This window comes from Notamacropus eugenii, chromosome 7, assembly GCF_028372415.1.
Source record: "Notamacropus eugenii isolate mMacEug1 chromosome 7, mMacEug1.pri_v2, whole genome shotgun sequence".
NCBI classification, from domain to species: Eukaryota; Metazoa; Chordata; class Mammalia; order Diprotodontia; family Macropodidae; genus Notamacropus; species Notamacropus eugenii.
This window is the reverse complement of record NC_092878.1, coordinates 142945665-143151205: the sequence shown is the minus strand read 5'-3', so window position 1 is coordinate 143151205 and position 205541 is coordinate 142945665. Positions and strand designations below refer to the sequence as shown.

At 36.5% G+C, this 205541-nt stretch overlaps 1 protein-coding gene across 3 annotated transcripts; it reads right to left on the bottom strand.

Moving 5' to 3' along the window:
- Nucleotides 1-18486: 18486 nt before the first annotated feature.
- On the bottom strand, nucleotides 18487-180993 carry MAPK10 (mitogen-activated protein kinase 10). Of its 3 annotated transcripts, none has more exons than XM_072622756.1 (15): nucleotides 180578-180993; nucleotides 170120-170235; nucleotides 138284-138438; nucleotides 105315-105386; nucleotides 92353-92522; nucleotides 78805-78934; nucleotides 75716-75774; nucleotides 71766-71904; nucleotides 70602-70767; nucleotides 67562-67633; nucleotides 48552-48734; nucleotides 44856-44980; nucleotides 36291-36354; nucleotides 33040-33117; nucleotides 18487-19387 (listed from the first exon to the last, which is right to left on the bottom strand). In XM_072622756.1, the coding sequence occupies exons 4-15, from the start codon at nucleotides 105378-105380 to the stop codon at nucleotides 19371-19373; spliced, it is 1269 nt and encodes a 422-aa protein (XP_072478857.1). In that variant the 5' UTR covers nucleotides 105381-105386; nucleotides 138284-138438; nucleotides 170120-170235; nucleotides 180578-180993; the 3' UTR covers nucleotides 18487-19370. The 3 variants fall into 3 exon arrangements, with proteins under 3 accessions (XP_072478857.1, XP_072478856.1, XP_072478858.1); XM_072622755.1 differs by having other exon boundaries at nucleotides 18487-19382; XM_072622757.1 differs by lacking the exons at nucleotides 18487-19387; nucleotides 33040-33117; nucleotides 36291-36354; ... (1 more) ...; nucleotides 48552-48734; nucleotides 67562-67633 and adding an exon at nucleotides 63572-63813.
- Between the last annotated feature and the right edge of the window lie 24548 nt (nucleotides 180994-205541).

The window sequence follows — 205541 nt, the reverse complement described above, 5'->3', positions numbered from 1 at the left end:
TTGACTATTACAAAGAGCATACTATCCTAATATAATATAACTAATTCCTCTTTGTCATTTAGGACAATAATATAAAATAAGTTACAAGAAATTTATTTTTATCATTTCTCATCAGTATACATGGTTAAAGCAATTTCAAAGTTTGTGCAGAGGAAATTAGTTGACAATCTGTTCCCCATAAGGCCAGTAACAAAATAATCACTACAAATTTATTCCAAGCTAGGTGACTCAATGAACAGAGCGCCAAGCCTGTTGTTGGGAAGACCTGACTTCAAATTCAGCCCAGACTTACTAGCTTTGTGAATCTACACAAGTCACTTGACCCTCTTTGCCTCAGTTTCCTCATCTGTGGAATGAGCTAGAAAAGAAAATGGCAAACCACTCCAGTATTTTTGCCAAGAAAACCCCAAATGGAGTCACAGAGAGTTGGTTGGATGGTTATTGTCCTTCGTTCTTGAAGAGGACCAAAATGACATCACCATTGTAAAGTAAAATTTCAGTGTGTCTGACTGTGATTGATCAGACCAATATGAGCTCGGAATGCTCTACCACAGGTTAGACACAGAGAGTCCATGTGAATATTTGGAGTGGATACTCTAAATTTGCACACCTTATGTTTCCTTTGTGCTGTCTCAATTCTGCTTTGCTCATAGAGCACAGCAGACTTTCTGATGTGGGCACACCATGCTGAGTGGTCCTCTGCCAGTGTCTCCTATGTTGCACAGTCAAATCCAAAGTTCTTGAGAGAGACCTTGAGAGTGTCCTTGTATCACTTCTTCTGACCACCATGTGATGGCCTGCCCCATGTAAGTTCTCCATAAAATAGTCTTTTTGGCAAAACATGGCAATCCCATCAGAATTGTGCTCTCTGAAGCATAGTTTGAATGCTTGGCAGTTCAGCTCAAGCAAGGACTCCAGTGTCTGGTACCTTATCCCGCCAGGTGATCCTCAGAATCTTCTTAAGACAGTTCAAATGGAAACGACTCAGTTTCCTCACAGAGAGTTAGACACAGCCAAAATGACCAAATAACAAAGCTCTTCCATACAACCTGTTTCATATTGAGTTGTCTCCCTATATTGCCAACTGTTCAGTGTTCCCTGGCTCACCAGACAAAATTCTAACCCCAACTCTGGGAGCTATGCCAGGGAGATGAAACCAAATCTTTGCCCATTAGAAGACAAGAGCTAAATAAGAACTCTTCATCACCTGTAAAGAGGGATTCAGGATCATTACCAAGACTGGGAGTCGATCCCTTTTCTTTCACAATGTTTTATGGTGACAATTTCCTTCCCTCCATAATATTAGAAATAATGCAACTTCCAAGAATACAATACTTAGGTTCCCTAAGCCCTTTCTGCAAAGGAGTTTTCAGAATCATCCCATAGAAAATTAAACCTGACAACTGAGAGGGCAAGAACCTCCAGGCTTCAAGGAAAAAATAAGGAAGGGTTGGAAATGAACAACCAAAATGATGTACAAAGACCATCTATTCTTCTTAGGTGAGTCTTCCTGGACTGGATCCAAGGACTGAAGAGCTGTTCCTCGGGTAGCACTGATTCATCATCATCAATCCAACCCTGAAAGTTGGATTCCTGGTTTGTTAGGGCAAACTTCTTGCATTGATAGGGAAGTTATAGGTTCAGTTCTCCAACTGGGAACAGATTGAATGCCACCTGGGTTACATGGGTATTCTGATTGGCACAGGAGCCCAATTAGTCAAGACTAGCTCCCTCATCCTTAGTTACAGTGACATCCCATACAACATGGTATCATAACCCTCATGTCAAGGTTGAAAATGGACCCCTTCCTCAATATCTACCATTCTTCAATAGATCCAACTTGGTTGTTTGATTCAACCAAAAGCAGGTAATATTTCTTATGGATGCTGACATGCCCCACAAAGGATTCTATACAGTTAGAGACATTAGCAAAATTCCTCCATTGGTCTTGATTCCAAAGGAGAAAGTCTTTGACTATCTATCCCTGTGCTCTCCAAATCCCAAATCATTTGACTAGGCCATTGTCCACAAGCCAAGATTCAGTGGATTCTTTAGGAATTCTCTGAATTCTTTGGATATTCACCTCATCATTTCCCAAATTGCTGCTTTCCTGGACTTCTTGATTTCCAGAAATTGATCATCCTGTACAATGAAATCAATGCTGAAACTCACTCCCCCTTAGCACTTCTTGCCTCTGGGATTCTTCTCTGTCTCTGATTGGAAAGAGTGAAAGGTGGACATTGGAGACCTCCTCCCTGATGTTTGGCTATATAAGAAGAGTTCTCTGGGAATTCACCTCATCATTTCCCAGACTGCTATTTTCCTGGACTTCATGATCTCCAGAAACTCAACATTCTGCAACATGAAATCAACTCTTAAATGCTTACCTGCTCAAATCACCTCCCTTCCTGTCTGTAGGACATTATCATGTCTCTGCATCAGGTACCCCTCTCTTCCCTTCTCCCTTCCTGGATCCCCCTCCTTTATCACTTTCCTTTTATGTATTATATTTTCATTAGCTTGTGAGCTCCTTGAGGACAAACACTGTCTTATACCTTTCTTTGTATCTTCTGTGCATAGCATTGTGCCTTATACGCTTAAGATAGAGTAAGCATAGTCTCTGCTCAATTTCTCAAGGCTCTCTTACATGCCAGTCATTCACCCTGCAATTCAGCTCACTGAAATAACTTTCTAAGACCCCTGTTTCCTTAGGATATCCCCAATTAATGGGCAAATTGTCACTGAAGATGTCCTTGTCTTTTTTGTAGTGATCAGGTACATCTGTAAACCAGCAAAATGGCACACCTCAGGAACCAGCTTCTTATAGGTGAGGATTCTTTGGGCTAGCAGACTGGCACTGGCCTCAGTTTCTGGTATATTCACCACTTATTTTTGAATGGTACTAAGACCTGAGGGACCTAGATGAGTTCAATATTAACTGCATTATTTCAATTTAATGATAAAGGTTTCCTATATCCAGACCATATTGTTAGAAGGGCCAGCATGAATCACCCGATTCAAAATAGTCAGTTATAGACAAAAAGCAATTTTATGATGCCATCTTATCAGTTCAGTAACTATTGGGTCCAGCAATTGAAACAATTGTTTTTCAAAAGTGGCGTTCACCCTGGTAAATCCACAGTTCCAGATATTAAATGGTCACTTACTCTGGCTGTTCAGTCTAGCTTTCAAGAACAGAAACCTACAAGGTTTCTTATAGGGCCCCATAGGGTCATAAAAGCACAGGGGAAAGACTCCGTAGATGCATATTTTCTGTCTTTTTGATCTATAGCCTATTCTGGGCCTTACTTTAAAAAGGAAGATTTGCAGTGAATATTGGGTTCTTCCAACCCTCATGTGTCCAATAAGACTCTTAGCTTCCTCTTTGGATTTAGCTTATTTTGGTCTACACTTGAATTCATCTGAGTTTTCTCCCTCTGTATTTAACCCAAAACTTTCCTGAGTTGTCTAGACCCTGGAGAGTTGTGAGTGAAATAAGGACATTGTGAAGACTTTTCATAATAAAATATGGGGAATATAGTATTTTCTAAATCAAATTTCTTTTCCATAAGACTTCTCTCTCTGGATACCTGATTTCTAGGAATCCAGGGCTTGTGGGTAGTTAGGGCGCTTCCCCTCTCTTCTCTCTGTGAGAGTGCCACCTGAGCACTGGTATTTTACCAAATAAGGACATAATGGACTGTAGCTGAAACTTGGCAGTTAATCAAATCTCTCTTTGCTTGATACTAGGGCCACATCAGCTAGGCTCCTTCTTTCCCCCTGCCCTCCCCTACTTTTTTACTTTAGTTGTAGAATAGCCACATCAGCAGTTAGTTAGGTATTAGATAAGGTAGTGTGTTTGGATAGGTGGATCCTGGTTATTTGATTTCCTGGGTCTTGTCTAGTTTTTCGCACTTAGACTGTAAGCCCGCCTCCCAGCCAATGGAGAGATGGGATAATGGAGGGTAGGATTCTGTGTGTTAGGGTATATGATGGTGCTTTGTTCTCTGTAAGCTGCCTCCTTCCATTATCTCTGTCCTGGTAGAGGGATGCCCCTTTCTTTCTTGAATTGAATAAAACACTTTCTGTTCTTACCTTGAGAAGCCTCTTAATTTATTTAAAATTTGGGGCAAGGGTCTTGTAACCCACACAGTTGGATTTCCACCCTTTACTCCTCAACTACCATAACTTTACTTTACCTTGTCAACATTATAACCTCATATCATCAATGTAGTGCTGCGTACCAACATCCTTAGAAAAGGAAGGTCTTTTCATCTCTTTGCCTACCAGGTGGTGGCAGTATAAGGAAAACTCATGCAATCTTGAAAAATGAAAGTCAGGATATTCAAGACATTTTCTCTGATGAAAGTGAACTGGGTTTGACTAAACTAAGCCCCAAGAATTTAGAAAAAAGCATTAGTGAGGTGGATGACCCCACAGTGCTCACTGTGGGCCTAAGCTACCTGGTTTGACACATTGATGAGATTGTGGTGCGCAAGGCGACTTTATTTGCTTCCTTGTAGTATATCATAAACCACCAGGTGTCATGTGCTTTCCACTTAGGATAGTTAAGAGAAGTTGGTCTAATGAAAGACTCTGACTTCCTTCATCTCCATCACTGTCTCTGAATGAATGAATAAATAAATGAATCTTTTACTAAGCACTTGCCATGTGCCAAGCATAAGAAAAGTAAGATAATCCCAGATCTCAACAAATTATACGTAAGGAAGTTTTCAGCTACAAATTAGATGGAAAAATTCCATGGTTCTTCAGGTACAGCAGAAAGCAGATGGCAATGCCTCTTCTTTTATGTCATTTCCATGGATAAAATACTTGTTTCTGATGTCAAACCACTTTAAAGCCAAGGATTTTAACAGCAATAACTTCTTTAGAAGCTGTGGGTATAGTACCTGCAAGTGCCACCAGGCTGCATCCTCACAGGGTTAACCATCCTACTATGAAGGTTGCAGGTACTGGACAAGAAGCATAGCTATTTCCAAGGTTCTGGGGTTTGGGGTCCTGGGCTATCTCCATCAGCATCTGAGAGGATACAGTGGTCAAGGTCATGGTGATCTAACTTGTCTGACACACTCTGCCTCTCATATCTCCTTAGGATGCCTTGCTGCTTCAGTTAGTCTGTCTTACTTAGCCAGCATATGTTGGTTGGCAGTTGGTGAGAATGGCTGGCCCCTTTTCTAAAAGAGTTGCCCACCCACTTAATAGCTGTGAGGGCTGATCTAGAAAACTAGTGGTCTGAAACTAGTGCCACTTCAATGAGGAGGTTAACATTGTGATGGCAATCAAATTAGGATCTTTTGCTGTTTTTGCTTAACTAAAAGTGCCTCTGATTGAATAATGTGATTAAAGATCTTACATACCCATTGATAGGCCTGCCCATTAATGGAAGCTTGATTAGGGGAGTTGTTTTGTAGGAGGGTCCCAAGTACCTTTTGTTTTTTCTATTGAGGCACTGGGTCAGAGTGTCATGCCTTCTGGCTCTGAAAAGTGTATAAATACTCTGAGGATGAAGTTTTACTTTGGGGCTTACTGAGTGAAAGTATTTGTCTGACCAGAGGAGGACTCTGAGAAGCCACCAAGAAGCCCTCTCTCCCCACCTTTGTAAACCCAGATGTTGATGCTTCCCTCTCTGGTAACTATGGTTAAACAGTTGGACCTGTCTACTGATGGTCAGGCAGAGGAAGCCATGTCTGTTGGTCTTTGATTTCTTTGTATTTTCTTTGAAATTCAGAGTGCTGACTCCCCTGAACTAGGTGAATGATACATGTGCTTGATTAAAAGTTGCCTTTCCTTTTATGAATGCAGACCTAAGAACCTGTGATAGTAGGCCCTCCCATGTATGTTGGGGTGCTTACTGATACAAACCTGGAAGTAAAACTGGTGGTTTTGGGGGACACCGCTATTCCCATGGTTCAGGATCCTGGGCTGTCTCCATCTGAATATGAGGGAAGATAGTGGTCAAAGTGGTGATACTGATCTGATTTGCCTGGCTCAGAGAGCTGGGCTGGAAGCAAGAGCAGTGTCTTGGGAAGTACTGCCCCTCCCAAGTATGCTGGGCCTACTCGGCAAAAATAAATCATCAGAAATCATTCCAAACAGATGGAATTCTGCTATGGAGAGCACCACATTAGCTCCACTGCATCACTTCCTCACAGTGGATCAGACTCCCGCTGACAGAGTGCTTGGGTACCTGTGCTTGGACCCCAATTTTAAAATCACATTTGTCTCTAAAAATCACATTTCTCCCCAGCTTGTCCCTGGCAGTTTCTCCCTAGCTTGAGGACAGCCTGCCCCAGCAAAAGCTTTTATCTCTCTTTCTGATATAGTGGTCAGCTACACCTATAGAATTTATCAGTTTATACTGACATTTACTACTCACTGACCTATCATATGTATCCTAGACTGTGATGTATGCATACTCCCCTCCTTTATCTTGTCTAAGGAGACATTGATGGAGGGCAGCCTGGGTATTTCTCAGGTAGCCCTGACCGTTAGTTGACTTAGTGATGTTTCAGGCCTGAAATCATACCTCCACGTAGCCTCCCTGCTCCTTGGGCTATTTCCCAATGAACTCTGGGTAAAATACCTGTGCAGCAGATACTAAAAATGCATGTTCCCTTAAGAAGTAACCATTCTTTAATCATTTCTTAATCCTACCATGAATCACCTAGTTAGCATATTTGGCACATGTTTTACTATAGAATATCCTATATTAACTTTTACTATACCCCTCTAAGGTTGCAGGTTCCCTAAAAACTCTTGCCCACCGAAAAGTGTAATCAATCTTTACCACCTTGATTTCAAGAATGCTTGAGTCTGTGAATTCTTTCAGGATGGCCCACCCAGCGAACTCCAGTCCTGGGGCTCCTGTACCTTTCCAACCCTCATCACAGTGATTTGTCAGATTATTATTTTAACTCCTCTTATCACCTCCTCACTTCTTTAGTGGTGAAAGCCCACTTATCCTCCTTGGAAGAAATCATATTCCAAAGGAAAATTGTAGGATGAACCCTGGGCTTTCTCACCACCAGCGAGTGTTCCCAAGTCTCCTCCCTCATGCTCTCAGTTGACTCTGATCTCAGCATGATGCAGCACAATCTCTGGATTAGAGTCTATACTTCCCACCAACAGCCCACATTTGGCCCCTATCTCCAGTACTACAGCCCCTTTTTAACTTATGCTGTAACTGGATTCATTAGCTGCCTCTCAGCTGTCTTGTATACTCTTTAAAAACCGAAGGCTCTTTGCCTAGTCACTGAATATGCTGGGCTAATTTACTTTTGGTTTTATTATGCTAGCCATCTATGATGGTCCACAGTAACCAAGGAATATTGGAAATGGCATTTTCTTCACCCTCCCTAACAGTCTTCTCCAACACTTTTCACAAATTGTTCTGCATCAGCATCCTGATGATATATTACTATTTCTTCCAAGGAAGAAACAGAGGGTAAGTGGGCTTTCACAACCAAAGAACAGAGGAGTTGGCAAGAGAAGTTCAAACAACTGACAGATCCCTGGAGAACATCCAACAGAGCCAACATGGCTCTCCATAGGAAAATTCCATCTGACTATTTACTTTTGGCTTACCCACCAAATCCACCCTCTTCCTAGGAGTACAAACAGGAGGATGATAAAAAAATCTTTACCCATGTCTTGGTGACAACTTCTTGCCTTTTAGAGAAAGAACTAACCTAAACTCTGGTGGGAGGCAGGAGACAGAAGAGGGAGGAGAATTCTGGTAGGTAATGATCCTGTTTTAAACTTCCTAATTGACTCTTCAAAGGTGTACCTTATCTGTTTGTATTTATTCCTTCCCTAATACTATCCCCCTTCTTAAACCCCAATCTCCCTTTTGCTGCCTATTTCTCTGTTGAGTTGAATGTATTTCACATAAAACTCTTCCTGTGTATTTGTTCTTGTGGGGGGGGAGGGGTTTGGGGGGGAAGATGTTCATGTGGTTCTTGTTTCTTCCACCTTGTCCTCCATATTTATATAATCTTCTTCCATATCCTGATTTTAAGAAATTTTAAATTTCACACTTTTCTTTTGCTTTTCTTTCCTGGTATATTCCTTTTTTCCTTTGCTTTTATTTCATCTTTTAGGACTATAAAAATAGAATAAACCTACCCATATCCTCTGTCTATGTTATTTAACTCCCTCAATGGCCCTTGAAGACATTAAAGTTATAATTTAAGTTATTTCTTCTCCCCCAATAGAATGAACACTTCAGATAGGCACTTTCAATGACATGTTTCTCTTAGCTACTGTTTATATTTTATAGTTTCTACTCAGGTCTGGTTTTTTCATCAGAAATGCTAATAAGTACTCTATTTCATAAAAGTGCATTTCCCCCTATATTATTATCCTCAGTTTTTCAAGATAAGATACTCTTGATTGTAAGCCTTTATCTTTTGCCTTTAGAATATTACATTCCAAGGTTTCCTTTACTTTAAGTAGTTGCTGTCAAATCTTGTGTGATCCTAACTGACTTCTTGGTATTTGAATCTTTTATTTCTGGCTACTTGAAGTGTTTTTTTATTTGACCTGGGAGGTCTGGATTTTAGCTATGACATTCCTGGGGATTTTCATTGTGAGGATTTCTCTTGGAATGGGATCAGTAGATTCTATTTTTTATTTTGCTCTTGAAGTGCTTTGAGGTTTGCAAAGTGCAATTGCACCACTTGGTTGCCTCCATTATATGAGAACAAAATAAAAAGTCTGGGGAAAAAAAAGAAAAATTGCAAGATTTCTATCAAAAACAGTTGATCAGGAAAAGTATTTCAAGGGAAGTAATTTAAGAATTATCAGACTCCCTAAAAACTATGACCAAAAATAATTATCCTGGATACCATATTTCATGAAATTGTAAATGAAAACTGCCCAGATCAAAGAAGTATTTTCTTTCACTTCTCCCCCACTGAGACTATTTTAAATAGCTAACTATTGATAATAGCTAGCATTTATATAGCACTTTGAGGTTTGCAAAGTGTTTTACATATGTTCTCTGACTAATATGCTATTCTGTATAAGGGTAAGCATTTTCCATAGTGAGAGTTCTAACATTGATAAAACCGTCGATTAGGGCAAAAAAAAAATTTACAAATTTTAGATGTCACCATTACCACAATCAATAAATATATATTGAGTGAACTCTGTCATTTATACACTCTTTTGCTTCTAGGTAAACACTTGTCTCACCATAATGACAACTTGTCAAGCTCTTGTTTGAAAAAGAAAATGCTGAAAAGTTACAGAAGATCTGGTTCTCAGGACTAGAAATATAGAAGAAACTCTAGAAGTCTTGGGAAACTCTCCTGGCTGTTATCTTCAAAGTCATCTAATTAAATCCCCTTGTTTTAAAGATGGGTAAACTAAGGGACAGGTAGGTTAAGCAACTTTCCAAAGGTCACATAAGTTGAAAGCAACAAAATTGGGGTTCAAACTTGAGTCTTCTCACTCCAAATCTAATGGTCTTTCCACAGTACTACAAGGATTCACTCTAAATCTGGACTGCACCATAGCTGATACTACAGGTAATGGTAAACAAATGAATGCCCTGTTTGAGGATATTTAGGTTCTCTTCTTACTAGAGACACAACATGATAGAAGATAGAGAACCAGGAAGGCCTGGGTTCGAGTCCCACTTCTGACATCTTAGACCAAGTCACAGAGAAGGTACTCGCCTACATTGGTGGGAAAAGGGGGCTGGTTCCTTAACTGGACATATCTCATACCAATGAAATCTCAGGTCCTATCCTTACCCCTCTCCCTAACTCTCTGAGTCAAGGTAAAGAGAAGGTGGTGGCAAAGTACAGAAGAGTGATGAGTAAAATCATATCTTGTTCTAGTACCCCTGACCACCCTCTCCTTTCTTCCTCCTTTCCCCTCCTTCTAGTCAATATAGTAAGTTTATAAGCAGCCAGTATAAAGGCAGCAATAGCATGAAATAAGATAACAAAGGAAATCATGTACAAATCATCCCAAAGATCAGAAGAGCATAATTTACAAATTGTATACTATATTAACCAAACTTCACATCCTGAAAATAGGTGCTGAATTAAAGGAAGCCATCTAGGTGCTACTGTCAATCCTATGACATGTAAAGTCCTGACAAATTCTAGACCTTTCCAGTTCCAGACCAGCAAAACATCAGAAAAGCGCTAATAACTTCATGATGTGAAGTTTTATTGATAACTTAGAAGTGGTTTGGATATGTTAATGAACAGTTGGTCTGTCCCCCCCCCCCAAAAAAATATCCTATAAAAATGAGACCTCAAACTCCTGACCCTCCTTTTCCTCTTCCATCTCCATAGGGTCCTTTGGGTCAAGAACTCCCAACTCTAATCCATGGCTACATGTAAGGGATAATCTCTGCCTCTCTCCCTCCTCATCCACTCCTCCTTACTGTCTGCCATCTTTCAACATCCCATCCTGTTCCCCAGCCTCCATCTGCCTCTGTATCTCTCCTGGATTTTCACTGTTTATCTCTCTATTCTGTACTATTTGCTCTCACACCCACTGTGGTTATTAAATTGCGATTGCTGCTTGATTTCCTGCTGCAATTCATGGTCTTTCCCAGTGACTCAAAGACTAGTGTGCCTGCCCCTAATTTAATTATCAATTCATCTGTCTTCATATTAGGCAATGAAACCAATACCTGGTTTAGAACCCGTGTACCCTTATCCCTGCCCCAAACTAAAATCCATCGCATTTTCTAGCATTCAAACTCCTCTGGCCAATAGAGGATGAAAATAAGTATCAAAACAAACTTCATGTGATGGTGCAATGGAAACATCCGTACTGTTTATTTGCAATTACAGAAATAATTTCATTATCTAGAGGGTCATGGCAAACATTTGAGGGTCTGATGAATGTGGTGATAACGTGAACATGCTTATACTCCTAAAAAGAGGGAAAAAAATTGAAAACGGCAAATTTCTTAGAATTAAATGCCATTGCTTTAAAAAGAATTACTGAGGATCTACTCATTCCATTCACATTACTGATTCAAATAAGAGATAAAATAACAAATGAATGAAATGCAAATGCTTCCTTTTAACATATACTTTTCAAAGATTTTTAAAAAATTACAAATGTAGTTCTAAATTTCTAGCTTGGAAAAACCAGAGACTGAGTGACAGATAAGTCACTCTTATATTCCTTGTCTTTTGGATTCCTGAAAGGAGAAAATTGTAACCCCGACTTTGACAACTCCACCTCCTCCCCCTCTCCTTCTTGCTCTGGCAGAGTTAGAGGGTTTTAGAACCAGGATGGAACTGAGAACATGGGCACCTTTGTACATTACTATTTCCTAAAAGAAGCAACAGGGCCATGATGTAGTAGATAGGGAACTGGCTTCAAGGTCAAGATAGATAGGTAGGTAGGTGGATGGAAGGATAGATAGATAGATAGATAGATAGATAGATAGATAGATAGATAGATAGATAGATAGATAGATAGATAGATAGATAGGTAGGTAGGTAGGTAGGTAGGTAGGTAGGTAGGTAGGTAGGTAGGTAGGTAGGTAGATGGGTAGATGGGTAGGTGGGTGGATGGATGGATAGATAGATAGACAGACAGACAGACAGACGGATAGATAGATAGATAGATAGATAGATAGATAGATAGATAGATAGATAGATAGATAGATAGATAGATAGATAGATAGATGATAGATAGCATTTATTAAGTGCTTACTTTGTGCCAGGATGACCTGAGTGCAAATTAAGCTTCTGATACATACGGAATATGGGCAAGTCACTACTCCAGGAAACTTTCTGAGACCCTAAATTGTACAACAGCTGAAGATTTGCATGACTGATGGAAATTTCTTGTCCAAGAGTTCCCTAACACTGATTAAGTAAGCCACAAGTCTGGACAAAATGAAATTTTAAGACAATTCAACCAGTTGACTTTTGGGAGGATGTTTTTGAAATAGTTTTTCTCCTCTATTCCCCTCTTTCTTGACTTTCTACAGTTATCTTTCTGGAAGATAAACTGAATTTTAGGTAGTGATTAGAAAGCAAATAATATAGCCCTCCCTCTTATTAGCTTTTGTTAAGAGTGGAAGTTCTTATTAAGAGAAAAGAGACTTTAAGAGATTAGTAATTTTTAAATAAAAAAAGACATACTAGTTAAAGAAAGATAAGAATTTTAGGTCTAGAGTTCATGTAGTTCAGTCTCTTTATTCCTCAAGGGAGTGAAGTGATACTCAGCACTGTGAAATTACTTTTCACAGGTTATATCACGGTGAGGAGTAGAACCAGATCTGACTTCCAAGTCCATTTCTCTTTCTGCCAAATTCAATTTCTACTGTGATTTTTTGAGTTGAACACTCTGTGACTAACTGAAGGGCTTATAAAATGAAGAACGTGCCTCACATGGTATATAAACATCATGAACCACAAGCCTTACAAATAACACAATCTATAATTAGGCAAATCCCAATATATGCAAAGTCAGATTTACTGAACAAATAAATTAGGTGGTTTTTCACTTTCCACAATAATTCAGTTCTTTTTGGTGAATATTAAATTAGATTTATTTGTTAAAAAGTGATTCACATACAATTTTTCAGGAACGCATCTTTTGTGCTAAGTAGAAGTATACTTTTATTAGGCTAGCCATTTCAAGGAGATCTCTGTTTCTACAGAAGTTGTTCCCCCAGCTCTGGTGTGCCCAAGCAATCAGGCTTTACTGTACTCATTAAATATCCCTCAGAGAGCACCAAGCAGTCAGGCAATATTCAGTCTAAGTTTTCACTAACTGTGGAAAGGGAATTCGTAAGATCATAGAGGCAGGCATGAGTGTAGACCTAGAAGAATGTCAAATATCTTGTCCAGCTTCCTCATTTAGAGAGACTAAGGTCCATGGAATGGTTTGCCCAAGATCACACAGATGTCAGAGGCAGGATTAGAAACCAGGTACTTGTGTGGCCCCAAGGCACATGCTCCACCTACTGCCCCACATCTGCCACCCTTGGTACAGGCCTTCAACTCTTCTCAGCTTTAATTGTTACTTTTCCTGGGATTTTTCATTTTCATAAGGCAATGGAAGCCTATGGACTAAGTTAGAAAATAAATTTGCGCCTGGGAAAAGCAATCATTCTCTTTAATAAGTGAAGAAAAAAGCAAAACTGAATGTGAAAGCTTATCCATTAGGTTTACCAAAATAGAGATTGTTTTCTTTTTGTTTTAATCTAAGAAATAATTGGCACCTCCTGCTAATAACATCCGTGGCCTTGTCACCAAGTCATAGAATGCTATTATATTTGTAAATACCTTTGGGGAGCACAGATCAGCTGTTTGGGAAAGTATGGCTTCTCATGCTTGTGACTGCATTTTTTTCTTTTCCTATCTCTTCTTCTGAATGATGTAAATCATTTTGATGGTTAATCATTGCTAGGATTAAAACTGATAGACATTAACACCATTCCACCCACCTAACTTTCCTCATTAAAAGCTATGAATTCCTCTTTTTAGTATTGATTTTATATATCACTTCCATGTTACCTCCCAGATAGAAATGAGGGCATTCTACTCATTTGCAGATACATAACGAGAATATATTCTGATATAAATGTCTTATTTATGTAATTGGGTGTTCTGGCTGACTTCTCTTGAGAGCCAGGGAAAAGATAGGAAACATGTCTGTGAGTCATGAGAATCATGGTCTCAGATGCTAATGTGCTCTCCCTACCCTGGGGGTGGGTGAGACTATGCCAAGCTTTGAACAGGACTGCAAGAGAGAAGGTTCCTCATAGATCACAGCATGATGGGGAGAATGGGGGAAAAGAGAAGCATGAGGAAGGCAGGCTCAGGAGAGAGGGGGGCTCCAAATTGCATCTATAAAGAGGGTAACAATGGAATGTAGATGGGGCTTGAGCATCCCCAGCTTGTTGATTGGCCCACTCAAAGTATTCTGTAAGGATGGGGCTGAACTGTTTCTCTGAAAGAGACTGAGGGAAAATGCTTTTCCTTCACACCTCCCCTTCTGTCTCCACCTCCACAAGCAGGCAGTTAGCATTTACTCTAGAGTTTCTCTATCCTTCAAAAATATGGTCCATCACAGTTTTATTTCAAGGGCGACATGTTTTCAAAGACCTAAACTAAACCCAAAGTTATAAAAAGCCTTAGAGACCAGAGGAAGAGTTTGGTCCAGCCCACAGCATTGGGCTCTTGGAGCAGGCCCTCCATTGTCCATCTCCTTTCTGAGTGCCCCTCAGCTCCAAGTTCTTTCTGTTGCTGACCTAGTCAAAAAGTCCCTGAGAGGCTGCACCTCATCCTGGCTCCCACAATGACAGTCTCACCCCCTCGTTACGGCAGAAGGAGAAGCCATCTGATGTCATGGTGCTGTTTGGTTTTCTACTTTATCCCTTGTCTGCTGAGGAAATCAGTTGAACCCTGGGTAAGAATTGTCATGTTTAAATATCAGTATCTCTCAACAGTGAAAAACATCTTTTTCTCTAAGTTCCCAATCATGTTTAAAGACCTTTCCTCCTGCTAAACCATCCCTTCATCTTGTCCTCAGTCTTCATTTTCCTCCTGGGAACCTTGGGCACCATTCAGATGTTGAGCATTGGGTGCCGAAATGAAACAAAGCAATAGGTTTCAGAGATAGCATGACATGAAAATTAGGATAACACAAAATTTTCACAAGGCAAGTCCAGAAAGCTGCAGGTTTGGGTTTTGATGTCAGGGAAGCAAATTTCTCCTGACCTTCCCTCAAAATATAAAGACTTGAAGAAACCAAAGTCCTGGTCCTCATGTGCTGCCCACAGGTATTGAAAATATTAAACACAGAATACAAAAAAGGATTAACTCCTTCATCAACACGAATTTCCTTTTTTTCCCTGTGCTGTCTAACAGTAACAAGCTCTCACGATTGAGACCTTGCAGTGATGCTGACCATATATCCCACTCTCATTTCCAGAGTTGATCTAAAACTTTGAAATTAACATGTGTTTAAAATATTTTCCAACAATAACACATGAAAGTTCTCAATCATGATTAATGTATTTTTAAAACCCATCCATATGGCATTACAGGCAGGTTCAATTGAGTCTTGTTATAATAATATGGACATGACAAAGTGAAAATTTCATTACTATTAGGATATATTGACCTTAAGTCCCATATACCCAGAAGGTTAAATATACAGTATTCTATGTGTAAGTGGAGGACTTCCATTGGAACACAATTGACCAAGAAAATGAACCCAGGTCAAACAAGTTTAGGCTGCCACTGATCTGGCTTGGCTCCAAAAGAGAGTATATTCTGACATTTTAATTAAAGGAAAGAAAATCAATACAGCTATTTACATCGCAAACATCTTCTCTTCCAGAAAGGATTTCACCTGCTTAGTGGGATGACATCAATGGATAATGCTGAGCAACCAGAACTGAAAAGTACAGTGGGCCAAGTAGGAAGTTTTCTTTTATTCAGACGCCATCGAACTGCAACAAAAAAGCCCTCACTAGTATGTGTAATTTGAACTGGTCCTTGGAGTGGAGAAAAATGGCCTTTTCAGAAAGAGCAAATAATATTCCCGTCAAAAAGGTCAACTTCTTTAAGATTTAAACTTCCATTTGTTTTTGTTTCTTTAGTGGTTAAAAACACAGTTCTTAGTTGTGTTTAGTATAAATAATCCAACTATTGTAATTAATATTTAGGTTGACCCCACAAAACATACTTATAACCAGGTTTTTTCCTCACAGGCCAAAATAGAAAACATGCATTTCATATACACAGGGCCATTTTCTGACTTAGATGTGTAGGTGACCTTCATGGCCGTAGCGACTTCTGACATAAGGAATGGGCTAAACAGTCCAATAAATAGCCTAGTTTACATCTGGTCATTCTTTGCCTAGTGGTTGTTGGGCCATCTTCTGTTCTCACAATGAAGAATATTTTGACAAATTCAAACATCCGATTCTTGAAGATGTAGGGCTAATCAATATCATGAATTCATTTTTCCACAATGGGAAATTGTGATGCAAGGCCAAAAACTCACGCCATAAATATTAGCATAATGCTACACATAGTACATGAGCATAACATACCCTAGAAGTTACTAACACAGTGAGTTTGACAGACAATCATGAAAATTTAACTCCTCCCTATGATGTTCTATCTTTTTCTCCCTCCCAGGAAGTACTGGTAATATTCTTAAGTATGACTCCACTTCATAATGGGGTAAAGTGAAACAGATTCCTCTAAAGGCACTAGAAGAAGGCTGTTTCTTTTCCTCATTGTGCCAACTGTAGGTTCTAAGGCTAGACCTCCACCACAGCCGTGACCTTCTTCTCTGGTTATACATTCAGGTGGTCTGATATCATTGGGACCAATGAGTGTGTTGAGAATAAGAGAATAACTTCCTTTTGGAGTAATGGGTTCTGGGAGAGGGGGAATGATATATCTTAGGTAAAGCAGCAGAGCATTTGGTACAGCATGAAATAGAATATCTTCTCACAAATCTCTGAATAACAAGAAATTCCATCTTGAATAGAAATAGACAGATGCAAATGGTGGTAAACTGAGGGAGAAGGAAGATTTCCAATTCCATTGTGCCACATCGTCTAACCTGAATGAACTAGCAGAACTTAAAAGGTAGGGGTAACTCAATAAGTGGCTTCTCTCTTACAAACATGTCAACTCTGGGTACATGGTCATGCTTCCTCAGAGTAGACAGGTCTAGAGGCAAGCAGCTTCAGATCTTGTCAAAGCAGGAGAAGCCTGATTGGAGTATGGGGAGCACTAGCAGAAGAAAAAGCAGACTCTTGTTCTACCTTGCTTTAACCTGAGTGAGAAAACCATCATCACTTTTGCACTCTCAGGAGAGATGACCATATTGTATAAAGAAGGTTAATGCTTCCCTGAGTGGTCCACGGTCAATCGCCTATGGATGTCTCTCTGGAGACTCCCTTCCCCTTCCCAAAGCTACTTACAGTCTTCCCACTGGATCTTATGAAAGAAAAGTCAAGGTAAGAGAAATCAGGATGCACAAGTCATAGGTACTAAACTTGAAAATGGGTCGAAAAGAAAAAGAGGTAGAGGAAGAGGGAAAGGAAAGAAAAGGGGAAATTGTAGAGTTGGGTAGACGGAATTTCAGAGAGGACATCTCTTAGAATATTTGATATACTAGCACAGAATGACAGCAGCACAGTAGCAAAAGCTTCTGAGACCATTTTGAATCTGCAGGAAGGATTGTAGCCTAGTCATTTATTCTTAAATACCATCAGGTCCATTGGCAGTTGTCATGTCAAGGGCAAGGACTCCCCTGTGGACTATTGCTTGAGAAAAATGATAACTTCTTTATCCCCATTTATTTTTAAGGCAGTTTTGTGGATTTTCTCATTTGCTATTGTTTTTCTGTTTCTTAAAATGATTGCTTTTTGAAGTCACCCTGACTGTCTTTTGGTTGTCTCGAGTTTATAACTTCTTCTAGTTATAAATCTATCACCACATGAATGAACCCCAAGACGTCAACGTGCAACCACAATCACTGTGGTGAGTCCCTTACCTGTGGGAGTACACAGGAAAGACTGTAACCGGTCCCTGTTATTGCTAAGAAGTCCTCACTGTTATTGCCTTCATAACATTCAGTAAACTTTGCAGAGTCCCTCTAAATACTTTTGCACACACAGGTAATGTAAGGTGATGTTGCTTAACGCTGGCACTGATACTCCATGGCTTTTAAAAGGGATTTGTATTGCTATCACTATTTTGCAGCTGTAACTTCTTCGCTAAGTTACTGCAGATGCAATTATCTTTATTACCAAGATTCACAACCAGCTGTGCCTTTCATCATTAGGTTGATAGGTCAAGATTATAAAAACTGTTGGGAAAAAGGGTATGGGGGTGAGGAGGATCACAAAACAGCTCACAGAGAATCACTTACATCTTTGTGGGAGTTCTCACACACATATCTGTAGGGGCATGCTACATTTCTCAGATTTCACCTTAATCTGCCATTCTCAAAGGGAAAAGAATTGTTTTTGTTAAAATAGAAGTCCTGGCTCGGTACATCACTGACTGGATACGGACAGCATCTCATTCATGGATAACAAAATAGAGAAGATTTGAAGTCATTAAGGAAAGGATCAATGCTGGCAATAGTGTATTTCCTACAATCAGGTACCATGGAGAAGACCCATCTTTTTTTTTCTCATGGACAATGTTACTGCCAACGTATATACGCTGGATGATCCCAATTCAGCAGGAGCTTCCTGACGCAAACATTAGCCAGTAGATGCTAGCCACTAGAAAACGTCCTCTCATTCATGTTAGTTGAGAAGCTCATGCTCTGGGATGCACACCTGACCTCTACAGGAGGAAGACCTGGCTTCTCTCTAGGGTGCTTTCCTTCTATGATACTCACACATCTTTCCAGCCTGGTCCATTTTCACACCTGCATGACCTTGTTTCCCCTCTAAAACGGCATCACATATATCCTCTCTACAAACTGGTGTACAGATAACATTTTAATCAGCTCAAATTTGGATGCTACATTATCTGTAAGTATCTGAGAGTGCTCACTCACAATATTCCCCTTTTACAAAGCTTCTTATAAGACATACAACTTAATTACAAACTGAACAGCTTATATGCTGGCAAGATATTACAGATGGGTATATGTCATAGTAAGAGTTCACATGAAATGGACCACTGAGTAACACAGTATGTACTGTATCTGGACAGTGCTAAAGACTATCATCTCTAGGTAAATGCCGTGCTGTGTGTTTAGAGACACATGTGGATCTGTATCTACATCCATCTGACTAGGCCAAAAGGAGCAGGTAGATGCAAGACAGACACACATGCAGGGGCCACTGTACACCTTGCCATGCCAGAGAAAGGGTGGGCGCAGGCTGCTGGTTTGGTAGCCATTCATGTAGACTTTATGGGAAAAGGTGTCTTTAATCGTGTGCGTGTGTGTGTGTGTGTGTGTGTGTGTGTGTGTGTGTGTGTGTTGTTTCTGCAGTAAGCATCACTGGAAGAAGAAGAAGAAGAAAGCAGAGCAATTATAAGTTAAATATACATTTGGGCTGAGTTGCAATACATAACTCTGCAGAAGTAGCAAGCTGAAAGATTGGTTTCCATTTTAGTTTTGTTTTCTTCCTTCCTGTTTTCTCTTAATTATCACATCCCACACGCACGTTGGTGCAGCTTTTCAGTTTCCTCATCTTCTGAAGAACGCTGGGTTTCGCAGGCAGGCGGCTAGTCACCTGCAACAACCAAGTGGTCCTGCCGAGGTCTCCAAGCTACTATCAGTGTCAGATGCCAGGGTCTGGTCAGTGGACATGGAGGAGATGTCGTTGACAGAAGAGGATGGAGGGAGGCTCTCGCTGCTGTTCACTGCTGCACCTGCGCTAAGAAAATGAACACAAATATGACTAAATCTGGAATCTCAAGGAGCCTCACCAGACTTTTCAGAGGGAGTTTCTAAGGAAAAGAAAATATCTAAGGAGGAGGTCATCTTGGGCTATGGTAGCTTTGCTGATTTCCCATCTGGTCCAGGCTATCCACAAGCTAGACTGCGGATATCCACTGGCCGCTCTCCATACTGTCAATGTGATAAAAATACAGAGAGTAGGATTTGCTGCATTAATAAATATATCAAAGGATCTAGGTTATTCTCAGGATAGAGCAGGAACCATTCACTCCTAGGGACTCTTACTGCAAGGAGAGCTTTCAATACATCTGTTTGAGGTCTGTACAAGTGTTTTGCCTCAAAGGTTAAGCTTATACACTCATTCATGCATTCACTGGCCATCATTCATACATTCTTGCAGCCCAACTAAATGGCTTCTTCTCTAAATTTCTCAGAGGAAAGATTTTCTTTGACATCAGGAAGTATGAAGTTCATGCTAGTCCTAGTTCTGGTGTTTACCTGACAAAAAAAACCTCTCCCTACCATTGGGGAACAAGGCATCAGAAGACCCTTGTGTTCTATCTTCCCCCCAAAAAAATCTTGGAAAGTAGGTTTGGCTGTCTAAATGCAGAGCACCAACCTTGATCAATGGTTTATGACTAAGATAATCCCCAAGAAAGAAATGGTCTTTCTGTAAAGCCATAACCTACAAACAATTAAATCATCGCTCTTTTTAAACCCTTTATATATGTTTTACTCTCATCTCCTTCAGACAAAAGAAATTTTGGGAAAATGGTTCTTACTGCCCAGTGAGTTGGAGGTGAACACTAAATATCTTGAGAGGTTATTAATATAGATAAATATTTTACCTTATGTACACTATAGCTGTCCCAGGTGTCCAATCATTCCACTAACTCAGAGGGAATCACAGTCATCCCACTTCTAACACCAAGTTGTCAGGGAATTCTCTCAACCAAGAGGAATGAGGTCTCTTGGGAAAAGTGTACCCATTAGTAGGGGTCCAATGACTGCAGGTCAAAGATAGGAGGCCAGACTGAAGACAAAAACAATTTTTAGCATTCTAAGGTAGGCTACTCTCAAAAAATAGCAACTTTGGTTCCTAGTATCCAGAATTGGTTTTAATAACCTTTCAGGCTTCCTTGGAGTATTCAGTTAATCATTTGCATTCTGTGACAATCTAGGATATGTAAAAAAAGCTTTTCACAGGAAAAAGAGGAGTAGACAAAGAAAGGAAATCAGCCAAGGGAGAAAAAAGTTAGTATTTGGGATGTAGCTCACAGGATTGATCACAAGAAAACATCCATTTTCAAGGGCAGGAGACAAAGAGAAGTGACCAAATATTTGAAAGAAGTTCTCCAAGCCAAAGTTGCAAAGTCTTTTATCCAAGGACAACAAATACTTGTTGAGAGAGTGGATGGGACTGTGTGCTTTACCATGTCCTTGCAAAGTCTGTTACATTTTCTTTTTCAATAGAAATTGGGACTTTCTAATATTATGCTACCAGGTGGGTGGTGAATTCGTCCATCAAGATGCTGCAAAATAATTGCTTCCTATTTCCCCCCCAAATATTATTCCCATACCTTTCTACCTATACAAAAGAAGTGCATATCCTAGAATATTAGATTACATAACAAGAATGGGCGAAAGAAAAGAGAGAATACTTTTTGATTATTTATATACTTTCGTCTAGACAGACTTTTTCCATTTAGTATGGCTAGTCACCAGGAACCCTGTGTTCCAAATTTAGTATTACTTTTGATTTACCAGCTGCCTTTAAGAAATTCTCATCTTATTTAACTGTAAAAAGAAGGGCTGCATGGAATACAGAAATCAGAATATTTGTTAATAACTTTGAGAATCTCAAGGAGATGATGAACAAAAATATGGTCAAATAGGGTTATTAAATTATTGAAGAAGATGGAACAGGAACATTTACTAGAAAGTATTTAAGTTCATAACAAGAAGCAATAACCCATTTGTCCCAGTTGTAGTAGATTGAAGGACTTAGAAGAGGTTTTCAAGAGAGCTAGACCAGCAAGTGATGCAAGAGTTCTTTATTTGGCACATTTGACTCACACAAGTGAAGGTGGGAGAATTAAAAAGACCTTCAGGGGTAAAATCACAGAAGGGAGGAGATAGAGATGACAAGAGTAAGAAGAGTTCCATGTTGCTCCTTTGTACTGGTGTTTCTAATTTCATTTCTTTGGTCATTCTTCCTTAGCATATGTGGAAAAGTGGAGTTTTAAGTCTTAACAATGCTGCACAGTAATCCCTGTAATAGAGCCTAAGAACAGACATCTCTAAATCTAGATCAATGGGCTTATACCACAGCCCTAGGACAGCCCAGTCATGAAACATTTAAGGATCATGGGGTTTATAGAGAAGAGTGGAGTCTTGCTGAGACAAGTATAAAGTTTCTAGCAAATGTGACCCTTTTCTGAAAGCTTCCAGTGATTCATAAGATAACCCCCCATGGGGAGGAGCTACATAAGCAATGTTCCATATGAGAGAGGAAGTGACAGATAGGAGGAGAATGCATGTATGCAACAGAGAGGTATCCTGTAGCAACAATTGCTAGGCTCTCCAAAATAGGTTTTTGGACTATCACAATAATTACAAAGAAGAAAGGGAAAAGAGGAGGTGAAGGAGGGAGGAAAGGATGAGGATGATGAAGAAAGAGAGAGACAGAATGGGAACAATTCTTTCAGGATGACCTTGTTTGGCTAAATCGCTTGCTGAAGTCTCTGAGGCTCAATTTCCCTCCAAATGTATGGCATTGTTGAGGTTGTGCTGCTTGCAGACCTCCGATATTCTCCTCCTTCCACAGTGTTTTACAAATGAAGCTGACCTCTAAATTGGTGTTGCACTTGGATGCCATGTCTTACTAATGGGACAGGATATTGTACATTTGGTGACTAACACACTTTTCAAAGTCCTTTTGGCTTCCTTGTTCTTGAGACTATGTTAATCAAACTTCTCTAGGAAATGGCAATGTCAGAATCAGTCTTTATTTTGACCATTTCCCATTTTTTTCGTTGAAATCTTCTGCAGTTGGTTGGAATAAGTGCATGCAGTAACTTCTTAATTTATTCTTCCAACCTGGAGCTGATTTTTACCTAGCACTAATTAAGTCCAGTTAACACTAATTTGATGTTCTAAACTACACACAGAATATGGGGTCTAAAACAAATGTTGTTGACCAGTTGTACTCTATGTATTAAGATAGAGCTAATTTCACTTTTTTTAGTGTGATTTTTGTTTTTTAATATGTTCACTCAGTGCTCTCTGACTCTTCTTGCAGAAAGTATTCATTGTGTACAAACCTATGTCTTCTGAGGCCTTTGATCGCTTCAATTTCTGTTCTCAAATTGATTTACCCTGCTTTTCCATGTTCCTACCTCTGGCCCTGAAGTCACAATAGCCAAGGATAGGTCATATTCACTTAGTTTGGAGGATCTTATCACATTCTTTGAAGAATTTCTCTCCTTTATTCTCTGTAGATGTTGGCACATAACCTCATAATTGTCTTTAAAATGACCTGTTTCCTAACATTTATCATTTTCAGCACAAGGCAAGATGACCAACTGTCCCATGAAATGGTTTTTCTTGCTGCTGCAATAAAACCACATCTATTCATTCATTTTTTGTCTCTCTGAGAATGTTTGTTTTGTCCTTCCATTTAGCAGGAAATTCTGTCTATCTTTGATATTTCTAACAAGAAATTCAATAGGCATATAGCTGGATTTGATCTAATATGTGATTCTTAGAACCATCTACACCCCTTTCCCACATTCTACCTCCATGGCTGAAGAAATCAATTTCATTGTCTGCCACATAAAAAAAAATAATCATCTAGTGGTCACCTTTCTTATGGCAAGCCTCTATTTACCAGGCTGATCCTTGAGCAGTAAACATGTGACATCACTGGGTCTAAACTTTTCCCATTTGGTAGAAACCTTCAGAGTCCGCACACTGCTGGTACAGCTTTCAAGAACGTATGATTATGTCCATGCCACAATCAGACATCAGAATAGGATTCCTGTTGAGGTCCATTTAAAATGTGCCAACACAGGATTTTTAAAAATTGTTTTAATAGAAACACTATTGAAGATTAGTACAAGTGACTATGGTGACTTTTTCATATTTAAATGAATAAACTATATTAACACTTTTTTCAGTTACTAAATATATAAGTTTCAGTTACCTCAGGATTCTTTGTCCATTGTATAAGTCATTCTTCCTCTTTCATTTTTTTCTCTTCAAATTGTTTCATAAAAGTCTTCCCAGAGTACTTTGTATTTTTCATATGCCATCTCATTGCACTGTAGCGGTCCATTATAATAAGGTGACACTACTGACCCTTTCCCCATTCTTGGGAATTAGGGTCATTTACAGTTTTGTTTAATTACATACGACACTATGGAAAATCATTGAACAAAGACCTCTTTTTGCTTTTGGTGAAAAATGTTTAGGATTTATTCCCATCAATTATTTTTGCAAACTTTTGCTGCATTTGCTGGATTGCTAGAGGCAATGCAATGCAGTAGAGAGTTCTGGCATGACTTTAATAGGTGGTAATATTTTCAAGAGTAATTTTGAAGGAAAAGCTTTTCAGTCTAATTTTTTAAGTGGTAACAATTCACACCCCACTGAATGAAGACATTTGGTTCTAAATTTTCTGTTTAGCTTTTTTCTTGAAATTAGAAATTGAAATTAGTGGTTTTCCATACAGATGTAATTTAGTACACTGAATTCTGGAATTGTTTCCCAGGGAATATTTCATGGAAATTTTGGGGGTTTTTATGTTTTTTTTTATTTTATGGAGATGTAAAGGACTTCTCCAGATTAGTTTGGCTGCATATGCTACCTGATACTGGAATAAAAATATTGTTATGTGATTTGTCCATTGCTGAATTTTGTTATGCTATATGTTTATAAGCAAGTTTCTAATGCCCACTATGTATGTAATTATTTGCTATATATTGGCATATGGAAAAAGTCATTGGTACCACTTTCATTATAGGGTATCGTTTGCTGTGATACTGCACGTTTATTGCTTGCTTTGATATTTTAAATTGGTGTTGGCACACATACAATCTCCACAAAAATTGGGAGCTGTAATAGTTGAGTTCTACTGTCATGTATTTACAACTGAAAATCTTAGACACCTATTAATATTAGGAATAGGCACAGACCTTAAAAATGAGTATATTGTAAGGGTATTGCACAGAAAGTTTAAAGTCTCAGAGGACTATGTATGTAAGGCCATTAATATTAAGGGAGATGAAACAACTCAGGGGGTTTTTCTCGTCATACTTGGAAATTCTGACCTGCTGAACTGCCAAAATAAAACTCTTAGAAATATGACTGTACCCTCAAAAGCCATTAACCTCATCACAGCCATTAACATCATTTTTTTGAAGTGATTTCTGAGGTCTTTATCTTTCTCTGAAAGATCAGGAATGGGTGAGATCAGAATTCGGTGGGTTGTACCTTGAGTATATTCCATATCCTACTCATAGAATGAGAATACACATTCCACTTGCTGTGTTTTGGTCTCAACCTATCATTCTACTCTTTTGGTACTAGGGAGTCACCAACATCAAATATATCAGGTCCTAGTCTAGAGGTTGGCAGAGCTTCAGTGATGTTTGATGTTCACTAGTACCTCTTGGCTGTCTCTTCTTGGAAGTCTTGGACTAGTCTACATGGATTATCAAAATGTTCTAGTTAGGTCAAGTCAAAGAGTGTTTATTAAGTGTCTACTATGTATTATTAGGCAATAATATTAGGCAATATTCTAAGCACTGGAAACACAAAAAATTGCAAAATCCTCAAGGAGTTCAAAATCTAATTAACTGGCTTCTTGCTTGCAGTGCCCTGTTAAAATTTTGCAAAGCTTGGAATTGGTGTCAATCAGTACTGACATTCCGGTTAGTATTGAAAGGTATTCATCACTCATAGTGGTGGCCCTAAAGAGCAATGGAAAGATATGAATATGGGTAGGCTAAGACAGTTCAAACAAAATAAATGGATGGACACTACATCATGGTTCAAGATGTACTGGATTGTCAGGTTGGCAGCCAATGGTTCTAAGTACTGGACTTGTATAGCGGATACTATCATGGTCCTATATCTGAGGCAGACAAAGAAAATACTTCTTTCATCTTTCTAACTAGATTTTATGTCTGAGTTCATGCCTTAAATATCTTGGCAGCATTCTTTCCAAAGGTCAGTGGAAAAAGCAACTGGAGATATAAACAACCTGGAGGCATTTTTATGCCTTGATGAAATCATTCTCTCTGGTAAGACAGTACAAGAACACGAGGAGAGATTGATGAAAGTCTTGTGTTGGCTGGAGGAAGCTGGTCTATACATTGATAAGGGTCAATTCTGTAAATTTTCTATTAAGTATGTGAGACATATATACACACACATATATGTCATATATTATATCCCATCAAGGTGTAAGCATGGATCCAGAGAAAGTATAAATACTTCTTACCCTTACAAAATCTTAGAAACTTAAGAACTCTTCTGGAATTTGATAGTACAAATTTGTTAAGAATTTATTCATATTGTTAAATCACTGAATTACTTAACTCATACATATATTATTGAAGAGCCTCAATGCCAGAAATGTAGAAAAGACAAAACTGATTTAAAACCTGCAAAGCATTTTGGACATATATAGACTAGTGTAAGAAAGCCTTCAAGGACTTAAGCAACTGTCTTTTTCAAACATCAATATTTGCTTATGCAAATCCACACAAGTCTTTTTTTTCTCCACATAGATGCCAGCCTGGAATGTTTGGAAGGTGTCCTGTACTGAGAGGTTATCATCAAAGACCAATTGTATCCACCAACAGAAGGTATCCTGACAGTGAGACTTATTACCTTATCCACAAACTTGAGTTCCTGGCTTTCAACTGGGCTACCACTGAAAAGTTTTTGGAATAAAAAAACTACAAGTATGGACTGACATCCCTTGATTTATTTTGACTAGTACCAAGTTGGAGGCCACTTGCCAGAAATTGCCACCATTCAAAATTTATATGACAGATCTAGGAAGATGAATACGGATGCAGATTACTCACTCATAATGTTACCAGACACTGTGGTGCAACGATAGTGGAAGGTGAGAGAGCAATCTGTGACATCCAAGGAGTTAGAATGCAACCAAATGGAAATGCAGCTGAGAGTTTTGGACTTGTACCAGTTTGCCAAACGTATATGTAAATCTTTTACACATTGGTCTAAACATACTTGGTTCTCATTGTCTGCAGATAACTAATGGACCAAGTGATACAAACCAAAGAGCCAGGAAGTGATCCAAAAAATCTTTAGTTCTAGTCAGCAGGAGGCACCTTACTGCTAAGCTAATGGCAGGAATTGCAGATGCAGAATGGAGTATGGTATCAGACTGTGGCTGATTATTGCACAGAACAAGTAAGCAGCCAGGGCTGCACAGAGCTTACCCACCCAATTGTCATGAGTATCTTGCATAATAATTTTGGATAGATAGGTCAAGAAGTACTTTAGGGATGGTAACAAAAAAAAAAAACAAACAAAAAACCCAGATTTTACTGACCCAATATGGCTACAGATGTCACCAAAAAAAAGTGTGAAACTTGTGTTTGATGTGTACGAAAACCTTTACCAATTCATGCTGCATGTTTGGTGAATATGAGTTCCACCAAGTCTTTGGAATTTGTATTGACTTTCTATATCTAGAAAAAGTTAGAAAAGATAAATAATTTATTATTTGTGACCGACCATTTTAAAAAGTCTAGAACTACTCCTCATCATTCACAAGGAAACCAACAGCCTAAACATTTCAACTGACCATTGTTAAACATTCTGGGGTCTCTCAAACCAGAACAAAAACCTCACTGGATTCAAACATGTCACATCTAGCATATGCATACAATTTTGCCAGGAGGATTTAAACCATAATTGCTTATGCTTATCCAAGAACTGAAGACTTGTATTTTGGAACTTCAGATGAAGCAATGACTCAAAAACAGAATATTTCTGATTTGAGTAAACAGCTGAAAGAAGCCTACAGATAAGCCGTAGTTTCAATACAGAAAATCTCTGGCAGAAACAAGAGAAGATATGGTTCAAAAGTACAATATTAAACCCTTTAACAAGAAGATCTAGAGTTCTGTTGAGAAACCTTTGCATTAAAGGGACTCACAGGTTAGCTGAAAGTTTGAAAGTAACCCATACAATGTGAGTGAAAGACTGGCCATCTTGGCTGTTTACAAAACAGCACAGGTGAATGGACTATTCAAAGACTATTCAACACATCCACTCATTGCCCATTGGAGAGTTAACTGAATCTTTCAATAAGCAGGTGAAATGACAAACTTTCACCTCACTGAATGCCGAGCAAAAGAGACTGTTCAGTGATTGTACATAAACTCTGAACCAAGGCAAGGGTGCGGAGAGTGAGGTCCCCACTGATGGAGACTATGTGACCTTTTATAAGGCAAGAGGGAACCCCTCTTTCTTGCCCAGAACTGCTACTTTAGAGATTCTCAGAGGACAGATACACAGAGCACAAAGCTGGTCCCGGTTATTAGCCCAGGTGTAGGCAAACAAGTCTATAATGACCCTGATGGTCAGCCCGTACCATACACTAGCTCAGGTGTAGGAATGAATCTATCAGCCAGGGATAAGGAAGCTAAATACAATAGACCAATCACTAGATGAATTTATGATGCTATTGGTGAACCTGACAAATATAAATGTATCCAGACAACAATACCAGAAACTGACATGAAGTGTGCGTTGTGTACAATTGCATATTTATCATAGCACATATTAATGGTTTGAGCATGCTTGTTTTTATTTTTCAATTATGTTCAACTGACTATATTTTATACTTTGGGTTGTATACATGCCATAGCAACGTTTGTTAATCATTTTCATTTGGGGGGTAAACGTTAATGCCAGTAGATAAATTATAACTATTTAAGGTTTGCAAGACATTTTATACATATTTGCTCTTTGAAACAACCTTGTGAGATAGGTGTTATTATTCCCATTTTATAGATCAAGAAACTGAGGCTGAGAAATTGTGACTTTCCCAGGTCACAAAGCTAAGTGTATGAGGTAGAATATTGTATATATGTGAGCATTCACGTATACATATAATCATATGTATATATAATTTTTGATTGTATTGTTATAGCTAGCTAGCTATTCTTTGCTTTATCATTTATAATTTATAGCTGTGTACTATTGATATGCTTCTACCAGCTCTATGCATGAAGCAGTTACTACAAAGCTTCTGCCCCATCAAGTTCACTTCCACAATTATAACAGCTGATAGAGAGATTCACTTCCTAACAGGCAAGAGACTGGAACAATCCATTGCTGGGCTGGAACCCAAAGGTCATTCCATAGCCCTAATCTTGCTCCTCAAGGACTGAGATGATAGAGAAGGAATTTCTGTTCCTGCTCTTAGTTTTCAGTAAATATACCTTTGTAAAAACTTACTGATGTTAATTGATTAAGTGATAGTGAGGCATTAATCACTAGGTCAGTCTTAGGAAGAAGAGGTAGTATTAATAGGTACTAATTAGATGATACTGAAGAAATAGCAAGTAAATTATATTGGGTAAAACATACTGGAATGGGAAATTGGGACTAGAAAGATCATCTCAGTTCCTCATGGTTACCCTCCAAACCCAGAAGGGGAGCAGTAACCTGCTCTGGGGACCCAACTTTCAAGTGGAGTTCAGAGAGTCATAAGGTCTTCCTGATAGGGTACACTAAGTTCAAAGGTTTCTGAATTCAATGATTAGGCAGGAGATTTCATAGAGGGAGATTTCCTTACCAGACTACTGCTTAGAAAAGGGAGTGAGCCACCAACATGACTTCACAGCTGGAGGACTGGAGTGACATCATGGGAGACAGGACATCTGGACCTTGCCAACCCCTGATACTGAAATGAGTTACTTAATGTGGGTACAGGGTGAACAGAAATATTTCCTCAGTAGTCTTCCAATGAGTCATCACCTTCTGGGAAAAGTCTAATGAGGTATGTGAGGAATTTATGTTCTTGTATTTGATCACAGGGTCAAGTAAATCCTTTGGATCTTATGCATTTTCTGTGATGGGTGAAGAATGGCTAATACCCATATTGTACAATGAGTACTTGAAGGTGAGTCAGGAACCTATTCCTCACATTTAGGAAAAACCTAAACAGGACCTGGGTAGCTAAGTAGCACAGTAGATGCAGAGCTGGACCTGGAGTCAGGAAGACATAATTCAGATCTAGCCTCAGCCATTTAATAGTTGTGTGACCTTGGGCAAGTCATTTCACACTATTTGCCTCAATTTCCTTATCTGTAAAATGAGCTCAAGAAGGAAATGGCAAACCACTCCAGTATCTTTGCCAAGAGAACCCTGAATGGAGTCATGAAGAATCAGACACAACTGAAAAAAATGACTGAACAGAGACAGGACCTGTGACAGAAGCATATTTAAAGATTTTCCTGAAGGACTCCAGTAGGAGCAATGAGAAAAGGAGAAAAAGTGGCCTTTTGGGGTTAGACTCTTATGAACAAACCTGGTCTCTCTAAGCCTAGAGTCTTGGGGGCAAGAGAAAGGGAGAATGGAGCTTGGACCAGATTTAAGATTATATGAGGTCAATTACTCTATACTTTTAAGGTGAACTCATTGAACACATAATTATTTAGGAACACAGTTTCAGTGGCCGAAGCCTCTTTTCTCTACTTTGTAGCATGAAGTGAGCAACATAAGAATTTTCATTTTACTTACTAAATTAATTACAAATTTGGTCAGTTATCCAGCTATAGATTCTGATCATGTTCAACCTTATTAAAAAAGGAATACATTTGATATAAGTTAGTATGCTATTTATATATAGAATAGTATAAGATTTATACAAGTTTCTGGGCTGAAAATTCATAATTATGTTGAAAAATCCATCATTTCAGGAAGAAATAAATAACTTAAATTATTTTAAAATGTTATTCCATGTGAATGAACTTGATTAAGACAGTACACTAAAAAGGGGGTGAGCAGAAAAGGAGCAGATGTCCTGTATTAAGTAAGGATTTTTTTTTTTTGCATTTTAGGTAGAAATACTGTTAAAAACAAATTCTCTTTCATTATTTGAATTACAATGGGTAATTATTATAAATCAATTCAGAAAACAAGTAGCTATGCTGTCATTTGTAAGTAAATCATTATACAAGTGAAGTCTGATAGTGAGAGAAACACAATTTATTTAGGTTGACTTTTTTCAAAATACACATCATGGGTAAAAACCCATAAATCTTAGAATCATCTACTAAATGGTAGAGGTACATTCAGTTTTCCCTAGTTACATTTAAAAAACCAGAGCCAAAATCCAGATATAATCACCATGTCCTCTGAAACAGTGCTTAACTGGATGAACTTATATCTCTGTGGTCAGAGAAGCATGAAGGAGTAGAAAGAAAAAGAGTTTGGGGGGTCAGAACACCTGAATGCGAATATTAGTGCTTTCATCTACTATGTGACCATGGATGAGTAATTTCTTTTCTCTGATTCTCACTTTCCTCATTTGTAAAAATAGTGGCGATGAACCAGGTTGCTGAGAATGGTGGAAAGAACAAGAGTTTGCATTAAATCCAGAACCAATGATCCGGAGTCAGAGGATTTGGACATACTTCTTTGGATATGTCACTAAACCATCCTGGGCTGAATTTAGTTTGTTCATCCACTCAATGAGGTGGGTGGCACCAGATGGCTTCTGAGCACCCTTCTAGCTCTGCAATGACGACCCTTTGACTCTGGAGTCAGAGAATCTTGGCTCAAATTTTGCCTCTGACATTATCTTTGTGACTAATTCACTCAAGTCCCTCTATCCGAGTCTGTTTCTTCAACTCAAAATAGATGTTGACCAGATGTCCTTGGAGGTCCCTGCCAGCTCTACATCTGAGACCTATGGGTCTATGACTAGATCATCTCTATACTCCCTCCTAAATCTAAAATCCAAGGATTCTGAAGTTTTTGTCTTTGACTATCATTGTTCCCTGGCAATCTTTCACAATCTGGGAAATGGACATTCTTGATCTTCTGGATCTTGCCCATGTGGATGGTCAGGCCAGATTTTTCCAAGGGCTTACAAACATCTTCCAGGAGGCTCTGCAGCGACATCTGCACAGGAGATAATCTAGAGCCCCACCCCCCACATAACGAATCCCTCTTCATCTCATCCTTCTCTCACATGGTAACGAATACATCTGGGGAGCATACATCTCCCTTCTTATGACTCAACATTCATAGCTAGTATAAATAACAACACTGACTTGAGACAAGTGGTAACTTGAGGAAACATTTGGCCATCCATCCAACATATAATATAGCATTTGGCAAAACATGCAGTGGGGAGAAGGGGTTGATCCCCTCCTTCCCATAGCTGATGTAATCATATAAAGTAAGGGGCAGATAACAGAACTAAGGTAACGTCAATATGCTAATGAAGTGCAAGGTCTGCCTATACCCTGCCATAACATTATGAAGGAGGAAGAAGTTCTGTGATTGAATTGAAAGCACAGCTGGCTAAAGACTGACCATGACCTTGAAGGCCTTTCTAGAAGGTAAGCCTACTAAACCCTGGAGACAGTTCAAAAGTTGGAGAGAATTTGAGACACAGTTGAGAGCAAGGAGAAGGAAGACATGTGTCTTCTACTCTGTGGAGATATAGACACGCTGAAGAACAGAGTTCCATGTAGGAAGAAGCTTCTGGTAACAAGAAAACAGCTGACTATGGATTAAAGAGAGAACTAGCCCTGATAATTAACAGCCAAATTATGGATATGTTGAGGCACAGATCCAATAAGCCCAACTGTGCAGCTGAGACACTATGCCTGGTGGAGAGCAGCAGGAGGACTCGATAAGAAAAGATACTGGGGTCCTGTAGATATTAGGGCATGTTATCTCAATCAAGTATTTTCCTTACATATGTTCCACCACCACCATACTCGGACTTTATGATCATTTATCCCATCGATGCTGTGTCTTGGGAAAAGGGTTTCCTAGGTTACTGGGGAAAGGGGTGTAGAAGGGGATATTTTGTGAATACTAACCTTAACTATGCCTTTTGAGAAGATACTTTTGCTTTAGAAAAATATACATGCCTATTGGCAAAAAGTAAACTCACTAGGCAGGGCTTATAAAGCAATAATTTCAGGAGTACAGACCCACCTACTCAAACTAGGTAGTAGTCACTCCTGTGGGACCTAAACATACAACCTGTGAGTGCTGAATGGGGAGGTAGCTCAGAGGAGTTGTTACATAAATAAGTATAACACAATTCTATTATAATTATATATAAAATATACATTTTATATAACATATAATATTTAATATGGTTTTAGAGAGGTAGTACGTGACCTTGAAAGGTTTTAAAAATGCCTATTAAATTGTTGGGTTTTTTAAACATTAGAACCCAATAAAAAAACCAAACATCACGATTAAAATAGTTATGAGGGCACTGTCATCATGAGTCCAGTTAGTTAAGGTGCTACAAATCCTGTTTTTCACAAGCATTTGCCAATGGCAGACAACATACAAAACAATTAATTATACACTGGGCCTGAGTACCTGAAGGAGAAGGTTGTCCTTTTACTACTCCATTTTTAGTCTTTTCTTCAGAACTCATTACTTCCTTATAGATCAGCTCTGCAAGAAATAATTGTCAGGGTAATTGCTTTTTGGTTCAGGTTTCAGAAAAATTTATTATTCAATGACAAATGACATTTTGATGCAATGGGGTAAAATTAAAATTGAACAGCATTTCTTTTTGTACTATTCCATCACTTTCTTCCTATACTTTACCAGCTCTGCTGAAGTTAGTTATTCTGGCACATTTCTTTACTATAAATATCTCTTTAAGTGTTCAATCCTTGACCTTTTACCTTTCAACATTAACTCCGTCACTCAACTTATTCAATGAATTATTATTTATTGAGAGTCCGTTATATGCAAGGCACTTAACCTGGTAATTTGTGGCTAATATGAACAATAAGCTATGATCCCTGACCTCAAGGAGCTTACAGGACTAATAACACTTTCTGATTTCTTCAGTATTAATATTTCCACTGCCAAGATAAATCAAAACCCTTTGATATCCTCTCTTTTTGAGGAAATCTTAATTTATATAAATCCTCCACATTTTTACATAAATAGGACACAGAGGACTTAATTAACAAAATAATGCAAAAAAGAATATTTAATGTTATGAGCCTTCTAAAGGAAGAAGAAATTACATATATCTGGGGTATTGGGGAATATATCATGAGAATAGAAGCATATTATCTGACCCATAGAGGCTGTAGACGACTGGATTAGATGATCTTTGAGGTCTTTTGGAATTCTGAGATTCTGTGTTCAGCAACTGCAGGAAGCAGATATTGGCACAGAGAGGAAAGGTATCTTCTATGAAGAGAAGCCTTATAGTTTAATACCCATGTGTCCTCTCAAACTCCATCTCTGACCTCACCTTCTCTTTATCTCAGTCAACATATGTCCAGCTGTCTCCAGAATACCTCCATGTATATCTTAACAACACTTGGAACAACAGTTCCCAAATTGATACCCAATTTGTCTATCACTGCAGTCATCACTTCTCTCTCCTTCCAGTCTTGCCAATTCTATATTTCCATAATTAGCTTTGTTTACAGATCATCTCGTTTCTGATTTCTTCTAGTCTATCCTGGGTTCATCTGCTAAAATGTTTTTCAAATGGTAAAAGGACATTCTGTTTCTTTCCTGGGTGTTCTTCATTTAATAGAACAGACAGGGTAGGGGGTGTCAGAGTTCAATGTTCAGCAACAAGTCTGGATGGACCAGTCTGGAACCAGGCTTCATCGGCAACCTCTCACTTCTCAGCAATCTGACCAGCTAAAGAGACTTCCCCAAACTCTCTTTTGCCCCTGACAAACAAAGATGAACAGTTCTCTTCTTTCCTCTCTGCCTACCCATCAGACCCTGCTTTCTTGAGAAAAGATAGCGTGATCTCCCTTGGAGAACATAACTTAAAAGGAGGCATATAAACTCAGAAGAAAATTGGACAAGAGGAAGTTCTCAGGCAAATTAATCCTGCACAGACTTGCTTTCTATAAACTTCTACTTTGCAGCAAATATGTCTATGAAGGAACCTGTACATATCTCATCAAATCAAATGTAAACTCTTCAGTTTTTTCAACTACATTCAACTGATCCACCATATACATGTATCTGCATTTCTTTATACTCTTAAATAAGCTCCTAGTCAATAACGTTTAGAAAATCAGAGATACTTGGATTCTATGAACTTAAAAGAACTCATAAGGTGCTTAACTCATTCATGACTGTAGTCCTCAATCCATGAACAATTTCTATTAAATTAAAAATGGTGAATTAGGTAATCAAAAAGTTGAGTTAAATTTTTATTAAAATTTAATAATTCTTGATTTGTTTGGGCTCTTTCCATAGACCACATTTTATTCAGATCATAGATGCATTTTTGCGTTGCTGAAAGTAGTTTTTTTAATCCACGATTTCTCCTCAAAATGAATTTCTCTACCACATATCACTTATGATTACATGTGCATATAAACTCCTCCATCTGGCATTTAACACTTTTTGAAATCTGGCCCTTTCCTACCTTCTTTTTTAAGGCCAGCATAAAGAATTTTATTTATAGTAATAATAAAACTTGAAATTCATGTGGTGGAGGTAGAGTGGGTGATGGCACTTTCTCTCACCAAATCACTACACAGGACAGCAAAAGGAGAGTAGGGTAGGGAAAAAGAAAGGTGAGGGTGGGGAAAGAAATATCTGAAGTGGGAGAGTTTGGCACCCAAAATAGGCGATGTTGAAAGCTATGAAGACGACATCAGATTTTTGTTTATTTGTTTTCTACTTATTTATTTTGTAGAGAGTGCAAGAGTAGTTGTAATGATGACTGGGTTTTAATTGTGCTGAAAATTTCTATAAAGAGCACCTTCAATTTAACAATCATTTCAAATTTTTAGAATTTAGGTTCTTGTGGAGTTTCGATGGTTTCTGGAGACTGAAAAAGTTCTCCAAATCCATTAGAAACTCACAATATGGAAAAGGAAAAAATCCCCATAAGATGGCATTGCACAGACCAATTCCATGTTTGTTTTTTACTGGTGGTACCCTTGCCTGGATTGTCCTTCCTTGTCTCCAGTTCCTGGCCTCCTTCAAGACTCAACTCAACCATCTTAGAAGACCTATCCCATCCCCAGATCTATACTCTATTTACCTCATGTGTACCTAGTTGTTTGCATGTTATATCCTCCACTGCAATGTAAGCTCTTTGAGAGCAGGAACTTTTCCCCTGTTTTGCATCCCTAGTACTTAATACAGTGCCTGGAATAGACTAGCAAATGCTTTTTGACTAACAACTGACTGATTGTACCTGGCTTGCATTCCCTCAACATCCCTACTTTCAAAGCTCAGGTCAAGCTCTGACCATTTCTAAAATAGCTTGTCTTTATTTATCCATTTTCAGATTGTACCAAGTAGTCAAATGTAAGCCCCTTGAGAGAAGGGTCTGTTATTTATTTTGTTACAGTGCCTTGCCTATGATAGCTAATTAATGAATATTTGTTTTCTCTTGAGTATCTTGTTCTTTCCTGTAGAAGGGCAGCATTAATATTAGAATGTAAGGACTGCTGAAGATTTAGAGAACATTAGATTGGATAGTATTAGACAAATTCAATGCTAATTACTGTTACATCAAGTAGAAAATGTTTCAATGTATTTTCTGAGTTTTCAGAGATGTCACATTCTGATTTTTAATGAAATTACAACCAAAGAGACTTCTACTTTGTCAACATATTTACCTTTCCATTCCTCAATGGTATGTTCTCTTTCATCCAGCTGTTTATCATATATCTGTGGAGGAGGCTATAGAATAGAAATAAATATAAGTATTTTTATGATAAAACAATATGTACACATGACATAAAATAATAATATAGAAGGATTTCCCCATTTATTTGCATACCTTGGTACAGAATAGAATGAATGTAATATGGATACTGATGCCTGATCTGTTCAAAACCTGGAATTTCACTTAGAGCACACGGTTAAAGTGTAAAATATCTTAAAGATACAACAAAGATATTCTTAATCCTGCCTTGGAGTAATTGGGGTAGAGATCAGTGAGAAAAATAAAAAATTGTGCTAGAAATTATCACACAAGATTAAGATGGAGGCAGGGGGAGGGCAGAGATGGACTCAAACTTCTATATGGAGATTTTCCCCAAAACGTAAGTTTAGGAAGATTCTCTTTGATTCTCAAGCCAACAAGAAATTGATTGAGTAACTCACTTGGTTCCTCAGACAAACCCCTACTTAGTTTATTATTAGCCAATGATTGTTAGGTGCTTAGGGTTGTGTTAAATGGGAGACAATGAGACATAGTCAATAGGGAGCTGGCCTTTTTAGGAAGACCTGAGTTACAGTTCCACCTAAGGCTATGATCCCTTGAGTAAGTCAGTTGACTTCCCATTTCCCCAAACAATTGAAACTATAAACTATAGAGGAGCTGCTGGTCTATACTGATAGAATATTTCTTCCTGAAGAAGACATCTAGCCCAATGACATCACATACTGTGACCTCTCCCCCCACCCCAAATAAAAATCTCAGAACTGGATATAATCTCAGACATTATTTTGAAAAGTGTGACTACTGTATGATAAGGTACTCAATGCTTTTCCTCAACTTTAGAGGACCAAAATAATATCTGACCAGACTTTCAAGAAGTACCCGTCTACAAATCTGAGATACATGTACTACTAAAAATCATACAGTGTTATTTGAAAAGTAATAAGATATTCAAATCTAGTGTTAACTGGCATGATGAGGCACTCATTTTGGACTGGATTCAAAGTAATATACTCAGGTTATAAGAAATTTATGGAACTCACTGTTTGACAAAAACTAATAGGAAAACTGGAAAGTAGTCTGGCAGAAACCAGACATAGAACAATATCTCATACCATTTACCAAGATAAACTCAAAATGGGTATGTGATATAAACAAATTATTGTAGCATGGAAGAAATTACCTATCATATACCTGGATAGGGGAAGAATTCATGACCAAGCAAGGGATAGAGAGGTTCATGGGAGGTAAAATAGAAATGTTGATTATGTAAAGTTGAAAAGTTTTGGCATGAACAAAACCAATACAGAAAAAATAAGAAGAGAAGTGAGAAACTGGGAAAATATCTTAGAATGAAGCCAAATTTATAAGAACAAGACCATCCTCCAATTTATAAATAGTCAAGGATATGAAGAGGCGAGAGAAAGAAATCAAAGCTGTCAATAGTCACATAAAAATGATCTAAATCACTAGAAATTAGAGAAATGCAAATTAAAACAAATTTGAGGTACCACATCATATTCATAAAATTAGCTAAGATGACAGAAAAAGAAAATGATGAATGCTGGAGATGTGAGAAAATAGGTACACTAATATATTGGTGGTAGAGCTGTGAACTAGTCCAATCATTCTGGAAAGTTAGTAAGTAGTGCATATCCTTTGATTCAGCAATACTACTAATAAGTAGCAAGATCCAAGAGGTCAAAGAAAAAAAGTATTAATATATTAATAATATTTATAGCAGCTCTTTTTGTGGTAGCAAAGAATTGGGAACTGAAGGGAAGGCCAACAATTGGGGAATGGCTGAACAGTTTATGGTATGAGAATATAGTAGAATACTATTATGATATAAGAAATAATGAAGGGAATAGTTTCAGAAAATCCTAAGAAGACCTACGTGAACTGATGTAAAATGAAGTGAGCAGAACCAGAACACTGTACACAGTAACAGCAATATTTTAAAGATGATCAACTGTGAAAGACTCAGTAATTCTGCTCAATACAATGATCCTCTAAGAGAATAATGGAAGTGTTCTTTCTTCCATATTCACAGAGTATAGAAAAGTAAACATAAGGGATGAGTAAAAGGCAAAAGGAAAAAAATATCATTGATATTCCCAAGGCTCTTGAGTTGAGGGTCATGGGCCACCTGCATTGAGATATGAAGGGAGGTGGTGATGGCTTAACTTGTCTGCTACAGACCACCTCCTATCTCTCTTTTTCAGGGCATCTTGTCACTTCAGTTAGTCTGATTTTCTCTTTAAATGCCTGATTCCCTTTGCAGCTAAACCCAAGAGCCTTGTGAGTGGCATCACCATGTCTTCCCCTTTAGCCCCAACCAACTACTGGTACAGCTTCCAGCCCAGCTCTCTTCCCTTATCTTGTGAAGCAACCCCTCTGTGGCCTAGCAACTGATTTTGTGGGTGCTATAGCCGTAGAAAGTCCTTGTTACCAAAACCTTCAGAACTGCAAAATGTTTCAACATCAGAAAGTGATATGATTTTATCAGGGACCATAAAATTAAAAATCAAGTATTACTGTTTGTTTTGTTGTGATATCCTTCCATCTCATTTGCTGCTGAAAATCTTTATGTGTATATTGTACATACACATATCATCCTGATGAATATCTGGTCACTGGATTCAGATGGCTCTGGAGGAGAAGTGAGGCTGGTGACCCGCACAGCCCTCCCTCACTCAAAACAAAGTCAAGTGCAAATCATGTCATTATTTCTCTGATGGCATGGTCTTCTTTGGCAATGAAGGAGAAACACACATATATGTATATGTAGATATACATATACATCGTCTTCCCCAGTAGTTAAGTGAGTTCCTTGAGAGTAGGGTCTATCTTAACTTTCTGTTTTTATCCCTAGAGTTTAACACAGTGCTTTGCACATAGTAAATGTTTAATAATTTTTTTTCATTCATTCATTCATCTAATAAATCTCATCTAAATTGGACAAAGGAGGCTTATAAAGATACACACACAAAGAGTTTGATGGAGAAATACATTAATTCCAGAAGATAAATAAGGAGTAGGGACATGGAAAAGAAGAGTTTAATAGGGAATTTAGAGTTGAAGAGGGAGTAAAACATTTCAATTATAGTGAAGTGATCGAACGGAGGTGTTAAAAAAACACAAAGTGTTAAGAACCAGTGACTGGGGCCTGAACTGAGTAAAGAAAGAAGAGACAGAAAATCAGGATAAGATCATTTCAATTACAGATGACTAATTTTGACTCCATTCCCTTTCTCATACCACATTCTTTTCTCTTTTTTTGTAAAAATGGGGAAGGATGGGGTGAGAATAAAAGAGATTTGATGGAAGGAAAAAAACATAATCAGAAGCAAGAATTACAATGGGATAAACTTACCAATAAAAGTGAAAAGGATAGTACATTGGATTAGAAAGCAGAATCAAGAAAATGGTACTTCCAAGAAATACACATATAAACAAAGATTCATACATATTGAAAATGAGGAACTAGAGAATAATTTATCATGTCTCAGGTGAATAAAAAAAAAAGCTGATCATAAACCCAGACAAGATAGCAATCAGAATAAATGCAGTAAAAAAAATAAATGAAGAAATTATATTATGCTTAAAAGCACCATAGTTAATGAAAGAATATCAATACTTATCATTTTATAACCAAATGGTATAGCTTTGAAACACTGAAAAGAAAAACTAATCTAATAACAGAGAAAAAAACAGAACTATAACTGGAGATCTCAATATGTCCTTTTCAGATCTAGACAAATCTAAAAATTAAAAAAATAAACAAAAGAAGTTAACAATTTATATAGAATTCTAGAAAACTTAGATATGATAGATCTCTGGCAATTATTGAATGGCAATTGAAAGATATATATATATATGTATATACACACATACATCTTTAAAAAACTTCTCATATCAAAAGACATTTTTTAAAAAATTCATAAACAGAAGCAAAAAGGTAGAAATATTAACACTATCCTTTACTGAATGAAGCCAAATAAAAATTATCAATAAGGGGCATTTAAAGAAAGCATGCAAACTTGAACATAATCTAACTAACAGTCCTAAAGAATGTATAGGTCAAAGAACAAATCATGGAAGAAATAAGTTTTTATTTTTTGAAAATGGCAATGTGATAACACATCAAAATTCCAAAGTTTCCTTATGAAGAAATTTCATATTTCTAAAATGTTACATCATCAACAACAACAAATAGAAAGGTCAATGAATTAAACACCTAAAAAAAAATCTTAAAAAACTAATAAAGCAAGCAACCAAATATAAAATAATCAGATAAGCATAAAATAGAAAACTTTAAAATAAAGGGGGAAAATCTATTGAATTAATAAATGAAATGGTATCTTTGAAAAAAACTCTTATGGACAATTATTCTATTCTAAAAGGAGGGGGAGAGAGGAAACTAAATTACCCAAATCAAAATGGGAAATTAACTACAGATAAAGAGAAACTAAGGGTAATAAAACAAGGCCCAAATAGGATTAGAAATTAATTCAATCAAATATTCAAAGAAAATTACTTTTGTTATTATATAAACTGTTTTCAAAAATTGTATCACACTCCTTCCATTAGACAAATATGGTCCTGTCCCTCACACCAGGGAGAGGTAGAAAAGAAGATGAAATTACACACCAGAAGTTCTTAATCAAGATTCTATGAACTAGTTTCCAAAAAATATTTTGATAACTGCATATGAATATAATTTTTCTTTTGTAATAATTGAAAGATAATATTTTTTGATAAGTAACCTATAAGTTTCACAAGACTGTCAAGAGATCTATGGCACAAAAATGACTTAAAATCTACACTACAGAACAATATCTTTAATGAATGTTGATGCAAAAATATTTAAGAAGATATTATGAAAGAGCAACATAATAAAATATTATATACTAGACCTACTTGAATTCATACAAGGAATATAAGACTAGTTCAACATTAGGAATATGATAATGGACATATTAATAACAAAACAATAAAAATACAAGATTATATCAATAGATCCAGAAAAAGCCCTTGACAAAAACATAATACTTATTCATGTTAAAAACATAAAAACCTTATTGAAACACAAACCATTCCTTGATATTTTAAATACTATCTAAACTCCAGAGCTAGAGTTATCTGGAATGGAGAAATGTTAGAAACTTTTTCAATAAGATCAAGGGCAAAACAAGGGTATTCATTGTGACCATTATTATTTGATATAGTTCTAGAAATTCTAACTCAGTGAAGCAACATAAAGAAATAGTGGACTAAGCATAGGTAAGGAAACAAAATTAGTTAAGACCATTTCAATAAAGTAGCAGAATATAAAATAAGCCTACCAAATCATTAGCCATTCTATATATTATCAAGAAGCTCTAAAAAAAAAAAAAAGAAAAGAAAAAAAGAAATTCCATTCAAAATAACTACAGAATGTATAAAACATTGAGGAGTTCACCTATCAAGATACATTCAGAACTTAAATGAATAGAATTACAAACCACCATTTATAGATGTTTACGGAAATATTAAAAGGTTTAAATAACTGAAATTATATTACTTGTGGTTGAGCCATGCTATTATAATAAAAATATCACCAAAACCTAAATGAATTTATAGATTTTAGTACTGTACCAATCAAACTATCAAAGGACTACTTTATGGAACTAGACAAAATAATAAAAATTAATCAGAAGAAATAAAAGGTCAAGAATCTCAACTGATTTAGTAAAAACAATATTGGGAGGAAAGGGACCAAGTAGAACCAAATACCAAACTATATCTTAAAGCAGTAAACACCTAAAATATTTGGTACTGGTTTAAAAACAGAATAAAGTGGGCGTACAAGACCCAGGAGCAACTGAACATAGCAGCATATTGTAGAATAAACCAAAGGATATGCATGCTACTGAGAGTAAGGACTCACTATTTGATGAAATGCTGGGAAAAATGGTATGCAATCTGGGAGAAATTAGATTTAGGTTATTATCTCATGCTATTTAGCAAAATGTTTCAAATGGATACATGAGTTAGATATTATAAGTCCTGTTATAATTTAGCAAAGAAGGGAAAGAAACACCTTTCACAACCATGTATAGGGCAGTTGGTAACGAAAGTGATAAAGATGACCATAAAAAGTTAAAATTGATCATTTTTCTTAATACCTAAATAACACATACCATTTCAAATCCATTTATTTTTTTTTCTTGAAAGTTATTCTAATGTCCTATTTTTATATGGGACCTGAGATCAAATGGTTTCAATTTTATTTTCAGTTTTAAGATGTTCTGATTCTGCCAACATAAGGATAGGTTCTGCTGCAAGTGTTTATGAGAAATGTTGTTAAATCTGGGATATATATTCTTTACCAGAATAAATTTATAAAAATACAAGAAGAAGTAAGACTGGGATAGGATAAAGCCCATCTATTTTTGACTTGGGCAGGCTTGTTTCTTTCAGTAAACCTACTACTGGAGCAAGCACCTAAAATTAAAAAAAAACACACACACATTTTCCTGCCTATTCATTTAGAAAGTCATTTTTCCTGATTTAAAGTGTAAAAGTCACTGGCTACCATCTCGGTCATGTTGCTGCCATGAGATGATCACCAACTCTCCTTTCTCCCTCTTTGTTTTCCTTGAGAGTCTCCAAACTCTGACACATCTGCCTGCACCCCACCGTGCCCCTCATTGATGATTGATTGTGTTAGTTTCCTCTTACTAAATTGGGAAGAATTATAAATTCCAGGGAGTTTGTGGTCAGCCAACCTCTTGCTGAATACACTCTTGCACACATGCAAACATATACACATACATTTTTACATAGCTGTATTAATTAGAAAAGCTTTTATCCTCTTTTTAGCACCTTTGTGTGTTAAAAGTTTCTTCCCTGAGGCAGCTAAGTGGCACAATGGATAGTGCACAGGCCCTGGAGTGAGGAAAACCTGAGTCAAATCTCCTAGACACTGGACACTCACTAGCTCTGTGACCCTGCATTTCACATGTAGAATATCAAGAAAAGCACATCTACAATGCCTTTGATCTCTCAGCTAAAAGAACACATGCCCATTCTCTTGGCACTTGCCAGATAGTCAATGTGAATGTATCATGAAGTGTCTTTTTTTGCTTTCACCCATAAAACCAGACTAGATGGTATTCCTCTCCCTTCATAATGGCCTCACTGATAAAGTGTCTACCTGGATCCAGATATCCTGACATCACAGATAAGACCCTCCACATTCTTTCTGTTAGCCAACCTTGGTTAAATCAGGGAACAGTTCACTCTATAGCCCTCAACCAATTACTTCATGCAGAAATCCCAAAGGGTAGATTCAGAACGGAGGCAACAGACAGGACCTTGCTCCAACAATCACTGTCCCAGAACTCCCAAGAAGGAAGGAGAGTCTTTAACTAGTCAGGAATGGAAAGTCAACCTTGAGCTGCCAGCTGCCATACCATGACAATCTGGTCACAGATTTGGAAGACCACAGTAATCCATTCATATCTCTAGCTAGTTGTAAAAATATTTTTAAATAAAGCTCCTTTAAACACCCAGATCATATGTATTTTGTCTTCTTCTAAATGCAGGGCTGCTACAACAATTAATCACTCATCAGGAGAAGCATTTACTGTCAAATGAAGGAAATGAAATGAGTAGGGAAAATGGGTCATCTCCTCATTTCCAAAGTCTTTAAACACAGGGAATCTTCATTCCATTGCTACAGTGAGTACAGCTAATCTACGTGACTACTATTATCAATTTTTTCTGTGCTGTTTATAGTCATTCCTGTAGAGTTATATAGAATATATTTATATATATATAGCATATATTACAGTAGCATATATTTACTCAGTCATATATTTATGTAAACTATTGACATTAGGCAAAGTTAGCTTCTATCAATGAGCTGACACCATTCAATATCATCAATTAATGTTGAGAGAAATAGATACATTGCTGAAAACACTGATATTCATCAGATTATGATATTCAAGCTAATTTAAATGGAAAAAAATTCCTCCCCTCCCCTCATACCTGAAAGAAAATAAGATATCATTGGAATACAGTTTCTTGACAACACAAATCTTCACCAGCTAATGATGAAAGCAATGGGGGTTATAATGCACCCATGTTATGAATTACTGGTGTGGATATCAGGTGTACTTTTAAATGAAATTCTACATTCTACATTCTAAAACCAATTCTACATGTTGTTTTCTCCCCTGCTAAGGTAGCAGCAGGAATGATAAATTGGCTTAAATATATACAGGAAGAGACTAGAGATTTTGTACAGTATATTTCTTGGAATAAGGAACCTTCTATCTCAAGAAAGCATGACATGGGGAGCACAGGGAACATAAAGTAACTTGGGAGAGAAAAGGTAACTGCATTAAAGAAATGGGGGAAAATCTAGTTTGGTTCATTTGGTCTGTGGTTGCTTTCTAATTTTACAGCTTGGTAAAATATGACTATGATCCATCTGTAGACGAAAAATGAGAAAACTATGCCTTACCGCCTCTACTTCTGCAGGATCGTACCAGACGTTGATGTATGGATGCTGTAAGGCATCATCCACTGATATCCTTTTGGCTGGATCAATCACTAACATCTTTGACAAAAGGTCCCTCGCTTGGCTGGCTGAAATTACAAAAAAAAAAAAAAAAAAAGCAAAATTCTAAGTGATTGGGTAAAGAGAAGGTAGTGCAAGAGGAGAGAAAAAATGTTTATTGGTGTGGACCAAATACACCTTCATTTCAAACACTGATTAAAGTTTTTGACCTTCTGGAAAACAAAATGAAGTTTTTATTTCCATTTATCTCCAGAGGGTTTTTTTTCAGGAGTCTGGAGTGCTAACATACCATGAGCCTTCCCTCCCTTAAAATTATATACAATAAATCCTAGAACATCAAGATTCATCTAGTTCAGATATTAATTTGTTGATATGTATGCATTGTTAGATGTATATGGATTAAAAATTGCAGTTCATTCATATAGCTTTACTAATGGCCTATTCTGGCCAATTCAATTACTGATGCAAGGATACTAGAAATGTTTTCTTTCTTCTTATGTTAATAGGAATACTGAAGTTAATCATAGAAAGAAACTTAACATATTTCAAGTCTATGAAAATCACTATTCTAAAATCACTTGATTTTATGAAAAAAATCAATATAATTTTCCTTTGTGATTGTGATACATTATGTAATTATGATTATAAGCAGTAAAATTATTTTCTAATAGCATGATAAGAAAATTATCTTTGGTTTTAATCCTTTTTTAAAAAACACAAATTTTTTTTGTCCATTGTAGGATATTTGGTTTTTCCATTTTACTTATCGGGAAAGAAAGGTGGGTGATTTCGATAGTATAACCTGGGCCATAAGCTGGCTAATCAAAGCCAGAGATTCCAGTTTGAAAATCAATGATTCCCATTCCTTTTTGGGATCATAGATTTAAACCTGGAAGGGACCTCTTAAACACTCTAGTCCAAACTCCTCTCTTTTAAAGATGAAAAAAAAAATGATTCTCAGAGAGTTAGACTTTTCCAAAGTCCCATAGATTAGTGAAGCTCAAGGGTGAGAGGGAGATCTGAAGCCAGGTTCCCTGACTCCAGAACTGCTCTTTCCATGATGCTGTAGCACCTCTACCCCTTTATCTTTCATTCACTCCCTTTCTTTTGAAAACTGTGCAGTTAAGACCATTAAACTTAAAATATTATTTTGTGAAATATACTACAAAAGACAAAAGAATGTAAAGGGGAAAAGAAAAGTAGGCCTAACAGCGCTAGGTACCAGAGTACCTAGATCAGAGGTATCCAACTTGCTGCCTAAGGATCAGCCCAGACAAGATTAAAATATAGGAAACCTTTAACAAAACAAATAAAAACACAGTATAACACAGATAATGTAAAGTTATGGTTTTCTAAATCAATATAGGGCTGTAGGGATCTGTTTCTATTTGAATTTGACACCACTTGGAGGCAGTACTGAAACACATTTAACTTTCGCATGATGGAATTTTTATCAAGAAGACAAATTTTCAAGGAAAGAAACCAAAATCTTCCCATTAAGACAAATAGCAAGCTATTGTGTTGCTTGTTTAATTTAATAACAAATTGAATTTAATAACAAATTGCTACCTAAGAAGAAAGTCAATGCTTTTGAACTGGTGAATTAACATCATTAGAAATCACTTAGAAGAAGAAGATAAGGAAGATTGTTCCACTAATCTATTAATAATAGAAAAAATCACCATTGTGACTGAAGCATTGAATGTTTTTGCTTCTCTTTTAAGTCCAAACAAAATGTCACCTCCTTTTTAGGAGCATCACTGCTCCCTGTTGGTAATGACTTTGCCCTTTCTTGTGTATCCTGGACTGCATATGGTATTTTCCTATTGTATTTCTCTAAAACCTATATCATGTATCATTGTGTATTATGTGTGTATATGTGTGCGTGTATGTGTGTGCTTTCTTATTGCCAGACTGTCATCTCTAGCATGGTAGGGACCAAGTCTTAGATAAAATTTCAATCTCTCCTAAGACCTAGCACTATACTATGCACACAATAGGTCCTTTCTACATGTTTGCTTTTAATTAATTCATGATCATAGGATGTGGAATTGGAAAAAGCTTTGGAGATAATCGAATCCAATCTCCTCATTTTACAGATAAGGAAAATGAAGACTAAAAGAGAGAGGTGTTACCTATGTCTCAAAATCTAAAAACTGAATACCTGTTGACTCTGGAGTCTTTCTCACAGCACCCTAACTCTCAAGTGGTCCATGACAGCAATATCTATTTCTAAATAAGTTCTGGAATGTTTTCAATGACCAACTAACATAATGCTGTCTTTTATTCCTCTGTCCTTTGCCTTCTAACACTTATTTTTATTAGAATGTTTCTACTCTCTTGGATATAGGACATTAAAAGCAGAAACTATGATATCTATCTGAATGAGTCATTACAAAAAATATATCCTAGAAGAAAGATGAAAGGAAATAGGATGTGTTCTTTTAAAAGTATGTCTAATATTGGACTTCCTACATTAGCTGATTCAATAGTTTAGCTGATTTAAAAATTTTTGTTCAATAAAATCTGATAGGGGGGAAACAAACATTATCATTTTCTTATTGTCCCATCCAAGTCATCATCAAATCGAGGGCACTGGCTCATAGCCTCATAAGTGAAATTCAAAAGCAAGAATTAAGTATACTTTTTTTTTTCATTTAACATAGTATTTCTCTGACTTTTAATAGAAGAAGCAGGTGAATTCCCTTAAAAATTGAAATTGAGGATTTTGTTCAGGTAGTTAAGATTCTCAGGAGGTGACTTGATCTTAATGGATTTCAGTGTGATTTCATGCAGTAAGAATTCACCATTAAAGGCAAGACTATATTTTTACTTGCCATTAGCTTGCTCCTGAAATTGAAATTTTTTTCACTACTTTCATTCATGGTTAGTTCTAATAGTCTAAAACTATACAAGTGAGATAAACTCACAGATATTCAAGTACCTTAAAAACTCATAAAATATTGGAAAGCTTCTCAAGCTGAAAAGTTTTGTTGGAAAGCATTTGCTTTGGGTGAATGTATGCATGCAAATGTATTTCACACACACACACACACACACACACACACACACACACACGAAGAAAAGCACAAACCATGATATAAAAGAATGCTAGTCAAGACTACCTAAATTCAAATTCCATCTCTTAAAGATGTTAGACTATGGGCTAGTCACTTACTCCTTTAAATCTCAGTTTCCTCATTTGCAAAATGGGAACAATGCATAACTATATCACATAGTCATTGTGAGGTTCAAATAATATAATCTATGCAAAATGCTTTGCAAACTTATTATACAAATGTCAGTCATAAAAGAGAAAGGGAAGGAAAGCATGAGCTCTGAGAAGCAGATAAATAGAGGACTTATTGATTCATTGAAGGCTGATTTTCCCCTCCAAAAGCTAAACATGAACAAGTTATACATACTGAATATCAAATAAAACAAGCAATTTTGTTCCATATCACCTAGAATTTATTTCCTTTCCTTCATGCATGCCCCCAAAATGATGTTCACGACCCCACCCCTTATGTATGGAAAATTTAAAAAAAAAAGACTATTCCAAGCAAGAGCTGGTCATTATTTCCATCTTGCTGAACTTTTCCTTCAAACTATGGCACAAAGTACCTTTGTTTAACATACCTTTAAGTTTATTGTGCTCCGAGTCAGCAGGGAAAAGGGAATCTGGAAATAGCTTGGGGAAAGTAAGCCCTGCATACTTGGGCCGATTCTCCACATAGTTTCTTACTGTGGGTTGCAATTTCTTCATGAATTCTGGGCAAGGCGTTCCCAGTTGCTCGATCACTTTGTTCCACTGATCAATATCTGAGAATTAAACAGTTAAGGGAAAAAGAAGTATACTCCACCAGCTATTGCTATCTCACAATTATTTCTTAGGATCCTCAGTCACTGTAGCAAGAATTTTCAAGCAATGAATTCCTATGGAAATTTTCATCTCTGATGACAATTATCTCTTCGACTCTATCCTGATGACTGGATTAAACATTTCAAACTTCCCTCCCTCACCCCAAAAACAAAATAGCATGCATGCAAAGGATAACTCTGGGAGTACAGAGTAATGTAATCAGATACCTTTAGAATGGTTTTCATATTAGCATTCTTGTATTCCTTGTAATGTTTGGTATTTATTTATTAATGGATAATATAGGGCATAGTGTCCTAGAGTCTCAGGGGATCTGGGTTCAACTTCGACCTCTGATATATACTGGCTGTGTGGCTCTGAGTAAATCCTTGAACCTCTCCAAATTCTAGAGACTCTCTAGGTGTAAGAGAAATTGTTCATTTGCTTAAGTAGAGGGAGTTTCCTCATGTGATAGTCTGTGAAGCTTGTAGCACAGTGCCTAGTAAGCAGTAGGTGCTATATAAATGCTTATTCCCTCCATTTTCACACCAATGAAATCACAAGTCTGGTCCCTATCTTATTTATGTACATATCCAGTGCAAGAGTGTAAGTTCTTTGAGATCAATTCCTGCCCTTTTTGCTTATTTTCATATCCCCAGTGACTAACGTAAAACCTTCCACATAGAAATATTTAATCAAAGTTAAATTAATTGCATTTTTCCTAATGGAAAAACTGACTTAGAAAGGGAAATGGTATACTAATGGTAGTCACATAACAGGGAAATTTAGAACCCAGGGATGAATATGTTCTTTCAATAAGAATCCACAATTATTATGTTTGACAGGAAGTTTTGTTTTAAATGTTACATTTTCCATGCTTAGCATAAATTATCTTTCCCCTTCTCTCCACTCTACAAAACTAAAATAATTTCATTTTCATGGTTTCCTATGACATACTCTACATGTGTCTTGTATCACTCCATGGACATGAACTCAAATTTAACTACCCCTACGGCATCAATTTGATACTGACTATGAGACATCAGTAAATGCACACTCTGCTAAAAATCAAGGGAAGCTGTTATGCATCTAAAGAAGTGGGGGTCCCTATCAAGGCAGTTGCTCTATATTTCATATGATTGATTATGATAAGATTGGGTTGATTAATTTGGTATCAAGGATGCCAAGAAGAATGTTAACTTCTATTATGGTTCGATCTATCATCTTGAAAGAAAATGGAATCAGTTAATTTTTCAAACATCTATTGATCTGAGAGGTAATATTTCATAGCATATAACAAGGAGACCTCAAAGCGGAGACCTGGGTTTAGTTCCCACCTTAGAAGCAGGGAGGTTGTGTGGCCCCAGGCAAGTCATTTAGCCTTTCACCTGCTCTGAGCAATTCTCTGATAGTGCAGAGAATGTGAGGATTCATTCCTGCACCAGAGACATTCCAAGGAGTTCTCCTCACATAGTACACAGCCTACTTATTCTGCATTGCCTTCTGGTGTTAACCCTCATCTCAATACCTTTGCATTGGCTGCCTTCCATGACTAAATTTATCAGTGCTTCTTAAACTGTGGGATACAACCCCATATGGGATCATGAAAAATTTGCAATGGTAAAAGGTTTCTGGAGACCCAATGACCAAAAAACAATTAAAAATCAAAAGCATAATGAATCCAAGGTGTTTCTGGCAGTGCTTGCCTGTGATGCATCCCACAACTTCACGGCACCTTGGTTCTGAACACAAAGCATGTGCACTTTGTACTGCCCATGCTCTCCAGCCACACAATACCAAGTAACACTGCCTAAAAGAGAAAAGGGGTTGTAAGTGGAAAAAAAGTTTAAGAAGCCCTGACCTAGAACAATGCTCCATATCTTTCTTCCTCTTAATTCCTTCTACTTACTCCTTCTTAGTACATTTCCCCCTCCACCTTTTGGTTTCCCTGGCTTCCTTCATAATACAACTGAAATTCTGCCCTCTATAAAAGGTCTTTCCTGTTTTCCCCCTCCAGTTGCGAGTACCTTCTCCTTTAAAATGAACTTCCATCATATTTATACACACATATATATTATATATTATGTATACATATATATGTATGTGTATGTGTGTGACTATATGTAACTGTATACATACATACATATAATCTTACACACAGCTAGTTATTGATTTTTTTCTGAAATAATAGCTTAAATTTCTAGAATTGTAGCATTTGGATGAAAAGAACTAGCCTCCTAATGATATCAATGCATTACACGATAAATATCTTTCCAGAAATCAATACCACTTCTATGCAATATTATCTATCACATTCTTCCAAATTCACAAGGCAAGGAACTAGAAATACGCACAAACCCAAAACAATATCCTGGACTCAATGAAATGGGATGTGAAAGAAAACTTACTGCAGCCAAAGAGCAATAATACTGTTGAATGCATCTTTAAATTATTTTACATGGAAAAACTATCTTTTCATCTTCCAATTTGGGCTTTCTATACTGGTTGGATTCAGAAACCCAGTGTAGAGTAGGTATCACTTTTGTTTTTATTGTTACAAAAGTGGGACACTAGAATTTCACATTCAGAGCACAGATATCTATGCTATGAATAATAATTTTTCCCATTTCATTTATTAAACTCAACATACATATGAATTTTAAATTTCTCAATTTAAAAGCCTTCTACATAATTTTAGCTCCTTTTCTAACATCCACGAGAATATTAGAATATGAAATTAAGTTAGGAAATCATGAGAAAGCTCAAAGCTAGCTATAACTTCATGAAGAATTAAACATCTCTCCAAGTGGAAATCACAGTCTTTTTTTTTTTTTTTACAAGCATTTACTAAGGCATTGTTCTAAGTGTTTTACAAACATTATTTCATTTTATACTAACAATCCGGGAAGACAGGTGCTATTATTAACCCCATTTTACAGAGGAGGAATCTGAATAGGCAGAAGTTAAGTGACTTGCTTAGGGTCCCACAGCTATTAAGTATCTGAGGCCGGATCTGAACTCAGGTCTTCCTGGCTCTGCGTCCAGTACTCCATCCAATATGCTACCTATATACCTCTAAAAGCATGGCAAACTTCCTATCTTCCTCTTATCTCAATGAGGTTTAAAACTTTCTTAAATTTTCTACAACATTTTCTGAAATCCTGGGCTTTCCTTTGGGCCAGTACTGGAGATTCTGATAGTTGGCAAAGATGAGGACCTTGTATAGTCCCTATTTAAGTGAAAAATCACTATCTAGCTAGCTATTGACATGCTATCTCCCCAGCATTTAGCACAATTCCTGGCACACGGTAGTCACCTAATACATGTTTATTTACTTAGTGACTGACCATCCCTAACTGTGTAAAATTTCAATAATATTTCAGACAGTGATAGAAATGACAGTTATATGATTGTTCTGGGTCTACATATAGTTCAAGTAGGTACTAGTTTAATAGGAATTTTCTTGAGATGTGTTTTAGAAACTTAGAAATTCAAAGTATTTGCTGGTTTTCAACCTCTTGAAGAAAAACAAAATTCACAGTCCTGTCCATCATTTTGGAGAGATTAGGTGGGTAGAGCTCCGGGCCTGGAGTCAGAAAGACCTGACTTCAAATCTGGCCTTAAACATGTACTAGCCATGTGACACTGGGCAAGTCACTTAACTCTGTTTGCCTCAGCTTTCTCCATCTGTCAAATGAGCTGGAGAAGGAAATGGCAAACCACTCCAGTATCTTTGCCAAGAAAGCCTGAAATGGAGTCGCTAAGAGTTAGACATGACTGCAACAACTGAATAAACCAATCATTTCTCTAATTCATCAGGAAATTAAAATGAAGAGAGGAACAATAATGAAAAGGGAAACAACACTGACCAACTCAAAACTTTTATCAATGCAGTGACTGATTTTTACTTCAAAGGGTTGGTGGAGTAAAATCCCTATCTCCTCAGGCAGATAGTGGACTGCAGGTTCAGGATGGGGCATACATTTTCAATCATTGATAGTGTGTTTTGTTTTGCTTAAGAGAACTTAATTGTTATAAAAGTGGGATGTCTACTGGAATGTGTGAGAAAGTCATTTGGAAACTAGAGTGATGCAAAACAATCTTTTTTAAAAGAAAGAAATATTATCTAGTTAATACATTCTTGGAGAGCAATTTAAAACCTGGTCCACCTCACCACCAGCTTTGTGGACTTTAAGAATGGTATTCTACAAAACTGAATGCATCAAACAAAGATCTACATTAGAGAATGTACATTTGAAAGGCATATAATAAATTATTAATTTCTCCTTGAAGGAAATAATTCTTAAAATTATATGTGCTTCCTAAAGAATGGAAATTTCAGCTGAAATGTTCTAGTTGCAAAGCTTTAAAAGGAACATGATATTCAGGTTGTTTAAGTAAAGCAGTAACAGTCCACTCAAGTGATGCTGGGCATTGTTCAAAACAAGACTACTATATATTGAAAATGATTCAACTGAACAAGATTTGTCATCCTTGGCAAAAGACAAGACAAACTTTATTACTGAAAATACAAATTTAAAGCACAGAAAAAAAAGTAATAATATATGTGGCAAAACTTAAACCTTTTAATATGTAATAGCTTAGATACTTTCCCATAAAATTGAAAGACAAATTAGCTCTCTAGATGATGGATAATGTGACAGTGCTAAGTTAGGGTAAAGAGAAATCAGCAATTCAGTTTTTAACTGGCAAGGATGCAGAAAAATTGTCAGGAATTGAATGAGGGTGGGAAAGGATACAAAATGATCAATGCTTTTCACGAAAAGGGTGGCAATAACCAAAGGAAAAACTAGACAGCTCATGTTTAGTGAAAACTGGTTTAAAGATATGATCGAAAACAGTGTGTAATAATTCCTTAGGAATCAGATCTAATGTAAATCATTCGTATAACACAGTAGAGGCAAAAGGAATCCTTATGAAAGGGAGAGTGTTAACATGTTCAGTATCCTATAAATATATAGATGGGTTAACATAGAAACTTCTAAGTTGATTAAATAGAATTCACATGAAGAACTCTTCGTTCTTTTAGCAACCTGCATAATACAAAAAAGATGTACTTCTTGAATAGTTAACTATGTTACATAAAACATTTTGGATCAAGAAATTTTTGTAGCATAAAGGTAATAATTCATCATTTACTATTACAGGATATGATCATCATTTGCCATGCTATATATCCAATATGGCCATCAAACCTACCCTTAATAACTATTTTTTAAAAAATCATAAATGTACTTTTGTTAACTTAGCACCACAGTACAATGAAGTGTAAGAATAATTTTTTATTATTGTAGAGTAAGCTAAGTGAGTAAGAAAAACTGTACATTTTATTCCCCATTAAAAATGCACGTTTTCATCAAAAATTGTAATGTATCTTGTTTTGCAACTAAACACTTTTAGTACTGTTCATCACAGAATCAATTTTCTGAAGGTCCTGAAGATATTTGAAGAAAAAATGAAGTCAGTAAAAACACAGAGGTAATGCAATCACCTAAAGGTATAGAATAAATTAAAGTTAACATTGACATTTCAAATTTAAAATATATGATAACTCCTTTGGATGGCTCCTTTGGATGATATTGCATTATGATTCTTGGTTTGAAAAATAAAAATCAGAGGAAAAAAAGCAAAATGTTTTTCAAGGAAATTTTGAGTGCCCACTCTGCAAATATACTTCATAGAATAGTAGATTTAGAGCTAAATCTAAACATGTAAGAAAACAGATGAATGTTCAACAAGAGCATTTGAGGAATTCCTGACATAAAAAAGAATGCCAAAAGCAAACCAAGCCAGAGTAGATGACCTCTGTACGTCATAAACAAAGAAACATAAGAAAGGTAAATGTGCATAATTATCAAAGAAAAAATAGCTAATGAAATCAATATCTTCATGTTTAAAGGTTATTTTACTTAAAGAGAAAAGTTAACTGGGATGAAAGCACCACCACCAACAGATTCATAAAGAGGTTTAAAGAAGGACATGAGGGAATAAAGATATAAGTGGAATTTAAAGAAATAGAAGAAATGAGGATGGAGGAGGACAAGGGAAGACCTAAACTAATACTAGATAGCACTTGAGGGTTTGCAAAGCACTTTACAAATATTATCTGATTTTATCCTCACAACCCTGGGAGATAAACACTATTCTTATCCTCATTTTACAGGTAAGGAAACTGAGGCAGAGAAAGGTCCTTGTGATTTGCCCAGCATCACACAGCTAGTAAATGTCTGAGCTGGTATTTGTCATTTGTCAAAGGTCTGAAGGCACTGGAACACAATAAAATAGGACACTTCATTATTTCTCTAGAGCTGAAAAAATACAATCAAAATAAATGAAATAGGAAATTAAAAATTTAACAGATTGGTGGAGAAATTAGAACTAAAGGACTGTCACCTTCTGAAGGGAATCATGAAAGCATGTATTTGTTCCTCAGTACCAAATTTTACATATATGTATGTAATATATTAAGGCACAAATAAATTTCAAATAAATTTTAAAAGATATATGTAACAAAATTTTTATAGATCACAGCACAATGAAAATATTTAATAATACAGAAAACACACTGACCAAACTGGACTTAATAATGAAATAATCAATAATCAATAGGTCAAAGAACAAATCATATAAACAATAAATACATGAAAGACAGTGCTAATGATGAGAAAGCCTACCAAAATTTCTGTGATGCAGCAAAAGCAGTTTTCAGGGGAAAAATTCCTAAAACATAAATTAACAAAATAGAAAAAGATAGAATTAATAAACTATATGCAATTTTAAATATCATAAATCCAACACATAAAGAAAATGAAAATAAAAGACTAATAAAATTGATAAAATTTAGGATAAATTTTTATCCTAAATGTAATATAAATTATCCAAATCCATAATATCTATATGTTATAATACCTACTATAATAATTAATATAATAAACATGAAATATCAAAAACATGAATAATAAGAAGAGAAAAGAAAATCAAATTATTAAAATTTAAAATGAACAAGATGAAGCCACAAAAAACCCAGAAGAAGTAAAAGTAATGCTGTGCACAGGTACAGACCAAAACCTACTGTGCACAGGTATAGACCAAAAAAACTAAGGATTCAAAAAATATCAGATACTCAAATGAAAGAACACCAAATATAAGGAGGTAAAATGGAATAATCTAGATAAAGAAGAATCAAAAATAAGTGAACACAATAAACCAGCATTTCATAAATCCCAAAATATATATATTGCCTAGGAAAGATTTCCTTTATGACAAGAATTGCTAGGAAAATTGGAAAGCAATCTAACAAATTATATTTAGAATATCTTACATGATAAACCACCATAAATTCAAAAATGGAAATGTGACCTGATTAAATATCAAACCATAAAAAATTAGAAAACAAACAACCATATCCCTTTCACAACTATGGGTAAAGACAAGTGCTTAACCAAAAAGAGATAGAGACAAAATATAAGAACATGAAATTGACAAAATTTTAGAATGACAAAATTAATGTAATTAGAACAAAAAAAGTATATAGCTGACTAGGAAAAAAAACGATTACCAAATATCTCTGATAACAGCCTGACTATGAGAGAGACAGACAGACAGACACAGAAATAGAGAGACAGAGAAGAGCTTTAATAAGATTCTAACATGTGTGTATGTTGTTCAGTTGTGTCTGACTCTTCATGACCCTGTGGACCATACTGTCCCTGGGGTTTTCTTGGCAAAGATACTGGAGTGGTTCGCCATTTCCTTCTTTGGTGGATTAAGAAAAACAAAGGTTAACTGACTTCTCAATTAACCACTCTGAGCACGTTTCCTCATCATGTACCATTCTCATCAGAGTTTTATTCTGGGAAAGGACTTGTTTAATGAAACTTAAAGTGTTCAATACAAATATGTTATCATTATATCATGAGGATTGGTTGACGGAAATGGAAATGTTTTTCATGTAGAAGACTCATAGAAATATGATAGCTCCTGCAAATACTTTAAAAGACTATTGTGTGAAACTAAGAAATTTTTGCTAGGCTTTATAGGAGACAAGGAGGATAAATGATCGACAGTTAAAAGGAGGCACGTTTTGACAGTATAAAGAAGAAATGCCTAATGGTTAGAACTATGTAAAAAAGAGGTATGAGATAGGAACCTTGTGAGGTAGAGAGTTCCCCAGCATTGGATATTAGAGAATTGATTCCTTCATTCAAAGGCCGGTTGGATTGATTGACTTCTAAGTTTCATTCCAGCTTGGAGTCTATGCTTTTCTAAGCTGCTATTCAACCAAATGTGAATTATGAGGTAATTATTTCCTATATAGATGGATTTATCATAATATTGGGAAATTAGTGTCATGAATAGATTTTGAAAGATCAAAATAATTGTGGCTAAATCACCCAGACAACTCTGTGTGGAAATTATATTTAATATATGTAGTTCAAAACTACAGTTGGGAATTCAAAATATAACTTGGCTTGCAAAAAAAATTTACCATACAATTCTTTGGAAATAAATCTACTGCATAAAATTAGATGTGTTTGTTTTATTTCCCAATGAATGGCATACTGTAAATTACACATGCTATTAATTGTTGCTGCTGACTATAAACAAAGTCGTCTGTTTATAAATTTCTTCTATCTCTTATGCATATTTTAAAAAATCTTTTATGGAGTATGTATGGCTCCTATACAACTTATATTTTCTTATTCCCAGAAAATAAAATGTCCTTTTAATAAGGTTGTTCAAAGGAATTACATTTCCAATTTTTTTGGTTCAGAAAAATAGGATCATAGGAGGAACACAGAAGTTTTCAAAATGCTTGTTTTTCAGAAAAAAATTAAAGTAAATGAAGGTTTATATTACTCCACACAATTATGAAAATTCTGAAAATTAGATAGTTAGCAATATAGTCAAGGCCATTTCTTGCTCACCCACCTCCCATTCTCCTTTCAGTTGCCAAAAAGATTTTCCTAAACTGCAGGTCCGTTACCTCGTCACTCTCCATTCCCCATCCTCACCACCACCTCACCAACGACTCCCTATGGTCTCCAAGATCAAGTACAAAAACCATTCTTTTTGGCATTCTTTCTATACATTAAGGAAAAGTAAGGCTAATAGCAAATTTCAAGAGTTTAATTTGATTTTTACCTTTTCTCAGCTATCACTCAGTAACACACTGACATAATTCAAAGCACTCATGAGACCCTACCTGTATGTATGTATGCATGTATGTAGCTGTCAGAGTCACACCAGGAAAGCATGTCCTGATCAGATATGATGTGATTGTGCTGCTAGAAACTAAAGATGTGTGAATTTACAGAGAATCTAGGAGGAGAGGGGCCCCATGAGAAGGCAATATTTTGTTGGTTTTGTTTATAGGGAATATGTCATGAAGTCAGGGCTCCATCACAAGCCACACAGTGTTTCAAAAATGATTTGTCTGGAAATGATCATGAAAAGAACAAAGGATTTACGGCTATTGTAGAAGAACTTCTGTGTTAACCAATATGTTCTAACATGTTTTCTCTTAAAGTAGTTGATTATTATAGTACTTAAAACATTTCTTCTGGAATTTAATATTTCCTATTTAAAAAGTACATGGCAAAACTTCTTTAATTCAGGCTCCTCTATCCAGAATTTGTGATCATTTCAGGAAAAGCTAGGCTGACATTCTCATGATTCCCATTCCATTTATGGGGAAAAGTAAGAGAAAGAGAGAAAAGAGAGAAAGAGGAGAGAGGGAAAGAGAAGAAGAAAAAGAAAGAGAGGAAAAGAAAACTTTCCTGATTGAAAAGGTCAAATAAAGGTTGTGATAACATAATTTTTAAAAATTAGTAATAAATGAAGTAATTAAGGAACTACCACAAATCAATCAATGATACCTAACCAGTGAGTTCTGAGGAGATAGCAGTAATTTAGCTGGCCAAGGATGGGGGCAAAGGAGTTCGGTAGCTCTAAAGGACAAATTGTTGTAGTTAAGGCAGTTAGGTGATACTGTGGGTAGAGTCCTGGGTCTGGAGTCAGAAAGGCGCTAAATTCAAATCCAGCCTCAGACACTTAATGTGTGACCCTGGGCAAGTCACTTAACCTCAGTTCCCTCAACTGTGAAATAGGGATAATAGTATCACAGGTTTGGCAAAGAAATAAAAATAAAAAACAAAACCATATAACAATAAGCAAGGTGCAAATTAAAGGTCATTCTTATCCAGTGATTAAAGTATATCAATGCACCATAGTTGGAAGACATCAGACATACATTTTACAGAGAAGCTAAGGCTGAGATCCGAACCTCATACCAATTCCAATGCTCTTCCAACTACACAAAGGCAAGGTGAGCAGAAATTATTTGTGTGTGCTTTAAGGTAATTAAATTGAATTTCTTTGAAATTTGCCAGTTCTGATTTTTCATAATTCCATAATTTTCATAATAATTTCCACAATTTTCCATAATTTCATTAAAAAGACTATTCTTTCCATGATAAAGGTGAATGAGAAAAAAAAGTCCAAGAATTGCATATATTACTTATTAGGAAAGGATGACGGTAGATATTACCATTGTTGCCTCATCAATAATTATAAAAGAAACCAAAGCCTAATTAGCTAGTTTTCAAGTGAAATTCTTACATGAATATTTTTTGGGGAAAGAAAGAACAAATCTGTAATAAACAGACTGATTATACTTGTGGGAGAACATGAGTAATTGAATATAATTCTCCAATAAATACTGATATTACCTGACGTAAAATCAAATACAAATTTTAAAACCTAAAATTTATTAACAATATTTTTATTTAAATATATTCATTTCTAAAAAATCCCCAGAGCATTTAATTAATAATCGATAATTATAAAGCAGAAAATATCATACAGATGGTTCTTGTCAGGTTGGTGATGCTAAGGTGTGGTCTAACTTTCAGTATCACACATCACAGTAAGAAGTGGTTCTTACCGTGCCATTTATCTAAAATTTTATCAGGATACAAAGAAGTTCTAATGTGGTATAGGCTTGTGAACATTTGGCTTGGTGGTCTTTACGAAACTTAAGAACAGTGAGATAGACAGATGTGTATATTATAAGTATATGACATAATATCTATATCTATATATATTATTCTATATTGAGGTACAGCATGATTATTTAAAAACTCGATATTTTTGTTTGATGCCTAGTGGCTGCCCAAAATAGACAGTGCAGCAAAGATAGGTTAAGATATAAATACACATTTATCTAGATAGATACCTATTATCGATATCTATATGTACAGATGTATGTATATTACATATGCATATATGATATTTACATATGCATATATATGCATACATATCTCCACAGCTATCCCTTAAAGGCTCAAAGGAAAAGGAGTGAGTATAGCACCTGTTTCCACCAATCCTTGCTAGGAGAACGTGATCCGTGCCAAAGGATAGCACTGTGACTTTAATTATTTCTCCATTGTTATACCCTGGTGGTCATATGTCAACTGAAAACAAAAATGAAATGAAGGTAAACAAGAACATGACAGCAGAAGAACAAATAAATAAAGGTGTGTTACAAATGTGTTACAGAACAGGATGCTAGCTTTCTATTATCTGTATCTGATGATGGCCTTTGGATGCCAACAGAACTGTGGTTCAGGCCACCAATAATCTTCTCCTCATTACTGTGTTATTGAACTAACAGTAGCTACCCTTGGGTAGCTAATATATGCTAATACAACTTTGCAATTCTAATTAAATGATTCATCTTGCCTACTTTTCCAGAGATTAATTTCTATTTATTCAAGAGGAACCTAATGATTTGTATTATAAATGAGTCTGGACATATTAGTTTGGAAAATATGCAAACTAGTTTTTACCTTAGTCTTTCAAATAATATGCTTTAAAAATAAACTGTGATGGCAAAAGAAAATGTGTTTCATATGAAACTCATTTATTCTTGTTTATAAATTTTGGAAAGGTAATTCAAGCTCAAAAACAAATGACTTGGAATATACTGCCTTGGTTTCATTAAATCCTATCCATGCAACATTTCTAAACAGAAAGCCATGTATTTATCTCATAATCAATCAGTCACTTAGTAAGCACCTATCATGGACCTGCCCCAGAGCATGATTCTTTACATAAGTATGGTTGTTTTACAATGGCAAAAAAGGCTAAATTTTAAAATGGGACAATTCAATATGAAATAAATATGTGCACCACTGAACTGCCACCCTGAAACTGAAGGTACAGTTAAAATCGTTTTCTTTTATTTGCTGTCATCTAGATTGTAAAATTAGAAAGCTAGAGATGAACAGAGGTAGCTAAGGAGGGACAAATTGCATAAAGCCATGCAAAGAAACAGAAATCTCTCTGTCTCGGTATCTGTTTCTCAAATAATACCAACACTCTATTTTAAAAAGAAATTCTAAGAGAGATTATTCAGGGAATTTTCCATTTTCCCACTTAATTCTATTTGTTATCCTTCAATATTGTTTCCCAGTTCTATTAAAAAGTTCAAAATGTGTGCTTAAAGGTGGTAAATACTGTAAAATAGAGATGGACCAGTTACCTGTGGACTTAATCTCTAAAGCGAGTAAGCCTATAACTCTCTATACCATCTGTATTGTCCATATATCACTTGGTATGTTATCTCTGCTCAGAAAAGAACTATATTGTTGTTCAATCTTTCAGTCACGTTTGACTCCTCGACCCCATCTGGGGTTTTCTTGGCAAAGACATTGGAGTGGTTTGTCATTTCCTTCTCCAGATCATTTTACAGATGAGGAAACTGAGGAAAATAGGATTAAGTGATTTGCCCAGGGTCACATAGCTAGTAAGTGTCTGAGGCTGGATCTGAATTCAGGTCTTCCTGACTCCAGGCCCAGAACTCTATCCACTGCACTACCCGGACATCTATGGATATCCCACAGACATTTTCAATTCAGCTTGTCCAAAACATGTCTTTTCCCCCAAACCCTCTCTTTTCCTAACTTCCCTATTATTTTGGGGGATATCACCAATCACCAAGGCTGGCAACCTTGGTGTCAATCTCAGTTCCTCACTTTCTCTCAACCCCACCACCACTCCTGTACACACATTTAATTCTTTACCAAGTCCTGGTGATTTAATCTACTTCAGCATCTTCTGTATAGATGATCCCCTTCTGTCCTCCAACATTACTATCACCCTGGTCTCATTACCTCATAGCTAGACTATTGAAATAGCCACCAGGATGGTCTCCCTGCCTCAAATCTCCCCCAACTCCAATTCATCCTCTACCCAGTGGTCAAAGTGGTCTTCCTAAGGCTTAGGTTTGACAATATCCACCATCCCTAGATCATGACTTGACTATATATTTTTATATGTACTTATCTTCTCCAATACAATGTAAGTGCCGTACAATAGAGATTATTTCATTCTTTGTACTTTTATCCCCAAATACAGGGGAGGCCACAAAGGGCCACACTTAAGGACCTAGAGGGCCACATGTAGCCTGGAGTTTGCAGGTTCCCCAACCTTGCCTATCTTAAAAAAGTGCCCAGCCCATAGTGGGTGTCCTGATTGATTCCATCTGAATAAAGAAATCAAGTAAATTAACTTCCCAATTCTTCATTCTTCTTCCTTTCCCCAACCTGCTCCTCTAATTAATCTCAGCTATGCACAGAGAAGGTCTTGCAAACAATCACCCCCAACATTCTACTTCCACGTCATGAACTCCCTTCAGTCTCTCTCCTTCAAGACTCTCCCCACTCCTATTCACCCTTCACTCAGCTACCAACGTGATTTTTCTAATGTTTAAGTCTAACCATGTCACCCCTGCCCCTGCACCTCAATGAGCCTTAGTGGACCCCTATTATTTCCAAAAAAATCCTTTCTATTTAAAGTTCTTCATGACTTGACCTTATAGTTCTTCATACCTTTCCAGCCTTCTTATAACTTACTCCCTTCCATGCACTCTACCATCTCATATGCAATACTCCACCTCCCTGTTCTGGGTCTTTAATTATCTTTCGTGCCTGGAATGCTCTCTCTGTCTTTCCTTTCACCTCTCAGCTTTCCTGGCTTTCTTCAATCCTATCTAACTTTCTCCTATTCTATATCTCTTATATGTACATAACTATTTTAAATGTTATTTCTACCACTGGAATGTGAGTTCCTTGAGGTGTGGTGATTTTCCCTTTCTTTGTACCGTCAAAGCTTAGCATAGCTCCCTTCACTTGGTAAATACTTGTGGATTTACTGATTAAAACCCTCTGAAGGCCTAGCTGAGCTAAACACAGTAGTTTATGGACTGTCTTTCCAACAGTCTGGTTCATTTATGTTCCCTCCGTGTCAACAAAGACCTTTGGCAATGCTAATAAATAATCTGAGTGTGTTCTTCTCCCAATTACATAATGACATTTCCATCAAGCAGGGTCTCCAGACAGTTTGGTTTTATCCTTTTCTTCCAATAAATTCCCCAAAAGAAGATGGTCAGGATGATTCAATTTCATGCCCCTCAGCTATTCTCCAAGGTCAAGACAGTCTTACACTAAGGTTCTAAAACTAATTCTAAATTTAATGAGATGATCTGATTGTGCAGTTTTATTAAACAGAAGCTCAACAGAGCCTCTGAAATTTTAAAACATAATGTCTGATCAGAAAACATCTGACTGTGCATTTTGTACACATACGAATATGAAGTAAATAATATTCATGGAAAATAAAGTTTGTCAAAGCTTAGAGAAAACAGATGGCTCTCCTTGAACACAGTTACTAAATTATCCTTTTCTCGTTATATTCTTATTTTTGTCTCAATGTCTAATTAACGAAGAAAGTCACGATAATTTTTTTTATAAAACTGTAACAAAAAAAATCTTCCAGTTCTATATGAGAAGATAAAAGTGAAAGTCAAAACTTCTCAATATATAGAATTTTATACCACAGAAATAGATAGGTCGTTTTTCCCTTGTATAAAATCCCTTTCTTCATTTCAAAATGTACTTTCTTCACTTTCTCTTTGGTCTATCAGAATGTTCATCTTTTATCTTCAAAGTTCAGGTAGTTCTGCAGTAAATGAGAGACAATGATTTCGTAATCATTGATGAGATGGTCCATTGGTCACTAGATAAGACTATTCCTGATTTTACATTATAGTCTAAGTAAGTCTCAGGGCTTTGAGTTCACTAATTCATTTGACAAGTTAGCTGAGGTTCCTTAGAACTCCTTGTTCGAGAGTCTGATTAGACTCTTTGTGTTACAGGTATATAGTATTTTGCAGCTTACAAAGTGCTTTCACATGAATTATCTCATCTATTCCTTACAACAACCTGTGAGAGTAAGATAGTTATTATTATTTTACAAATAAGGAAACTGAATCTGAGAGGTTATTAGCTATAACATAGCTAATAAGTGAGGTCTCAGGAAAGCTTTTGCAAAGTTTTCATGATCTGTGATATTCTAACTCCTTCTGATTTTCAAATAATAATAAAAAAGATGAATGTAAGTAAATAAAAGTAGTTTCTTACTTTTTCTATCCTCCCCCTGCCCCCACTGAAGACTTCTAAAACTGTAAGTTGTAGAACATTTTCTGACCTGCAATTAGAATAAGGATTCTCCTACATCAATGTAATCACAAGTCTAGACCAATGATAAAGCAACATGGGATAAATGAAAATTTAAACTTATATAATTGGGAATTCAGAAAAAATACTGTCCTTTTTTCTCATGTCCCAAGTTTTTATGGCTTAGTTTTAAGAACACTGATGTTAATATGCCCCTGAGTTTTTCTTCATTCTTGGAATTTCAAATTAAATTTAGAATTAAATTCTTAGAATTTTGAAGAAACAAAACAAGACACCTATTATGCTAATTCACCAATCTGAACTGGTGGAGGATATTTCCTGATCCCAGAATTCCCTATGCCAATGACATCACATGCCCAGCCCCACCTCTATGTGAGAGCTAGCAGAACAGACTAATGACTGCAAAGAGATGGGATCTGGTTCCTATTTCTTTTATTGATGCAAACAATGACGCCATTATTGACCTGGAACATTTAAAGTTGTTGTCTGTTGTCTTTTGTCTAGAATAGTTGGGGAATAGGATTCCTTGGGTTAATTAAATCTAATTGAATCTTTCTAATTAAGACTGCTAGTAGGCAGTGGTATAGAGAATTTCCAGAAGAGGAAACTCCCTCTGTCACTACAGATCTGCACCATAGTCTTACAGCATTACCCAGAAGGTCATGACGGAAAGAGCCAGCCCAGGATCCAATTGTCAGTGTGTGTCAAAAGTAGAACTTGAACCCAGCACTTTTTGGCTCATTTCTCTATGCACTATGCCATGTTGCCTCTCTGGCCCATTATCCCAGAACCAGGCAAGCTGTACATGGCCACTGAGGCTCAAGGGGACCTTGAAAGGTTTGGGGGTATTTCCTTTCATTAGAGCCATTGGTTCAAGGTCCCATCAGTCAGCCTAACTACTTTGGTGGGTGAGTCCCTCCTTGAGCAGGATTGTACAACATATGGATTTTGGGCAGTCTGCAAAAAATGTAGGGTTGCCATTGTACACTCTCCTGTTTGTCACAATCTGCAGCAACCAACCACAGTCAATCTGTCTTTAGTCTGACCTATCTGTTGGCTGAGAAAGTTTAGCCTGTTTTAATTTTGACCCCTATCTACTGTCAAATTGTGTAGGTCTGTCCTACAGCCTCCATTTTGTGAAGGGGCTGGGTCAGCAGACCTTCACAACAGTCTTTTTTTTAGATATCACATTTTAGATTCTACATAACAAAATGAAACAGGTTCCCTCTAACCCGATGGTTAGAAGACCACAGGGCACTAGACAGCAGTGTAGATAGAGCTCTGGGCTTGGAGTCTGGAAGACTCGTATTCTGAAATTCAAATCTGCTCTCAGATGCACCGGATTGTAAGCATCTTAAGGGTGAGGAGCATTTTTCTTTATCTTATTTGTATCCCCAGCATTTAGCACAATGTCAGCATATGGCTGATGCTTAATAAATGTATATTGAATTGAATTGATTGCTGAATCAGTGACTTCTCTTGTTCTCTGTATCCATTTGCTTCTCTGTTCAGCTTGATACTCCTCAAAAGCATCTGGAATATTGACTATTTGCAGTTTCAAGCTTAGCTGACATAGTTCTGAAACCTGTCCTCCCTCCCTCCCTCCCTTCCTCTCTCTCTCTCTCTCTCTCTCTCTCTCTCTCTCTCTCTCTCTCTCTCTCTCTCTCTCTCCCTCCCTCCCTCCCTCCCCCCCTCTCTCTCTTCTCCCTGTCATCAGATAGTTATGTTTGACCCATAATCACATCATAGTTTTGCTGTCCATATCTCCCCAATTTATAACATTCAGTCCATCAGATTCAAAATCATCAATTGCTTGTCTCCCACCAATTCTATGAGAAAACCCTTTCTCTCTGATCAGCCTTAACTCAGCAACAAATATTAAAGGGACAGTACATTACATACTATGTAAGGATTACCAGTTATTGAAAAATTGAAATATAAAATATAACTACTTTTAAAACTAAACTGAATCTAATTTAATCTTTTTATTTTAAAAATAAAAATTAATCATTTTAATTCAGAATATATTTAGGCATTTTAATTCAGAATATACTTAGGCATCATTATGAACATAAATTATTTTGCTATAGATATGTAGAAGTGCTGGTCATTAAAGTGTTCTGGTTAATAAGCTGCCAAATTACCAAGAGCATCTGTACTTTGAAAAATCCAGCTTCTTATCTTAGGATCATAGATCAATAGCCTCAAAGGACTTTAAAGGACACCTAATGCCACCCTGTCATTTTACACATGAGGAAACTAAGACCCAGACAGTGAAAGTGATGACTTGCCCAAGATCGTATCAGTGGTAAGCACCAGAAGAGGGATTTGAACCCAGAGTCAATGCTTTTTTTCACTGTTTCATGCATATGTGAATTTTTAATACATTTTTTTGAATCCATCCCATATGCAAATCCAGTTTTGGAAAGATCTGAAAGTCAATCATTTTCTTTCTGCCTTGCTTTAAAAGCAATTATCAACCTAGATGCTATAACACCAAGCTATCTCCTCTAGCAATGTTAGCTAGAATATAGTGCAGGCAATCCTATCAGGACTTGTCAATAGTGATGCTTAAAATGTTAACTTCAGATGGGGAAAGAATAATGTTGATGACCACTGCTCTTGAGAAAGAAAGGTTCTATTTCCAAATCATACAGACCTTGAGCTATTGGAAAATCAATTGTTGACATTTAAAATGTACAAGTCATATTTTTTAGGAAAAAAGTGCCATATTAACCCACATAGAAGCCCCATTTCATCAAGATAAATTCAAATCCACGATGCAATGGCAAATAACAATTATATCAACACAAATTCACACATTCCTAAAGATAATAAAAGCAAGAAAAACAGTCATATAATGAAAATAACTAACATTAGGGGAAAGGGCTTGGGTTCCCCCTTAACTGATGTGACGTTTTCAAATTTATTTACCATTCTCTGGGCTAGATTTTCTTCTTCTGCGGAATACAGTAAATATATGTCACATCATTTAGGAAATAGGATGGAGTATTTAAGAAAAAAGTAATTTAAAATTTGATAAAAACACCATGATATCATTTAATTTTCATTCTGATTTTTCTCCAGTTACTGGTCCAATTCTTGAATACATTGTTATTACGGTCATTCTAAGCCAATTTCTCCTACCTTTTCAGTCCTGGTATATGCAGAATAAATTTAAGAGGCTTAAGATAAAACAGGCAAAACTGGACCAAAAGGTAGAAGGATACAATCCCTTCCTGGAAAGAGGATTTTGTGGCGAACCATTTCTCCCATAATGCATCCTACAGACCATATATCCACTAGAACAGCAGAGGTTAGGAAAGTAAAGAAGAGAAGGGAAAAAAAGCAAAGTTAACTAAGACAATTTATTCTTAAAAGAGGGAGGGAAAGCAGATTGATCAGAAAATATCTTTTTTTTTTTTTTACTTCTCATAGGGCAAGGACCAAAAGAGAAAGGGGAAAGAATTCAGTAGCAAAATATATGGATAAAATAACTGCAATTGTAAGAACTTAGATTAAAGCAACAAAAGCTTTCCTATTTATAGCATTTCATTGAAGTTAGATGAACTAGTTTTTTCTCAGTGATCTCTCATATTTGTAACAGGTAAAACAAAATAAAACTAAAAACAAAAAACCCAGACAAGCTAAACACCGTTAAGACCAACCAAAATTTGCAAGGGCATTAACATTAAAGATATCTGTAATCCTTCAAAGCATAGCGATCGCCTCATAAACCGCTGAACCTAGCTCAAGAAAAGAGAAATCTCTTGTTCTTTTTTATTCCCCTCTAAAATAATTATAGCTTGAGTACATCTCTTTGATCTTTATCCATAAAGGTAATGAAAAGAACATGAATCAGCCTGGACAGAGGATTGGTGCAATTTTCAGATGTGCCTAATAAGAGTGTGCACTGAGAATTGGAGTTCAACAGACTTGGTTCTTGAAAAATTGTAAAACATCCTAAAGATCTCTGAAGAATTTCAACCGTAGTTGCTTATGGCCTTACCTTTCCCTCACAGGAGTTGGCAATATTTATGGGACAGAATTTAGGCACAGTTTTTCCATTTTTCATTATCCAAAAAACAAAGATCTAAGTCAAAATTCATAGTGACTGCACTTTTATCATAGAGGCAAAATGAATTTGCTTCTTTTTTCCTGATTTTCTGGAAAGTTTATTTTGCCAACTGGAGCCCTCACTAACTGTTTTTATAGGTTCTATAACTTCTTTGCCTTTGTTTTCACTCCAATTATGTAAAAAAATTAAAGCAAGGTATTTTTTTTTTGCCTCTAACACAAAATAAGGATAAAATATTTCTTTTAGGAAAAGAGGGGGAAGTAGTGGGTGCTTAGGATTGCTAGATCATGTGTAGCATGGGAGGGATAAACAGCTCCCTTCTGCCTGAAAGCTTCCATGCTTCCAAGAAGAGTAGAGGACCAGATGCTTGTACTTAGTAGATCTGATATAGTCAGCTACAAAATGAAATGGGAATTTTTATGTCACTCATATAAGTGCTAAAGAGGGAAAGAGAGTGGGAAGATCTCATGTCAATGTTACAGAGTGACTGCAGAAAAGAAATGAAAGAGGCAAATTTAGGTCTTCCATTACACTTTTTGTTCTTGTCTTTCTTTTGGAAATTAGTTTCCTTTTAATCCAGAAGTTTTATTTTGCTAAGTTTGAGAAGATTCCCCCAACTCACCTCACCCCCACCTCTGATTTCTTTTTTTCAATGATACACACTTGCTTTTACTTATGACTTTAAAAAAAACCCCAGAATTCCACTACTCAGTAAAAAATGTCTCCGAGCACAGATCTTGCTGCCTTCAGTAACTGTTATTGTCAAGCTTTTCGAAGCAGCTGGACATTTTTTTCTCTTCTGAACCAATGTGCCAAAATGTTCCCTATATACCAGTCAGAATATGTTTTCTCTAACAGGGACAATAATTAATGTAGTCTTATGAAAAAGTTCATCTGCAGAATTAAGTGGAAAGTCAATGACTTACTTAACGACAAACAACAAAAACCTGAGTGAAACAAAAATGTCATGGGTACTCATTTCATTAACAAACTAGGAAGGCAGCTCTTCTTAACAATTACATTTTTTTAAAGGAGGAAAGGAAATAAGCATTTAATTATTGCCTACTATGTGCCAGGCACTGTACTAAACACTTTACAAAAATTATCTCATCCTAGCCTCACAACAACCCTGGGAAATAAGAACTATCATACTTATTTTACAGGTGAAGAAACTGAGGCAGACAGATTAAAACAGACAAGGTCACGCAGCTAGGAAGTGTCTAAATGAAGATTTAAACTCAACACTTCCTGACTCCAGGCTCACTGCTCTATACACTGCACCACCCAGCTGCTAAAAAAACAAAACAAACTGTTTTTTTAAAATGAGAATTATATAGGCAGCAGCCTTTTAGCTATGGATTTGTTTCAATATACTGCCTTATTTCCAAAGTTATCTGGTCAAAGTGATATGGTAGAATACTGCCTAATTAAACTTATATTTGGTTAATTAATTGTATTTCTCAGTTAAGATAATTTTATTTGATGGATCCAATCTGGAATATATTTTGGAGATATACTTATGCCTGATAATTTTCATGAATATGGCATTTCTATTTAAATAAAGAGGGAAATAAAAAGCATAACAGATATCTCTTCTCAGTTTAAAAAAAGTTATTGTATTTTTCTAAACAACTGAAGTCTTTAATTTTGCTGACAGGAGTATTTAATAATTAAAAATCACTTCATATCCCGAACAATTTATTCTATTGACTTATTATGGGAAAAGGAAGATGACATTCCTGCCAAGGATTTTGGAAATCTGTTTTTAATTCCTCATTGAATCACCCATCTGTCAAATGGGGAAAATAAAAGTGATATAGTTTTTTTCCCCTTCTTTCAGATTCTGAACTGAAGGATTGCAGTATTTTTTTTTCTCAAGACAATCTAAAAGGAATTTGTCTTTATTCAGCATCTATGGCATATGCATGATAATTAGAAACTACTTTTATAATTGCTTAGTCAGACTATCTAGAATTTTCTTCTGATAGACATCTTATAGACAATCTATAAAAGACTGTATCTCTGCAGTTTGCTTTTGATTTTAAAAATTAATGAGTCTAAATAGAAGTTTTGAATAGCAAGCCAAATAGTATATTTTTTCAAATTGTGAATGTAAATAAAAGAGGTTTCTTCCTTTTCATTCCTTAAGTAGGTGAGCTCTTTCCCTTGCTGTATTTGTTGGGTTAGCCTACCATTCTCTTTGTAGCCCATTCCCAGGATGACTTCTGGTGCCCTGTAATAACGTGTCACCACATATGGAGTCATCATGAAGCTTGTGCCAGCAGTCCTGGCCAGTCCAAAGTCCAGAATTTTCAATGTGCAGTCAGACTTCACCACAATGTTACTGGGCTTTAAATCCTGCCAAAAGGAACAAAGCAGAAAAAGCCAACAATACTGAGAATATTATTTCCTTCTGCCAAATTTGCATGGTAATTTGGTCAGTTACACTTATGGAGTACCTAGTACCTTAGCATCTAATTTAAGATGCTATACAGAACTGAGAAGAAAATAAAATGTATTATTATTTTTTGTTCTGCAAAACCTTTTTAATTTAATGTAATCAAAATGATCCATTTTATATCTCATAATGCTTTCTATCTCCTAATGGGTCGTAAATTCTTCCTTTCTCCATACATCTGATAGATAAATTATTCCTTGCTCTCCTAATTTGCTTATGGTATCACCCTTTATGTCTAAATCACATAACCATTTTAATCTTATCTTGGTATATACAGTGTGAGATGTTGGTCTAGACCTAGTTTCTGCCATACTATTTTATGATTCTTTTTTGCAATAGTTTATCCTTCTTAAAAAATGCCTTCAAGAGCATCTTTACATCCTGAAAAGAAATTCCCTGTTATCTCTGTATACTTAAAAAAAATTAGAGCTCCTTCTGGGGGGAAAAATGGGCTTGTATCCTATCTAATTTATTGTCATCCTTTAGGTTTCTCCATGTAGCCACATGGGGACACCTGACAGCTTCTATTTCTGATCAAGTGTTAAGAAAAGAGCAAACGCAGGCAGCTCACTTCGTTCTGTGAGAAATCTCTCTCATTTCAATAACACCAATAATCTCTGTCAGTCAAGTAACTGGGAAGAAAGAGATACCTTCAAAACCTGACTGGAGAGACTGACTCTCAAGGAGATGATAAATAGCAGAAAATATGATCGCTGGTATAATCATTATTTTGTTTTTGTTTCTCTTGTAAACATGGGAAAGGGTTCATGCTGCTTAATCACAGCTTTACTGGTGCTAAGAAAATCCATAATTATTATCTGCTCCCTTCCTAAGCATTCCATCTCTTCTTTGTAATTCAGAAGTGACTTATTCACATTTAGCAATTATGGATTCTTACCCTGTGGATGATCCCGGCAGAGTGAAGGTGCTTGATGCCACACAGCATTTGGTACAGGAGGTAAGACATGCGCTCGTGATCCAATTCCATTTGAATTACCTGACACAAGTTTGCATCCATCAATTCCATGACAAGGTAACTAAAGAATAAATCCTCAATGTTATGACCAGATTATGAAATAGAGAAATCAGTTCTTAAAAATGGTTGAAATACTAACACAGTCATATTAATCACATTATAATCTTTTATGAAATCACTACTCATTTGAACTTTCCAGTTCTGCTAATCAGCAAATGAAGGACATTCATTCTAAGGACATTCATTCTAAGAATGAAATTACAGTGACTACCAGTACCACAAACCTAGATCTGTCAAGAGAAGCATCATTTTAGTTAATGCTGAATTCATCTCCTTATTACCTGTCTCTTTCAGTATATCTGCTTCTTAGGATTAGAAACAGGAAGAAAAGTTAAAATCGCTCCCTGGGGGAAAGTCTATGTGAGATACACAGGTCATGGCTCAAATCCTGGAAAGGCTTGCTGTGGTTGTGTGTGTGTGTGTGTGTGTGTGTGTGTGTGTGTGTCTATATTTGAAACAAATCATTGAATTTGGATGATATCTAGAATTAACTGTACTGAGGTAATATTTTTATTCCTTTACCTCTATTCAAATCTTGATTCTCAAAGATAAGGATTTCCCCTTTTGGAGGCTTATAAAGTTCTGAGGACAGGCAAGTCCTCCTATCACAAAGAAAACAGCTAAGGATTTTTTTCTCTGGTCCAAAAACCGAGTATGTGACGTTCCTGTTTTTCTTTTTCAAGTTAAATTTTATTTTGTTTTCCTAAATATTCCTCTTTTATATGCTTTTCATTCTGTAATATCATATTCCAAGCTCTCGGCTGCTTTTTAGAGGTGCCTGATAAATCTTGTATAATCCTGCCTCCTTGACAATCCTCAGATGTTTGCTATGTTTTTTCTTTGAATTATAAACTCTGGATTGGGCTATAATATTCTTGGGAGTTTTCATTTTGTTGTTTGTTTCAGGAAATGACCAGTGGATCCTTTCTAATTCTATTTGTCCACTGGTTCTAAGAGGTCTGAGCAGTTTCAATTATGATTTCTTAAAAGAAGGTGTCTAGACCTTTTTTCCATTCCTTCTGAGTAGTTCAATCATTCCTAATTTTTTGGTCTTTGTACTGTTTTCCAGGTCAGTTGTTCTTGCTATGAGATATGTTAAATTTCATTTGTATTTTCTCATAATTTGACTTTGTATTACTATTTCTTTTTCATTTTGTCTAATGAAATCATTATCTTCTATTTAGTTCATTTTAATTTTCAGGGAATGTTTTTCCCTGGGTAAGATTTTGTCCTAGTGCCAAGTTATTCATTCTCATTCCAAATCTTTTTTTCCCATAGTTCTCATTTCTTTTCCCCTTCTCCCCTTCCTCTAATTTGGTATTTAAAATCATTTTTAGCACTGAAAAAATCTTGCTTCATCTCTCATAGGAATTTTGGTTGGATTCTACCCAAGCTGTTTTTCTTTGAATCTTTGCTTGGAAGATGGATTTATTCTCTCCTTTGGGGTCTGTATCCTTATTGCCACGATGGCTTTTTATGATGGCATTCTTTTTTTTGTTTGTTACCTCATTCTTCCAGGTTACTTCTTGATTTGGGACCTTACGTTAGGGTTGGGCTCTGTGAGCCAGAAGTGAATAGTGAATAACAGAGCTGCCAGTTGGCACCTGCACAAAGTCAGTTCTGCCTCATTTTTCATTCCGTCCTTTTTGCTGTTTTTTAAAATTCTGAGCTCTAAGCTAAGAAAGATAAGGCAGAGGACACTCGGAAGTGAGTTACAAAGCTATTTGAAAAGCTCTTTTTAGTTTTTGCGAACATTAAACTTTAATGAATGAAGTTTATCTTCCGAATATCGTAATATTCTAGAAGGAAATTGTAGTGGAAGTGTCTGAAATAGGAGTATAAAGAAAAGATAGTTGGCTCATTTGGGGATTCCAAATGCAGGTAGAAGCTAGAAACAGAGAAAGTGTACGTCAATTCCAAAGGACCTACCTTAGTGGTACATGAATCAGCAATAATGACACATCTCACCCACAAATTCACAGCTTTCTATTTGACTCATTGTCCCACTAACGACGGCAGCTCTTCCAAATACTTTCATCCCTCCTCAAGCCTCCTACAGATTCCCTTCCCCTCTCCCTACTTTCTCAGCTAAGAATCTTACCTAATATTTCACTGAAAAAAAATTGAGAGTATTCACCAAGAATTCGTTCCCCCTCATCTCACATTACCCAAATGCCTTCTGCCACCATCTCTTCATCTCTGGCTCCTGGCTTCAGAGGTGTTGTTCAAGTCTCTGCTAGAGCCTCATGTTTTACAAGTGGGCATTTTCTGCTCCATTTTTGTCACGGTACCCATCCTCTGTTGATAATCCCCAATTTGTCATATATATACATATATATGTATGTGTGTGTATATATATATATATATATAATATATATGTGTGTGTATATATGTATATATAATATATGTATCTGTGTATATATGTATATGTGTATATATATGTATATATATATATATGTATATATATATATATATATATATACATATATATATATATATATATATAGTTCATAACTGTCTCCACAATTAGGTTGTGGAGAAGAGCAGGAACTATTTTTTTGCCTTTTAGCACAGTACTTGATACATAATAGGCGCTTAATAAATTGACCAAATGACTGAGTAGAGAGTCTACAACATACCAAACACAATGGGTGCTGACCCAACATGAGGAAATCATCAGAAGACATCGATGACCTTATCATATCAGAAGCATTAGCTTCTCCTTCAAGGATGAGCCTTGGTCAAACATGGTCCCTATTTGTATGCCTTCCCACAAACTCACTGTGACTACATAAGTTTCTTTCATGTGTGCCCTTTCATACATGTCCCCTAGGTGTCCCAACTCTTTCACTGTTAATATATGTATTTTGGGGAAAGTATGCCCCAGGTTTAGGCAGGAAACATTTTCTTGCTGTGCTGCTTCATTAAATGCCTTTATTTTAAATCAATTATGTCTTCTGACTGATTTAAAACAGTAAACATGTTGATGGGTCCTCATGAGGTTTATGAGGGGATAACTCAGACAGCCTTGAAACTGGGGCAGCTTGCCTAAGGGATCCACATTCCAGAGCGTGCCTGCCCCCTGTGCTATATGATGTGCCAGAGAGATATTTGCTTCCTTTTCCTCATTCTTCCTAAATATCTAAATAGCATAACAAAATCAAAGTAGAAAAATAGAGGAAAGTCTCTCTGAGAAATTTTCTTAGAATGAATCGGCACATTTCTTAGAGTCCACATCACATATTAGTTTTTAAAAGTAATTTCCAGTTAATAATCACACCTTATCTTTTTGTAGGAATTTACAGCTTTCAAAAATATGTGTATCTATATTATCTCATTTGATCATCACAATTCTTTCAGATAGATAGGTCAGGCATTATTTACCTCATTTTATAACCAAAACAACTGAGGCTCAGATAGATGAAGTGACTTAGCTAAGACCAAACGCTAAATGTTGTAGGTCTTAAAACTGGGAGAAAATTTAGCAATCATTATGTATACATTTTTAAAATAGGTAACAACTGGGTCTGGAATTCAGGTTTCCTGAACATTATTTCAATGTTCTGTGCCCTAAATGATAGAATGCTATCATCATGAGTGTTCTCCAAACAAACAGGGAAAAGAAGAACCATATGATGCTCATATTGTGTTTTCTTTCATTCAAAACCAACCCCTTAACCTCTTTTCCATTTTTAAAACATAATCTGGAAATAATAGCACCTGCTTACTGATTGTGAATCACTGTCTTTCTCTTATCATTAAGTTCTATATTTCCCATCATGTATTGAACTTAATTACTCTTGTTTACTTACACATCTTGGAACTCTTCCAGTGATTTCTGCGGTGTGAAGACATTTAATAAACTGATAATCTGAAAAGAAAGAAGCAAGACATTCACATTTGAAATTTATTCAGCAAGAATTTTTGTTCTGAACTTTTTTTATGTGCACTCTATTACCAAAAATCAAAATACACATTTGGAAAGAAATAGAAAAACTGATTTTACGGAAAAATAATTCAAGATTTCTCTACATGACTACCACAAAATTTGAGTGCTAGAAGAACAGAAATAAGTTCTCCATGGACTTAAGAAAGAAGTAGGTTTTTCCTTCAAAAGAACCACAGACTGCTGTAGTTAAAAAAGGATTATATGGGGAATAATCTGCTTCACCACTTACACTAAAGCTCATATGGAGTGTGTGGCATAGAGATAAAAATAAAATGTGTCTATTAATTGCTTCTCTTCTTGGATGATATCAATGGTTAATTAAAATGGGAAATTTATCAAAATGCGTCAAGGGAAAAAACTAAGGTCAATTTTCCTTTCTTGTTTCTTAATTTTTGTCTTCTTTCTTTTATTAACCTAGTTTTATATAAGTTTTGTCTAGTATATAAGACATTGATGAAGATAATATATGGAAAAGTTATTTAAGGCACATAACCCCATGCACCAGAGTATGCCTAAAACAGACTCAAGAAATGTTTTCTGGGGCATAGAGCACCAAGAATTATGAACTATCCCCTCACTCCCACACTTACATGTGTGACTCATTACCATGCACCTTGAACCCACTCTTCCTGTACATCTGATCTATACGTTCTTGTAGGATAGTGTACCCTAGACTTTTTGGAGAAATGTTTTGTGACAGGTGTTCTTTCTACATTCTTAGCGAGTATCTTTTCTAAAATCTAATTTAATCTGGCTGATACATTATTAATGGAGAGCATACCAGTGGGGAGTTAGGAGCTACAGTGCTAGAAAACAAGGCTTCTCAATATTACGCCTAAAACCTGGAGAATAAGAGATAACCACCATTATGGCCAAGATATGCTTCAGATACTTCAGGACACAACACAAAATAAAGTAAGAACCTGGTATTTTCATACAAATTTTTTGGGATTTCCTATCAAATGGCTTCTTAAACAAAAGGTTGACTACCCAGCTCCCATGTGTGTATTTCAGCAAAAACCTGAAGTTCACACCAGACAAAATAAAAATCAAGAAATTCAATGATAATCTCTAGTAAGGGCCACATTCTACTCTAGGACAGCATAAGAGGTCATCCAAAATCCCAAAGGCAACAGGAGAAGAGGCTACCAACAAAGGCAATGCCATTTCAGGGTAGCCTCCCAATGTTAACAAATCTATAGGCCGGGGAGATATATCCTTCAAGGCTTTGTGTCTCGAGGTCACAAGGCTACAAGATAGCACCAGGATTCTTGGAAAGTCATACTTGAGGCCCTGTAGAGAATCAGCAGGCAATGACTGGTATTGTGTTACCACTACCAAAACAGGGACTCGAAGATCCCTCATGCTTTGTCCTGAGAGACCTGAGAATGCCTTGAAGATTCAGCATGATCCTCAAAGATCAAGAGGGACTTAATCCCAGAAAGTGGACACATACCTTGAACTAGAGAGCCAAGGTAAATTAAAGCAGGACTAATCACTCCACCCTGGTCCTGGCATAAAACCCCAATTGAAGAATTAAAGTTCTGACATGAATAAATTAAATACCAGCTAGTATCAACATTTTTTTGCAAATCTAGAGATTTCCCCCCAAAAGAAGTAAGTAACGCCATCAAAACTATAAGAAAAGACTCAAAGGAAAAAGATGCATTTCCACAAGGACTCCAAATGAATACCTAGAAAAAATGAAAAAAGATTTTTTTAAAAACTGAAATAAAGCTCTGGATTAAATAATTGAAAGGAGAATAAAGAGTTTAGAAGAGAAAATAGTAAACCATAACCAAAAATGAACTCCATGAAAATGAAAATAGATCAAACAAAAATTAATTACTCTATGAAAGAAAGCTTCTCGATCCCCCCCACAAAAATTAGAAAAAAGTTGAAAAATTCAAAAATAGATGAAAATGCAAAATAGCTGATAAGAAAAATGAATGACCTGGAAAAGAAGTTAAGGAGGAACAATTTAAGAATGAATAAACTTTAATGAAATCAATACACAGTCAATGAGAAAAACAGAAATTTGGTCACCATATTTCAGGAAATCATAAATGAAAACTGCCTAGATCTTTTAGAAATTGAGGATAAAATAATCACCTCATAAAAAGACTCCTCCCCAAAATTCTAGGAATGTCATCACCAAAACTCAGAATTCTTGTATGAAAGAAAATACCATTTTTCACACCAGCCTTCACTGTGAATTGCATACAGATGAAAAGTTGTTTCAAGTATTTCAACAGCTATATAATGTATGATTATCAGTTATCCTTAATACAAGAGGGACAAAACTTGTGCAAAACGTGCTATTGTAGCAGCAATCTGGATTACAAAGATTTGGAGAAAACTCTGTATAACATGATAGCAATTTACTCAGTGATTATAAAAATAATTATATCTCTTATCCTGTTCTTAATAGTTGCTACATGGTAGCAACTTTCTCAGTGATTATAAAAAAAAATTACATCTCTCATCCTGTACTACAGCGCTATGTAATATGTTATTGTATTATAAGTAACTTTCTGAATCAAAAAGTGTACATGAAAAAGTAGGAAGCCAGCACAATGGGCTAGAACTAAGGAAGAAATCCATCATAGTTTCTGCTGATGACACAACTGGTTTTATAGAAAATAAATAGCCTACGACTTTGAAGTTTATAAGGTTATACTGGTCATATGGAACAGATTAATCAAAGAAGGTTAATTTCATTATGAGGGGATGTCCATGAGATTAATCATTCAATACCATATAGTTTTTAAAGAATTTTAATACAAAAAGCCATCATGAGGGTAGTGAAACTAAATATAATATACAGATAGGAAAAATGATGTTAAATTATGGGAGCCATAGAGTAAAGCAGTTTCCCATTTTTTCTCCCTCTTCATTTTTCTCTCTCTTAATAAACCAAGTTTCCAGACCAAACAGCAAAAGAAAACTCACATTTTTATGATTCACACACTTCATGAGGACCAGCTCCCTATAAGCTCGTTTGGCATGAGTTTGGTTCTGAAATGGTCTGCTGAGCTTCTTAATGGCCACATTTCTGTCAAGGACAGCATCATACGCAGCACTACAGTGATCACAAGCAAAACACAAAATGCAAAATTAATGACAAAGGAAATCATAGGAATTCAGCCTCTTAAATAATGCATAAGGTGAATTGAAAGACTTCCACATATTCTCCCTAAGAAAACATATCCAAAACACACCCCAGAGAAATATATAAGAAATGTTTCCCCTAGAGCAGGGATCTATCTACATGAAGAAAAACATTGATGTTGTGTGTTCTTCAATTACAATTTAATTATTTTCCTCTCATTTTAAAACTTTCTTTTGCACATATTTTTGTCTTTATTTACTCTTTTTCTATTTTTAAAAATTGAATGTTGTTCAGACATTTTTCAGTTATGCCCAATTCTTTATGACTCCATTTGGGGTTTTCTTGGCACAGGTACTGGAGTGGTTGGCCAATTCATTTTCCAGATGAGGAAACTGAGGCCAACAGGGTTAAGTGACTTGCCCAAGTTCACATGGCTAGAAAGTGTCTGAGACCAGATGTAAACTCACCAAGTGAGTCTTCCTGACTCCAGGCCCATCATTTTATCCACTGTGCCACCTAGTTTGCCTCCCAAATTTAACACGATGTCATTTACTTTTCCTTTTCTATTTTGCTAATGTATTTATTTTAGGGACACAATCTTTCCTATAAGGACTACTTTAACAGCATCCCAGAAATTCTGGCACGTTATTTCATCATCATTATTTCTAAGGTTGTTCTTTGACCCACTCAGTCTTAAGGATTTCATTCACACATACAACCCCATTCTCATTCAATAGATTCTGGTGGCTTCCTATTACCTAAGAATCAAATATAAAAACCCGCTGTTTATTTTTTAAAGACCCTCACAACTTGGCCTCTTCCTTCCTTTCCAGTGTTCTTACTCCTTATCCCCCTTCACATAAACCTCGGTCCAGTGACACTGACCCCCTTGCTAATCTATAAACACTATTCTTCATCTCCCAACTTCCTAGATATCCCCATGCATGAGGCTCTTCATCCTCATCTTCACTTTCTGGATTCCCTGACTTCCTTCAAATGTCAGCTGAAGTCCTTCCATCTGCAAAAAGTCTTTCATGGTCCTCTAATCCAAGTGCCTTCTCTATAAGATTATCTCCAATTCATCGTGTCTATATCCTATTGGCACAGAGTTGTTTATATGTTGTCTCCCTCATGAGACTGTGAGCTACTTGAGAGCAAAGATTCTTTTTATTTTCTGCTTTTCTTTGCATCTTCAGCATTTGTGTTGTAGGTGCTAAATAAATGCTTGTTGACTTGAGTCATTATTCAATCTTCATTTAATTCTGTGTCTTCTAATTGTGTTCCCTCTACTGATTAAAATTTTATTGCATTATAGTCAAAAGATTTCATTTAGCACTCATACTGTTGAACATTTATTTGCAATTTCTCTATGCTTGAACACATGATATGCATGTATGTACACACGCATTTTTACAGTGTCATGTACTGCTAAGCATGTCACATTAAGAAGATGGCATTAATCTTTAATTAGATGATGGCTTTAAATCTTCCAAGAGTTTGTTTAGGTCCATACTTTCCCTTTTGTTTATATTTCTGTTAGATTTGTCCAGCTCTAAGAAAGAAACATTAAAGTATCCTGCATTATTGTGTCTAGATGTTGTTGGTTTTCTGCAACTCACTATGATCAAGAATGAAAGGATAGTTCAAGATTAGGAAAACAACATAATTAATCAAAATAAAAGCAAAAGCATTTAAAACCACATGATGGTATCAATAAATACAGAAAAAAATCTTGAAAAAGTATAATGATTGTTTTTGTAAAAAAAAAAAAATCTAAAAAAGTATGGAACATAGAGGGAACTTCAAAAAATTAAGATTAAAAGTATTATCTAAAACCAAAAGCTAGCATTACATATAATGAGAAAGCACTAGAGACTTAATAAATAGAGGAGTGAATAAAGACTATCTCCTTTTCCTGCTTCCCCATTATTTGGCATAGTTATAAAAATGCTAGCAATAAGATAAACAAAAGAGACTTAATTTCACTGTGCCTTATGAATGAAAGGGTTAGAGTAATTGATATTTAAGGTCCCTACTAACTCTAGTTCATATGAAACTATGATAGGCAAAGAAAAAATAAAATTATCCTCGTTTGTTGATGACAGCAAATTCCTTACTTAGAAAAGCTTAACAAAGCAGTAAAGAAACTAATTAAGACAGTAGCTTCAATAAAATTGCAAAACCCACAAAAATCAACAGAATTCCTAAATAGTTATAAAAAAATTCCGAGACAGTAACACAAAAGGAAGTACAATGCAAAATAACCACTAAATCCATAAAAATATCTGACAAAATATAACAAAATATTTTCGATATCTAGATAGATATAAGTATGGAACACTTCTTAAAGAAATAAAGAATAACAAGTTTCTGAAGGACTATCCAATGTTTATGGCTGTATTCTGTCAATATAATAAAAATGAAGGTTCTTTGAAGTTAATTTGTAAATGCCAATCAAACTATCAAAAGGATTTATTATGGAGCAAGTAAAATAACAAAATTATTTTAAAGAACCAAAAAAAGAATCTAAAATATCAAGGAAAATAATTTTTAAAAAGTTAGCAATGAAGTGGGATAGTTTTTCAAAGTTTTAAACTAAACAAGAAATCAATAACCACATAAGCCATTTGGTGGTGGTTAAAAAATAGAAAAGCACATCAGTGGAACAGAATAGACAAAGAAGAATCAGAGACTGAACTAAATAATCCAATGTTTGATAAACCCCAAATTATAAACTACCTAGGAAATAATAATATATTTAACAAAAAATTCTGATATAACTGGAAAGCAATATTATTGTCATTCCAATTTTGTTTTATCTTGATAAAAATCTGTTTTCTCTCCCTCTCACCTTCATTCCCCATGGATAAGAAAAAAAAACTAAAATGTTTACAACAAATAAATATAATTAAGCAAAACAAATGCCCGCATTGGACATAACCAAGAATGTATGTGTCGCTCTGCATTTTTACTCTCTCAATTCACTTTTAGGAGATGCAATCACAGATACAGTTCCTATCCCTGTCCTAACACACACACACACACACACACACACACACACACACACACACACACACACACTCATGTTGCTATCCCTGTTAGAACATAAGCTCCTTAAAGGAAGGGATAATTTCTTTTTGTCTTTGTATCCACAGTACCCTGCATAGTGGATAACACATAGGCTTTTAATGCATGTTTATTGAATGATTCATTTTTTTTTTATTACAAATGGTTCTATAAGTTGATCCATAAAATTTAAACATGGGTAACTATATCACATAGTTCTGAAATTCAATGATCAGTTCAGTTTAACGGAATATAATACTAAATAGTAATGTCAAATTAATGATAAAATTATAATAACCTTGATATAACTTTATAATGTAAGTTTTTGTATAAGTATATTGGAACATAGAGCTTGATCAATACTAAAAATTATAATAGTTTTAAGGGGCACACACATATCATCTCATTTGTTCTTGACAATAATCCTAGAAGGTGGATACTATTATTTCCATTTTACAGATGAGGAAACAGGGCAAATGACTTAGCCAAGGACACCCAACTACTAAGTTTCTGAAGCTAAATGTGAACTCAGCTATTCTAACAAATTATTGAATAACAGTATTGATAATGGGCATCCTTGCTTCACTCTTGATCTTAATATAAGATTTTTGGTTTATTCTCATTACATATAATGCTTGCTAATGGTTTTAGAAACTGCTTATCATTTTAAAGAAAGCTCCATTTATTCCCATTCTCTCTAGTGTTTTTAATAGAAGTAGATATTTTCTCAAAAAGCTTTTTCTGCATCTCTTGATATAGTCATATGATTTTTGTTGCTTTTTTATTGATATGATAAATTATGCTTATAGTTTTCTTAATATTGAACCAGATTTGAATTCCTTGCATAAATCCCACCTGGTCATAGTGTTTGATCTTTGTGATACATTGTTATAATCTCATTGTTAGTATTTTATTTAAAATTTTTGCATCAGTCTTCATTACAGAAATTACATTTACATTACAGAATTTCATTACAGAAACTGGTTTATAGTTTTCTTTCTGTGATTCTGCTCTCCCTCTTTAGGTATCCAAACCATATTTGTGTCATAAAGGGGATTGTTTTATGGGATTGGGATTGATTTTTTTCTTAAATGTTTGATAGAATTCTCTTATAAATCCATCTCAGAGAACTCATTTATGGTTTGTTCAATTTTTTAAATTTCTAAGACAAGATTATTTAAGTATTCCAGTTCCTTTTCTGTTCATCTGGGAAATTCACACATTTGTAAATATTCATCCATTTCACTGAGCTTGTCAGTTTTGCTGGCATATAGATGGGCAAAACAATTCCTAAAACTGCTTTAATTTCTTCATTATTGGTGTTGTATTCACCTTTTTCATTTTTGATACTGGTAATTTGCTTTTCTTCTTTCTTTTTTTAAGTCAAATTAGTTAAAGGTTATCTACTTAGCTTTATTTATTAGTTCAATGGGCTGAGTTTTTTTTCCTTTCAGTTTCATTAATCTCTCTTTTGATTTTCAAGTTTTCTACTTTGATCTTTGATTGGGGATGTATAATTTGTTCTTTTTCTAGTATTTTTTTAGTTGCATGCCCAATTCATGGATCTGCTTTTCCTTTCTTTTATTCATATATTCATTTAGAGATATAAAATTTCCCGTAAGTATTGCTTTGGCTGCATCCCACAAATTTTGGTATATTATCTTTAATAAAATTATTGATTGTTTCTAAGATTTGTTTTCTAGTTCAATGTTATTATCTTTAATGAAGTTATTGATTATTTCTATGATTTGTTTTTTAACTCACTCATTCTTTAGGATTAAATTACTTAGGATAGATTAATTTTTAATCTATGCTTCCAAGGTCATTTATTAGATGTAATTTTTATTACATTATGGTCCAAAAACAGAGTGCATCTAATATTTCTACTTCCCTACATTTGTTTGTGAGATTTTCATGCCCAAATACATGGTCCATTTTTGCGAAACTAAGAAAGGGTATCATCCTTTCTGTTTCCATTCATCTTTTTCATCTCTTTGACTATCATCTATCATCTATCATCTCTTTTAACTTCTTATTTATTTTATGGCTAAACTTATTTAACTCAGAGAAAAAGTTGAGGTCCCCCACCATTATAATTTCACTTTCTATTTCTTTCTATAACTCAGTTAGCTTTTCCTTTAAGAATTTAGCTGCTACGCTATTTGGTACATATATAGTATTGTTATTACTTCATTGTGTATGGTACCTTTTAGCAAGATGTAATTTCTCTGCTTATTAGGTCTATTTTTGCTTTTGCTCTGTCTCCGATCATGATATCTACCACTACCTTTTTATAAACTTTAGCTAAAGTATAATAGATTCTGCTTCATAATGTAAACAATACATTGTTGGATTCTGGTTTCTAATCTGATCTGTTATCTGCTTGTTTTATGGATGATTTCATCCTAGTCATATTCACAGTCATGATTATATTAACTCTTCATTTCCCTCCATCCTATGTTATTTTGTTTATCCCTCCCTCTATTTTTTTAACTCTGTCCCTTCTCAAAAGTCTATTATGCCTCTGACCATTGCCTCCCTTAATTCTCCCTCCTTTTATCATTCACTCTCTTTCTCTCATCTTCTTTCCCTTTTACTACCCTGTTGGATAAGATAGGAGTGTGTGTGTGTGTGTGTGTGTGTGTGTGTGTGTGTGTATTCTTCTCTCTTTGAATCAATTCAGATAAGAATGAGGTTCAAGCATTACTCGCCCATTTCCCCCTCCAATGTAAAAGCTTTCTTAAGTGCCTAATAATGCATGAAAGTGAGATAAATTTCTCCATTCTTCTCCCACCTCCCTCTTCCAGTGCATCCCTGTTTCTTGTCCATCCATTTTTTTGAGATAATCTTAACATAATCTATTCACTCCCATGTCTTCTATCTATGTAGAGTACTTCTAACTGCCTGAATAATGATAATGTTCTTAGGAGTTACATGTATCATCTTCTCTTTTGTATTTTTTTTTTAAATATTTACCTTGGGTCTTGAATTTGAAAGTCCAGTTTTTTATTCATCTCTGTTCTTTTCATCAGGAATATTTGAAAGTACCAATTTCATTAAATATCCATTTCCCCTTGAAACATTATACTCAGTGTTGCTGGGTAGGTGATTCTTGGTTGTAATCCTAGATCATTTGCCTTCTGAATATTATATTCCAAGTCTTTCATTCCTTTAATGTGGAGGCTGCTAATAGTTAAAAATCTCTATGACATCTGAGTGGTCTCTTTCAGGCTGCTTGCAATATTTTCTCTTTTTCATGGGAGCTCTGGAATTTGACTATAATATTCATGGGAGTTTTTACTTTGAGATCTCCTTCAAGAGGTAATTGGTGGTTTCTTTCCATTTCTATTTCACTCTTTAGTTCTAGGATATCAGGGCAGTTTTTCTTTATACTTTCCTGAAACATGATGCATAGGATTTTTTTAATCTTGGCTTTCAGGAAGTTCAATGATTCTTAAATTATCTCTCCTCAATTTATTTTCCAGGTGAATTGTTTTTCTAAAGAGATATTTCTCATTGTATTCTGTTTTTTCATTGTTTTATTGTTTCTTGATGCCTCATGGAGTCATTAGCTTCCACTTGCCCAATTCTAATTTTTAAGGAATTGTTTTTTCTTTGCCTTTTTATAAAAATTATTTTGTTTTCAGTGTTCTACAATCCTTTCCATATATCTTGGATTTTTCCTCTTCCTACCCTTTGTCCCCCCTCTCTCCTCAATCCCTCCCTAAGATGGTGTGTCATCTTATATAAGTTTTACACATACATTCCTGTTAAATACATTTTCACGTTAGTCATGTTGAATAGAAGAATTAAAATGAGTGAGATAAACCATAAAACCAAACAAGAAGTAAATGGTCTGCTTCATTCTGTGAGGAATTGATTTCTTCAGTAAGCTTTTGTACCATTTTTTCTATTTGGTCAATTCTGGTTTTTAAGGATTTATTTTCATCAGAGATGTTTTGTTCCTCTTTTACCATTTGGCCAATTCTATTTTTTAAGTCATTATTTTTTCCAGCATTTTATGTGCCTCTTTTATAAGCTGTCTTCATAAAATGATTGGTCTTTTCATAATTTTCTTACAGCATTCTCATTTTTCCCCAAATTTTCCTCTACTACTCTTATTTGATTTTGGAAAAATTTTTTTAACTCATCAAGGAATCCTTGGCTGGGCTTATGTCAAACTCCACATTTTTTTTCTTTGATCCTTTGCTTGTAGCTTTTTTGACATGTGTTGTTTTCTGAGTTTGTGTATTTATCTTCCCCTTCACCAAGTAGATTTTTATGGTCAGGTTCTTTTGTTGTTGTTAGTTGCTCGTTTTTTTTTCAAAATATTTCTTGACTTTGAACTTTATATTAAAGTTGGGCTTGGTTCCCAATGTGGGCATGAGAGTATATACTGCTGTCTGAACTGTATGAGAAAGAGGCGGCAGGAAAAATGCCTGAGTCTACCAATATAACAGATGGCACACAGTATGGATAAACCTTGCCATATGTATTTATCTGATTGCTTTCACTTGAGAGGAAAATGCAGTAGATTATGTTAGATTTTTTTATTTAAAAATTTTCTTTCTTTAGCTCTTCTGGGAATTCTTGTTGTACTTGTGTCCAATTTGCATTCTGTTTAAGGCTTTTTGCCTATAGATATTTTCAAATCATTATCTTCTTCTGAGTTTGAATCTTCTTCTTCTTCTTTTTTTTTTCTGTTTGCACATTTTTTCCCAACCTTTTTCTTGACTTTGACTTTTATGGTAGCATTGTGCTCTGCTCAGTGATAACACAAGAGTCTCCTGTAATCTTTTTTCTGATCAGCAGTTTCATCCCTTTACCATCCCTAAGCACCTCCAGTGCTATCACTGGTTCTGCTACCACTTCTGTTGCTGCTGCCTCCTCCAAGCCACACAGCTAATGTTGCTTGTACTACACCACACTCCTGAATAATCCTACATTTTCCTAAGTTACCCTTGGCTGGAAAATGGCTCACTGAGACTTGGTTTGTTATCCTACTCAAAATTTAATTTGATCTGCTTTTTAAAAGTCATTTAGAGGGTTGGTCTGGAAGAGTTCAAAAGAAATACTCACTTCACTCTGCCTTCTTGGCTTCATTCCCTCTCCCCTTACTCCCATTTCTTGATCAAAGGATCACATATTTAGAGATAAAAGGGACCATTAGAATGTGCTTCTCTCTCTCTCTCTCTCTCTCTCTCTCTCTCTCTCTCTCTCTCACACACACACACACACACACACACACACACACACACACACACACACACACCTTTCCCTGGCATTTTACATATAAATAAATTAAAGCCCTGAGAAGTTGAATGGTCCCAAACTACATTGGTAACAGTATATATTGGACTCCTAGTATTCCCTCTGTTTCCAAATCCAGTGCTTTTCCCAGGTTACCTCCTACAATTTTAGGGCACACTTTCAAGTTCCTTTCTCTTTCAGTATGGTCATCTTTCATGGGATAACTAAGATGCATCTAGGGGCAAGAAGGTAACTCAGCAGATCGAATAATGGATCTGTAGTCAAGAGGATCAGAGTTCAAATTTAATCTCAGACACTGATCCAAGGCATTAGCTTCTGTTGTGCTCATCTTTTTTCTCATCTGTAAAATGAGGATAATAATAGCATCTAATTCCAATATTGTTGAAAGGATGAAATGAAATCCTAGTGATAAAATGTTATTGCTATATATTGACAACTCTGCCAAGTCCTGGACTGCACAGGAGTGTAATTGCTTAAGTAGTCTGTTCTTTAGGGTGTGGACAGAAGCACTGATCTGGCATATTTTTCTGAAAATATAAATAGTAGCCCTTAAGGAGGGGAAATGGGAAATTTTTTCCAACTTCATATGGGCTGAATCCAATGAATTCATTTTTAGGAGTGTATTTTATTTAAAGAATTTATCTTATTATATTAGTAATTAATTCAACTTTTATTTTATTTATTTATGCCAGCTAAGTATTAGACATTATAGACACTAGAAAATCTTTATACCATCATCAAACTTACTGTATCTACTTTAAAATTACCATTTTGACATATTTATTTCTGACTAGAAATTGAGGCAAAGATATTTAATCTCTTAATCAGAAATTATTCATGGTTAAGTCAGAGTATATGTTCTGGTCACCAAACTTTATTTTATTTTTTGAGTTCTTAGAATTTGAGTTGAATTTAAAAATCTTGGCATTAGCTTTCTTTTATCTGATTTGGTATCTCTCAAGATAAGATTACTTATAAATGCCAGAAAAAGAAAATGTCAGCAAGAGAAGGAAAGAATTTTCTGACTTCTCAGTTGATACAATGCCATTTCCAGCTTTGCTCACAATTAAAGAATGACCTGAGTTTGGCAACAACTGGTTTCTATAAGAGTAAGGTACCATATGGCACCAACTCAGATTAACACGGAAGAAAGTAGGAGCTGATCCCTAGCACAGTGCTGAAATGGTAAAACTAAAATGAAAATAAACCGTAAAGAATCGCCTCCTGTTCCTCTCTCTCTGCTGTTCTCTTACTTCCTTTTTGTTTATTTAAAGTCTTCCTATGTTATAGTAAGTTATGATCAGCATATGACCTTGTCTTGGAATTTAATAGGAGAAAGACAGACTGGATCACATCTGGGAAACTGTACATCATTTGGTGATCTCAGAATTCTTACTACTACAAAGTCTATCTCTTTTACACCAATATTGTTCGACTTTAAAATTAAGTCATTCTAAATCATTGGAGATTATGATCTTATAACAATATCTACCCTAATGAAATTAAAGATCCATTAAATATTAATTTTATGAGTTGGTAAAAAAAAGGAAAATGTTGGGCAGGTTTTTTGCTGATGGTTGGGAACCTCATAAAACGATTGGTTCAGTAGGCTCTTGGTCACTTACTAGTTGATCATCTTACTGACTACTACAGTTTCTCCCTGGAAATGAAGATACTTATTAGCTCACATAGTGAAGCATTTATTTCTTCATTAATTATTTGGAAACCAAAAGCATCAGAAGTGTCTTTATTTTGTTTCTGTGATCAATGGTTCATTTGTTTGAAGCAAAGAACAGGATTATCATGTAAGAAAGGTCATCTGGCAATGGAGAACTCAAAGTACTATGAACATTTTAATTTAATCTACCATATAAAACAATGAGAAGTTGAGAAATAAAATAAATATCACCACACGTGAAAAAAGTACTTTTCCCAGTATAGTTGGCAATAATGACCTCTTTTGGAAAAGGTTTTCCATTTTGTATTTTTGCTTAAAGGAAACATGCATGAAAATAAAGGTTCTTTTTTCATGAACTTTCAGAAACCCCATATTGAACGAATGGACTCTAAAGCAGGAGTTAAACCAGGGGTGGGGAACCTGTGGCCTCAAGGCCACACATCCTTTTATTAAGGGAATTTGTTCTGTTAAGTTTGGATTTAGTCAGAGGGCTTCACTTGAGGACCTAGAGGTCCCAAACCTTTAAAATGTAGCTTATGTCATCTATCACTTAATGTTTTGTTTTAATGCCTGGTCTGGACATGCAATTGCATCAGTGTACAGAATTCCCTGATGAGGAAACTTCCCTACCAATGGCCCAGTTCTGCAAGGTTCAGTCTTAAAGATTGTTTTCTGGGGCCACAAAACTGTGATTTGCCAGACAGGATAGAATTGAGGTAGAGTTTAAATCTAGGTTGCCCTGACTCCACTATCTAAAGCCCATTTTTCTATGACTCTCTGCTTAATAGTGGAGGTGAAATCTCTGTCCTGTTTGAGGGGAGGGGCAGAGTTGGTAGAGAACAAAGGTTTTCATTCTCATCAAGTATTTGAGTTTTCAATAAGAGTTTCTGCCTCCAGCTTCAGGGGGAGAATGTAAAAGGCCAACCCCACTTCAGGTAGCTGAAGGAAAAGACTGGAAAAACAAGAGATCATTATCCTTATCCCTAGATTTCTACTCCAGAGACAATGGAGAGTTACCCCTTGGGTGAGAGCTAGAACTCTCCTAGTTCAATGGAGTAATCTGCTAAGGGGAGAGTTTCTTCATTCTGTATTGTCTGTCCTATGTACACCTTCTCTGATTTAATAAATAGATTTGTTTGCTATGTGTGTTCAGGGCAACTAGGTGGTGCATTTGATAAAGCACTGGGCTGGGAGTCAGGAGACCCAAGTTCACATATGGCCTGTGTGACCCCAGGTAAGTCATTTAGTCCTGTTTTCTTCAGTTTCTTCATCTGTAAAATGATCTAGAGAAGGAAATGGCAAACCACTACAGCACTTTGGCCAAGAAAACCCCAAATAGGGTCATGAAAGAGTTGGATACAATTGAAACAACTCAACAACAAAATGTTTGTTCGTTGTGGAATTTGTATTTGGGGATAAAGGGTTCAAGTCTAAGATATAAAGCTTGGGGTCATCTTTTCCCCTAATAATGACACATCAGAGTTAGACTGAACCAGATCATATCCTCTGGACCTATAATATCAAAGGGAACAGACAGATATAATTCTAACCCAGTATCCCCCTATCTCTGAGGAAAGATATCTCTGAGGAACTCTGGCTCCAATCTCTTGCTTCCCTTCCAGGCAGGACTTAAAGTCTCCCATGGAGAAAGAGTGGTGGGGGAAGAGAAGAAAAGGTTAGAGATATCTATTCTGCTCCCCTTTGAGTTACACCTGATGATACCTCCACGCTGCATGAGGTGATAGGCCTCACAGCATATGGGGCCTCACTATATAGGTGAGCCTCACTACACTTTATTTAAAGGAAATGAAAGGGTTATTCTTTTCCACTCATCAGTGGAAAATGACAACCAAACAGTCAGCTTAAAACACCACCATGCAAAACTCCTGGAAGTGGACTTTCAAATCTCTGCACTATTAAATATTAGAACAAAAATGTTCTCAAAATAATTATTTCAAGGTTTTCTTACCTCCCTATGAGATATAGTACATTTCAATGGATAGATTGTTTGACCTAAAGTTAGCAAGACCTGACCTTGAACCTTTCCTAAAACATTTGGTAGCTGTGTGAGCATTGACAAATCACTCTTTCTGAGCTTCAATTTCTTTATCTGTAAAATGGAAATGGAATAATACCTACCTATGTTATGAAATTCAAATGAGGTAATGTACATAAAATATTATGAAAATTTTCCAAGAACATATTAACATGAACTATTACTGTTACCATCATTGTCGTTTCAATTATATCAGTGGGTACCTAATACCAAGGCAATCTTATTTAAAGCAAAATAATTTTTTATAGAGTCAAAAAACAAACTTTTCTATTGAGTTCTCAGAACACTTAAACCAACAGTCTTATTTCATCAAATCTCCTTCTACTTCTCTAATCTCCCAACAAGACTTCTTCAGGAAGTAGTAGGTTCTCTGCCGCTAATAACTGGGTGACAACTTCTTGGACATGGTATAGAGAATGAACTAGAATAAGGTTCTCAAAGGGTGGTCTGGGACCACCAGTAGTTCTTAATACCCATCCTGGAGCTAAAGGGTCAAAATTATTTTCATAATTATATCAAGATATTTTAATTTCTAATATGGTAAAATGTTGATAGATATAACCCATTTAAACAAAAGCTCTTGGTTGGGGGGGGGGGTGTTTCCTCAATAATTTTTAAGAGTGTTTGACAACCACTAGACTAGATAAACACTCAAGCTCTGAGATTCCACAATTCTTCAATGTTTTTAATCATCTAAGTTAGACCTCAGCTTGTAATCTTTCGAATCCTATCTTCTATAGTCACATAGGAATATAGATTGAGGATTGGGAGGGACCTTAAAGTTCATGTAATCTTACCCTTTCATTTAATAGACAAGGAAACTGATGCCCAGAAAAATTAACTTGTCCAAGAGACAAAATTGGACTTTGAGCCCAAAACAAGTATTCTCCCCACAAAAAGATCCCCATTTTAGAAATCTTCAGCAGACACACTGACAGATCTCACTTACATTCCAAATAGGTATCAGAATTTATTTTTTTTTTTTAGTGGCACTTAATACTAAACACAAAAATATTTGCATTCTCATTTATGCCTCAGAGGGACCTTATTTAGCACTTATAATGTCATCTACTTCCTTGCTAAGACTTATTTTTTGCAATATAAATACTGAAACATCAGAGCCTAAGAGTTACTCGCAATAGCCTTTCTCCTGTATATCTGCAAATTTTAGCAGTAAACTCATGTTCAGTGGGGACAGAAGCTTTCTTTGGCAGAATGAATTTTTCTCCCTCCAATGAGTTTTTTGGTTTTGATGGTGGTCTTTGGTTGATTGTTTCTTTGCTAGCGAAAGGAAAAGATAACACTTGTTCAACTTACCAAACTATTCCCTGAGCCCCAGAACCAATAGGCTTTAGATTCTGGTAGCGTTTGAGGACTGTGAACGTTGAATCTCCCACTTCAACACTGTAGAACTGGTTGTCTACCTTGCTTTTGTTCATGTTGTAATGTTTGGCAATATATGACACATCCACTTGTTTATCAAATCCCTGTCAGGAAGAATGAAAAACAAAAAATAAGAAGAAGGAACCAGTAGCATGATAATGAAATGTAGGAAAGGCTGCTGTTTATGCAAATCCTAATGGTGACTCATCATCTCTCCTAAATTTATATATCATCGATGTTTATGTCTGTCCTAAAAATAGAACTGAGGTCAGTCAGAAATGTAAGGATAACCTAAAATATTGTTTTATTATTGACCTAAAATAACTTTGTAAAGGAAGTTTATTTCACATGGAAACTACTGATAATGGGTTGAATTCAATTATTTGGGGGATGCCCAGCTTCTATGGAACAGATGTCTCTGTAGCAAGGTAGAAAAACCTGGGGTCTGGAAGTCAAAGCCCAGGTTCTGAGTCTGACTCTGACATAGGGTGGCAAATCAGTTGTTCTTGGTCTTAGCTGCCTCATTTAGAAGGATTAGATTAGATGACAGCTGATATTTTAGTGATTTAAAATTAATGAAATGGGTCACATGATCTGGAAAATATATGAATAGTTATTTTCCATGAATCTCTATCCCCTCAAAGCTAAGATAAGGAATTGTGTTCCAGATACGTAACGGCTAAGGCTGAAACCACAGATAAGAGGACAGAAATACCACACGAGTTAAAAACCTGATTGATAACATCAGAAAAGTACATTTGGAGTTCCTATTCAGAGTTCCCACACTTACATCTAGAAGAGAAAATAGCAGATGTGGAAGATACACACATACACAAGTCAAAGACAATTTGGCAAGAAAGATATAAAAGGCAATGACTTTTTTTTTTTTTTTGGTAAATAGTATTTTACTTTTTCCAAATATATGTAATTTCATTTTTTATAAGATTTTGAATTTCAAATTTGTCCTCTCTCCAATTCTCCCTCCCCAAGATGTCAAGCAATCTGACATCTGTTTTACATGTGCAATTGCGTTAAATATATTTCCACATGAGTCATGTTGTAAAAGAAGAAACAGAACAAAAAGGAAAAGCCATGAAAAACAAAAAGAAGTGAAAATAACGTGTTTTGATCTGCATTCAGACTCCCTAGCTGTTTCTCTGGATGTGGATAGCATTTCCTATCATAATTCTTTTGGAATTGTCTTAGTTCATCGTATTGCTGAGAAGAGCTATCCAAGTTGATCACCACACAATGTCACTGTGACTCTGCACAATGTTACAGATGAAAACAATTTTGAATTATCACTCCACATCGATCAAATTGACAAAGATGATAAAAGGCAAAAAGAGTCAACATTAGAAGGCCATGAGAAGATAAGCAAATGAAGAAATTCTTGGTGGGGCTATGACTTGGGCCAACTGTTTTGAAAAGCAATTTGGAATTGTGAAAGAAAAGTTAGTAGCATCATTTTTGTGGTAAATAAAAGCTGTAAATAAATTATCAGCTCAAAACTTCCAAGTCATGCAATTATCAAAAGGGAGGACATGTTCTCTAATCTTCAAAACCTCTCAAACCTCCCCAACATAGTCATTATGTCCAAGAGATGAAACAGTTTCAACTACCTCTCTATCTGGGACACTAAGCCAATGAAGTGATGATCCAGTGAACTAACAGAGAAGACTAATGATCTCTCTCTTCATCCTAACGTGCTAAGCACCTCATCTTCCACCACTCACAAACTCCTACAGGGCTATACAAGCTGACCCATGGGTTGGCAAAGGAACTTAACTCTACCTCCATAACACATACACGAATACCATGGAATACCAAGAGATAGAAGCTTATCCTGGATGGGAAAACAGAGTGACAGCACTGGACCTCAGCAATAGAATTCATCCAGAGAACTAAGGAACAATTTCATGGCACTCTACCAAGCCTGGGAGAAAACTCAGCATCCAACTGGAGTCAGGTCTGTACCGCCAGAAATGACTTGAAAAAGAAACACAACTGTCCATCATGAGAAGAAGCTGAGATGTGTTTGAGGTCCAGCCTCCAGGGAAACTAGTATTAAAGGGGTAGTCAGAAAGATCATAAAACAGAAAAATAAATTTAAAAACTAAAATTATCAAAGATCTCAGAAATAAAACTTAGACACTTTGAATCTAGTAGATAAATCAGCATGGAAGATATTAATAGTGAATGTAAACAGGGCCTCCAGATGAGCTAAAAGGGTGCAAACATCTATGAATAAATACCACAAGACAAAGGAAAATGAATTAATGACTGACGGGGCAGAGGAATCTGTGGATTTCCGAGACAGCACACAACAACAGAAAAATGCTCCTGAATGATTTAAAAGAGAACTAAGAACTGTGAAAGTAGAATTTATGGCTTGCACAGCAGAGATAACTGGAAGAACAGAAAAACTTCTGAGTCATGCCACCAAGTATCCAGGAATCAATTTATGAAAGCACAAAAATTATTTGTATAGATTCGATTACAAAATGTTCCCGCTCAATGAAATGGAGAACAACTTTAAAAACTGGAGGAATAATCAGGGCTCAGGGATGGGCCATTCCCATATAATAAAAATGGCATTATTACCATAGCTCACATATTAGTGCTACCCAAATCAAATGATCAAGGGGTACTTCATAGAATTTGATAAAAGAATAACAAAATTCAATTGGGAAAAAGAAAATATGAAGGATATCAAGGGAAATGACAGAAACATGAAAAGATGAAGAGGCAACAGTACTTCTAGTCCTCAAACTAGTAATGATTAAAACTATGGTTTATTGATTTAAAAATAGAGAAGTAGATCAATGGAGCAGATTAGATAAGGAAGACTCAGAAACAGCATAACTCAATAATCCACTGTTCAACAAACTGTGTGTGTATACACACATATACATATATAGATCTCTCTCTGTATATATGCATCCACAGACATACCCACACAGTCAAAGGTGTATTTAGGGGAAAAACTCTCTATTTGACAAAAACAGCTGGACAACCTGAAAGGAAATCTTGGCAGAAATTAGGCTTTTACCAATATTTTATACCATATTCCCTGATATGTTCCAAATGGATATAACTTTAATATTAAAGAAGAACAGATCATACACTTCTCAGTTATGCTGATGTGATATATTTTTAACCAAATGAGACAGAGGCAGTTACAGAAGATGAAGTGAATTACTGATTACATGAAACTTTCATAAAGGAAAACAAAAGGACAAATAATGAGCCCATTATTCAGGGAATTGATTGGAGAATCTGACTATAATAGAATTTTCTTTCACTGTAAGGAACAATGAATAAGGAAAAGATGAATAGACATGATAATGATAATGTAATGGAAGGCAACACTAAAGAAAATAGATAATATAGAAAGAAACAAAAGAAAGGGAAGAAAGAATAAAGGAGGGGGAAAAACGAAGAACAAGAGACTGAGAGAGAAAGGAAATTATTAAGCACTTACTATACAATAAGCACTGTAAGAAAAAGAATGTCTCCATAAACAACAAAATCTTTTACCAACACTTTTTGGCATAGTAAAGAATTGGAAGCAATGCTGATGTCCCTTGATTGGGAAACAGCTAAAGAAATTATGATACATGAATGTAATAAAATATTACAGTGCATAGACTTATATGAACTGATAAATACATCACTGACAAGTGATGCAAACAGAGTCAAGGAAATAATGAAAATGACTAAAATAATAGAAAAGGAAAAAATAACCACAAAATTATAAGAATAAATGCTGTAAAATTTAGAAGAACAACGTTGTCCCAAAGGTCAGATCTGATGCTATGTCTTCCTACTCTACCTTTTTTTGCACGAGGGGAAGTCCTCAAGGGTATACCATTGCATACACTGTCAGATTTTTTTTTCCAATGTATTAATTTATTTTTGCTCAATTTTCCTCTTAATTCTTTTTGCTTTTTCTTTTTAAATTTTTTTTTATCTTAATATGGCTTTTGACAGGGGAGAGAGGTGAGGTGGAAGGATAAAGGGGAAAATTTAGGCAATGAAAAAGCAAAATACCTCAACAGCAATTTCTTGAAAAGAAAAATAAACCATTAAGCCATTTGCCCATAGCTGTTAAATCTTTTCTATGCTAGTCTGTACTTGTACAGAGGGTCCCACGAAAAGGAATATGTATATGATTTTCTAAAGTATAGCATACCTTCACAGCAACATAACTCAAAGAGAAGTATAACAAATTCAAAAACCTACCAAGTCTAATCATTCACTGATGGCTAATGTTCATTTGAAATGCTACAACAAAAGATTCTCCTTAAACCAGTCATGTCTAATGTCTAAAATAAAAACAACTTTCAGCTATCTTTGTTCAGTGCTCTGCTATTAACAAGTGAGCAGAGATATTTTCATCTAAATTCTTCACCAAATGTCATAAAGGCTATTTCACACAAATCTCCAGTAGAAGAATTGATAACAAGGTTCTCTAAATGGTTCCATTGTTGAATAGCATTATATTGATCCATCCCTGTAATGTTAGAAAACCTTCTCAATGAATTCCATGGTCATTTGAAAGAGATCTATCTAACCAGATATACTAGGGGAAAATGGATCAAAACAAATAGTGCTAGAATTATGGCATGCAGTTGAACAGGTAACACTTTGAGTTAGTCCATCAGTATCGAGGAACATAAAAATATTTCAAAATAAGTATTTTACAAGCATACAAGATAAATAGTGAATGCGATGGACATGGAATTGTTCAGGAGGAACAACCTGGGAAATTGTGCAGTGTTTGAAAGATCCTAAGTAGATTAAGGCCACATAGGTCCATCTTTTTCTTTTTTCAGATGTTTTTCAAATAATAAGCATTTTTAAAAATTTCTAAACCACTTCACAGAACTAGAAAAGAAAATGCTAAACGTTAACAAATATCCATAGTCAAGAAAAATGAATTTTTTGCATGTCCAAGTATGTCTCCTTCTGAATTCCTCATCTTCAATTGTCCAGAATCATGGCTCTTAAATCATTCAAAATTACTCATTTTTACAATGTTGATGTTATAGCAGATACAATTCTCCTTCACTCTGCATCGGTCCACACAAGTATTTCTAAAACAATCCCATTCATCATTTCTTACAGCATAATAGAATTCATGTGCCATAATTTGTTTAGCCATTCTCCAATTGCTAAAGACTTATCTTAGTTACCAATTTTTGGTATTATGAAAAGAGTTGCTATAAATATATGTGTTTTTAGATATCTAGGTAGGTTCTTTTCATTATTCATTGATATCTCTGGGATACAAGCCTTGTAGAGGTGTTGCTGATTCAAACAGTATTTGTGCAATTAAGTAACTTCTTTGTGAGGAAGGGCATGGATATCTAAGGGAGTTAAAGGTTACTTCCTATCCTTGTTTATCCTTGCTGGGTTATGACAAAGTGAACTTCCTTTTGTTCAGTGTTCAATGGCTTACAAGTGCCTTGCTTCATAATATCATAGAACTTCAACTAAAAGTGTGCTGGTGAAAGTGAAATAACAAAACTCAGAAAAAGTGCTCATGTCATCTTAGATTTTATGACAGTGAGGGGAGAAAATGCTAGGAATAATTCTAGACTTTAGCAGAGTAGATATCCAGACTTTACAAACAGGACAGCTAGAATCACATACTAAGCTCAAGATGGAGAAGTGTTGATATTGAAAGCTTAATGACAAAATCGCCAATCATTCTAAAGAGGAAGAAAGGGGGGAATTAGAGAAAATGATAGTCCTTCAATTAGATTTAATTATGAAATAAAATTTTAAAAGGATATGTATGTTCAAGGCATGGAATCAAGAACAGATAACTGAAGATGAATATGAAATTGTGGCATGGTCCTATAAGACTGTTTTCAGAAACCCATTATAAGCTGAGGTTTTCAGTAAATGTCTAAGACCAAAAAAGGAAGTGACTTTTCTCAAAGATATGCTAGGGTCAACATACCAATCAAAAAAGGAGTTGTTTTTCAGTTTTCAGTAGAGGGTTGGAGGGGAGGGGAATTACCTGTGATTTCATTGGTGGAGGTCATCCACTCCATTAATACAACTCACAACTGATCTCTAACATATAGGCTAATGAGCTGCCGGGAAAACTTGAGGGGTTAAATAGTTTAGCCATGCTCATGCAACAAGTAGTTACCAAACACAGATTTGAATCCTAGCATTGAATCCAGTATACCAGGCTGTCTCTTGCCTTCAGACAATGGGCTGATGGTAATGGACGGACGCCAGAAAAAGGCAGATGTACTGTGCTTGTGTTTCTGTCCAAAGCAGCCTGATCGCATACCAATATGCAGAACTGAACATTGAAACCATGGTCCAAATCTTGAGGTCTAGATGAGTCATATCCTGAGGGAATGAGGGCATTTACAGATGGAATTGCTGAATTACTCGCTATTCATGAACCACTGCTATGTACCAGGCACAGGGCTAGGCACAGGAGATTAAAAAAAGCGACAATATGATCACTTTCTGTGCCTCAGTTTACCTTTATTTTTCATGGAACATGACCAAGATGAGAGGTCTGAGTTTTCTCCAGCAAGATTAGCTTTTACAGAGACCAAGCTTGAGACAACTGAAGTTATCAAATACTGAGGATCATGATATAAGCACCTTGTCTTCTTGGTGTACTGAGACCAGATATGTTTCCACAAATAGCAAGGCTTTAGTAACCAGAATGTTTTCAGAACAGCTGTCTCTAATACACATATCTTGTCCCCTGAGTGTTATATAGTTGGGCTGACATTTCTTTCTCCTCCTTCCTAGATGTGAATGGTCCCCAGATGTTACACATTGAACAAGTTTTTTAAATGCATCAATCTGAATTGACTCTTCCCCCCTCCCTCATACCCCTTACACACACCTATATGCAGCAGGATCCTGAGGTCAGGGGAGGGTCCGGGGTAAAATAGGGGAAGGAGTAGAAGGGGGCAGGAGAGGGCAGTAAGGTAGAGGAGGGGGAAGAAAAGGAAGGGTTTGAGGGGCCTTGAGCTGCCCACAGTCCCCTCTGCTGACTCAGGGAAATGGGAAATTCTGATAAACTCTACTTTCAAAGACATTACATTCTATCGGTGAGATGTAGTTTGTAGGCAAATACATAATTATCAGAGAAATACAAAATTAAATTAATTTCAGTCGTGTGTAGGGGATAGAAAGTGTTCATGTAAGGGAATGAGGGAAAGACTCTTGAAGGAGGCATTGAAGACAGTTGGGAGTTCCAAGAGGTAGAGGTAAGAAGGGGTAGCATTTCTAGCATGGGAGCACACTGAGCAAAAGCAAGGTGATTGAAAATGTAATGTCATATATTATAAGTTGGTCGTTTCGTTTGGAACACAGAGAGTAGGGGACAGACTTACACTTTAGGAAAATCACCTTGACAACTATGTTAAGGCGTGGGTTTCAGAGAGGAGAAACTTGAAGTCAGGATTAGGATGGTATTAGGAAAATTCAGATGAAAGATAATCAGACACGGAACATGGTGTGAATTATAACAAAGGAGTTGAGGAAAGTGATGTCATGAAAAAAGAAGCCATTCATGATATTTAAGGAATCATGAAAAATAAGCCAGTTGCTTTAGGACCATAAATATTCTCTGGATTTTTTAATAGAAACTACATCCTTCACACTACAAGTCAATAAACTTAAAGTCAGTTTCTTGTAAAATTTTAGAAAAAATTATTGAGATTTCTTGGGAGCATTTGGGAAAACGGTTATAAAAGCCAAGGTAGATTATAAAAGAATAAGTCATGCTAAATTAAGTTCAATTGCTTTTCTGACAAGGTTATTAGACTGGAAGATTAGGAATATGCCATAAACAAGATTATACCTTATTTTAATAAAATATTTGACAAAGTCTCTCACAATAACCTCATGGAGGGATATGGACCACATAGTATTGTAGTCAGGTGTATTCAGAAGCACTTAACCGACAGACCCAAAGAATGTTAATTAATAAATCCATCAGCTTTGAGGAAGATCTCTAAGTGCCACATATCTCTGTCTTTGGCCCTGTTCTCTCACATCCAGTGATTTGGATGAAGCCACTGATAACATGGCTATCAAGTCTGAGGACGACATGGAGCTGAGAGGGAGAACTGAAATCTGGAAAGACAGAATTGTCATATAAAAATTTCAAAAGACTGGAATGATGCCAATAAGGTAAAATTTAATAGGCACATATTTAAAGTCCTGAACCTGAGTAAAAAGCAAAATGTGCAAATCTGGATGAAAAAGGCATATCTAAATACCAACGGTGAAAAAACTAAATGTTTTAGTGATGGCCAACACATCCAATGTGATCTTAGGCAAGGATTCCAAGAAAAAGGAGATAACAGTATATCTACAAGTTAGGTAACTTATGAAAAATTGTGTTCTCTCCTGAGTGGCACAAATGGATATTGATTATCTGGAGAATGTCCAGAGAAGGGCAACAGCATGGTAAAGGAACTCAAGTTTGTGTCATAAGAGTATCAGTGGAAGGAATTGGGGAAGACTTAGGGGACACATGATATCTGTCTTCAAATATGTGAAGGGATTGGGCTTACTCTCTTTGGCTTGAAGGGCAGTCAGGAACAATAGGTAAAAGATACAAAGAGGCAAATTTAGGTTTGATATAAAGAAAACCTTTCAAAAATGGAATCAGTTTCCTTGGGATGTAGTAGATTTTCCCTAAAAGAAAGAAAAAGGAAAGTCTGAAAGCAAAGACTGGATGACTAATTGACTAGTAGTATGTTGTAGAGTTCATTATACTTGAGGAATAGGTTGCATTGTATGACCACTGAAATTCTCTGAAGAATTCCATGACTATAAACTCAGCACTTATTGACCACGTGATGTGGTCATCAAAAAAGGTCATTGTAACCTTAGGGTGTCTTAATAGAAATAGAGTGTCCAAAAGAAGGCAACTACCCTCCCCATTCTATGTTTCCTCAATCAGAGGAAGGAACTGTGGAAGACTTTCTACCACTGGGGGCCCAGTTATTGGAAGCAACCTCAAGGATATTCAAAGTAAGGTTAAGGAGATAAGAAACTGTCATAAAAACATGGCTAAAGAAGATGACACAAGACAGGAAAAATGTGATCCTTTTCTTCAAATATTGAAAGGATTATTATATCTTGATAATCAGGCTTATTCTTCATATATGCTAGGCCACAAGACACAAAATACTCGACCCATTTAGGGAGAGAAGAAAATGCCATACGATCATAAATATAAAGCTGTAAGGGACCATAGAGACTATTGAGTTCAATCTCCTCATTTTACAAATGAGGAAACTGAGGTCTTTATGTAGTTAAGTTACTTTGTAACACTGGTAGATGATGTTGGAGAGTGGCATTCTTCTGCTTTCTTCTCCATTCCAGAAATGGTGGAGTGGAATATCATCCATGCCTCTTCCATCTCTACCCTGCCTGTCTTCCTTTCTTTCTTTCTTTTTCTTTCTTTCTTTCTTTCTGCTTCTTTCTTTCTTTCTCTCTTTCTTTCTCCTTCTTTCTTTTTCTTTCTTTCTTTCTTTCTCCTTCTTTCTTTCTTCTCTTTCTTTCTTTCTTTCTCTTTCTTTCTTTCTCCCTTCCTTCCTTCCTTTCTTTCTTTCTTTTTCTCTTTCTTTCTTTCTTTCTTTCTCTCTCTCTTTCTTTCTTTCTTTCTCTCTCTCTCTCTTTCTTTCTTTCTTTCTTTCTTTCTTTCTTTCTTTCTTTCTTTCTTTCTTTCTTTCTTTCTTTCTTCCTTCCTTCCTTCCTTCCTTCCTTCCTTCCTTCCTTCCTTTCTCACAAAGACTGTGAGAACAATGTTACAACTTCCTCTCCTGTTTTGCAAAGTTTAAATCAGATGAAAAGATATCAATACACTGATGGTACTCGGAGTTCCCAATTAAGAAGATTCCTGATGTTCAGACAGAGGTTTAGTTCCCTGCCTTAATTTAAGTTTTATGCATTTGCAGTGAACTCTTGGCTTTTTAATATTTAAAGTAAAATCAAGATACAGAAAACATTAGATAAAAGAAGCCAGGAGAATATAATACTGTTACTTGGTAAGGATGGGGAGAGGAAGCAAGGAAAAGTAGACCTCTGGCAACATCTTTCAGTCACTGAAGTGGTCATTGTAAGTGACAGCTTCAGTTGGAACTCTGTTTCAAGATGTCTATGGGGCTGGACAGATCCCCTTAATCTTTGCCGTCTTTGATGAAGTTCAGGTCTCCCTTCAGTTTCTTCTGTTGCTTTTGCCCCTGTTCTAAAGGTGCTTCCAAACGTGGCTCATTATGTTCTGTGCTGAGCAGGGGATGCTCTCTCACTGTGTTTGCTGCTGAGCTCTTGTGTATCCTGATCCTTCCCAGAAGGCTCATAACTTAATCGGGATGACACAGCTACTAAGTGTTCGAAGTGAAATCTGAACTCAGATCTTTCTGACTCGAAAGCCAGTGCTCCTAGCCACCATTCAGTTATTCCACCCTGTCTTCAGATTGGTTGCAGCAATCTATATCCTCATATTTTGTTCCAAAGTGTTCTGCCCTGAGCTCTGCTCTTCTTTCTTCTTTGTCTGCAGTTTGGATCGGGGGGAAAAAGTCATGCATACATGTGTATGATAACCTGTGATTCTTCTTGTTAATCTAGGTAGAGAATGCGTATATATGAATAAGGCATGGGAAATTACACCTAGAATCTCCTATACTATGTCCCACACTTGAGAATTTCCTGTAGTTTACAAATTCAACAATGTACTACTTCTGAAAATTATACATATTTTAAAACCAAACAACTAAAGGTTTCAAATGTTATGACATATTGTTTTAGAAATAATTGTTGCTTAACATAAGCCTTTTTTCAAAGACTTCTCAGATTTTGCTAAGAGTGAAATGTGGAAAGAAAATAATCAAGAGACTCAACACTAGATGTGCCAAACAAGAACCCTCTCTCTTTCTCTATTTCTGTAACTGGAGAATTAACAGAGCATGAACAAAGCAGACCTTCCTGCTTCTAGTCATGTGGTCCTCAGTGCTGAAGGGAAAAATTTGCTTTCTTCCAGTTAACCATGTGTATGACTCACTGCTTGGGTGCTTTGGGATTATGACAAAGTGAAAATCACCTCATTGACTCCTGAGCAGGAAGAATGCATGACTCAGTGGACCTTTAAAAAGAAAGTGACCCCCCCTTCCACCCTCCCCCCATCTCTCTCTCTCTCTCTCTCTCTCTCTCTCTCTCTCTCTCTCTCTCTCTCTCTCTCTCTCTCTCTCTCTCTCTTTCTCCTCAAGCCTGTAGGACACATCACCTAACTTCCTTTAATGGACTAAGGGAAAGGCAACTAGCCCTGTCTCCCACCATGGCCACCATGAGGCTGTGAACACATGGGATCTAAAGCCAGTCTTTTAATCCTGAGTTTTGGGCTCCTCTTCTGTGATTCTTCTTTCCTGATCTTAGCTAGATTAACATTGATCCTGAGGTGAATGGTATCTAGGTTTTGAGGTCATCTTGTGAATTCAAGAGGTTCAGAGATTCTAGTATTTTTGGTCAGAGCTGATTATCAGTGGCACAAGGAGGCATTACTAACAACTCCTCCCATACTTCTTGAAAGGGACCACTAGCAGGAAGATGAGCAAAGTCACTGGCTTAGCTCTATCTTGAGAGGAACATTGCTGAGCTGAAGTGAAATGTGGAATGCCTATTCAGCATTCCCACAGACTGGTTTATGGTCTCTTGGGGACTTAATTATCATCCTCCTAGAGGGGGTAAAATAGAAGTTATTACTGCCCTTTGTTCAAGTCTGTTTGTGGGAATGTTGTGGGATAAGTATTTCTTTTGTGTGTAGGAAATAAATATCTCTCCCATGTTGTTGCCGTTCAGTCATTTTCAGTCATGTCCAACTCTTTCTGACCCCATTTGGGGTCTTTTTGGCAAAGATACTGGAGTGGTTTGCCATTTCCTTCTCCAGCTCATTTTACAGATGAGGAAACTGAGGCAAATAGAGTTAAGTGACTTGTCCAAGGTCACACAGCTAGTAAATGTCTTAGGTCTGATTTGAATTCATGAAAGTGACTCCAGGTCCAGTATTCTATCCACTGTATCACCTAACTGCCCCTCCTCCTATGCTTCTTAAAGAAGATGAACACCATCAGGAAGATGAGCCCAATCACTGACTTAGCTCTAGTCACTGCTAAGACCTCACCTCTCCCATGTGTTATTTATATTGCAGATTAGGCTTTGTTTTACTCCCTATTTGGGAAACATTCTAGGCCTGAGCTAAAAGTTAAGCTTAAAGGAACCTTTTCCCAGGATGTCAGAGTGGTGAATATAAGGAGTCCAAGAGTGAAAACTGGGAGTCTAACCTACCTTGTTAGAGGGAAGGCTTCCCTAGAACTGAATCCAGTCTGATCCATGTGCCTGGTGGAAAGGGAGAGGGCAAAGGTCCCACAGAGCCCACGACTTATTGGGTTAGTGATTCTTCCTGCTCAGAGACCAAAAAGGGGATTTCCTCATCATGTTGGTCCCCAAACAATGAGATAATCTACATGGTAATCTGAAAGAAGCCAAGGAACTCATCATCCCTCAAAGTCATCTTCAGCACTATATCACACACATCCAGAAAGAGGAAGGCCAGTTTTGCAATGCTTTGGTCAATCTCCACTTTTACTCCTATATCCCAACTCAAAGGTACCAAAAGGGTTGAGTGGGGAAAGGAGGTGGTCTACCTATCAATTTTTTCTTAACCTCAAAGAGTTTCCCACAGCCATGCCATAATCATTTAGGTCTTCTGAAATACTTTGAAATAATTGCATTCCAAGTATATTATCTATTGGGTGACAAGATGGAATGGTGAAAGTGGGAAAATGGAAGTACAAGGGAATATACTGTACCTTGTTTTACCTGTAAGAAACACACACCTGACAAAAGGCAATTTTCACATCGAAGGTAGGTTCACTGAAGTAGGACAAGAAGTAGCGGCTCATAAATACCTACAAAACAAACAATAAGATTGGACAATTCGAATCACCTCATTTATCATTATTTCAAAGCAGCAAACTTTAATTAACTGGGTATCAGTCATGTATTGGCTACTGAACCAAACAAAAAACTGTGCAGCTGTCCTGAACTCCAACTGGCTCTTCTTTAGCCCAGTTTCTTTACCTCATTCCTATCAAAAAGGACATCCTTGCCTTTACAAAGGGTAGACTCTCTTCAAGTAGACAAATCTAGCCTCATTTCACACCCAGTCTCCATCCTTACTCCATTGGAATTTTCAGAAGTAGGAAGAAACAGCCTCTTTAGGCAGAAGACAGGTTAAATTACAGATTGAGAAAACTCAGCATGCTTATTGATATCCACAGTGAGTCTAATTCATGCAGTCTCAGACTCTAACAGTTCACTTTTCTAGCTCCCTTAAGTGGAATGACTGCTGGAATGACTGGGCTTCTGAGCAGTGACTTTGGGCTTAACCTTTCTTCTTTTAAGAAGAATTGGTCTTTCTTCTTTTAAGAAGAATTTTAATTAATGTTTAATTAAGAGAGATGCACGAGGTGGTACTTGTCATACTCCTGGCTCCAAATTTGTGACCTTGTGATCTTCTGCCTGTTTAAGGAAGGTTCGACCAAAATGGTCTGATTCCTGTTCTTCACTATCTTGTCCCTTCACTCCTGTAATGCACTCCTCCTCACGTCCCCCTTGGAAATTGCTGACTTCCTTCAAGACGCAGATCCAGTCTCATTGCCAACAGGAGGCCTTTTCTGACCCACTTCCATACCCCAACAGCATTTGTCAGAGCACTCTGTATGAATGTCTGATGAATTTTGTACATCACTATATAGTATCTTCCCTCCTAGAATGTAGAACCAAGAGATCTTGAAAGGAAGGTCTGTTTTGCTCTTCTCTTTGAATTCCAGTAACTGATTGAATTAATAAGTTGGATAGTTTTCATCGAAATTATTTATCAATATGTGTGCATTACTATATACCCTTCTTACTCTGCCTGAACATGTTGTTTCTATGGTATGAATTTAGCAACATTTTAATTATTTCTGATATGAAATATTCTTAAGGTAAACTCAAATTCCTTGCACTTATTGATTGTTGTTTCTATTTCCATCTTGTTCAGCTTATTATCACTCTTTGTGAACAAGTTTGTTTTCCTGGGGAAAAAAAAAAATGATCTCTCTCTCTTTCTCTCTCTCTCTCTCTCTCTCTCTCTCTCTCTCTCTCTCTCTCTCTCTCTCTCTCTCTCTCTCTCTTTCTCTCTCTCTCTCTCTTCCCTCCCCCTTCTCTTTCTCCTCCTCCCCCCTCTCTCTCTCTCTCTCTTTGTTCCCTTCCCTTCCTCCCTTCACCTCTCCCTCCCCTTAAAAGTATAAATATTCCTCTGACTTTGGGGGAGGAGTAGGATATAAAAAAATGAGGTAGATAAAAGAGCAATGACACAGAAATCCTGAGGATGTAGAGACTGCAAACTCATTGCCACTGACTGAAAACAACTGACAGATAATACTTTCCTGTGCTATAACAGCTGCTATTACATACTTGAAGGTTTGCAAAATGCATCATATATGTTATCTCATTTGAGCCTCACAACACAAAGTGAGCTAGGTACTACTGGTATGATTTTACTTATGAAGGAAACAGAGTCTGAAAAATATTAAGAGGTGAAGCGACTTTCCCAAGGTCACACAGTGTAAGTGTCCTGGAGGCAAGATGAATAAAAGTTTTCCTGATTCTTAACCCAGAATTTCCAATTCCTACTATTGCCACAGTTTTCTCTACTGTCCTTGAAATAGAATCTCACCTCTCTCAGAATTAATCTACCGTTTGAATGTTAAATACTCACAGAAATGCTCCCTGTCTTATCCAGTACTCTAACAGAGCTCAAGAAATACAAAACAAAAGCAAAGAATTGAGACTAAGGGAAATGATGCTCCCCACTTAATGTGGTTCTGCCTTCCTCCAGTCCCACTATCTGCCTCAGTTTCCTCAGATGGAAAATGGAAATAAAATAACACCCACCTCCCAGGGTAATTGTAAGGACCAAATAAGAACATTTTTGTAAACTGCTTAGCACAGTATCTACTACATAGTGGGTGTGACATAAATATTGGTTTATTATTATGACATAGTTTTACTCCTGACAAATTATGAAGACTGCAACAGCAAGAGCCTGAAAGAGCTTCAAAGAAATGGCTTATACATCATTGCAGCACAGTAAGCAGTTGGTTTTTTTTCAACTGCTGAAATGGGAATTGCAGAACTAATATTGTCTGAATATGGAAAAACGGAAGCATGTTATTTTTCACGTTCGTTTTGTTGCTGTTTGAGTCTTCTTGTACAAAATGACTGATATGGAAATGTTTTACATGATTGTACGTGTGTAACCTTTATCAGACTGTTTACCGTATTGGGGAGGGGAGAAGAGAGAGACGAAGGGATAAAATCTGGAATTCAAAACTTTTTCAAAATGTTAAAAATTGTTTTTAACATGTGATTGGGGGAGAAATAAAGTACTGTTTAAAAAAGAAATGGGGATATAGGCAATAATAAAATTCAGACATCTACCTGAAATGGTCACTGTGTCTTTAATTTTTAATGAATGAAAAGGCTCATTATGAGAAGCAAGCATCACAGCCTTTCCTGGCACTTGCTACTATCCCTGAGTGATGTACCATTGCTCATTAAGTTGCAATAGGAACTCCTTGTTCCCAGGGGACCTTAAAATAAAAGAGGCTTTTAATGTCATAATCCCATTGATTGCTAAAAAACTTGGTAGATAATTATATTTCCTGACAGGACAAAGAAAATATGGCACCAATTAATAAGGCATTATTTCAATATGATTCTAAAAGGATGTTAGTCTCAACTTCCTGTGTGCAATATGGTACCTGAGAGTCGTATGAAGCGGAGGAGGAGGAGATAATTTGAGGAACTTATTGACTTTATCTCTTTTTTCTGATTCTTTCAAGAAAAGAGCCTTAAATAATACCTTACTATGAATCACTACTAAAATTCTCAACATTATGATCTTATGTCAGTAAACAGTTATTTTGAACAAGGCAATGACAAGTTGTATATATCAGGATCCCCCAAAGAATGTATAGGTATATCTCATTTTACTGCACTTCATAGATATTGTTTTTTTCGTTTTTGTTTTACAAATTGAAGGTTTATGGCAACCCTACTTCCAGCAAGTCTATTGTCACCATTTTTTCAAAAGCATATGCTCACGTTATGTCTCTGTATCACATTTTCATAATTCTTGCAACATTTCAGAACTTTTCCATGATATTATGTCTGTTTTGGTGATCTGTGATCATTGATCTTTGATGTTAGTATTGCAGTTATTTCAGGGTGCCATGAATCACACCCATATAAGACAGAGAACTTAATAAATGGTGTATGTGTTCTGACTGCTCCATCGACCACATCTCTCACCCTCTCCTCAGGCTTTTTTATTCCCTGAGATACAACAATAATTAAACTAGGCCAATTAATAACCCTATAATGGCCTCTGTGTTCAAGTGAAAAGAAGGCTCAATTGATGCAGTAAACTTCTTATTTTAAGAAATAGCATAGCCACCCCACCATTTAGCAACCATCACCCTGATCTGTCAGTAGCCATCAACATCGAGGCAAGACCCTCCACCAGCAAAAAAGATTCTCAACTTGCTTAAGACTCAGATGTTGGATAGCATTTTTTAGCAAAATAGTATTTCAATTAAGGTATATAAATTTTTTAGATATAATACTATCACTGGAACTAAGCTCGCAATATCTCTCTTATATTGCCTATATTACATTAAGTCTAATGAAGTTAAAATTAGAAGCAAAACGGGTAACCAGTGGGGAAAAAAATTTGAAATAAATTTTTCAATTAAAGATCTCATACCCAAGTTACCCAGGGACTGATTCAAATTTATAAAGCTATGAATCATCACTAAATAGACAAATGGCCAAATGAATTGAGCAATAGTTTTCAAAGGAAGACATTCAAGATATCAGCTATATGGTAAAATTCTCCAAACCATTAATAATTAGAGAATGCAAATTGGCATTCAGATTGGCAAAGATGACAAAAAGAAGAAAATGACAAATGTTGAAGAAACTATGGGAATGCATTTCTGGGAGAGTCATGAATGGGGATGACCATTCTAAAAGCAATTTGGAAAGATACACAAAAAGTAACTAAAAACTGCAAGCCCTTTGACCCAACTATACCCCTGTAAGGTCTATGCTCCAAAGAGACCAACAAAAGAGAAAAAGAACTCAGATGAGCAAATTATTTACAGCAGCCCTTCCTCAAACCATAATAGCTAAACAAAATGCGGTATGTGAATATGATAGAATATTATTGTACCATAAGAAATAACTAAATGGACAGTTTCACAAGGAACTGAGAAGACTTTATAATAGATGCAGAATAAAATGAACGGAGAAATAGGAGAACAATTTATATAATGACAACATTATAAGGAAAAACAACTTTGAAAGACTTTAGAATTCTAATCAATAAAATGATTAATCATGGACCTGGAGGTCTGAAGATGAAAAAAATGTCGGCACCTCCTGCCAGAGAGGTGATGGATTCAAATGCAGAACGACACATAGTTGTGAGTTTTGCCAGACTGTGTAGATTTATTATGAGAGTTTTCTCTTTTTTTATTGTTCAATTGGGGGAGGCAATGGGAGGCAAAGATAAATGCTTGTGAAAATAAATGACTTTTTAAAAAAGAATGTATTACATTATTTTTATGTGGGACAACCATTTATAAGAGAAATGGAACTATGATGTATCTTAATGACCCAAATCAATGCTTAATTTCACCTGGGCTGCCAATTGAGTCGCAGAGTTTTAGAAGAGTCCCAGTTGTATGCAATGAAATTGTGCTGTGAAACCCTGTACTCATTGTGGTTTGTCACCATACTGGAACATAAAGGAAACACAAATAAAATACTGAGATTTTAGGAACCTGGCCAGCTTCTTAGGCTGAATTGGTATCTAATGCATTTGTTATCTACAGCAATTTGTACTTTCTAATTTGTTAGATTGGTTTAAAAGTACACAGCCTATGAGCATATGCCTGATAGGTGGATATAAAGCTATTGTTAAAAAGAAAATAAAGCAGACTCAGATTTCCCTTACGCCCAGTTGAGCTTTCTCTATTATGTAGAAAATGTCAAACTCAAAATTAGCAAACCTTGAAATGTGCAGCTGCCTTGTAAAGCACTGATATAAACAATAGGATGCAATTTAATTTATCTCTTTCCAGGTTAACCTTCTGGTGAAGCCCATCTACAATCAGTTCCTCAATTTCCTCTCCTTTTCCTCGCTTTTAACTCTCTGCAGTCTAGCTTCTGACCTATCATTCAACTGAAATTGCTCTCTCCAAGGTTATCAATGATGTCTTAATTTTCAAATCTAATAGTTCCCTTCCCCCACCCCACCCCCAATCCTCATCATTCTCTGCAAATCATCCTCTTCTCAATACTTTCTTCTGTTTTGGGGATTCAATTCTCCCAATGCAATCCAGTCCAATCCAATAAACATTTATTAAGTACCTACAAATTCCCAGGCATTGTGCCAAATTTAACAAATACAACTCGACGAGCTTGAAATCTAAATACAAAAAGAGGCAAGAATGGGAACTGCGGGCACCTGGGACACCTGAGATTACCCAGCAAGGAGGTATCTTGTTCTATGGAGTTTAAACTAAGCAGAGCAGCTGATGCAAAATGGAATGGTCTGAAAGTCTGGTTTCTACCCTCTAAAAAGAAAGGCATTGAGAGGAGCTTGGTGCTCTACCCTCCAGCCCTCCAAACAGAGAGGGAGGAGGGGGTCAATCAAGGTTTGAATGAAGAGCGTTCTGATGAGTTTAGAAGTGATAAACTAATCTGGGAGGGGCATCTTGTTCTGTGGAGTTGAAACCAGCAGGGCAGCAGATGCTAAATGGAATGGTTCTCCCTTTACTCATATGACCATTCCTCTTCAGTCTCCTTCCCTAGATCCTCAGTCAAGGCACACTCTCTAACCTTGGATCTCCCCATTCCTCTCAATCACTCAGGCTTGTCCTCTTGATGTGATTCTCAACTCCTCACTCCCCTGCCCCCCCATCCTATGTGTTTGCAAGGTCCATCAACTCTACCTGCCTTCACAACATCCTTCTCTCCTCTGACACTGCTGGTGCAGGCCCCCATCGCTTCATGCCTGGACTATTACAATAACTTTCTGGTTGATCTTCTTGCTTTGTATCTCTTCTATGTTCCAATCCATCCTATTCCCAGGTGTCAAAATGACCTTTCTAAATCAAAGGTTTAACTATGTCACCCCTTCCCCCCATCAATAAACTCTAATAATGCCCTATTACATCCAGGATCAAATCCTCTGTATACAATTTCCTGAGTGTCTTTTGAAAGTTATCCATGACCCTTCCTACCTTTCTAGTTTTCTTAGTCAGTGGGTCAGCAAGCATTTATTAAGCCCCTACTATTGCCAGGCACTGTCATAAGTGCTGAGGGTAAAAATACAGATAAAAGTTGATTCCAGTTCTCAGAAGTTTACAGTGTAATGGAGGAGACAATTTGCAAACAGCTATGTCTAAAACAGATATATGCAAGATAAATGAGAGATAGGCAGTATGGGGAGATTAGCATCATATCATACTTCCCTCTTCTTCCATACGTACTCTGAGATCCAGTGACAGTGTCTTTCTCTTGCTTTTCCTTGCATAAGATACTCTACCTCCTGAATACAGGCATTTTCACTGACTGTCTCTTGCCTGGCATCACTCCCTCCTCATCTCTACCTCCTGGATTCTCTGGCTTCCTTCAAGTCCCCCTAAAATCCCACCAGGGTTCCCTCCTGTTTCCCTGACATAGGTACTAATTTTCACTAAAAGATAAGAAAGTGGTCCCTACTAATTGGTTGGCTTGTTTCCTCTGACACTGCTTTCTGGTCACCTACAGGCATTAAAAATTCCAGCCAGGTGGAACTGGGAGCCCCTCTAACTTGATGGATGTCTGAAGACCACAAGTCATCGTTATCCTTCTGGTCAAATGAGGCCACTACATCTAGTTGAGCTAAGTGCTACTGTATCCTTGTTGCATCCTTGCTGTGTTAGAGTAATCTTCCTTTAGTTAACTGTTCAATGACTTATCAGTGAAGATCTGGTTACATCTGACACTAAATAAATCCAGTCAAACTCCAAATAAGTGACAATTATCAGACTGAGAATCTGAAGTTCCCAATCTCCCAGAGTTTATATTATAATACTGAAAATCTTTTATCTGAACTGTATTTTATTCTATCTGCAAAATGAAATGTCCGTATATCTTTCATGGAACTGATATAGTGATAAATAACAGGCAGCATAAATTAGAAAAACTAATTGACAAGAATTCTTAAAACAAAGTGAAAAAAATGAGAAAATGGAGGAAAATGTTAAAATATTTCGTATCTACAGTGAAGCAAAAAAGAACCTAGATACTTTATTTCAAGCAATCATTAAAGAAAATTGTCAGGACATATTAGAACAGAAGGCACTGTAAAAATACAAAGAATCCAATGATCAACTCCCAAAAGAAATGTCAAAAAGAAAATTCCCAGGAATATCATTACCAGATCCAGAACTCCCAGAAAGAAGAAAAACTGGTACAGTTAGAAATAAAGAATTCAGATATATAGGAACCACAATTAGGATTGCACAAGTTAATCTTTAAACCACAAATGAGCAATCAGAATGGATTTTAAAAGGATGGACAATTTACATTCTAATGGTAAAGGAAGAATGTTAATGAATGTCTAGAACCCTATTGTGACAAGGTGTCATTGAGATAGTCAATTGAGGTTCATGAATAATTTTCTTATGTTCAGAAGAAAGAAGGAGAGGATAGATTAAGGAGCAAATGGAGAAAAAGATGAGAGAACTTGGAAAGGCACTCAAAATCAAGGCAGGTAAGTAGAACTAAAAACAAAATACAAAAATTGGAAGTAGAAGTCATTTGAACTTCACTTTCATCTAAACTGGTTAAAAGAGGACAAAACATATATGCACACATACTCGCAAAGCCTTGTATGGAAACACAGTGAACTCAACATGGAATACATAAGAATGAAAAAGGGAAATACTAGAGGGAGGGTAGATTCAGAGACATTATCCAAAAGCAGAACAAATCTTAAGCTTAGAGAGGATAGTGAAGAAAAGTTTAGAAAAGAAAAAAAGGGTAATAAATAGGGAGAGAAAAGTATAAAGAAAAATTATAAAAGAGCAGAATGGAGGAAAATACACAATTAACTCTCCTAACTGAATGTGAATGGGATGAACTTACCCATAAAACAGAAGAGATTAGAACATAAAGCAGAAGCAGAATGTATTAGAAAGCAAAATATAAAGCTAAGTTGTTTACAGGAAACACACTTAAAACAAAGATTCAAGAAGAGTTAAAATAAGGGGTGGGAGCAAAATCTATTATGTCTCAGCAGAACACAGTAAAGAGCAAATCAGTAAACTGGTGTGTGGGACAATGCATGACACCACCCTCCCCCCCCCCCCGCTCAAATTGACTACTCGGAGGTGTTTCAAAGTAAAAACAGAAAATCTCCTTTATTTGGTTCTCCCCAGAAGTGGGTGGTGCCTTCACCAGTAACAGCTGGAGTCAGGAGGTGCCTTATAGAAGTAGCATGGCAACTTATATAGACCCTGATGCAGAAGTCTCCCTCCCACCGCTGACCATTATTCTCAGTGGCTGAGAAGCAAGGTCTTACATTCTAGGCGCGGAATCTAACCAATCGCTTTTGGAACCCAGTTCAAATTTCCCAGCTCCCAGACAATACACACCATCATATGCAAATTAGGTATTGAAAACATATGCAAATGAAGCATTGACGACTCATGCAAATTGGCCATTGATAACTTATGCAAATCAGGCGGACCAAAATGAGGACTTCAGACTGTATGCGCAAATGCAAATTAGGTGTTGAGGAGTTAGTGAGCCATAGTCAATCATGGATCCTAATGCACCCTATAGCTTTATATGGAAATCACCTGATTCTGGAGGAATCGAAACCTGGGCCTAAGGTCTCCTCCACTCTAGGGAAGAGTCTCCACACCACGGAGAAGTCTTCACTAAATCTGTTCCCATTCAATGGGGAACTAAAACTACTAGAAAAATCACAAATTTTAAAATCCCAATTAAACACTAAAATATAAATTCTGATTTCCAACAGGCAATAGTAAAAATACATTTAGTCAAAAGAGATAAACAGAAAAACCAAGTTTTGTTGAAACATAACTTAAATGATGAATTTATTTCAATAATTAATATATAAGTACCCAATGAGATAACTTTAAAATACTTAAAGGAAAAGTTAAATGCATAACAAGCAAAAATAGTCAGTAAATCATAAAAAATGGAGGATCTAAATCTATGCTTATCATTCCTAGATAAATCTAATGAAAAAAATAATCAGGAAAAAAGTTAACACGCTCAATACAAGAAAAATTAGATAGGATAGGCTTCTGGTGATTACTGAATGGAAATAGAAAGGAATATGTGTGTGTCTATTACATATGTATGTATAATATGTGTAATTATATATCATTACATATAATTACACTGTATGATATATTACACATACATATATTTTCAGCTACGTATGGCACCATTTATAAAAATCTTAGACATAAAAACCTAGTAATTCAGAAAAGTAGAAATATTGTGAACATTCTTTACTGATCAGAATGTAATACAATTATATTAAACAAAGAACTGAAAATAAAGTGTTAAATTCAATTTAAACCTAAATAACTTAATCTTAAGAATTGTTTGGTCAAATAACAAATCATAAAAACTATAAATAATCTCTTTAAAGATTCCACGACAATCCAAAATTTTTAGGATGTAGCCAAAGCAGTCTTTAGGGGAAAATACATATTGCTGAATATCTTTTTAATAAAAAAGAGAAAGAACTGATCAATAAATTGGGAGTACAACTAAAAATACTAGAAAACCAATAAAATTTTAAAACCCACTTAAACACCAAAATAGAAATTCAGAAAAGTAAAGAATACATTAACAATATGGAAAACAAACAAAAGCAACCAGTGAAATTGGGTGCTATTTAAAAAAAATAAACTATTTGTTAATTTGCTTAAAAAGAAGAAAGAGTGAAACTAAATTAGCAATATTAGAAATGAGATTTAACAATAAATGAAGAATATGGTAAATGGAATAAAGGTAAACTGAGATATATGCTCCAAGTAAAATGAGTTTATTAACAGTGAAATATATAACTCTTAAAAAAGTGAATCAGACTGACCATCTCAGTAAGGCCAGCAATTCCAATGAGAAAGGGAATAGGAAGGGAATCCTCTTTATTGACATGTAGGAATTAAGGGAAAGGGTCTGGGTAGTTTTAGAACATTACAACTGGCTATATTAGGAAAAGTGGGTTGGCATTCAGGTGTGACTAATCATGCCCCTCTCTGACAATTAAGGAATAGCCATTGTTTTATGGAACTCATCTATCTCTTGCAATCTTGGCTAGGAGACCAGAACCACTAGATTTGTTGTCCCTTTGGGAGAGATCTATCAAATTAGGTGCACAGTATTCAGATGCAAATGTAGCTAATACTCCAGCTGTCAATATTCAGTAAGTATAAAGACCCCATTTACTGGGATGAGGACTCACTATCTGACCACACCTACTGGGAAAATTGGACAGGAAAATGGAAGAAATTAGATTTAGACCAACACATTACGCACTATGAAAAATAAGCACCCAAAGGGGAACATCTTCAAGATATAAAATGTCACATCATAAATTTAGTCAAACATGGAAAAAATTAACTATCAAAGTTCTTGAGTTAACATGGAATAAAGAGGATCACAGAAGATAAAATTTTTTGATTATATAAAATTAAAGTGGTTTTGAACAAACAAATCTAATAAAGCTAAGATTAAAAGGTAAATAATTAACTGGGGGAAAAGTTTTGCAACAAGGTTTTCTGATGAGTATATTGTTTCTAAGACATGTAAGAAACTGACTCAAATTTATAATAAAAAGACCTTTCCAAATTAATAAATGGGATACAAATTGATAGTTCTTAAAAAGAAAACCAGAATATCCACAGTCATATAAAAAAAATCAGAAAATTGAAATTTAAAACAATTCTTAGCTACCATCTCATATCACCAGAGAGGTACAGATGACGAAAAAGGAAAATGATAAATTTTAGAGGGGCTGCGGGAAAATAGGAACACTGATACACTGTTGGTGGACCTGTGAATAGGTACAAACATTCTAGAAAATATTTTAGAATTCTATACAAAAAGTCATTGAATGGTACATGTCCTTTGGTGTAGCTATATCCCTACTAGGCTTATACTCAAAATAGATCAAAGAAAGAGGAAAAGGTTCCTTAATTTTTTTCAAACAAAAATATCTATAGCAACTTTTTTGTGGTGGGAGAAAAAACCACCTAGAAACTAGAAACAAAAGGGATGTCCAATAATGGAAGAATGGCTGAAAAAATTATGGTAAAAGAATATGAAAAGATACTCTTGTGTTATAAGAAATAACGAAACATATGATTTTAAGAAGACATGAAAAGACTTATGTGAACTGATTAAAAGTCAGTAGAACCAAGAGAACATGTTATATGATAAGATCAATATATCATGAAAATGAACAAATTGGAAGATTTGTATAAATTGGTAAAGAATGAAATGGGCAGAACCAGGAGATTGATTTATACAATAATACTATAAAAACAAATGTCTTTGAAAACTGTAAGAGATATGATCAATATAATAACCATTCATGATTTCACAGACCAGTGATGAAGCATATTCCCCATTAAAGAGAGGTAATGGATTCAAAGTACAGAATGAGGATCTATGCAGGCATTGCGGGAATTTGTTTTGCTTGACTATGTATATTTGTTAGGTTTTTTTTTTTAATGGAGTGGGGGTGAAATAAAGATGAAATAGATCTCCATTAATTTTTTTTAAATAGAAGTGGGGGAGCTGCTACCGATGTGAAATGTTTCATGCATTTTTCAGATGAGGTTATTATATTATTGGTTTCCCTTAACTGTTTCACTTTGTTATGAAACTCTCTTGGAGTAGGAGTAACCTGTAAATGTTGGCGACGTAAAAACAAAACACACCAATAAAATTTTTTTAGAAACTAAAAATTAATGATGGAAGATGAATGATAGCCATTTTGGAACTAATATACAATCATAAGAGCTTAATATGTTCACATTTTCCTTAATATTTCTAGAACTGTAAGACTATTTATAAAATTGGCCCTAATTCTTTTCAGACAAAATCAACATCTGCATTCTCACTTAAGACTCAATGATTCCTGACTCTCAGCCATCACATAAACCATCTTACCAATATGGAATGCATGATCTCATTACTCGGTCACATGCTTCTTCCTCTCCTTCAGAATAGTTCTAGACCTACTTTGAGATGGAAGTTTTATGAGCTTCAGGATAAGATGGAACTCTAGAGTTCTAGCTGACTTTTTCACCCTCGTTGTTTCCCACATTTTAAAAATACTGATCCCATTCATAAAATCATGGAACTTTTTGCATAAAAAGCTGTGTTTTGAGCTTTATGAATTTTCCCAAGCATTCAATTATGGTAAGTCTGTGATTTTTTTTTTGTGGGGGTGAATTTTGAAAACTGTTCTCTAGAAAAATGCAAGTTATAAATCTGCTTGCAGAAACAGCAATAAACTATATCAAAAGCCATATTTAAAACATCTCACACTAAAATACAATCTCTTCCACCTAGAATTTATTTTCATGTAATTGTATCCATAGGATTTTATAATTAGTTAAAATTCCACCTCTTAAAAAAACTATCCAGATAAAAGCACAGGGTTACTAACCTTATACTGTTACCACTTACAAGAGTTCAATATTTCTAATGTTTCACCCACTATTACACATGTGTGACAAAAAATAAACACTGGATAATAAATGTTAAAGTAATTAGTAATAGTTTTTGTAAATTACCTGACACAGAATAATATAGCACAAAAGAAAGTGGCCAAATATTCTTTAAAAAATAATTATTATTTAAAATTCCTTTCAATGTAAAAAAAAGATGTTCAAAATGATTCAAGTAAAGGAGGGGGAGGAAGGAAGGGTTATCAATCTGAAAGTCTTTTTTTATTCTGTTTAATAGTTTTCATAAATAAGAATAAAAAGGGTTTTACTCTCCTTTTATGTCCTTTTACCAGCCTACCAGTTGACTATCAGAAGGCTTATAGAAAGTAAGCTCCTTCTGTATTTACTAATGAAAATGAAGTTAAGAAAGGCAAGAATGCTTATTGAACAAAAACCATGTTCTGTTTCTGTCCAGTGAAGGACTATATGTATATGCATATAAATGTGCATTATGTGTGTATACATATATACATATGCATTTATATACACATATATATGTATCCACACATACATACATACATACATACATACATACAAACACACAATCCAAAATTCAGTTTGAAAATATTTGGCCTACATCATGTTCAAGTAATTGAGCTAGGTACTAGAAATATAAATATGAAAAACCACAGAGTAACTTACAATCTAAGAGAGAAATAAGATATTGACACAAATATTTTAAGAATTTGATGAATTAATAATCTTATCAATGTGGATAATCTATCTCACAGCACAAACTGCCACCTCCATATACTTACTCATCCTCTGCAACTTTGTACATGTTCACCCATAAATTTTCCACTCCGTCCTTGGCAGGGTACTAAGAACCTTCCTCAAGATCTCTAGGCATTGAGTACACACCAATGAAATCTTCTCACTCATGACTAGCTCACTTTTTTTCTCCATTATTCTTTTCTCTGCTTTTCACTGCTTCTCTAGCTACAGACTATTAATACCTACTATGCACCTTCCCATCACCCTGTAAGTAATCTGAAACTTTAATTCTTTGGCAACTGTGGTATTCCTTGATTTGAAGAAATTCAGTTTCCCTAGAAGAATGGTGAGAAGGTGGCCCTTCGTTTCGAGGAGAAACTTGTGATTTCCCAAAGGCAATCCTATTTCCTGTCCTCCTCCTGCTCTGGACCCATCCTTTTGAAGTTGCTAATTAAGATATATGTGCTGATGGACCAGCTCAGTGTGATATCAATCCAACTACATGTCATGGTCTGAACAATGAATCTTCACTTAGGTCTTCCTATATAGATAATGACATTGAACTCTTTTGGTTGATCATAGATCTCATTTAGGAGGTTTTACAGTGTTCCAAGATATGATGCAATTAACACATCATTCACAAATAAGTATATCTAGAGGACCTCACTATATTTAATCCAACTTTTGTTTGGATTCTGCACTACACGTATCTGCCATGAGAGTATACACCTTTTGTGAACATCTCCCTATTTTACATGTCACTTGATATTAATAATCAGAGAGTCATTAAACCAAGTTCCTCTACTGTGATCTCTTTCAAGGAATCTAAAATCATTTTGACACATGCATGGTATATACCTTATAGGAGAATATTCAGGACATTTTGCTCCATTGAGGATTTTTTTTTATATTCAACAATCAATAGGCACAAAGTTATAAAGGGGAACTGTAGTCCCTCTGTACTCTGCCTTTCTTGAAGGAAGTACTGTTTTATGAAGGGCACTGAGAAGGGGCAAAAGTTGAAGGATCTTGAAATGATATAATATGAAGCTGTCTCCCTCATCAAAACTTGTACTCTCTGCCTTCTCAAACTACTCTTATCTAAATCTCTCTCTCATGGACTCATTGCCACATTAAAACCTACTAAACCTCTCTGGCTCTCTAATCAGAAATGTCCAAATGAAATGTGTATTATCCCAAAAATCTTCTCTAATCTTTCTCATTTCTGTTGAGGGCACAACTATCCATCCCAGGCACATAATCTCACAATTTTGAATCTTCTCTATATCCCTCCTCCTATATTTAATCACTTGACAATCTGTCAATCAACCCTTCACAATATCTCCAGTCTTCTTATAATCCTTCTCTTTGCTAACACAGCCATCATCCAATTTTAGGATTTCCTCACCTCCCACCTAGATGTACTATTATAATAACTTCCTAAATAGTCTCCATTTGGCTGGCTTTTCCTGTCTTTTTCATCCTCCTCAAAACTGCAAATTGATAAACAGAAAACAAATCTGACCATGTAACTGCTTTACTCAAAAAGTTCAATTGGCCTCTAGGGTAAAATACAATATCTTCTATTTGATATTTAAATTTGCCTATAATCTGGCTCTTACAAATTTTTCTAGTATTGTTTCATATTATTCTTTGTAAGGACATATAAAGAGAAACACTATCTGCATCCAGAGAAAGAACTAATAAATAGAAGTATATATAGAATAATTTTACACACACACATATGTATATATGTATATATAAGCAGTTAGGTGGTGCAGTGGATAGAGCACCAGTGCAGAAGTCAGGAGGACCTGAGTTCAAATCTCACCTCAGACACTTGACACTCACTAACTGTGTGACCTTGGGCAAGTCACTTAACTCCAATTGCCTCATCCCGGGTCATCTCCAGTCATCCTGATGAATATCTGCTCACTGGATTCAGATGGCTCTGGAGGAGAAGTGAGGCTGGTGACCTGCACAGCCCTCCCTCACTCAAAAAAAAAAAGTCAAGTGCAAGTCATGTCATATGTCTAGTGAGAGCCATCTCTCGGATGGGGGGGAGGGGAGAAAAGAAATAAAAGAGAAAAAAGAAATTTGCATGATAGCTCTACTGCATGTTCAGAAGGGATAGCAAGTTATGCATGGTAGATTTGCAATTTCATGTGCAATCATCTTTTTTATTACACTGGGTTATGGAAATACTTGTTTTGTTCCATGAATGGAAAATAAAATAAATTATTTTAAAAATTAAATGGACATCTCATATTCACATTCTGCACCTTTGCTAATACATTATGATTAAATAATATTGGTTCTTTGGCCATTCTTATTATTTCCCATTCTAGGCACTATATGTGAGCATCTACTCAAATATGGATTATAGCTTACCCTCAGTAGATAGAAATGTATCAGCAGAATAGAGAAAATATGAAAACATCTACTTTTTTAAATTGGTAAACAGTAAAAATATAGAAGCATAGATTTAGAACTAGAAGGGATTTTAGAAGACATCCTATCCAATCCCTATCCCCTCATTTTATAGAAGAGGATACTGGGGCTTAAGAAGGGTAAATGACTTGCCCAAGGTCACACAGGTAGTAAGAGGTAATGAGGATTAGATACAGAGTTTGAATTAGAATCTCAGGTGCCAGAACCAGCGCTTTTACCACGACAGCATGATATGCTTTATCATGATGCCCTTACAAGAAGGGATTGTTGTTTGTTGTTGTGGTTGACTTGATTTGTCATTTCTTTCTCCAGCTCATTTTACAGATGAAACTGAGGCAAACAAGGTTAAATGACTTACCCATGGACATACAGCTAGTAAGGGTCTGAGGCCAGATTTGAAATCAAATATGTGAGATTTGAGATAGCAGAGCTTGAAATATTGCATTCCAGAGGTTAAAGGAGCTAGTATTAAAACCAAGAATCACCTACCCAGCAAAACTGAGTATCATACTTCAGGGGAAAAAATGGTCATTCAATGAAATAGAGGACTTTCAAGCATTCTTGTTGAAATGACCAGAGTTGAATAGAAAATTTGACTTTCAAACACAAGAATCAAGAGAAGCATGAAAAGCTATTAACATTGTAAAGAGTAAAAATCAGGTTAATCCAGGAAGAGCAATTGCTAAAATTTGTGCAAAAATACATCTGTCAAGACTTAGATGCCTACAGCTACAAGAGAGAAGAAAACATCACTATCCTACAAAGACAGATTCTTTGGGTTCTTTTCTGTTGTGTACCAAAGATAGGAGACTTTCATATAACTAGTTCTTGGGAAGGAATAATGGAGATATTTGAGAAGCAAAAATAATGACCATAGTTTCTCTCAAAGCAAATGGCTCTATGATTAGATTCTTTCTTGCCATGTTATTTATCTCCAGAGTGCTAGAGATAATCAAAATAAGATGGGCCAGAAATCTGATCCAGGGATATTTAGACTGCAGAAAAAGAAGACTTAGGGGAGACATGATAGCTTTCTCCAAGTACTTAAAGGTCTGTTTAAGAAAGAAGGAATTACACTTTGACTCCAGAAAGAACTGGCAACAAGGCATTAGGGTTACAAGGGTTAGATATGTGGAGACATGCGAAAAATGAATAACACACAGATAGTAATATACATGGTGAGTATGTACAAACTGCAATATATAACTAGCGAAAAATTTTGAAAAATAGTATTAGTAAACAAAATTGACAAGGAATTTTATGATAGGAAAGGAAAGAGTAAGCGATAGCCATAGTCTTCCACCGATACCTTTGCAATGTCAGGAGGAAGTGAGGCAAGTTTCCAGAATATTGAGTGGACCCTTTATAGAAAACTTATGGGAGAGCTTAGACAAGATATTCTTAGGATAAACAGGCAGGGCTGGGCTAAGGTCTATATAAATGGAAAGAAGGGAGAGTGAGATCACATATCCATTTGAGTATATTGTATATGTTTAAGATGGTTTTAATAAATAGAGCTATTTGAAAATGTAAAAAAAAAAAATTAGAACATTTTAACTCAAATATATCCACTCTGCCACCTTGCTGCCCTGAAAAGAAGGGAGGAAAGACTTACTTGGTGATTTTTCTCATTCATCTTAGTAAGTGAAACAGAGGAAGCAGCTAGGTGGTGCAGTGGGATAGATCATGGCCCTGGAGTCAGTAGGACCTAAGTTCAAATCCAGACTCAGACACTTATTAGCTGTGCAACCCTGTGTAAGTCACTTAACCCTGTCTGCTTTAATTCCTCTTCTGTAAAATAATCTGGAGAAGGAAATGGCAAATCACTCCAGTATCTTTGCCAAGAAAATCCCAAATTAGGTCATGAAGTCAGACACGAGTGAAGAACAAACAAAGTAGAAAATAAATGTGCGATGCTGAATGAATCAATAAAGGATGTTGGCAATACAAAAACACCAGCTTCAAAACCTCTGCCATGTCTGTGGGTACTGTTTCTGTATATTTCCTTTTTTGACAGAATTATTAAACCAATCTCATCTATGACAAAATGGGCTGCGTAACTGGACAAATCACCGAACATCTCTGTATCTATGCAAATTTCTCTGACTCTAGTTGCAGAGACAGTGTCCAAACTATATTAACAAAAGGGATTTTCTCAAGTAGGAGTTAGCTCCATATCTCACAGAAATTATAAATGTGGTCCCTATCCTCATCCTATTCAATTACTGTATGTATATACTGTTGTAAATACAGTCTATATAGTTAGTGGCAAAGCTTTTGAGAAAGTCCATCATACTATTCTTATAGAGAACTCTGGATTAAATAATAATATAATCAGGTAGATTCCGAAAGGTTTGGATGACTCAGAGAGTATAGCTGTTAATGGTTCAATGTCAGTGAAGTCTCCAGTGTGGTACCTCAGGGATCTCTCTCTGCTTGCCCCTTCAGGGTTTAACATTATTATCAATATCTTGGATTTGCACAGACCAATATCTTGTTTTTGCATGGAGGACATGTTTATCACATTCTCAGATGATACAGAGTTTGAAGGGATAGCTAACCTTCATAGGCTAGAGAACTGGATTGAGTCTTCCGAGATGAAACGTGATAAAGATAGATGTAAAGTCATGTGCTTACTTCCAAAAAATTAACTATTAGGGTTACTCGTGCCACCTCTCAATTGGCTGGCTACAGTCACATACATTGTAGGACTGAACCTGGTTGTTTGGCTATATAATAGTTTCCAAAAAGCCAGATAATTCAAATTCAAAACCATATAATTCTTCCCCATCAGCAAACAAAGATGGCTCCCTTAAAGCTAGGAGAGGTCTTCTTTCAGCAAGTTTTTCCTCCTTTTCTCTTAGCTATATGCCTGACTTCATGGCTGCTTTATTGGACACTGGCTGTCAGATAGTGCCAGGCAGGCCATTGCCACTGGGCTGCTGCTTCTGAATAGACAAGGCACTGGACAGTGGCTGTGAGACAAGACTGTATAGGCAGCTTTGCTGCTAGGTAGCAGCTGCCAGAAAGAGCTAAGCTTCTGGGTGCATCATTGCCCATCTCCTGGACTCAATTGTAATGAAACAGCAATAGATTTTTCTGTCTGGAACCAGTAGGCTGGGTTGAGGAGTGCTGAGCTCTCCTCAGGAGTGTGACTGTGCTCTTTTTACATGGAGTGCTTCTCGATTTTCAGCTTTGGATGCACTCAGAACATAAGCTTCAAGATTATTTGTCATCTCCCTTTAGGATCTGGAGAAGGCTTGCTTTTCCTTTGAACAAAATCTACCTCCTCAAAAGCCCCTTACCTATGTAAACCACTCCACGTAATTAGTATCTATTCTGTTTAGGATCTTTAACATGAGTGCAAATTTTTGTTAAAGGTTTTTTCAGAACACGTTGAAATGATCATGTGGTTTTTAAAAATTTTTGCTGTTTAAAAAGCTAATTATGCTAATTGTTTCTTAATGTTGAACCATTGCTGCATCTCTGGTGTGATTCCAAACTGATCATAGTGAATTGCATTCTGGTTGTGTTTCTATGACTTCCTTGTTCGTGTTTTATTTAACATTTTTACATCAATATCTTCCAGTGAGATTGGTTTCTAGCTCTCATTCTTTGCTTTCTCCCTTCTTTGGACAGCAAAATAATATTTATCTCATAAAAGGAATCTGTCAGAGTGCCTACGTCTCTAATTTTTAAGAATAATTTTTGTAGCATGAGTATTAATTGTTCTCTAAAAGTTTAACAGAATGATCTTGTAAATCCATGTGGCCTGGAATTCCTTCTGTCCCCAGGCATCTATGCTTGACTAATTTATTTTTCATGGATGTAGTTCTTTATAATACCTCTTCCTTGATTGTTACTTTGAGTGTTTTATATTCTTGTAAATAATTCTCAATTTTCTTTAAACTGTCCTTTTTACTGGTGTGTAAATATGCAAGGCAAGTTTTCTAAATAAAATTTTAAAGTATAACTTTATTTATTACGCCACCTAACTTTCCCTCTGCATCTTTCCCTCTCCCTCCCCAGAAAACCTTTTCCTTATAACAAATTTTTTTAAAGAAAAAAATGGAAAAAAAGAAATCTTAAAGCAATCAACATATCCAAAAAAATTGGACAATAAATGCAATGTTGCACATTCAAGGGAGCCTCCTCCCTCCCCAGTCTCCCAATCTTGGCCAAAAGTCTCTGTGAAAAAAGAACTTCGCAAAAAAAAATCTCTCATAGATCTTTAGAATCAAGGTTGTTCTTTGTGATTTTACAACTATCATTTTCAGTTGTTTTGTGGTGGCTGTTCTTTGTTCTAAGTCATTTTGTATACTCATTTCCTGGATCTGCTTACTTTATTTTCCATTATTTTGTGAAAGTTTTTTCATGCTTCTCTGTATTGATCATATTCACCATTTCTTACATCATGGTAATATTTCATTACAGTCCTGTGCCACAATTAGTTTAGCTTTTCCCCAATTTTCAGGCATCTACTTTGCTACCACACAAAGTGCTGTTGTAAATATTTTGGTGTATGGGGGGATCCTTTCGTTGTACAAATGAACCTCTTTATCTAGTATCTCTAGCAATAGAATCTATGGGTCAAAGACTGTAGGCATCTTTGCCCCCTTATTGTATAATAATCAACTGGTTCCCAGAAGGGTTCCCAGATCCACCAACAATGTCTGCTTTTCCACAACCCCTCCAACATTGACTATTCTTGTCTTCTATTACTGTTTGTTTAAGAAATACCTCTTCCACTCATAATTATGAAAGGTACTACATTTGCATCTCTTCTAATTTTTATAGTATCATCTTTAATAGTAAGATTGTGTATCCATTTTGAATTTTATCATGAAATAAAGTATATTTTTCTAAGCATACTTTTGACCAGACTGCCTTTCAGTGTTCTTTTTTAAAATCAATTATTTGTGATTTATTCAGTATTTGGAGTAGTATGATACATGGAATTGACTGTACATATATAGATATTTTAACATAATATGGAAATTTACAACTATTGCTATATACAACATTGGGTCCTCCAGAAAGGGGACTCATGGGATCATGCTGTAGAGCCCAAATGGAGGGGGCCACGAGGGTGATCAATCCATCAGCATAAGGTGTTTTATGTCTACGAACCAAAAATTGTCTTCTTGACCCAAGGGAAGATATAGTGCCTACAAAGCAGGCAGTTATACATCCAGGGGGTACTGACTTGAAGAGCAACCACTTCATGACTGTACAAGAAAAGTCATATCCAGCATCACAGGGTTTAACAAATAGGAGCCACCATACTATTCTCATTTCTGACTTTAGGAGGAGACTAGAGTGTGTTCATAGGTTTTACATTTCTACTTTATATTGGTGTTGAATCACTAATCAGAAGGATATGATCTATTTGAAAATCTCATCATACATAATCCCTTAACTGCTGCCAGGTTCTCTAGACAGAAAAGTGCCAAAACATTAAAAGGTTTTAAAATTACAGCTCCTTCTGGATTCCCCAAAAAGTATCTGCTCGCTTCTTTAAACAAGCCTCTCCCTCCGGAGTCAGATTTACATTTGCCATATCTGAAATGCCATTCTACTCCAAGACACAAGTGACACTGAGGAACACATCATCATTAATACCATATAAGCCTGTAACATGGTGGAAATTCTTTATTATGCCTTCCTCCAGATCTACCACAGACAAGCCAATGGCCCAGCCTGATCACCTCATAATCACTTTTAACCATGTTTTGAATGCTCTGACTCAGCATCAGTTCCTAAAGCTGGATGAAGATTCTTCAGAGACACACTGGCAACATTCACATCACTTCACAGAGGAACATTAGAGTCTCCATGTTCCCCAAGGACCTAATCTTGACAGCTTGAAGAGTCAGCACTGCCTAGGTAGTGGAAATAGGCGGAATCCAGATTGCACCACTTCCATTAACATGGTTCTACGGAAAGCCGCTTTGCGTCCAGGCCACATATGTCAAAATATCTACTGAATTTGAAGGAGTAAACAGCTTGTAAGTAGGGCCGTATTTAACAATATTAGAAATGTTGGATTTAAAGATATTCACATTTCACTGGACCAAGTTAAGATGACTTTCTCCTTCATGCTGATGTGCCCCAGCTGTAACAACAACCAGCTTTGCATCTGCAGTCACACTGTAATCTTTGCCAAAAATAGTCTTTCATGTCCCGAGGAAATGGCTGCCATGTTGGAGATCCATTATCTCTCCCTTTAGTTTGTCCTCTATTACATCAACTAGGGACAAGTTCATCAGTCAAATCCTTCATTAAGATACTGATGAAAAATGCCATGTCTACTACACCAACCCCAATAACAGTGACCTTGTGATTCAGAATCTGATCCTCCTTTAGGACAATCACAATCAGTTGATCCTTGACAGTTTCCATCGTGTAACTGGAGGAAATACAAGCTGGAATGAGGTTGTTGGTCAGGCATTGAGGAACCTGAGAGAGATATGAGATTGCTTCTCCCAGAGTCCCCCATACTTTCCAGTTTTCTGAGAAGTTCTTAATAAGTAAGGAAATTCTTATTTTGTTTCAGTTCTCCCCTTTCTAGTCTGTTCCATTGATCTACTTTTCCATTTTTTTCTAGTACTAAATGGTTTTAATGATTACTCATTTTATATTGTAGTTTAAGGACTGGAAGTAATATCCCCTCTTTATTCTTACCTTTTAAAGTTATTTCCTTGAATAGCCTATTTTGTCCCCATAAATGACCTTTGTTAATATTTCATTTCATTCTATAAAGTATCCCTTTGGGTATAGCATTAAAACTATAAATCAACTTTGGCAGTATTGTCATTTTTATTATATTAGTTTGACCAATGATCAGGTCTTAATTTTCTTTCAACTATTTAAATTGTTCTTTATTTTAACAAGAGTTTTATAATACACCGATTTATTCTACTGTAATAGATTGACTTCCAAACATTTTATGTATTTTGCAATTTCAAATGAAAAATCCCTTTCTACCATTGCCTCTTGAATTTTATTCTTGATTTACATAAATGCCATCGATTTTTACATCTATTTGATAGCCCACAAAGTTACTGAATCCAGTCATCATTAGTTTCTTGCTGATTCCTTAAAATTTGCTGAGTAAACCATCATGTTCTCCCAAAAATAGCATAATTTTGTTTCTTGACTATCATTGTACCTTTACTTTCTTTTTATTATCTCATTGTTATTGCTAATAACAGGAAATATTATCCCCAGTAGTAGTAGAGAGACCAGCCACCCTTGCTATATTCTCATATTTATTGGGAAAGGTCCCAGAGTATCCCATCATATATGGTACTTGCTTTGAGTTTTAGGTACTTTTTCTGTTAAAAACATCCCTCTGTGCCTGCATTGTTATGGTTTTGTTTTTTTGTTTTAGTGTAAATGAGTGTTGTGAGGTAGGTACTATCATTTTCCCAATTATACAGATGAGGAAAATAAAGCAAACTGAAGTTAAGTTTTACTTGACATGGTCACATACGTAGTAAATGTCCCAGGTCAGAGTTGAACTCAAATCTCCTGGACTTCAGGTCTGCCATTCCATCTATGGTGCCATCTTGCCTCCTTAGCCTACCTATACTTCATTATATATGGAGGCTTTGTAAAATGCCTAAAGAGTTATTTAGAGCCTGATGTTTATTAGTAAAAAAGTAAATTCTGGTATTTTAGCCAATTAGCTGAGTTTCTTATAGTAAGATCTAAACAAAAACAATGGAAGTATTCATCCCTGCCTATGCTAATGAGCTCTACTCTGTTATAGTCACAGGCTGGACCTTTACCCTGCCTTGGTACTCAGGAAATGAATACATATGGCAGATTCCAAAGAGATGACATGTGATGATAAATTGGCAAGACTCTATCATATTTTATAAAAGAACAAAAAAGCAAAAAATGAATACAAATTCAAATTCTGAAACCCAAAGCACAATTTTCAAAAAGGGTCCTAATATAAAGTATGGCGGTTTTGCTATACTCTCATCCAAATATCATCTCCTCTCTAGGTTTTTGTGACGTAAGTACTGTCTCCTAGTTCTCCTCCTACCTGCCCCTTCTCAGTCTTTTGTGCTGGGTCTTCATTGATGCCATGCTTCCTAAAGATAGGCACTCCCTAAGGTTTTCTCTTGGACTATCTTCTCTTCTCCCTCTTTACTACCTCTCTTGGTGACCCCAGCAGCCCCGTGGGTTCAGTTTTCAATTTTATGCAGATGATTCCCAAATCTGCTTATCCAGCTTTAAATTCTCTCCTGAGCTCCAGAGTCTTGTTATCACCAATTGCCTCTTGAAAATCTATAATGAACCAGCATTTCCCCAACACAACTTCTTTCCTTCTAAAATCTAGGGCAGTTTTACCTAAAAGGAGACAAAGGAACCCCCAGAATTTGGTTGGCCTGTTGGTAGTGGCTGACTTATCTTCACTGACCTCCCCAAACCCTTTCCCCAGCCAACATGATTGCCCTGGACAAAACTGTCCGTGGGACTTGATGGCCTCACTTCATTTCCCGGACATGTTTTAGTTATCTAAGGTAATAAAATGCATCCTCTTTCCCCATGAGGAGTTCATGCTCTGCAGACTCAGTGGTGGCATTCTGAAGTCCATGAGAATCACCTTTCCCTACCCTGCTGACCCAATGAGTGTCCATATGGAGAGGAGGGGCAATATCCATGGGAGCTAGATGCTCCTGTATTCTTGTTGCACATCCTTGCTACATTAAAGCAAAGTAAACCTCCTTGTGTTGAATATTCAATGACTTTTGAGAGTCTTTTATTTTTGTCCCAAGGCTGAACCTGAACTAAGTGAGCGTGGTGTTAGAATATTTACTCTGACACATGCAAACACCTGTAAAACACTTAAAGATCCATCACTCTAGTAAGAAATAGAATCATTTCTAGACTACCCCATCCAGCCCAAGAATCTAGCCCACCCCCAACTGCCATCCTACCTCTGTAGGACAAGTCAGCTAAGAGCGGAGCCCTGCTTGAGCTAACTGGAGCCCAAGGTTCACCTAGTTCCAATAGCACAAAATCTCAGCATTAGCCTAGACAAGAAAGCAGTCTCAGAGCAGCCCAGAAGGGTTCAGTGAGGCATCACTGACTTGAGCCTAGCTTTAGGAGAAAGTATCCAGACAAAATCTAGTGTTCAGACCCTGACCTTGTGAACATCCACGTCTAATCAGGGAATATGGCACCCACTCTGCTCAAAAATCTCAAGTGGACACAAACTCCTCAGTCCAGGTGTTAGCCCTTACCCTTCAAGGCTTATTTCACATTATTACCTAGACTTCACTAAATTACTCCTTATCCTGTACTACAAAATAGTACATGATAAGTTCATTGGAGGTGTTTAACCAAAGTGCTATGTGATATGGAAGATGGGAAAAGGTCACTACTGTTGGCATGTAGTGGCAAGGAGGAATAGAGAAAGCTTCTATTGAAGAGGCAGAATTTAGCTTGGGTTTCAAAGAAACGAGTGGGAAATCAAATGGCAGTGGAGAAAAAGGTTAACATAGGAAACATCGGGAGGAAAGAAACAGAAGGTGAATAGTTTATGATGAGCTCAATGATCTTAGGAAAGCATGGAAAGACTTGCGCAAAATAATGAAGAGCAAGATAAGCAGAGGGAGGAGAATGTTATATATAGTAGCAGCCATATTGCTTTAAGAACAATGCTGAGTGACTAAGTCACCTTGATTATTATAAATAGACAAATTAAAAATAAAGGGCATATGAAGAAAATGCTATTTGCATCCAGAGAAATAACTAATAAATAGAAGTATGTATAGAATAATTTTACATATATATACACACACAGACATGCATATATAAATATATATATATGTATATATATATATATATATATACACACCTATTTGTGTCTAATGGTAGCTATGTCTAGGGTGGGGGGAGGGAAGAAAAAAGAAGTTTACAGCATAACCTTATTATTTATTTAAAAGGAACAACAAGTTGTACATAATAGATTCTTAATTTCATATGCAATAATCTTTTTATTATACTATGTTATGGAAATGCTTGTTTTATTCCATAAATTAAAAATTAAATAATTTTTAAAAAATGTAAAAGTAAACGAGATTATGTCAAAACTCAATAAACATTTATTTATTTAGCTGTAAAAAAACAACAAAACTTGGACTGAGGATAGTTAGCTGTCCAGTTTGGCTAAGCATAACCTTGAGACTAGGAGTGATGACAGATCCATGCATAAGATAACATATATATTATATAATATATTATATATTATACAGTCATATATAACATATGACTATAACATATTATAGTCAGTTCTGCTATAATGGAGATATGTATTCCTAAGTCACCACACTATGCAAAATTTCATAATAAAAACAACAGGACTTGTAGGAGAAATGAGGTTACATTCAAAACCTTCATCATTGACACGTAAAAAAAATGGATAGTAATGTAATAAAAATGGTAGCACAGTTTTATACATGTTAAATGGTTAAGAAATTGTGGCAGCCTTGGATTGATGCTGCTTGCCTTGTGCCCCAGTTCCCACGGCCCCACATTGGCAAAGTCCACTGCAAAGGTTGAGAGGGAAGCTTTGATGGGCTGCAATTCCACAACAGGGCCACTGAGGCAGTGGAAGAAAGTGGTAAGAGGCAGACATCAGGGAGTGGAGAATGAATTATGTGGGCGCAAGCCAGCTCTCTTTCTCTCCTCAAACCACCTCCTGAGTCAGAATATACACAATAAATACAAAACTCTATCTTTAAAGGATCTGAAGTTTGCTTGTACAAATGAGTATTGGGAAGGCTGTGGATTGTGAGCTATTATGAATTGGTGCAGCTTTCCAGCTGTTTCTCAAGGACAAAATCTGTGAAATTCACATTATGTTCAGACTGTTCCCTACCATACCAATTGTGTTGAAACAAATTTGCTTTTTCCAAACACACATTATAGCAGAACTGACTGTACCAACAAAGAATTGTACTAAAAAAAGAAATGTAAAAGATATAATCAAAGAACATTATGACGGAAAAAGGAGGGAGACTGGACATAGCGAGTTCAAGTAATAAACAACGGATACGAACAGATAGTTCTTTAGGGAAGAGATCCAAGGGACTTGTGCCTATGCCCGAAGCTTCTTCTGCCAGTGCCCACTGCCAGGACAGGACAACAGCCACTACTCATGCTCTGTGCTGGGTCAGAGGAGGGCCATGGGCTCAAGAGCTAGGACACTGCCCCGCTGAGACCTGAATTCACTCTCCTTAGGAGAGACTCGCCACTGCCTTTGGCTGGTCCATTACACTTGGTGAGGTCAAGAACTGCTGGAAATGGATTCTGGCTAATCATACCAGGCTTAGACTGCCCTTCCTGCCTGTGGGCAGATCCTAACACTGCCAGTCACAGTCCACTGAAGAACCCAGGAACTTCTAAGAAATTGAATTCATAAGACTGTTATAAAAACCAGGAATTTCAAACCAGGATTGTCCACCTATGACAAAGAAAAGTCTAACAACCACAAAGCCAGAAATTCCTTAGGGCAGTACATATACTCAACTGGCTAGGTGCAAGTAGGAACCCTTTCTATCGGGATTAGGAAAGTATGACTGAAGCCTGTGCTCTCTGAAAGCTCCAGAAAGAGAATTATAGTCCACAGTTCAAGTCTTTGGTCTAACTGCTTTATTAAGAAGGGCAGTTTTCAAATTGGGATAAATACTACAGAGTAACTAATTGCAAGGAATAGGTTTTAATAAAGCAGTTTTTTTTTTTAAACTCAAGATTTGACTTCTTAAAAATTTTTTTATCTTATTTGGTGAGCCGCTATTAAATGGAAGATTATTTTTTTTCTGTTTGAGGTCTCTGATAATATCAAGAGACCAAAGGGAGTTATTTTTCAAAATCTAATTCTTCCTCTAGCTTACAGATAGTGTTATCCATATTGTATAGAGGATTCAGGAAAACACAGAAAGAAAACGTTGTATGAGAAGACTGACATTCTCAACTTTCAGACAAGGTACAAGTACGCTAATTTCATGCTCTTTCTATGGCTCATTTAACAGGTTAACTCCATGAAGTCTGAACTGTTTTCTGTCACATGTACTAATTGCTGGAAGGTCAATGTGACTGGATATATTTTTTCAGGTTCTACTCAATTATACGAAGTCTTAGCACTAGTAGGTTTAAACAGCATTAACTAAGGAACTTCTAAAAATGACTTGGAATCTGGGAAAAGGATGTACTGAGAGGACCCCCTTTCCAAAACTGCCTGGGGAATGGAGGTCTATTCCAGATGTTATTGACAACTGATATCCTAGTTATGGACACCAGGGTGTTTGTTGTGAATATTAGTCTGGGACGCACTTTTGGCAAAGAATTTCCAAGGGAAAACATTTCCCAGAAGTGGATATCTTCATGGGATGGCTAAACCCAAGATAACAGAATGAGAAATATGCTATTTAAATGGATATTTGGGGTTGGTTGGCTAGAATGGGCTAAGCCAAGGAAATCATGATATAATGCCAATAGTTTTTATTATATTACCTTTGTTTTGCTATTGTACTCAGTACTGGTTAATATACGTATCTGCCTTTGGAAATTCTTGTCATAAAACTAGTATTGAGACATCCAGAGAGGAGATTGACAGGATGTATAAGAATATGGTTTACATTTACACTTAAATAAGATTTACATTTCATTTTAATTTATGGCCAAAAGGGGGAAGAGGGGAATATCATAAGAATTTTCTTAATTCCCTTTCTACTTGGCTCCAGCACAGCCATTTTAATTGTAAGGAAAATCATCTTTCTGGCTGATACTTTCTTCATAGTATGGAACTTAACTGAGACTTCCAAAAATTAACTCAAGATGATTAATTGGTTAGGGGTAAAAGAATGTTGGTCCTATTTAAGTTAACCATTTGTTAGACTAACTACTATTATCAATTTATCAGATGTCATTTTTTCTCCTTCTACTACCTTTGACATGTAAACTCCTTCTTCCCCATTTGCCTACAATAAATTACAAGCTATCTTTGAAGTGTAAATCTTTACCCTTCCTTTTGGGTAGTTGCATCTTTTTTTATCCTTCTCTGCTGTAACTGGTACATAAGCCTAAAGAAAATTTTGTCTATGTCTCAATGACCATTTAGAACCCTGAACCTGTCCTGAGAATATAAAATCCCTGAGTTTAAAATGTCTCTCTATGTTGGTAAGTCTTATTGGCAGTAATACTATAAACAAATAACTGGATAGTTTCATAACAGTCTTTTTAATTCTGCTATTTTCCCTACCTGGAATATTTTCTCTCCTTGGCTTATCAATATCTCTATAGTCCATCTTTCAATCCCCAAGTACCACTCCCTCCACAAAGATTTTCGTCTCTCTTTTCTCTGAACCACAATTGCATTTAAGCTAGCTTTGCACAGATGAACAAGTACTTCTTCGGCACTTTATTTGTATCAGTTTTTATTAGTTTTATCAGTATCATTTGTATTATATTTTCCTAAATATGTTATAAGCTTTTGAGGGCAGAAGTTGTTTTACAACTTTTTTAAATTTTCAGACCAACTAGCAAACTGCTGAATTTCCATCAGGCTTGCTATAAGAACCTGATTTATTGATGCACTAACTTCCTTAGTAAAATCTGTATAGACAAGGATGGACATGGAGGTTATAAAAACATTCTCAAGATCGGTTGTAGCTATATAACCTCTATCAGATTGCTTGCTGTCTTGGGAAGGAAGTAAGGAAGGGAGGGAGATAAATTTGGAACTCTAAGTCTTATAAAAGACAATGTTGAAAACTATTTTTACATGTAACTGGAAAAAATAAAATGCTATTACATGAAAAAAGATCAACCGTAGCGTACTGTTGTTCACTTTGTAACAAATTATGAATATGTCAGAAAGTAATAAAACAACCAACCAATCATTCACAGAATCATAACAAATACAGAAACATGGACTTCCAATATCTCCTCTAAATTTCTCTAATTCTTAACATGTGCCAGCAGAGATGCCTTTCAACATAAACAAAGTAACTAGTCATTAATATGAACTCATCACTCGGAACTAACACACCTCTGTTGGGAGAGCCATTTTTATCCAAGTCACCGATGCTCAAAACTTTGCACTTATCTGAATTCTTCCTCCTTCTTTGCTACTCGTATAAACAAGTCCTATAAATTTTTCCTTCCATAACATTTTTCACATCTGACTCACACTGTTGCCAGCTTAGTTTTGGCCCCATGACTTCTGGTCTCTCTCCCACCTTTCTAATCTATTTTTTATACAGCTGTCAAAAGCATCTTCCTAATGTATAAATACACTCCACTTACTTACTGACTTTAAAAACCTTCAACAATTCCATTCATCCTCACAGTAAAAGGAGAAGGGACATTGGAGATGGGTAAACTGAGGCCCCTAAAGGAGATGGTTTTGGCTAGGTCACATGCGAAGTAAATAATAGAGGCCAAATTTTAACACAGGTCCTTTAATTCCCAATATGGTGCCATTTCTAAGATAAAATGCAAACGCATTCACCCAGTGGTTAAGGTCCTCTACAATGTGATTCCAACCTCCAATATTATTAAGCATTTACATGCCTTGTGTTCCAAACAAATTAGACTGTTATACAATCTCACCTTGCTACCTCTTTTCATTTATAGGTCATCTCTACTTTCTGGATCTCTGGCTTTTGAAATCTTTCACCTTCTTCAGGGAATAGCTCAAGAACCAATGAAGCCCCTCATCCCCTCCACCCCCTCCACTTCAATCAAGCATTCCTTCTTTTCATTTTCCTTTAGCACTTTGTCTTGATGTTTGTGTTCCCCTTATATCACTGTTTCTTTAGAAATAAAATACACAAATCATACCCAAAAAGACAGCATACATTTTAAATTGTCATAAAGTATGACTTATTAAAAGATTAAAAATTTATTCAACAATTTTCTAATTAGTGTGGAATGTTAAATCTCCACTGGCACATTGAAAAGAGACAGGGAAAAATAATGTAAAATCAAAATTATATTAAAAAGAAAAGAAAAAAATCAGAGTTAGCAAAGAAAGACTTCAAAAATAGAAAGCTAAAGAATCAATGTGATATCTCAGTCAAGAATTCTCTCTAACTTAACTTTTCCTGATTTTATCATTATACTTTGGTTAGAACATCTTACAAAAGGAAAAAAAAGAATCCTAGTTTTAAGATAGACTAAAATTTAATTCTCATTGAAATCTAATTCCTTTCTTCATTATTAGGAGATGGACACACTCTTGGATCACTTGACTCTGATCATGAACCAAAGAGAAAACACAGCAGAAGCTGAGAGATGATAATAGAGGAAAACACAGGTGTGTCCATGGCAAAGGTCAAACCACCAGTTTTGGCTCTCTGTGCTAAAATATGAATAATAATCTTATAATAAGGAGCTTGAATTCAAGAAAAATACTAATAGCTAAAATTTATGTAGTTCTTTAAGGCTTATAAAATATTTTACTATATTTTAAATCACTTTTAAAACACTGGGAGATAGGTTCTATTATTATCCCCATTTTACATAGGATGAAGCCTAGTGTCAGGGAAAATAAGTGACTTACCCTGGGTCCCACAGTTTGAAAATGTGAGAGGCAGGATTCACATTCAGGTCTTCCTTATTCCAAGTCCACATACTATCTATCATTCCATCTAAGTGCCTCATCTATTGAATTTTTTTATTGAGTGAACAAATACATGAAAATGTCTAAATATTTATTTCATGCCAAGGAAGTAAATTAAAGTGGCATAGAGAAAGGGTTGGGGTGTGTGTTTGTGGAATAAAAGAATCTCAATAGCATTATGTAACATAAAATTTGGGCACTTTATTCTAAAAAAAACCAAACTATTCTTTCCATTGCTTCATGATCTCAAATACCTGGACAGGGAGAAGGACGCAACTATGGGGGCACATAAGTAAAACAAGAATCAGAAGAGATCAACCTAGAGCCATAATAAACTTTGGAGCAGTTAAGATATATTTAAAGAATAGTTCAAATAGAATTTTGTCTATAAATATGGGGGTGTTGATGAAACCAGCAAAAGAAAATTAGCATTTGTTTTTCACTAGTATTTCTTTTCTTTATTAATTTCCCATTTCTCAGGGTGATAGTGTTTCTGATTTGTAACTTTTTAAAAAATCACTCAGTCATGCAGTCTCCAGAGGACCTCTGAACACATACAGCAAGGTAACAAAGGAAGCATTGGAAGGCTCATATAAGGAGATTTGCTGAGAAGCAGAATGAAATCTCAGTTTTTGTTTTTCTAGCACTTGTTCATTCATCTAGCCATTTATTAATAGCTTACTATATATCATGCACATGTGCTATCATAAGTGCTGAAGATATAGAAAAGGCAAAGACACAGTCCCTGTTCCACATTCTAAGAGGGAGTTAATACAAAAACTACAGAGAGAGAGAGAATATAAATGGAAAGTAATCTCATAAGGAAGGGAGTAGCTGCTGGGGGTGAAGGAAGAGACTGGAAAAGACCTTCTATAGAGGTGAGATTTCAGTTGAGTCTTGGAGGAAACCAGGGAATCTGGAAGTCAGAAGCAAGAAAGCAGAACATTTCAGGCATGGGACAATGGGGGTAGACCTCCAGTTTAAAATTTTTTGTTTTTCTTTTAACTCATAAAATAAAATTGTCCAGAAGTATTAGGACAAGATGACAAAGTACAAAGTAATAGAATCCATAAGAAAATACCAGAGAGAAACAACAGGTTTAACTCACCCAGAAATATGGTTGCCAAGATCCACAGCTCCCAAATCAAAGAGAAAATTTTGCAAGCAGCCAGGAAGAAACAAATCATGTGCCAGGGGACTCCATTCAGACTCTTCCAGTTGACCTCCAGCTTCCCCAGGTAGCCATCTACCACTGGCACCATACTGCAGGAGATGAGCACAAGAGGGTACTGAGAGTGAAAACATAGGTTGGGTGGCAGGGAACGTTTTAGATGAATCAGTAGGTCAAGATGTTATTGCAAAACTCCATATTTCCATAAGGGCTATATAGTGGTAAAAAGTATACTAATAGAAATACTGCTCTTCCATCTAGTGATAGGACTGATAAAGGGAGAAATGATCACCTCTGACTAGCCATCCAACTGGAGCTGAAAGGCAATAAATACATGAATCTTACTCAACAAGGCAAACCAATATCATGACCTATTTGAGGTCCCAACCTGATGTGAGATGGGATAAGATGTTATGAAGGTATAAGATTATAGCCAAAACATATCAAAGCCAAACCATATCAAATTTTACAGGGAAGTTAGTATGGAGGATGAAAAGAGCCATTTTTATGGGGATATTGATCACTAGCAATATAAAATTATACCCTTGGAAGAGCAGTAACCCCAAAGACCCAGTGGGTTTGGGATTTTCCCTGCTGAATCTGTCACTTGAATACATTATTCACAAGACAGAAATACCAACTAATATGGAGCTACCACAATTTCCATACAATAATGTGGAAGGTCTGGACTAGTACTGGGTACTCAGCTGCCAAACTACTATGGTATAACCTCAGTATCCCCAGTCAAATATTCCTGTGAATAGGGGGAGGGAACCTTTGATGACACGTAGAGTAGTAAGAAGACATTATCCCTTGATTTGGTGGGGACTTTTCTTTACTTAGAAAGTAGGAAGGTAGACTGTAAGAGTAAGGGCTCTCAGAGTGTTGGCAGATCACCTTGGTAAGATGTAGATGGGGCTGAATGGCTGCAAAATTTTCTGGACATAAAATTGTCTGCATGAGCAGTATTTTTCAGGTGGTGAGCATTCTGTTTGCCATGGTAGGAGATCTACTCACAAATTGCAGTGGCCTGGAATACTTATTATGGGGGAGGAGGGGAATAACTCCAGGTAAAGAAAGGTTCTCCTATCTATTACTAGCTGAGTTACAGGACTTCTAGCTTTTTTTAAAAAAAAAAAAGCTAGAAATCATACTCCATCTTCTTTGATATCCATTAGTCTTTTTCTCAAACTATAAATTCTTTCTTTTAACTACAGAAAATTTCTGTGGAAAAAAAATATGCATGAAACTCAAGTACTTTGTGAGAGGGATCCACTTAGAAAATAATAATTCCCGTTGCTGTATTAGAAGTATTTATTTCCATTAAAAAATGACTTATCCCTAGCCCAACAGGGAACAGTAGAAAAATAAATGTGACAGGATTCAATATTTGGTTTGAAACATTACAAATTTCCAGAAGATAAGACACATCCAAATTCAAGCCATGATAATATAAGCAATGTGAAACTATTCTGGAATGATCTTGCTTTGCATCATCTGTACAGATCCCCTCCATGAGTCTGTGTATTCAAAGGTTATTTGTAATTTGAACAAGACCAGACATTCCAAATTCTGTTTTCCAATTTCCATTCATTAGTTTTATCTCTTTTTAGAATAAGATGACACATTAAGTGGCATGTACTGTACTGTGAGCATGCAGGGGCATTACATTTATATTGACTCACAAAATTTATTTTAAAAAAAGAGGTGCTCCAGTGAGATTCAATAAAAGTTGAAGGTTTTCAGAGGTTACAAACCAGAAACTAAAATGTAAAGGGAAAAACCCACAGATGCAAGACATTCTCACCCTAAAAAAATGGGAGAAAGCTTGAATACCTCAATTGTTTATGAAGAGGACATAGACTGCATTCAAATCTTTGTCCCTAGTCACAGCTACTGAAGACTCAGAAAAGAAATTGATGCCAAAGTCCTTGACATTGTCAAATGGTGAAACATCAGAAATTGATATTATTTTACCAGTGAAAATGACATTAAAGAGGCATTAGTATATGCTTTACTGCTGAACCCTAAGGACTGTGGGACCTTTCTACCTGACTTGGAGCTGAAACCTTTCACATGTGTTATCCTCCTTCCCATGAGAATGAAAATTTCTCAAGAGTAGGAACTATCTTCTCTATTTGTATCCTCAAGACATAGCAAGGGCAGTGCTTATGAATGAATGAATGAATAAAGCATTTATTAAGAAATAATTTTATTTATTTATTCATCAATTCATAAGATTCACAAAGGAATATGAAATGAAATGAACTGAAATAAATTGCTCTAAGACAACCAGGAATGGTTTATAGAGGGAAGCCGGCTTGAGCCAGGAAAAAAAATATCAAATATGAGAGGCAAGACCTTTCCCATCTCCTGCACAGAGGCAACAAACCACCAGAGAGCCGAGAGACAGCTTTGGCCAAAGCTAAGCTAAGGTTTGCTGCCCTGGCTGAAACATCTCTGTAGTACTCCAGCTTAAAAAGGCAGAACATCTCCTAACCAAGCCAGTGGCTAAAACTGGGAAAAGACTGCAGTTGCCCTTTCAAGGACAGGCCTCAGAACCCAATATATATCAACCTGTCTAGAAGAGATGCCAACACCCTGAGAAGAACTCAATGGCTGAGTTACCTGCCTGGTACAGCCTGGTACCCAGTGTCTGAGAATCCTGTCTTGCCTCAAGGTACTATAGTTCAAGAACTCACAAATGTAAAATACCCAGATTAACCAGAACCCAGGGGGCAAAGTGAAAATGAAGATAATCTGCCACCTCCTGAAATTGAACGCTAAAATGAAAACTCCCCAAAATGTCACAGCCAAAATACAGAGATTCCAGTTCTAGGAGAAAATATTGCAAGCAAATAAAAAGCGTTCAAATGTGAATGAGCCACAGCCAGGATCTCAGAAGACTTGGCAATAATAATATAAAAAAGAGAAAATCTTGGAATATGATGCAATATGACATTTCAAAATATAAAAGATAAAGGCTCAAAACCAAGAGTAAGTTATACTGCAATTCTGAGGGAATGCTGCATAGTGAAAAGTGCATTCAATAACAGAATGGAGGATTTTCAAGAATTCCTAAGGAGAAAACAGATGCGGGTAGAAACTTTGAATTGAACATATAAGAGTTAAGACACTGTAAAATTGTAAATATATTTTAGCGAGAAGAAGGGGCAAACCAACAAAGAAGTGCTTATTTATATTCTAATAGAGAAGGAAAGAGAAAAAATGTCTCTTTAATGTCTTCAAGTGCCACAGAGGGAGCTAGAGAAAATAAATCAGAGGACTGGGCATAATTTTGTTCTGAATTTGATGATACTGAGAGAAAGAAAAAGGGAAAGAAAAATACAATAGTAAAGAAATAAAGAAGATGATGGAATTTAGTAGATCTCAAACCTGGAGTGAGTGAGAGAGAATATAAACACGGGAGAAGGGGTAAGATTGGAATAAGATTCACATAAACTTCTCATTTTTATCTGAACCAGATGAACAAGGGAAGAGAGAGAGGGAGAAAGAGAGAAAGAGAGATTGGTACAATAAATAATACAATACAATAAACTCAGCAGGGAAAAAGGTCTGGATTGGTAAGGGAGGAAAAGGTTTACAAGGTCGGGGAAAATCACAGAGAGAATAGCTAATGCATCCAACTTCACCTTCAGAATCCCTGGCAGTTCACATTTGATACTGTAACCAAGTGAAATACTCTAAAGTCATTCAGTAGTTAACAGCAGGATATTATTTAGCCATAGCAGGAGAAAGCTATTCAACAATGCGCAATGAGGATGCCCTGAGTTGCTGAGGGAAGTAATTCCTTTGCTGCATTGCTGGTCAATTTTCTGCCAGCCAAGCATCCGTGGCTGCCTTGTACTCAGACAACCAGCAAGGCGTGTCAATAGCCTGAGACTTTAGGCTGATGAGCCAATCAAGTTGCTGGGACGCTATCAATGCCTTTTAAGGAGAAACTAACCTAACTTGAATGAGGGCAGGGGTTAGGATTTTATATTGTATTGATATATCAGTATTAGGATATTGATCACACTAGAAAAGTAAGATTGAAATTCAGAGTCCCTAATTATCAATCCAGTGTTTTTTTTTTTCCATAGGTCTGCACTGCCTCTGAGGAAGTAGCGTCAATCTGAAAGAGGAGAAAAGGACAAAGCTAAGAGTGGAAGACAGTGTGAAGGAGAAGGATTTGCTCTTGAGGAGGACTGAAGAAGGAGGAAGATTTAAGGAGAAGGACCTGAGAAGTAGATGAAGGAAGAGAAGGTGAGGGACCTTAGGGGAAAATATGTCACAGAGAATGTAGAAAGAAGAATGACTGAGACACCTAGAAGTGCACAGGACACAAAAGAGACCAAAAAAAATTCTCATCCTAATATCCATACAGTACCAATCAATTTACAAAACTTATTAAATATTCATTATGGGAAAGATGGTGGAGTAACAGGAAGCAGTTCAGTGAGCTCCACTCCCTCCCATATGAAAAAAAAAAAAACTTCTCCAGAAAGATCTAGAAAATGCACCAAACCAAATCCTGACGGAGAAATACAGAAAAAGTCACAGAGTAATTTGTCCAGAGAAGATCAACATAGAGAAACAGACAGCAAACACTAGGGACTAGGAGCACTATGAAAGTGGAGCGCTCTAACACTCAGGAGGAGATGTACGCCAGAGCAAGAGGAGATTCCACACCTATTCCAGTGCACTGCATGCAGGATGCAGAAACAGGTCAGCTTTGTTGCTCACTACCCAGTTCCATATAACAAATCCAAGAGGATTAGGAAGGGTCCTGTGTTCAGGGTAATGTTCCTGGCCACAGAGGTCCTGAGCAAATTCAGAAGCAAGCAGCAGCTCTGTGGCTCAGACCCCATGAGCCAATCAGAGTCTCCCCTTCAGCATCTAGCCCACTCTGAAGCCTGCAGAGAACTAATCAGGAGAGCAGAAATCACTGCAGTTGTCAGTCTGAACCAACAAAGCTATCCAGTGTTCTGATCAGGGCTGGGTTAGATAAGCAGCATTCTACTGTTGTGTAGACACCAACCAGGTCAGGAACTTGCAGATGTCAGACCAGAAGGGCAACAGTCAGACTTTTCCCTGGATGAGACACTTTGGGAGCCCTAAAAACTGTCAGGTTCCCAGTGTCTCCCTGTGATCCTGAAACAACACAACATTCAGTTTACAATTTTTCCCCACCTTTTGCTGTAAACATAGCATTATGTTCCTTTACTTAAATCAACTTTTTTAAGGTGGCCCTATTGCCACTGGCTCTCTTCCTCTCATCCCTGATCCCTTCTTGTTTGTTACCTCTTTTCCTTTAGGGTTTTGTTTATTAGTTCCTTTTTCTATCCTGCTTTTATTAGTTTAGATAATTCTTCCCTCTCTTTTTTTCCTCTCAGTTAGTCAAGTAGGCTCCCCTTTCCTCTCCTCCCCCTTCAGTTACTCTTATTCATTAGTTTCTTTTTATAATTTAATTTTTTGTGCCCCTTTCCAAAAAGGATTTTTCTCACTCTCTTCATCACCCATCTTCTCTTTCTGTTTACTCTAGACCCTCATTCTCTTATGAACCCTGGTCTCTCTTTTCTCTGTATTCCTCATGCAATCAAAATTTCTAAGGTATCCTTTCTAGGTCCTCCCCTCTAGGCACTTTCTAACACTGCCTTGTAGAGCTTACTCTCCATGGACTCCTTTTATCCACTGTGCCTCACTCCTAGAAGAATGTCAATTATTGTAGATGTCAGAGAGAACACTACTCAATGGAATGGATCCTCCTCCAGCACCAATATATACCCTATCTTGTTGCTGTGGTTGTGTACGTCCTTCCTTTTCAAAGAGGACCATGACATCAGAGAAATGATGACATGACTTGCACTTGACTTTGTTTTGAGTGAGGGAGGGCTGTGCAGGTCACCAGCCTCACTTTCTCCTCTTGAGTTATCTGGATCCAGTGACCAGATATTCATCAGGATGACTGGAGATGGCCCAGGATGCAATGGGAGATCTTGGCCTTTTAGGCTAAGGCCTTTTCAGGTACTCACTTAAAGTGAAGTAAAGCCCATTCATTGAATAGGCCTCTTTAAAAAGTAGTCAGGGGAATGGCCCCTTTAATAGAATAGAAAAAATAAATAAATAAATCACAATGGGAGGGGCAGGAGCCTCAGGGTTGTTGTTTGGAAGAGCAACTGTTACTGTTGACATTTACTCTAAGCCAGAAGGGTCCAAAACAGTCATTGAGTGGAGGTTGGGTAGGGAGCTTTTCTTGTTCAATCCATGGGCTTCAGAGTGTACTGGGTCTAAGGTTTTGGGAGAGATGACCTCTTTGTCTACATGTGCCTAGAAACCTCCCTGTACCCATGCTTTCCCACTCCTCCAAGTGCCAGTAGCTCCTAGGGGTTCTAACCCTACTCCCCCCTCTTTCCAACACCACAGAAATCACCTTCCCCTTATTGTTAGCTCTTGATTTGACTCTGGCACATCACACACTCCTTTCTATGCCCCTGCTCCCCTTTCCTCCTTGCATATACCTTCCCATGTTGTAAGAAGCACTGATTTGCCTGAAGGCAGGATGCCACCAGGTTCAGTCCATAAACCCCGACTGCCTCTTCATGTTACCTCAATCAGATTTCCACCACACTCTTGTCTCCTCATGTACTTTTAGAAAAAAGTCTCTTACTGATCTCTCAGTCATCACTCTGTTGCTGCTGCTATCTTTAGCAACTGCATGTAATCACTCTCTGCCTTTCTGTTGTTTGGGGTGTTCAAGAAGGAGATAATCTCTTCAGTTCTAGTTTTCTTTCTAAAAATGTTTCAAGCTCTTCTTTATTATTGAATATCCATATTTTGTTCCATATGGTCAAGCTCAGATATGAAAGATAAGTCACCTTGGACTGTATATTGAGCACAGCTGCTCTTTAGAATACATTATTTGAAGAAGCTAGGTGGACCAGTCAATAGAACACTGGCTCTGGACTCAGGAGAACCTGAATTCAAATCTAGCCTCAGATACTTACTAGTTATGTTACCCTGAGCAGGTCACTTAACCCCTAAATGCCACACACACACACACACACACACACACACACACACACACACACACACTTCCATTCCTTCATTTTATTGAGAGTAAGGAATAGTCTCACATTATTTGAATGTGCTGTCCTTTTTATTTGAAAGTTTTTCTTCTGATGACTTTTGACTGGAATTCTATTTTACTTTTTCAGAAGTTCTGGCATATCTCATACATTATTTCCTTCATTATAATGTTAAAGTTTTTTGTCCCACCATGTTGTTCTGGGATACTTATGATCCTTAGGTTGTCTCTACACATCCCATCTTCAAGATTATATGTTTTACTTACATAATTATCATACATTCTTCTAATGTTATCGGGTTTTGCTTCTCTTCTTCTGAACTGTATTTGACTTCTAAATATACGCATCCCAATCTATTGTTCTTCCTTTTATTTCTTTGGTAAGGCTTCCATTGCAGGGTTTTATAATATTTTTGCTCTTCAGAGTATAAGTTAAACTCTCATAATTTTCATTCTTTTAAACCACTTAGACATATTGCAGTTCCATAGTCTCCTCAATTTCCACAAGGTCTTCTGTCTCACCACGTTGGATTGTTTTCCCTTTTATTTTTCAATATTTACTCTTAGATGCCTGAACTTGTTTAGCCATTCTGCAAGGTGTATTTCCTTCTGTTAATACTGTTTTCCTGTTGCCCTTGAGGTCTCTGAGTTTTCTTCTTCCTGAAATCTTTAGTGCTTTCAGTCTTACTCCTACCCCTTATTTTCCTTATTGCTCACTTCTGACTCCCTCCCCTATGACTGTGGTTTCCTTTGGGGCTGGATCTCAAAGTATCTCAGCCTCTTCCTACACTGGGTTTTCATGGTTCACCCATCTAGGTCTCTGCCCCAAACTGATCTTCGACTGGTCAGACCTTGAACTAGCTGGATGCTGTGCTGTTCCCTAAGGATTGGTGGGATAATTCATAGCTCCCCACATGCATAGTGTCCTATCCTAGTGACTTTTTCTCCGTTGTCTCTCTAGTCTGGCCCTGAAAGTTCAGAACTTTTGCTGCTTGAGTTGCAGCCTCAAGCAGCCTTTTGTTCCTAAAGGGCTATGGCCAAGCTAGCTGTTGAGGCCCCAGCAAACATCCACAGTCTGGAGCCAGGGTCTTTGTGGCACTGAGAAGAGGGAGGCAAGACCAGAATATAGGGGTGGGTTTGACATAAACTTGTGTGATGTCCTTGGATCTACTAGTACAGCTGCTGGTAGCATGGGAAGTGGGGGAGGAGAGCTTATATTTTTTTTTCTTGCTTTTTATTTATTCTTTTGACTTTGCTTTAATATTTCTTATTGCTTCATGAAGTCTTTAGCTTCTATTTGGTGCATTCTAATTTTCTCATTTGGACAAAATTTTTATTTTGTACCTCTTACACCAAGCTGTTAATTCCCTTTTTAATTCTTTCTTCTATAAGCCTCATTTCTTTTCCAATTTTTTTTGCTATCCTCTCATTTTATTTATAAAAAAACAATGTAAACCTTTTTTTTAAAACTCTTGCTTCATATCTTCCAAGAATTCTACTTAGAATTTTGCCCAATAGAACAGGTTAATACAAAATAGTTACAAGATTATTTTGAATGGAAAGCATTAGCAAATGGAAGGTGGGGGAGACAAAAAAGTCTTCATATAGAAGGTAGTGCCTGAATTAAGTTAGAAAATTAGAAGTCTATGGGGTAAAGGTTGCAAGGCAATGTATTCTAGCCTTAGGGGACACAGAGTAAATGCAAAGACATATAGACGAAGAGCACCCTGTGTTAATATGCTGTTTTCCCTCATTAGATTATAATATTCTTGGAGGCATGATGTATAAGGAATTGTCAGAAAAGACATATTTGGGTATACTCCATGAAAGGGAATAATCTGTAAAAAGACTGGAAAAATAGACTAAGGTGTATTATTAAAGGCTTATTATTAAATGTGTTATTAAAGGCCTTACATGTCCAACAGAGGAGTCTATATATGCTTCTAGAGAAAACAGGGAGTCACTGGAGTTTATTGAGTGGGAAGCTGGTTTATTGGGGAAGCTAGGTGGTACAGTGGATAGATTGCCTGGCCTAGTGTCAGTAAGGCTTGAGTTCAAATTCACACTCAGATACTATATGACACTCAGCCAGTCACTTGCCCTGTTTGCCTCAGTTTCCTCTCTATAAATGGGGATAATAATAATACCTACCTCCCAGGGTGGTCAATAAGGATGAAATTTGATAGTGTTTGTAAAGAACTTGGTATCGTTCCAAGAACATAGTTGGTGCTATAGAAAAATGTTAGTAAATATTATTATTAGATATGATTATGGTCAGACCTTCACTGTAGAAAAATCACTTTGGCAGCAATGTAGAGAATTGATTAGATTAAGATTTGAACCATAAGAAACCATTGCAGTAGTTGAGACAAGAGCTAACAAGTGCCTGAAGTATGAATAACAAACAAAATAAACTGAAGATGCTAATTCTTGGAAGCAATTTGACTTTGTAGGTATCACTGAGACTTAATGGGAATTTCATTGATTGGAATATAGCTTTAGAAAGGTATACCTAATTTTAAAGTAATAGGATAGTTAAAAATTGGTGAGAGGGACAGGATGATGAACTATGGTATATACTAGACTATGGAGCAATTTTCTTGTTGGAGTATACTAGAACCTGGACAGAAGTAAAAAAAAACATATGATAAGTGAGGGAAAGAAATCACAAGGCTGGCACAGAGGCAGGATGTAATAACCAGAACCAGACATCTGCTAGTGCTCTCCCTGCCAAAATCAAAGCAGCTAATAGGTTTTTTACTTTGTTTAATGCTAATTTCCTCCTCTTATGAGTATAGAAACAAACACAGGGAGATTTTATTCAGGATCTCTGTTCTTTTTCTGATTCATAGCAAGAGCATGGAAACTAAGGGAAAACTTATGGTAGCTTTTTGTGGTATGGTGGAATAGGAAGAGAAGAGGGCATCTTGGAATTTAGGATAGGCAACAAGAAGAAATTTGGCAGTATTCTAATGTGTACCTAATTTCTAAGGAAGAAAATTTCAAAGAATTTCCAGAAAGGATGAATATAGCAAGAGAAACTTAGAAATATATACATGTGTTTCAATGAAAAGGAATATGTAAGGATGAATCATTTATAAGTTAATAGGGAGATAAGAAACAACTGTCTTCTCAAAACTATAATATCTCTTTCTCTTTCATTCTTTTTTTGTTTGAGACATCTTGCACAGAACCACAAATATGGAAATATTTTACATAATTGCACATGTATAACCTACATCTGATTGCTCACTTTCTCAGAGAGTGGGGAGAACAAGGAGAAAGGAATAGAATTTATACCTCAAAACTTTTTTTAAAAAAGTTTAAAATTGTTTTAATGTGTGATTGGGGGAAAATAAAATATTGGTTTTTTAAAAATTTAAATGACAAAGGGTCTGTGGATAATTTTGTTCTGTTTTAATGATCTTCGAAAAAGAAAAAAATGGGAAGAACAGAGGACTATACCAAGGAAGGAAATCATTGCTGTATAATAGAGGTGCATAAGAGAAAGATTATATAAACTGAAGGGAAGGAATGGGGAGAATGACCATACGTAAACCTCACTTTTATTTGAATCAGACAAAAGAATATTGAACACAATTAGAGATTTCAGTATGGAAATACATTAAATTTTAAAAGGAAATACTTAGGGTCCAGAAGAATGAAAGGAAAGGAATAAGTATTTGTTAAGCATCTACCATGTGACGGGAACTGTGTTAGTACTTTACAAATATTATCTGAATTGATTCTCACAACCCTGGGAGGTAGGGGATATGACAAGCCTTGTTTTCATCCCAGGAAACAAACAGACAAAAGTTAAGTTATTTGCCCAGGGTCACTCAGGTAGGAAACATTTAAAATCACATTTGAACTCAGGTCTTCCTGACTCCAGGTGCAGTGTTCTATCTACTGTACTACCTAGTTGCCACTATAGAAGCAAGAAAAAGGGAGCTATAGAAAGGAATCTAGGAGTGCAGGACAGGTAAGGGAAAAATCAGAAGCAAATCAAATTCAAATGTTGGAGGGAACAATAAGAAAAGAGGATTATAAGGAAGAGAAAAAAGTTTTTAAAAAGCACAATGACCAAAGTCAGGGTAAAGAGAAAAGATAAGTTTTTAGAGAGAATGAACAGGGCATTTCACTTCCAAGATCACAAGTGTCAGGTAAACTACTTCTCTTTTACAACTTTCTTATTTACAAAGAGAAAGGTGAGAGCGAAAAGAAGAAAAGGTACAAGAGGACAGGATAAAAGGAAATATACAATTAAAAATGTTGTTTAAATTAAATTTAAATTAAAAATTGTGAATGAGATGAACTCATTCATAAAATGGAAGAAGTGAGTAGACTGGATTGAAAAGTAGAATCCAACTACATATTGTTTACCAAAACACTTCAAATACAAAGATTCTCTTGGAATCAAAACAAGAAATTACAACAAAATCTTTTATGCTTCAGGCAAACTAAAAAAAAAAACAGAGTAATCATGACTTCAGATAAGTATATGTATCTATGTGTATAGATATAGATGTATACATATATACACATGTGTTGTTAAGTAAGCTAGAGGAAAATAGTAAAAGGTACCAATTGGAGGACATTATAATATTCCCTTTTCAAACTTAGACAAATCTAAGCAAAAGGTAAATGAGAAATAAGGAAAGGATCTGAATAAGACTTTAGAAAATTAGGAATGATTGAGCTCTGGTGCTTACTAACTAGAAAGAGAAAGGAATTTACATATTTCTCAACTATATATGATATCTTCATAAAAAATTAACTATGTTTTGGGGACACAGAGACTTTGCCAAAAACGTAGAAAAGCAGAAATATTAAATATAGTATTTACTGATTACAGCGACATAAAAAATTCTATTCAATAAACAGTGATTAAAGAAAATTAGAAAGCATTTTTGGGAGTAAAAAACAATGTTGAAGAATTGATGGGTCAAAACAATAAATTTTAGAAGTAACAGAAAAGTTCATCAAAGATAATCATAAGAATGAGACAAAATACCTAAACTTAAGAGATTCAGTTTAAAGCAGTTTGGAGGGTAACTTTTATCTAGAAACAATTTATAAGCAAAAGAAGAAAGAACAAATCAATGAATCAGGCATGCAAAGTCAAACCCTGAACAATAAATACAAAATTCCCAACTAAGTGACAAGTAAAAATTAAAAGAACTACAGAAGAGATTAATTAAATTGAATGCAAAAAAAAAAAAAAGTCATTGAATTGATCAATGAAACTAAGAGCTGTTTTTTGGAAAAACTAATCAAACATATAAGCAACTGACCTGAATTTTAAAAGAGAGAAAACCCGAATTTTTCATGTAAAAATGAAAAAAGAACTCAATAATTAAAGAAGAGATAAAAGAAATAAATTATTTTGCTCAATCACATGCAACTGTTAATATACAGTAAATAGATGAGTATCTATAAAAATATAATAGCTAGATTAACAAGACGTAGATAATAAATAACCCAATATCAGAAAAAAAAAACTGAACAACCCACAAATTACCTGGCATAAAAAGGGAAGAAAGGAGGGAACTCAAGTGCCAGACAGATTTACAAGTGAATTCTATCAAACATCCAAAGAAATATTAATTCTAATACAACATAAGCTATCTGCAAAAATAAGAAGGTATCTTCCAATCTCTTTGTAAAATAGTCTTGCTATCTAATCCAAGAAGAGACAAAACAGAAAACTACAAATCTATCTCTCCAATAATACAAAAAATTTAAATAAATATTATCAAGCAGGCTGTAACCATATATTAGACAGATAACTCACTCTGATCAGGTTGGGTTAATACCATTATTGCTTGGAAACTCTATAAATGAATGGATTAAAAAGCATTTATTAAGTGTTATGGGGGTGAAGCCAAGATGGTGAAGTAGAAAAGATGCACATACACTAGCTCTTCCTCCACGGCCCATACTATACCTATAAAGAAAGACTCTCAACAAATTCTAAAGCAGCAGAAGCCACAGAACAGTGGAGTGGAGGAGATTTTCAGCCCAGGGTGACCTGAAAGGCCGACAGGAAAGGTCTGTCCAATCAGACAAATGTGGAGCAGAGCCCAGCCCAGCCTTGGCCATGCAGCACGGTGCATGGAGGAGGACCCAAGCAGGCCTCTGGAATGGAATCCCCAACAGCAGTAGCAGTGGTTTGCAGATCCCTCAACCAACAGGAGCCAATGGTCAGTGAGAGGGTTTTTTCAGCTGATCCAGAAGGGAGTAGGGTCTTCCCATAGCTCCGGCCTCAGGCAGTGGCCCAAGGACTGCATTGGGCTCCCACAGCAGCCTGCATTCATGGTTAGATTATAAAGCCCCTGGGGGCAGCCGATCCTACCTCAGCCCTGTGTGGCAGCCCTGCCCCCACCTAAAGCTCCTAGGTGAACTGAGCAGCTGATCTTTATCTCACAATGAATGGTGGCCCTGCCCCCGCAGCCTGTCTGAATCTCAGCCCCCAGTGCTGGCTTGGTGGAACTGGAGGCCAGGTGGCTGTGGAGAGGAAACTCTACTACTCACAGATTCTGGGCACAAAAGTTTCTATGTTGCTCCCAGACCAGTGTACATGCTTGACTGTGCCACCTTGGAGGAACTGAGATCTTACAGATCCCCATAGTATACCCTACTCTTGACAAAGGACCCAAAAGTCAAATAACTGGTTGGGAAATTGCCCAAAAAAGGAAAAAAAAAATAAGAGTATAGAAGGTTACTTTCTTGGTGAACAGATATATTCTCCCATCTTTTTGGATGAGGAACAATGCTTACCATCAGGGAAAAACATAAAGGCAGGGCTTCTGTATCCCAAACATCCAAAATAAATATTCAGTTGTCTTAGGCCATGGAAGAGCTCAAAAAGGATTTTGAAAATCATCTAAGAGAGGTGGGGTAAAAATTGGGAAGAGAAATGAGAGAGATGCAAGAAAAGCATGAAAAGTGAGTCAACACCTTGCTAAAGGAGACTCCAAAAAATGCTGAAGAAAATAATACCTTGAAAAATAGGCTAACTCAATTGGCAGAAGAGGTTTAAAAAGCCAATGAGGAGAAGAATGCTTTAAAAAGCAGAATTAACCAAATGGAAAAGGAGGTTCAAAAGCTCACTGAAGAAAATAGTTCTTTCAAAATTAGAATGGAACATATAGAGGCTAATGACTTTATGAGAAACCAAGAAATCACAAAACAAAACCAAAAGAATGAAAAAATGGAAGATAATGTGAAATATCTCATTGGAAAAACAACTGACCTGAAAAATAGATCCAGGAGAGACAATTTAAAAATTATGGGACTACCTGAAAGCCATGACCAACAAAAGAGCCTAGACATCATCTTTCATGAAATTATCAAGGAAAACTGCCCTGATATTCTAGAACCAGAGGGCAAAATAATATTGAAAGCATCCACCGATCACCTCCTGAAAGAGATCCAAAAAGAGAAACTCCTAGGAACATTGTGGCCAAATTCCAGAGTTCCCAGGTCAAGGAGAAAATATTGCAAGCAGCCAGAAAGAAACAATTTGAGTATTGTGGAAATACAATCAGGATAGCACAAGATCTAGCAGTTTCTACATTAAGAGATTGAAGGGCATGGAATAGGATATTCCAGAAGTCAAAGGAACTACGACTAAAACCAAAAATCACCTACTCAACAAAACTGAGTATAATACTTCAGGGGAAAAATAGTCTTTCAATGAAATAGAGGATTTTCAAGCATTTTTGATGAAAAGACCAGAGGTGAAAAGAAAATTTGACTTTCAAACACAAGAATGAAGAGAACCAGGAAAAGGTAAACAGGAAAGAAAAATCATAAGGGACTTACTAAAGTTGAACTGTTTACATTCCCACATGGAAAGACAATATTTGTAACTCTTGAAACTTTTTTCAGTATCTGGGCAGTTGGTGGGAATACACACACACACACACACACACACACACACACATATATAGACAGAGAGAGAGAGCTCACAGAGTGAGCTGAATAGGAGCGGATCATATCTAAAAAAATGAAATTAAGGGGTGAGAGAGGAATATATTGGGAGGAGTAAGGGAGAAATGGAATGGGGCAAATTTTCTCTCATAAAAGAGGCAATAAAAAGACTCCTCAGTGGAAGGAAAAAGTGGGGAGGTGAGAGAGAAAAGGTGAAGCTTACTCTCATCACATTTGACTCAAGGAAGGAATAAAATGCACACTCATTTAGGTATGAAAACATATCTTACAATATACAGGAAAGTGGGGGAGAAGGGGATAAGCAGGTTGAGGGGGATGATGGAAAGGAGGGCAATGGAAGGAGGGAGCATTTAGAAGTCAACACTCTTGGGGAGGGACAAGGTCAAAAGGGAGAATAGAAGAAATGGGGGATAAGATAGGATGGAGGGAAATATAATTAGTCTTACACAATATGACTATTATGGAAGTCATTTGCAAAACTACACATATACAGCCTATATTGAATTGCTTTGCCTTCCCAGCAGGGATGGTTGGGGAGGGAGGAAGGAAGAGAAGTTGGAACTCAAAGTTATAGGAACAACCGTTGAGTATTATTCCTGCATACAACTGGGAAATAAGAAATATAGATAATGGGGTATAGAAATTTATCTTGCCCTACAGGACAAAAGAGAAGATGGGGATTAGGGAAGGGAGGGATGTTAGAAGGGAGGGCAGATTGGTGGTAGGGGTAATTAGAATGCTAAGCTTTTGGGGGTGGGGGAGGGGAGAGATGGGAAGAAAATTTGGAACTCAAAATTTTGTGGAAATGAATGTGGAAAACAAAATAAATAAATAAATTTTTAAAAAATAAAAAATAAATGACAAGAAGTGTTGTGTCAAGTACTATGTTTGCAATGGGGATAAAAATAAAAAAACAAATCCTTGCTCTTAAGAAGCTTACATTTTAATCAAGGGAGATAACACAAGTAAGATGGTTCAACTGCAGGCAAAAATGAAAATCTCAGTGGTCTTTAGGGTGCATCAGCTGGACAGATAGAGAACCCCTATCCTACATTACTAGTCCCTTCTCAAATGGAGAAAAAAGAAAAACAAAACCAAAAATATATTTCTTTCTGCATTTTTAATCTATTACTCTCTGACAAGAGGTAAGTACTATGCTTCATAATCTTTAATCCTCTTAAATCATGAACAGTCATTTCATTGATCTGAGTTCTCAAATATTTCAAAATTGTTTTTTCTCTCTAACGTTATTGTAGAAATTATTCTCTTGGTCCTGCTCATGTCACTCTGTGTCAATTAATGCAAATAATTTCTACCAAAGAAAAATATTCCATAATATTCATGTGCATCATCAAGTCAGCCATTCCTCAAATGATGGATATCCATCTTTTAACATTTGTATCTTTCTGAATTTGTTTGTGAAGTTTTCATGCAAAGAAAACATGGACGATTTTTAAAGGTTCCAGCCACAACTACAAAATATGCCAACTCCCTTCTATTTTAACTTATTGGCCACTAGAGGTCTATCATATCTGATATTTCTTTTTAAAATACATTTTATTGCTATCTTTGGATTTTACTCTGTCAAAATTTCTTCCAGTATCCCTTCTCTTTCACAGAGCTATCCCACACAATAAAAAATATTTTTTTAGAAAAAATAGAAAGAAGAGGAAGAGAAATCAGTAAAACTAACCAATATAAAATCCTGTATGGCTTTTAAAACCCTGACCTTTTTTCAGTATTCTCATGCCTTCCATCAGATATTTTGTCATGAGGGGACACTAATTGCTTGTATTTTCATTGTTCTTTCTTTAAATTTTCTCCCTCCTCATCTTCTCCTCTCTAACTTTCTTAAAGTCACAGATAAGATCCTACCTCATGCAAGAAGACTTCCCCACTCTTCCTTAATCATTGCGCCTTTCTATTGAGACTACCTCCCATTTATGCTATATAATATTATTTGTACATAGTTCGCATGCTGTCTCCCTCTTTAGTCTGTTTTGCCTTTCTTTGTGCACAGTGCCTGGCATATAGTTGGGGTTTAATCAATTCCTGTTGCCTTGAATAAAGTGGAAAAGTCTGAAAATTTATGCAATGTTCCACAACTGTGAACTTCTTGCTTCTGCAAAGGAATAAAATGGGGTTGTGATCTTATATCTCTTCTTTGGATTTTGCTAGTTCTTTCCAAGTTTGAAATGTTCACTGTTGATTATTTTATGCATATTATTCTTTGCATTTATGTTTTTTAATCATTGCATATATTGCTTTCTTAGTACTGTTTATTTTGCATCAGCTCATATAAGTCACTCCATGTTTTTCTGTATTCATCATATTCATCTTTTCTTATGGCATAATAATATTCTATAACATTCACATACATTAACGTGAGCTCCTCCGTGAGCTATGAACTCCTCTACTCCCCTCCTCCTCTTTCTATTACTACTATTACTCTAGTACTCCGGTGCTTTCTGCCTCTTCCTCCTTCATCCTGATTGCCTTTCTCCTTACCAAGGCTAACCCCTCATTCTCTTCAAAAGATCCCAGTCCATCCTGTATCTGCAAGTAGATTGCCCCTTCTTTTGTCCTTGTTTTTTCACTTATTTTCAGTCTCTTTCTCTCATTGGTGCACTCCCTACTTCCTACAAATAAGCTCACCTCCCCCAAGCTGACACAACCCTCACTTGATCTTTCCGGCCCTCCTAACTACATCATATATCTTTTCTGCCCTTTCTAGATAAATTTCTCTAAAAGATTGTCTATCATAGGTGACCACTTTCTCTTCTCTCACTCTCTTCTCAACCCCTTATAATCCAGCTTCCAACCTTATCGTTCTATTGATATTGTTCTGAGCTCTCTCCAAAGTTACTAATGATCTCTTAGTTGCCAAAACCTTTTCTCAAATCACATTATCATTGACTTCTCTGCAGCCTTTGACAGTGCTGATCACTGTCTCTTCCATGATTTTCTCTTCTAAGATTTCAGGATGCGACTTTCTCTTGGTTCTTATCCTTCCTTTAACTGGTCCTTCTATGTTTCCTTTGCTGAATCCTCTACCAGATCATACCTACTCACCTTAGGTATCCATCAGGGCTGTCTCTTGGGTACTCTTCTCTCCCCCTATACTACTCTACTTGGCAATCTCATCAACTCTCATAGAGTTAATCACCATACCCATGATTCTCTAAAATCCCATATTTTGCTGAAAGCCTTCTCCAACCTCTATTGATTCTTGTGCTTTCCCTCTGTTAATTATTTCCTATTTATCTTATATATAGTTTGCCTTGTATGTATTTTTGCATGTTGTCAGATTACAAACTGCTTGAGGGCAATGACTGTCTTTTGCCTTTTTTAATACCCAGCACTCAGCACAGTTCCTGGCACATAGTACCCACTTAATAAACATTTCATAATTAATTGATGTACCTTGGTTTAACCATTCCTCTATGGATGGGCATCTACTTTGTTCCTGGGTCTTTACTATCCCAGTAAGTATTGTCATACAAATAGAGTGTACATAGAGTCTTTTTTTTTGCAATTGTTCTCCTTGGGATATATGGCTAACAGTGGACATCTGCTTATGGACATTTTAGCCACTTTAGTTAATTCCAAATTGTTTTCTAAAAAGGATTTACAAGTACATAACTCTACCAACAACCAACAGTGGGCTTACCTTTCCATAGCACTTCTAATAGTAACTGTTCCTCAACTTTTATAATCTTTTCGGATGATATCAATTTGCTGAGTGTTAGGTAAAACCTCAAGACTATTTTCACTTGCTTTTCTCTTACTATTATTAATATCCTAGAGTGTTCTTTTAAATTATTATTGCCAAATTGTATTTGTATTGAGAACTTGTGCTGCTATTAATATTTTGATGTGCACAGGGACTTTTTTTTATTGATGACATCCTCACAGTTTCCTATCCAACTTTTTCTAAAGATCTACTTAAGTTGGGGTGTTTTTTTTTGTTAGATTTGTCAGGGATTGAAAGGAGGTACAAGGAAATTCCTAAATGATATATTTTATTGTCTATTTCCTCTAAGTAAATATATAGTGAATACCATTAATTTTTCCTGTAAGCATTCATGTGCTATGTCATTTTGATTATGATAGATTATCTTATTAACAGCATTCTCCAAAACTGGCTGGTCAGTCCTTTTCATTCTCAGCTGACTAAATATTGGATTCAGCAGGGAACCAAAGTAAAAGAGAGAGAAATCCAGCCAGAAAGACAAGCAGATTGAACACAATACTGATTAACTTTTTTCATATCATTATACTCTTCAGTCAGACTTACACCATGATTTTGCTAAATTAAAAGTATCATGTCAGAAATAATTCAAAATGGGCTAGAGAAACCTCAGCTAAACTTGCTAAAGAATGAGAGAATGGATTTTAAATTTAAAGAATTTTGGCAGCTCACAGTACAAAATTTCCATTGCTCATCTGGCTGGATGTCTGGTTCTTTAAGTACAAAAAAATGGTACACTTGAATGTCAGAGTTTGAATAAGACTTACTAAATACAACAAATACATAAAGACTTACTGGGACTAGAAGCAGTCTGAGCTATTGCTCTGGCAAAGAAACAATACGTTACTATAAATAAACTTTCATAAAAGTTATAGCCATAACTAGTGTGCTTGATGAAACATTGTGTAAATTGGGGCTTATTCCCCTCCTCATTCACTCCTAGTTATGTGAATGTTTTGACAACTTTATAGGATGATTTTTCATTTACTGGTCTACAAAATACAACGCTGAAAATTATCAAAAGTTTTTTTTTACTGGCATAAGAAAAAGCACAATGCAGTTTTCATGTTTATCTCTTTTTATCATGTCTATTTTACTGCCACCTTGCCTGAAATTAGGATTGTTACTCATTTTTTTTTTTTTAGTTTTCTTGAACAATAATAGATTTTGAGAGAGCTCCTTATTTTAGTTCTGGGTGAATACTCATGTTTTAAGAATATTTCTTTTAAAAATACATATTTTTGAATTCTACTTTCTAAGTCATTCTACTTTCCTTTTATTGGTTGAATTTGTCCCATTCACATTCATGATCTGTGATTTTTACTTGTGTATTTCCCTTCATACTGTGTTCTTCTGTCTTTTTCTCTCATTGTTCCTCAGTACTCGCATTAAAAGAAAAATAAAAGATGGCAAAAGAGAAGGAAGTTTGTTTTTTACACTAGTGTTCTTAGGTGAAATGATAGGTTTCTTTTCCCCTGCCCCTCTCCTTTCATCCTTGCCCTGTCCTTCATCAGTTTTTTTCTTTTTTTCTTTTTCCTTTCCTTTTAAACCCCATCTTTGATCTCTTTCCCTCCAGCTTAAACTTTTCTCTTCCCCCTCTCTTTCCCAGCTTATTTAATTGTTGAGTACAGGATAATACATTTCTTTTTTTTCTTTTTCTTAAATTAAATTTATTTATTTAACTTTTAACATTCATTTTCACAAAATTTTGGGTTACAAATTTTCTCCCCTTTTATCCCCTCCCCCCCCAAACACCAAGCATTCTAATTGCCCCTATGACCAATCTGCTCTCTCTTCTATCATCCCTCTCTGCCCTTGTCTCCGTCTTCTCTTTTGTCCTGTAGGGCCAGATAGCTTTCTATACCCCTTTACCTGTATTTCTTATTTCCTAGTGGCAAGAACATTACTCGACAGTTGATCCTAACACTTTGAGTTCCACCTTCTTTACCTCCCTCCCTCTCCACCCCTCCCCTTTAGAAGGCAAGCAATTCAATATAGGCCAAATCTGTATAGTTTTGCAAATGACTTCCATAATAGTTGTGTTGTATAGGATTAACTATATTTCCCTCCATCCTATCCTGTCCTCCATTACTTCTATTCTCTTTTAATCCTATCCCTCCCCATGAGTGTCGACCTCGAATTGCACTCTCCTCCCCATGCCCTCTCTTCTATCATCCCCCCCACCCTGCTTGTCCCCTTATCCCCCACTTTCCTGTATTGTGAGATAGGTTTTCCTACCAAAATGAGTGTGCATTTTATTCTTTCCTTTAGTGGAATGTGATGAGAGTAGACTTCATATTTTTCTCTCACCTCCCCTCTTTATCCCTCCACTAATGAGTCTTTTGCTTGCCTCTTTTATGAGAGATAATTTGCCTCATTCCATTTCTCCCTTTCTCCTCCCAATATATTTCTCTCTCACTGCTTGATTTCATTTTTTTTTAAGATATGATCCCATCCTCTTCAATTCACTCTGTGCACTCTGTCTCTATGTATGTGTGCATGTGTGCATGTGTGTGTGTGTAATCCCACCCAGTACCCAGATACTGAAATGTTTCAAGAGTTACAAATATTGTCTTTCCATGTAGGAATGTAAACAGTTCAGCTTTAGTAAGTCCCTTATAACTTCTCTTTGCTGTTCACCTTTTCCTGGTTCTCTTCATTCTTGTGTTTGAAAGTCAAATTTTCTTTTCAGCTCTGGTCTTTTCATCAAGAAAATTTGAAAATCCTCTATTTCATTGAAAGACCAATTTTTCCCCTGAAGTATTATACTCAGTTTTGCTGGGTAGGTGATTCTTGGTTTTAGTCCTAGTTCCTTTGACTTCTGGAATATCCTATTCCATGCCCTTCGATTCCTTAATGTAGAGGCTGCTAGATCTTGTGTTATCCTGATTGTATTTCCACAATACTTGAATTGTTTCTTTCTAGCTGCTTGCAATATTTTCTCCTTGACCTGGGAACTCTGGAATTTGGCCACAATGTTCCTAGGAGTTTCTCTTTTTAGATCTCTTTCAGGTGGTGTTCTGTGGATTCCCTGAATATTTATTTTGCCCTCTGGTTCTAGAATCTCAGGGCAGTTTTCCTTGATAATTTCATGAAAGATGATGTCTAGGCTCTTCTTTTGATCATGGCTTTCAGGTAGTCCCATAATTTTTAAATTGTCTCCCCTGGATCTATTTTCCAGGTCTGTTGTTTTTCCAATGAGATATTTCACATTATCTTCCATTTTTCCATTCTTCTGTCTTTGTTCTGTGATAGCTTGCTTTCTCATAAAGTCATTAGCCTCCATCTGTGCCATTTTAATTTTGAAAGAACTATTTTCTTCAGTGAGCTTTTGAATTTCCTTTTCCATTGGCTAATTCTGCTTTTGAAAGCATTCTTCTCCTCATTGGCTTTTTGAACCTCTTTTGCCAATTGAGTTAGGCTAGTTTTCAAGGTGTTAATTTCTTCAACATTTTTTTGGATCTCCTTTAGCAGGGAGCTAATCTGTTGTTCATGCTTTGACTTCATGTTTCTCATTTCTCTTCCCAGCTTTTACTCTACCTCTCTAACTTGATTTTCAAAATTCTTTTTGAGCTCTTCCATGGCCTGAGCCCATTGGGTGGGCTGGGACACAGAAGCCTTGATTTCTGTGTCTTTGCCTGATGGTAAGCATTGTTCTTCCTCATCAGAAAGGAAGGGAGGAAATGTCTGTTCTCCAAGAAAGTAACCTTCTATTGTCTTATTTCTTTTCCCTTTTCTGGGCATTTTCCCAGCCAGTGACTTGACCTCTGAATATTCTCCTCACACCCACCTCGCCTCCTGATCCTCCCAGCCAGCGTTTGGGGTCTGAGATTCAAATGCTGCTTCCAGCCTTAGGGCTTTTGGTGGGGGCAGGGCTGCTATTCAGTGTGAGATTAAGTTCAGGTGGTCAGGTCGGGGCAGGGCCTCCTCTCAGGCTCAGTTCCCTCAGGGGGTTTATGCACAGACCTTCCACAATGGATCCAGGCTCCCGCCCACTTGGGGAGCCCTGGTCTGCAGCCGCCTCTCAGCTTCTACCTCCCCGGGGGGCCCGAATCATGGGGGCACCCCACTCCCCTCTCGACCCGCCACAGAGACTCTCTCACCGACCCCCGTCACCTGTGGGTGGAGGTACTTGTGCGGCCGCTGGTGATCCCGTCCCTGAAGCCTGGTCGGATCTGTTTCTCTCCGTGCCGCGGCCGCAGCAGGTCTGGGCTGGGCTGGGCTCCGCGTCTGCAGCATGACGGACCTTTTGCGAGAGGTTTGTAGGTCCCTCTGTGGGTGGAGGGACCCGTGTGGCCGCTGGAGATCCCGTCCCTGAAGCCCGCTCAGATCTTTTCCTCTCGGTGCCGTGGCCACGGCAGGGCTGCACTCAGCTCCCAGTCCCAGCGCCCAGTCCGCAGCGTGAAAGACCCCCCGCGAGAGGTTTGCAGGTCTCTCTGGAACAGAAATCTCCCTCGCTCCAATGTTCCATGGCCTCTGGGTGCAGAGTTCGCCGTGAGTTACTTCCTTGTAGCCGTTCTATGTGTTGTGGGTTCGGAGCTATGTGTATGGGCATCTTTCTACTCCGCCATCTTGGCTCTGCCCCCCAGGATAATACATTTCTACACCAAACTCTGGAAGGTTGGAGGGGGATGGAGCGTGGGTATTCAACCTTACTCTCTTCAGATGAAAATGAAGTTCATAGGATTCACATTATGCTCCTCTTCCTTCGTGTTTGTATACTTTTCATCTCATGCCCTTCTATTTTGTAAGTTAGCAAGTTTCTTCCCCTTTCTTCTCCTTTTTCTCTCATTTACTTCTTCCTAAGAACATCAAAACCAAACACACTGACTTCCTTCCCTCCCAGGACTTAGATGCACCTAACTAAATTTTCCCTATGACCTATAAAAATATTAGAAAGCATATTTGTTTCTCCTACCTTTATTAGAATGTAAATAATTTATCCCTAGATATTTCTTTTGCATTGAGGGAACTGTCTTTACCTCAGCTTTTCTATTTTTCTCCCCATTTGTGTTTGAATTTCAAAATTTCTACACAGTTCTGGGTTTTTCATCAGGAATGTTTGAAAGTACTCTACTTCATTAAAAATCCTTTTTTCCCCTTTAAGATTATACTCAGATTTTTCTTGATTCTAAGACTTTATCTTTTGTTTTGAGCCATCGCTGTTATTGTTATTGTTGTTTTTCAGTTGTGTCCAACTCTTCATGACCCTATTTCAAGTTTTCTTGGCAAAGATACTGGAGGAGTTTGCCACTTCCTTCTCCAGCTCATTTTACAGATAAGAAAACTGAGGCAAACAGGGTTAAACAACTTGCCCAGGGTCACACAGCTAGTAAGTATCTGAGGCCAGATTTGAACTAGAGAGGAAGGAATACTTTACCTGCCTGATCTAAGGAGAAGGGAAGAATTTATGACCAAACAAGAGATAGAGAGCATTACTAGATGTAAAATAGATAGCCTTAATTATATTAAAATTTAAAAGGTTTTCACAAACAAAACCAATGCAATCAAGATTAGAAGGAAGCAGGAAATTGAGGGAGAAAATTAATGGCAAGTTCCTCTGATAAAGGCCTCATTTCTCAAATATATAGAGAACTCATTCAAATTTATTAAAAAAAAAGAAAAACCAAATCATTCTCCAATCAATAAATAGCTAAAGGATATGACTGGGCAGTTTTCAAATGAAAAATTCAAAGTTATCAATAATCAATTGGAAAAAAATTCTCTAAATCAATCTAATCTATTGACTAGAGGAATGCAAATTAAAACAATTCTGAGGTACCCCATCACAACTGTCAGATTGGTTAATATGACAGAAAAGGAAAATGACAAATGTGTGGGGATGTGGGAAAATAGGGACACTAATACACTAAATGGAATTGTGAACTGATCCAACCATTCTGGAGAACAATTTGAAACTACGTGCATATCCTTTGATCCAGCAATACCACAACTAAATCTGTATACCAAAGAGATTTTTTAAAAATGGTGGGGAGAGAGGACCTATTAGTATGAAAATATTTTGTACCTCTTTTTATAGTGGCAAAGGATTGGAAAGTGAGGGGATGCCCATCAATTAGGGAATGGCTGAACAAGTTGTAGTATATGATTGTAAAGGAATATTACAGTAGCACAAGAAATGATGAACAAGCAGGTTTCATAAAAGCCTGGAAAGACTTATATGCATTGATGCAAAATGAACTGATACAGAACCGGAACACTGTACACAGTAACAGGAATACCATACAATGATCAGCTGTGAATGACTTGGCTATTCTCAGCAAAACGATTATTCAAGACAATCTCAAAGAACTCATGATGAAAATACTATTCACCTCCAGAGAAAGAGCTGGTGGAGTCTGAATGCATACTATTTTTCACTTTCTATATTTTTTTCATGTTTTTTTTTCCTCTAGGTCCATGTCTTCTTTTATAATATGACTAATACGATCATATGTTTTGCATCATTGAACATGTATAGTGTATTAAATTGCATATTGTCTCAGGAAAAGGGAAGTGAGGGTGGGAGGGAAAATTTGGAACTCAAATTTTTTTAAAAGAATGTTAAATGCTGTCTTTACATGTAACAGGAAAAGCAAAATATTATTTAAAATATAAATGCTAGCTGACAGACTGAATCATTGCTCATTCTGGTACATTTTTAGATTTTGATAGGAGTGTTTTGTGAGATCCGGACTCCTTTTGATGCTAACATATTTCCATCTTCCTACAGTTCCTTCTCTGTATCTTGAAGAAACATGAAGTAGGGAGAAGATCTCTGATGGCCTAGTACTCTCCAAGTCATCGTGTGTTTGGTGGACCAGCTACAATAGTCTAAATCTGAGCACAAAAATACATAGTTTCACCACTCAGGAAAAGATGTGAGTGAGAAACTTAGAGAATATTCAGTGTAACTAATGGTCATACCCCTAGTTACCCAAGATGAAAAGGAGGAGAAAGGAAATGGTGGGCTACAACTGATTTGTAGTCAGTTTTAAAAGTCCTTTTTTAAAAAAAAAATTATTTGCTGTCATTAACCAAAATCTAACTTCTCACCCTCCCACTCAAACCAATCTTCCCTACTCCCCCAAATGAGAACACATGAAAAACAAGCCCCTTCAAAACATGTCTAGTCAATCAAAATAAATGTCCACTTTGGCCATGTTTAAAAATTTTTTGTTTCTTTCATCCTTCTGAACTCTTCACCTCTCTATCAGGAGATGGATAGCATATATCCCCATTAGTCATCTCGAATTCTTGTTGGTCATTACATTGAGTAGAGTTTAGCACAGGAGTATTTCATCACATTTATAAACTGTAACTTGTTTAATTCACTTATTTAGGGGTACCTCCTAAGATTCCCATTTTGTCACCTCAAAAAGAGTGAGAAATAGTTTTGTACATCCTTAGTTTGCTTTGCTAAGGACTGCTCTCTCCTTTAACCTCCCCTTGCTCTAATTCCCCCTTTTCCATCCTTCCCTTTCCCTATTTCCATGTTGAGTGAAATGTATTTCTCTACCCTACTGTGTCTATGTACATTCTCCTTTCTTCTGACCAATTTAGATGAGAATTGAGTTCGTGTCAGTTACTCTCCCCACCCTCTCCACTTTGCTTGTATAAGATCTCTACTGGTACACTTTCATTATATGAGATAATATTTCCTAATCATCATTTTCCTTGCCCCTCAATATATTCCTTTTCTACTCTCTTTTCATTCTTTTCTTAAGATCATCAAGACAAAACAAAACCATGCCCAGGTCTTGTCTAATTAGACTCTTTCTGTGGACTCTGATGATGATAGGATTCATAAGGGGTATGTGTATCATCTCCCCATACTTGAAAATTAGTAGTTCACACTTATTTAGTTAGTCTTTTACTAGTGTTCATTCATGTTTACCTTCTTACGTGACTCTTCACTCCTGTGTTTGAACTTCAGAATTTCACCGTAGCTTTGGATGTTTCATTCAGAATGCTTGGAAGTTCTCTATTTCATTAAATATCCTTTTTTTCCCCCCTGTGGTATCATTCTGAGCTTTGCTGGGTAAACTCTTTTTCATCTGTAAGCTTATATCCTTTGCCTTCTGAAATACTGCCTTCCATGTTCTCTTATCCTTTAGCGGGTTCCACATCATGATTTTCGCTTCCCTGTACTTGAATTCTTTCTCTGTCATTGCTTGCAGTATTTTTCTTGGATCCAGAAGCTGTAGATATTGGCTATCATGGCACTGAAAGTTTTCATTTTGGGATTTTTTTGGAGCTTTTTGTTGGATTCTTTCTATTTCCATCTGGCTCCAAGAATTGAGGCAGGTTTCTTTTAAGATTTCTTGAAATGTAATGTCTGGGCTCTTTTTTTTGGCCATGGTACTCAGATAGTCCAATGGTTCTTAATTTTTTTTCTCTGCAATCTCTTTCGTATGTCAGTTGTTTGTTTTGTTTTGTTTTTGAGATAATCTTACATTTTCTTCTATTTTTTTAAACCTTTTGACTATAATATTTCCTCTTGCCTCATGGAGTCATTGGCTTCTATTTGGTCCATTTGAATTTTCAGGGTGTTTGCTGCTTGGGCAAGTATTTGTAACCCTTGAGCCAAGCTATTACTTCCCTTTCAAGTTCTTTCTTCTGTAGCCCTCATTTTCCCCCCATTTTTTCCTTCAAGCACTCTCATTCCATTTATAAAAACATTTTAAACTCTTTTTCTTGCTTCTTCTTTTCCAGGATTCTGGTTGAGTCTGTGCTCACCCTGAGTTTTCTCTGAGACATTTCTTGTAGATGTTGTGCATTCATTCTCTTTGGCATTTATGTGTTCAGGCTCCCTGTCATAATAATAGCTCTTTATAGTGAGGTTCTTTGCTTGTTTGCTCATTCTTCCAGCTCACTCCCTGATTTCAGACTTGACATTAGAGTTGAATTCTGCTATACTTCTGGAGGGAAGACCTGAACGAGTCCTGTTGATGCTTCTTTAGGGTACTGAATATTGTGTTATTCCAGGATCTCAGGGAGAGGCTGGGGACCTGCAATCTTTCAGCATTCCCAAAGTGATCTGACCCAGGATAAAGTTTTTTGCTGCCTGCCCCACAATTCATCAGAGTTTTGTAAGATTTGGACCATGGTTTGTATCTGTGCAAGGACCTAGTACTGGCAAACTCCCCTATCAAACAACTGGAAAGCTGTTGATTCAGAGTTGCAGAATTACAGGTTTCCCTTCAGTCTGGGTTTCCTGCCTTGGTTATTCCTTTGCAGGCTAGGTTACATGCTGGAAGGGAGACCCTGCTTTGAGGCTAGGGTTTGAGCTCAACTGCTGCTGCTTCTGACTCCTTTTTCAGTACTCTGGCTAGGGCTTTCCCATCAAGAACAGTGCTTACCACTGGGGACAGGTCCTTTTCTCACTCTGCTGTGGATCTGTGACCCAGATTTGGGTAGTGGACACCAGTGTTGGCATCTATCCCTGTATCAGTGACTTGATAGACTCCCAGTCTCTCTTCTAGCTCTTGGGCCTTCTCTTACCTGGACACTGGAGTGCTTGGTGTGCTCCTAGCCAGACACCCATCCCCAGCATCCTCAGATCTCCTTGTCTATCTCCTCATGCTGAGGTAGGCTGGATGAAGGGACTCACTGCCACTTTTTTCTGGATTTCCCCAGTAAGATTCAGTCTGGTGCTTTTCTAGATATGTTGGGAGGAGTTCATGGACTCACTGTGGCTCATTGCACTGCTTCTTACTTGGAAGCAATGCCATCTTGGCTCTGCCTTTGGGAAGGTCTTCAGAGACCCAACAAACCAAGGCCTTGACCACCAAATTAAAAAACTCCAATATTAGTAAAAGTGAGATTGTTGTTCTTAAAAGTTTCTACAAATACTAGTGGTATATTTTTGCAGCTCTAGGAAAATTCGGTGTACCACTGAGTGTGGTTCAGTCCCACTCTTCATGACCCCATGTGGAATTTTCTTGGCAAAAATACTGTAGTGGTTTCCTTTTCCTTCTAAAGCTCATTTTAAAGATGAGGAACCTGATTACATTGATGTACTGCTGATTACATTTGTGTAAATCCAATGAATTTCCCATCTCCCTTAATTTAACTTGATGCTTGTATGTGAGTGCTTGTCTGCTTCACTCTGAGTTATTAACCTTGCTCTCTATTTTTTTTTGTCTCTCTATCACTTGGTCTCTTTTCCCTCCCCCAATATTTCTTTTTTCCTTTCTTTTTTCTTGCTTGTTGTTTTTCCCTTAACTAGTAAAAATATAGGATTTAAGCCTTTTTTAAAAATTGTTATATTAACTGAATATTCTACTAAAGTCCAACTCCAATACTTCATCATGATTTAGAGGTGACTCCCCCCTGCCAATTTCTGAAGGCTATTCCAGAAGACTAAACATTTTATCAAGTCCTTCCAAACTGGAAAAACCACTGAGTATGGGTCCAGGAATACACTTTGAATCTGTTGACTAGACAATTAGTCTTTCTACGTTCAGAGAAACTCATCAGTAGAGCACTGGCCAAAGAATTTTTTTTTTGCCAAAGGATTTTTTGCTAAGATATAGAGGGATTTGCTAAGCTATCTTCAGTAATGAAAAGAGAATCAAATCATTCATCCCAGACGTGCTAAAGTATGATCAAATAAAGTTTTGCTCTATTCTCTCAATCTGAAAAGCAGAGAAGTAGAATGATTTCATGTATTTCTGCAAAACTAATAATTAGTCATAGGGTCATGGATTTAGAGGCTACATAGCATAGTGGAAAGAGTATAGGAACTGGGGTCAAAGGATCAAGGTGCAGATCCTATATCTGCCACTGTGCGACCTTGGGCAAGTTTCTCACTCCCTCCAGATCTCAATTTTCCCATATGTAAAATGAAGGGCTTGTATTGACCTCTACAGTGACTTTGGGTGACCTCTAAGGTACTTCCAGTTGGAATCTACAGATAATCTAGTCCAACTTCTTCATTTTACAGATTAGGAAAATAAGATCCAGGTAGCGGGTCTAAGTGACTTGACTAAGGTCACACTATGTGCTTCAACTCCAAAGCCAGGGCTCTTTCCACTTTGATGATCTGTGATTGCATCAGTATTGATACTCATTGAATAGGAGAATATCAATGAATACAAGCATTTCATCCTTTGTTGCCAAAAAAGACCGTGCCATCAGAGAAATAATGACATGACTTGCACTTGACTTTGTTTTTGAGTGGGGTAGGGCTGTGCAGGTCACCAGCCTCACTTCTCCTCCAGAGCCATCTGAATCCAGTGACCAGATATTCATCAGGATGACTGGAGATGATCCAGGATGAGGCAATTGGGGTTAAGTGACTTGCCCAAGGTCACACAACTAGTGAGTGTCAAGTGTCTGAGGTGAGATTTGCACTGAGGTCCTCTTGACTCCTGCACTGGTGCTCTCTCCACTGCACCACCTAGCTGTCCCATATCACTGAATATGACTTTATAAAAGGTCATTGAGAGGAGCTATGACTTGAATATTCATCATCAGGTAGCCATCCTAGTGACAAACCTCTCAAAATTTAGCCTTGCTAATCCTACATCAAGCATACTTGCTTCATGCTCAAAGTCTTTCCATCTTGGTAGGGCCTTACAGTGGTTATACTCCATTATCAAAGGTTTTGGGAACTCAAGGTCCCCCATATAGCACTAACAGTGCCAACATTAGCCAAATTAAAGCCCCTTTAACTTGTAAAATCATGAAATGCTACAAGTTCAGCAATAACTACCATATTGAAATGCTTTCTAATTTCTTCCTCTGGGCTCTTTTGTCTCCCCACCTAAATTGGAAACCTGTTGAAGGCCAGAACTGCTTCTACATCCCCACATTGTACCTACAGGCCAGCACCAAGCTCTTATGGAAGTTCTACAGCCAAAGCATGCATCATGGTCATGAAAACACATTTTTTTCCACATAACTGCAAGCAGAATTAATCAGGGATGTGGTCCAAGTCAATAATATGGCTAAACTTTGTCTGTTTGGAGGTTTTCCCAGGACAAGTAGCAGTATTTTCTACAAGGGAGACCAGAGGATCATAGAGTTGTTCCTCCCACCCCTTTATTCTACTTGTGAGGAAATTCAGGTCCAGAGATCTCCAATGTGTCCAAGATCGCAGCCTGTGGCTAATGTGGGCTTTCAACACAGGTCCCTGTGACCCTAAGTTCAGGACTCTTTCCACTGCACCATATGAAGGATTACCGCCTTTACCATCCTGGCCTATTTCACAATGATACAATTTTGCACATTATATTCCATCTTGTGCTAGATGGCACAATGGATAGAGCACTGGCCCTGGAGTCAGCTAGCTATGGGACCCTAGGCAAGTCACTTAACCTGGTTGCCTTCAAAAGATTTTTTCTAAAGTCAGTTTGACTAGAAAACATCACAGATTTCAATGTTTTTAAAAGCATGCTTGTGTGTATGATGACATTTTTAGAAAATAAAAAAAACATAATATGATTTGAATTATTCAAAGAAGAAAAAGAATTTGGACAGATCATTTTTGTGTTTGGTTTGATTAAAAGAAAAACAGAGTTTTAAAGTATACAGAGAATGAATTTAAAAATGTGATATGACGTATCTTCGTTAAGTACTAACATATAAATAGGATCAAAAGGACATTACAAAGAAAAAATAGCCACCAGGAGTGCTTCTCAGTTCTACTAGCACCTAATTATTATTTTACCACTTGAAAGTATCTCTCTGAAACCAAAATTAGTCATTTAATGATTCCACTAGAATTCAGTGATTCAAGTATTGAGACTCCCCAGCAGGATATTATCAATAGTATGTACATCACCATGTAAACAATTTGTCATTCGATTACCCATCTCGATTTTTAATGCATTAGCATAATGTGCAATATAAAGCATGAAAAAAAGAACTCCCCAGAAACACAGACTAAACATACGAACTATATAGCAATTGCATGCATAATGGTATTTCATGTTCTTTAGGACCCACTTATTTCGTCAGCACTGCAACTCACCACTGCTTGCGTTGTTAGCCATCTATAGGAAATGGTCATAAGTGATCAGCTTCATGCATGAGGTGTCATAGTGAGATCTGAGACAGTCCTGCTGATGTGACTTTCTAACTCTAGCCCTAAAGATAAAAAAGATACACATGCTTAGTTTCATCACCTAAACAGGAATCAAGGATGTTGCAATGAGCCCAAATGGCAACACTAGTACACATTTAAAGTCAGTAAATGGGATGCTTTGAAATTACACTGCGGGAAAAGCTGAGAACTTTTTAGTTTCAGATTGAAGCCCACACAAAATAATATGATAAGAGCTGAAATTTGGGTGGCTCTTTTACATTTGTAAGGTGTTTCGGATATATTATTTGATCTGATAATGACATTTGAAAATATTAGGAATTTTTTGGCCAGGCAAATATTTAAAGAGTGATCCATTTTAAGACATATATATATATATATATATATATATATATATATATATATATATATATATATATATGTACACACACACACACACACACACACATATATATAAATACATATACATATGTATCTATTGGGGATAGATAGATTAGATAGGTAGGTAGGTAGGTAGATAGATAGACAGATAGATATAGGCACATGGGAATAATTTTTTAAGTTTATTTAATTCAGAAAAGAGTTATTTGTGTTCATTTGTACTCCCACTCATGCTCAGGTCCTTGCCTCCTCTGAACAGCTTCTCAAAGCTAACAGTAGTAACCAAGAGACTTTTCTTTCCCAAGGCCCCACTTCAAGTTCCCTACAGAGGCTCTGATGAAACCCAAATAAATAAAACGGATTAGAAAATAGAACTGAGTAAAATTTAAATTCCATCTTTGTGACAATGTCTAATTTTTCTCTCATTCTCTCATCATTTCAGAGTTATCACAGTGGAAAAAGCATGAGGACCTGTGTTCACAGCCCCACCTCTGATTTTTATAGCCCATATATCCTTGGGCTATTAACTTCCCTGGGCCTCAGTTTCCCCAACTGTAAAATGAAAACTAGATAGCCGCTGAGATCCCTTCTAGCTCTAAGTCTATGATACAATTTCTAGTCCCCAAGAAAATTTATACTTGTGCCAGTCACATGCTGGTATATAAATAAAAAGTTACATTTACTGAGAAGTTGAAAAGACCCTGTATTTATGGGCCTCCACTATACAATTTCCATGTTAGCGGCAATTACACCATGTGCTCATTCCTCTCCAGTTAGGATTATCTGTCCCCTCATCTCTGCCTAAGACTGGCCTTCGGAGCTGCAACAGCATTTAGGCTCTCAGGAAAAATATGTACACAGGACACACATTTAAATTTTATCAGCACTGCTAACATTTTCTCCATCAGTTTCCTAAGTCTAGACAATTAGCCAAACAATAAATCAAGCCCTGATTTGTAGCATTTGCCAATTTACGAGATGTTAATGATCACAACTTAAAATTTAACGATCAACTCTTGAGAGCTGGTTAATAGTTGGCTCACCACACCCCTGCTTTAGAGGGAAGTTTAAGACTCGACTATACTATGAAGCCCTCTGCATCTATTTCAGTCAATATCTCTGCCTAAATCCTCATCTCTTACAGCAGTCATTTGGGTACTTAGTTATTTATTGTACATTATATTACACAATAATAGAGTATTATTTTATTTTATATTATGTCATATCACGTTACTATATTTCTATATTAATCATTATTTTGCATTAACATTTAACTATGTAATTAAATTATGTTTCCTAAATAACGTTTTTATCTTTTACCCCCATATTCTTCTAGCACAGTGATATTCACAAAGGAGACAAAAATTATTTTTCAAAAATATGCAAAAACAATCTATACCAAAGCTCTTGTATTCTCAAGGAAGAGGTATGGGAGGGTGGGAAGGAGGGAGGGAATTTAGAACTCAAAAAATTTTTTTTTAATGAATGTTAAAAATTACTTTTTCATATAACTGTGAAAAAAATAAAAACATTCTTTAACTATATATATATATACATTTGTACATATGTAAATACAAATATATATACATAACATATGGATATATATACAAATACACATAAATACATGTATACAAAAACATACACTTGAATAAAGGGGAGAAATACCAACTTGCAAATACATCGACATTATTTTAAAACCCAAAAATATATAATGGGCAGATCATATGAATAAAAAATGTAAATGTAAAAGGGAAAAAAATGAGTTCCAGTTGGTAACAACAACAAAACAAAGTTGACTTAATATTATTTGCAGAGCATTCACAGTATCAAGCCTAAAACGAGTGGGTAGAAAGGGTGCTGAATTTGGGATTATAGGATCTGAGTTTCAATTCTGGCTATGCCACTTACTAAGTGTATAAAACCTCTCTGGGCCTCAGTTTCCTTTCCTGTAAATAAGAAGATTTAAGATGATTAACTCAGTGACTTCCAAGGTACATAGATATATGATTCTCTAGAGCAGGTCTGACCAGGTCACTTTTCTATTCAATATACTCCAGTGGTCCCAAGTACCAAGGATCAAATATAAGATACTCTTCATCACTGAATCCTTCCTGATCTTTAGGTGTTCTTATACCTCACTGCTCACACTGACCTCCCTTACTAGAATTCATACAAGATCTGTAATCTTCTATTTCCCTTCCTCTGCACTGGCCTAGATAATCCTAACTAGAAAAGAGCCCTATCTTGGGAGTCATCTCACCTCTTCTTAGTTTCTCTGATTTTCTTCAAGATTCATCTCAAATCCCACCCTCTACAGGAGACCTTTCCTGAGTCTCCTAACTTTCCCTCAGAGGTTACCATCCAAGGCACCATGTGTACCTTGTACATACCTAGATATTCACAAGCTGTTTCTCTCTTTAGCATGGGAGCGACTATAGGACAGGGACTGGTTTTTTGTTTGTCTGTTTCTTTGGGGTTTTTTAATTTGTGTAATGGGAAACTCACTGGCCAAACCCATCTGCTATGATCATTTGCAGGAAGCTCATCTGAAGCAACAATTTCCTATCTGCTAACCACACCGGGAAGCAAAGAAAATGGAGAAAGAACCGAGTGTCTGCTGAGAAAGAAGTGGGTGTGCACTTGAAAGGCACTAATCAACCAAGGCTCTCTCTTCCTCTTTTCCTGCTGGGTTACATAAGCCTCTGGATAAGAAGGAGCCTCTAGCTCTGGGTCCCCACCTGGGAAACCATGTGGCCTAGGAACATGAGCTTCTGTTTTTATCCTCTGCATTCTTTCTCTCCTCTTAAGTGAAAGAATGTCAGACTAACTCACAAGCCTGCGACTTCAAAAGGCTAGGAGAGTAAACCATCAGACCTGGGCGCTGGAAGCAGTCAGTTCCTGATGGCAAGTAAACCTTGTGAGATGAAAGTCCCAAATAAACTGCTTGACCCAGCATAACAATGTATTAAAGGTAACCAAGAGGAAGCAAAAACAGCTCATCTATCGGCTCTACTGCATGGAGAAGTGAACTGGTAGGGTCAATGTTTATAGAAGCTACTTTTACATTTGACTCCATTTTCCCCAGAGACCAACATGGGATACGGGAATATGTTACCAAGTGTTGGGGAGAAATGTTTGTAATTCTTTTCTTACTTTTTTCTCAATAAATACCCCTTTTTAAAAGCTGATTGATGGTATTTGGTTAAATTACATAGGAGTGTTAACCACAGGTGAATATTAGAGAGAACATATTAGAATAAGGGTTTGAGTTAAGAGCATTAGAAAGATACATGCCTTCAAAGGTACCACTAGAACGGAGGTTCCCAAACTTATTTGGCCTGCTGCTTCCTTTAAAAAAAATGACAGTGCCCCTCTGAAAATCTACTTTCTTTAACCCTATAATGGTTTAAAAATTTGCATCATTTAAAAAATATATAAAATATCTTTTAAATGTGTATCTTCAATTTCATAATTTATTGTAAAGTTGTGGTTTTTTCCATATACTGAGACTTTGATGATGCAATATCGCCTCGTATAACTGTATAGTATCTTATTGTTAACAAGTCATTGCGAACATATATTTTTACCAATGCATGCTGGACTTCCCAACAATGTACAACACACTCACTTGGCAACACTTGCCTATTAAGACCTGTCAGCAGACTTACCACTGACAGGTTACAACTGCCTTTTTGTGTGTTTATTTGGAAAATAATGTAACCTTAACTTTGTTATACAACAAATGAAACATGTACAAATGGTTTTTCAAAATTTCCTTCTGTTCTTTCCTTATGCTTCCACCATGCCCTTATTTTTATTCAATGCCCCGCAATTGCACCCAAGACTACTATAGCCCCCTGGATCATTCCAGCACCCTGGACAGTGTCATCCACTTAAGGATATTATGCACTAGAATCTTGAAAGTGAGTTGTAGCCAAACTCACACTGGGATTCCAACCTGATAGTATATACTTAATTCAAAAGAGTTGAGTTCAGAGTCTGTTAGCAATATGCCTGACATTAAATGATCACTTAATAAATACTTGACTGACTGACAGATTAACTACTCCATGAGTAGGAAGTTAGAACACTAGGCTGTTTTCAGTGAAGGAAGTTCCCATAAAACAGTTGGAAAGGTATACTTTACTTTCCTATAAGACCACTGGAAAGTAGCTGATCAAATGGTTTAACCTTAACCATACACAAAGTAGCTTTAAAATAAGTGATTATTTCATGGATGCCTCTAAAGAGACTTAATGGTCTTTTTCCTGTTCAAATCCTTCATTTTCATCCTTAAGAGAAGAATAGATAGAAGGATGATTTCTAAAAGTTTTCAAGGCTTGAATCTCAGAGAAACCATGAAATAAGAAGACTGGCAACAGCTCGCATCAACATATTATAGATCCACAGTATGAGTCACACCACAAAAATCTTCACAGAATTAAATTCATAAATTCTGTATGTCCAGGGCCTACTTTTAAAAGGTCAACTTGCTTTTCCATTTGACTACTAAAGAGGGAGAACTAGATTTAGAGTCATAAGACCTGGGTCCAAGCCCCAAGTCCTATCTGCCATCATTTATTTCACCTTGGAAAACCTCATTGTCTTCTTTTCCTCAAAATGAGGGAAGTTGAACAAAATCAGCTCATTTGAGCTCCATCTTGCTACTGTTCTAATGGGTCATCTCTCCATATAAGGCATACAACAGTACCTCTTCTCAAGCCCTACTCCAGGTTCTCATCATGCCACAGATTCTAACACTGGATTTTGGAAGGTTCTGACTAGCTCTAAATAGTGAGGCAGGTCAACTGTTAAGAGAGAAGGTGCAGAGGGCCTGAAACCTGCCTCAGTGGAAGGAAAGGCATATGTAAGTGGATATAATCACCAACCTCTCAACCATCAAAAGTAATTACAAAACTGCAGCAATAGAACAATTAAAAAGCAGACAAATGTTTTGTGGTTCTTTTATATCAAAAACTGATCCCTTAAAGAGAAACAGCAAGTAACTTATGGTTTGATCAAAATTAATATATTTTGCAAGTGACTTGGAATTTCCTTATGCAAATATAGACACTTATATGTATATGTTATATACATATGAGTATATGCAGTTTGTATATGTATGTATACCCCAGGCTTGTCCAGTCCCCCTACCATTGGGGTACCCTAAGGGGCCTTTGAAATATGTCCAGAATGCCTACAACTGAGGGAACAGCCTTGGTGGGTGCTACAGTCATTTGCACAGAGTTGTTACTGTGTTCAGTCATATCCGACTCTTCATGACCCCATTTGGCATTTTCTTGGCAAAAATACTGGAGTGGTTTGCTATTCCCTTCTCCAGCTCATTTTCCGCATGAGGAAACTAAGGCAAACAGGGTTAAGTGACTTGTCCAGAGTCACATAGCTAGTAAGTGTTTGAGGCCAGATTTGAACTCAGAAAGATAAGTCTTTTGACTTCAAGGCCAGCGTTCTAGCCATTGCAGCATCTAGCAGCTCGTGGCAGAAAGCTGCTAAGCTAACCTAGATACCCCAAAATTCCCTTATAGGTACCAGAGAAGCCTGGAGAAAGAATGAAATCTAATCCACTTGACCTTCCAGGTAGTAAGAGACACAGTAGTCAATGTTACCTATGTATGTAGATATATATGTATAGAGAATATAGGCATATACAAATTCTCTGAATGTAGATCGGGACCTGCCCTAATACTTTGTTTTACAGAGTTACTAAGACATTAACCAGCTTGCGCAGGGTCACACAGCCCAGTATGGGTTGAATGCAGGTCTTCCTGACTCCAATACCAATTCCCTATTCATGGCACCACATTGCCTGTTATGAATATGGAATAAACATGGATTCAAAAATATCTCAAAGTTTAGGAGCACTAGTACTTAATGTTATTTTCTTTTTAAAAAAATCAGCATGGAGCATAACTTGTCATCTGTGTCAGCCTTAGTGACTCACCATAGACCTTTATAATGCCAAAAAAATATTCCAAAGACTAATAAACATCTCTCCCTTGCCTATCTTCTCCAAAGTTGGACTGATCCTCTGCAAAAATTTTTCTTCAACCATTCCAAGTCCCATATATAGTAGACCCTCTGGGACTATTCTCCCAACCTATACTTGCACTGAAAGGTTGAATTCCCAAAGGAAGCTGTAGCCTTACGTCCCATGTGGAAACCTGGGGGACTATATCCTACTACTATAACCCAAGAGTTCCCACTAGGGTGCTTTCAATAATTCCAATCAAAATCTTCAGGGCTAGTTTTCTCTTGAGTACATCCATAGCCAGTAATCTACTCTGATGCCAGAGGTCACCAATCTTGAAGCTACTTCTGCCTCTTTGTATACCCATCTTCCTCGCGCAGATGTCCTTGAGTCTTACTGGACACTGTTTGCCTCTAATCTCTGCTAAAAAGCTACGTGGCCAATGGGTGGGGAGGAGAGTCTTGCTCACCCCAAAAGCAAGACTAATGCCTGCTTCAGAACTAGTGATCTCTCTCTAGGGAATATCTATTTAAAGTCCTTCAAACGAGTATTCAGTTTTTGCTTTACAATGAGCCTGCATTTTAAAATTCTGTTGGGGGAAAGGGGTCCACACTTCATAAAGTGATTCACCCTTCATGGTATGGCCATAACTAATGTAAGACCTTGTTGCAAGTCAGCAAACATTCTACTAACACCTATCATGTGCCATGCAGAGGACATAAAGACAGGCCAAAGCAATTTGTGCCCTCAAGATCACATTCTAATGGTGGAAACAACATGCAAACAACTGTGTACATACAAGATTTATCTAAGTTAAATTGGAAGTAACCCCAGAAGGGCTGGGATTAAATTTTGTGACTATATCAACAGAGTCGAGAGGAAGGATACAAATCATATCCCCTCTCCCTTTCACACAGATGGAACTATAGTAAGTATATATGGAAAAAATGTTGTGTATGTTTGCATGTCTCTATGGTTTGAAAGAGGGGTAATGGAGGAGACTGCAGCAAATGCATTTTTCCATTTAAGGGCAGAAGACACTACTTTCTTATTTCCATTTCCATTTCCAAATAAAAGTAGGAGAAATTTTTTATTTTTTTGTTTTAGTAGGAGAAATTATCAAAGAGGGAATGGTGATACTAGATAAAAAGAGATGTTCATTTTTTTGTTTCTTTCTCATTTAGTTCAATGACCTCTGTCCATTCATTTTTCCTTGGTGTTCTAATGACATGGCAAAAATAAAAAAATAAAAAGAGAAGTAAGAAATCATTCCATTTTCACATTTTTGCTATTCTACTGAAAGTCCTTCAACTGAAAAGGTGACCCAATGACAGAACAGGAAGAGAAAGGGAGGATGGGGAAGATCCCACTTAACCAAGAAATATCCTTAGTTGTCTTTTATTATCCATCGTCAAGGTAAGCTTTTGAATTAGCTTATAAAGCACAAAATTAATCTTCACTGAGTTTATATCAAAGCCAATATATGCTTTTAAACTTTAGATGAAATTTAAATTAGCAGAGACAGCCAAATTGTTCTTATTTCTTATGTTTCTAATGGATATGCTGACCTAAGAAATCTGATGGCGTTTACTTGTATTTAAAATATATACACACAGAACACTACAGTATATCCTTGATCAACCAACAGTTTCTTTTAACCCTGCAAATTACTGAGCACATTATAAAACCATTAAATAATAATGACTTCAGACATGCCAGACAAGGACAGAGAAAATATACTCAACCCTCTCGGATCTGCTCACAAACATCACCTTCCAGACAACACGCAAGTACACCTCTCAGTAACAGAAACACTGTGTCAAGTACATACACCAACTGAGATGAAGCTGAATTTTCCATTATAAACATTTTCTTGCTCCCCCCTGGGATTTTTTTCCCCTAGAGTGGACTAAAAAATTTTTCAAGAAGAAGACTGGCCAGTTAGACTTGTTCTGCAACAAGAAGATGGGGGATGTAATATTAAGAAAGCATGACAGCTTTTCAGCACCTTTCCGAGGTCACATACCACCTTTGTCATCTGCTTCTCAAATCCCATTATGGAGCAGGAAAAAAAAGCTCAGTTTCTCAGTGTGATGAAATCAGTCAGTATTTATGCCAGTTATATAAACATCATTTAAGTGCACAGGATGCATACCAGAGACAGCCAAAATTGCTGCACACGACCCCCAAAGTCCCTGAACATCCAAAGGTGAAACCAAAGCCTGTGCACTCATTTATCTTCCCTCTAAAACAGGGCCTCTTAACCTTTGTATATGTCATAGACTCCTCTGATAGGCATTCTGGTGAAACCCTGGCACCCTTTCAAAGAATAATCTTTTTGAATGCATAAAATAAAAAAACATGTGATTAAGAGGAAACCAATTATACTTAAATATAGTTATCAAAATAGTTTTTGTACAAGTTCATATCTCAGGTTAAGAACCCCTGTTTAATTCAAATAAATTTCCCTGAGTTGAAATTATAACACTTTAAACCATCCCAAGGCATATTGGGCAGAACAATCCTTTCTTATCCTGTTAAGTTTGGTTATAAGTCCTCTACCATAATTCTCAGGGTTCTGTAACCAACAGAGGTGCCTGTATGTGGAGAGGATAAATGGAACCATGAATCGACGATGTCTATCTAGTGTATTTTCTTTCAAACATTCCCCTTTGGCCATTTTGTTGAAATCTGACCTTCAAAACTACCTTCCTTTGCCTGTTTGCAATGTTTTCCTCAAAGTTAGAGTCAACAAACCAGAGGAAGGAAAGGCTGCATTAAAGAAACAGTGAGCCTCTGCTGTGGAAGTCCTTGTAAACAGTCTACCTCTCTAGCAAGATGACAGAAACCTAGGAAGACATCTATAAGAGAGGAAAGGAAAACATCCTAACCCTCACTTTTTGAAATGAAAGGAAGAGAAACTTTTAAAAAATCAAATTCTTTTCTAATTTTTGTAACATTTATTGGCCAAAGGTTTTTCAAGATATGTATATTTGTGTTTGTATATACGTATATATATGTATGTATGTATGTATGCATGTAAATATTGCTGCAGTCACAAATAACTATTGAATCCTGACAAATAAACTGCAATCTCCATCACCGCTGAGTGTACATTTGGGTGGATAGTGGGGTTGTTTTGCTTCTCTGACAGAGTCTGAGCCTTCTAAGGGTCATACTATTCTAGCACATACCTAAAGAAACCTTTTGATGAAGAACGCATCTTGGTGTACTGAAAAATCATTTGCTTTGATGAATCCCTTACCTGTGCACCTGAAATTGATGATCTCCTAATGGAGTCTCCCATCTCTCTCTTTTCCCCTGCCCAAATCTCTCCCAGAATCTCTATACAAGGACAATATCATGAATTTCCAGCAAGAAAGTAGGAGAGAGACAGAGAAAAATTGGGGAGAAATGCACTGAAGAGAGCTAGAACTAGCTAGAGGGATGGATAGGTAGACAGAGATGATAGAAATAATGTAAATATCCTTGTGCATCTCTCTGTATGGCTAATATTTATCTTCTTAGTGTATACAGCGTATATATGGAAGAATTTAAGTTACATCATTCCAGTAAATATATGGTAAACACTGTTTAAAGCCATGGTTTTATTTTCTAAAAATGTGTATCAATTTCAGAAAGAAGGCTACCTACCATCACCCTACCATTTCCATACGCCAGCTATTTCAGCTCTGATTGCTTCCTTTCCTGTCACAGACAGGCCTTCAGCTTCTCCTCCCATTCTCCTCTCTCCTTATCCCAAAGAGAAATACTTAAACACACCCAAGTGTAGGAAAAGATGCTCCTCTGACCGTAAATTGTCCCAGCTTACTGTCTTCTTGCATCCCCAATGTTTTACCTCATTATCCCAGTTTTCTCCCATCCCAGCTTCTTCTCCAACCTACCTCCCTACCAACAGCAATCAGCAGTTATCACTGTAGTCTGCAACGACACAAATATACACAAGGTACAAAACCACAACAAACCATCAAGACCCCAAATGAGCAGTCACCTACCATGCCGTGCCTGAGAATTAGGATCCTGGTCCAGGACTGTTTGCACCATCAAGTGACTCCCTACTTGCTTCTCATAACCCCATTCCAAATTGGAATGAGGAAGGGCTTCTTTGGGGGAGAGGGGGAATTGTTTAGAATTAATGATAAAAAGGTGATTTCCAGAAAATGCAATCTTGAAATTCTTCAGGCCCCAGAAATTGGAGGTCAAGAGGGCTTAAAGCAATTCGCAAGAAAGAAAAAGAAAAAAGAAAAGAAAGAAAAAGAAAAAAAGGAAAAAGAAAAAATGAGCTTGCAGCAAGTATCACCCTTAAAATCAAAATAAAGGGAGGGAGGAGGGAGAAAAAAAAAGAAGAGTGCTTGCTGAATCACCCTCTTTCACTGCCTGGAAACCATTGTGCAGCGTGATGCTGCCTGTACCATTGTGGAACCTACCAGAGGCAAGGGACAGAAGGCTTGGGGAATGGGGTTGCTATGGCAACTGAAAGGAGCACATGTGACGTCAAAGCTCATAGAGGTCTCAGGAGGGATTGGGGGGCGGAAGGGAGGGGGAAAGAGAGAGAGAGAGGCAGAGAAAGAAACAGAAGTCTGATCTATGGCTACAGCTACTGTATTTTCTAGTGGACACTATGGACCAAAGCCCAGGCAAAATGCAAAGACATAATTCCTGTGGCAAAAAATACTAACAATTCTAAAAGCAGGTTTTGTGCTCTGCACAGTTTGGTCATATGCCTCCCTCCATGCAGCGCTCTCTCTCTCTCTCTCTCTCTCTCTCTCTCTCTCTCTCTCTCTCTCTCTCTCTCCCCCTCCCTCCTTCCCTCCCTCCCTCCCCCACTCTTGATTTGCACTGCCTTTCCACTCCTCAGGGATAAACAGAAAAGGACCAACGCACCATTTAAAAACCATATTTCATCTTTGTTCCTCTACTCATCCAGCTGATCACAAAGTATAGGGAGAGAGGTATTCTCCCAAAAGGTGCCACCAAGCAAAGGATTCTAACAACCCCAGCACAGATGTCATCCTTCAAGTAGGAGCTTGGAACAAGGGTGTAATTTCTGCCCCCTTCCCCCCGTTTCTTATCACTCTTTCAAAAATATATTGGTTTTATTCCCTATTTTCAAACTCTAAGATTAGTGCATGGGCAAAAATTGCTGACATTTGAGCTACTGGATGTTGATTTTGTTTTCAGAGGCTCTTCTGATATATAAATAATAGAAGGTGTTCACCTTGTCAATGTTCTGCTAGCGTCCTGGCCTTTAGGGGAGCAGAAAAGCAGACTGGCTGCAGCAGTGGTCCAGGCTCCTTTTTTCTTTTCCTTTTCTTGAGGGGTAAGGGAGGAGGAGGGGGAGGGGGTGGACAAGAGGACAGGATCTTTGATCTCATTGGTGCAGGGAACTCTGAGGGAGGAAACTCCTGCGCTGATGCAGTTCTGCACCTGCTCTGCAGCTGAAGTCTTAAGAGAAATGCCCAGAGCACTTCTAATCCCAGTGAAAAGGGTTCTGTCTTGCAATATTAGCAGCTGAATTTATATTTAACAAGAAACAACAACTATCATGGAATTTCTATAGCTTTTTAAGGGTTGCCAAGCACTTTACAAATATTATCTCAGTTTATCCTCACAACAACTCCTGGGAGACACTGCTATTATTATTTTACTGCTGATGTAATTTTTGGTATTTGTCAATATTTATTTTACTTATTATTGAGTCATTTTAAAGATTATAAATACCCAAATTAACTACAAAGGACATGTGAAAAAAGATGCTATCTGCAGCCAGAGAAACAGAAATACAGAATGATTTATGTATGTATACATATATATATATGTTTGTGTGTGTATGCATACATAAGTGTACATATTATATATATAAATATATATTATATATAAATATATATAATTATATATAAAAACATATATATTTGTGTCTAATGGTAGCCATCTCTAGTGTAGGGTGGGAGAAAAAAGGGGGAAAAGAAATTTGTATGCTTTTATTATAATATCCATTTTACAGATGAGGAAACTGAGGCAGGCAGCATAACTTGTCCAGGGTTACATAGTCCATAAATTTCTGGGATTGGATTTGAAGTTAGATCTTTCTGATTCCACGTCCAGGGAGCTATCCACTTGGCCAACTAGCATCTCAAAAACATTTATATTTTTATAATCATCCTTATAAAGATGTGGGATACCTCTTCACCCCATTAGTTTCCTTATTAGGCATGAATTTCTTTAAGAGGATCAAGAAAAAAAGCCATAGGATTGGTTAAGAGGAACATTTAGCACACATTGTGACTACAGCTAGGTCCCAATTAGTGCAAATAATGAATCCCCTAAAGTAGTCGCATTATTAGAATTTATACTGTTGCCCATCTGTGCGCTTATTTGAGAGAGGCCCAGCTCATGGTTGGAAGATTTAATTTCTGGAGTTGTAGATTGCAGTTCGAGTCAATTCACTGAAAGAAAACTGCTTTTGAGGAGGAGAGAATTTTCCCCTGTTTACACACAAACACGTATGCCTTGCACTGACCATGTCATCTGGGAGGGGAGACAAATAGGAGATAATTCCTCCAACCCGAAGTGAGACACATCAAGAACAAATAAAAAAAAAAATACAGACATAGATAGGTACAGAAAGGTGACTATTAGAGGAAAGAATCCGCTCCAAAGTGCTTTCCCCCTTGAACAATTCAGGAATGATGTGGACTTAAGATGGACTTCCAGTAACTAGGCATTACGAGTTTGTTTATATTCTCTACATGTGTGTCTCATTACCGCTGCATTTTAAGTTTAAACCCATGATTTCCTGGATTTTGTATATACTTGTAGAAGAACGTTCCTTATACTTTATGGGTAGTTTTGGTTTTTTTTTTTTTTTGGTAGCACGGGTTCCCATTAAAATTATTTTTAGAAGAATACTAAGATGGCATTTGTCTATTAAAATATGTCTCCATCTTCCAACTACATATCTGCATATGGCTATATTTTCTTCATATACTTCAACCAAAACTATATATTACAACATACTGAATACAGAAGCAGATAAGAGATTATGTCTTCAATTAAGCCAAACATTAAAGAGATTTGTAAAAAAAAAAAAAACAAAAATGTAAAACGATGATACTCTTCTTACAAATTTTTCTGTTTTGGAAAATAGTTTATTTTTTGTTAAAATATTATTTAAATTACATGTTAATGTAATGCAATGAGTTCATTTTTATTTTAATTAATAATCTTTTAAAATTTTATCTGTTCCAATTTCTAATATAGTAAATATCAGGAGATATAACCAACATAATCAGAAGCTGTTTGGGATCCTCAATAATTTTTTTTTTAATTTAGTTTTAGTTTTCAACATTCCCTTTCATAAGATTTTGAGTTCCAAATTTTCTCCCCCTCTCACCACTCCAAGATGGTGTGCAATCTGATATAGACTCTACAATATGCATTCATATTAACATATTTTCACATTAATCAAGTTGTAAAGATGAATTAGAATCAATGAGAGGAATCACAGATCCTCAATCATTTTTAAGGTGTAAAAAGATCCAGAGGCAAAAATTTGTTCATGGATCCCCAATGTGTTTCCTCCAAACAGCAAACATCTCCCCCAGCAACAATCAGTTATGATCAATTAGCTTTTACAAAAGGGTTTTACTGAGAAACTGTAGCAAGAATTGATGTACAATATCATGTTACCCACACAAGGATATGCTCTCCTTTCTCCATACCTACTTGGTGCCTGGGGAGACTAGCGGCTATTAGAAAACATTTATCCCATCAAGTTTGTCCCATTTCTGAGGCTTACAGGATGAGATGTCTCAGATGCAAGATGAAATCACTTCTAAGCTGGGTCAACAAGTTGCTTTACAGCCAACTCCTCACAAGACTTGAGTACTGCTCCTACCAGCTCCAATTGGTGAAGAAATCTTTGATGGCTCTTTCAGCCTTTTGAAGCTTGCCAAGTCATAACCCAACATACTAGAGGCTTTCCTCCAGGACTTTTAATGTTCCATGTTCCATGGATACCAGATACAGTTAGCCTGCTGATCTCACTGTAACAGCATCCACCTTTCTTTTCTAAATGTCACTTCTTACTGCAATCTACCATGTGCTCTCCTGCCCTTTGGGTCACCCACAATTGTGGTTCTATAGAGATTGTGGTATTCCCTGATTCATAGGCCAACAGTATCACCAATATTAGAAATATGGAATTTCTTTTTTATCAAGGAGTAACTTGGGGCTGTCAAAATAATAGTAATAGCTAACATTTAGCTAGCACATTATGAGTTATGAAGTATTTTACAAATGTTATCTTATTTGATCTTCACAGTAGCTCTGGGAGGAGGGCAGTAATTATTGTCTCCATTTTACAGATGAGGAAACTGAGGCACAGAGAAGTTAATTGACTTGCCCAGAGTCACATAGCTAATACGTGTTTGAGGCCAAATTAGACTCAGTTGTTCCTGACTTCAAGTCCCATAACCCAATCCCCTCTCCTATTGAATTCTGAGTCAAAGTGATTGTCCATTTGTTGTGTGTGTATGTGTGTGTGTGTGTGTGTGTGTGTGTGTGTGTGTGTGTGTGTGTGTGTGTATCCTGATCTATATACCCAATGGGCCAATTGTTGACTAACAGGCATTCCTGTGACAAAGAATATTGACCTAGAAGTGAGTAGGCCTGATTTTTACTTCCAACTCTGTCACTGGCTAACAGTTATACTTTTTTTTTTTATTGTGGAGTTATTTTTCAGTCATGTCTGATTCTTTGTGACCCCATTTGAGCTTTTCTTGGCAGAATTGGTGGTTTGCCATTTCATTCTCCAGCTCATTTTACAGATAAGGAAACTAAGGCAAACAGGGTTAAATGACTTGCCCACGGTCACACAGTAAGTGACTGAGCCCAGATTTGAACTCAGGAAGATGAGTCTTCTTGCCTCCAGGCCAGGCACGCTATCCACTGCTCCATTTAGTTGCCCAGTTAAACTTTAGTCAAGTGATTTAATTTCTTCTGATTTCAGTTCATTAATACAAAGAGGGCACTGAAGCAAATGATATTTATAAGTTCCCTCCTGTTATAATGTTCTGTGCTTCTGTGACATAGCTAGTAATAATTATCTTCTCAAAGTGGCAGAGTGATTTAGAGCTGGAAATGACCTTCACCATCATTGTGCCCAACACATTCTGGTGCATCTGGGGTGGGAATGGTTCAGATGAAGAATGACGTCTACCCACAGCAACAGCAGTTCACAAAACTTTATTACTACTTGGAAGAAAAGAACAGGTGCCAACTAGAGAAAAGGGCAGCCCCTATCAGTACGGGAACTAGCAGGAAGTATCTTTCTTCCCATATAGAAGGAGGGATTGAAAGAAGATGGAAGAGGGGAGCCTGAGGGATGAGTCAGGGACCATGGAGAGGTCCAGGAACATGAGAGCTCTGCAGACAAGATGACAGCAAAGGAAACGCACCACTACAGTAAACTAAATAGGAGTGGATCAGCTCACTACTCCACTTAATGAATGAACTACCAGGACAGAATTTTGAATTTGCCCTTTCACTATTACTGGTAAATTGGGTAACATTTCATTTCCTCCCTCACCACTGACTGGGAACTGAAATCTCTTACCCTTAAATCTTGTTTATTTGCTATCTATATTTTTATGATAGGTTTTGTCTCTAGATAAAGAGAAGTTGATTTTTATTTCACCCTGGGAGATTGCTATAGAAGAATTGATCATTGATGAGGGGCAAACAAGGACCTTATGGCCCTAGACTAATGTCAAGCCTACAAGCTTGAAGCAATGAGATATGCTTTCTCTCTCTCTCTCTCTCTCTCTCTCTCTCTCTCTCTCTCTCTCTCTCTCTCTCTCTCTCTCTCTCTCTCTCTCCCTCCCTCCCTCCCTCCCTTCCTCTGTCTCTCCCCTTCCTCTCTCCCTTTCTTTCTCTCTCTGTCTCTGTCTGCCTATCTGTCTGTCTGTCTGTCTCTTTCTTCCCCCCATCATTCCACCTCCTCTCTCTCCCCCTCTCTACCCTTGGTGACCTCTGTTTCTCTGTCTCTCTCTCCCTTCCCCCTCTCCTTTCCTCTCTCCCCCCACCAAAGGGGAGCATGAAAAACACTATTGTTTTCTGTCACAAATATGGACCAAATGGACATTAAATTGTCAAGTACCTTTAAGAGAATTAACTTGTTGTTGAAAGAAAATTGATGCTCTAGGAACCAATATCAAAAAATAAATGCTAGTATCAGATCCCAATTTGTTCCTGAAGAATTGAAACAAGCTAAAAAAATTTGAGGGAAAACTTGGTATTCAGGGAATACTGGAAAAAAATTGACAGAAAAATTTTTTTGTGTATTAGCTGAAGAAAAATTGGAAACTGAGGCAAGGTTGGGGACTACTTCATGCAAATAAGCTACTGAAAGATGCTCAGAAGAAAACTCTAACATCAGCCCTAAAATACTGAAGTCTGGGAGAGGAGAAATTAAGATAGCAGGGTAGCAGAAAGAAGTCTATCTGAACTCCTCTGGCACAAAGATCTAGAAAACTCACCAAGCCAAATTCTGATTGGGATATCCAGGGAAAAGTCACCCTGAGTCATTTTTTCAACCCAGGTCAGCATGGGGAGACAAAGAGGTCCAGTTCTAGGTCACAGATCCAGGGCCAGATTCAAATTCAGGTCCTCTTGACTCCAAATCTGGTGTTCTAGCTACCTGGCTATCCAGCTGCCCTAGAGGATTTAGAGTGCAGAGTACTAAATTTGGAGTATAGGAGAGCTTAGTATAAATTCTGCCTCAGGTGCTTACTAGCTGTGTGACTCAGAACAAACAGTTTAACCTCCCTCAACCTCAGTTTCTTTATCTGTAAAATGGAAACATGTTTTACCTCACAGGGTTGTTGTTAAGTTGAAATAAGATTACACCTTCTGGAAAGGTACCTGTAGCTTGGGAGCAGCCAGAAGTGGACTGATACTTCTAATGTCCAGGGACTGAAAGAGGTCCAAGATTGGGCACTAGGGTAGGAAACACCAGAGCAAGAATCGATCCCAGGGGATCTAGCACAAGCTGGAGGGAGGAGCAGGTGGCATTTGGCAGACCTGTCACCCACTACCCACTTCCAGGTCACAGATCCAGGAAGGATGAAGGAGGGGGCCTGCATCTAGAAGACTGTGGACCCTAGCTGTGCTAGGAACAAGTCCAAAAGCAAACAGTAGTTGTGTGGTTCTGATCCCAAGATCAGAGCAGGGACTCAGTTCTAGCCCCCAGTATAGACTGAAGCTCTCAATGGAGTAAGCAGGGGGTGCAGAAATCCCAGATGAAAGTGCATCCTGAAGTTGTCACCCTGAACCTATAGAGCCTCCCAGTGGCTGAGTCAAGCAGCAGTCTACTGAATCTTCTAAACAGGGACAATCCAACAGGCCCAGACCTGAGACAAGACTTACAGAGCTCAAACTAGGAGGGCAGTGAGCAGCCCTCGTTCAGAATCACCTCACTTTGAAAGCACTGAAAACTTTCAGGTACCTAGCCTGAGCTATGAAAGTAACAGAAGGATGAAAATTCAACTGATATCCTGCCTTTCCCCTACCAAGAAGTGAGCAGAATCCACATCTAACAAAATCTAAAGAAGGAAACTGAAAGAATGAGCAAACAAATGAAAAAAAGTACCTATTATAAAGAGCTATTATAGCAACAGGGAAGATAAAAACAGAAATCCAGAAGAGAAAGAATAAAAATATCTACAAGCTAAACCTCAAATTAAAATGCAGCTTAAAATCAACCAGAATTCCTGGCAGAAATAAATAGATTTTGATTTTGTTTGTTATAATAACTAAATGAGAGTGGGGGGGAGGGGAATGGGAAAACATGAGAGTTGTGGAAGAAAGATATGAAAAGAAAATTAACAGCTTAGAATAAAGTATAAAAATAACTCCCTGAAAATTAGAATTGATGAAATAGAATCATCTCAGGACTCCATGACACATTGAAAAATATTAAAAACAAATTTTTTAAAAAACAGAAGAAAATGAGGTATTTCACAGCAAAAACAACTGACCTGGAAGACAGATTAAGGAGAAAAAAACTAGGACTCACTAGACTACTTGAAAGTCAGTCAAAAGAAGAGCCTTGATATCATATTTCAAGACATTTTAAACTGCCCAGATCTAATCAGAGAGCAAAATATAGTTCACCTCCTAAAAGAAACTCCAAAATAAAAACTCAACAATATATCAGCCAAAATTCAGAGCTCCCAGATAAAAGAAAAAAATATATTGGAAATACGAAGAATTCAAATATTCAGGATTACAAATAATTTAGTAGCTGTCCCTATAAAGAAGAAGAAAACTTGGAATATGATATTCCAGAAGGCAAAATAAATAGGCTTATAACCAAAAATAATTCATCTAGCAAAACTGAATACAATCTAACAGGGGTAGAAATGAATCTTTAATGAAATAGAGGACTTTCAAGCATTTCTAATGAAAAGACTAAAGTCACGCAGAGACTTTAACATACAAATAAGAGTCAAATTAAAAATAAAAAGATAAGCATGAAGAAGCAAGTAAAAATGCCTAAATAATGATAAAACTGTTTACATTCTTATTTGGAGCTATGATACATGTATCCCCAACTCATTATCATTACCGTGGGGCAGAGAGAGTTTAGTTAGACAGAGGATCTGGGAGTGATTCTGTTTGTTAATATTGTGATGATCTAAAAACAAGAATGAAAATGGAGGGGAGCTGGTAAAAGGGGAAAGTAGAGAAGAATGGGAAGCATTTTCTCATGTAATTATAGTGCACAAGTAGGAGTTTATTTAACAAAGAGGAGTATGTTGGGCAGTGTATAATTCATAAAACCCACTCCCATATGAACTGATCGAAGGAGAGAATATTCATACACACACTGGTGGGTACAGAAATACATTTCACCATGTGGGGAAATAGAAAAGAGAGAGGTTAAGAAAAAAAACAAGATTAAGATGAGTGGAATAAGTATGGGATATGTCAGGGGGAAAAACACTCTTAAAGAGGGGACATGAAACAAAGAGGAGAAGTATAAGTGTAAGGATGAAGGGAGATACAGAATTAACAATCATAATTATGAATGTGAATATGAGGAGCTCACTCATAAAATAGAAGACAGCAAAATGGATAAGAAGCTAGAATCCAACAATATATTGCTTACAAGGAACACACTTCAAAGAGAAAGATATACATGGAGTTAAAATAAGGGCTAAAGTAGAATCCATTTTACTTTAACTGAAAATTTATGATTTCAGGCAAAGCAACAGCACAAATAGCCTAATTAAAAGAGATAAATAGGGAAATTATATTTTGCTGAAAAGTATTATAGATGACAATGAATTAATATAAATAGTAAACATATATACACCAAATTGTATAGCATATAAATTTTTAAAGGAAAATTAAATGAGAAATATAAAATGAAACTGTAATAGTGGGAGAATCTTTGATTTACCTCTCTTAGAGCTAGATAAAGCAAACCAAAACATAAAGAAAAAGAAATTAAAGACCCAAATAGAATTTCAGAGAAGTTAGCTATGTTAGATAGAATTCTAGAGACTTTGAACTGGAATTGAATGGAATACATCTACGATGTATATGGTACCTTCACAAAAGCTGCGTATTAGGATATAAAATCTTCTTTTTCAAAAAAATAGAAAAGCAGAAATATTATCTTTTACTAATCATAATGCAAAAAAAATTATATTCAATAAATGATGGAGAGATGAGAGAATAATTATAAAATAAATTATTTAATCCTAAAGAATAGATGGGTCAAAGAATAAATCATTGAAACAATAATTTCATTAAATATAATGCCAATAATAAGACAAAATATCAAAATTTTGGGGAGGCAAGATTTAGAGGAAACTTACTGTCACTAAACATGTTCAGTAATAAAAGAAGAAAAAAAACAGATCAACCATTTGGGATACAAGCTTTTTTTAGAAAAAAAAACAACTGAAATACCAACACATTTAAAAATGCCAATTAAACACTAATATTGAAAACCTGAAAATCTAAAGAGATTAACAAAATTTAAAGAAAAAATTAATAAATAAAACTAGGAATTTTGGAGGTTTTTTTGAAGAAAAACTAATAAAAATAAATAAGGCTCTAGCTAACTTGAGCTTTAAGAAAAAGAATAAAATCACATTACCAGTATCAAAAAATTAAAAGGTTAAGTTCACAATCAATTAAGAAATGTAAGTGTTCTTTCTTAGGAAGTTATTTTACCCAATTATATGTCAATAAAATTGACAGTCTAAATGAAATGGATCAGTATTTACAAAAATAAAAATAATACAAATTAACAGAATAGGAAATGGAGGATTTAAATAACCCCACCTTAGAAAAAGAAATTGAACAAGCCATAAATGAACTCCCAAAGAAAAAATTCCCAGGACTAGATAGATTTACAAGTAAATACTACCAAATATTAAAAGAAAAAAATTAATTGCAATTATATATATAAATTGTTTGAAAAAATGGGAAGAGGAAAAGAAGAGATCCTATCAAATTCTAACTATGATACAAATGTGTTCTTGATACCTAAAATAAGGAGAGGAAGAACAGAAAAAGAAAACTATAAACCAATATTCCTAATTAATATCAATGTAAAAGATTTAAATAAACTATTGGGAAGAGATGTAATCAACCTGTCACAAAAGTCATATACTGTGACCATGCTTGATTAATGCAAAAAATGCATAATTAGGAAGACTATAAATATAATTAGCTATATTAATATCAAAAACAACAAAAATCCTATTGTACTAATAGGTATTAATATTTTGACAAGATATTACAACATTCCTGTTAAAAGCATAGGATTAAATGGAGTTTTCCTTAATATGATAAGTAATACCTATTTACCAAGAGCCAGTATTACCTGTATTGGGGAAAAACTAGAGGCCTTTGAAATAAAATCAGGCATAAAGCAAGGATGTCCATTATCATCATTACTATTCAATACAGGGTTATAAGTGTTGCTATAGCAAAAAAAAATAAGAAAAAGAAATTGTAGGAATAGCTATAAGTAAAAAGGATGAACTATTATTGCTTTTTGCAGATATTACAGTTTCCTTGAACATGCAAGAATCAACTATAAAAAACTAATTAAAGCAATTAACAACTTCAGTAAAGTTTCAGGATATAAAATAAACCCATCCACTTTATCAACATTATTATCATATTACCAATAAAATCCAATAAAACAAATTGAGAAATTCAATTTAAGCTAACTACAGACAGTGTAAAATACTTGAGAGTCTACCTGCCAAGACACATATGAACACAGTTGCAAAACAGTCTTTAAATAAATTGTGACAGGATCCAAATAGCCGGAGAAATATTAATTGTTCAGGGGCAGGCTGAGCTAATATAATAAAAATGACAATACCACCTAAATTAATTTACTTATTTGATACCATACCAATCAAGCTACAAAGGATTACTTTATAAAACTAGAAAAAATAATAATAATAATAAATAAATAATAATAAATAAAAATAATAATAAATTTCATCTGGAGGAACCAAAATTCAAGAACATCAAAAGAATTCATTTTTCAAACGTGGGAAGGAAGGGAGCCTAGAAGTACTTCATCTCAAACCCAAAAAATACTTTGGTACTGATTAAGTAGTAAAGACATTGCTTAATCTCTAATACCAACACTAATAGTTTAGGTATACAGTTTACAGAAGCAAATAAGCACAATTGCCTAGAGTTTGATAAACCCAAAGACCCCAAATATTAGGGCAAGAATTCACTATTCAAAAAAAAACTATTGGGAAAACTGGAAAATAGTCTGGCAGAAACTAGGCATACATCAACATTTCATAATGTAAACAAAGAAAAACTGAAAATAGATATTTGAATTAAATACAAAGAGTGACACCATAAACAAATTAGAAGAGCGTGGAAAAAAAATACCTGTCAGATCTATAGATAAGGAACAAATTCATGACCAAAGAAGGACAATGAAACTCACAGGAGGTAAAATGGACAATTTTCATTACATAAAATGTAATAATAAACATAACAAATATGTTTATTATGCCCAAGCAAAACAAATGCAGGTAAAATTAGAAGTGAAGCATGAAATTGGGGGAAAGGGGGGGAGGATCTTTGCACGAAGTCTCTCTAAGGTCTCATTTCTAAGATATATAGGACATAAGAGCCATTCCCCAATTGATAAAGGATCGAAGAATACAAATAAGCTATTTTCAGAGGAAGAAATTGAAGCTTTCAATAGCTACATAAAGAAATGCTCTAAATAACTAACAATTAGAGAAGTGTAAATTAAAACAATTCAGGGGCACCACTTCACACTCATCAGATTTGCAAAGTTGACCAAAAAAATGCAAATGCTAGATGGATTAAAGGAAAACTCTCATGCATCTAGGTAGTACAGTGTAGAAAATGCTGGCTCTGAAGTCATCCCAATTTGTTTAGCCATTGCCTAATTAATGGGCATTGTCATTGGCCTACCTAAGACCAACTTCTATTTCTCCAATTATTTAGTTCTGCTTTTATTTGTTTAAAAAGTGTTTTATAGCTGTGTTCATACAATTCCTGCTTGTTTTGGCAAATAGACTCCAAGTATTTTATATTATCCATTTATTTAAATGGAATATCTCTTCCTATTTGATTTTGTTGGTAACATATAACAATGCTGATGATTTATTTGGGTTTATTTTATATTCTGCAATTTGGCTCAATTTGTTATTTGTTTCAGTTAGGTTTTTAGTTGACTCTCTAGCGTTTCATAAGGAAACCATTACATCATCTGCAAAAACGGAATTTTATTTAATCTTTGTCTATGCTTATTCCCTCAATTTGTTTTTGTCTTATTGTTATAGCCAGAATTTCTAGCACTATATTGAATAATAATGGTGATAATGGACATTCTTGCTTACTCTCATCTTATTAGAAAGGCTTCTCTGTTACAGGAAATGCTAGCTCTTGGCTTGAGATAGATATTACTTAGTATATTAAGGAAAGTTCCATTTAATATTATCTTTTCAAGTGATTTTAGCAGAATGGAGGTTGTCAAAAGCTTTTTCTGCACCCATTGATATAATAATATGATTTTTATTATTAATATCAGCAATTATATTTATCATTTCCTAATATCAAACCAACTCATTATTCCTAACATTAATCCAGACTCATTGTAATGCTTAATCTTTGTGGCATATTGCTATTATCTCCTTGCTAACATTTAAAAGTTTTTGCATCAATATTCATTAGGAATATTGTTCTATAGTTTTCTGTCTCTGTTTTGACTATCCCTAGTTTAGGTATCACTAATATATTTATGTTAGAGAAGGAATTTGATAAGACCCCTTCTTTTCCTTTTCCCCCCCAGTTTATGTAGGATTAGAATCAATTGTTCTTTAAATATTTGTTAGAATTTGTTTGTGAATCTATCTGATTAACTTTTTTTCCTCTGAGATTTCATTTATGGCATCTTCAATATCTTTTCTTGAGATAGAATTATTTATGTTCTCTATTTCCTGTTCAGTTTATTTTTTTAATTAACAAAATCTTGTCTAATGGACTATAATAATTTACCAAGAAATCGTTCATTGTAACTAAGCGGAATTTATACCAGGGATGGTTCAACATTAGGAAAACAATCAATATATTCATACTAAAAACCAAAACTAAAACTGCATAATGGTTTTAGCAGATGCAGAAAAAGCCTTTAACAAAGTCCAACATTCCTTTCCACAAAAAATCTCTACAAGATATAAGCATAGATTTTTTAAAAATTATAAAAAGCATCATTCTAAAATCAAAATGTTTCATCATCCACAGTGGCAATGCAGTACAACCTTGTCCAAAAAATACAGGCTTAAAATGAGGATTTTATCTCTCATTATTATTTTGTTACTTCTGGAAATACTAGCAATAGAAATTAAATGAGAAAAAATTAAAATCAGAAAGATAAGTAAAGAAGAGATAAAACTATCCCTATTTGCTGTAGATACGTGGTTTGCTTGGAAAATCCTAGGGAATCAGCAAAGATACTAATTGAGACAATTTTGTACCCTCTCAATCAACTTCATTTCTATGTAATAATAACAAAACACAGGAAGAAATTACTAAAGAAATTCCATTTCAAATAACTAAGAAATGCATAAAGTATCTGTGAATTGATCTTCCAAAGCACATAAAAGGATTGTATAAATTCAGTTATAAAATCCTTGTAAAAGAAATAAGGAACATTTATAGCTTATGAAAAATTCATTGTTCATGGCTAGACCATACCATTATAATAAAAATGGCAATATATTAAAGCTAATTAGTACTTTTAATACTATACCAATCAAATTAATGAAGAGATACTTCACAGAATTTAATAAAATATTAATAAAGTTCATTTGGAAAAACAAAAGATCTAGAAAATCAAGAAAAGTAATTAAAAAGAGATAGTGATGAGGGAAAAATAACACTTCCAGACATCAGAACATAACTATGTAAAGCAACAGTCAACAAAACCATCTAATATTGGTTAAAAGACAAAGGGAAGTCACCCTCCTAGTGTTTTACAGAGGGAGGAGAAGAGATTTGCCCAGGATTATCTTGTGTAATTCTCTATCCCTCCTTTAATTAAGAATACAGCTGCTGCCCATACTTATGAGAGGTATGATCTTTATCTCTTCCAAAAAAATTTTTATGATATGATCTTGTATGTAGAATGTGGAACATTATATAAGTATTGCTCCAAGTCTTATTTCTGCCACACTGTTTTCCAGTTTTCTCAGCAGTTTTTGTCAAATAAGGAGTTTTTTCCTAGATTGCTTATGCTTTCCACTATATCTAACACTGGATTTTCGAGTTTCATTGTTTCTGATTCCCCTTTTTTGGTCTGCTCCATTGATCTACTCTTCCCTTTTATACATTTATGCTTACACATTTTATACATACATTTCATATTTTAATTAAAATTGATATTATCGGTACAATTGACATTTATTATTTATTTTTTTGTTCCTGTATGGATACTTTTTTGAGTGTTTATGCTTTCTTTTAGGAAGTTATGCATTGTTCTTACACAATCAGAGAAATTTAACCATAAAAAGAAGTGGGAGGGGTGCAGCTAGGTGGCCCAGTGAATACAGCACCAGCCCTGGAGTCAGGAGGACTAGGGTTCTCAGTCTGCCCTCAGACACTTGATCCTTCTTAGCTTGCGTGACTTTGGGCAAGTCACTAAATCCCGATTGTCTTGCCTTTCCTCCTGAGAAATAAATTATCATGATGACCCTACCATGTTTAGAATCTCTCTTCCTTTTCAACTCTGTCTTTTATATCCTCCTTAACAATGGCAAGCATCTTTAACAAACATACTTTTATCTGTTTATTATTCATTTGAGGGTCATTGAGCAAAGTTATCTCCATCATTTTTATAATTTCCCAGTTCCCCACTGTCTGAAACATCTCATCCTTCAACTGAGGTTCTCCAGTACACGTTAGTGGGGTTAAGAGAGTCTCACTTATGTCATTGGCTCAAGCTCTCATCAAACGTGTTCCTTCAGTTTTGGGGGTTCAACACCCCAGTTCCATTTAACCATTTAACGGTTAGATTAATTTTTACAAAGGAATATTTACTTCAAAGGTTTAGCAAGAATAAATACACAAATATTTTCCCCCAACACTTTAGGGGCATCATCTCCCCTATTCTCTTTTTTATATCTTGGGAGGGAGGAAGAGTAGGTTCACAATTTAGCTCAATTCTTATGCAGCATTAGGTCCACCAGGTTCCATGTGCAAAGCTTCTCTGAACTTATGTCCTAGAACTCTGGGTTCTCAGGTGTCCTTGCTGGGCTAGTTGTAACATCCTGGAGCCTGGAACCTGGCTCCAAGGTCATCATGTCTCAAGTTCCTGGGTACACGGTTTCCCTGCAACTAGAACTGGAAAAGGACAAACAGATCATGATTGTCCTCAAATCTATTTCTCAGGGCATGGAGTGGAAAAGAAGCCCTTCCTCCTACCCAGATTATACCCATGGTTCCCATGCTTTTGGTAAATGAGAACTTTACTCCTGAATGCCACTGGAAAGAGAGAGAGTGACTGTCTCATCATGGTACTCAAATTAACTACAAAGGACATATGAGAAAGTATCTGATTCAGAACTGATAAATCGAAGTATGTATAGAATGACTCTCTATATATTTTATATTTTTATAAATACATATTTATAAAAATATGTATTTATAAAAATATAAATATATACATTATATATATATATTTCATATATATGTATACGTATACACACACACACACATTTGTATCTAATGGTAGCCATCTTGGGGGATGGTGGGGAAGGAAAAAAAGAAATTCACATGATAACTATTACATATTTAAAAGGAATAGCAAGCTGTCCATACTAGATTTGCCATTTCATATACAATCACCTTTTTTCTACTATGTTATGGAAATGCTTGTTTTATTTCATAAATTAAAAATAAAATAAACATTTTTAAAAGAGAAAGGAAAAAATGCACAGTTCTACGTTCCCAACAGAAAAGATCTGCTCCCAGCCACATATTAAGTGAACTGCAGAGAAGCAAATCTCTGGAGTCTCCCACATGTCTACAATTTAGATGATCTGGGCATGGGCCAAAGCTCCATTGCATTTGTCTTTCAGAGAATCTTGTTTCTTGAGAAATCCTTTATTGGGGGAGAGCATTCAAAGGCCACATTTTGCCCAAATGTGGGTGATTACAGTTTTTTAATAGTCACCAGGCAAAAAGCACATTAAGTTGTCATATTTTCTTCATCTTTTAGTCAATTATGTGACTACAATCTGCGATCTTCCGTAATCCCAACTCAGGGGAGACTAAAGCCGGTGAATCTATTGAGCTCAGGAGTTCTGAGCTGCAGTGGGCTAACCTGATTGCTTATCCACATCAAGTTCAGCATTAATACGATAAGCCTCTGAGGGTGGGGAGCCACCAGATTTCTGAAGAGGGACGAACTGGACCAGATTGGAAATAAAGCACATCAAAACTCCTGGCCCAGTCAGAGTGGGACCAAATCTGTGAGAGGTTCCTACCTTTCTATCCTGGATGAAATAGCAAGACCTCATACACACACACACACACACACACACACACACACACATACACGTACATATTATTTTTATATACAGATATGTATGAGTGTATACATCATGTGTATACATATATCACGTTATATATTCATATTATTATATATTCACATCGCCTATAATTATATAAATATATCATACTCCTACAATAAATAAGATATATCAATCTATTCTATATTTATAGAATCGATTTGTATATTTTACTTATTTTGTCAAATATATTTATTAAATGTATTGTTTATTATCTATTTAATATTTGTATTTTTGATATATTTATACTTAGACAAATATAAAATGTTGTATTTATAAAGGCCTATCTGTACCCTTCTCACGCTTTCATCAAGGATAGACTCGATGGATGTGTAATTTACTTTCATGCTTTGTAATTATGACATGTATACAACCTGTAAGGTTCACAAGCACATTATCTCATTGAGTTTCACAACAACCTCACGAGGCAGGCATTATTGCCCCATTTTACTAATGAAGGAACTGAAACTAACAAAGGTTCTGACTTGTTCTATGTCATATAGTAAAAATCAGAGGTAGGACTCAAGTTGAGCCCTTCCTAACTCCATCTTCATCTCCCTATCCACTCCACTGCCTCCGATAGACAGGTTCGGAAATAAAAATACATTCTGCTACTTAGTGAGATTTCCTCCATCATCATGTTTTTTTTCTGAGTGTCTGGTATCTCCCGTTCTTTTAGATATATTGAGAATAAACACTTCAATGCTCTCAAGACTGTATGGCTCATAGAATGATTTTCCAACATTTTCTTTATTTTAGTTTCATTTAACTTCCTCGGGCAGTACATTAGGAATGATGATGTCCGTTCAAATATGACAATTCCACAGGGACCCAGAAATCTTTTTGTATTTTCATCAGTTTGTTGTCCTGGTTTTGTCCATAAATTCTTTCAGGATGATCTACTGTAATTGGGTCTCACATGAAGCTTTCTATAAAACTCTAATGGGGGAGACAATGTACAAAAGAAAGCTGAAAGGGGAAGGTAAAAGTCACAGGGGTCTAATGGAGAACTCTAGAGTAGTGCAGTTGGGTGGGAAATGAAGGCCAGCCTGGGAGTCTCTCCTTAAATGGAAGTTCTGGGAAAAAGCTTTTCATCCTCCAATTAGAGAGGGAGAAAGATCCCAGAGCCAGAGGTGTGAGAGTTTCCAGGGCTAAGATGATCTTGTAGAATGAAGAGGTTCCAGGGTGGAGCATGATGGGGAAGTCTTAAGGAGGGTAGCCAGTAGGAAATTAAAAGGATCACAATAATGTCAGAAGGGTAGCAGCCTCCTGTCTAATACAGAGGTTTTGTCAAGAATGGGAAAAAACAAAAACAAAGCAAAACACTGGGCAAATGTCCTCAAGACGCTAAGGGGAAATGAACAGTTAGGTTTTCTATCTGCTTTTCGGTAGGACCTGGTATGAAATTAATTCCTCGGGCTGCTGGGCAGGCATACTAGATTTATTAAAATTATTTGCCTTTACTCGTTCTAATAGTTTAATTAAAGACATATAAGTGTGCTGGTATATGAATCGTAAGGAAAGAATACCAGAATGTGAGATGTAGAGGAAAAATTTCCCTAGGGGGCATAGGGGCTGAATCATGGTTGGACTGAAAAATCTGTGCCATGATCTTTGCCAATGAGACTAATAAAAGAAAATAATTACTAACCACAAAAGGGAGGAGCTAAGTGTTTAGGAAGAGCTAGGTTTTGGAACAACTGAGAGATGCAGCAAACTGAGCTAATACCTCAGAGCACCTCAGGTGTCAGGAAATCTGCATGTCAGGTGGGATGAGGGCTTGATTGATAGCACTGCTGAATACAATCAGGCATTAACTATAGTGCTTCCTGATATCACATTTATAATAGATATTATATATACAATATATAATATAACATAACATAGTATAGCATAGTATATTGTATAATACATAGAAATATAATTTTTCCTTAAAAAGAAAATGTTGCAGCTTCATACTAAATATGAAATTTGTTGTTCCAAGAAGGTTAAAATAACTTTCTCAGAAAATAAAGTGGGTGGGTAGGGAATTATATATAGCCTCTTACAAAGCAGATTTTGTAGGACATTGGAAAGAATAGAAGCAAACTACTGTATGTAAGGTGAAATTTAAGGTAAGGTGGATTTTAGTGTGTGTAAAGTGAATTTTTGTTATTATTTCTCAGAGTTCAGTTTCCCAGGATCCATAGCCATAACAATCTTCGGTTCCCAGGTACTAGATATGAGTTCCCACAGTTCTAGTTCAAAACATCTCCACCACTCTTGAGAAGAGTTATATAATGGTAGATAACATAAACATCCAATGCGGCTGCACAGTGAGATACAGGGATGAGGTGATGTAAACTTGGGAGGCTATTACTGGCAATATGCCTTCTTTGTCTATTGGTCTGTAAAATAGGTGGTCACTTGATAGTGAATGGGGAACCCTTAGGGTTGAATGGACAAATGCTGTGTGTGCCTCAACTGGCCCCCGTTGAGGTATGGGGGAAACCTTAGGGTTGGATGCACAAGCTGGAATGCTGTGTGTGCCTTGATCGGCCTCCATCAAGGCTGGGGAGGAATCTGTGTTTGCCTCAATTGGCCCCCATTGAGGCTTGGGGATTTAGGGGAAGCAGAAGTTATGCCTGTCTCGATAGACCCCCATCGAGACGTGGGGGTATCTGTCCCCCTTCTCACGGCCCCTGTGAGAAGAGTGATTAGGGATTGCTGTAGGACTTTGTGCTCTCACTATCAGCAACCTCTTCTGAGAGAACTAGACCAGAATAAAGTAAGATTATTAACCCCTTTTTAGCGTCTTTCTTATCTGAGCAAATCAGGAGTGAACCTGTGCTAGCAGCCCTCAAGTGGACTGTGTTTTATCTGTCTTATAACTACTTAACAGTATAGAAAAAATAGCAGTATAGAAAAGGATTCGGAGTCATCCCTCATGCCTGGAATGGACACCCCCTCACCTCAGTTTAGAATCCCTAGCTTCTTTCAAAGCTTAGATCTAGTACAACTGCAATTTTCTTGAGGTCTCCTTATTTCACTGCCCCTCTCTTCCAGGTACTACTTCCTCTCTTTTAAAACAATCTTGAGCTGGCTTGATGTTTGCATATAGTCTAAGAAAAAGCCCATGCTCAAAAAAAATGACAATGAAATTAAAAATTCTGAGAATTTAAAAGACGTTTTTGTCTCAGATATGGTTTTATGAAATGTTAAATGCAAATTAACATCTGTAATGTTCATTTAATCTAAGAAAGGAATAAGGCAAAGAGAGTGACATGAGAAAACTATACACCCACTGTGCTCATTGTGAAATATATAAAATATATGTAAAGTTCATTTAACCTTTTTTTCACTTTTATAAAAGCTTGTGAATCTTTTTCTACTATCCAAAAAATCAAAATCTATAGAAACTAAGGCACTGATTTTTTCCTGCCATCTAGAAATTTAACTGAGAAAAAACTATTCCAAATTTCTCCTTTTGTTGTAAACTCTACATTCATCTCAAGGTTGCTGAAAATACTTGGTTTTCTATTTGCATAATCCCAATGACTGATTTTTCACATTTCCCCTGAACCACAGAAACCAATTTTTCCCACCTTAAGTGGGGCTGTTGTCAATAGAGAATCTTAAGAATGATCTTATATCCTATAAGAAAGCTATATGGGAGGGATAAAGGAGATTTATTTTATTTTCTGCTCATATGTACAAGCCATTTTGTTCAAATTTAAATGAGGTATATAACTCTAGGAAAGGGAGGGGAAAAGATAAAACCCAGAATTTTATACCTTTGGTGATTCTGTCATAAAATATCTGAACTCTTATGATGGATTCACCTCAAACATTCTCTAGCCCATATGGAACCTAACAAATCCTACAAATAATGTCTAAATTTTTAAATGGTAGATAAAAAGTCAACAATCGTTTATTGTTGTTCAATCATTTCAATTGTTTCTGACTCTTTGAGACCCCATTTAGAGTTTTCTTGGCCAAGATACTGGAATGGTTTGCCATTCCCTTCTCTAGTTCATTTTACAGATGAGGAAACTGAGGCAAACAGGATTAAGTCACACAGCTAGTAAGTGTCTGAGGTCACATTTGAACTTAGGTCTTCTTGACTCCAGGCCCATTGTGCCACCCGGCCACCCCCACATGCAATGACAAGTAAAATATAAATAGATCAATAAACAAAATAATCAAAAATGAAAGTTTCAAACTTGGAAAGAACAAACAGGACCCAAAGAAAAGATGTGAGATGAGGCTCCCATCTTACTCCTCTGCAGAAGCAGGAAATTCATATGTGTGGAATGTTATATACATTTTCAGACTTTTTTAGTGCATTCAAGTCAACAGGAATTGATTATGCACAATTATGTTCCAAACTCTGGGTACACAAGGAAGACAAAATAGGAGAGACAACATGCAAACAACTATGTACAGATGAAAGGAAGAAAGAGAGGAAGGAAGGAAGGAAGGAAGGGAGGGAGGAAGGAAGGAAGGAAGGAAGGAAGGAAGGAAGGAAGGAAGGAAGGAAGGAAGGAAGGAAGGAAGGAAGGAAGGAAGGAAGGAAGGAAGGAAGGAAGGAAGGAAGGAAGGAAGGAAGAAAGGAAAAGAAGAAATTAAGAAAGTGGAGGCATCTATTGTGGGTCTCCTTTCTGAGGAGTTTAGGTACAAAAGGAGAGGCGATATAGGACCAGTGGGAGTTTTTTGAGGATGGGGAGATGTGAGCATGTTTGTAGACAACAGGAAATGAGTCAGTCCTCAAGGAGAGACTGAAGGATCTGAGGGCACTGAACCATCATAGGAAGGGGCCACAATGGCACAGTAAATTTCAAAGGCAATTGTAACATGGTAGAGAAAGTCCAGAGAATCAGAGCGGAGCTCGGAAAGGAATAAAGACATGCCTGACTTGTCTATTCTATAGACTGACCTAGCAGGAAAAAAAGTCAGTATAATGAAAATTGATCCAACAATGATGTTTTAACTCTATCCCATATATTTTCTCCTCTTCCTACTCTCATTTAAAACTTAATTGCTCTTTTCCAGCTTATTCTTATTTTATTTGTGCTAGCTCCCACTAGAGGGAGTCTAAGGATACAGTTGAGAAAAATTCCATAACCTTTTCCACCTGTGCTGGATCTTCAAAGATTTTTCCTACACTTTCTTTTATTCGTTCTTCCTAACGTTGACTGTCTCCCCCATTACCATCAGTCCCATTCCCATTGACTTTGTAAAAGCATTGGACCCTAATAGTTTAGACCACTAAGAAATTGGATACATATGTCTTATAAAGGACCCCAAAGACACCCAGTAAATGTTATTGATAACTGATGATAGAGGTTAGCTCACAATCTATGATGTCCTTTACATAAATGCAATTATAATAGTAATGATCCATAAAAACTTAAAGAAAATATGTTACCATGCTAACTCTTTGATCTCAAAGGGCATATAATAAAGAGCTTTTAAAATGGAGATACCCAGTGAAGGGGGACAGAATCATATGGAAGAACTAGTTTTTCTTCATTATGCATATTTATTACTAGGGCTTTGATTTTTGTTTGTTTAACATTGGGGAATTTATAAGGGAAAGAAAAAATTATTAATTGAAAAAATAAAATATTTTAAAAATTATACGAGGAAAGAATGAGGCTGAGAACAAATGACATTCCTTCATGCTCTTGTAACTCAAGAAGTTACAAAAAATTCTTCAGTCAATAAATGTTTATTATGTCTACCACATTCCAAACATCATGGTAAGTGCTAGTGATAGAAGCAAAAAATTGTCCCTGCTTTCAAGAAAGGCACTAGGTGACGCAGTGGATACAGTGCTGACCCTGCAGTGAAGAAGACTCCTCTCCATGAGTTCAAGTCCAGCCTCAGACATTTGCTAGCTCATTGAACCTCTGTAGGCCTCAGTTTCCTCATCTGTAAAATAAGCTGGAGAAGGAAATATTTTGTCCCCATGGACAATATGGTCTTACAGGGTCGCAAAGAATTGTCTACAACTGCATGACTGAACAACTCTCTAGAAGTCTAATGGGGGAGACTGTAAACTGTGTACAAACAAGACAGAGATGGGATACATTTGAAATGATTTCACAGGGAAGGCCTTAACATTAAAGGAGATTGAAAAAGGCTTCTTGTAGAAGTTGGGATTCTAGTTGGGACTAGGAAGTCAGGAGGTGGTTTGATGAAGAGGGAGAAGATTCCAGGCATAGGAAATAGCCAATGAATGTTCCTGGATTCAGGAGATGGTGTGTCCTGTTCAAGCACCAGGAAGGAAGTCAGTGCCATCAGATGGCAGAGTATGTGGGTAAGAGAAAGGTATAAAAAAGAATGGAAAGGTAGGAAGGTGCCAGATTATAAAGGGTTTTTAAAGACAAACTGATGATTTTAAATTTGATCCTGAAAGTGATGAGGACCTCCTGGAGTTAATACAATAGCAGCATGGCTATACTTGTGTTTTAAGAAGATAAATTTTATGGTTTCTCCCATTCATTGTAATTCTTCTATGCAACATGACTAAGGTGAAAATGTATTTAATAGGAATGTATGTTTAGAACCTATATAAAATTGCACACTGTCTCACAGAGGGAGTGAGGGGTAAGAGGCAGAAGCAGAGGGAGGGAGGGGAAAAAAATCTAAGATATCTGGAAGTGCTTGTTGAAAACTGAAATCAAAATAATGTAAAATTTAAAAAAGATAAATTTGATATCTGGGGAGAGGATGGTGAGATTAGAAAGAGACTTGGGCTAAGGAGATCAACTGGAAGGTAATCGCAATAGTCCAGGTGTGAGGTGATGAGAACCTGTATCAGGGGAATACGGGCAGTGTTAGAAGAGAAAGGGGGGCACCTGCAAGATATGAAGATAGAACTGACAGCACTTGGTGAGAGACTGAACGTGGGGGCAAAGAGAGGAAAAGTCAAAAGGGAAAGATAATGTCTAGATTGTGAGCCTCAGTGGCTGGAAGGAAAGTGTTATCTTCCATATGAATAGGAAAGTCAGAAGGAGGGGAGGATTTGCAGAAAGGATACTGAGTTTAGTTTCAGATAGATTGAGTTTAAGATGTCTATAAAACATCTAATTCTAGATGCCCAGCAGGTAGTTGGATGCAAGTCTGAAGATTAAAAGAACTGGATGAACAGATCCAAGAATTGTCTGTGGTGAGATGATAATTGAGATCCCCTAGCAAAATAAGATGAAGGGAGAAGAGAAAAGAGAGAGGGAGGAGAGCATTAGGACCATCTATGTTTAGTGATGACCTGGATGAAAATCCAGCCAAAAAAACTGAGATGGAATTACTGGGCATGTAGGAGGAGACCCAGGAGAGAGTATCCACACAAAAATATAGAGAGAATTATCAAAAAGAAAAAGGTGATCCACAACATCAAAAGCTAAAGAGAAGTGAAGAAGGATGAGGATTGAGAAATGGTCATTAGATTTTTTTAAAAATAAAGTCATTGTTTATTTTCAACATTTAAAAAAAAATTTGAATTCTAAATTCTGTCCTTCTCTTCAGTCACCAAACAATATGATATAAATTATACATATGAAGTCATGCAAAGCAGATTTCCATATTAGCCACATTAAGGTAATTAAATTTGGCAATGAAGAGACCATTGGTGACTTTGGGGAGAGCAGTTCCAGTTGGATAATGAGGGCAGGAGCCTAATTGCATAAAACAATAAAGAAAGAAAGGGCAGGCATCAGCTCAATGGGGTCTTTTCAGCAACACAATGATCCCAAGACAAGTAGAAAGGAGTCGTGAAGGAAAATGCTGTCCACATCCTGATAAAGACCTGATGGAC

Excerpts from the sequence above, each read along its gene's own strand:
- MAPK10 (XM_072622755.1), bottom strand. The coding sequence starts at position 105,380 with ATGAGCCGCTACTTCTTGTCCTACTTCAGTGAACCTACCTTCGATGTG. Across the intron at positions 92,523-105,314 it reads TGAAAATTGCCTTTTGTCAG|GGATTTGATAAACAAGTGGA; the intron begins GTGTGTGTTTCT and ends TCTTCCTGACAG. Across the intron at positions 36,355-44,855 it reads ATCCTGCAGAAGTAGAGGCG|CCTCCTCCACAGATATATGA; the intron begins GTAAGGCATAGT and ends TCTATTCTATAG.